Here is a 270,000-nt window from a genome sequence, read left to right as displayed (position 1 = left end):
ATATGAGATAGATATGAGATAGATAGATAGATAGATAGATAGATAGATAGATAGATAGATAGATAGATAGATAGATAGATAGATAGATAGATAGATAGATAGATAGATAGATAGATAGATATGAGATAGATAGATATGAGAGAGATAGATATGAGATAGATAGATAGATAGATAGATAGATAGATAGATAGATAGATAGATAGATAGATAGATAGATAGATAGATAGATAGAATGATCCGTGTCCCGATCTCCGCGTATCATACATGTCATATCCTTCTCATATATAAATAGTTACATTAATAATCTGATATGTAAACATGAAATAATATCCGGCGGGTTTCCTCTGCCGCGCACTCACCGCTCTATAATATCACGCTCCCATGCGGCGGGGTCCTATTCTACTGGTTATTAGTTGCACATTATTTCGCAATCAGCAGAGCGTGATAATCTGTCATGTGGGCGCTATAGGGCTAATATATTTGTTGTAATAGATATGTCGTCTCTCCCAGTGCAGTGTTTACACGCTAGCACACCCCTCTCCGTGACAGAACACGGTCGCCATGGTGACGATTATAACCACCCGCAGATGTGTGTATAACGCGCCGCAGCTTCCATTGACGGCGTCAATCAATACTTGGTGACGGGAAGGCACGCGCTATTCAGCTGCTGCCGCCACACGTGACCACATTGGGTCAATAACTTATTACACACTCAGAAAATATCTACACATAGTGATGTGTCCATATTCCTCCGGAGCAGATGTTCTCTAGTGGTGACTCTTCATAGGTACAATACTGGGAACACCAGACAAAGTTCTTACAATATGGAATTTAACAAAAATATACCAACTGCTACTACCACCTAATAGAGAGAATGACCCCCATCATCCGGCACTAGTTCTCATGTAACGCCTCCCAGTCCACACCCCGTGCTCTGTGCCCCGATTCTGTGCAGCCGTTCCAGTTCTGTTTTCTCTTTAACAAAGTATTTCTACGTAAAATCGTCCCGCGGTCTATAAAACAAAGCCTGGAATGTCGCTCTGCGCGCTGCCTCCGTTATATAACTGGCAAATCAAGTCTGCCGTCCCATATAATATAATGTATCTGTGGCCATAATGGCGCCTTCAAGTCCAATGTGGCCTCGCCCGCATACCATGACCCGCCAGGACGCAGGACGGATGTCCAACACGCCCTGTGTGAGAGGTTTTCTGCTTTTACCTTTAGGCTGCAGTTCACACAGCTCAACAGAAGATGTCATGACTTAGATCGCCTGGTATATACCCCCTTATAGTATAAGAGAATATATTATAGGTGAAGGGGGATGGGATAAGAGTGAAGCGGGGGAGGGGGGGGTAAATAAGATTGAAGTTTTATTAGTAATTACCAACATTCTCCATGGGAGGTGTTATTGTTCTACTGAATATATTTTGTGTGCACTCGCCATTTCCTGACCGTTTCTTTATATTTGCATATAGATGGTTTATCTGGTTTTCGCTCAGTCCAGAGCTGTCGTATAGGTGAACACAAGTGCATGACCAGGTGCAGCTCACTAACTGGCGCCAATTAAAGTTCTGACTTTTAATGTCAACGTCTTCAACACTCACCAAAAGAGCTCTGAGTTTTTTTCTTTGCTGAGGAAGGAGGCACCAGGACTCCCCGTCTATTGCAGGAGACACACTTTAGACATAAGCTCACGCCATGCCCCCCTCGACTCGCTTACAGACAATGGTTCCACAGTACCAACTCGTCAGCATCCCGGGGGGTCCACATAGACCTCCCCTTTAACCCCTTCCCACTGCAGCCATTTTTCAGATTTTCATTTTCGTTTTTCCGTCCCCACCTTCCGAAAGCCAAAACATTTTAATTTTTCCATCGATATAGTCCTAAGAGCAGGACTGGCGTCAGCACCTGGCAAACATAGGCAAGTGTCGGGGCCCACTACCCTTGGGGGGCCATTCGGCTGCCCAATGCTGACGTTGCTATCATGGCTCCTCTAGGAGTGGAATCCCCGGACAGAGTCTTGCCAGGGTTTCTGCCTCTAGAGGGCGGCATGACTATTGCTGTAGCAGCCGTAGCAGCTGCCACAGTGCCCGCGGCATGAGGGGGCCCATGCTGTCCGCCATCATGACCCCCCATGCCTTGTGGCCCCGCTAGCAGCCACTATGGCTGCTACAGCGGTAGCGATGCCACATTCAATAGTATCTGTGTCCAGGGCAGCCATCAGGGGGGTATTAGGGGTACTGGTGTGAGGGGCTCGGCCAAACCTAATTGAAAGGGGGGCCCGGCAACTGCCGCGACATGCCATTGGTAGAAAAAAACGGGCCCCTGCAATGGGGCCCGTTTTTTTCACCACAGAATGTCGTGAGCTGCGGGCCCCCCTCTCGTCATGGGGGCCGTCGAACCTCCCGCGCGCGCACAAGGAACCTTCCGCGCGTGCGCACAAGGAACCTCCCGCGCGTGCGCACAAGGAACCTCCCGCGCGAGCGTCCGCGAGCACGCACCCACGAAAGCCCGCACTCGAGACCGCCCGCGCGCGCACCCGCGAAAGAACGGAAGCGCGCACTCGCGATCGCCAGCGCGCGCACCTGCGAACGAAGCGCGCGCAGCCGCGGACACACACATGGACACAACTTACCTGGAGCCTGGAGGTGAAGGACTGGACGTCTGGACCGAAGACATCGCCTGAAGAGGACTGGAGTGGGAGCAGCTCTTCAGACACAGTGAGTAAAGTGTCTGAAACTGCTGTTTATGTATGGCCCTGTTCACACAGAGTATTTTGCAGGCAGAAAAAAATCTGACTCAAAATTCCTTATAGAATTTTGAGGCAGATTTTGACCTGCCCACACTATCTTGCCGCGTTTTTTGCTGCGTTTTTTGCCCGCGGCGATTGAGGACAGCAGACAAAAAACGCAGTGAAAAATGCATTTTCTGCCTCCCATTGATTTCGATGGGAGGTCAGAGGCGGAACCGCGGCAAGAAAGGACGTGCTGCTTTTTCTTTTTTCCGCGACTGGCTCCCATTGATTTCAGATTATATCAATGGGAGGCGGTTTTGGAAGTTGTTTGGTGCTGATTCTGACGCAGCGTCCGAGTCAATATCAAGGCCCAAAAACTCTGTGAACTGGGCCTTATTGTTAGGGCTTATTCAGACGAACGTGTAATACATCCGTGCAACGCGCCTCGCACGGACCTATGTTAGTCTATGGGGCCGCACAGACTGTCAGTGATTTTCACGCGCCTCGCACGGACCTATGTTAGTCTATGGGGCCGCGCAGACTGTCAGTGATTTTCACACGCCTCGCACGGACCTATGTTAGTCTATGGGGCCGCGCAGACTGTCAGTGATTTTCACGCGCCTCGCACGGACCTGTGTTAGTCTATGGGGCCGCACAGACTGTCAGTGATTTTCACGCGCCTCGCACGGACCTGTGTTAGTCTATGGGGCTGTGCAGACTGTCAGTGATTTTCACACGCCTCGCACGGACCTGTGTTAGTCTATGGGGCCGCGCAGACTGTCAGTGATTTTCACGCGCCTCGCACGGACCTATGTTACTCTATGGGGCCGTGCAGACTGTCAGTGATTTTCACGCGCCTCGCACGGACCTGTGTTAGTCTATGGGGCTGTGCAGACTGTCAGTGATTGTCACGCGCCTCGCACAGACCTATGTTACTCTATGGGGCCGTGCAGACTGTCAGTGAGTTTCATGCAGCGTGTGTCCGTGTGTCCGCTGCGTAAAACTCACGACATGTCCGATATTTGTGCATTGTTCGAGCATCACGCACCCATTGAAGTCAATGGGTGCGTGAAAATCACGCCCAGCACTTCCGCAGCCGTATAAACTATGAATGAAAACAGAAAAGCACCGCGTGCTACAAACATACAAACAGAGTGTCATAATGATGGCGGCTGCGCGAAAATCACGCAGCCACGCATCATACGCTGCTGACACACGGAGCTGTTATGGACCTTTTGCATGCGCAAAATGCCACGTTTTTGCGCACGCAAAAAGCACACGCTTGTGTAAATCCGGCCTTAGGGTAGGAACACACTAGGCGTGAACACTGCGGATTTTATGCAGCACATTTTATTGTGGAGAATCCACAGCGTATCACAGTCGCAGCCGAGGGGGTCAGATATGAACAAATCTCATCCACACGCTGCAAAAATAATGGACCTGCCGTGTGGCTTTTGGCTTTTTAAGCCGCAGCGAGTCAATGTATTCTGTGGAATCGCCGCTCCTCTGTTGCGGAAATGCTGCGGTTCTGCCGCAAAAATCACACATGAGAAAAAAAAAAAAGGCACTTTTTTAAATTTATAAAAAAGTTTAGACCCCGGCCGTAGTCCTGGTGACGCGATCCTCTATTCTTAGCGTAGCCCCGCCTCCTGTCATGACGTTTCATCCCATGTGACTGCTGCAGCGGTCACATGGTCTACAGCGTCATCCCAGGAGGCGGGGCTACGTTCAGAAGAGAGAGATGCGTCACCAGGACTACGGCCGGGGCAAGTCTAAACTTTTTTTTCCCTGCAGGATTCCCGCAGCGGACACGCTTCACCAAACCTGCGCCACTATTTGGTGCGGTTTTGCTGGCAGAATTCCCTGCGGCTACCGGGGCGGATAAGCTGTGTAGTTTTACTCAGCATATCCGCCTAGTGTGTCCCTTATGATGTCGCTCCTGGAGCTGCTGCCGCTCTCTAAATAGGCAGTTGGTCAGTAGAATTTGGAATTATTTCACCCCGACGGAAACCTCAGACAGAACCCCCGGATTGGAAGTGAACGGTGATGTGAACAGGCCCTAACACAAAAGTTTTGTATTTTTTTAAGCTGGTTCACAAAAAAAAATAATTCCAAATTCTACTGGACCAACTGCCTATTTAGAGAGCGGCAGCAGCTCCAGGAGCGACATCATAAGGGACACACTAGGCGGATATGCTGAGTAAAACTACACAGCTTATCCCGGGAGCCGCAGGGAATTCTGCCAGCAAAACCGCACCAAATAGTGGCGCAGGTTTGGTGAGGCGTGTCCGCTGCGGGAATCCTGCAGGGAAAAAAAAGTTTAGACTTGCCCCGGCCGTAGTCCTGGTGACGCATCTCTCTCTTCTGAACGTAGCCCCGCCTCCTGGGATGACGCTGTAAACCATGTGACCTGCAGCAGTCACATGGGATGAAACGTCATGACAGGAGGCCGAGCTGCGCTAAGAATAGAGGATCGCGTCACCAGGACTACGGCCGGGGCAAGTCTAAACTTTTTTATAAATTTAAAAAAGTGCCTTTTTTTTTTTTCTCATGTGTGATTTTTGCGGCAGAACCGCAGCATTTCCGCAACAGAGGAGCGGCGATTCCACAGAATACATTGACTCGCTGCGGCTTAAAAAGCCAAAAGCCACACTGCAGGTCCATTATTTTTGCAGCGTGTGAATGAGATTTGTTCTAATCTCATCCCCTCTGCTGCGACTGTGATACGCTGCGGATTATCCACAATAAAATGTGTTGCATAAAATCCGCAGCGTTCATGCCTAGTGTGTTCCTACCCTAAGGCCGGATTTACACAAGCATGTGCTTTTTGCGCGCGCAAGAAACGTGGCATTTTGCGCATGCAAAAGGTCCATAACAGCTCCGTGTGTCAGCAGCGTATGATGCGCGGCTGCGTGAGTTTCGCGCAGCCGCCATCATTATGACACTCTGTTTGTATGTTTGTAGCACGCGGTGCTTTTCTGTTTTCATTCATAGTTTATACGGCTGCGGAAGTGCTGGGCGGGATTTTCACGCACCCATTGACTTCAATGGGTGCGTGATGCGCCAACAACGCACAAATATCGGACATGTCGTGAGTTTTACGCAGCGGACACACGGACACACGCTGCGTGAAAATCACTGACAGTCTGAACGGCCCCATAGAGTAATAAAGGTCCGTGCGAGGCGCGTGAAAATCACTGACAGTCTGCACAGCCCCATAGACTAACATAGGTCCGTGCGAGGCGTGTGAAAATCACTGACAGTCTGCACAGCCCCATAGACTAACATAGGTCCGTGCGAGGCGCGTGAAAATCACTGACAGTCTGCACAGCCCCATAGAGTAACATAGGTCCGTGCGAGGCGCGTTGCACGGATGTATTACACGTTCGTCTGAATAAGCCCTAACAATAAGGCCCAGTTCACAGAGTTTTTGGGCCTTGATATTGACTCGGACACTGCGTCAGAATCAGCACCAAACAACTTCCAAAACCGCCTCCCATTGATTTAATCTGAAATCAATGGGATCCAGTCGCGGAAAAAAGAAAAAGCAGCACGTCCTTTCTTGCCGCGGTTCTGCCTCTGACCTCCCATCGAAATCAATGGGAGGCAGAAAATGCATTTTTCGCTGCGTTTTTTGTCTGCTGTCCTCAATCTCCGCGGGCAAAAAACGCGGCAAGATAGTGTGGGCAGGTCAAAATCTGCCTCAAAATTCGGTGCGCGGTTCCAGGCGGTCGCCGGTGCACATGCGCGGGAGTTTTCGGGTGCGCGCGATCGGTCGCACGGGCGGCGGTGTTTGACGGCCCCCATGACAACCCCCATGCTACCCAGGACCGCCATCAGGGGGGGTATTAGGGATACTGATGTGAGAGGCCCGGCCAAACCTAATTGAAAGGGGGGCCCGCAGCTCATGACATTCTTTTGGTGAAAAAAACAGGCCCCATTGCAGGGTACCATGATATAGTGCTGGACGGAGTACCGTTAACAGGCGGTGCCACGGTAGGGGGGCCCAGAAAATTTAGCTGTAGGGGGCCCTGAAATTCCTGATGGCGGCCCTGTCTGTGTCCTTAGGATGCAGATACTATTGAACGCTATGGCAGAGCAGGGAGGTAGCTCCTCGCTCTGCCATTTACTACACTACAGTCTCCCAGGCAGAGTGCTAGTAGCTAGTAGTTCTCTGCCCCGGACTCTGGGGAAGCCCCCGACATCACTGTCCATGTATGGACAGTGATGTCAGAAGCAGAGCAGGAGTCCCAGGTAGAGTGCTAGTAGTGCTCTGCCCAGGACTATGGCTCTGGGGTTGCCCCTGACAACACTGTCTATATATGGACAGTGATGTCAGGGGGTTCTACTGAAGCGGAACCAAAGCGTAGGCCTTGCTCTGGCTGGGGATTCCACTCCTAGAGGGAGGGGGGCTGTGTGGCACTACCAGGAAGGGGGGCTGTATGGCACTACCAGGGAGGGGGGGCTGTGTGGAACTACCGGGAAGGGGGCTGTGTGGCACTCCCAGGGAGGGTGGCTGTGTGGCACTACCAGGGAGGGGGCTGTGTGGCATTACCAGGGAGGGGGGCTGTGTAGCACTACCTGGGATGAGGGGACTGTGTGGCACTACCTGGGAGAAGGGGGCTGTGTGGCACCACCAGGGAGGGGGGCTGTATGGCACTACCAGGGAGGGGGGCTGTGAGGAACTACCGGGAAGGGGGGCTGTGTGGCACTACCAGGGGGGGCTGTGTAGCACTACCTGGGATGAGAGGGCTGCGTGGCACTACCAGGGAGGGGTGCTGTGTGGAACATTCCCGGGAAGGGGGGCTGTGTAGCACTACCTGGGATGAGGGGACTGCGTAGTACTACATTGGAGGGGGCTGTGTGGCACTACCTGGGAGGAGGGGGCTGTGTGGCACTACCTGGGGGGCGACGTGGCACTACCGGGGAGGGGGGCAGTGTGGCACTATCTACAGAGGGTACTAAATTTATGGAGGTACAAACTGGGGGCCTAACTTCTATATGGGGGCACAAAGCTAAATTTTCTGCCATTTTACTGCCGCCGTGAGTTCCCCCGGAAAGGGGCCCACTAAGTCTATGTCCCCCAAGGGCCCACATAAACCTGGAGACGGCCCTGCCTATGAGGGCTTGATTTTTTGCGGGACGAGTTGTAGTTTTTCGTAGCGCCATTTATTGTGCCATATAATGTGGGGTAGAAAATGAAAAAAAAACTGCGATTCCTCCATGCTTTTTTGCGCTTCATTTTTACGGAATTCACTGTGCAATTAACTCTATTCTGTGGGTCGATACGACGGGAAGTAAAAAGCTAACTAAAAAATAAAATAAATTTTTTTGTCGCCAAATTCTGAGAGCTGTAACTTTTTTATTTTTCCGACGGTTAAGCGGTTTGAAGGCTTAATTTTTGCGGGGTAAGCTGTCGTTTTTAATGATACCATTTGGTGGAACATGCAACGTTTTTTTGTGGGAGATGAGGTGACCAAAAAATGGCGATTCTGGCGCTTAATTTTTTTTTAAGCCATTCACCGTGTGGGTTAATAATGATATATTGTAAAAGCTCAGACTATCAATTATGTTTATTTATTTATTTATTTTATTACTATGCTCTAGGGGGAAAATGGCAAAGGGGAGTTTTTTGATCTTTCAATATTTTTTATTTTTTTGACATTAAAAAAAACTTAATTTGACTAATTTTTACTTTTTTTGTTAGTCCCCCTCGGGGACTTGAACCGGCGATCGTTGGATCGCTTGCACTGTATACTGCAATACTAATGTATCTGACAGACTTCTATTAAGGAAGCACAAAGACGGCGGACCGGCCTTCATTAGGCCCCCAGGATGCCACCGCAACCATCACCACCCCGTGATTGCATTGCGGGGGACGCGATGAGCTGCTAGAGGGGGTCGCCCCCCCTCTTTCCAATGATTTAAATGCCGCGGTCGCTATTTAACGGGTTAAACGAGCGGGATTGCTCGTAAATCAATAGCTCGAAATCGGCCCCTGTGGGCCACATCACGGTGTCTGATCATGCGCCGGTTTCGGTCTTGTAGGGTGTGGACCTGGCGGCTTGACACGACCGTTTGAGCAGATGCCGCCCATGTTAAAACTATTGCAGACAAATTAGAGGAATATTTTCTTGTAAATAACACCCCGGAGGCGTCTAAACCAGTCGAGTGGAAGGCTCATCGGGCGTATACAGTGGCGGATTAAGTAGACCATGGGCCCTGGGCTGTTACCCAAACTTGGGCCCCCCTTCCTCACCGTAACTATTTTTAACACTACCTTTTTGGGCAAGCATTAACAGTGTTACGATTCCCCTTGTCACAGCGCGGTGTCCCTACATACTGACAGTATCGCACTGTGCAGGGACACAACCTCCTGACAAGGGGAATTGTCTATCAGTCCTGGACCGCAGAAAGACTTTTTGTGAAATACAAGGATTTCCTATAATAAACATGTCAGGAGAGGTGACAGATTCTCTATAAATCTAGTGACTCACAGGTGACGACGTCTCAGATTCTAGTAGTTTTTTTCCTCTTTTCTTCTCCATCCGGTCCAGCGCTCATGACGACTTCTCCCGGCCATGACTCATTTCTGCAGAATTTGCCACTTAGACGTCTCCTCACTTTTCCAACATTTCCACACCTATAAACGAAAATAAAGTTATCATGGTGCCACATAGTGTACCCCTAAATATAATAGCAAAAAACACTGCGCGCCTGAATATAATACCACACACTGTAAAACACCATACACACAGCCCCCTGTACATAGTGCCACACACAGCCCCTGTAGATATTACACACCCCCATAGATATCGCCATACACAGCCCCCTCTATATATCACACATCCCCCTCGTAGAGAGCGTTACACACAGCCCCCTATAGATAGTGCCATACAGCCCCCCTGTAGAGCGCCACACAGCCCTCCCCCTCTTCTAAATAGCACCAAAAAGCCCCCCCTATAAAGAGCGCCACACACATACCACGGTGGATAGCACTACACAGCCCCCCCTTGCCTCACAGCGCTCCCCCTTGTATATAGTGCCTCACAGCGCTCCCCCTTGTATATAGTGCCTCACAGCGCTCCCCCTTGTATATAGTGCCTCACAGCGCTCCCCCTTGTATATAGTGCCTCACAGCGCTCCCCCTTGTATATAGTGCCTCACAGCGCTCCCCCTTGTATATAGTGCCTCACAGCGCTCACCCTTGTATATAGTGCCTCACAGCGCTCCCCCTTGTATATAGTGCCTCACAGCGCTCCCCCTTGTATATAGTGTCACACAGCGCTCCCCCTTGTATATAGTGCCACACAGAGCTCCCCCTTGTATATAGTGCCACACAGCGCTCCCCCTTGTATATAGTGCCACAAGGTTATGTACACATTTAAAAACTTTATATTATAATTATATATATATATATATAGTATGTCTGTGTATCAGTGTGATTGATTGATTTTATTAAAAAATATTTTTACTTTTTGAGATACGGCTGCTTTGTATCCTGTATCCGTCAGGTCAGCAGGACTGACGGGATCAGTGACACGCAGGATCCACCTCAAATCTATCACATCTAAGATTATAATTTAGCGCAGGGCCCGTTTCACTGATCCCGTCAGTCCTGCTGACCTGACGGATACAGGATACAAAGCAGCTGTATCTCAAAAAGTGAAAATATTTTTTAATAAAACGTAATTACAAAGTTGCACCAAACACACATTTTTATAAAAAAAAAATAAAACCGACGTTATTTTTGCGACGTTTTTTCCGTAGACAATGCAGGTTTCGTTTTTTATCGTTTTTATGCACACATTTTTTGCCATTTTAGAATTTTTATTCATAAAGTTTGAAAATAATAGTAAAAAAAGAAGCTTTTTTACGTTTCAGCTATTTTTTTTTGGTAATAACATTGTTTTACCCTAAAATAGACCTTTTATCTGTGATCGTCATTGTCTACCGTAAATTTTAATATATTACATGTCTATATTAGGGTAATTGGGTCAGCGCTAGCGTTACAACAATGATTGGCGGGGGGGGGGGAACGTTTTTTTTGGGGTGGGTATTTTATGTGTATTTATTATTATTTCTTTTTTTTGCACTTTACTATTTTTTATTACTATGTTCTGATCCTCAAAGGTCAAAAAAGACCTTTGGGGAACTTTATATCTACTTTCTCTTTGTTTTACACCATGTTTTTCCACTGTAACTGGAGCTGCACAGCAGCCCCAGTTACAGGGGAAATAAGCCCTCCCATAGTGACGATTGTCACTAATAGGGCTGTGCTGGGTCTAGTAAGACCCAGCAACAGTCTGCCACTAACGGCACCCGGCGATCATGTGACCTGTCACATGATCACCGGGAGGAATAGAGACAGCGCCGCTGCTGCTGTCTCTATTCCTGTACACAAGCGTTCATTGAACGCTGTGTAAGAAGACATCGGAGAAGACAGAAGCAGCGAAAGCTGCTTCTGTCTTCTCCTCAGGGTCCCCGGCAGTCACTGACAGCCGGAGACCCGACATTCAGCTGCCCGATCGCGCGGGCAGCAAGTTAAAACCCGAGCCGTAGAAAGTCTATGGCTCGGGTTTTAAGCACCCGTCCCTGACCGCTGGCCGTAAAAATACAGCCAGCGGTCGGGAACCAGTTGGGCAGGAGGATAATCCTGTACTGACCTCAGCGCCGGTGACCGCCCGCCGGCTCTTCTCTTGCTGCTTTGGAGTAACAGAACAGCCGTCCGTCGCTGTTCTGTTACTCAATGGCGGCGGCCCGCACTGTCAGGGAGGCGTGTCCTACCCCTGGATCCCGGCGAATTCCCTGCTCCTCCCCATCTTCGGCCGTTAGCAGCGCTAGCGCGCTGAATAGATTTACGAGATAATGTGCGTTTCGGGCTGCCATGGGCCCCCTGGAAGCCTCGGGCCCCGGGCGGCCGCCCGAAACGCCCATATGATAATCCGCCACTGGGCGTATATCAGAGGTGACCTCATAATCCTCTGCTCTCACTCGAAAAGAATGAGGACTAAGACATTTAATTCACTTTTGGCACAAATTTCAACCTTTAAAATGTTTGCATAAGTAAAAAGTCCGCCACTGCCGGGCCGATCCAGACTCGCGTAGACGACAGCTGAAAGATTTGCTGAACTTGAAAGCTGCCAAGTCCTTCCGAAGGCTTAAATGTAAAATTTATAGACAGGTGTAATGACGGGGGGTAGGGAAACGGACAAGTGAGCCCTAGTCTAGTACAAGTGAGCCCTAGTACAACTGGGCGGCGGTCCCTGCGCTCAGTAATTGCACGACAAACATACAAGGGAATACAAGCAAGGGAAAGGGGCAGTTGCCCACGGCAACACCGTGAGCAACCAGAGTGGTGAACGAGCCGAGTCAAGCCAGGAGTGTGCGAGGTACCAAACGAAGAGCAGAAGAGTAGTCAGTAAGCCAGGGTCTGTATGGAGCAGGATCAAAATAGAAGGAGCTGTAGCTGGGCCAGGAAACCACACGAAAAGAATCACAAGCACCGAGGGACAGGAAGGGCAGGCTTAAATAGACCGAGGGCGGGAGCTAGCTGAGTCTGGCCAGGTTGCGATAGGCTCTCCCACTCCTAAGCCTGCCAGCCTGAGTGGTGGAAGCTGGAGTCAGTCTCAGGGATGTAGATTCAGGTGCTGACTGATTAATTATGGGAGTTAACCCCGAAGCTGTGCCTGGCAGATCCTTTACAACAGGGGTGCGAAATTGATGGCGAGAATGTCGAAGACACAGACGGAGAAAACATTTGTGACCTCTATTACAACGTGGCCGCAAAGGAAGGAAACAACCCGCGAGCTACAGACGCATTTCGCTATTAAATAATGATATCCCCTCTATCCCCTGCCCTCTATCCCCTGCGCTCTATCCCCTGCCCTATATCCCCTGTCCTCTATCCCCTGTCCTCTATCCCCTGCCCTCTATCCCCTGCCCTCTATCCTCTGCCCTCTATCCTCTGCCCTCTATCCCCTGCCCTATATCCCCTGTCCTCTATCCCCTGCCCTCTATCCCATGCCCTCTATCCCCTGCCCTCTATCCCCTGCCCCCTATCCCCTGCCCTCTATCCCGTGCCCTCTATCCCCTGCCTTCTATCCCCTGCCCTCGATCCCCTGCCCTCTATCCTCTGCCCTCTATCCCCTGCCCTCTATCCCATGCCCTCTATCTCCTGCCCTCTATCCCCTAACCCCTGCCCTCTATCCCCTAACCCCTATACCCTGCCCTCTATCCTCTGCTCTCTATCCCCTGCCCCTATCCCCTGCCCTCTATCCCGTGCCCCCTATCCCGTGCCCTCTATCCCGTGCCCTCTATCCCGTGCCCACTATCCCCTGCCCACTATCCCCTGCCCCCTATCCCATGCACTCTATCCTCTGCCCTCTATCCCCTGCCCTCTATCCCCTGCCCTCTATCCTCTGCCCTCTATCCTCTGCCCTCTATCCCCTGCCCTCTATCCCCTGCGCTCTATCCCCTGCCCTATATCCCCTGTCCTCTATCTCCTGCCCTCTATCCCATGCCCTCTATCCCCTGCCCCCTAACCCCTGCCCTCTATCCCCTGCCCTCTATCCTCTGCCCTCTATCTCCTGCCCTCTATCCCCTGCCCTCTATCCCCTGCCCTCTAACCCCTGCCCTCTATCCCCTGCCCTCTATCCCCTGCCCTCTATCCTCTGATCTCTATCTCCTGCCCTCTATCCCCTGCCCCCTATCCCCTGCCCTCTATCGCCTGCCCTCTATCCCCTGCCCTCTATCCCCTGCCCCCTATCCCCTGCCCTTTATCCCCTGCCCTCTATCCCCTGCCCCTATCCCCTGCCCCCTATCCCCTGCCCTCTATCCCCTGCCCCCTATCCCCTGCCCTCTATCCCCTGCCCCTATCCCCTGCCCTCTATCTCCTGCCCCTATCCCCTGCCCCTATCCCCTGCCCCCTATCCCGTGCCCTCTATCCCCTGCCCTCTATCCCCTCTCCCCTGCCCCCTATCCCCTGCCCCCTATCCCCTGCCCTCTATCCCGTGCCCTCTATCCCCTGCCCTCTATCCCCTGCCCCCTATCCCGTGCCCTCTATCCCCTGCCCTCTATCCCCTCTCCCCTGCCCTCTATCCCCTGCCCCCTATCCCCTATCCTCTGCCCTCTATCCCCTGCCCCCTATCCCCTGCCCTCTATCCCCTGCCCTCTATCCCCTGCCCTCTATCCCCTGTCCTCTATCCCCTGTCCTCTATCCCCTGCCCTGTTTTTTCCGGGACAAGTTGTCGTTTTTCGTGGCACCATTTATTGTACCGCATAATGTACTGTGAAGCTGTAAAAAATTATTTGTGGGGTGAAATGGGCAAAAAACAGCGATTACGCAATTTTTTTGTGGGTCACGTTTTTACGGCATCCATCAGGCGGCAAAACAACATTCACCTTATTCTACAGGTTGATACGATTGCGACGATACCAAATTGATATGTTTTGTTTTTTGTTTTACCACTTAAAAAATTAATAAAATCTTTTGTGTCGCCGTATCCTGAGAGCCGGAACGTTTTCATTTTTCCATCAATTTAGCGATGTGAGGGCTTACACTGTGCGGGGCGAGCTGTAGTTTTTATTGATACCATTTTGGGGTATATGTGACTTTTTGATCTTTTTTTATTTCACTTTTTTGGAGCACTAAGGTGACCAAAAACCAGCAATTTGCGTGTTTTATATATATATATATTTTTTTTTTTACGGCATTCACCCAGCGGGTTAAACAACGCTATATCGTGATCTTTCGGACTATTTTTTTTGGAACATAAATAAAAACTTTTTAAAAAAATTGTAAACTTTTTTTTATTAGTCCCCCTAGGAGACTTGAACCAGCGATCGTTGGATCGCTTGCTCGATATACTGCAATACTAATGTATTGCCGCATTGGTGATTCTGACAGTCTGCCGGAGGCAGAGCTTCAAAGGAGTACAAAGATGGCGGACCTGGGGGCTTTCATTAGACCCCCAGGCTGCCATAACAACCGTTGTTAATGGCCAATCGTGCCGCTTGGGGGCATTTAAGGTGTTAAACGGGCGGAATCAAAGTGAACATTGATTCCGCCCACTGCCTTTGTGATGATCTTCTCCTACTTATTACCGACCCGTTGACGACCTTTCCCACCAATCTCAAGATCTTAGGCACATTCGGCTTTATATCAAATCCTAAAATGAATCTAGGGAAATCGGAATAATTATATAATAACACCCCTCCCCATGTGATCGCCCAAGTGCAAAAACCAACCCCATTCAAATGGCCGCCCAAAACAATTCCATTTCTGGGCGTCGTGAAATTGTTATTTTTTTTTATCATATTGCTTTTAGTATGATAATAAAATAAATGTTATTTATTTGTGTTCTCATGTTCTACTTTTTACTTTTTTATTACTTTTACTTCTCTATGGGGGCTGCCATTTTTTTTTTCATCTCTGTATGTGTCGATTAACGACACATACAGACATGGAATACGGCACATACATCCCCATAGTGAATGCGAACGGGAGCCGTTCCATTCTCTGAAGCGTACGCCGTCTTTGCGGGAACGGCGCATGCGCCGCTCCCACACAGACCAAAACGAAGCTCGTTAGCAGAGCGAAAACCGGCGCCATTTTCTTGAGGACCGGAAGCCGCTGCCGGACAGTAAGATGATGATTTCTGGCCGCGGCTTCCGGACAAATGCAAATGTGCAAGGTATAGGAGCGGAGGCGGCGGCGGCAGGAGCAGGTAAGTTATGTTTGTGTATGTGATGCTGTCTGCTGAGCCCTGTATCTAATCCTCCTACACTGTGCAGTCATTCAGAAAATGGCGGCACACAGTGTAGGAGGTTTGAAGATTCAACCCCCTCCTTTCTCCTGGCACTAGCCAGAATAAGGGAGGGGGGATTGTGTGAGGACACTAGAGCGAGTGTGTCCACCCCAAATTTGCAGCATAAAGCAATGAGGTTGCTTTACCACATTGACCATGCTGCAATTTTGGGAATTGCTCCCTCTAGTGACCAGCACATGGAAATGTTATAAATTAGAATCTAATTTATAATATTTCCTGACTGGTGAAAAAAATAAAACAATGTGTAATCACTTAAATATTAATTCTTTAACTAAAAAAAATAAAAAATTTCTAGTAACACATTCCCTTTAAGCTACCGATCCCTCATGGTTTGGCAGGAAGAACCTCATATGGGTCAACACAAAGGGGCTCTGAATATGTCCAAACAATGCCTTTGGCCCCTCTGAGTGTCTTGCCTCATTTTCTTGACAGACGACCAGGCCTTACGGCCGACTTCTGGAACAAAAAACAACCTGTGAGGGTTTCGATGCTCTTGGGGGTCGCATTATTCTCTCTTTCCTCAATGTTCCAAGATTTAAATTTGGGACAACCTACTACTATACAACTTGCGGATTTTAGTTACTCATGGCACACCGCATGGCTAGAAAACTATACTTTGCTGCCCGATTCTCCCAACAAGTTGTTGTCTAAGCTGTACAGGGGACTTCTCTTGGACGTATCTCCGCAGAAACTTTATTACATAAGATACTGGAAGAAGGACCTTCAGTTATCTCTCACACAACAGGACTTTCACAACCCTCTGATGGTTTCTCCAGATGCATCCGTTTGCAGGAGAAGTCCTATAAGCTGACCACGCCATGGTATCGAACACCTGATTTTCTTCATACTTTGGGTCTAATGTCAGATGATAGATGTTGGAGATGTCAGGGAGATTTGGGCTCCTTATTGCCCATTTGGTGGACATGCCCCAAACGACAAAGATTTTGGACAGACGTTGAGGACATTATTAACAAGATCTGTGTCATGGCCGCGGGTCGTCAGGCTCACTCACCTTCTGGTGGCCGCAGCCATGGATCTGTGAGCGCTGGCCCCAGTCTCCTCCTCAGGAGGTCTCCTAGTGTCTTCCAGTTCCCAATGTTTCCCGTTCCTGCTACCTGTAACCTGTATCCCGTGATATCCTGGTCAAGTGCCGTATTGAGTTGAAGTCATGCTGCGCTGTGTACCATGCCTGTCCTGTCACACCATGCCTGGTGTCCGCCTGCTGCCAAAGTCCCCTCCGAGCCTGCCTCGCTACAGTCTGAAGCTACCACGTGTACACCTATATGAACTATAGGCTGTGACCTGCGCCCTGTTGGCCAGCTGCCATACCGTTAAGGCGGTACGGCCCTGTGGGTCCACGTACCCAACGTGACAGTACGCTCAGGTCATGGACCCCGCTGGTCAATCCAAGACCATGATGACATCACAAGAGATGTGGGCGGATATGCTAGACCTTCGGACTCGACAGGACCAACTCTTCCAGGCATTGAACATTATTGCACGTCGACTGGAGGTGCAAGCTGCCGTTCCTCCTACTATGCCTCCTGGCAGTACAGATCCTTTGACTACACCTCCTGGCAGTACTGATCCCCGATTTTGTTTGCAGCTTCCTGACCTCTATGATGGAGACGCGAGGACCTGTCGTGGATTTTTGAACCAGTGCCAGATCCACTTTAGCCTGTATGCAAGGGCATTTTCGTCTGATGGCGCAAGGGTCGCTTTCATCATCTCTCTCCTCACTGGCAGGGCCCTTGCATGGGCAAACCCTATCTGGGAGAGACAAGGACCAGAGACCCGTGACTTCCAGGGGTTCCTACGGACATTTCGCACAGTGTTTTAGGAGCCTGGACGAGTCTCGTCTGCAGCCGCCTCCTTGCTGAACCTACGCCAGGGAGACAACTCTGGGGGCAGCATTCTGGAGCATGGTGGAGGCAGCATTATGGAGGATGGTGGAGGCAGCATTCTGGAGCACGGTGGAGGCAGCATTATGGAGCACGGTGGAGGCATCATTATGGAGCATGGCGGAGGCAGCATTATGGAGCACGGTGGAGGCAGCATTATGGAGCATGGTGGAGGCAGCATTATGGAGCACGGTGGAGGCAGCATTATGGAGCATGGTGGGGGCAGCATTATGGAGCACGGTGGAGGCAGCATTATGGAGCATGTTGGAGGCAGCATTATGGAGCATGGTGGAGGCAGCATTATGGAGGATGGTGGAGGCAGCATTATGGAGCACGGTGGAGGCAGCATTATGGAGCACAGTGGAGGCAGCATTATGGAGCACAGTGGAGGCAGCATTATGGAGCACGGTGGGGGCAGCATTATGGAGCACAGTGGAGGCAGCATTATGGAGCATGGTGGAGGCAGCATTATGGAGCATGGTGGAGGCAGCATTATGGAGCATGGTGGAGACAACATTATGGAGCACGGTGGGGGCAGCATTATGGAGCATGGTGGAGGCAGCATTATGGAGCACGGTGGAGGCAGCATTATGGGGGATGGTGGGGGCAGCATTATGGAGCACGGTGGAGGCAGCATTATGGAGCATGGTGGAGGCAGCATTATGGAGCACGGTGGAGGCAGCATTATGGGGGATGGTGGGGGCAGCATTATGGAGCACGGTGGAGGCAGCATTATGGAGCATGGTGGAGGCAGCATTATGGAGCACGGTGGAGGCAGCATTATAGAGCATGGTGGAGGCAGCATTATGGAGCACGGTGGAGGCAGCATTATGGAGCATGGTGGAGGCAGCATTATGGAGCATGGTGGAGGCAGCATTATGGAGCACGGTGGAGGCAGCATTATGGAGCATGGTGGAGGCAGCATTATGGAGCACGGTGGAGGCAGCATTATGGGGGATGGTGGGGGCAGCATTATGGAGCACGGTGGAGGCAGCATTATGGAGCATGGTGGAGGCGGCATTATGGAGCACGGTGGAGGCAGCATTATGGGGGATGGTGGGGGCAGCATTATGGAGCACGGTGGAGGCAGCATTATGGAGCATGGTGGAGGCAGCATTATGGAGCATGGTGGAGGCAGCATTATGGAGGATGGTGGAGGCAGCATTATGGAGCATGGTGGAGGCAGCATTATGGGGGATGGTGGGGGCAGCATTATGGAGCACGGTGGAGGCAGCATTATGGGGGATGGTGGGGGCAGCATTATGGAGCATGGTGGAGGCAGCATTATGGAGCATGATGGAGGCAGCATTATGGAGCACGGTGGAGGCAGCATTATGGAGCATGGTGGAGGCAGCATTATGGAGCATGGTGGAGGCAGCATTATGGAGGATGGTGGAGGCAGCATTATGGAGGATGGTGGAGGCAGCATTATGGAGCATGGTGGAGGCAGCATTATGGAGCATGGTGGAGGCAGCATTATGGGGGATGGTGGAGGCAGCATTATGGAGCACGGTGGAGGCAGCATTATGGGGGATGGTGGGGGCAGCATTATGGAGCACGGTGGAGGCAGCATTATGGAGCATGGTGGAGGCAGCATTATGGAGAACGGTGGAGGCAGCATTATGGAGCATGGTGGAGGCAGCATTATGGAGCATGGTGGAGGCAGCATTATGGAGGATGGTGGAGGCAGCATTATGGAGCACGGTGGAGGCAGCATTATGGAGGATGGTGGAGGCAGCATTATGGAGCATGGTGGAGGCAGCATTATGGAGCATGGTGGAGGCAGCATTATGAACCCCACTGACAATATGTGGGGTGACCTGGAAGGGGCCGTACACCGGAGATGCCAAGTCAGGATTTGCCATGTGATCGACTTTTACCCAAAAAGCCTGAATGCTTCATAAAGTCAGGGGGGAATTCAACAAAAGTGTTAGTTTACGGGTGTGCAGATTTATGCAACCAAATTATTGTAGTTTTGTTATTTTTATTTTTCCACCCTAAAAGATTTCACTTTGTTTTCCAACACAATTGTACAGATTATAGGAGACATTAAAGGTGGGAAAAGTTCTGATAAGGTAACATGACAAAAACCTGGCATTTTAACAGGGGTGTGTAGACTTTTTAAATCCACTGTATGTTGTTTTCTCTACTTTGCATTTTATATCAGTGGAAGTTCTGGACTGACGTTTTCTTGTATTCACTTTGTTACCATTACATTTTTACTGATGACTTTCTCAGCCCCAGACTGACGCTTTTTTGCCTTAATTTACGTTGTTGCCCAAACTTCGCAATTCACTTCCTTTCTCTTTGTGTTACCTGTTCTGTTTTATGTACCACATCTGTCGATTGGTTTTTGGAACATGTATTGTATCCTTTTCTACGTTCCAATAAAGAGAAAAAATACAATGTGCTCTTTAATCATGGTTTTTATAGGAAGCTTCCAAAATTGAATATTTCATCTAATCCCATAGGGTTTACCCAATTTATTTGAAGACCCATTGACTTTCTAGAAGTTTTTCACCTTGATCTCCTTCTTTACCGCTCTACTTTTGCCCGTGGAGGTTTCTTTGTGATGTTTTGTTATTGGGGTTGGATGGAAAGTCTCGTCTTCTCTCCATTCACTAAATTCTGGTCCATAAAACGTAGAAGTCACGGCACCGGATTGGAAAAAAATCCTCGTCTTTATTCCGTACAGTCAAGGCAACGCTTCGGCCATAGATTATCCTTTCTCAAGAGGATACCAGGGCTTACGCATTTAGCATTGTAGTGTTTTCTTGGAATCCCAGACACCATATTGAGGCTGGTATCCTACCGAGCGGCGCGTGACATAATCATGTTTTGCGTTGCTTGGCAGCAGGAGGCCATGGTCATGGTTGTCATGTCGCTCACATGACCCATTAAGTGCTGCTCGGCTGTTGCGATACATGTTTACACCTTGGGGATATGTACTGGCATGATAAAAGGGAACTGGTAGGACAAGGTATGTAAGAAGACACGCCATTGTGGGTGAGACGCTCTGCACCTGACAACGTAAATGTAGAAGACACATAATGAGAGGGAACTGGTACGACAAGGTCTATGAGAGGACGCGGCATTGTAGATGTAGAAGACACATGAACACCTTGGAGATCACTGGTCCTCCATTCACCTTGGTAGCTTTATCCCGCCACTAGGTGACGGCTGATGTCGAAGTCTCTTCAATTATCTTATGTTTGTGCCGTTCTCAAGTTACTAATTCTATCCATGACCTGAACTTTCTAAGAGTTTGGTCATGTGTATATAGTTCTGTATAATTTACCATGATTGTGGGGATGAAATATTGCTGTTATGGGTCATTCAACAGTGGGTTTGGGGTTATATGGGCTTGTAAAGGGCCAATTTATGGCCAAAACGTCACTATATTTGCAACTATTGACGCAAAAAAAAAACGGAAAAGAAAATCGGACATTGATTTTTGGGATACGGTGGAGCTTGGAGTAAATTTTGCACTGAAACCCCATAAATCCTGGTCCATCATATCTATTTGCCAGCGTTTTTGCAGGATGTCGATCAATGTCTGACATGATGGTCGGCCCCAGACGGTTTTATCATACTAGATGGCAATGCCATCGGTCAACTAGTACTACCCACTGATAGGGAGAATCCGAGAAGTGACTCATTAAAACCCTATATTAGACTTTATCAAACATACGATAATGATTCAAATGGGAGCACAAATAGCGCATAGACGACATAGAAAATATTACTGCACATGTGAGGGGTGTACGAAAGGTAAAATACCTCCTCGGTCGGTTCCTAAACTGTACTGCATAAAAAATAATAAGGCATGGGAGACGGATAGTGATAAAGATGATATATAGCAAAGGTCCTCGACGCGCTGCACCGGAGAGGCAGTGATATATAAAACGTATGGGATATATATGTGTAGTACTAATGCAGCATGCACATCTGTAAAGTGAAAATACACCGATATAAAGATGGAAAATGACCCAAATATATTCCAATCATATAACAGGCATTACTGTAAAGGGAAGTGCTTATATATATATTGTCCCATCAGACATATGTGAGTGCTCCAGGGTAGACACCACACGGCTGCCAGGAAACCAGCTGCCCCATCCAGTTTGACGACTAAGGCTGGGTTCACACGACCTATTTTCAGGCGTAATGCCCATTCATTTCAATGGGTTTGCCGATGTACTGTGCCGACGACCTGTCATTTTACGCGTCGCTGTCAAAAGACGGCGCGTAAAATAACAGCCTCGTCAAAGAAGTGCAGGACACTTCTTCGGACGTAATTGGAGCCGTTTTTCATTGAATCCAATGAAGAACAGCTCCAAATTACGTCCGTAACGGCCGCCCCGCAAAACGCGAGTACGAGCAATTACGTCTGAAATTACGCAGCTGTTTTCTCCTGAAAACAGCGCCGTAATTTCAGACGTAAATGCAGTTATCGTGTGCACAAACCCTAAGGAGGAGAAGAGTTTTTCCTTTGATCCTCTGTCTCCTCAGGCGACAGGGGGAGCCGTAGTTTTGGACAACTGGCTCATCCTGTGCTGTATTCACAGTATATACAGTGCTGTGCAAAAGTTTTAGGCAGTTGGGGAAAAATGCTGCAACGTAAGGAAAAAAAAATAGGAGTGTTAATAGTTGTTTTTAATCAAATAACAAAGTGAATGAACAGAAGTGAAATCTAAATCCTTTTAATATTTTGTGTGGCCACCCTTTGCCTTCAAAACAGCATTGATTTTTCTTGGCTGAAGCACAAGTCATTAACTGTAACAGAAACAGCTGTGCCGGAGGCTTAATACTGGTGAGGAACAGCCAAACTCCGCTACAAAGGTGAAGTTTTCGAAGACTGTTTCATGTCACAGATCCACCATAGCAAGACTGAGCACAGCAACAATACACAAGGTAGTTATCCCCTTCCCGCTCCTGGACGTACTATTAGGTAGGGATGTCACGATACCAGAATTTGGACTTCGATACCGATACTTCGTTTAGTATTGCGATTTCGATACAAATTCGATACTTTGCCAACAGTAATAATAATAAAAAAAAGTTCTTCTGTTTTCTGATGTGAGGAGCGAGGTGTGATGCTGAATTTAACCTCCATGTCCCTCACATTATTAGTAATTAACCCCATCATGTTTCTCAGTCATAATGGGTTAATGTGTACGGTACATGACGGGGTTAATTACTATTAATGTGAGGCACATGGAGGTTACATTCATCATCGCACCTCGTGCCTCACAATAAGTGATAGAGAGCAGTGTTTATTTTATTAAAGCGTGTATATTTTATGTACACTGGCATATATCTATATACTGATAGCACACAGGCATATATCTATATACTGATAGTACACAGGCATACATCTATATACTGATAGCACACAGGCATATATCTATATACTGATAGCACACAGGCATATATCTATATACTGATAGCACACAGGCATAGATCTATATACTGATAGTACACAGGCATACATCTATATACTGATACTACACAGCCATATATCTATATACCGATAGTACACAGGCATATATCTATATACCGATAGTACACAGGCATACATCTATATACTGATAGTACACAGGCATATATCTATATACTGATAGTACACAGGCATAGATCTATATACTGATAGTACACAGGCATACATCTATATACTGATACTACACAGCCATATATCTATATACCGATAGTACACAGGCATATATCTATATACTGATAGTACACAGGCATACATCTATATACTGATAGTACACAGGTATACATCTATATACTGATAGTACACAGGCATATATCTATATACTGATAGCACACAGGCATAGATCTATATACTGATAGTACACAGGCATACATCTATATACTGATACTACACAGCCATATATCTATATACCGATAGTACACAGGCATATATCTATATACTGATAGTACACAGGTATACATCTATATACTGATAGTACACAGGCATATATCTATATACTGATAGCACACAGGCATAGATCTATATACCGATAGTACACAGGCATACATCTATATACTGATACTACACAGCCATATATCTATATACCGATAGTACACAGGCATATATCTATATACTGATAGTACACAGGCATACATCTATATACTGATAGTACACAGGTATACATCTATATACCGATAGTACACAGGCATATATCTATATACTAATAGTACACAGGCATATATCTATACACTGATAGCACACAGGCATATATCTATATACTGATAGTACACAGGCATATATCTATATACCGATAGTACACAGGCATATATCTATATACTGATACCACACAGGCATATATCTATATACTGATAGTACACAGGCCTATATCTATATACTGATAGTACACAGGCATGCATCTATATACTGATAGTACACAGGCATATATCTATATACTGATAGTACACAGGCATATATCTATATACTGATAGCACACAGGCATATATCTATATACTGATAGTACACAGGCATATATCTATATACTGATAGTACACAGGCATATATCTATATACGGATAGTACACAGGCATACATCTATATACTGATAGCACACAGGCATATATCTATATACTGATAGCAAACAGGCATATATCTATATACTGATAGCACACAGGCATATATCTATATACTGATAGTACACAGGCATATATCTATATACTGATAGTACACAGGCATATATCTATATACTGATAGCACACAGGCATATATCTATATACTGATAGTACACAGGCATACATCTATATACTGATAGTACACAGGCATATATCTATATACTGATAGTACACAGGCATATATCTATATACTGATAGCACACAGGCATATATCTATATACTGATAGCACACAGGCATATATCTATATACTGATAGCACACAGGCATATATCTATATACTGATAGCACACAGGCATATATCTATATACTGATAGCACACAGGCATATATCTATATACTGATAGTACACAGGCATATATCTATATACTGATAGCACACAGGCATATATCTATATACTGATAGTACACAGGCATATATCTATATACTGATAGTACACAGGCATACATCTATATACTGATAGTACACAGACATATATCTATATACTGATAGTACACAGGCATACATCTATATACTGATAGTACACAGGCATATATCTATATACTGATAGTACACGGGCATATATCTATATACTGATAGTACACAGGCATATATCTATATACTGATAGTACACAGGCATATATCTATATACTGATAGCACACAGGCATATATCTATATACTGATAGTACACAGGCATATATCTATATACTGATAGTACACAGGCATATATCTATATACTGATAGCACACAGGCACATATCTATATACTGATAGTACACAGGCATATATCTATATACTGATAGTACACAGGCATATATCTATATACTGATAGCACACAGGCATATATCTATATACTGATAGTACACAGGCATACATCTATATACCGATAGTACACAGGCATACATCTATATACTGATAGTACACAGGCATATATCTATATACTGATAGCACACAGGCATATATCTATATACTGATAGCACACAGGCCTATATCTATATACTGATAGTACACAGGCATATATCTATATACTGATAGCACACAGCCATATATCTATATACTGATAGTACACAGGCATATATCTATATACTGATAGCACACAGGCATATATCTATATACTGATAGTACACAGGCATATATCTATATACTGATAGCACACAGGCATATATCTATATACTGATAGTACACAGGCATATATCTATATACTGATAGCACACAGGCATATATCTATATACTGATAGCACACAGGCATATATCTATATACTGATACTACACAGGCCTATATCTATATACTGATAGCACACAGGCATATATCTATATACTGATAGCACACAGGCATATATCTATACACTGATAGCACACAGGCATATATCTATATACTGATAGCACAGGCCTATATCTATATACTGATAGTACACAGGCATACATCTATATACTGATAGCACACAGGCACATATCTATATACTGATAGTACACAGGCATATATCTATATACTGATAATACACAGGCATATATCTATATACTGATAGCACACAGGCATACATCTATATACTGATAGCACACAGGCATATATCTATATACTGATAGTACACAGGCATATATCTATATACTGATAGTACACCGGCATATATCGATATACTGATAGTACACCGGCATATATCTATATACTGATAGTACACAGGCATATATCTATATACTGATAGCACACAGGCATATATCTATATACTGATAGTACACAGGCATACATCTATATACTGATAGTACACAGGCATATATCTATATACTGATAGCACACAGGCATACATCTATATACTGATAGCACACAGGCATATATCTATATACTGATACTACACAGGCATACATCTATATACTGATAGCACACAGGCATATATCTATATACTGATACTACACAGGCATATATCTATATACTGATAGCACACAGGCATATATCTATATACTGATAGCACACAGGCATATATCTATATACTGATAGTACACAGGCATATATCTATATACTGATAGCACACAGGCATATATCTATATACTGATAGTACACAGGCATATATCTATATACTGATAGTACACAGGCATATATCTATATACTGATAGCACACAGGCATATATCTATACACTGATAGTACACAGGCATACATCTATATACTGATAGTACACAGGCATACATCTATATACTGATAGTACACAGGCATACATCTATATACTGATAGTACACAGGCATATATCTATATACTGATAGTACACAGGCATACATCTATATACTGATAGTACACAGCCATATATCTATATACTGATAGTACACAGGCATATATCTATATACTGATAGTACACAGCCATATATCTATATACTGATAGTACACAGGCATATATCTATATACTGATAGTACACAGCCATATATCTATATACTGATAGTACACAGGCATATATCTATATACTGATAGTACACAGCCATATATCTATATACTGATAGCACACAGGCATATATCTATATACTGATAGTACACAGGCCTATATCTATATACTGATAGTACACAGGCATATATCTATATACTGATAGCACACAGGCATACATCTATATACTGATAGTACACAGGCATACGTCTACATACTGATAGTACACAGCCATATATCTATATACTGATAGTACACAGGCATATATCTATATACTGATAGTACACAGGCAGTTGTTAGGACATACCTAAATATGCCCTAACAACAGGAAATATGGTAGTCCTTCAATGAACCCTGGGCTGTCTGCCCATATATGGTATGTCCCTCAATCGCGTCACAGGAATTCCTGTGATGCGATCCAAAAGGCATCCCCCTTCTCATTTTCCCCTGAATGCTGCAGTCCGCTGTGATCGCAGCATTCACGGGAATAACAACGGAGATGAGAGGTTTCTCTGATCTCCGCCAGCGGGGCTGCGGCTGTTTAATACAGTCATTGCCCCGCTCCTGACAGGAAGTGCGTGCGCGGTCAGCATCATTAGTGCAGCGCCGGCCGCATCGCATCATCCTGAACCCGCGAACTTGTTATCAGGACTCAGGAGCGCGGCAATGACTGTATCACACAGCCGCAGCCCCGCTCTCATACATTCATGTGTTACAATACTGAGCTGTGCGGCCGCACAGCTAAGTATCGAAATACATGAAATAGCGGTAACGAGCCGTTTGGGGATGCAGAATATCGAAACAGTATCGAAGTTTCGAAGCATCGTGCATCCCTATTATTAGGTCATGGTAACTGCATCGTTTGTGCTCCATTACCTAATAGTACGTCATGGGAGGATCGGCCATTTTGGCCGCCCTCCCGACACATGCAGGAGCTGTGACAGCTGCTGTCTCGTACAGCAGTTGCCTTAGCTCCTTGAGCGGGGACCTTAGATGCCGCGTTCAATAGCGATCACGGCTACTTAGGGGTCAAACTACCATCAACGGCCCGCTACATGATAGCGGGCGGTGATGGATGCTATGGCAACCGGAGGACTAATAATGGCCTGCGGCTATGCCATTTACATGCTTGCTGTCAGTGAGTAGCTGACAGCTCTAATACACTGCACTACGCATGTAGTGCAGTGTATTCGAATTGCGATCAGGGCCTCCTGCCCTCAAGTCCCCTAGTGGGAAAAAGTAAAAAAGTAACAAAAAAGTTGTGTAAAAATAAAAAGTTTTAAAAGTAATAAAAGTAAAAATCCCCCTATTTCACTTATCACTTTATAATAAAAATAAATAAACAAATAAACTAGACATAATTGGTATTGACGTGACCGTAACGGCCTGAACTACAAAATTATTTCGTTATTTATCCCGTGCGGTGAGGAAAATAATAATAAACCGTACCACAATCACAATTTTTTGGTCATTTCACTTCCCAAAAAATGGAATAAAAAGAGATCAAAAAGTCGCAAGTACCTAAAAATGGTCCTGATCGAAACTGCAGTTCGTTACGCAACAAGCAAGTCCTCGCACGGCTTTCTTGATGGAAAGATAAAAAAGTTCCGGCTCTTAGAATAAGGCAACATAAAAAGTAAATGATTTTTTATAAAAAGTATTTTATTGTGCAAACGCCATAAGACATAAAAAACTATAAACGTCTAGTATCGCTGTAATCGTATCGCCCCGCAGAATAAAGTGAATATGTCATTTATACCGCACGATGAACGCTGTAAAAAAAACGGAATAAAAAACAATAGTAGAATTGCTGTTTTTTTTGTCACTTCGCCTCTTAAAAATAGAATAAAAACTGATCAAAAAGTCGCATCCACCCCATGAAAACTACAATGAATTCCTCACTTGTAAGGGGTTTCCCCGGTACCTCAGAAGCTCTGCAAATGTGACATGGCGCCCAGAAACCAATCCAGCAAAATCTACATCCCAAATAGCGCTCCTTCCAATCTGAGCCCAGCCATTCGTCCAACCGGAAGTTTATTACCACATGTGGGGTATTGCCGTAATCAGGATACATTGTTTTACAACTGTTGGGGGGCTTTTTTTTCCTATATTCCTTGTCAAAATTAAAAATTCTTACCTTTTATCGGAAAAATTGGATTTTCAATTGCGCAGCCTAATTCCACAAAATGCAGCAAAAAACCAGTGGGATCTAAATGCCCACTATACCCCTCGATAACTTCCCCTGAGGGGTGTAGTTTGCCAAATGGAGTAACTTTTGGGGGGTTTCCACTGTTTTGGCACCACAAGACCTCTTCAAACCGGACATGGTACCTAATAAAAAGGAGGCCCCATAATCCACTAGGTGCTCCTTTGCTTCGGATTCCGGTGCTTCAGTCCATTACCGCACTAGGGCCACATGGGGGATATTTCTAAAAACTGCAGAATCCGGGCAATAAATATTGAGTTGCGTTTCTCTGGTAAAACCTTTTGTGTTGCAGGAAAAAAAATTGAACAAAAAGGATTTTCTTGACAAAAAAATGAAATATTTACATTTCACCACTACTTTGCTATAAATTCCTGTGAAACACCTAAAGGGTTAATAAACATTCTAAATGCTGTTGTGAATACTTTGAGGGGTCAAGTTTATAAAATGGGGTGTTTTATGGGGGTGTCTAATATATAAGGCCCTCAAGGCAACTTCAGATCTGAACTGGAACCTAAAAATAGAGGCTTTTGAAATTTTGTTCAAAATATGAGAAATTGCTGCTAAAGTTCTAAGATTCGTAACGTCCTAGAAAAAAAAGAAGAAAGTTCAAGAAATGATGGCAACATAAAGTAGAAATATGGGAAATGTGAACTAGTAACTATTTTGGGTGGTATAACCCCCTGTCTTACAAGCAGATACATTTAAATTCAGAAAAATGCTATTTTTAAAAAAATGTCTCCAAATTTTGCTATTTTTCACAAATAAACACTGAATTTATCAAGCAAATTTTACCACTAACATAAAGCCCAAGGTCCTTGAGAGCTATACTATAATGAGGGTCTGCAGACAGCAGTGAAGATGGTGGAGGGTCCTGGAAAGCGGTACAATAATGAGAGTCTGCAGGCAGCAGTGAAGCATGGTGGAGGGTCCTGGAAAGCGGTACAATAATGAGAGTCTGCAGGCAGCAGTGAAGATGGTGGAGGGTCCTGGAAAGCGGTACAATAATGAGGGTCTGCAGGCAGCAGTGAAGATGGTGGAGGGTCCTGGAAAGCGGTACAATAATGAGAGTCTGCAGGCAGCAGTGAAGATGGTGGAGGGTCCTGGAAAGCGGTACAATAATGAGGGTCTGCAGGCAGCAGTGAAGATGGTGGAGGGTCCTGGGGAGCGGTACAATAATGAGGGTCTGCAGGCAGCAGTGAAGATGGTGGAGGGTCCTGGGGAGCGGTACAATAATGAGGGTCTGCAGGCAGCAGTGAAGCATGGGGGAGGGTCCTGGAGAGTGATACAATAATGAGGGTCTGCAGGCAGCAGTGAAGCATGGGTAGGTGTCCTGGAGAGCAGTACAATAATGAGGGTCTGCAGGCAGCAGTGAAGATGGTGGAGGGTCCTGGAGAGCGGAATTATAATGAGGGTCTGCAGGCAGCAGTGAAGATGGTGGAGGGACCTGGAGAGTGGTACAATAATGAGTGTCTGCAGGCAGCAGTGAAACATGGTGGAGGGTCCTGGAGAGCATTACATTAATGAGGGTCTGCAGGCAGCAGTGAAGATGGTGGAGGGTACTGGTGAGCAGTACAATAATGAGGGTCTGCAGGCAGCAGTGAAGCATGGTGGAAGGTCCTGGAGAGTGGTACAATACTGAGGGTCTGCAGGCAGCAGTGAAGCATGTGGGAGGGTCCTGGAAAGTGGTTCAATAATGAGGGTCTGCAGGCAGCAGTGAAGATGGTGGAAGGACCTGGAGAGCGGTACAATAATGAGTGTCTGCAGGCAGCAGTGAAGATGGTGGAGGGTCCTGGAGAGCAGTACAATATTGAGGGTCTGCAAGCAGCAGTAAAGATGGTGGAGAGTCCTGGTGAGCAGTACAATAATGAGGGTCTGCAGGGAGCAGTGAAAATGGTGGAGGGACCTGGAGAGCGGTACAATAATGAGTGTCTGCAGGCAGCAGTGTAGATGGTGGAGGGTCCTGGAGAGCAGTACAATATTGACGGTCTGCAAGCAGCAGTAAAGATGGTGGGGAGTCCTGGTGAGCAGTACAATAATTAGGGTCTGCAGGCAGCAGTGAAGCATGGGTGAGGGTCCTGGAGAGCGGTTCAATAATGAGGGTCTGCAGGCAGCAGTGAAGCATGGGGGAGGGTCCTGGAGAGCAGTACAATAATGAGGGTCTCCAGGCAGCAGTGAAGATAGTGGAGGGTCCTGGAGAGCGGTACAATAATGGGGGTCTGCTGGCAGCAGTGAAGATGGTGGAGGGTCCTGGAGAGCGGAACTATAATGAGGGTCTGCAGGCAGCAGTGAAGATGGTGGAGGGACCTGGAGAGCGGTACAATAATGAGTGTCTGCAGGCAGCAGTGTAGATGGTGGAGGGTCCTGGAGAGCAGTACAATATTGACGGTCTGCAAGCAGCAGTAAAGATGGTGGAGAGTCCTGGTGAGCAGTACAATAATTAGGGTCTGCAGGCAGCAGTGAAGCATGGGTGAGGGTCCTGGAGAGCGGTTCAATAATGAGGGTCTGCAGGCAGCAGTGAAGCATGGGGGAGGGTCCTGGAGAGCAGTACAATAATGAGGGTCTCCAGGCAGCAGTGAAGATAGTGGAGGGTCCTGGAGAGCGGTACAATAATGGGGGTCTGCTGGCAGCAGTGAAGATGGTGGAGGGTCCTGGAGAGCGGAACTATAATGAGGGTCTGCAGGCAGCAGTGAAGATGGTGGAGGGACCTGGAGAGCGGTACAATAATGAGTGTCTGCAGGCAGCATGAAGATGGTGGAGGGTCCTGGAGAGCGGTACAATACTGAGGGTCTGCAGGCAGCAGTGAAGATGGTGGAGGGTCCTTGGGAGCGGTACAATAATGAGGGTCTGCAGGCAGCAGTGAAGCATGGGGGAGGGTCCTGGAGAGTGGTACAATAATGAGGGTCTGCAGGCAGCAGTGAAGCATGGGGAAGGGTCCTGGAGAGCAGTACAATAATGAGGGTCTGCACGCAGCAGTGAAGATGGTGGAGGGTCCTGGAGAGCGGAACTATAATGAGGGTCTGCAGGCAGCAGTGAAGCATGGTGGATGGTCCTGGAAAGCGGTACAATAATGAGAGTCTGCAGGCAGCAGTGAAGATGGTGGAGGGTCCTGGAAAGCGGTACAATAATGAGGGTCTGCAGGCAGCAGTGAAGATGGTGGATGGTCCTGGGGAGCGGTACAATAATGAGGGTCTGCAGGCAGCAGTGAAGCATGGGGGAGGGTCCTGGAGACTGGTACAATAATGAGGGTCTGCAGGCAGCAGTGAAGCATGGGGAAGTGTCCTGGAGAGCAGTACAATAATGATGGTCTGCAGGCAGCAGTGAAGATGGTGGAGGGTCCTGGAGAGCGGAATTATAATGAGGGTCTGCAGGCAGCAGTGAAGATGGTGGAGGGACCTGGAGAGCGGTACAATAATGAGTGTCTGCAGGCAGCAGTGTAGATGGTGGAGGGTCCTGGAGAGCAGTACAATATTGACGGTCTGCAAGCAGCAGTAAAGATGGTGGAGAGTCCTGGTGAGCAGTACAATAATTAGGGTCTGCAGGCAGCAGTGAAGCATGGGTGAGGGTCCTGGAGAGCGGTTCAATAATGAAGGTCTGCAGGCAGCAGTGAAGCATGGGGGAGGGTCCTGGAGAGCAGTACAATAATGAGGGTCTCCAGGCAGCAGTGAAGATAGTGGAGGGTCCTGGAGAGCGGTACAATAATGGGGGTCTGCTGGCAGCAGTGAAGATGGTGGAGGGTCCTGGAGAGCGGAACTATAATGAGGGTCTGCAGGCAGCAGTGAAGATGGTGGAGGGACCTGGAGAGCGGTACAATAATGAGTGTCTGCAGGCAGCATGAAGATGGTGGAGGGTCCTGGAGAGCGGTACAATACTGAGGGTCTGCAGGCAGCAGTGAAGATGGTGGAGGGTCCTTGGGAGCGGTACAATAATGAGGGTCTGCAGGCAGCAGTGAAGCATGGGGGAGGGTCCTGGAGAGTGGTACAATAATGAGGGTCTGCAGGCAGCAGTGAAGCATGGGGAAGGGTCCTGGAGAGCAGTACAATAATGAGGGTCTGTACGCAGCAGTGAAGATGGTGGAGGGTCCTGGAGAGCGGAACTATAATGAGGGTCTGCAGGCAGCAGTGAAGCATGGTGGATGGTCCTGGAAAGCGGTACAATAATGAGAGTCTGCAGGCAGCAGTGAAGATGGTGGAGGGTCCTGGAAAGCGGTACAATAATGAGGGTCTGCAGGCAGCAGTGAAGATGGTGGAGGGTCCTGGGGAGCGGTACAATAATGAGGGTCTGCAGGCAGCAGTGAAGCATGGGGGAGGGTCCTGGAGACTGGTACAATAATGAGGGTCTGCAGGCAGCAATGAAGCATGGGGAAGTGTCCTGGAGAGCAGTACAATAATGATGGTCTGCAGGCAGCAGTGAAGATGGTGGAGGGTCCTGGAGAGCGGAATTATAATGAGGGTCTGCAGGCAGCAGTGAAGATGGTGGAGGGACCTGGAGAGCGGTACAATAATGAGTGTCTGCAGGCAGCAGTGAAGATGGTGGAGGGTCCTGGAGAGCAGTACAATATTGAGGGTCTGCAAGCAGCAGTAAAGATGGTGGAGAGTCCTGGTGAGCAGTACAATAATGAGGGTCTGCAGGGAGCAGTGAAGATGGTGGAGGGACCTGGAGAGCGGTACAATAATGAGTGTCTGCAGGCAGCAGTGTAGATGGTGGAGGGTCCTGGAGAGCAGTACAATATTGACGGTCTGCAAGCAGCAGTAAAGATGGTGGAGAGTACTGGTGAGCAGTACAATAATTAGGGTCTGCAGGCAGCAGTGAAGCATGGGTGAGGGTCCTGGAGAGCGGTTCAATAATGAGGGTCTGCAGGCAGCAGTGAAGCATGGGGGAGGGTCCTGGAGAGCAGTACAATAATGAGGGTCTCCAGGCAGCAGTGAAGATAGTGGAGGGTCCTGGAGAGCGGTACAATAATGGGAGTCTGCTGGCAGCAGTGAAGATGGTGGAGGGTCCTGGAGAGCGGAACTATAATGAGGGTCTGCAGGCAGCAGTGAAGATGGTGGAGGGACCTGGAGAGCGGTACAATAATGAGTGTCTGCAGGCAGCATGAAGATGGTGGAGGGTCCTGGAGAGCGGTACAATACTGAGGGTCTGCAGGCAGCAGTGAAGATGGTGGAGGGTCCTTGGGAGCGGTACAATAATGAGGGTCTGCAGGCAGCAGTGAAGCATGGGGGAGGGTCCTGGAGAGTGGTACAATAATGAGGGTCTGCAGGCAGCAGTGAAGCATGGGGAAGGGTCCTGGAGAGCAGTACAATAATGAGGGTCTGCACGCAGCAGTGAAGATGGTGGAGGGTCCTGGAGAGCGGAACTATAATGAGGGTCTGCAGGCAGCAGTGAAGCATGGTGGAGGGTCCTGGAAAGCGGTACAATAATGAGAGTCTGCAGGCAGCAGTGAAGATGGTGGAGGGTCCTGGAAAGCGGTACAATAATGAGGGTCTGCAGGAAGCAGTGAAGATGGTGGAGGGTCCTGGGGAGCGGTACAATAATGAGGGTCTGCAGGCAGCAGTGAAGATGGTGGAGGGTCCTGGGGAGCGGTAAAATAATGAGGGTCTGCAGGCAGCAGTGAAGCATGGGGGAGGGTCCTGGAGAGTGGTACAATAATGAGGGTCTGCAGGCAGCAGTGAAGCATGGGGAAGTGTCCTGGAGAGCAGTACAATAATGATGGTCTGCAGGCAGCAGTGAAGATGGTGGAGGGTCCTGGAGAGCGGAATTATAATGAGGGTCTGCAGGCAGCAGTGAAGATGGTGTAGGGACCTGGAGAGCGGTACAATAATGAGTGTCTGCAGGCAGCAGTGAAGCATGGTGGAGGGTCCTGGAGAGCATTACAATAATGAGGGTCTGCAGGCAGCAGTGAAGATGGTGGAGGGTACTGGTGAGCAGTACAATAATGAGGGTCTGCAGGCAGCAGTAAAGTATGGTGGAGGGTCCTGGAGAGTGGTACAATACTGAGGGTGTGCAGGCAGCAGTGAAGCATGTGGGAGGGTCCTGGAAAGTGGTTCAATAATGAGGGTCTGCAGGCAGCAGTGAAGAATGTGGAGGGACCTGGAGAGCGGTACAATATTGAGTGTCTGCAGGCAGCAGTGAAGATGGTGGAGGGTCCTGGGGAGCGGTACAATAATGAGGGTCTGCAGGCAGCAGTGAAGCATGGGGGAGGGTCCTGGAGAGTGGTACAATAATGAGTGTCTGCAGGCAGCAGTGAAGCATGGGGAAGTGTCCTGGAGAGCAGTACAATAATGATGGTCTGCAGGCAGCAGTGAAGATGGTGGAGGGTCCTGGAGAGCGGAATTATAATGAGGGTCTGCAGGCAGCAGTGAAGATGGTGGAGGGACCTGGAGAGCGGTACAATAATGAGTGTCTGCAGGCAGCAGTGAAGCATGGTGGAGGGTCCTGGAGAGCATTACAATAATGAGGGTCTGCAGGCAGCAGTGAAGATGGTGGAGGGTACTGGTGAGCAGTACAATAATGAGGGTCTGCAGGCAGCAGTAAAGCATGGTGGAGGGTCCTGGAGAGTGGTACAATACTGCGGGTCTGCAGGCAGCAGTGAAGCATGTGGGAGGGTCCTTGAAAGTGTTTCAATAATGAGGGTCTGCAGGCAGCAGTGAAGATGGTGGAGGGACCTGGAGAGCGGTACAATAATGAGTGTATGCAGGCAGCAGTGAAGATGGTGGAGGGTCCAGGAGAGCAGTACAATAATGAGGGTCTGCAAGCAGCAGTAAAGATGGTGGAGAGTCCTGGTGAGCAGTACAATAATGAGGGTCTGCAGGCAGCAGTGAAGCATGGGTGAGGGTCCTGGAGAGCAGTACAATAATGAGGGTCTCCAGACAGCAGTGAAGATAGTGGAGGGTCCTGGAGAGCGGTACAATAATGGGGGTCCGCAGGCAGCAGTGAAGATGGTGGAGGCTCCAGGAGAGCAGCACAATAATGAATGTCTGCAGGCAATAGTGAAGCATGGTGAAGGGTCCTGGAGAGCGGTACAAAAATGAGAGTCTGCAGGCAGCAGTGAAGATGGTGGAGGGACCTGGAGAGCGGTACAATAATGAGTGTCTGCAGGCAGCATGAAGATGGTGGAGGGTCCTGGAGAGCGGTACAATAATGAGGGTCTGCAGGCAGCAGTGAAGATGGTGGAGGGTCCTGGGGAGCGGTACAATAATGAGGGTCTGCAGGCAGCAGTGAAGCATGGGAGAGGGTCCTGGAGAGTGATACAATAATGAGGGTCTGCAGGCAGCAGTGAAGCATGGGGGAGGGTCATGGAGATTGGTACAATAATGAGGGTCTGCAGGCAGCAGTGAAGATGGTGGCGGGTCCTGGAGAGCAGTACAATAATGAGGGTCCGCAGGTAACAGTGAAGATGGTGGAGGGTCCTGGAGAGTGGTACAATAATGAGGGTCTGTAGGCAGCAGTGAAGCATGGTGGAGGGTCCTGGAGAGCGGTACAATAATGAGGGTCTGCAGCCAGCAGTGTAGCATGGTGGAGGGTCCTGGAGAGTGGTACGATAATGAGTGTCTGCAGGCAGCAGTGAAGATGGTGGAGGGTCCTGGAGAGTGGTACGATAATGAGGGTCTGCAGGCAGCAGTGAAGATAGTGGAGGGTCCTGCAGAGCGGTACGATAATGAGGGTCTGCAGGCAGCAGTGAAGCATGGGGGAGGGTCCTGGAGAGTGGTACAATAATGAGGGTCTGCAGGCAGCAGTGAAGCATGTGGGAGGGTCCTTGAAAGTGTTTCAATAATGAGGGTCTGCAGGCAGCAGTGAAGATGGTGGAGGGACCTGGAGAGCGGTACAATAATGAGTGTATGCAGGCAGCAGTGAAGATGGTGGAGGGTCCAGGAGAGCAGTACAATAATGAGGGTCTGCAAGCAGCAGTAAAGATGGTGGAGAGTCCTGGTGAGCAGTACAATAATGAGGGTCTGCAGGCAGCAGTGAAGCATGGGTGAGGGTCCTGGAGAGCAGTACAATAATGAGGGTCTCCAGACAGCAGTGAAGATAGTGGAGGGTCCTGGAGAGCGGTACAATAATGGGGGTCCGCAGGCAGCAGTGAAGATGGTGGAGGCTCCAGGAGAGCAGCACAATAATGAATGTCTGCAGGCAATAGTGAAGCATGGTGAAGGGTCCTGGAGAGCGGTACAAAAATGAGAGTCTGCAGGCAGCAGTGAAGATGGTGGAGGGACCTGGAGAGCGGTACAATAATGAGTGTCTGCAGGCAGCATGAAGATGGTGGAGGGTCCTGGAGAGCGGTACAATAATGAGGGTCTGCAGGCAGCAGTGAAGATGGTGGAGGGTCCTGGGGAGCGGTACAATAATGAGGGTCTGCAGGCAGCAGTGAAGCATGGGAGAGGGTCCTGGAGAGTGATACAATAATGAGGGTCTGCAGGCAGCAGTGAAGCATGGGGGAGGGTCATGGAGATTGGTACAATAATGAGGGTCTGCAGGCAGCAGTGAAGATGGTGGCGGGTCCTGGAGAGCAGTACAATAATGAGGGTCCGCAGGTAACAGTGAAGATGGTGGAGGGTCCTGGAGAGTGGTACAATAATGAGGGTCTGTAGGCAGCAGTGAAGCATGGTGGAGGGTCCTGGAGAGCGGTACAATAATGAGGGTCTGCAGCCAGCAGTGTAGCATGGTGGAGGGTCCTGGAGAGTGGTACGATAATGAGTGTCTGCAGGCAGCAGTGAAGATGGTGGAGGGTCCTGGAGAGTGGTACGATAATGAGGGTCTGCAGGCAGCAGTGAAGATAGTGGAGGGTCCTGCAGAGCGGTACGATAATGAGGGTCTGCAGGCAGCAGTGAAGCATGGGGGAGGGTCCTGGAGAGTGGTACAATAATGAGGGTCTGCAGGCAGCAGTGAAGCATGGGGGAGGGTCCTGGAGAGTGGTACAATAATGAGGGTCTGCAGGCAGCAGTGAAGCATGGGGAAGGGTCCTGGAGAGCAGTACAATAATGAGGGTCTGCAGGCAGCAGTGAAGATGGTGGAGGGTCCTGGAGAGCGGAACTATAATGAGGGTCTGCAGGCAGCAGTGAAGATGGTGGAGGGTCCTGGAGAGCGGTACAATAATGAGGGTCTGCAGGCAGCAGTGAAGATGGTGGAGGGTCCTGGGGAGCGGTACAATAATGAGGGTCTGCAGGCAGCAGTGAAACATGGGGAAGGGTCCTGGAGAGCAGTTCAATAATGAGGGTCTGCAGGCAGCAGTGAAGCATGGTGGAGGGTCCTGGAGAGCAGTACAATAATGAGGGTCTCCAGGCAGCAGTGAAGATAGTGGAGGGTCCTGGAGAGCGGTACAATAATGGGGGTCCGCAGGCAGCAGTGAAGATGGTGGAGGCTCAAGGAGAGCAGCACAGTAATGAATGTCTGCAGGCAACAGTGAAGCATGGGGAGGGTCATGGAGAGTGGTACAATAATGAGGGTCTGCAGGCGGCAGTGAAGATGGTGGAGGGTCCTGGAGAGCAGTACAATAAAAAGGGTCTGCAGGTAACAGTGAAGATGGTGGAGGGTCCTGGAGAGTGGTACAATAATGAGGGTCTCTAGGCAGCAGTGAAGCATGGTGGAGGGTCCAGCCAGCAGTGAAGCATGGTGGAGGGTCCTGGAGAGTGGTACGATAATGAGGGTCTGCAGGCAGCAGTGAAGATGGTGGAGGGTCCTGGAGAGCGGTACGATAATGAGGGTCTGCAGGCAGCAGTGAAGCATGGGGAAGGGTCCTGGAGAGCAGTACAATAATGAGGGTCTGCAGGCAGCAGTGAAGATGGTGGAGGGTCCTGGAGAGCGGAACTATAATGAGGGTCTGCAGGCAGCAGTGAAGATGGTGGAGGGACCTGGAGAGCGGTACAATAATGAGTGTCTGCAGGCAGCAGTGAAGATGGTGGAGGGTCCTGGGGAGCGGTACAATAATGAGGGTCTGCAGGCAGCAGTGAAGCATGGGGGAGGGTCCTGGAGAGCAGTACAATAATGAGGGTCTCCAGGCAGCAGTGAAGATAGTGGAGGGTCCTGGAGATCGGTACAATAATGGGGGTCCGCAGGCAGCAGTGAAGATGGTGGAGGCTCAAGGAGAGCAGCACAATAATGAATGTCTGCAGGCAATAGTGAAGCATGGTGAAGGGTCCTGGAGAGCGGTACAATAATGAGGGTCTGCAGGCGGCAGTGAAGATGGTGGAGGGACCTGGAGAGCGGTACAATAATGTGTGTCTGCAGGCAGCATGAAGATGGTGGAGGGTCCTGGATAGCGGTACAATAATTAGGGTCTGAAGGCAGCAGTGAAGATGGTGGAGGGTCCTGGGGAGCGGTACAATAAAGTGGGTCTGCAGGCAGCAGTGAAGCATGGGGGAGAGTGGTACAATGAAGATGGTACCAGTGAAGATGGTGGAGGGTCCTGGGGAGTGGTACAATAATGAGAGTCTGCAGGCAGCATTGAAGCATGGGGGAGGGTCATGGAGAGTGGTACAATAATGAGTGTCTGCAGGCAGCATGAAGATGGTGGAGGGTACTGGAGAGCGGTACAATAATGAGGGTCTGCAGGCAGCAGTGAAGCATGGGGGAGAGTGGTACAATGAAGTGGTACCAGTGAAGATGGTGGAGGGTCCTGGGGAGTGGTACAATAATGAGGGTCTGCAGGCAGCAGTGAAGCATGGGTGAGGGTCATGGAGAGTGGTACAATAATGAGGGTCTGCAGGCAGCAGTGAAGATGGTGGCGGGTCCTGGAGAGCAGTACAATAATGAGGGTCCGCAGGTAAAAGTGAAGATGGTGGAGAGTCCTGGAGAGTGGTACAATAATGAGGGTCTGTAGGCAGCAGTGAAGATAGTGGAGGGTCCTGCAGAGCGGTACGATAATGAGGGTCTGCAGGCAGCAGTGAAGCATGGGGGAGGGTCCTGGAGAGTGGTACAATAATGAGGGTCTGCAGGCAGCAGTGAAGCATGGGGAAGGGTGCTGGAGAGCAGTACAATAATGAGGGTCTGCAGGCAGCAGTGAAGATGGTGGAGGTTCCTGGAGAGCGGAACTATAATGAGGGTCTGCAGGCAGCAGTGAAGATTGTGGAGGGACCTGGAGAGCGGTACAATAATGAGTGTCTGCAGGCAGCATGAAGATGGTGGAGGGTCCTGGAGAGCGGTACAATAATGAGGTTCTGCAGGCAGCAGTGAAGATGGTGGAGGGTCCTGGAGAGCGGTACAATACTGAGTGTCTGCAGGCAGCATGAAGATGGTGGAGGGTACTGGAGAGCGGTACAATAATGAGGGTCTGCAGGCAGCAGTGAAGCATGGGGGAGAGTGGTACAATGAAGTGGTACCAGTGAAGATGGTGGAGGGTCCTGGGGAGTGGTACAATATTGAGGGTCTGCAGGCAGCAGTGAAGCATGGGTGAGGGTCATGGAGAGTGGTACAATAATGAGGGTCTGCAGGCAGCAGTGAAGATGGTGGCGGGTCCTGGAGAGCAGTACAATAATGAGGGTCCGCAGGTAAAAGTGAAGATGGTGGAGAGTCCTGGAGAGTGGTACAATAATGAGGGTCTGTAGGCAGCAGTGAAGATAGTGGAGGGTCCTGCAGAGCGGTACGATAATGAGGGTCTGCAGGCAGCAGTGAAGCATGGGGGAGGGTCCTAGAGAGTGGTACAATAATGAGGGTCTGCAGGCAGCAGTGAAGCATGGGGAAGGGTGCTGGAGAGCAGTACAATAATGAGGGTCTGCAGGCAGCAATGAAGATGGTGGAGGTTCCTGGAGAGCGGAACTATAATGAGGGTCTGCAGGCAGCAGTGAAGATTGTGGAGGGACCTGGAGAGCGGTACAATAATGAGTGTCTGCAGGCAGCATGAAGATGGTGGAGGGTCCTGGAGAGCGGTACAATAATGAGGTTCTGCAGGCAGCAGTGAAGATGGTGGAGGGTCCTGGAGAGCGGTACAATACTGAGGGTCTGCAGGCAGCAGTGAAGATGGTGGAGGGTCCTTGGGAGCGGTACAATAATGAGGGTCTGCAGGCAGCAGTGAAGCATGGGGGAGGGTCCTGGAGAGTGGTACAATAATGAGGGTCTGCAGGCAGCAGTGAAGCATGGGGAAGGGTCCTGGAGAGCAGTACAATAATGAGGGTCTGCAGGCAGCAGTGAAGATGGTGGAGGGTCCTGGAGAGCGGAACTATAATGAGGGTCTGCAGGTAGCAGTGAAGATGGTGGAGGGACCTGGAGAGCGGTACAATAATGAGTGTCTGCAGGCAGCATGAAGATGGTGGAGGGTCCTAGAGAGCGGTACAATAATGAGGGTCTGCAGGCAGCAGTGAAGCATGGGCGAGGGTCCTGGAGAGCAGTTCAATAATGAGGGTCTGCAGGCAGCAGTGAAGCATGGGGGAGGGTCCTGGAGAGCAGTACAATAATGAGGGTCTCCAGGCAGCAGTGAAGATAGTGGAGGGTCCTGGAGAGCGGTACAATAATGGGGGTCCGCAGGCAGCATTGAAGATGGTGGAGGCTCAAGGAGAGCAGCACAATAATGAATGTCTGCAGGCAATAGTGAAGCATGGTGAAGGGTCCTGGAGAGCGGTACAATAATGACAGTCTGCAGGCAACAGTGAAGCATGGGGAGGGTCATGGAGAGTGGTACAATAATGAGGGTCTGCAGGCGGCAGTGAAGATGGTGGAGGGTCCTGCAGAGTGGTACAATAATGAGGGTCTCTAGGCAGCAGTGAAGATGGTGGAGGGTCCTGCAGGGCGGTACGATAATGAGGGTCTGCAGGCAGCAGTGAAGATGGTGGAGGGTCCTGGAGAGCGGTACGATAATGATGGTCTGCAGGCAGCAGTGAAGATGGTGGAGGGTCCTGCAGGGCGGTACGATAATGAGGGTCTGCAGGCAGCAGTGAAGCATGGGGGAGGGTCCTGGAGAGTGGTACAATAATGAGTGTCTGCAGGCAGCAGTGAAGCATGGGGGAGGCTCCTGGAGAGCGGTACAATAATGAGAGTCTGCAGGCAGCAGTGAAGCATGGGGGAGGCTCCTGGAGAGCGGTACGATAATGAGGGTCTGCAGGCAGCAGTGAAGCATGGGGGAGGCTCCTGGAGAGTGGTACGATAATGAGGGTCTGCAGGCAGCAGTGAAGCATGGTGGAGGGTCCTGGAGAGTGGTACAATAATCAGGGTCTGCAGGCGGCAGTGAAGCATGGTGGGGGGTCCTGGAGAGTGGTACAATAATGAGGCTCTGCAGGCAGCAGTGAAGAATGGTGGGGGGTCCTTACAAGTTTGGGGCTGCATTTCCGCACATGGAGTTGGGGATTTGGTCAGGATTATTGGTGTCCTCGATGATGAGAAATCTAGGCAGATAATTATCCATCATGTAATAACATCAGGGAGGCGTCTGATTGGCTCCAAATTTATTCTGCAGCAGGAGAACGACCCCCAACATCCGGCCAATCTCATTAAGAACTATCTCCAGTGTAAAGAAGAACGAGGAGCCCTGGAAGTTATGATGTGGCCCCCACAGAGCCCTGAACTCAACATCATGGAGTCTGTCTGGGATTATATAAAGAGACAGAAGGATTGGAGGAAGTGACATCCACAGAAGATCTGCGCTTAGATCTCCAAGATGTTTGGAACAACCTCCCGGCCGAGTTCCTGCAAAAACTGTGTGCAAGTACCTAGAAGAATTGATGCTGTTTTGAAGGCAAAGGGTGGTCACACCAAATATTGGTTTGATTTAGATTTCTCTTCTGTTCATTCATTTTGCATTTCGTTAATTGAGGAAAAAAAACAACTACTAACATTAAGACCCCTGAGGTCTTGTACCTCCGCACACGTCCACACCCTTTTACTGTAGCGAGCCAGTCCCAAACAATTTTTCGTTTTGTTTCACTGTAGAATTGCGTTATAGTGCGAACTTAGAAATGCGGAGTGGCGTGGACAGGTAACAGGTAAGTAATTTGTTCTAAGGTATTAACATCTGCCCACTACACTGCGGAGAACAAATTGTCGGGCGATCGAGCGAAGCAGATTGAAGTGGGCTCCAAGCTGCGCAGAAAGGACAAGAAGGACAACCCTGACCAAGATGGCAGCGGAAAAAGTGAGTATGGGTTGAAGTCTGCTGCACTCCATTCTGCTCCACCTGCTGCTGATCTGTGATGACGAGGAGGTGTTGTGGACGCCTGAAGGCTCTAAAGTGAACAGTCCTCCCCTAAAGCTTTGCAGACGCAACTGGCAAGGAATGCCCAAGGTGACATTGAGAGACATTTCATGAGGGAATCGAGGGCGGCTGATTGTTTTTACCTTCTGAGTGACAGCTCAGGGCTACAAGGTCGTACGCAACTCAACGTATTCCTGTGGACTGCAGGATAGTAAAAGTCAACCGGTAGCTACAAAAAAAACCTCACTATGACATCACATAGCGTGTCGTAACTGTAGGCGTACTGAACAGACAGTCCTGGGGTCCTTTCTAGGGTTCCCCCCATCTACGATCGTGTTTCCGGTGACGCAATCGAAGAGGGGGTCCCCTTTGATCATTTCAGGTCACGGATCGCGGCGACTAAAGGGTTAAAGTGCCGGAGTCTAAGTTTCCTCCGATCCCAGCTGTATTCAGGAGGCTTCTCCAAGTACAGGAGATAAAATTTTTACCGAGACGCCATAAGGGTATGTGCACACACACTAATTACGTCCGTAATTGACGGAGGTATTTCGGCCGCAAGTCCCGGACTGAACACAGTGCAGGGAGCCGGGCTCCTAGCATCATACTTATGTACGATGCTAGGAGTCCCTGCCTCGCTGCAGGACAACTGTCCCGTACTGTAATCATGTTTTCATTACGGGACAGTAATTAGTGTGTGTGCACATACCCTAAGACGTCGCTGTAGATTTTGGACCTACCGTTAAAAGTCAGTGGAGGGGGGTGGGGGAATGGGGTAAAAGATCGATCGCTGATCACAGCCTTAAAACATAGCGAGTACTAAATGTTTTTGCAAATTTTTAATTTTAATTTTCATTTGTGTTTTTTGTTTTGTGTTGTCTCCCGGGGTTATTTGTATTTCTATAATATTTCTTATATATAATAGGGAAGCCGCTCCAGGAAATAAGCGGAGAATCGGCCGTTGGGTTGTGGTGTATTTGCCTGCCATTCCTTTGTGTGCTAGGATTAGGGGGAGAGGTGCGGACAGGTGAGAAGGGTTGTGTTATACTGTGCGCCTAGACCTTGAACTTCGGGCGTGTAACACATATACATCTAAGGTCTAGTCACAAACTCTTTTAACCTGTTAGTGACCGCCAGTACGCCTGTTTATGGCAGCTGCTAACCGGCCTTAGGCTGTCTTTTCTAGTCTAAGTCCGACTGGGGTGTCCCATACGGGCTGGAGCGGGTGCTCGGCTGTGACAGCTGATGAATGCTGGGCTCCTGATCTAATTGTTGGGATGACATGTCCTCCGATCCTGACAGATTTGTGGGTGAATTGCAGCCGCAAAAACACGTTCGTGTGCATTATATAAGCGATCGAAAAATTATAATAATGTGATTTTTTTTTAAATAAAATAAAAAGTGAACAAAAAAAAAAAAACATTTTGGATTTCAGAATTGCTATTTTTTCATTCCACACTAAAAAAAAAAAAAAAAAGTCAAAATGGTAGCAATGAAAACGACAAGCGATATCTACGGAAAAATACAAAAGTGACGGCTCTGGGAATGTGGCGATGAAAGAACGAAATATTTTAGTTTAAAAGCCTTTTTATCGTGAAAAAGTAGAAAAACATAAAAATCCTCGAAACATTTGGTATCACCGTACCATACCCCCTAACTTTCAGGCAGTGTCAAAAGGGACAATAGCACATTTTTTCCCTGTTAAGCCACGCCTATAACCCCGCCCATTCACACCCGATTCAGCGCATACAGTATAATGTCCTCAAAAGGTGCCCCTACACAGTATAATGACCCCATAGAACCCCCCACACAGTATATTGCCCCATAGTGCCCCCAAACAGTATCATACCCCCATAGAAACCCCTACACAGTGTAATGCCCCTATAGCAGCCCCCACACAGTATAATACCCCCATAGCCACCCTATACAGTATAATGTCCACTTAGCAGGTGCCCCTTACAGTATAATGCCTCCTTAGCTGCCCCCATACAGTATTGTGCCCCCTTTGCTGCCACTATATAGTATAATGCTCCCTCAGCAGGTGCCTCCATACAGTATAATGCCCCATTAACTGCCCATACAGTATAATGTCCCCATAGTGCCTAATAAAAAGAAAATATATACTTAGGAAAGTATATGTGAAGAAAAAGCTCCAGCTCACCTTGGGCAGGATCCTGCTGCTGGCTGCGCCCTGATCGTCGTGTCGGCACACGGTATATGTAGACAGCAGGGTAGATTCCAGCGCAAAAATAATTCTTTAGAAGATGAAGAGTTTAAAATGGAAACATGTTCCAATTTTATTCGGAATATAGTAAAATAGGGAAACAATGTCCCGTAAAGAAAGGAGGATGTAAAATGTATACGCTGCAACGCGTTTCAGACGGCTTCCTCGTCCTAAATCATGGCTAGAAAAGATATACTTACCTAGCCTCGGGACTCTCCCGCTGAATCCGGGACGGTTGGGAGGTATGGTGTAGCTGAGAATCCAGCACTGGGGTGACATAGAAATATTACCAGTAGCCTGTATCTTTCTCACTCTGCTTCTGCGGCCCCTTCTATTGTCATAGACTTGTATTGGTAGCGTGTCTGTTGCTGACACTCTCTCTCTGCCGCCTTCTCCTGCTCCCCCCTCCCAATTCCGTAGATATATATTGGCAGCATGTCTGTGTCTCTTTCTCTCTGCTCCCTCCTCCTGCTACCCCTCTTCTCTTCATAGATTTGTATGGGCAGCGTGTTTGTTTCTCTTTGTCTTTACTTCCTCCTCCTGCTCCCTGAATACCTCTCCATAGACTTCTATGGGTAATGTGTATGTGTTTCTCTTTCTACCCCCTCCTCTCTCCATAGACCTGTATTAGCAGCATGTCTGTGCCTCTTTCTCTCTCTGCTCCCTCCTCCTGCTCCCCCTGTCCTTTACGTAGACTTGTATGGGCAGAGTCTGGTCTCTTTCTCTGCTCCCTCCTTGCCTTCCCATTCCATCACCATAGATTTTCATGATGGCAGCTTGTATGTGTCCTTCTCCCTGCTTCCTCCTCCTGCTCCCCCTCCCTTTTCCATAGACTTATATTGGCAGCATGTCTTTGTCTCTTTCTCTCTGCTCCCTCCTCCTGCTCCCCTCCCCTCTTCATAGATATGTACGGGCACCGTGTTTGTGTCTCTTTCTCTCTACTTCCTCCTCACCTCTCCATAGACTTCTATAGGCAGTGTGTATGTGTTTCTCTTTCTGCCCCCTCTTCTCTCCATAGACCTGTATTCGCAGCGTCTGTGCCTCTTTCTCTCTCTGCTCCCTCCTTTTGCTCCCCTTCCCTCTCCATAGATTTGCATGATGGCAGCTTGTATGTGTCTTTTTCTCCCTGCTTCCTCCTTCTGCTCTCTCCTTCCTTTTCCATAGACTTGTACTGACAACGTGTGTCTCATTCTCTGCCCCTGCTCCTTCCTCCTGCTCCTCCAATTTCCATATCCTTGTATTGACAGCATGTCTGTGTCTCTTTCTCTCTCTGTTCCCCCTCTCCATAGACTTGTATAGGCAGGCAGTGAAGATACACACCCCCACCTTCTGCAGTCTGTCTGTAACCAGGGACAGACTTTGATTGACAGCAGTTTACAGAGTCTCTTGCTGACACTCCCTCTCCCTGCTCCCCTCCCCATAGACTTGTATAGGCAGGCAGTAAATAGACACCCCCCCCCCCAACTTCTGCAGTCTGCCTGTAAACATGGACAGACTTTAGTTGACAACAGGGGATGGACAACAGATTACAGGAAGGGAGACACCTAGTGGCAGTAACTTTACACAGAATTTGCATGAATAAAATCACTAAATGTTAGCAGTACATATAAGTAAACGACAAAGCTGCTCTATATCAGGTATGTTATTAGATTAGCATAAGTTGTTTGAAAAGTTAGTGTTCATTTAAGGACCAAAATAGGCCTGGTCATTAAGGGGTTAATTGCTCACTATTAGGATATAACATTGAAATTGTTGTTATACTGTGCACTCAGGTTATTAGACCTGGGAGGTCCGGACAGGGAGCACAGTTTCATTTGATACCTGATGGGAGTTCAATATTTTAGAGCGAAAAAGTATGGTCGACTCTTTCGTGTTTATCCGGAATGTTCCTTTAAGGTTATTTTGTGGGGTCATAAAGATCAAGGTGTAAGGTCGAACAGGGCTCCTTTGGAAAGGTTGACACGGGGAGGTAACCCTGGAAAAACACCAATTCCTTGGTATAATGGGTTTGGTGAGGGTATGTGCACACACACTAATTACGTCCGTAATTGACGGACGTATTTCGGCCGCAAGTACCGGACCGAACACAGTGCAGGGAGCCGGGCTCCTAGCATCATACTTATGTACGATGCTAGGAGTCCCTGCCTCGCTGCAGGACAACTGTCACGTACTGAAAACATGATTACAGTACGGGACAGTTGTCCGGCAGCGAGGCAGGGACTCCTAGCATCGTATATAAGTATGATGCTAGGAGCCCGGCTCCCTGCACTGAGTTCGGTCCGGTATTGCGGCCGAAATACGTCCGTCAATTACGGACGTAATTAGTGTGTGTGCACATACCCTAAGACGGGGATATAGTTCCACAAACGGGAATTGTGATTAACCATAAAACAGAGCTCCGCCCACAACGCCGCTCCGATATCCCAACCTACGAGGGCAGCCAGACATATCTGTTTGGATGGATGTTGGATGTAATAGGACGTTATCTTCTGCCACGGTAGTCATGACCGGGTGCTTAGACACCAGTGTTCGGATACCAAGTGGTGTGAGATGAAGGTCAACCCAATGCCCTCCGAAAGCCTAAAATACACGGGTTAAGGGTTATGGTGGTGGTAGCCGAATGTCTCCTACACCATCTACGCGACTGACTGCACTGAAAAGAGGAATACTCCTCCGAGGACCCTCAATCCCGTCCTAGGCATCGATGTAGCAGAACAGAAGGGGAAGAACTCCAGTCACCGCTGAGAAGAGACTCGAAATCCACCCAGATACTGCCACCAGACCCTCAACAATCCTTCTTGGGTTTGGCACCGGGGTGAAACGTCTCCCGCTAGACTTCAGTGAGGACCAGGATCTCGTGGAGAAGCTCTGAGAATCGAGCATGACCAGACCAAGATCACAGGGATGGTGCATGACCTGGAGAAAGTCTCAGAGGTGGGAGAACCTGTGAATGCAACCTCAAGGTGTATTTGACCTGCTCATCTACCCCTGTGATAGTCCTTCTTGTACTGGTGGTGATCACGTAGGTTGGACTGTTCTGGATTTCCGGATAAAGGGACTCTCTGACTAATGACTACTAGGTCAGCCGGAACGTCGGACGGAGATGGGATTAACCCTTTCAGCCCATTTTTTGCTCTTTTTCGCCTTCCATGAGCCGTAACTTTTTTTATTTTTTCCGTCAATGGCGCGGTGTGAGGGCTTATTTTTTGCGGCAGGAGTTGTATTTTCTATTGACACTATTTAAAATACCATATAATGTACTGGGAAACTTTCAGGCTGACATTGGAAAAAACTGTGATTCTTCCATTGTTTTTCTTGGCTTTCGTTCTTACGTAATACACAGCTGACACCCGCAGGTTATGGAGCGTGCTCAGCGCGTGAGCGTGCTCCATACTTTTCCCCCTTCCCCTCGAGGTGCATTTACGTCAAGGTACACACGTTCTCTAGTTATATACTGGGAGACATGAGCCCGGCATCGGACGTGGCGGCTGCCGCAGTGCACACTGACGTGGAGTGCTGCGGTACCACGGGTCTCAGACCGATAAGGGATGTATATAATAAACAACAACGGTCTATAATTATTGCCGGATGCGATATTTGCAGTTTAGAACCTGCCAAGGTAGTTCAATTGCTATTGCACTTTGAAGTCGATCTGGTTATCTGACCTGAATTGCGCCGTCGCCCTGATTCCGGCGCTGTTTTTCTTTTTTACCTGGACCCTCTTGTTCCAGAGATATGGACCACTGTTTTATTTTGCGCCCTCTATGCTGTAGTTAGCCAACAGGGCGTCAACTACCCTCAAGCTGCCTTGTGCTGATTGGTCAGCATCAGAGGCAGGGAAGCTAGCTCCACCCCATTGGCTAACTGCACCAAATTAGCATATTGGGAGCCAACAAAACAGAGGGCCATATCTCTGGAACAGTAGGGTTGAGGAAAAATATAAAAGCAGCGCCGGAATCAGGGAGACGGTGCAATTCAGGTCAGATAACCAGAGATGGGTGTGTGTATATATATATATATATATATATATATATATATATATATACCCCATCATCACCTATTCACTTTGCTTGAAAATGAATTTGTGATAGAGTGGAAATGTCACCTTCTCACTGCGGGTGTATAAATATTTATTTTTTGACTAAGCCCATTGGAGCACCGATCCTCTTGTGCCGCTGTTTATATATGTACATGTATATATTTATATAGTCCCACCAGACATAGGTGTGTATTCATACATCTGGTGCGGGAAAGTGCCCCAGGGTACTGGGCAGGACGCGGCTTCAAGAATCCATCTGCCCGGTCCAGTTTGACCACTATGTAGGAGCAGAGTTTCTCCTTTGATCCTCTGTCTCCTCAGGTCACAGGGGGAGATTATAGGATTATAGATGGAGCGCCCCCTATGGGAAGAGGCGGAGATAGAAGTAAAGCCCTTAAAAAAACTGGAACTCAAATGGATCTTTGAGTTGGATACATTTACAAGAAAAAGGTCTAAATAGGGACTTTGGGATGACCGTCATATGGTGACGGTGGGTTCTTACCGGTGGTCCTGGCCACGTCATCATTCGAGCATCAGATTTAAGATTAGGTCCCGACCTCGGGTTTTTTAATAATACTTGTTTATTTTTATAGAGAATTATGCAGTGGAAGAGACGATGGACGTTCTCCGAATCTGCTCCATGATTGAGCCTTTAGGGTAAGGCCACGCGGAGCGGCCCTGACGCGGTCGCGGCCAGCAACCGCGCTGGCACGATGTTGGGCGCGGCTGTCAAATACCTTGTTAAGGGGTATTCCGGTTACAACAAGTTACCCCCTCTCGGTAGGGTAAGGGGTAACTTGCTGATCGGTAGGTGTCTGACAGCTCGGACCCTCACCATTTACGAGAACGGGGAACCTGAAGTTGCCCGAACCCCAAGTTACCCCAGATCGCTCATGGGCACTGCCGCTCCATTCATTCTCTATGGGAGCGCCGGAGATTGCAGATAAAGGGACGGTTTACCCGTGCAACCACTAACAGGCTGTTTGACAGCCGCACCAAACATGGTGCCGGAGCCGTTGTTGGCCGCGTTGCGACCGTGTTAGGGCCGCTCCGTGTGGCCTTACCCTTATTACTGGAATGGTTGTTCTGAATCTCGTCTTCTCCACATCCGCATGGCGGCCATCAACATCTCTGCGGTATTGTTTATATATATATATGAGCGGTTTGGCCCTTTATTTGGGCCTTTTGCGCTAATAATCCGGATATTGATCGCCGGTTGGTTGGATTTTGGTTATGACTATATTGACCTGGTTGTCCTGAATATGGAACCGAAAAAGTTTAGAGCAACTAAGTAATTCTGGAAATCCTTCATTGACCTTACGAGTCTAGCGGGTGGGTGTTGGAGCGTGTTCACACGGCGAGAGTATATTTACAGATACACGATGTACCACACTGCCCATATATGTCAGCGACATGAAGCCACTGATCCCGTGATCTTCTGATTCTTTATATGTTGTCCTTTGGTTTGATTAGTAAACAGCCCCCTTTATTTTTTGCCTAGGCAGCTCTGCTACTCCAGTTTTCAACCTAGTCGGCTCTACTACTCTAGTTTGCAACCCAGTCGGCTCTGCTACTCCAGTTTGCAACCTAGTCTACTTTGCTACTCCAGTTTGCAACCTAGTCGGCTCTAATGCTCCAGTTGCAACCTAGTCGGCTCTGGTACTCCAGTTTGCAACCTAGTTGGCTCTACTACTCCAGTTTGCAACCTAGTTGGCTTCTACTCTAGTTGCAACCTAGTCAGCTCTGCTACTCCAGTTTTCAACCTAGTTGGCTCTACTACTCCAGTTTTCAACCTAGTCGGCTCTGTACTCCAGTTTTCAACCTAGCTGGCTCTGCTACTCCAGTTTTCAACCTAGTCGGCTCTACTACTCCAGTTTTCAATCTAGGCAGCTCTGCTACTCCAGTTTTCAACCTAGTCGGCTCTGCTACTCTAGTTTGCAACCCAGTCGGCTCTGCTACTCCAGTTTGCAACCTAGTCGACGCTGATACTCCAGTTTGCAACCTAGTTGGCTCTACTACTCCAGTTTGCAAACTAGTTGGCTTCTACTCTAGTTTCAAACTAGTCGGCTCTACTACTCCAGTTTTCAACCTAGTCGGCTCTGCTACTCCAGTTTTCAACCTAGTCGGCTCTGCTACTCCAGTTTTCAACCTAGCTGGCTCTGCTACTCCAGTTGCAACCTAGTCGGCCCTCCTACTCCAGATTGCAACCTAGTCGGCTCTGCTACTCCAGTTTGCAACCTAGTTGGCTCTACTACTCCAGTTTGCAACCTAGTTGGCTCTGCTACTCTAGTTGCAACCTAGTCAGCTCTAATACTCCAGTTTTCAACCTAGTTGGCTCTGCTACTCCAGTTGCAACTTAGTCAGCTCTCCTACTCCAGTTTACAACCTAGTCGGCTCTACTACGCCAGTTTTCAACCTAGGCAGCTCTGCTACTCCAGTTTCTGCTACTCCAGTTTTCAACCTACTCGGCTCTGCTACTCTAGTTTGCAACCCAGTCGGCTCTGCTGCTCCAGTTTTCAACCTAGTCTACTCTGCTACTCCAGTTTGCAACCTAGTTGGCTCTACTACTCCAGTTTGCAACCTAGTTGGCTTCTACTCTAGTTGCAACCTAGTTAGCTCTACTACTCCAGTTGCAACCTAGTCGGCTCTACTACTCCTGTTTACAACCTAGTCGGCTCTGCTACTCCAGTTGTAACCTAGTCAGCTTTACTACTCCAGTTTCCAATCTATTCGGCTCTGCTACTCCAGTTTTCAACCTAGTCGGCTATGCTACTCCAGTTGCAACCTAGTCAGCTCTGGTACTCCAGTTGCAACCTAGTCGGCGCTGCTACTCCAGTTTTCAACCTAGTCGGCTCTACTGCTCCAGTTGCAACCTTGTCAGCCCACTACTACAGTCTGTAACCTCGTTGGCTCTGCTACTCCAGTTGCAACCTAGTCAGCTCTGCTACTCCAGTTGTAACCTAGTCAGCTTTACTACTCCAGTTTCCAATCTATTTGGCTCTACTACTCCAGTTTGCAAACTACTCGACTCTGCTACTCCAGTTTGCAACCTAGTCGGCTCTGCTACTCCAGTTGCAACCTAGTCGGCTCTGCTACTCCAGTTTGCAACCTACTCGACTCTGCTACTCCAATTTGCAACATAGTCCGCTCTGCTACTCCAGTTGCAACCTAGTCGGCTCTGCTACTCCAGTTTGCAACCTAGTTGGCTCTACTACTCCAGTTTGCAACCTAGTTGGCTCTGCTACTCCAGTTTGCAACCTAGTTGGCTCTGCTACTCCAGTTGCAACCTAGTCAGCTTTACTACTCCAGTTTCCAATCTATTCGGCTCTACTACTCCAGTTTGCAACCTCCTCGACTTTGCTACTCCAGTTTGCAACCTAGTCAGCTCTGCTACTCCAGTTTGCAACCTAGTTGGCTCTGCTACTCCAGTTTGCAACCTAGTCAGCTCTACTACTCCAGTTTACAATTTAGTCGGCCCTGCTACTCCAGTTTTCAACCTAGTCGGCACTGCTACTGCAGTTGCAACCTAGTCAGCTCTGCTACTCCAGTTTGCAACCTAGTCAGCTGTACTACTCCAGTTTGCAACCTAGTCAGCTCTCCTACTCCAGTTTTCAACCCAGTCGGCTCTACTATTCCAGTATGTGGACTTTAAATACTATTTCTCATGCGCGGCTATCATTATCATTCTTAACTCCCCTATTCACTACATCCCTGGTAATTGGTTACACGTGTGCCCAGCGCGGCTCATGGAGTCGGGTTGAAGCGTCTGCAGGTGATGTGTTGTGGAATAAGGGGGGTGTTGGTTGCGGGAAGGGGGCCCAGTCAAATGTTATCTATGGGGCCCAGTCTTTCCTAGTTACCCTTCCTCCTGTTGGTCCCTGTATTTTTGTTAAATCATCCATGAAGGACTAAGAACTCTGTTTTATAAGTGATCTCCGTAAATCAGCAAGGTGGAAGATCTCAAGACCTTCTTGAAGAAGCGGCACCGATCCTGAATTGGGCGGAGGTTCACACGGAAGACATCACGGCTGATCACATTAAGGGCGGCTTGAATGTTTGGGCAGAACGTCCCTCAACCGTTTCCAGAGGACCCCAGTGAAGTGGTCACTGCATCCAGAGGTCTTCCCTCAGCTGGTGGACAGCTGGGGTCTCCTAGAAGATAGACCTGATGGCCACAAGGTACAATGCAAACGCCCTGAACGATAATGCAGACGCCCTGGACGTTTAATGGAATTTCAACCTAATGAATTTTTTTCCACCAGTGGTGATGGTCTACAAAGTCCTGGTCCAAAAAAGACAAAGCCTTAGTCATAGCAGTCATACGGGTCTAGCCCAGGAGATCCTGACTTTCCTAACTCCTCAGGATGAGCCCAGGCATTTACTGGAGGCTACCACTCAGACTGGACCTGGTGTCACAGGGCAACCAGCAGTCCCATGGTCCCAGAGCGTTCAATCTGACTGCATGGAGATGAGAGGTCCCTGCTAACAAGTATGGGACTGTCAGATTTGGTCATCTTTATCCTTAAAGGGAATGTGTTGCCAGAAAAACATGTTTTTTTTGTAAAAAATTAAAAATTTAGTGTGTGGGTGATTAAACATTGTTCAAATTTTTTTTATTTTTTTGCACGAGTCCAGGAAATATTATAAATTATTTCTAATTTATAATACTACCCATTTTTGGTCACTAGATGGAGCTGTTCCCAAAATTGCAGCATTGCAACATTGGGTTAAAAGCCCTCGCTCTAGTGAGCTCTCGGCATCCCCCCCTCCTTTATCCTGGCTAGTGCCGGGATAAACGAGGGGTTTGAACGATGTAACCTCCTACACTGTGTGTCGCCATTTTTTGAGCTAACCCACAGTGTAGTAGGTTTACATACAGTAGTAAACACACACAAACAAGAACATACATTGAAATCTCTTACCTGCTCCTGCCGCCGCGGCTCCCTCCGGCCCGTCCGCTCCGTTTGCTGCCGCTGGTGGAAGTGCACAAATCCGGAAGCCGCGACCGGAAGTAGTAATATTACTGTCCGGCCGCGACTTCCGGTCCACAGGAAAATGGCGCCGGACGGCGCCAATTTCGAATAGCCTATTTGTGACGCCTTGATAATTCATAGAGCGGGCTACCCTGCTTGCTAGGCCAAACAACAACACACCATGCTCTCCCATCATTCGCTTCTTTTGGACACAGCCAGGTCTTTGATGCTGGGAGAGCATGGTGTGTTGTTGTTTGGCCTAGCAAGCAGGGTAGCCCGCTCTATGAATTATCAAGGCGTCACAAATAGGCTTCTACCTGGCTAGTGACGTTGCGCCTCATGACTTACACACTATTCCTCCATGTTTCACACACTTGTATCCCATTATTCATTTATTTTTTAGGCACTTCACTCATTACTGCCCCCTATATTTCACTTACATTATTACACTTGCACATACACTATTCATTTATTATTTCTTACTACACATCCCATGCACTACATACCACTCCCCTCAAGACTAGTGGGAGTGGCTATTATTATTTAAAGCACCTGCTCACTCGCCTTCATCAGCGTTCCAGACCTGGCTGTGTCCATTTGTAAGTATGGCCTTTTTCGGTGTTTTTAATATCAGTAAATAGAGTCAGAGACTTCAGTAATGTGGCTATAGAATATGGCCGATGTTCACATGAACAGCTCCAGTTTTCCGGTCATGGCAACAAAAAGTGCCAGTATTGCAAAACAGTGTGAAAGGAAAAAGCTGGTATGCTATAAGGTATGGTATGGTATGCTATAAGGTATGGTATGGTATGCTATAAGGTATGGTATGGTATGCTATAAGGTATGGTATGGTATGCTATAAGGTATGGTATGGTATGCTATAAGGTATGGTATGGTATGCTATAAGGTATGGTATGGTATGCTATAAGGTATGGTATGAAACGGGCCCTGCGCTAAATTATAATCTTAGATGTGATAGATTTGAGGTGGATCCTGAGTGTCACTGATCCCGTCAGTCCTGCTGACCTGACGGATACAGGATACAAAGCAGCTGTATCTCAAAAAGTGAAAATATTTTTTAATGAAATCAATCAATCACACTGATACACACACATACTATATATATATATATATAATTATAATATAAAGTTTTTAAATGTGTACATAACTTTGTGGCACTATATACAAAGGGGAGTGCTGTGTGGCACTATATACAAGGGGGAGCGCTGTGTGCCACTATATACAAGGGGGAGCGCTGTGTGCCACTATATACAAGGGGGGGCTGTGTAGTGCTATCCACAGTAGTATGTGTGTGGCGCTCTTTATAGGGGGGGCTTTTTGGTGCTATTTACAAGAGGGGGAGGGCTGTGTGGCGCTCTCTACAGGGGGGCTGTATGGCACTATCTATAGGGGGCTGTGTGTAACGCTCTCTACGGGGGGGGATGTGTGATATATAGAGGGGGCTGTGTATGGCGATATCTATGGGGGTGTGTAATATCTACAGGGGCTGTGTGTGGCACTATGTACAGGGGGCTGTGTGTATGTGGTGTTTTACAGTGTGTGGTATTATTATATTCAGGCGCGCAGTGTTTGGTGCTATTATATTTAGGGGCACAGTATGTGGCACCATGATAACTTTATTTTCGTTTATAGGTGTGGAAATGTTGGAAAAGTGAGGAGACGTCTGAGTGGCAAATTCTGCAGAAATGAGTCATGGCCGGGAGAAGTCGTCATGAGCGCTGGACCGGATGGAGAAGAAAAGAGGAAAAAAACTACTAGAATCTGAGACGTCGTCACCTGTGAGTCACTAGATTTATAGAGAATCTGTCACCTCTCCTGACATTTTTATTATAGGAATCCTTGTATTTCACAAAAAGTCTTTCTGCAGTCCAGGACTGATAGACAATTCCCCTTGTCAGGAGGTTGTGTCCCTGCACAGTGCGATACTGTCAGTATGTAGGGACACCGCGCTGTGACAAGGGAAATCGTAACACTGTTAATGCTTGCCCAAAAAGGTAGTGTTAAAAATAGTTGCGGCAGGGCGGCGGTGAGGAAGGGGGGCCCAAGTTTGGGTAACAGCCCAGGGCCCATGGTCTACTTAATCCGCCACTGGTCCCATGGTCCCAGAGCGTTCAATCTGACTGCATGGAGATGAGAGGTCCCTGCTAACAAGTATGGGACTCGGATTTGGTCATCTTTATCCTTAAGCAGTCCAGAGGTCTTGTTGCTAATCGAGTTATGCCTAAAATCTAGTCACCTTCAGAAGATGATGCTTGGCCAAGTGTCTCCCACCAGAGAAGCCAACCCTGCAGAGCATCTTGCAGCTCCTCCGGGATGGGTAGACAGAAGACTTATGTCTAATACTATAAAGATAGGGATCTTAGCGATCTTAACCATTACTGGAACATCGTGGGCAAGGTATCTTCTTATAAAGAGTTTCTGATAGCCATTAAGAAGAGCACTTGCCAAGCTGGGATCTTCCTTTTGGATCTCAACCAACTATCCTGAAGCCCTTTGAGCTTCTCCAGGAGGCAAATTTCGCTATAGAGTGGTCCTTCTAGTTGCTTTCACGTCGGCCAAGAGATACAAGCACTGGCCTCAGAAGACCCACATGTGTCTATCTCAGCAGACAGAGCGGCTCTTAGGGCAGTACCACCTTCTACTCTAAAAATACTGCTTTTGAGAATACCAACCAGGAAATCACCTGGTCTACGTTCCGCATGGAGTCCGCCTCGCGGGAGTGAGAAAGACTGCAGATCCTTGATATAAACAGAAGAACTCCTACAGCAATTTAGAAAAGAAGGGGCTAGCTGCTATAAGGTAAAGCATGCTCCCCGGGTATCAATAAAGGCACTCCTATATAGACATTTATACACAGAAGAAAGAAAAGGAGAATACGAGCCTATGCATTAAAATATAACTTTATTAACACTGACACGCAAAATATTAAAAATAGGTACACAAAAGGACTAGAGGACACTATTACAATAACAGTTGAAAAAGCACGTATAAGCAGACTGTGTAATAATATCAGTAAATAGAGTCAGAGACTTCAGTAATGTGGCTATAGAATATGGCCGATGTTCACATGAACAGCTCCAGTTTTCCGGTCATGGCAACAAAAAGTGCCAGTATTGCAAAACAGTGTGCAAGGAAAAAGCTGGTATGCTATAAGGTATGGTATGGTATGCTATAAGGTATGGTATGGTATGCTATAAGGTATGGTATGGTATGCTATAAGGTATGGTATGGTATGCTATAAGGTATGGTATGGTATGCTATAAGGTATGGTATGGTATGCTATAAGGTATGGTATGGTATGCTATAAGGTATGGTATGGTATGCTATAAGGTATGGTATGGTATGCTATAAGGTATGGTATGGTATGCTATAAGGTATGGTATGGTATGCTATAAGGTATGGTATGGTATGCTATAAGGTATGGTATGGTATGCTATAAGGTATGGTATGGTATGCTATAAGGTATGGTATGGTATGCTATAAGGTATGGTATGGTATGCTATAAGGTATGGTATGGTATGCTATAAGGTATGCTATAAGGTATGGTATCAATCGCCCTTATATATTCTCTGGCGTGTATTACACATTGTCACACTAGATTTTAATAACATGGATTCTTTCTGTCACGCACATTTGTGTTTTGTTTAGTGTTTATTTCTCTTTTTATATTCCCCGTTTTTAATATATGGACAATTCTTGTATATCAACAGTGATTGCCGACTGCCATGTATGCAATATGCTAAATACTTACCTCCGTGTTCCCGTTTGCTCCATGCCCAATGAGGTGCGCGCCCCCTCTGTACGTCACTGATCTGTGTCTCGCCCGGTCCATGCCTCTGTAGCGCACTGCGCATGCCCGGGATCCCTGTACGCGTCAGGGATCCTGGGTGTGCGCTACGGCGCTGGAGGCTGGAAGTGGGGCTTGCCACACTTCCGGTTTCGACGGAGGATGCGCGCCAACAAACTTTCGGCATCTAACAAACACCTATGTCAGCTGCTGCCTTGTGTATTTAAGGCAGCAGCTCACTTGACACTACAAACCCCTTGAGGAAGCAAAGTGCGAAACGCGCGTTGGGGTCCTGTGCACGGTTGCCAGACTGTATTACCAGTTGTCCATGGGTAAGAGACTCGTTTTTGTAATTGCATTTTCTAAAACCTTTTGGCCTTTTCTAAATTTTTCTTGTGACTTACCTTATAGCATACCATACCATACCTTATAGCATACCATACCATACCTTATAGCATACCATACCATACCTTATAGCATACCATACCTTATAGCATACCATACCATACCATACCTTATAGCATACCATACCTTATAGCATACCATACCATACCTTATAGCATACCATACCATACCTTATAGCATACCATACCATACCTTATAGCATACCATACCATACCTTATAGCATACCATACCATACCTTATAGCATACCATACCATACCTTATAGCATACCATACCATACCTTATAGCATACCATACCTTATAGCATACCATACCATACCATACCTTATAGCATACCATACCATACCTTATAGCATACCATACCATACCTTATAGCATACCATACCATACCTTATAGCATACCATACCATACCTTATAGCATACCATACCATACCTTATAGCATACCATACCATACCTTATAGCATACCATACCATACCTTATAGCATACCATACCTTATAGCATACCATACCTTATAGCATACCATACCATACCTTATAGCATACCATACCATACCTTATAGCATACCATACCATACCTTATAGCATACCATACCATACCTTATAGCATACCATACCATACCTTATAGCATACCATACCATACCTTATAGCATACCATACCATACCTTATAGCATACCATACCATACCTTATAGCATACCATACCATACCTTATAGCATACCATACCATACCTTATAGCATACCATACCATACCTTATAGCATACCATACCATACCTTATAGCATACCATACCATACCTTATAGCATACCATACCATACCTTATAGCATACCATACCATACCTTATAGCATACCAGCTTTTTCCTTGCACACTGTTTTGCAATACTGGCACTTTTTGTTGCCATGACCGGAAAACTGGAGCTGTTCATGTGAACATCGGCCATATTCTATAGCCACATTACTGAAGTCTCTGACTCTATTTACTGATATTATTACACAGTCTGCTTATACGTGCTTTTTCAACTGTTATTGTAATAGTGTCCTCTAGTCCTTTTGTGTACCTATTTTTAATATTTTGCGTGTCAGTGTTAATAAAGTTATATTTTAATGCATAGGCTCGTATTCTCCTTTTCTTTCTTCTGTGTATAAATGTCTATATAGGAGTGCCTTTATTGATACCCGGGGAGCATGCTTTACCTTATAGCAGCTAGCCCCTTCTTTTCTAAATTGCTGTAGGAGTTCTTCTGTTTATATCAAGGATCTGCAGTCTTTCTCACTCCCGCGAGGCGGACTCCATGCGGAACGTAGACCAGGTGATTTCCTGGTTGGTATTCTCAAAAGCAGTATTTTTAGAGTAGAAGGTGGTACTGCCCTAAGAGCCGCTCTGTCTGCTGAGATAGACACATGTGGGTCTTCTGAGGCCAGTGCTTGTATCTCTTGGCCGACGTGAAAGCAACTAGAAGGACCACTCTATAGCGAAATTTGCCTCCTGGAGAAGCTCAAAGGGCTTCAGGATAGTTGGTTGAGATCCAAAAGGAAGATCCCAGCTTGGCAAGTGCTCTTCTTAATGGCTATCAGAAACTCTTTATAAGAAGATACCTTGCCCACGATGTTCCAGTAATGGTTAAGATCGCTAAGATCCCTATCTTTATAGTATTAGACATAAGTCTTCTGTCTACCCATCCCGGAGGAGCTGCAAGATGCTCTGCAGGGTTGGCTTCTCTGGTGGGAGACACTTGGCCAAGCATCATCTTCTGAAGGTGACTAGATTTTAGGCATAACTCGATTAGCAACAAGACCTCTGGACTGCTTAAGGATAAAGATGACCAAATCCGAGTCCCATACTTGTTAGCAGGGACCTCTCATCTCCATGCAGTCAGATTGAACGCTCTGGGACCATGGGACCAGTGGCGGATTAAGTAGACCATGGGCCCTGGGCTGTTACCCAAACTTGGGCCCCCCTTCCTCACCGCCGCCCTGCCGCGCCGTAACTATTTTTAACACTACCTTTTTGGGCAAGCATTAACAGTGTTACGATTTCCCTTGTCACAGCGCGGTGTCCCTACATACTGACAGTATCGCACTGTGCAGGGACACAACCTCCTGACAAGGGGAATTGTCTATCAGTCCTGGACTGCAGAAAGACTTTTTGTGAAATACAAGGATTCCTATAATAAAAATGTCAGGAGAGGTGACAGATTCTCTATAAATCTAGTGACTCACAGGTGACGACGTCTCAGATTCTAGTAGTTTTTTTCCTCTTTTCTTCTCCATCCGGTCCAGCGCTCATGACGACTTCTCCCGGCCATGACTCATTTCTGCAGAATTTGCCACTCAGACGTCTCCTCACTTTTCCAACATTTCCACACCTATAAACGAAAATAAAATTATCATGGTGCCACATACTGTGCCCCTAAATATAATAGCACCAAACACTGCGCGCCTGAATATAATAATACCACACACTGTAAAACACCACATACACACAGCCCCCTGTACATAGTGCCACACACAGCCCCTGTAGATATTACACACCCCCATAGATATCGCCATACACAGCCCCCTCTATATATCACACATCCCCCCCCGTAGAGAGCGTTACACACAGCCCCCTATAGATAGTGCCATACAGCCCCCCTGTAGAGAGCGCCACACAGCCCTCCCCCTTGTAAATAGCACCAAAAAGCCCCCCCTATAAAGAGCGCCACACACATACTACTGTGGATAGCACTACACAGCCCCCCCTTGTATATAGTGGCACACAGCGCTCCCCCTTGTATATAGTGGCACACAGCGCTCCCCCTTGTATATAGTGCCACACAGCACTCCCCTTTGTATATAGTGCCACAAAGTTATGTACACATTTAAAAACTTTATATTATAATTATATATATATATATATATAGTATGTGTGTGTATCAGTGTGATTGATTGATTTCATTAAAAAATATTTTCACTTTTTGAGATACAGCTGCTTTGTATCCTGTATCCGTCAGGTCAGCAGGACTGACGGGATCAGTGACACTCAGGATCCACCTCAAATCTATCACATCTAAGATTATAATTTAGCGCAGGGCCCGTTTCACTGATCCCGTCAGTCCTGCTGACCTGACGGATACAGGATACAAAGCAGCTGTATCTCAAAAAGTGAAAATATTTTTTAATAAAACGGAATTACAAAGTTGCACCAAACACACATTTTTATAAAAAAAAAATAAAAACGACGTGATTTTTGCGACGTTTTTTCCGTAGACAATGCAGGTTTCGTTTTTTTAGCATTTTTATACACACCTTTTTTGCTATTTTAGAATTTTTATTCATAAAGTTTGAAAATAATAGTAAAAAAATAAGCTTTTTTAAGTTTCAGCTATTTTTTTTGGTAATAACATAGTTTTACCCTAAAATAGACCTTTTATTTGTAATCGTCATTGTTTACCGTAAATTTTAATATATTACATGTCTATATTAGGGTAATTGGGTCAGCGCTAGCGTTACAACAATGATTGGCGGGGGGGACGTTTTTTTTTGGGGTGGGTATTTTATGTGTATTTATTATTTCATTTTTTTTTTGCACTTTACTTTACTATTTTTTTATTACTATGGTCTGTCCCCCAAAGGTCAAAAAAGACCTTTGGGGAACTTTATATATTTTTTTCTTTGTTTTACACCATGTTTTTCCCTGTAACTGGAGCTGCACAGCAGGGAAATCAGCCCTCTCATAGTGACGATTGTCACTAATAGGGCTGTGCTGGGTCTAGTAAGACCCAGCAACAGTCTGTCACTAACGGCACCCGGCGATCATGTGACCACATGTGATCACATGATCACCGGGAGGAATAGAGACAGCACCGCTGCTGCTGTCTCTATTCCTATACACAGCGTTCATTGAGCGCTGTGTAAAAGACATCAGAGAAGACAGAAGCAGTGAAAGCTGCTCCTATCTTCTCCTCAGGGTCCCCGGCAGTCACTGACAGCCGGAGACCCGACATTCAGCTGCCCGATCGCGCGGGCAGCAAGTTAAAACCTGAGCCGTAGAAAGTCTATGGCTCGGGTTTTAAGGACCCGTCCCTGACCGCTGGCCGTAAAAATACAGCCAGCGGTCGGGAACCAGTTGGGTAGGAGGATAACTAACCTCAGCGCCGGTGACCGCCCGGCTCTTCTCTTCTCTTGCAGCTTTGGAGTAACAGAACAGCCGTCCGTCGCTGTTCTGTTACTCAATGGCGCACTTGTCAGGGAGGCGTGTCCTACCCCTTTCCCGGCCAATTCCCTGCTCCTCCCCTCCTCATCTTCGGAAGTTAGCAGCGCTAGCGCGCTGAATAGGTTTGGAAGATGATGTGCGGTTCGGGCTGCCATGGGCCCCCTGGGAGCCTCGGGCCCCGGGCGGCCGCCCGAATTGCCCATATGATAATCCGCCACTGCATGGGACTGCTGGTTGCCCTGTGACACCAGGTCCGGTCTGAGCGGTAGCCTCCAGTAATTGCCTGGGCTCATCCTGAGGAGTTAGGAAAGTCAGGATCTCCTGGGCTAGACCCGTATGACTGCTATGACTAAGGCTTTGTCTTTTTTGGACCAGGACTTTGTAGACCATCACCACTGGTGGAAAAAAATTCATTAGGTTGAAATTCCATTAAACGTCCAGGGCGTCTGCATTATCGTTCAGGGCGTTTGCATTGTACCTTGTGGCCATCAGGTCTATCTTCTAGGAGACCCCAGCTGTCCACCAGCTGAGGGAAGACCTCTGGATGCAGTGACCACTTCACTGGGGTCCTCTGGAAATGGTTGAGGGACGTTCTGCCCAAACATTCAAGCCGCCCTTGATGTGATCAGCCGTGATGTCTTCCGCGTACGCCTCTGCCCAATTCAGGATCGGTGCCGCTTCTTCAAGAAGGTCTTGAGATCTTCCACCTTGCTGATTTACGGAGATCACTTATAAAACAGAGTTCTTAGTCCTTCATGGATGATTTAACAAAAATACAGGGACCAACAGTAGGAAGGGTAACTAGGAAAGACTGGGCCCCATAGCTAACATTTGACTGGGCCCCCTTCCCGCAACCAACACCCCCCTTATTCCACAACACATCACCTGCAGACGCTTCAACCCGACTCCATGAGCCGCGCTGGGCACACGTGTAACCAATTACCAGGGATGTAGTGAATAGGGGAGTTAAGAATGATAATGATAGCCGCGCATGAGAAATAGTATTTAAAGTCCACATACTGGAATAGTAGAGCCGACTAGGTTAAAAACTGGAGTAGTACAGCTGACTAGGTTGCAAACTGGAGTAGTAGAGCTGACTAGGTTGCAAACTGGAGTAGTAGAGCTGACTAGGTTGCAAACTGGAGTAGCAGAGCCGACTAGGTTGCAAACTGGAGTAGCAGAGCCGACTAGGTTGCAAACTGGAGTAGTAGAGCCAACTAGGTTGAAAACGAGTAGCAGGGCCGACTAGATTGTAAACTGGAGTAGTAGAGCTGACTAGGTTGCAACTGGAGTAGCAGAGCCGACTAGGTTGCAAACTGGAGTAGCAGAGCCAACTAGGTTGCAAACTGGAGTAGTAGAGCCAACTAGGTTGCAAACTGGAGTAGCAGAGCCGACTAGGTTGCAACTGGAGTAGCAGAGCCGACTAGGTTGCATACTGGAGTAGCAGAGTCGAGTAGGTTGCAAACTGGAGTAGTAGAGCCGAATAGATTGGAAACTGGAGTAGTAAAGCTGACTAGGTTACAACTGGAGTAGCAGGGCTGATTAGGTTGCAACTGGAGTAGCAGAGCTGACTAGGTTGCAACTGGAGTAGCAGAGTCGAGTAGGTTGCAAACTGGAGTAGTAGAGCCGAATAGATTGGAAACTGGAGTAGTAAAGCTGACTAGGTTACAACTGGAGTAGCAGAGCCGACTAGGTTGTAAACTGGAGTAGTAGAGCGGACTAGGTTGCAACTGGAGTGTCCATATATTAAAAACGGGGAATATAAAAAGAGAAATAAACACTAAACAAAACACAAATGTGCGTGACAGAAAGAATCCATGTTATTAAAATCTAGTGTGACAATGTGTAATACACGCCAGAGAATATATAAGGGCGATTGATAAGTGAGAAAAAGGGGAAAACAAAAGAACAATAATGACAACATAAAGTATGACTAATATCGCGGTACAAGGACGCAAGATTAGAGAAAGGGGAGAAAATAGACTCCCAGGAACGAACTAAGTGCATAAAAAATATATGTAATTAAAAACATTTAATAAAGATGGGGTTACCAATATAAGTACCCCAAACAAGTGATACAACATGTTCCATGTCGTTAAAGATTCATTATGAATACAATCATGGAGCATGAATTATGAAAAAAACCCACAAACAACCACGCACAAAGGTAATGATAAAAGAATAAAAACATACATTCAGACAATGTATGCATAATTCGTAAAAAGGACAATTAGCACGCAACAACATATATCATGTACATCTATCCATGCATGCATCTTCTCTCGATATTCCAAGGGTATTCCAGTTTTGCATTCCATACGTTTGTTCAACTGGAGAGTATAAATGATGCATCAAACACCTATATACCATAAACGAAAGACACAAAATTAAAAGAAAGATAAAAACATGTGGAGGTAGGGAATATATTAGTGAAAGCATTAAAGAAAAGAAGCAAAATTTAGTTGCTCCTTGATGTTGGGAGATGTCTCAGCATTTATTTATACAAAACCCAGGGGTTCCGAAAATATGATGACCTCTTCCTCTTCTTTTGTGACTTAAGGAGAAGTAGTGAAGCATCTAAGCCGACAATTGCTAGATGGCTCAGAGGAATTATTACTACCTGTTATGAAATAAAAGATTGCTAAGGGTAAAAGGTCCCTCTACCAGAGCCACAGCCGCGTTCTGGACCGAGAGGATGAAAGGTCCCTCTACTAGAGCCACAACTGCGTCCTGGACGGAGGGGTAAAAGGTCCCTCCACCAGAGCCAAAGTCGCGTCCTGGATGTAGAGGATGAAAGGTCCCTCTACCAGAGCCACAGCCGTGTCCTGGACCGAAAGGATGAAAGGTCCCTCTACCAGAGCCACAACCGCGTCCTGGACGGAGAGGATGAAAGGTCCCTCTACCAGAGCCACAGCCGCGCCCTGGACGTAGAGGGCTCAGGTCCCAATCTCCAGCATCGGTAGAGCTGCTCCGGGGAGGTCTCCACATTCCTTCATTTAACATTAGAGACTTGATCTTGCAGATGAGGGGGAACTCCTCACTCTAGAACATCACATTCCCGTGCAGTGTGTTCCTATAGTCCGCTTCTGTGCATGACCGGAACGCCCATAGTAACTATGTGGCGGACTACCGTCCTTAGCGCTGCTCTACGTGACCGACACATGCGTATTGCAGACACCGCTGTCTCGTACTTCTAGTTCTACTGTCTACAAATACGAGAAAGTCACTCATCCCATTAGTTATATAGTTGCGCATAATATCGCTATCACGTACCGGAGAGGGCGATAATCGGTCATATGGATGCTATAGTGTTAATATATTCATGTTAAGAAATATCCCAGGAGTTAAAATCAATAAGTAGTCGAGGTGTAGCCCCGGTGTTTACACGCTGACACAACCCTCCTTAACAGAATACGGTCGCCATGGTAAAGATTATAACTCACCACTAATGTGTATATAACGCGCCACCGATTCTATTGACAGCGTCAATCAGGAACGCACGCGTTATTCAGCTGCTGACGCCATACGGAACAATAATAAGTCGATATCTTATTACCCACCCATGTGAGTGACACTCATAGACGTAGACTATATGGAGAAAAGTATGTGCCCCCCCCCCCCACAATCAATGAATTCGGGTGTTTCCTCTACCCCCCCTGGTGTAGAACATCCGTCATTGCAGTCACTTTACAAACATTACTGATAAGAACGGGTCGTTGTAAGGAAAGCCCCGGGAACGCTGACGGAAGAACTTGGAACAAATAAAAGGACGGGTCAGACAGGGGGTACAACACGCGGCCACACGTTAGTTGGAATTTTCCTCTTTGTAAAGTACTACTACTCGAGGGTAGGACGCTGAGCTGGTGAGCTGGAGGATCCCTCCTCCCCCCATTTTCCCCTTGCTTTTTCTAGTACTACTACTCCCATCATGATTGGAAAACGACAATGTGTCACTAACCGGAGACCTAAAATGTCGATTTGAACGAATTGTGACAATGATTTTATTTCAGCGCTGATTATTTGGACTGGAAAAACTCGAATATAGAAAATGTCCTCAGTTCCCAAGAACTGACATATGTGAACGGGAGAGGCCACAGGGTGGAGGGAGCGGGGAACTTAACAAACTGACAGAGACCCATCTGCCCCCCCCCCCCCCCCAACACTGTCACATGCCATGAAAGCCTAAAGTACAAAGAGAGAGACACTTATTTATCTGTGAAGAATAAAGGTCTAAATTTCACAAACCCAGGATTTGTAAAGGGCGGTTTCCAAATTCATACTTTAAAAAAAGTTATTTTCGCCACGCTCCCGCGGCCCTCCGGCTTTTATGACAAGCTCTATATAAAGGGCTAGGCTAGTGTATATGAGCTGACCACTACTCGTAGACTGAAAACCAGCGTATACAGTGCCACACTAAGTGCCCCCTGTAAATAGGTAAATAGTGCCCCGTTAGATATTGCCTCACCAAGTGCCCCCTGTAAATAGTGCCCCCTGTATATAGTGCCCCCTGTAGATAGTGCCCCTGTAGATAGTGCCCCCAGTATATAGTGCCCCCTGTAAATAGGTAAATAGTGCCCCCAGTAGATACTGCCACACCAAGTGCCCCTGTAGATAGTGCCCCCTGTAAATAGGTAAATAGTGCCCGAGTAGATACTGCCACACCAAGTGCCTCTGTAGATAGTGCCCCCTGTAAATAGTGCCCCCTGTATATAGTGCCCCCTGCTGATAGTGCCCCTGTAGATAGTGCCCCCAGTATATAGTGCCCCCTGTAAATAGGTAAATAGTGCCCCCAGTAGATACTGCCACACCAAGTGCCCCTGTAGATATTGCCCCCTGTAAATAGGTAAATAGTGCCCGAGTAGATACTGCCACACCAAGTGCCTCTGTAGATAGTGCCCCCTGTAGATAGTGCCCCCTGTAGATAGTGCCCCCTGTAGATAGTGAATAGGTAAATAGTATACTGCCACACCAAGTGCCCCTGTAGATAGTGCCCTCTGTAAATAGTGCCCCTGTAGTGCTCCCTTTATATAGTGCCAAAGTGCCACCTGTAGATAGTGCCACACACACCCCCTGTAGATAATGCCACACACTTGTATGTTGTGCCCTGAACCCACTTATGTATATGTGTTAAGCAACTGTAGTTGTATTAGGAGGACAGGTTCTTTTCCATAGAGCACTATATATTTGGTACAGACGGGACTCTGTCAAGGCAGATTAGCGTCAGCGGTAAGTTGTGGCGTGCGGGCCCTTTTAAAAAAAATGGGAGGAGCCGAGTCTTTAAAAAAAAAATTTTTAAATGTCGATTTTGATATAGGGACAATTGGTGAGTGATGGAGAGAGACGGGTAGGATGAGAGCCGCTAGATTGGATAGCCGGGCAGGGCGAGAGATCCTAGATTGGATAGCCGGGCAGGACGAGAGCTGCTAGATTTGATAGCCGAGCAGGGTGAGAGCTGCTAGATTGGATAGCCGGGCAGGGCGAGAGCTGCTAGATTGGATAGCCGGGCAGGGCGAGAGCTGCTAGATTGGATAGCCGGGCAGGGAGAGAGCTGCTAGATTGGATAGCCGGGCAGGGCGAGAGCTGCTAGATTGGATAGCCGGGCAGGGCGAGAGCTGCTAGATTGGATAGCCGAGCAGGGCGAGAGCTGCTAGATTGGATAGCCGGGCAGGGCGAGAGCTGCTAGATTGGATAGCCGGGCAGGGCGAGAGCTGCTAGATTGGATAGCCGGGCAGGGTGAAAGCTGCTAGATTGGATAGCTGGGCAGGGCGAGAGCTGCTAGATTGGATAGCCGGGCAGGGCGAGAGCTGCTAGATTGGATAGCCGGGCAGGGCGAGAGCTGCTAGATTGGATAGCGGGGCAGGGCGAGAGCTGCTAGATTGGATAGCCGGGCAGGGTGAGAGCTGCTAGAATGGATAGCTGGGCAGGGCGAGAGCTGCTAGATTGGATAGCCGGGCAGGGCGAGAGCTGCTAGATTGGATAGCCAGGCAGGGCGAGAGCTGCTAAATTGGATAGCCGGGCAGGGTGAGAGCTGCTAGATTGGATAGCCGGGCAGGGCGAGAGCTGAAAGATTGGATAGCCGGGCAGGGCGAGAGCTGCTAGTTTAGATAGCCGGGCAGGGCGAGAGCTGCTAGTTTGGATAGCCGGGCAGGGCGAGAGCTGCTAGATTGGATAGCTGGGCAGGGCGAGAGCTGCTAGATTGGATAGCCGGGCAGGGCGAGAGCTGCTAGATTGGATAGCCGGGCAGGGCGAGAGCTGCTAGATTGGATAGCCAGGCAGGGCGAGAGCTGCTAGATTGGATAGCCGGGCAGGGCGAGAGCTGCTAGATTGGATAGCCTGGCAGGGCAAGAGCTGCCAGTTGAGATTGCCAGGAAGGCTGCAAGCTACCAAGTGACTGATCCACCAAAAATAATGTTTTGCTCGGATGAATGGCGTATCGCGGCTCATCACCTCATATGAGAACAAACATCCCCTGCAGCACAAGATTAACTTCAGACTGAACCATTAGCCAACACGATTTCCCGTCCTCACCAGTTATGTCAGAAACCGCCACGTATAGCGCCAATTTATTAGTGACCGCCAAGATTATGTACTGAATATGATAACTGGGAAGATTGCGCCTCTGCTGGAGTAAAGTTCTGTGCAGCATCTTATACCAGTGTCGTCTGAAGTTCTTGCTGTGCAATTTCCTCTACGGGGCAGTAATAATCCTAAACCCCCTCCCACCTGTTACACACTGTCCCTGTAAATAATGTCACAGTGCCCATGTAGATAGCGCCCCCTGTAGATAGTGCCACAGTGCTGCCTGTACATAGTGCCACACACTGCCCACTGTAGATAGTGCCACATGCAGCCCACTCTAGATGGTGCCACACACAGCCCACTGTAGATAGTACCACACACACACTGCCTCTTGTAGATATTGCCACACACTGCTCCCTGTAGATAGTGCCACACACAGCCCCTGTGTATAGTGCCACACACTGCCCATGTAGATAGTGCCACACGCAGCCCCCTGTAGATAGTGCCACATGCTGCCCATGTAAAAAGTGTCACACACAGCCCCCTTAGATAGTGTCACACACTGCCCATGTAGATAGCGCCACACGCATCCCCCTGTAGATAGTGCCATACGCATCCCCCTGCAGATAGTGCCACACGCTGCCCATGTAGAAAGTGCCACACACACCTCCCCCTGTAGATAGTGTCACACACTGCCCATGTAGAAAGTGCCAAACACTGCTCCCTGCAGATAGTGCCACACACAGCCCCTATAGATAGTGCAACACACTGCCCATGTAGATAGTGCCACATGCATCCCCCTGTAGATAATGCCACACACTGCCTCCTGTAGATAGTGCCACACACAGCCCCCCGTATATATTTCCACACACAGCCCCCTGTAGATAGTGCCCCACACTGCTTATGTGGATAGTGCCACACGCAGCCCCCTGTAGGTAATACCACACACTGCCTCCTGTAGATAGTGCAACACACAGCCCCCTGTTGATAGTGGCACAAACAGCCTCTGTAGATAGTGCCACACACAGCCCCCTGTAGATATTTCCACACACTGCCGCGTTGTAGATAGTGCCACACACTGCCCATGTGGATAGTGCCACATGCAGCCCCCTGTAGGTAATACCAAACACTGCCTCCTGTAGATAGTGAGAATCACATCATACCTTGCCCACATCAGAGCTGCAGCTGAGAATCACATCACACCTGGTCCACATCAGGGCTGCAAATGAGAATCACATCATACCTTGTCCACATCTTGGCTGCATCTGAGAATCACATCATACCTTGTCCACATCAGGGCTGCAGCTGAGAATCACATTATACCTTGTCCACATCAGGGTTGCCGCTGAGAATCACATCATACCTTGTCCACATCAGGGCTGCAGCTGAGAATCAGATTATACCTTGTCCACATCAGGGTTGCCGCTGAGAATCACATCATACCTTGTACACATCAGGGTTGCAGCTGAGAATCACATCATACCTTGTCCACATCAGGGCTGCAGCTGAGAATCACATCATACCTTGTACACTTCAGGGCTGCAACTGACAACCACATCATACCTTGTCCACATCAGGGTTGCAGCTGAGAATCACATCATACCTTGTACACATCAGGGCTGCAGCTGAGAATCACATCACACCTTGTACACATCAGGGCTGCAGCTGAGAATCACATCATACCTTGTCCACCTTGCGGCTCCAGCTGAGAATCACATTATACCTTGTCCACATCAGGGCTGCCGCTGAGAATAACATCATACCTTGTCCACATCAGAGCTGCAGCTGAGAATCACATCATACCTTGTCCACATCGGGGCTGCAGCTGAGAATCACATCATACCTTGTCCACATCAGCGCTGCCGCTGAGAATCACATCATACCTTGTACACATCAAGGTTGCCGCTGAGAATCACATCATACCTTGTCCACATCAGGGCTGTAGCTGAGAATCACATCACACCTGGTCCTCATCAGGGCTGCAGATGAGAATCACATCATACCTTGTCCACATCAGGGCTGCATATGAGAATCACATACCTTGTCCACATCAGGGCTGCCGCTGAGAATCACATTATACCTTGTCCACATCAGGGCTGCAGCTGAGAATCACAACATACCTTGTCAACATCAGGGCTGCAGCTGAGAATCACATCATACCTTGTCCACATTAGGGCTGCAGCTGAGAATCACATCATACCTTGTCCACATCAGAGCTGCAGCTGAGAATCACATCATACCTTGTCCACAGGGCTGAAGCTGAGAATCACATCATACCTTGTCCACATCAGGGCTGTAGCTGAGATTCACATCACACCTGGTCCACATCAGGGCTGCAAATGAGAATCACATCATACCTTGTCCACATCAGGGCTGCATCTGAGAATCACATAATACCTTGTCCACATCAGGGCTGCAGCTGAGAATCACATTATACCTTGTCCACAGCAGGGTTGCCGCTGAGAATCACATCATACCTTGTCCACATCAGGGCTGCAGCTGAGAATCAGATTATACCTTGTCCACATCAGGGTTGCCGCTGAGAATCACATCATACCTTGTCCACATCAGGGCTGCAGCTGAGAATCACATCATACCTTGTCCACATCAGGGCTGCAGATGAGAATCACACCATACCTTGTCCACATCAGGGCAGCAGCTGAGAATCACACCATACCTTGTCCACATCAGGGCTGCCACTGAGAATCACATCATACCTTGCCCACATCAGGGCTGCAGCTGAGAATCACATCATACTTTGCCCACATCAGGACTGCAGCTGAGAATCACACCATACCTTGTCCACATCAGGGCAGCAGCTGAGAATCACACCATACCTTGTCCACATCAGGGCTGCCACTGAGAATCACATCATACCTTGGCCACATCAGGGCTGCAGCTGAGAATCATATCATACCTTGCCCACATCAGGGCTGCAGCTGAGAATCACATCATAGCTTGTCCACATCAACGCTGCAGCTGAAAATCACATCATACCTTGTCCACATCAGGGCTGCAGCTGAGAATCACATCATACCTAGTCAACATCAGGGCTGCAGCTGAGAATCACATCATACCTTGTCTACCTTGCGGCTCCAGCTGAGAATCACATTATACCTTGTCCACATCAGGGCTGCCGCTGAGAATAACATCATACCTTGTCCACATCAGAGCTGCAGCTGAGAATCACATCATACCTTGTCCACATCGGGGCTGCAGCTGAGAATCACATCATACCTTGTCCACATCAGCGCTGCCGCTGAGAATCACATCATACCTTGTACACATCAAGGTTGCCGCTGAGAATCACATCATACCTTGTCCACGTCAGGGCTGTAGCTGAGAATCACATCACACCTGGTCCTCATCAGGGCTGCAGATAGGAATCACATCATACCTTGTCCACATCAGGGCTGCATATGAGAATCACATTATACCTTGTCCACATCAGGGCTGCCGCTGAGAATCACATTATACCTTGTCCACATCAGGGCTGCAGCTGAGAATCACAACATACCTTGTCCACATCAGGGGTGCAGCTGAGAATCACATCATACCTTGTCAACATCAGGGCTGCAGCTGAGAATCACATCATACCTTGTCCACATTAGGGCTGCAGCTGAGAATCACATCATACCTTGTCCACATCAGAGCTGCAGCTGAGAATCACATCATACCTTGTCCACATGGCTGAAGCTGAGAATCACATCATACCTTGTCCACATCAGGGCTGTAGCTGAGATTCACATCACACCTTGTCCACATCAGGGCTGCAAATGAGAATCACATCATACCTTGTCCACATCAGGGCTGCATCTGAGAATCACATCATACCTTGTCCACATCAGGGCTGCAGCTGAGAATCACATTATACCTTGTCCATATCAGGGTTGCCGCTGAGAATCACATCATACCTTGTCCACATCAGGGCTGCAGCTGAGAATAAGATTATACCTTGTCCACATCAGGGTTGCCGCTGAGAATCACATCATACCTTGTCCACATCAGGGCTGCAGCTGAGAATCACATCATACCTTGTCCACATCAGGGCTGCAGCTGAGAATCACACCATACCTTGTCCACATCAGGGCAGCAGCTGAGAATCACGCCATACCTTGTCCACATCAGGGCTGCCACTGAGAATCACATCATACCTTGCCCACATCAGGGCTGCAGCTGAGAATCACATCATACTTTGCCCACATCAGGACTGCAGCTGAGAATCACATCATACCTTTGCCACATCAGGGCTGCAGCTGAGAATCATATCATACCTTGCCCACATCAGGGCTGCAGCTGAAAATCACATCATAGCTTGTCCGCATCAACGCTGCAGCTGAAAATCACATCATACCTTGTCCACATCAGGGCTGCAGCTGAGAATCACATCATACCTAGTCAACATCAGGGCTGCAGCTGAGAATCACATCATACCTTGTCTACCTTGCGGCTCCAGCTGAGAATCACATTATACCTTGTCCACATCAGGGCTGCCGCTGAGAATAACATCATACCTTGTCCACATCAGAGCTGCAGCTGAGAATCACATCATACCTTGTCCACATCGGGGCTGCAGCTGAGAATCACATCATACCTTGTCCACATCAGCGCTGCCGCTGAGAATCACATCATACCTTGTACACATCAAGGTTGCCGCTGAGAATCACATCATACCTTGTCCACGTCAGGGCTGTTGCTGAGAATCATATCACACCTGGTCCTCATCAGGGCTGCAGATGAGAATCACATCATACCTTGTCCACATCAGGGCTGCATATGAGAATCACATTATACCTTGTCCACATCAGGGCTGCCGCTGAGAATCACATCATAGCTTGTCCACATCAACGCTGCAGCTGAAAATCACATCATACCTTGTCCACATCAGGGCTGCAGCTGAGAATCACATCATACCTAGTCAACATCAGGGCTGCAGCTGAGAATCACATCATACCTTGTCTACCTTGCGGCTCCAGCTGAGAATCACATTATACCTTGTACACATCAGGGCTGCCGCTGAGAATAACATCATACCTTGTCCACATCAGAGCTGCAGCTGAGAATCACATCATACCTTGTCCACATCGGGGCTGCAGCTGAGAATCACATCATACCTTGTCCACATCAGCGCTGCCGCTGAGAATCACATCATACCTTGTACACATCAAGGTTGCCGCTGAGAATCACATCATACCTTGTCCACGTCAGGGCTGTAGCTGAGAATCATATCACACCTGGTCCTCATCAGGGCTGCAGATGAGAATCACATCATACCTTGTCCACATCAGGGCTGCATATGAGAATCACATTATACCTTGTCCACATCAGGGCTGCCGCTGAGAATCACATCATAGCTTGTCCACATCAACGCTGCAGCTGAAAATCACATCATACCTTGTCCACATCAGGGCTGCAGCTGAGAATCACATCATACCTAGTCAACATCAGGGCTGCAGCTGAGAATCACATCATACCTTGTCTACCTTGCGGCTCCAGCTGAGAATCACATTATACCTTGTCCACATCAGGGCTGACGCTGAGAATAACATCATACCTTGTCCACATCAGAGCTGCAGCTGAGAATCACATCATACCTTGTCCACATCGGGGCTGCAGCTGAGAATCACATCATACCTTGTCCACATCAGCGCTGCCGCTGAGAATCACATCATACCTTGTACACATCAAGGTTGCCGCTGAGAATCACATCATACCTTGTCCACGTCAGGGCTGTAGCTGAGAATCATATCACACCTGGTCCTCATCAGGGCTGCAGATGAGAATCACATCATACCTTGTCCACATCAGGGCTGCATATGAGAATCACATTATACCTTGTCCACATCAGGGCTGCCGCTGAGAATCACATTATACCTTGTCCACATCAGGGCTGCAGCTGAGAAACACAACATACCTTGTCCACATCAGGGGTGCAGCTGAGAATCACATCATACCTTGTCAACATCAGGGCTGCAGCTGAGAATCACATCATACCTTGTCCACATTAGGGCTGCAGCTGAGAATAACATTATACCTTGTCCACATCAGAGCTGCAGCTGAGAATCACATCATACCTTGTCCACAGGGCTGAAGCTGAGAATCACATCATACCTTGTCCACATCAGGGCTGTAGCTGAGATTCACATCACACCTGGTCCACATCAGGGCTGCAAATGAGAATCACATCATACCTTGTCCACATCAGGGCTGCATCTGAGAATCACATCATACCTTGTCCACATCAGGGCTGCCGCTGAGAATCACATTATACCTTGTCCACTTCAGAGTTGCCGCTGAGAATCACATCATACCTTGTCCACATCAGGGCTGCAGCTGAGAATCAGATTATACCTTGTCCACATCAGGGTTGCCGCTGAGAATCACATCATACCTTGTTCACATCAGGGCTGCAGCTGAGAATCACACTATACCTTGTCCACATCAGGGCAGCAGCTGGGAATCACACCATACCTTGTCCACATCAGGGCTGCCACTGAGAATCACATCATACCTTGCCCACATCAGGGCTGCAGCTGAGAATCACATCATACTTTGCCCACATCAGGACTGCAGCTGAGAATCACATCATACCTTGTCCACATCAGGGCTGCAGCTGAGAATCACATCATAGCTTGTCCACATCAGCGCTGCAGCTGAGAATCACATCATACCTTGTCCACATCAGGGCTGCAGCTGAGAATCACAATATACCTTGTCCACATCAGGGCTGCATTTGAGAATCACATTATACCTTGTCCACATCAGGGCTGCAGCTAAGAATCACATTATACCTTGTCCACATCAGGGTTGCCGCTGAGAATCACATAATACCTTGTCCACATCAGGGCTGCATCTGAGAATCACATTATACCTTGTCCACATAAGGGCTGCAGCTAAGAATCACATTATACCTTGTCCACATCAGGGTTGCAGCTGAGAATCACATCATACCTTGTCCACATCAGGGCTGCAGATGAGAATCACATCATACCTTGTCCACATCAGGGCTGCCTCTTAGAGTAACATCATACCTTGTCCACATCAGAGCTGCAGCTGAGAATCACATCATACCTTGTCCACATCAGGGCTGTAGCTGAGGTTCACATCATACCTTGCCCACATCAGGGCTGCAGCTGAGAATCACATCATATCTTGTCCACATCAGGGCTGCATCTGAGAGTCACATTATACCTTGTCCACATCAGGGCTGCAGCTAAGAATCACATTATACCTTGTCCACATCAGGGTTGCCGCTGAGAATCACATCATACCTTGTCCACATCAGGGCTGCAGCTGAGAATCACATTATACCTTGTCCACATCAGGGTTTCCACTGAGAATCACATCATACCTTGTCCACATCAGGGTTGCAGCTGAGAATCACATCATACCTTGTCCACATCAGGGCTGCCGCTGAGAATCACATCATACCTTGTCCACATCAGGGCTGCAGCTGAGAATCACATCATACCTTGTACACATCAGGGCTGCAGCTGAGAATCACATCATACCATGTCCACATCAGGGCTGCCACTGAGAATCACATCATACCTTGCCCACATCAGGGCTGTATCTGAAAATCATACCTTGTACACATCAGAGCTGCAGCTGAGATTCACATCATACCTTGTCCACATCAGGGCTGCCGCTGAGAATCACATCTTACCTTGTCCACATCAAGGCTGCAGCTGAGAATCACACCATACCTTGTCCACATCAGGGCAGCAGCTGAGAATTACATCATACCTTGCCCACATCAGGGCTGCAGCTGAGAATCACATCACACCTTGCCCACATTAGGCCTGCAGCTGAGAATCACATCATACCTTGCCCAAATCAGGGCTGTAGCTGAAAATCATACCTTGTCCACATCAGGGCTGTAGCTGAGAATCACATCATAGCTTGTCCACATCAGCGCTGCAGCTGAGAATCACATCATATCTTGTCCACATATGGGCTGCCGCTGAGAATAACATCATACCTTGCCCACATCAGGGCTGCAGCTGAGAATCACATCACACCTTGCCCACATTAGGCCTGCAGCTGAGAATCACATCATACCTTGCCCAAATCAGGGCTGTAGCTGAAAATCATACCTTGTCCACATCAGGGCTGTAGCTGAGAATCACATCATAGCTTGTCCACATCAGCGCTGCAGCTGAGAATCACATCATATCTTGTCCACATCAGGGCTGCCGCTGAGAATAACATCATACCTTGTCCACATCAGAGCTGCAGCTGAGAATCACATCATAACTTGTCCACCTTATGGCTCCAGCTGAGAATCACATCATACCTTGTCCACATCAGGGCTGCCGCTGAGAATCACATCATACCTTGTCCACATCAGGGCTGCAGCTGAGAATCAGATTATACCTTGTCCACATCAGGGTTGCCGCTGAGAATCACATCATACCTTGTCCACATCAGGGCTGCAGCTGAGAATCACATCATACCTTGTCCACATCAGGGCTGCAGCTGAGAATCACACCATACCTTGTCCACATCAGGGCAGCAGCTGAGAATCACACCATACCTTGTCCACATCAGGGCTGCCACTGAGAATCACATCATACCTTGCCCACATCAGGGCTGCAGCTGAGAATCACATCATACTTTGCCCACATCAGGACTGCAGCTGAGAATCACATCATACCTTGGCCACATCAGGGCTGCAGCTGAGAATCATATCATACCTTGCCCACATCAGGGCTGCAGCTGAGAATCACATCATAGCTTGTCCACATCAACGCTGCAGCTGAAAATCACATCATACCTTGTCCACATCAGGGCTGCAGCTGAGAATCACATCATACCTAGTCAACATCAGGGCTGCAGCTGAGAATCACATCATACCTTGTCTACCTTGCGGCTCCAGCTGAGAATCACATTATACCTTGTCCACATCAGGGCTGCCGCTGAGAATAACATCATACCTTGTCCACATCAGAGCTGCAGCTGAGAATCACATCATACCTTGTCCACATCGGGGCTGCAGCTGAGAATCACATCATACCTTGTCCACATCAGCGCTGCCGCTGAGAATCACATCATACCTTGTACACATCAAGGTTGTCGCTGAGAATCACATCATACCTTGTCCACGTCAGGGCTGTAGCTGAGAATCACATCACACCTGGTCCTCATCAGGGCTGCAGATAAGAATCACATCATACCTTGTCCACATCAGGGCTGCATATGAGAATCACATTATACCTTGTCCACATCAGGGCTGCCGCTGAGAATCACATTATACCTTGTCCACATCAGGGCTGCAGCTGAGAATCACAACATACCTTGTCCACATCAGGGGTGCAGCTGAGAATCACATCATACCTTGTCAACATCAGGGCTGCAGCTGAGAATCACATCATACCTTGTCCACATTAGGGCTGCAGCTGAGAATCACATCATACCTTGTCCACATCAGAGCTGCAGCTGAGAATCACATCATACCTTGTCCACATGGCTGAAGCTGAGAATCACATCATACCTTGTCCACATCAGGGCTGTAGCTGAGATTCACATCACACCTGGTCCACAACAGGGCTGCAAATGAGAATCACATCATACCTTGTCCACATCAGGGCTGCATCTGAGAATCACATCATACCTTGTCCACATCAGGGCTGCAGCTGAGAATCACATTATACCTTGTCCATATCAGGGTTGCTGCTGAGAATCACATCATACCTTGTCCACATCAGGGCTGCAGCTGAGAATCAGATTATACCTTGTCCACATCAGGGTTGCCGCTGAGAATCACATCATACCTTGTCCACATCAGGGCTGCAGCTGAGAATCACATCATACCTTGTCCACATCAGGGCTGCAGCTGAGAATCACACCATACCTTGTCCACATCAGGGCAGCAGCTGAGAATCACGCCATACCTTGTCCACATCAGGGCTGCCACTGAGAATCACATCATACCTTGCCCACATCAGGGCTGCAGCTGAGAATCACATCATACTTTGCCCACATCAGGACTGCAGCTGAGAATCACATCATACCTTGGCCACATCAGGGCTGCAGCTGAGAATCATATCATACCTTGCCCACATCAGGGCTGCAGCTGAGAATCACATCATAGCTTGTCCACATCAACGCTGCAGCTGAAAATCACATCATACCTTGTCCACATCAGGGCTGCAGCTGAGAATCACATCATACCTAGTCAACATCAGGGCTGCAGCTGAGAATCACATCATACCTTGTCTACCTTGCGGCTCCAGCTGAGAATCACATTATACCTTGTACACATCAGGGCTGCCGCTGAGAATAACATCATACCTTGTCCACATCAGAGCTGCAGCTGAGAATCACATCATACCTTGTCCACATCGGGGCTGCAGCTGAGAATCACATCATACCTTGTCCACATCAGCGCTGCCGCTGAGAATCACATCATACCTTGTACACATCAAGGTTGCCGCTGAGAATCACATCATACCTTGTCCACGTCAGGGCTGTAGCTGAGAATCATATCTCACCTGGTCCTCATCAGGGCTGCAGATGAGAATCACATCATACCTTGTCCACATCAGGGCTGCATATGAGAATCACATTATACCTTGTCCACATCAGGGCTGCCGCTGAGAATCACATCATAGCTTGTCCACATCAACGCTGCAGCTGAAAATCACATCATACCTTGTCCACATCAGGGCTGCAGCTGAGAATCACATCATACCTAGTCAACATCAGGGCTGCAGCTGAGAATCACATCATACCTTGTCTACCTTGCGGCTCCAGCTGAGAATCACATTATACCTTGTCCACATCAGGGCTGACGCTGAGAATAACATCATACCTTGTCCACATCAGAGCTGCAGCTGAGAATCACATCATACCTTGTCCACATCGGGGCTGCAGCTGAGAATCACATCATACCTTGTCCACATCAGCGCTGCCGCTGAGAATCACATCATACCTTGTACACATCAAGGTTGCCGCTGAGAATCACATCATACCTTGTCCACGTCAGGGCTGTAGCTGAGAATCATATCACACCTGGTCCTCATCAGGGCTGCAGATGAGAATCACATCATACCTTGTCCACATCAGGGCTGCATATGAGAATCACATTATACCTTGTCCACATCAGGGCTGCCGCTGAGAATCACATTATACCTTGTCCACATCAGGGCTGCAGCTGAGAAACACAACATACCTTGTCCACATCAGGGGTGCAGCTGAGAATCACATCATACCTTGTCAACATCAGGGCTGCAGCTGAGAATCACATCATACCTTGTCCACATTAGGGCTGCAGCTGAGAATAACATTATACCTTGTCCACATCAGAGCTGCAGCTGAGAATCACATCATACCTTGTCCACAGGGCTGAAGCTGAGAATCACATCATACCTTGTCCACATCAGGGCTGTAGCTGAGATTCACATCACACCTGGTCCACATCAGGGCTGCAAATGAGAATCACATCATACCTTGTCCACATCAGGGCTGCATCTGAGAATCACATCATACCTTGTCCACATCAGGGCTGCCGCTGAGAATCACATTATACCTTGTCCACTTCAGAGTTGCCGCTGAGAATCACATCATACCTTGTCCACATCAGGGCTGCAGCTGAGAATCAGATTATACCTTGTCCACATCAGGGTTGCCGCTGAGAATCACATCATACCTTGTTCACATCAGGGCTGCAGCTGAGAATCACACTATACCTTGTCCACATCAGGGCAGCAGCTGGGAATCACACCATACCTTGTCCACATCAGGGCTGCCACTGAGAATCACATCATACCTTGCCCACATCAGGGCTGCAGCTGAGAATCACATCATACTTTGCCCACATCAGGACTGCAGCTGAGAATCACATCATACCTTGTCCACATCAGGGCTGCAGCTGAGAATCACATCATAGCTTGTCCACATCAGCGCTGCAGCTGAGAATCACATCATACCTTGTCCACATCAGGGCTGCAGCTGAGAATCACAATATACCTTGTCCACATCAGGGCTGCATTTGAGAATCACATTATACCTTGTCCACATCAGGGCTGCAGCTAAGAATCACATTATACCTTGTCCACATCAGGGTTGCCGCTGAGAATCACATAATACCTTGTCCACATCAGGGCTGCATCTGAGAATCACATTATACCTTGTCCACATAAGGGCTGCAGCTAAGAATCACATTATACCTTGTCCACATCAGGGTTGCAGCTGAGAATCACATCATACCTTGTCCACATCAGGGCTGCAGATGAGAATCACATCATACCTTGTCCACATCAGGGCTGCCTCTGAGAGTAACATCATACCTTGTCCACATCAGAGCTGCAGCTGAGAATCACATCATACCTTGTCCACATCAGGGCTGTAGCTGAGGTTCACATCATACCTTGCCCACATCAGGGCTGCAGCTGAGAATCACATCATATCTTGTCCACATCAGGGCTGCATCTGAGAGTCACATTATACCTTGTCCACATCAGGGCTGCAGCTAAGAATCACATTATACCTTGTCCACATCAGGGTTGCCGCTGAGAATCACATCATACCTTGTCCACATCAGGGCTGCAGCTGAGAATCACATTATACCTTGTCCACATCAGGGTTTCCACTGAGAATCACATCATACCTTGTCCACATCAGGGTTGCAGCTGAGAATCACATCATACCTTGTCCACATCAGGGCTGCCGCTGAGAATCACATCATACCTTGTCCACATCAGGGCTGCAGCTGAGAATCACATCATACCTTGTACACATCAGGGCTGCAGCTGAGAATCACATCATACCATGTCCACATCAGGGCTGCCACTGAGAATCACATCATACCTTGCCCACATCAGGGCTGTATCTGAAAATCATACCTTGTACACATCAGAGCTGCAGCTGAGATTCACATCATACCTTGTCCACATCAGGGCTGCCGCTGAGAATCACATCTTACCTTGTCCACATCAAGGCTGCAGCTGAGAATCACACCATACCTTGTCCACATCAGGGCAGCAGCTGAGAATTACATCATACCTTGCCCACATCAGGGCTGCAGCTGAGAATCACATCACACCTTGCCCACATTAGGCCTGCAGCTGAGAATCACATCATACCTTGCCCAAATCAGGGCTGTAGCTGAAAATCATACCTTGTCCACATCAGGGCTGTAGCTGAGAATCACATCATAGCTTGTCCACATCAGCGCTGCAGCTGAGAATCACATCATATCTTGTCCACATATGGGCTGCCGCTGAGAATAACATCATACCTTGCCCACATCAGGGCTGCAGCTGAGAATCACATCACACCTTGCCCACATTAGGCCTGCAGCTGAGAATCACATCATACCTTGCCCAAATCAGGGCTGTAGCTGAAAATCATACCTTGTCCACATCAGGGCTGTAGCTGAGAATCACATCATAGCTTGTCCACATCAGCGCTGCAGCTGAGAATCACATCATATCTTGTCCACATCAGGGCTGCCGCTGAGAATAACATCATACCTTGTCCACATCAGAGCTGCAGCTGAGAATCACATCATAACTTGTCCACCTTATGGCTCCAGCTGAGAATCACATCATACCTTGTCCACATCAGGGCTGCCGCTGAGAATCACATCATACCTTGTCCACATCAGGGCTGCAGCTGAGAATCAGATTATACCTTGTCCACATCAGGGTTGCCGCTGAGAATCACATCATACCTTGTCCACATCAGGGCTGCAGCTGAGAATCACATCATACCTTGTCCACATCAGGGCTGCAGCTGAGAATCACACCATACCTTGTCCACATCAGGGCAGCAGCTGAGAATCACACCATACCTTGTCCACATCAGGGCTGCCACTGAGAATCACATCATACCTTGCCCACATCAGGGCTGCAGCTGAGAATCACATCATACTTTGCCCACATCAGGACTGCAGCTGAGAATCACATCATACCTTGGCCACATCAGGGCTGCAGCTGAGAATCATATCATACCTTGCCCACATCAGGGCTGCAGCTGAGAATCACATCATAGCTTGTCCACATCAACGCTGCAGCTGAAAATCACATCATACCTTGTCCACATCAGGGCTGCAGCTGAGAATCACATCATACCTAGTCAACATCAGGGCTGCAGCTGAGAATCACATCATACCTTGTCTACCTTGCGGCTCCAGCTGAGAATCACATTATACCTTGTCCACATCAGGGCTGCCGCTGAGAATAACATCATACCTTGTCCACATCAGAGCTGCAGCTGAGAATCACATCATACCTTGTCCACATCGGGGCTGCAGCTGAGAATCACATCATACCTTGTCCACATCAGCGCTGCCGCTGAGAATCACATCATACCTTGTACACATCAAGGTTGTCGCTGAGAATCACATCATACCTTGTCCACGTCAGGGCTGTAGCTGAGAATCACATCACACCTGGTCCTCATCAGGGCTGCAGATAAGAATCACATCATACCTTGTCCACATCAGGGCTGCATATGAGAATCACATTATACCTTGTCCACATCAGGGCTGCCGCTGAGAATCACATTATACCTTGTCCACATCAGGGCTGCAGCTGAGAATCACAACATACCTTGTCCACATCAGGGGTGCAGCTGAGAATCACATCATACCTTGTCAACATCAGGGCTGCAGCTGAGAATCACATCATACCTTGTCCACATTAGGGCTGCAGCTGAGAATCACATCATACCTTGTCCACATCAGAGCTGCAGCTGAGAATCACATCATACCTTGTCCACATGGCTGAAGCTGAGAATCACATCATACCTTGTCCACATCAGGGCTGTAGCTGAGATTCACATCACACCTGGTCCACAACAGGGCTGCAAATGAGAATCACATCATACCTTGTCCACATCAGGGCTGCATCTGAGAATCACATCATACCTTATCCACATCAGGGCTGCAGCTGAGAATCACATTATACCTTGTCCATATCAGGGTTGCTGCTGAGAATCACATCATACCTTGTCCACATCAGGGCTGCAGCTGAGAATCAGATTATACCTTGTCCACATCAGGGTTGCCGCTGAGAATCACATCATACCTTGTCCACATCAGGGCTGCAGCTGAGAATCACATCATACCTTGTCCACATCAGGGCTGCAGCTGAGAATCACACCATACCTTGTCCACATCAGGGCAGCAGCTGAGAATCACGCCATACCTTGTCCACATCAGGGCTGCCACTGAGAATCACATCATACCTTGCCCACATCAGGGCTGCAGCTGAGAATCACATCATACTTTGCCCACATCAGGACTGCAGCTGAGAATCACATCATACCTTGGCCACATCAGGGCTGCAGCTGAGAATCATATCATACCTTGCCCACATCAGGGCTGCAGCTGAGAATCACATCATAGCTTGTCCACATCAACGCTGCAGCTGAAAATCACATCATACCTTGTCCACATCAGGGCTGCAGCTGAGAATCACATCATACCTAGTCAACATCAGGGCTGCAGCTGAGAATCACATCATACCTTGTCTACCTTGCGGCTCCAGCTGAGAATCACATTATACCTTGTACACATCAGGGCTGCCGCTGAGAATAACATCATACCTTGTCCACATCAGAGCTGCAGCTGAGAATCACATCATACCTTGTCCACATCGGGGCTGCAGCTGAGAATCACATCATACCTTGTCCACATCAGCGCTGCCGCTGAGAATCACATCATACCTTGTACACATCAAGGTTGCCGCTGAGAATCACATCATACCTTGTCCACGTCAGGGCTGTAGCTGAGAATCATATCACACCTGGTCCTCATCAGGGCTGCAGATGAGAATCACATCATACCTTGTCCACATCAGGGCTGCATATGAGAATCACATTATACCTTGTCCACATCAGGGCTGCCGCTGAGAATCACATCATAGCTTGTCCACATCAACGCTGCAGCTGAAAATCACATCATACCTTGTCCACATCAGGGCTGCAGCTGAGAATCACATCATACCTAGTCAACATCAGGGCTGCAGCTGAGAATCACATCATACCTTGTCTACCTTGCGGCTCCAGCTGAGAATCACATTATACCTTGTCCACATCAGGGCTGACGCTGAGAATAACATCATACCTTGTCCACATCAGAGCTGCAGCTGAGAATCACATCATACCTTGTCCACATCGGGGCTGCAGCTGAGAATCACATCATACCTTGTCCACATCAGCGCTGCCGCTGAGAATCACATCATACCTTGTACACATCAAGGTTGCCGCTGAGAATCACATCATACCTTGTCCACGTCAGGGCTGTAGCTGAGAATCATATCACACCTGGTCCTCATCAGGGCTGCAGATGAGAATCACATCATACCTTGTCCACATCAGGGCTGCATATGAGAATCACATTATACCTTGTCCACATCAGGGCTGCCGCTGAGAATCACATTATACCTTGTCCACATCAGGGCTGCAGCTGAGAAACACAACATACCTTGTCCACATCAGGGGTGCAGCTGAGAATCACATCATACCTTGTCAACATCAGGGCTGCAGCTGAGAATCACATCATACCTTGTCCACATTAGGGCTGCAGCTGAGAATAACATTATACCTTGTCCACATCAGAGCTGCAGCTGAGAATCACATCATACCTTGTCCACAGGGCTGAAGCTGAGAATCACATCATACCTTGTCCACATCAGGGCTGTAGCTGAGATTCACATCACACCTGGTCCACATCAGGGCTGCAAATGAGAATCACATCATACCTTGTCCACATCGGGGCTGCAGCTGAGAATCACATCATACCTTGTCCACATCAGCGCTGCCGCTGAGAATCACATCATACCTTGTACACATCAAGGTTGCCGCTGAGAATCACATCATACCTTGTCCACGTCAGGGCTGTAGCTGAGAATCATATCACACCTGGTCCTCATCAGGGCTGCAGATGAGAATCACATCATACCTTGTCCACATCAGGGCTGCATATGAGAATCACATTATACCTTGTCCACATCAGGGCTGCCGCTGAGAATCACATTATACCTTGTCCACATCAGGGCTGCAGCTGAGAAACACAACATACCTTGTCCACATCAGGGGTGCAGCTGAGAATCACATCATACCTTGTCAACATCAGGGCTGCAGCTGAGAATCACATCATACCTTGTCCACATTAGGGCTGCAGCTGAGAATAACATTATACCTTGTCCACATCAGAGCTGCAGCTGAGAATCACATCATACCTTGTCCACAGGGCTGAAGCTGAGAATCACATCATACCTTGTCCACATCAGGGCTGTAGCTGAGATTCACATCACACCTGGTCCACATCAGGGCTGCAAATGAGAATCACATCATACCTTGTCCACATCAGGGCTGCATCTGAGAATCACATCATACCTTGTCCACATCAGGGCTGCCGCTGAGAATCACATTATACCTTGTCCACTTCAGAGTTGCCGCTGAGAATCACATCATACCTTGTCCACATCAGGGCTGCAGCTGAGAATCAGATTATACCTTGTCCACATCAGGGTTGCCGCTGAGAATCACATCATACCTTGTCCACATCAGGGCTGCAGCTGAGAATCACACTATACCTTGTCCACATCAGGGCAGCAGCTGGGAATCACACCATACCTTGTCCACATCAGGGCTGCCACTGAGAATCACATCATACCTTGCCCACATCAGGGCTGCAGCTGAGAATCACATCATACTTTGCCCACATCAGGACTGCAGCTGAGAATCACATCATACCTTGTCCACATCAGGGCTGCAGCTGAGAATCACATCATAGCTTGTCCACATCAGCGCTGCAGCTGAGAATCACATCATACCTTGTCCACATCAGGGCTGCAGCTGAGAATCACATCATACCTTGTCCACATCAGGGCTGCATTTGAGAATCACATTATACCTTGTCCACATCAGGGCTGCAGCTGAGAATCACATCATACTTTGCCCACATCAGGACTGCAGCTGAGAATCACATCATACCTTGTCCACATCAGGGCTGCAGCTGAGAATCACATCATAGCTTGCCCACATCAGGACTGCAGCTGAGAATCACATCATACCTTGTCCACATCAGGGCTGCAGCTGAGAATCACATCATACCTTGTCCACATCAGGGCTGCATTTGAGAATCACATTATACCTTGTCCACATCAGGGCTGCAGCTAAGAATCACATTATACCTTGTCCACATAAGGGCTGCAGCTAAGAATCACATTATACCTTGTCCACATCAGGGTTGCAGCTGAGAATCACATCATACCTTGTCCACATCAGGGCTGCAAATGAGAATCACATCATACCTTGTCCACATCAGGGCTGCCTCTGAGAGTAACATCATACCTTGTCCACATCAGAGCTGCAGCTGAGAATCACATCATACCTTGTCCACATCAGGGCTGTAGCTGAGGTTCACATCATACCTTGCCCACATCAGGGCTGCAGCTGAGAATCACATCATATCTTGTCCACATCAGGGCTGCATCTGAGAGTCACATTATACCTTGTCCACATCAGGGCTGCAGCTAAGAATCACATTATACCTTGTCCACATCAGGGTTGCCGCTGAGAATCACATCATACCTTGTCCACATCAGGGCTGCAGCTGAGAATCACATTATACCTTGTCCACATCAGGGTTTCCACTGAGAATCACATCATACCTTGTCCACATCAGGGTTGCAGCTGAGAATCACATCATACCTTGTCCACATATGGGCTGCCGCTGAGAATCACATCATACCTTGTCCACATCAGGGCTGCAGCTGAGAATCACATCATACCTTGTACACATCAGGGCTGCAGCTGAGAATCACATCATACCATGTCCACATCAGGGCTGCCACTGAGAATCACATCATACCTTGCCCACATCAGGGCTGTATCTGAAAATCATACCTTGTACACATCAGAGCTGCAGCTGAGATTCACATCATACCTTGTCCACATCAGGGCTGCCGCTGAGAATCACATCTTACCTTGTCCACATCAAGGCTGCAGCTGAGAATCACACCATACCTTGTCCACATCAGGGCAGCAGCTAAGAATTACATCATACCTTGCCCACATCAGGGCTGCAGCTGAGAATCACATCACACCTTGCCCACATTAGGCCTGCAGCTGAGAATCACATCATACCTTGCCCAAATCAGGGCTGTAGCTGAAAATCATACCTTGTCCACATCAGGGCTGTAGCTGAGAATCACATCATAGCTTGTCCACATCAGCGCTGCAGCTGAGAATCACATCATATCTTGTCCACATCAGGGCTGCCGCTGAGAATAACATCATACCTTGCCCACATCAGGGCTGCAGCTGAGAATCACATCACACCTTGCCCACATTAGGCCTGCAGCTGAGAATCACATCATACCTTGCCCAAATCAGGGCTGTAGCTGAAAATCATACCTTGTCCACATCAGGGCTGTAGCTGAGAATCACATCATAGCTTGTCCACATCAGCGCTGCAGCTGAGAATCACATCATATCTTGTCCACATCAGGGCTGCCGCTGAGAATAACATCATACCTTGTCCACATCAGAGCTGCAGCTGAGAATCACATCATAACTTGTCCACCTTATGGCTCCAGCTGAGAATCACATCATACCTTGTCCACATCAGGGCTGCCACTGAGAATAACATCATACCTTGTCCACATATGAGCTGCAGCTGAGAATCACATCATACCTTGTCCACATCAGGGCTGCAGCTGAAAATCACATACCTTGTCCACATCAGGGCTGCTGCTGAGAATCACGTCATACCTTGTCCACATCAGGGCTGCAGCTGAGAATCACATCATACCTTGTACACATCAGGGCTGCCGCTGAGAATCACATCATACCTTGCCCACATCAGGGCTGCAGCTGAGAATCACATCATACCTTGCCCACATTAGGCCTGCAGCTGAGAATCACATCATAGCTTACCCACATCAGGGCTGTAGCTGAAAATCATACCTTGTCCACATCAGGGCTGCAGCTGAGAATCACATCATAGCTTGTCCACATCAGCGCTGCAGCTGAGAATCACATCATACCTAGTCAACATCAGGGCTGCCACTAAGAATCACATGATAGCTAGTCCACATAAGGGCTGCAGCTGAGAATCACATCATAGCTTGTCCACATCAGTGCTGCAGCTCAGAATCACATCATACCTTGTCCACATCAGGGCTGCAGCTGAGAATCACATCATACCTTGTCCACATCATCGCTGCAGCTGAGAATCATATCATACCTTGCCCACATCAGGGCTGCAGCTGAGAATCACATCATAGCTTGCCCACATCAGGGCTGTATCTGAAAATCATACCTTGTACACATCAGGGCTGCAGCTGAGATTCACATCATACCTTGTCCACATCAGGGCTGCCGCTGAGAATCACATCATACCTTGTCCACATCAGGGCAGCAGCTGAGAATTACTTCATACCTTGCACACATCAGGGCTGCAGCTGAGATTCACATCACACCTTGCCCACATTAGGCCTGCAGCTGAGAATCACATCATACCTTGCCCAAATCAGGGCTGTAGCTGAAAATCATACCTTGTCCACATCAGGGCTGCAGCTGAGAATCACATCATAGCTTGTCCACATCAGCGCTGCAGCTGAGAATCACATCATATCTTGTCCACATCAGGTCTGCCGCTGAGAATAACATCATACCTTGTCCACATCAGAGCTGCAGCTGAGAATCACATCATAACTTGTCCACCTTACGGCTCCAGCTGAGAATCACATCATACCTTGTCCACATCAGGGCTGCCGCTGAGAATAACATCATACCTTGTCCACATCTGAGCTGCAGCTGAGAATCACATCATACCTTGTCCACATCAGGGCTGCAGCTGAGAATCACATACCTTGTCCACATCAGGGCTGCTGCTGAGAATCACATCATACCTTGTCCACATCAGGGCTGCAGCTGAGAATCCCATCATACCTTGTACACATCAGGGCTGCCGCTGAGAATCACATCATACCTTGCCTACATCAGGGCTGCAGCTGAGAATCACATCATACCTAGTCAACGTCAGGGCTGCCACGGAGAATCACATCATGGCTAGTGCACATCAGGGCTGCAGTTGAGAATCACATCATACCTTGTCCACATCAGCGCTGCCGCTGAGAATCACATCATACCTTGTCCACATCAAGGTTGCAGCTGAGAATCACATCATACCTTGTCCACATCAGGGCTGTAGCTGAGAATCACATCACACCTGGTCCTCATCAGGGCTGCAGATGAGAATCACATCATACCTTGTCCACATCAGGGCTGCAGCTGAGAATCACATCATACCTTGTACACATCAGGGCTGCCGCTGATAATCACATCATACCTTGCCCACATCAGGGCTGCAGCTGAGAATCAAATCATACCTTGCCCACATTAGGCCTGCAGCTGAGAATCACATCATACCTTGCCCACATCAGGGCTGTAGCTGAAAATCATACCTTGTCCACATCAGGGCTGCAGCTGAGAATCACATCATACCTAGTCAACATCAGGGCTGCCACTAAGAATCACATCATAGCTAGTCCACATAAGGGCTGCAGCTGAGAATCACATCATAGCTTGTCCACATCATTGCTGCAGCTCAGAATCACATCATACCTTGTCCACATCAGGGCTGCAGCTGAGAATCACATCATACCTTGCCTACATCAGGGCTGCAGCTGAGAATCACATCATACCTAGTCAACGTCAGGGCTGCCACTGAGAATCACATCATGGCTAGTGCACATCAGGGCTGCAGTTGAGAATCACATCATACCTTGTCCACATCAGCGCTGCCGCTGAGAATCACATCATACCTTGTCCACATCAAGGTTGCAGCTGAGAATCACATCATACCTTGTCCACATCAGGGCTGTAGCTGAGAATCACATCACACCTGGTCCTCATCAGGGCTGCAGATGAGAATCACATCATACCTTGTCCACATCAGGGCTGCAGCTGAGAATCACATCATACCTTGTACACATCAGGGCTGCCGCTGATAATCACATCATACCTTGCCCACATCAGGGCTGCAGCTGAGAATCAAATCATACCTTGCCCACATTAGGCCTGCAGCTGAGAATCACATCATACCTTGCCCACATCAGGGTTGCAGCTGAAAATCATACCTTGTCCACATCAGGGCTGCAGCAGAGAATCACATCATAGCTTGTCCACATCAGCGCTGCAGCTGAGAATCACATCATACCTTGTCCACATCAGGGCTGCAGCTGAGAATCACATCATACCTAGTCAACATCAGGGCTGCCACTAAGAATCACATCATAGCTAGTCCACATAAGGGCTGCAGCTGAGAATCACATCATAGCTTGTCCACATCATTGCTGCAGCTCAGAATCACATTATACCTTGTCCACATCAGGGCTGCAGCTGAGAATCACATCATACCTTGTCCACATCATCGCTGCAGCTGAGAATCACATCATACCTTGTCCACATCAGGGCTGCAGCTGAGAATCACATCATACCTTGCCCAAATCCGGGCTGCAGCTGAGAATCACATCCTACCTTGCCCACATCAGGACTGCAGCTGAGAATATCATCATACCTTGTCCACATCAGAGCTGCAACTGAGAATCACATCATAACTTGTCCACCTTACAGCTCCAGCTGAGAATCACATCATACCTTGTCCACATCAGGGCTGCCGCTGAGAATAACATCATACCTTGTCCACATCTGAGCTGCAGCTGAGAATCACATCATACCTTGTCCACATCAGGGCTGCAGCTGAAAATCACATACCTTGTCCACATCAGGGCTGCTGCTGAGAATCACATAATACCTTGTCCACATCAGGGCTGCAGCTGAGAATCACATCATACCTTGTACACATCAGGGCTGCCGCTGAGAATCACATCATACCTTGCCCACATCAGGGCTGAAGCTGAGAATCACATCATACCTTGCCCACATTAGGTCTGCAGCTGAGACTCACATCATACCTTAACCACATCAGGGCTGTAGCTGAAAATCATACCTTGTCCACATCAGGGCTGCAGCTGAGAATCACATCATAGCTTGTCCACATCAGCGCTGCAGCTGAGAATCACATCATACCTTGTCCACATCAGGGCTGCCGCTGAGAATAACATCATACCTTGTCCACCTTACGGCTCCAGCTTAGAATCACATCATAACTTGTCCACATCAGGGCTGCCGCTGAGAATAACATCATACCTTGTCCACATCAGAGCTGCAGCTGAGAATCACATCATACCTTGTCCACATAGCGGCTGCAGCTGAGACCCACAACATACCTTGTCCACATCAGCGCTGCCGCTGAGAATCACTTGCAGCTCTGATGTGGACAAGGTTGCAGCTGAGAATCACATCATACCTTGTCCACATTAGGGCTCTAGCTGATAATCACATCACACCTGGCCCTCATCAGGGCTGCAGCTGAGAATCACATCATACCTTGTCCACATCATCGCTGCAGCTGAGAATCACATCATACCTTGTCCACATCAGGGCTGCAGCTGAGAATCACATCATACCTTGCCCAAATCCAGGCTGCAGCTGAGAATCACATCCTACCTTGCCCACATCAGGACTGCAGCTGAGAATAACATCATACCTTGTCCACATCAGAGCTGCAACTGAGAATCACATCATAACTTGTCCACCTTACAGCTCCAGCTGAGAATCACATCATACCTTGTCCACATCAGGGCTGCCGCTGAGAATAACATCATACCTTGTCCACATCTGAGCTGCAGCTGAGAATCACATCATACCTTGTCCACATCAGGGCTGCAGCTGAAAATCACATACCTTGTCCACATCAGGGCTGCTGCTGAGAATCACATAATACCTTGTCCACATCAGGGCTGCCGCTGAGAATCACATCATACCTTGCCCACATCAGGGCTGAAGCTGAGAATCACATCATACCTTGCCCACATTAGGCCTGCAGCTGAGACTCACATCATACCTTAACCACATCAGGGCTGTAGCTGAAAATCATACCTTGTCCACATCAGGGCTGCAGCTGAGAATCACATCATAGCTTGTCCACATCAGCGCTGCAGCTGAGAATCACATCATACCTTGTCCACATCAGGGCTGCAGCTGAGAATCACATCATACCTAGTCAACATCAGGGCTGCCACTAAGAATCACATCATAGCTAGTCCACATAAGGGCTGCAGCTGAGAATCACATCATAGCTTGTCCACATCAGTGCTGCAGCTCAGAATCACATCATACCTTGTCCACATCAGGGCTGCAGCTGAGAATCACATCATACCTTGTCCACATCATCGCTGCAGCTGAGAATCACATCCTACCTTGCCCACATCAGGACTGCAGCTGAGAATCACATCATACCTTGGCCAAATCAGGGCTGCAGCTGAGAATCATATCATACCTTGCCCACATCAGGGCTGCAGCTGAGAATCACATCATAGCTTGCCCACATCAGGGCTGTATCTGAAAATCATACCTTGTACACATCAGGGCTGCAGCTGAGATTCACATCATACCTTGTCCACATCAGGGCTGCCGCTGAGAATCACATCATACCTTGTCCACATCAAGGCTGCAGCTGAGAATCACACCATACCTTGTCCACATCAGGGCAGCAGCTGAGAATTACATCATACCTTGCCCACATCAGGGCTGCAGCTGAGATTCACATCACACCTTGCCCACATTAGGCCTGCAGCTGAGAATCACATCATACCTTGCCCAAATCAGGGCTGTAGCTGAAAATCATACCTTGTCCACATCAGGGCTGCAGCTGAGAATCACATCATAGCTTGTCCACATCAGCGCTGCAGCTGAGAATCACATCATATCTTGTCCACATCAGGTCTGCCGCTGAGAATAACATCATACCTTGTCCACATCAGAGCTGCAGCTGAGAATCACATCATAACTTGTCCACCTTACGGCTCCAGCTGAGAATCACATCATACCTTGTCCACATCAGGGCTGCCGCTGAGAATAACATCATACCTTGTCCACATCTGAGCTGCAGCTGAGAATCACATCATACCTTGTCCACTTCAGGGCTGCAGCTGAGAATCACATACCTTGTCCACATCAGGGCTACTGCTGAGAATCACATCATACCTTGTCCACATCAGGGCTGCAGCTGAGAATCACATCATACCTTGTACACATCAGGCCTGCCGCTGAGAATCACATCATACCTTGCCTACATCAGGGCTGCAGCTGAGAATCACATCATACCTAGTCAACATCAGGGCTGCCACTGAGAATCACATCATAGCTAGTGCACATCAGGGCTGCAGTTGAGAATCACATCATACCTTGTCCACATCAGCGCTGCCGCTGAGAATCACATCATACCTTGTCCACATCAGGGCTGTAGCTGAGAATCACATCACACCTGTTCCTCATCAGGGCTGCAGCTGAGAATCACATCATAGCTTGTCCACATCAGCGCTGCAGCTGAGAATCACATCATACCTTGTCCACATCAGGGCTGTAGCTGAGAATCACATCACACCTGGTCCTCATCAGGGCTGCAGATGAGAATCACATCATACCTTGTCCACATCAGGGCTGCATATAAGAATCACATTATGCCTTGTCCACATCAGGGTTGCCGCTGAGAATCACATCATACCTTGTCCACATCAGGGTTGCCGCTGAGAATCACATCATACCTTGTCCACATCAGGGTTGCAGCTGAGAATCACATCATGCCTTGTCCACATCAGGGCTGCCGCTAAGAATCACATCATACCTTGTCCACATCAGGGCTGAAGCTGAGAATCACATCATACCTTGTCCACATCTGGGCTGCAGCTGACAATCACATCATACCTTGTCCACATCAGGGTTGCAGCTGAAAATCACATCATATTAGCTCCTATGTGTAGAAATTTTTCCTTCCCTTTTCCCTTCCCTTGGTTGAACTTGATGGACATGTGTCTTTTTTCAGCCGTACTAACTATGTAACTATGTAACTATGTAATACCTTGTACACATCAGGGCTGCAGCTGAGAACAATATCATACCTTGTCCACATCAGGGCTGTAGCTGAGAATCACATCATACCTTGTCCACATCAGGGCTGCAGCTGAGAATCACATCATACCTTGTCCACATTAGGGCTGCAGCTGAGAATCACATCATACCTAGTCCACATCAGAACTGCAGCTGAGACTCACATCATACCTTGTCCACATCAGGGCTGAAGCTGAGAATCACATCATACCTTGTCCACATCAGGGCTGCAGCTGAGAATCACATCATACCTTGTCGACCTTGCGGCTCCAGTGAGAATCACATCATACCTTGTCCACATCAGGGCTGCCGCTGAGAATAACATCATACCTTGTCCACATCAGAGCTGCAGCTGAGAATCACATCATACCTTGTCCACCTTACGGCTCCAGCTGAGAATCACATCATACCTTGTCCACATCAGGGCTGCCGCTGAGAATAACATCATACCTTGTCCACATCAGAGCTGCAGCTGAGAATCACATCATACCTTGTCCACATCGGGGCTGCAGCAGAGAATCACATCATACCTTGTCCACATCAGCGCTGCCGCTGAGAATCACATCATACCTTGTCCACATCAAGGTTGCAGCTGAGAATCACATCATACCTTGTCCACATCAGGGCTGTAGCTGAGAATCACATCACACCTGGTCCTCATCAGGGCTGCAGATGAGAATCACATCATACCTTGTCCACATCAGGGCTGCATATGAGAATCACATTATACCTTGTCCACATCAGGGCTGCCGCTGAGAATCACATTATACCTTGTCCACATCAGGGCTGCAGCTAAGAATCACATCATACCTTGTCCACATCTGGGCTGCAGCTGAGAATCACATCATACCTTGTCCACATCTGGGCTGCAGCTGAGAATCACATCATACCTTGTACACATCAGGGCTGCAGCTGAGAATCACATCATACCTTGTCCACATCAGGGTGGCAGCTGAGAATCACATCATACCTTGTACACATCAGGGCTGCAGCTAAAAACAATATCATACCTTGTCCACATCAGCGCTGCAGCTGAGAATCACATCATACCTTGTCCACATCAGCGCTGCCGCTGAGAATCACATCATACCTTGTCCACATCAAGGTTGCAGCTGAGAATCACATCATACCTTGTCCACATCAGGGCTGTAGCTGAGAATCACATCACACCTGGTCCTCATCAGGGCTGCAGATGAGAATCACATCATACCTTGTCCACATCAGGGCTGCAGCTGAGAATCACATCATACCTTGTACACATCAGGGCTGCCGCTGATAATCACATCATACCTTGCCCACATCAGGGCTGCAGCTGAGAATCAAATCATACCTTGCCCACATTAGGCCTGCAGCTGAGAATCACATCATACCTTGCCCACATCAGGGTTGTAGCTGAAAATCATACCTTGTCCACATCAGGGCTGCAGCAGAGAATCACATCATAGCTTGTCCACATCAGCGCTGCAGCTGAGAATCACATCATACCTTGTCCACATCAGGGCTGCAGCTGAGAATCACATCATACCTAGTCAACATCAGGGCTGCCACTAAGAATCACATCATAGCTAGTCCACATAAGGGCTGCAGCTGAGAATCACATCATAGCTTGTCCACATCATTGCTGCAGCTCAGAATCACATTATACCTTGTCCACATCAGGGCTGCAGCTGAGAATCACATCATACCTTGTCCACATCATCGCTGCAGCTGAGAATCACATCATACCTTGTCCACATCAGGGCTGCAGCTGAGAATCACATCATACCTTGCCCAAATCCGGGCTGCAGCTGAGAATCACATCCTACCTTGCCCACATCAGGACTGCAGCTGAGAATATCATCATACCTTGTCCACATCAGAGCTGCAACTGAGAATCACATCATAACTTGTCCACCTTACAGCTCCAGCTGAGAATCACATCATACCTTGTCCACATCAGGGCTGCCGCTGAGAATAACATCATACCTTGTCCACATCTGAGCTGCAGCTGAGAATCACATCATACCTTGTCCACATCAGGGCTGCAGCTGAAAATCACATACCTTGTCCACATCAGGGCTGCTGCTGAGAATCACATAATACCTTGTCCACATCAGGGCTGCAGCTGAGAATCACATCATACCTTGTACACATCAGGGCTGCCGCTGAGAATCACATCATACCTTGCCCACATCAGGGCTGAAGCTGAGAATCACATCATACCTTGCCCACATTAGGCCTGCAGCTGAGACTCACATCATACCTTAACCACATCAGGGCTGTAGCTGAAAATCATACCTTGTCCACATCAGGGCTGCAGCTGAGAATCACATCATAGCTTGTCCACATCAGCGCTGCAGCTGAGAATCACATCATACCTTGTCCACATCAGGGCTGCCGCTGAGAATAACATCATACCTTGTCCACCTTACGGCTCCAGCTTAGAATCACATCATAACTTGTCCACATCAGGGCTGCCGCTGAGAATAACATCATACCTTGTCCACATCAGAGCTGCAGCTGAGAATCACATCATACCTTGTCCACATAGCGGCTGCAGCTGAGACCCACAACATACCTTGTCCACATCAGCGCTGCCGCTGAGAATCACATCATACCTTGTCCACATCAAGGTTGCAGCTGAGAATCACATCATACCTTGTCCACATTAGGGCTCTAGCTGAGAATCACATCACACCTGGCCCTCATCAGGGCTGCAGCTGAGAATCACATCATACCTTGTCCACATCATCGCTGCAGCTGAGAATCACATCATACCTTGTCCACATCAGGGCTGCAGCTGAGAATCACATCATACCTTGCCCAAATCCAGGCTGCAGCTGAGAATCACATCCTACCTTGCCCACATCAGGACTGCAGCTGAGAATAACATCATACCTTGTCCACATCAGAGCTGCAACTGAGAATCACATCATAACTTGTCCACCTTACAGCTCCAGCTGAGAATCACATCATACCTTGTCCACATCAGGGCTGCCGCTGAGAATAACATCATACCTTGTCCACATCTGAGCTGCAGCTGAGAATCACATCATACCTTGTCCACATCAGGGCTGCAGCTGAAAATCACATACCTTGTCCACATCAGGGCTGCTGCTGAGAATCACATAATACCTTGTCCACATCAGGGCTGCCGCTGAGAATCACATCATACCTTGCCCACATCAGGGCTGAAGCTGAGAATCACATCATACCTTGCCCACATTAGGCCTGCAGCTGAGACTCACATCATACCTTAACCACATCAGGGCTGTAGCTGAAAATCATACCTTGTCCACATCAGGGCTGCAGCTGAGAATCACATCATAGCTTGTCCACATCAGCGCTGCAGCTGAGAATCACATCATACCTTGTCCACATCAGGGCTGCAGCTGAGAATCACATCATACCTAGTCAACATCAGGGCTGCCACTAAGAATCACATCATAGCTAGTCCACATAAGGGCTGCAGCTGAGAATCACATCATAGCTTGTCCACATCAGTGCTGCAGCTCAGAATCACATCATACCTTGTCCACATCAGGGCTGCAGCTGAGAATCACATCATACCTTGTCCACATCATCGCTGCAGCTGAGAATCACATCCTACCTTGCCCACATCAGGACTGCAGCTGAGAATCACATCATACCTTGGCCAAATCAGGGCTGCAGCTGAGAATCATATCATACCTTGCCCACATCAGGGCTGCAGCTGAGAATCACATCATAGCTTGCCCACATCAGGGCTGTATCTGAAAATCATACCTTGTACACATCAGGGCTGCAGCTGAGATTCACATCATACCTTGTCCACATCAGGGCTGCCGCTGAGAATCACATCATACCTTGTCCACATCAAGGCTGCAGCTGAGAATCACACCATACCTTGTCCACATCAGGGCAGCAGCTGAGAATTACATCATACCTTGCCCACATCAGGGCTGCAGCTGAGATTCACATCACACCTTGCCCACATTAGGCCTGCAGCTGAGAATCACATCATACCTTGCCCATATCAGGGCTGTAGCTGAAAATCATACCTTGTCCACATCAGGGCTGCAGCTGAGAATCACATCATAGCTTGTCCACATCAGCGCTGCAGCTGAGAATCACATCATATCTTGTCCACATCAGGTCTGCCGCTGAGAATAACATCATACCTTGTCCACATCAGAGCTGCAGCTGAGAATCACATCATAACTTGTCCACCTTACGGCTCCAGCTGAGAATCACATCATACCTTGTCCACATCAGGGCTGCCGCTGAGAATAACATCATACCTTGTCCACATCTGAGCTGCAGCTGAGAATCACATCATACCTTGTCCACTTCAGGGCTGCAGCTGAGAATCACATACCTTGTCCACATCAGGGCTACTGCTGAGAATCACATCATACCTTGTCCACATCAGGGCTGCAGCTGAGAATCACATCATACCTTGTACACATCAGGCCTGCCGCTGAGAATCACATCATACCTTGCCTGCATCAGGGCTGCAGCTGAGAATCACATCATACCTAGTCAACATCAGGGCTGCCACTGAGAATCACATCATAGCTAGTGCACATCAGGGCTGCAGTTGAGAATCACATCATACCTTGTCCACATCAGCGCTGCCGCTGAGAATCACATCATACCTTGTCCACATCAGGGCTGTAGCTGAGAATCACATCACACCTGTTCCTCATCAGGGCTGCAGCTGAGAATCACATCATAGCTTGTCCACATCAGCGCTGCAGCTGAGAATCACATCATACCTTGTCCACATCAGGGCTGTAGCTGAGAATCACATCACACCTGGTCCTCATCAGGGCTGCAGATGAGAATCACATCATACCTTGTCCACATCAGGGCTGCATATAAGAATCACATTATGCCTTGTCCACATCAGGGTTGCCGCTGAGAATCACATCATACCTTGTCCACATCAGGGTTGCCGCTGAGAATCACATCATACCTTGTCCACATCAGGGTTGCAGCTGAGAATCACATCATGCCTTGTCCACATCAGGGCTGCCGCTAAGAATCACATCATACCTTGTCCACATCAGGGCTGAAGCTGAGAATCACATCATACCTTGTCCACATCTGGGCTGCAGCTGACAATCACATCATACCTTGTCCACATCAGGGTTGCAGCTGAAAATCACATCATACCTTGTACACATCAGGGCTGCAGCTGAGAACAATATCATACCTTGTCCACATCAGGGCTGCAGCTGAGAATCACATCATACCTTGTCCACATCAGGGCTGCAGCTGAGAATCACATCATACCTTGTCCACATTAGGGCTGCAGCTGAGAATCACATCATACCTAGTCCACATCAGAACTGCAGCTGAGACTCACATCATACCTTGTCCACATCAGGGCTGAAGCTGAGAATCACATCATACCTTGTCCACATCAGGGCTGCAGCTGAGAATCACATCATACCTTGTCCACCTTGCGGCTCCAGTGAGAATCACATCATACCTTGTCCACATCAGGGCTGCCGCTGAGAATAACATCATACCTTGTCCACATCAGAGCTGCAGCTGAGAATCACATCATACCTTGTCCACCTTACGGCTCCAGCTGAGAATCACATCATACCTTGTCCACATCAGGGCTGCCGCTGAGAATAACATCATACCTTGTCCACATCAGAGCTGCAGCTGAGAATCACATCATACCTTGTCCACATCGGGGCTGCAGCAGAGAATCACATCATACCTTGTCCACATCAGCGCTGCCGCTGAGAATCACATCATACCTTGTCCACATCAAGGTTGCAGCTGAGAATCACATCATACCTTGTCCACATCAGGGCTGTAGCTGAGAATCACATCACACCTGGTCCTCATCAGGGCTGCAGATGAGAATCACATCATACCTTGTCCACATCAGGGCTGCATATGAGAATCACATTATACCTTGTCCACATCAGGGCTGCCGCTGAGAATCACATTATACCTTGTCCACATCAGGGCTGCAGCTAAGAATCACATCATACCTTGTCCACATCTGGGCTGCAGCTGAGAATCACATCATACCTTGTCCACATCTGGGCTGCAGCTGAGAATCACATCATACCTTGTACACATCAGGGCTGCAGCTGAGAATCACATCATACCTTGTCCACATCAGGGTGGCAGCTGAGAATCACATCATACCTTGTACACATCAGGGCTGCAGCTAAAAACAATATCATACCTTGTCCACATCAGCGCTGCAGCTGAGAATCACATCATACCTTGTCCACATCAGCGCTGCCGCTGAGAATCACATCACACCTTGTCCACATCAAGGTTGCAGCTGAGAATCACATCATACCTTGTCCACATCAGGGCTGTAGCTGAGAATCACATCACACCTGGTCCTCATCAGGGCTGCAGCTGAGAATCAAATCATACCTTGCCCACATTAGGCCTGCAGCTGAGAATCACATCATACCTTGCCCACATCAGGGCTGTAGCTGAAAATCATACCTTGTCCACATCAGGGCTGCAGCAGGGAATCACATCATAGCTTGTCCACATCAGCGCTGCAGCTGAGAATCACATCATACCTTGTCCACATCAGGGCTGCAGCTGAGAATCACATCATACCTAGTCAACATCAGGGCTGCCACTAAGAATCACATCATAGCTAGTCCACATAAGGGCTGCAGCTGAGAATCACATCATAGCTTGTCCACATCATTGCTGCAGCTCAGAATCACATTATACCTTGTCCACATCAGGGCTGCAGCTGAGAATCACATCATACCTTGTCCACATCATCGCTGCAGCTGAGAATCACATCATACCTTGTCCACATCAGGGCTGCAGCTGAGAATCACATCATACCTTGCCCAAATCCGGGCTGCAGCTGAGAATCACATCCTACCTTGCCCACATCAGGACTGCAGCTGAGAATAACATCATACCTTGTCCACATCAGAGCTGCAACTGAGAATCACATCATAACTTGTCCACCTTACAGCTCCAGCTGAGAATCACATCATACCTTGTCCACATCAGGGCTGCCGCTGAGAATAACATCATACCTTGTCCACATCTGAGCTGCAGCTGAGAATCACATCATACCTTGTCCACATCAGGGCTGCAGCTGAAAATCACATACCTTGTCCACATCAGGGCTGCTGCTGAGAATCACATAATACCTTGTCCACATCAGGGCTGCAGCTGAGAATCACATCATACCTTGTACACATCAGGGCTGCCGCTGAGAATCACATCATACCTTGCCCACATCAGGGCTGAAGCTGAGAATCACATCATACCTTGCCCACATTAGGCCTGCAGCTGAGACTCACATCATACCTTAACCACATCAGGGCTGTAGCTGAAAATCATACCTTGTCCACATCAGGGCTGCAGCTGAGAATCACATCATAGCTTGTCCACATCAGCGCTGCAGCTGAGAATCACATCATACCTTGTCCACATCAGGGCTGCCGCTGAGAATAACATCATACCTTGTCCACCTTACGGCTCCAGCTTAGAATCACATCATAACTTGTCCACATCAGGGCTGCCACTGAGAATAACATCATACCTTGTCCACATCAGAGCTGCAGCTGAGAATCACATCATACCTTGTCCACATAGCGGCTACAGCTGAGACCCACAACATACCTTGACCACATCAGCGCTGCCGCTGAGAATCACATCATACCTTGTCCACATCAAGGTTGCAGCTGAGAATCACATCATACCTTGTCCACATTAGGGCTCTAGCTGAGAATCACATCACACCTGGCCCTCATCAGGGCTGCAGCCGAGAATCACATCATACCTTGTCCACATCATCGCTGCAGCTGAGAATCACATCATACCTTGTCCACATCAGGGCTGCAGCTGAGAATCACATCATACCTTGCCCAAATCCGGGCTGCAGCTGAGAATCACATCCTACCTTGCCCACATCAGGACTGCAGCTGAGAATAACATCATACCTTGTCCACATCAGAGCTGCAACTGAGAATCACATCATAACTTGTCCACCTTACAGCTCCAGCTGAGAATCACATCATACCTTGTCCACATCAGGGCTGCCGCTGAGAATAACATCATACCTTGTCCACATCTGAGCTGCAGCTGAGAATCACATCATACCTTGTCCACATCAGGGCTGCAGCTGAAAATCACATACCTTGTCCACATCAGGGCTGCTGCTGAGAATCACATAATACCTTGTCCACATCAGGGCTGCCGCTGAGAATCACATCATACCTTGCCCACATCAGGGCTGAAGCTGAGAATCACATCATACCTTGCCCACATTAGGCCTGCAGCTGAGACTCACATCATACCTTAACCACATCAGGGCTGTAGCTGAAAATCATACCTTGTCCACATCAGGGCTGCTGCTGAGAATCACATCATAGCTTGTCCACATCAGCGCTGCAGCTGAGAATCACATCATACATTGTCCACATCAGGGCTGCAGCTGAGAATCACATCATACCTAGTCAACATCAGGGCTGCCACTAAGAATCACATCATAGCTAGTCCACATAAGGGCTGCAGCTGAGAATCACATCATAGCTTGTCCACATCAGTGCTGCAGCTCAGAATCACATCATACCTTGTCCACATCAGGGCTGCAGCTGAGAATCACATCATACCTTGTCCACATCATCGCTGCAGCAGAGAATCACATCCTACCTTGCCCACATCAGGACTGCAGCTGAGAATCACATCATACCTTGGCCAAATCAGGGCTGCAGCTGAGAATCACATCATACCTAGTCAACATCAGGGCTGCCACTAAGAATCACATCATAGCTAGTCCACATAAGGGCTGCAGCTGAAAATCACATCATAGCTTGTCCACATCAGTGCTGCAGCTCAGAATCACATCATACCTTGTCCACATCAGGGCTGCAGCTGAGAATCACATCATACCTTGTCCACATAATCGCTGCAGCTGAGAATCACATCCTACCTTGCCCACATCAGGACTGCAGCTGAGAATCACATCATACCTTGGCCAAATCAGGGCTGCAGCTGAGAATCATATCATACCTTGCCCACATCAGGGCTGCAGCTGAGAATCACATCATAGCTTGCCCACATCAGGGCTGTATCTGAAAATCATACCTTGTACACATCAGGGCTGCAGCTGAGATTCACATCATACCTTGTCCACATCAGGGCTGCCTCTGAGAATCACATCATACCTTGTCCACATCAAGGCTGCAGCTGAGAATCACACCATACCTTGTCCACATCAGGGCAGCAGCTGAGAATTACATCATACCTTGCCCACATCAGGGCTGCAGCTGAGATTCACATCACACCTTGCCCACATTAGGCCTGCAGCTGAGAATCACATCATACCTTGCCCAAATCAGGGCTGTAGCTGAAAACCATACCTTGTCCACATCAGGGCTGCAGCTGAGAATCACATCATAGCTTGTCCACATCAGCGCTGCAGCTGAGAATCACATCATATCTTGTCCACATCAGGTCTGCCGCTGAGAATAACATCATACCTTGTCCACATCAGAGCTGCAGCTGAGAATCACATCATAACTTGTCCACCTTACGGCTCCAGCTGAGAATCACATCATACCTTGTCCACATCAGGGCTGCCGCTGAGAATAACATCATACCTTGTCCACATCTGAGCTGCAGCTGAGAATCACATCATACCTTGTCCACATCAGGGCTGCAGCTGAGAATCACATACCTTGTCCACATCAGGGCTACTGCTGAGAATCACATCATACCTTGTCCACATCAGGGCTGCAGCTGAGAATCACATCATACCTTGTAAACATCAGGCCTGCCGCTGAGAATCACATCATACCTTGCCTACATCAGGGCTGCAGCTGAGAATCACATCATACCTAGTCAACATCAGGGCTGCCACTGAGAATCACATCATAGCTAGTGCACATCAGGGCTGCAGTTGAGAATCACATCATACCTTGTTCACATCAGCGCTGCCGCTAAGAATCACATCATACCTTGTCCACATCAGGGCTGTAGCTGAGAATCACATCACACCTGTTCCTCATCAGGGCTGCAGCTGAGAATCACATCATAGCTTGTCCACATCAGCGCTGCAGCTGAGATTCACATCATACCTTGTCCACATCAGGGCTGTAGCTGAGAATCACATCACACCTGGTCCTCATCAGGGCTGCAGATGAGAATCACATCATACCTTGTCCACATTAGGGCTGCATATAAGAATCACATTATGCCTTGTCCACATCAGGGTTGCCGCTGAGAATCACATCATACCTTGTCCACATCAGGGTTGCCGCTGAGAATCACATCATACCTTGTCCACATCAGGGTTGCAGCTGAGAATCACATCATGCCTTGTCCACATCAGGGCTGCCGCTAAGAATCACATCATACCTTGTCCACATCAGGGCTGAAGCTGAGAATCACATCATACCTTGTCCACATCTGGGCTGCAGCTGACAATCACATCATACCTTGTCCACATCAGGGTTGCAGCTGAGAATCACATCATACCTTGTACACATCAGGGCTGCAGCTGAGAACAATATCATACCTTGTCCACATCAGGGCTGCAGCTGAGAATCACATCATACCTTGTCCACATCAGGGCTGCAGCTGAGAATCACATCATACCTTGTCCACATTAGGGCTGCAGCTGAGAATCACATCATACCTAGTCCACATCAGAACTGCAGCTGAGACTCACATCATACCTTGTCCACATCAGGGTTGAAGCTGAGAATCACATCATACCTTGTCCACATCAGGGCTGCAGCTGAGAATCACATCATACCTTGTCGACCTTGCGGCTCCAGTGAGAATCACATCATACCTTGTCCACATCAGGGCTGCCGCTGAGAATAACATCATACCTTGTCCACATCAGAGCTGCAGCTGAGAATCACATCATACCTTGTCCACCTTACGGCTCCAGCTGAGAATCACATCATACCTTGTCCACATCAGGGCTGCCGCTGAGAATAACATCATACCTTGTCCACATCAGAGCTGCAGCTGAGAATCACATCATACCTTGTCCACATCGGGGCTGCAGCAGAGAATCACATCATACCTTGTCCACATCAGCGTTGCCGCTGAGAATCACATCATACCTTGTCCACATCAAGGTTGCAGCTGAGAATCACATCATACCTTGTCCACATCAGGGCTGTAGCTGAGAATCACATCACACCTGGTCCTCATCAGGGCTGCAGATGAGAATCACATCATACCTTGTCCACATCAGGGCTGCATATGAGAATCACATTATACCTTGTCCACATCAGGGCTGCCGCTGAGAATCACATTATACCTTGTCCACATCAGGGCTGCAGCTAAGAATCACATCATACCTTGTCCACATCTGGGCTGCAGCTGAGAATCACATCATACCTTGTCCACATCTGGGCTGCAGCTGAGAATCACATCATACCTTGTACACATCAGGGCTGCAGCTGAGAATCACATCATACCTTGTCCACATCAGGGTGGCAGCTGAGAATCACATCATACCTTGTACACATCAGGGCTGCAGCTAAAAACAATATCATACCTTGTCCACATCAGCGCTGCAGCTGAGAATCACATCATACCTTGTCCACATCAGGGCTGCCGCTGAGAATAACATCATACCTTGTCCACATCAGAGCTGCAGCTGAGAATCACATCATACCTTGTCCACCTTACGGCTCCAGCTTAGAATCACATCATAACTTGTCCACATCAGGGCTGCCGCTGAGAATAACATCATACCTTGTCCACATCAGAGCTGCAGCTGAGAATCACATCATACCTTGTCCACATAGGGGCTGCAGCTGAGACCCACAACATACCTTGTCCACATCAGCGCTGCCGCTGAGAATCACATCATACCTTGTCCACATCAAGGTTGCAGCTGAGAATCACATCATACCTTGTCCACATTAGGGCTCTAGCTGAGAATCACATCACACCTGGCCCTCATCAGGGCTGCAGATGAGAATCACATCATACCTTGTCCACATCAGGGCTGCATATGAGAATCACATAATACCTTGTCCACATCAGGGCTGCAGCTGAGAATCACATTATACCTTGTCACATCAGGGCTGCCGCTGAGAATCACATCATACCTTGTCCACATCAGGGCTGCCGCTGAGAATCAAATCATACCTTGCCCACATTAGGCCTGCAGCTGAGAATCACATCATATCTTGCCCACATCAGGGCTGTAGCTGAAAATCATACCTTGTCCACATCAGGGCTGCAGCTGAGAATCACATCATAGCTTGTCCACATCAGCGCTGCAGCTGAGAATCACATCATACCTTGTCCACATCAGGGCTGCAGCTGAGAATCACATCATACCTAGTCAACATCAGGGCTACCACTAAGAATCACATCATAGCTAGTCCACATAAGGGCTGCAGCTGAGAATCACATCATAGCTTGTCCACATCAGTGCTGCAGCTCAGAATCACATCATACCTTGTCCACATCAGGGCTGCAGCTCAGAATCACATCATACCTTGTCCACATCAGGGCTGTAGCTGAGAATCACATCACACCTGGTCTACATCAGGGCTGCAGATGAGAATCACATCATACCTTGTCCACATCAGGGCTGCATCTGAGAATCACATTATACCTTGTCCACATCAGGGCTGCAGCTAAGAATCCCATTATACCTTGTCCACATCAGGGTTGCCGCTGAGAATCACATCATACCTTGTCCACATCAGGGCTGCCGCTGAGAATCACATCATACCTTGTCCACATCAGGGCTGCAGCTGAGAATAACATACCTTGTCCACATCAGGGCTGCTGCTGAGAATCACATCTTACCTTGTCCAAATCAGGGCAGCAGCTGAGAATCACATCATACCTTGCCCACATCAGGGCTGCAGCTGAGAATCACATCATACCTTGCCCACATTAGGCCTGCAGCTGAGAATCACATCATAGCTTACCCACATCAGGGCTGTATCTGAAAATCATACCTTGTCCACATCAGGGCTGCAGCTGAGAATCACATCATAGCTTGTCCACATCAGCGCTGCAGCTGAGAATCACAGCATACCTTGTCCACATCAGGGCTGCCGCTGAGAATCACATTATACCTTGTCCACATCAGGGCTGCAGCTAAGAATCACATTATACCTTGTCCACATCAGGGTTGCCGCTGAGAATCACATGATACCTTGTCCACATCAGGGCTGCATCTGAGAATCACATTATACCTTGTCCACATCAGGGCTGCAGCTAAGAATCACATTATACCTTGACCACATCAGAGCTGCAGCTGAGAATCACATCATACCTTGTCCACATAGGGGCTGCAGCTGAGACCCACAACATACCTTGTCCACATCAGCGCTGCCGCTGAGAATCACATCATACCTTGTCCACATCAAGGTTGCAGCTGAGAATCACATCATACCTTGTCCACATTAGGGCTCTAGCTGAGAATCACATCACACCTGGCCCTCATCAGGGCTGCAGATGAGAATCACATCATACCTTGTCCACATCAGGGCTGCATATGAGAATCACATAATACCTTGTCCACATCAGGGCTGCAGCTGAGAATCACATTATACCTTGTCACATCAGGGCTGCCGCTGAGAATCACATCATACCTTGTCCACATCAGGGCTGCCGCTGAGAATCAAATCATACCTTGCCCACATTAGGCCTGCAGCTGAGAATCACATCATATCTTGCCCACATCAGGGCTGTAGCTGAAAATCATACCTTGTCCACATCAGGGCTGCAGCTGAGAATCACATCATAGCTTGTCCACATCAGCGCTGCAGCTGAGAATCACATCATACCTTGTCCACATCAGGGCTGCAGCTGAGAATCACATCATACCTAGTCAACATCAGGGCTACCACTAAGAATCACATCATAGCTAGTCCACATAAGGGCTGCAGCTGAGAATCACATCATAGCTTGTCCACATCAGTGCTGCAGCTCAGAATCACATCATACCTTGTCCACATCAGGGCTGCAGCTCAGAATCACATCATACCTTGTCCACATCAGGGCTGTAGCTGAGAATCACATCACACCTGGTCTACATCAGGGCTGCAGATGAGAATCACATCATACCTTGTCCACATCAGGGCTGCATCTGAGAATCACATTATACCTTGTCCACATCAGGGCTGCAGCTAAGAATCCCATTATACCTTGTCCACATCAGGGTTGCCGCTGAGAATCACATCATACCTTGTCCACATCAGGGCTGCCGCTGAGAATCACATCATACCTTGTCCACATCAGGGCTGCAGCTGAGAATAACATACCTTGTCCACATCAGGGCTGCTGCTGAGAATCACATCTTACCTTGTCCAAATCAGGGCAGCAGCTGAGAATCACATCATACCTTGCCCACATCAGGGCTGCAGCTGAGAATCACATCATACCTTGCCCACATTAGGCCTGCAGCTGAGAATCACATCATAGCTTACCCACATCAGGGCTGTATCTGAAAATCATACCTTGTCCACATCAGGGCTGCAGCTGAGAATCACATCATAGCTTGTCCACATCAGCGCTGCAGCTGAGAATCACAGCATACCTTGTCCACATCAGGGCTGCCGCTGAGAATCACATTATACCTTGTCCACATCAGGGCTGCAGCTAAGAATCACATTATACCTTGTCCACATCAGGGTTGCCGCTGAGAATCACATGATACCTTGTCCACATCAGGGCTGCATCTGAGAATCACATTATACCTTGTCCACATCAGGGCTGCAGCTAAGAATCACATTATACCTTGACCACATCAGGGTTGCAGCTGAGAATCACATTATACCTTGACCACATCAGGGTTGCAGCTGAGAATCACATCATACCTTGTCCACATCAGGGCTGCAGATGAAAATCAAATCATACCTTGTCCACATCAGGGCTGCCGCTGAGAGTAACATCATACCTTGTCCACATCAGAGCTGCAGCTGAGAATCACATCATACCTTGTCCACATCAGGGCTGTAGCTGAGATTCACATCATACCTTGCCCACATCAGGGCTGCAGCTGAGAATCACATCATATCTTGTCCACATCAGGGTTGCCGCTGAGAATCACATCATACCTTGTCCACATCAGGGTTGCAGCTAAGAATCACATTATACCTTGTCCACATCAGGGTTGCCGCTGAGAATCACATCATACCTTGTCCACATCAGGGTTGCCGCTGAGAATCACATAATACCTTGTCCACATCAGGGCTGCATCTGAGAATCACATTATACCTTGTCCTCATCAGGGCTGCAGCTAAGACTCACATTATACCTTTTCCACATCAGGGTTGCAGCTGAGAATCACATCATACCTTGTCCACATCAGGGCTGCAGATGAGAATCACATCATACCTTGTCCACATCAGGGCTGCCTCTGAGAGTAAAATCATACCTTGTCCACATCAGAGCTGCAGCTGAGAATCACATCATACTTTGTCCACATCAGGGCTGTAGCTGAGATTCACATCATACCTTGCCCACATCAGGGCTGCAGCTGAGAATCACATCATATCTTGTCCACATCAGGGCTGCAGCTGAGAATCACATTATACCTTGTCCACATCAGGGCTGCAGCTAAGAATCACATTATACCTTGTCCACATCAGGGTTGCTGCTGAGAATCACATCATACCTTGTCCACATCAGGGCTGCAGCTGAGAATCACATTATACCTTGTCCACATCAGGGTTGCCGCTGAGAATCACATCATACCTTGTCCACATCAGGGTTGCAGCTGAGAATCACATCATACCTTGTCCACATCAGGGCTGCCGCTGAGAATCACATCATACCTTGTCCACATCAGGGCTGCAGCTGAGAATCACATACCTTGTCCACATCAGGGCTGCTGCTGAGAATCACATCATACCTTGTCCACATCAGGGCTGCAGCTGAGAATCACATCATACCTTGTACACATCAGGGCTGCAGCTGAGAATCACATCATACCTTGTCCACATCAGGGCTGCCACTGAGAATCACATCATACCTTGCCCACATCAGGGCTGCAGCTGAGAATCACATCATACCTTGCCCACATTAGGCCTGCAGCTAAGAATCACATCATACCTTGCCCACATCAGGGCTGTATCTGAAAATCATACCTTGTCCACATCAGGGCTGCAGCTGAGACTCACATCATACCTTCTACACATCAGGGCTGCAGCTGAGATTCACATCATACCTTGTCCACATCAGGGCTGCCGCTGAGAATCACATCATACCTTGTCCACATCAAGACTGCAGCTGAGAATCACACCATACCTTGTCCACATCAGGGCAGCAGCTGAGAATCACATCATACTTTGCCCACATCCGGGCTGCAGCTGAGAATCACATCATATCTTGTCCACATCAGGGCTGCCGCTGAGAATAACATAATACCTTGTCCACATCAGAGCTGCAGCTGAGAATCACATCATAACTTGTCCACCTTACGGCTCCAGCTGAGAATCACATCATACCTTGTCCACATCAGGGCTGCAGCTGAGAATCACATCATACCTTGTCCACATCAGGGCTGCAGCTGAGAATCACATACCTTGTCCACATCAGGGCTGCTGCTGAGAATCGCATCATACCTTGTCCACATCAGGTCTGCAGCTGAGAATCACATCATACCTTGTACACAACCAGGGCTGCCGCTGAGAATCACATCATACCTTGCCCACATCAGGGCTGCAGCTGAGAATCACATCATACCTTGCCCAGATTAGGCCTGCAGCTGAGAATCACATCATACCTTGCCCAAATCAGGGCTGTAGCTGAAAATCATACCTTGTCCACATCAGGGCTGCAGCTGAGAATCACATCATAGCTTGTTTACATCAGCGCTGCAGCTGAGAATCACATCATACCTTGTCCACATCAGGGCTGCAGCTGAGAATCACATCATACCTAGTCAACATCAGGGCTGCCACTAAGAATCACATCATAGCTAGTCCACATAAGGGCTGCAGCTGAGAATCACATCATAGCTTGTCCACATCAGTGCTGCAGCTCAGAATCACATCATACCTTGTCCACATCAGGGCTGCAGCTGAGAATCACATCATACCTTGTCCACATCATCGCTGCAGCTGAGAATCACATCATACCTTGTCCACATCAGGGCTGCAGCTGAGAATCATATCATACCTTGCCCACATCAGTGCTGCAGCTGAGAATCACATCATAGCTTGTCCACATCAGCGCTGCAGCTGAAAATCACATCATACCTTGCCCACATCAGGGCTGCAGCTGAGAATCACATCATACCTAGTCAACATCAGGGCTGCCAATGAGAATCACATCATAGCTAGTGCACATCCGGGGCTGCAGTTGAGAATCACATCATACCCGGTCCACATCAGTGCTGCCGCTGAGAATCACATCATACCTTGTCCACATCAAGGTTGCAGCTGAGAATCACATCATACCTTGTCCACATCAGGGCTGTAGCTGAGAATCACATCATACCTTGTCCACATCAGGGCTGCATATGAGAATCACATTATACCTTGTCCACATCAGGGCTGCAGCTGAGAATCACATTATACCTTGTCCACATAAGGGCTGCCGCTGAGAATCACATCATACCTTGTCCACATCAGGGCTGCAGCTGAGAATCACATCATACCTTGTCCACATCAGGGCTGCAGCTGAGAATCACATCATACCTTGTCCACATCAGGGCTGCCGCTGAGAGTAACATCATACCTTGTCCACATCAGAGCTGCAGCTGAGAATCACATCATACCTTGTCCACATCAGGGCTGTAGCTGAGATTCACATCACACCTGGTCCACATCAGGGCTGCAGATGAGAATCACATCATACCTTGTCCACATCAGGGCTGCAGCTGAGAATCACATTATACCTTGTCCACATCAGGGCTGCCGCTGAGAATCACATCATACCTTGTCCACATCAGGACTGCAGCTGAGAATCATATCATACCTTGTCCACATCAGGGCTGCAGCTGAGAATCACATCATACCTTGTCCACATCAGGGCTGCCGCTGAGAGTAACATCATACCTTGTCCACATCAGAGCTGCAGCTGAGAATCACATCATACCTTGTCCACATCAAGGCTGTAGCTGAGATTCACATCACACCTGGTCCACATCAGGGCTGCAGATGAGAATCACATCATACCTTGTCCACATCAGGGCTGCAGCTGAGAATCACATTATACCTGGTCCACATCAGGGCTGCAGCTGAGAATCACATTATACGTTGTCCACATCAGGGTTGCCGCTGAGAATCACATCATACCTTGTCCACATCAGGGTTGCCGCTGAGAATCACATCATACCTTGTCCACATCAGGGTTGCAGCTGAGAACAATATCATACCTTGTCCACATCAGGGCTGCAGCTGAGAATCACATCATACCTTGTCCACATCAGGGCTGCAGCTGAGAATCACATCATACCTTGTCCACATTAGGGCTGCAGCTGAGAATCACATCATACCTAGTCCACATCAGAACTGCAGCTGAGAATCACATCATACCTTGTCCACATCAGGGCTGAAGCTGAGAATCACATCATACCTTGTCCACATCAGGGCTGCAGCTGAGAATCACATACCTTGTCCACATCAGGGCTGCTGCTGAGAATCACATCATACCTTGTCCACATCAGGGCTGCAGCTGAGAATCACATCATACCTTGTCCACATCAGGGCTGTAGCTGAGAATCACATCACATCTGGCCCTCATCAGGGCTGCAGATGAGAATCACATCATACCTTGTACACATCAGGGCTGCCGCTGAGAATAACATCATACCTTGTCCACATCAGCGCTGCCGCTGAGAATCACATCATACCTTGTCCACATCAGCGCTGCCGCTGAGAATCACATCATACCTTGTCCACATCAAGGTTGCAGCTGAGAATCACATCATACCTTGTCCACATCAGGGCTGTAGCTGAGAATCACATCACACCTGGTCCTCATCAGGGCTGCAGATGAAAATCACATCATACCTTGTCCACATCAGGGCTGCCTATGAGAATCACATTATACCTTGTCCACATCAGGGCTGCCGCTGGGAATCACATTATACCTTGTCCACATCAGGGTTGCAGCTGAGAATCACATCATACCTTGTACACATCAGGGCTGCAGCTAAGAACAATATCATACCTTGTCCACATCAGGGCTGCAGCTGAGAATCACATCATACCTTGTCCACATCAGGGCTGCAGCTGAGAATCACATCATACCTTGTCCACATCAGAACTGCAGCTGAGAATCACATCATACCTTGTCCACATCAGGGCTGCCGCTGAGAATCACATCATACCTTGTCCACATCAGGGCTGCAGCTGAGAATAACATACCTTGTCCACATCAGGGCTGCTGCTGAGAATCACATCATACCTTGTCCACATCAGGGCTGCAGCTGAGAATCACATCATACCTTGTACACATCAGGTCTGCAGCTGAGATTCACATCATACCTTGTCCACATCAGGGCTGCATCTGAGAATCACAACATACCTTGTCCACATCAGGGCTGCAGCTGAGAATCACATACCTTGTCCACATCAGGGCTGCTGCTGAGAATCACATCATACCTTGTCCACATCAGGGCTGCAGCTGAGAATCACATCATAGCTTGTCCACATCAGCGCTGCAGCTGAGAATCACATCATACCTTGTCCACATCAGGGCTGCCGCTGAGAATAACATCATACCTTGTCCACATCAGCGCTGCCGCTGAGAATCACATCATACCTTGTCCACATCAGCGCTGCCGCTGAGAATCACATCATACCTTGTCCACATCAAGGTTGCAGCTGAGAATCACATCATACCTTGTCCACATCAGGGCTGTAGCTGAGAATCACATCACACCTGGTCCTCATCAGGGCTGCAGATGAAAATCACATCATACCTTGTCCACATCAGGGCTGCCTATGAGAATCACATTATACCTTGTCCACATCAGGGCTGCCGCTGGGAATCACATTATACCTTGTCCACATCAGGGTTGCAGCTGAGAATCACATCATACCTTGTACACATCAGGGCTGCAGCTAAGAACAATATCATACCTTGTCCACATCAGGGCTGCAGCTGAGAATCACATCATACCTTGTCCACATCAGGGCTGCAGCTGAGAATCACATCATACCTTGTCCACATCAGAACTGCAGCTGAGAATCACATCATACCTTGTCCACATCAGGGCTGCCGCTGAGAATCACATCATACCTTGTCCACATCAGGGCTGCAGCTGAGAATAACATACCTTGTCCACATCAGGGCTGCTGCTGAGAATCACATCATACCTTGTCCACATCAGGGCTGCAGCTGAGAATCACATCATACCTTGTACACATCAGGTCTGCAGCTGAGATTCACATCATACCTTGTCCACATCAGGGCTGCATCTGAGAATCACAACATACCTTGTCCACATCAGGGCTGCAGCTGAGAATCACATACCTTGTCCACATCAGGGCTGCTGCTGAGAATCACATCATACCTTGTCCACATCAGGGCTGCAGCTGAGAATCACATCATACCTTGTACACATCAGGGCTGCAGCTAAGAATCACATCATAGCTTGTCCACATCAGCGCTGCAGCTGAGAATCACATCATACCTTGTCCACATCAGGGCTGCCGCTGAGAATCACATCATACCTTGTCCACATCAGGGCTGCAGCTGAGAATCACATCATACCTTGTCCACATCAGGGCTGCGGCTGAGAATCACATCATACCTTGTCCACATCAGGGCTGCCGCTGAGAATAACATCATACCTTGTCCACATCAGAGCTGCAGCTGAGAATCACATCATACCTGGTCCACATCAGGGCTGTAGCTGAGAATCACATCACACCTGGTCCACATCAGGGCTGCAGATGAGAATCACATCATACCTTGTCCACATCAGGGCTGCATCTGAGAATCACATTATACCTTGTCCACATCAGGGCTGGAGCTAAGAATCCCATTATACCTTGTCCACATCAGGGTTGCCGCTAAGAATCACATCATACCTTGTCCACATCAGGGCTGCAGCTGAGAATCACATTATACCTTGTCCACATCAGGGTTGCCGCTGAGAATCACATTATACCTTGTCCACATCAGGGTTGCCGCTGAGAATCACATCATACCTTGTCCACATCAGGGTTGCAGCTGAGAATCACATCATACCTTGTCCACATCAGGGCTGCCGCTGAGAATCACATCATACCTTGTCCACATCAGGGCTGCAGCTGAGAATCACATACCTTGTCCACATCAGGGCTGCTGCTGAGAATCACATCATACCTTGTCCACATCAGGGCTGCAGCTGAGAATCACATCATACCTTGTCCACATCAGGGCTGTAGCTGAGAATCACATCACATCTGGCCCTCATCAGGGCTGCAGATGAGAATCACATCATACCTTGTACACATCAGGGCTGCCGCTGAGAATAACATCATACCTTGTCCACATCAGAGCTGCAGCTTAGAATCACATCATACCTTGTCCACATCGGGGCTGCAGCTGAGAATCACATCATACCTTATCCACATCAGCGCTGCCGCTGAGAATCACATCATACCTTGTCCACATCAAGGCTGCAGATGAGAATCACATCATACCCTGTCCACATCAGGGCTTCCTATGAGAATCACATTATACCTTGTCCACATCAGGGCTGCCGCTGAGAATCACATTATACCTTGTCCACATCAGGGCTGCAGCTGAGAATCACATCATACCTTGTCCACATCTGGGCTGCAGCTGAGAATCACATCATACCTTTTACACATCAGGGCTGCAGCTGAGAATCACATCATACCTTGTCCACATCAGGGTTGCAGCTGAGAATCACATCATACCTTGTACACATCAGGGCTGCAGCTAAGAACAATATCATACCTTGTCCACATCAGGGCTGCAGCTGAGAATCACATCATACCTTGTCCACATCAGGGCTGCAGCTGAGAATTACATCATACCTTGTCCACCTTGCGGCTCCAGCGAGAATCACATCATACCTTGTCCACATCAGGGCTGCAGCTGAGAATTACATCATACCTTGTCCACCTTGCGGCTCCAGCGAGAATCACATCATACCTTGTCCACATCAGGGCTGCAGCTGAGAATCACATCATACCTTGTCCACATCAGCGCTGCCGCTGAGAATCACATCATACCTTGTCCACATCAAGGTTGCAGCTGAGAATCACATCATACCTTGTCCACATCAGTGCTGTAGCTGAGAATCACATCACACCTGGTCCTCATCAGGGCTGCAGATGAGAATCACATCATACCTTGTCCACATCAGGGCTGCATATGAGAATCACATTATACCTTGTCCACATCAGGGCTGCCGCTGAGAATCACATTATACCTTGTCCACATCAGGGCTGCAGCTAAGAATCACATCATACCTTGTTCACATCTGGGCTGCAGCTGAGAATCACATCATACCTTGTCCACATCTGGGCTGCAGCTGAGAATCACATCATACCTTGTACACATCAGGGCTGCAGCTGAGAATCACATCATACCTTGTCCACATCAGGGTTGCAGCTGAGAATCACATCATACCTTGTACACATCAGGGCTGCAGCTAAGAACAATATCATACCTTGTCCACATCAGGGCTGCAGCTGAGAATCACATCATACCTTGTACACATCAGGTCTGCAGCTGAGATTCACATCATACCTTGTCCACATCAGGGCTGCATCTGAGAATCACATCATACCTTGTCCACATCAGGGCTGCAGCTGAGAATCACATACCTTGTCCACATCAGGGCTGCTGCTGAGAATCACATCATACCTTGTCCACATCAGGGCTGCAGCTGTGAATCACATCATACCTTGTACACATCAGGGCTGCAGCTGAGAATCACATCATACCTTGTCCACCTTACGGCTCCACTTGAGAATCACATCATACCTTGCCCACATCAGGGCTGTAGCTGAAAATCATACCTTGTCCACGTCAGGGCTGCAGCTAAGAATCACATCATAGCTTGTCCACATCAGCGCTGCAGCTGAGAATCACATCATACCTTGTCCACATCAGGGCTGCCGCTGAGAATCACATCATACCATGTCCACATCAGGGCTTCAGCTGAGAATCACATCATACCTTGTCCACATCAGGGCTGCAGCTGAGAATCACATCATACCTTGTCCACATCAGGGCTGCAGCTGAGAATCACATCATACCTTGTCCACATCAGGGTTGCAGCTGAGAATCACATCATACCTTGTACACATGAGGGCTGCAGCTAAGAATCACATCATACCTTGTACACATCAGGGCTGCAGCTGAGAATTACATCATACCTTGTCCACCTTGCGGCTCCAGCGAGAATCACATCATACCTTGTCCACATCAGGGCTGCCGCTGAGAATAACATCATACCTTGTCCACATCAGAGCTGCACCTGAGAATCACATCATACCTTGTCCACATCGGGGCTGCAGCTGAGAATCACATCATACCTTGTCCACATCAGCGCTGCCGCTGAGAATCACATCATACCTTGTCCACATCAAGGTTGCAGCTGAGAATCACATCATACCTTGTCCACATCAGGGCTGTAGCTGAGAATCACATCACACCTGGTCCTCATCAGGGCTGCAGATGAGAATCACATAATACCTTGTCCACATCAGGGCTGCATATGAGAATCACATTATACCTTGTCCACATCAGGGCTGCCGCTGAGAATCACATTATACCTTGTCCACATCAGGGCTGCAGCTAAGAATCACATCATACCTTGTACACATCAGGGCTGCCGCTGAGAATAACATCATACCTTGTCCACATCAGAGCTGCAGCTGAGAATCACATCATACCTTGTCCACATCGGGGCTGCAGCTGAGAATCACATCATACCTTATCCATATCAGCGCTGCCGCTGAGAATCACATCATACCTTGTCCACATCAAGGTTGCAGCTGAGAATCACATCATACCTTGTCCACATCAGGGCTGTAGCTGAGAATCACATCACACCTAGTCCTCATCAGGGCTGCAGATGAGAATCACATCATACCCTGTCCACATCAGGGCTGCCTATGAGAATCACATTATACCTTGTCCACATCAGGGCTGCCGCTGAGAATCACATTATACCTTGTCCACATCAGGGCTGCAGCTGAGAATCACATCATACCTTGTCCACATCTGGGCTGCAGCTGAGAATCACATCATACCTTTTACACATCAGGGCTGCAGCTGAGAATCACATCATACCTTGTCCACATCAGGGTTGCAGCTGAGAATCACATCATACCTTGTACACATCAGGGCTGCAGCTAAGAACAATATCATACCTTGTCCACATCAGGGCTGCAGCTGAGAATCACATCATACCTTGTCCACATCAGGGCTGCAGCTGAGAATTACATCATACCTTGTCCACCTTGCGGCTCCAGCGAGAATCACATCATACCTTGTCCACATCAGGGCTGCCGCTGAGAATAACATAATACCTTGTCCACATCAGAGCTGCAGCTGAGAATCACATCATACCTTGTCCACATCGGGGCTGCAGCTGAGAATCACATCATACCTTGTCCACATCAGCGCTGCCGCTGAGAATCACATCATACCTTGTCCACATCAAGGTTGCAGCTGAGAATCACATCATACCTTGTCCACATCAGGGCTGTAGCTGAGAATCACATCACACCTGGTCCTCATCAGGGCTGCAGATGAGAATCACATCATACCTTGTCCACATCAGGGCTGCATATGAGAATCACATTATACCTTGTCCACATCAGGGCTGCCGCTGAGAATCACATTATACCTTGTCCACATCAGGGCTGCAGCTAAGAATCAAATCATACCTTGTCCACATCTGGGCTGCAGCTGAGAATCACATCATACCTTGTACACATCAGGGCTGCAGCTGAGAATCACATCATACCTTGTCCACATCAGGGTTGCAGCTGAGAATCACATCATACCTTGTACACATCAGGGCTGCAGCTAAGAACAATATCATACCTTGTCCACATCAGGGCTGCAGCTGAGAATCACATCATACCTTGTACACATCAGGTCTGCAGCTGAGATTCACATCATACCTTGTCCACATCAGGGCTGCATTTGAGAATCACATCATACCTTGTCCACATCAGGGCTGCAGCTGAGAACAATATCATACCTTGTCCACATCAGGGCTGCAGCTGAGAATCACATCATACCTTGTCCACATCAGGGCTGCAGCTGAGAATCACATCATACCTTGTCCACATTAGGGCTGCAGCTGAGAATCACATCATACCTAGTCCACATCAGAACTGCAGCTGAGAATCACATCATACCTTGTCCACATCAGGGCTGAAGCTGAGAATCACATCATACCTTGTCCACATCAGGGCTGCAGCTGAGAATCACATACCTTGTCCACATCAGGGCTGCTGCTGAGAATCACATCATACCTTGTCCACATCAGGGCTGCAGCTGAGAATCACATCATACCTTGTCCACATCAGGGCTGTAGCTGAGAATCACATCACATCTGGCCCTCATCAGGGCTGCAGATGAGAATCACATCATACCTTGTACACATCAGGGCTGCCGCTGAGAATAACATCATACCTTGTCCACATCAGCGCTGCCGCTGAGAATCACATCATACCTTGTCCACATCAGCGCTGCCGCTGAGAATCACATCATACCTTGTCCACATCAAGGTTGCAGCTGAGAATCACATCATACCTTGTCCACATCAGGGCTGTAGCTGAGAATCACATCACACCTGGTCCTCATCAGGGCTGCAGATGAAAATCACATCATACCTTGTCCACATCAGGGCTGCCTATGAGAATCACATTATACCTTGTCCACATCAGGGCTGCCGCTGGGAATCACATTATACCTTGTCCACATCAGGGTTGCAGCTGAGAATCACATCATACCTTGTACACATCAGGGCTGCAGCTAAGAACAATATCATACCTTGTCCACATCAGGGCTGCAGCTGAGAATCACATCATACCTTGTCCACATCAGGGCTGCAGCTGAGAATCACATCATACCTTGTCCACATCAGAACTGCAGCTGAGAATCACATCATACCTTGTCCACATCAGGGCTGCCGCTGAGAATCACATCATACCTTGTCCACATCAGGGCTGTAGCTGAGAATCACATCACACCTGGTCCTCATCAGGGCTGCAGATGAGAATCACATCATACCTTGTCCACATCAGGGCTGCATATGAGAATCACATTATACCTTGTCCACATCAGGGCTGCCGCTGAGAATCACATTATACCTTGTCCACATCAGGGCTGCAGCTAAGAATCAAATCATACCTTGTCCACATCTGGGCTGCAGCTGAGAATCACATCATACCTTGTACACATCAGGGCTGCAGCTGAGAATCACATCATACCTTGTCCACATCAGGGTTGCAGCTGAGAATCACATCATACCTTGTACACATCAGGGCTGCAGCTAAGAACAATATCATACCTTGTCCACATCAGGGCTGCAGCTGAGAATCACATCATACCTTGTACACATCAGGTCTGCAGCTGAGATTCACATCATACCTTGTCCACATCAGGGCTGCATTTGAGAATCACATCATACCTTGTCCACATCAGGGCTGCAGCTGAGAACAATATCATACCTTGTCCACATCAGGGCTGCAGCTGAGAATCACATCATACCTTGTCCACATCAGGGCTGCAGCTGAGAATCACATCATACCTTGTCCACATTAGGGCTGCAGCTGAGAATCACATCATACCTAGTCCACATCAGAACTGCAGCTGAGAATCACATCATACCTTGTCCACATCAGGGCTGAAGCTGAGAATCACATCATACCTTGTCCACATCAGGGCTGCAGCTGAGAATCACATACCTTGTCCACATCAGGGCTGCTGCTGAGAATCACATCATACCTTGTCCACATCAGGGCTGCAGCTGAGAATCACATCATACCTTGTCCACATCAGGGCTGTAGCTGAGAATCACATCACATCTGGCCCTCATCAGGGCTGCAGATGAGAATCACATCATACCTTGTACACATCAGGGCTGCCGCTGAGAATAACATCATACCTTGTCCACATCAGCGCTGCCGCTGAGAATCACATCATACCTTGTCCACATCAGCGCTGCCGCTGAGAATCACATCATACCTTGTCCACATCAAGGTTGCAGCTGAGAATCACATCATACCTTGTCCACATCAGGGCTGTAGCTGAGAATCACATCACACCTGGTCCTCATCAGGGCTGCAGATGAAAATCACATCATACCTTGTCCACATCAGGGCTGCCTATGAGAATCACATTATACCTTGTCCACATCAGGGCTGCCGCTGGGAATCACATTATACCTTGTCCACATCAGGGTTGCAGCTGAGAATCACATCATACCTTGTACACATCAGGGCTGCAGCTAAGAACAATATCATACCTTGTCCACATCAGGGCTGCAGCTGAGAATCACATCATACCTTGTCCACATCAGGGCTGCAGCTGAGAATCACATCATACCTTGTCCACATCAGAACTGCAGCTGAGAATCACATCATACCTTGTCCACATCAGGGCTGCCGCTGAGAATCACATCATACCTTGTCCACATCAGGGCTGCAGCTGAGAATAACATACCTTGTCCACATCAGGGCTGCTGCTGAGAATCACATCATACCTTGTACACATCAGGTCTGCAGCTGAGATTCACATCATACCTTGTACACATCAGGTCTGCAGCTGAGATTCACATCATACCTTGTCCACATCAGGGCTGCATCTGAGAATCACAACATACCTTGTCCACATCAGGGCTGCAGCTGAGAATCACATACCTTGTCCACATCAGGGCTGCTGCTGAGAATCACATCATACCTTGTCCACATCAGGGCTGCAGCTGAGAATCACATCATACCTTGTACACATCAGGGCTGCAGCTAAGAATCACATCATAGCTTGTCCACATCAGCGCTGCAGCTGAGAATCACATCATACCTTGTCCACATCAGGGCTGCCGCTGAGAATCACATCATACCTTGTCCACATCAGGGCTGCAGCTGAGAATCACATCATACCTTGTCCACATCAGGGCTGCGGCTGAGAATCACATCATACCTTGTCCACATCAGGGCTGCCGCTGAGAATAACATCATACCTTGTCCACATCAGAGCTGCAGCTGAGAATCACATCATACCTGGTCCACATCAGGGCTGTAGCTGAGAATCACATCACACCTGGTCCACATCAGGGCTGCAGATGAGAATCACATCATACCTTGTCCACATCAGGGCTGCATCTGAGAATCACATTATACCTTGTCCACATCAGGGCTGGAGCTAAGAATCCCATTATACCTTGTCCACATCAGGGTTGCCGCTAAGAATCACATCATACCTTGTCCACATCAGGGCTGCAGCTGAGAATCACATTATACCTTGTCCACATCAGGGTTGCCGCTGAGAATCACATTATACCTTGTCCACATCAGGGTTGCCGCTGAGAATCACATCATACCTTGTCCACATCAGGGTTGCAGCTGAGAATCACATCATACCTTGTCCACATCAGGGCTGCCGCTGAGAATCACATCATACCTTGTCCACATCAGGGCTGCAGCTGAGAATCACATACCTTGTCCACATCAGGGCTGCTGCTGAGAATCACATCATACCTTGTCCACATCAGGGCTGCAGCTGAGAATCACATCATACCTTGTCCACATCAGGGCTGTAGCTGAGAATCACATCACATCTGGCCCTCATCAGGGCTGCAGATGAGAATCACATCATACCTTGTACACATCAGGGCTGCCGCTGAGAATAACATCATACCTTGTCCACATCAGAGCTGCAGCTTAGAATCACATCATACCTTGTCCACATCGGGGCTGCAGCTGAGAATCACATCATACCTTATCCACATCAGCGCTGCCGCTGAGAATCACATCATACCTTGTCCACATCAAGGCTGCAGATGAGAATCACATCATACCCTGTCCACATCAGGGCTTCCTATGAGAATCACATTATACCTTGTCCACATCAGGGCTGCCGCTGAGAATCACATTATACCTTGTCCACATCAGGGCTGCAGCTGAGAATCACATCATACCTTGTCCACATCTGGGCTGCAGCTGAGAATCACATCATACCTTTTACACATCAGGGCTGCAGCTGAGAATCACATCATACCTTGTCCACATCAGGGTTGCAGCTGAGAATCACATCATACCTTGTACACATCAGGGCTGCAGCTAAGAACAATATCATACCTTGTCCACATCAGGGCTGCAGCTGAGAATCACATCATACCTTGTCCACATCAGGGCTGCAGCTGAGAATTACATCATACCTTGTCCACCTTGCGGCTCCAGCGAGAATCACATCATACCTTGTCCACATCAGGGCTGCCGCTGAGAATAACATAATACCTTGTCCACATAAGAGCTGCAGCTGAGAATCACATCATACCTTGTCCACATCGGGGCTGCAGCTGAGAATCACATCATACCTTGTCCACATCAGCGCTGCCGCTGAGAATCACATCATACCTTGTCCACATCAAGGTTGCAGCTGAGAATCACATCATACCTTGTCCACATCAGTGCTGTAGCTGAGAATCACATCACACCTGGTCCTCATCAGGGCTGCAGATGAGAATCACATCATACCTTGTCCACATCAGGGCTGCATATGAGAATCACATTATACCTTGTCCACATCAGGGCTGCCGCTGAGAATCACATTATACCTTGTCCACATCAGGGCTGCAGCTAAGAATCACATCATACCTTGTCCACATCTGGGCTGCAGCTGAGAATCACATCATACCTTGTCCACATCTGGGCTGCAGCTGAGAATCACATCATACCTTGTACACATCAGGGCTGCAGCTGAGAATCACATCATACCTTGTCCACATCAGGGTTGCAGCTGAGAATCACATCATACCTTGTACACATCAGGGCTGCAGCTAAGAACAATATCATACCTTGTCCACATCAGGGCTGCAGCTGAGAATCACATCATACCTTGTACACATCAGGTCTGCAGCTGAGATTCACATCATACCTTGTCCACATCAGGGCTGCATCTGAGAATCACATCATACCTTGTCCACATCAGGGCTGCAGCTGAGAATCACATACCTTGTCCACATCAGGGCTGCTGCTGAGAATCACATCATACCTTGTCCACATCAGGGCTGCAGCTGTGAATCACATCATACCTTGTACACATCAGGGCTGCAGCTGAGAATCACATCATACCTTGTCCACCTTACGGCTCCACTTGAGAATCACATCATACCTTGCCCACATCAGGGCTGTAGCTGAAAATCATACCTTGTCCACGTCAGGGCTGCAGCTAAGAATCACATCATAGCTTGTCCACATCAGCGCTGCAGCTGAGAATCACATCATACCTTGTCCACATCAGGGCTGCCGCTGAGAATCACATCATACCATGTCCACATCAGGGCTTCAGCTGAGAATCACATCATACCTTGTCCACATCAGGGCTGCAGCTGAGAATCACATCATACCTTGTCCACATCAGGGCTGCAGCTGAGAATCACATCATACCTTGTCCACATCAGGGTTGCAGCTGAGAATCACATCATACCTTGTACACATGAGGGCTGCAGCTAAGAACAATATCATACCTTGTCCACATCAGGGCTGCAGCTGAGAATCACATCATACCTTGTCCACATCAGGGCTGCAGCTGAGAATTACATCATACCTTGTCCACCTTGCGGCTCCAGCGAGAATCACATCATACCTTGTCCACATCAGGGCTGCCGCTGAGAATAACATCATACCTTGTCCACATCAGAGCTGCACCTGAGAATCACATCATACCTTGTCCACATCGGGGCTGCAGCTGAGAATCACATCATACCTTGTCCACATCAGCGCTGCCGCTGAGAATCACATCATACCTTGTCCACATCAAGGTTGCAGCTGAGAATCACATCATACCTTGTCCACATCAGGGCTGTAGCTGAGAATCACATCACACCTGGTCCTCATCAGGGCTGCAGATGAGAATCACATAATACCTTGTCCACATCAGGGCTGCATATGAGAATCACATTATACCTTGTCCACATCAGGGCTGCCGCTGAGAATCACATTATACCTTGTCCACATCAGGGCTGCAGCTAAGAATCACATCATACCTTGTACACATCAGGGCTGCCGCTGAGAATAACATCATACCTTGTCCACATCAGAGCTGCAGCTGAGAATCACATCATACCTTGTCCACATCGGGGCTGCAGCTGAGAATCACATCATACCTTATCCATATCAGCGCTGCCGCTGAGAATCACATCATACCTTGTCCACATCAAGGTTGCAGCTGAGAATCACATCATACCTTGTCCACATCAGGGCTGTAGCTGAGAATCACATCACACCTAGTCCTCATCAGGGCTGCAGATGAGAATCACATCATACCCTGTCCACATCAGGGCTGCCTATGAGAATCACATTATACCTTGTCCACATCAGGGCTGCCGCTGAGAATCACATTATACCTTGTCCACATCAGGGCTGCAGCTGAGAATCACATCATACCTTGTCCACATCTGGGCTGCAGCTGAGAATCACATCATACCTTTTACACATCAGGGCTGCAGCTGAGAATCACATCATACCTTGTCCACATCAGGGTTGCAGCTGAGAATCACATCATACCTTGTACACATCAGGGCTGCAGCTAAGAACAATATCATACCTTGTCCACATCAGGGCTGCAGCTGAGAATCACATCATACCTTGTCCACATCAGGGCTGCAGCTGAGAATTACATCATACCTTGTCCACCTTGCGGCTCCAGCGAGAATCACATCATACCTTGTCCACATCAGGGCTGCCGCTGAGAATAACATAATACCTTGTCCACATCAGAGCTGCAGCTGAGAATCACATCATACCTTGTCCACATCGGGGCTGCAGCTGAGAATCACATCATACCTTGTCCACATCAGCGCTGCCGCTGAGAATCACATCATACCTTGTCCACATCAAGGTTGCAGCTGAGAATCACATCATACCTTGTCCACATCAGGGCTGTAGCTGAGAATCACATCACACCTGGTCCTCATCAGGGCTGCAGATGAGAATCACATCATACCTTGTCCACATCAGGGCTGCATATGAGAATCACATTATACCTTGTCCACATCAGGGCTGCCGCTGAGAATCACATTATACCTTGTCCACATCAGGGCTGCAGCTAAGAATCAAATCATACCTTGTCCACATCTGGGCTGCAGCTGAGAATCACATCATACCTTGTACACATCAGGGCTGCAGCTGAGAATCACATCATACCTTGTCCACATCAGGGTTGCAGCTGAGAATCACATCATACCTTGTACACATCAGGGCTGCAGCTAAGAACAATATCATACCTTGTCCACATCAGGGCTGCAGCTGAGAATCACATCATACCTTGTACACATCAGGTCTGCAGCTGAGATTCACATCATACCTTGTCCACATCAGGGCTGCATTTGAGAATCACATCATACCTTGTCCACATCAGGGCTGCAGCTGAGAATCACATACCTTGTCCACATCAGGGCTGCTGCTGAGAATCACATCATACCTTGTCCACATCAGGGCTGCAGCTGAGAATCACATCATACCTTGTACACATCAGGGCTGCAGCTGAGAATCACATCATACCTTGTCCACCTTACGGCTCCACTTGAGAATCACATCATACCTTGCCCACATCAGGGCTGTAGCTGAAAATCATACCTTGTCCACGTCAGGGCTGCAGCTAAGAATCACATCATAGCTTGTCCACATCAGCGCTGCAGCTGAGAATCACATCATACCTTGTCCACATCAGGGCTGCCGCTGAGAATCACATCATACCTTGTCCACATCAGGGCTGCAGCTGAGAATCACATCATACCTTGTCCACGTCAGGGCTGCAGCTAAGAATCACATCATAGCTTGTCCACATCAGCGCTGCAGCTGAGAATCACATCATACCTTGTCCACATCAGGGCTGCCGCTGAGAATCACATCATACCTTGTCCACATCAGGGCTGCAGCTGAGAATCACATCATACCTTGTCCACGTCAGGGCTGCAGCTAAGAATCACATCATAGCTTGTCCACATCAGCGCTGCAGCTGAGAATCACATCATACCTTGTCCACATCAGGGCTGCCGCTGAGAATCACATCATACCTTGTCCACATCAGGGCTGCAGCTGAGAATCACATCATACCTTGTCCACATCAGGGCTGCAGCTGAGAATCACATCATACCTTGTCCACATCAGGGTTGCAGCTGAGAATCACATCATACCTTGTACACATCATTTTTGGGGATGTTACAAGGGTTTTAAGTTCAGCAGCAATTTTTCACATTTTTAAGAAAATTTCCAAAACCAATTTTTTTAGGTACCAGTTAACCTCTGAAGTGGCTTTGAGGGTCCCATACATTAGAAACCCCCATAAGTCACCCTATTTTAAAATTGGCACCCCTCAAATTATTAGAAACAGCATTTAGAAAGACTTTAAACATTTTACAGGAATGAAAGCAAATTGAAGGTGAAATTTTAAATTTTATTTACATTTGTTCAATTTTAATAATTGATTTCTGTAACCCAGAAGGTTTTACCAGAGAAATACAGCTCAATAATTTTGGAAACTACACCCCAAAAATAAAAAAAATAGAAAAAAGTAAAAGTATGTTCAAAAAAGTTTTAGAGAAAAAAGTCTCCCAGCAAAAAACGAAATGAATAAATAAAATAAAGCTCTTTTTTTACATTAAAAATGATAACATTTTTGAAAAAATCTTAATCCATTAAAAAATATACATATATTCGCTTCCGCCACAAATTGTAACGACCCGTAGAACAAATATATAGGGCTGAAAGAAACCGCCCAGAACTCTATGCCCCATAGACAATGAATGGAACGGCAGCGACCATGCTCGACCTGCCGCTCCATCCAAACTCCTCCTCATCCTTCCATCTACTCTTCAGAGATGTGCAGATGTCTCCTCAACACCATGAGATGTTGGACCTGCTGGACCTCATGATGTGGACCTCATCCTTCTATCTACTCTTCAGAGATGTGCAGATGTCTCCTCAACACCATGAGATGTTGGACCTGCTGGACCTCATGATGTGGACCTCATCCTTCCATCTACTCTTCAGAGATGTGCAGATGTCTCCTCAACACCATGAGATGTTGGACCTGCTGGACCTCATGATGTGGACCTCATCCTTCTATCTACTCTTCAGAGATGTGCAGATGTCTCCTCAACACCATGAGATGTTGGACCTGCTGGACCTCATGATGTGGACCTCATCCTTCTATCTACTCTTCAGAGATGTGCAGATGTCTCCTCAACACCATGAGATGTTGGACCTGCTGGACCTCATGATGTGGACCTCATCCTTCCATCTACTCTTCAGAGATGTGCAGATGTCTCCTCAACACCATGAGATGTTGGACCTGCTGGACCTCATGATGTGGACCTCATCCTTCTATCTACTCTTCAGAGATGTGCAGATGTCTCCTCAACACCATGAGATGTTGGACCTGCTGGACCTCATGATGTGGACCTCATCCTTCTATCTACTCTTCAGAGATGTGCAGATGTCTCCTCAACACCATGAGATGTTGGACCTGCTGGACCTCATGATGTGGACCTCATCCTTCTATCTACTCTTCAGAGATGTGCAGATGTCTCCTCAACACCATGAGATGTTGGACCTGCTGGACCTCATGATGTGGACCTCATCCTTCTATCTACTCTTCAGAGATGTGCAGATGTCTCCTCAACACCATGAGATGTTGGACCTGCTGGACCTCATGATGTGGACCTCATCCTTCTATCTACTCTTCAGAGATGTGCAGATGTCTCCTCAACACCATGAGATGTTGGACCTGCTGGACCTCATGATGTGGACCTCATCCTTCTATCTACTCTTCAGAGATGTGCAGATGTCTCCTCAACACCATGAGATGTTGGACCTGCTGGACCTCATGATGTGGACCTCATCCTTCCATCTACTCTTCAGAGATGTTCCTAGAAGTTCTCATCTCCCCCCCCCCCCCCACCACCTCTCTTGACCCGCTCGTCACGCTCTTGGTATTTATTTACGGAAACCCTATAAAACGTCCCATGAATGGCTTATTTTTACAGTTACAAGGTTGAGGGGTTGTTAAAAGCCCATTTGTGGGTTTATCGCCCAGTCAGCGGCATACTCCAGTTTATGGTTTGGGTGTAAATCTTGAGTCTATTCAGCCTTCGTTCTCGGAGAAGAGAGGGTTGGTCATCTTCCTCGGCGTTCTTCCTTTAGGTTGAGATATCGTTGGTTAATGTTTAGCTGCGACCAGTTTTATGGGATTAGGATTTACTGGGGTAATGGAGGCTTCACAGTCTCCGTTCTCAGGATTGACGCCTCTGAACTTTGCTTCTGGTGAACCCAAGGATGAAAGTAAAAAAAAAAAGATGAAAGACAAGAAGATGTAAGAAAGAATCTCGGAAATCATGAGAAGACTGAAGACCCAACATAAGAAATACTGGAGGAGCCCGAGACATATGGAGGCTGGAGAACTGTCCACCATGAAGAGGTTTATAGAAACAGAACGTATGTATAAGCTCCTGTTCACATCACGTTTCACCTCCACCTTGGGAGAAGTTGCCAGGTCTCTAGGACTCCACTTACCAGTCCATTCGGCCACCATTGGAATACCTGTTTTTTTTGCTGTATAGAAAAGTGAAGTCAATAAGACGTTTCTATGCTGGTGCCTATGGGTGACGTACCCCCTGTATACCTATATAGTGCCATACATCAGAGGCATAAGTCAGGCAATACCACCCACATATACATCTAACAGAAGGCTCAGACGTAATGTGAAAAGAGCCAAGATAGATAGATAGATAGATAGATAGATAGATAGATAGATAGATAGATAGATAGATAGATAGATAGATAGATAGATAGATAGATAGATAGATAGATAGATAGATAGATAGATAGATAGATATGAGATAGATAGATAGATAGATAGATAGATAGATAGATAGATAGATAGATAGATAGATAGATAGATAGATAGATAGATAGATATGAGATAGATAGATAGATAGATAGATAGATAGATAGATAGATAGATAGATAGATAGATAGATAGATAATGACACGTCTCGCGCACCTTCTCTTTATTGGGTGACGGTTCTCCGCTCCGTGTTGGGTGGACAGGGTGGGACATGTGGTAGAAGGTTCCACATCTGGAGCACGTGATATCTGGATAGTCCGTGGACCACCACGGCGTCCCGGTAGACACAAGGCTCGGCGGACTTCAGGCCAAATGAATAGAATCTTTCATCGTGATAAAGCGGAACGTTCGCAGCCAAGGCCAAGAATCCAAAGTAAATGTCGTCCAATGGGAAGACTGGGACGATGGATGAAGCCTTCAGCAGTGAGGGGACGAGGTCCGCAGCGAAGAGGAAGCCCCCGCCAGACACGAAGGGGGGATAGATGTCATATGGGAAGACGCTGAAGGGGACTCCATACTTCCCTTCCCGTTCCACGGGGGCGTGATTCTGGAAGAAACCATGGACGTGGCGGGGGTGACTCTTCAGGGAGGTGGAGACGTAGCGGACTAAAGCGTGGGTGTTCACAAACTCATCATCATCACCTGTCCAAAAACAAGACATCACCATTAGTCATCGCCCCCTGCAGATCCGAGAAAATACACAGGGGGCGCCATTGTTGACAACACCTGTCCGTCTATCGTCTTCTCCACCAATCACAGCTCACAATCTCAATTCTAAGTCACATCTAAAAAATGGACCACATGTTGTGGGGAGGTGTCTCTCGCTGTAGTGCTGCACTTGTGGGGGACGCGGCCCAGAGCCAAGGAGGCTTGTGTGGCCTGACAGCATGGGGGCTTTTGGGCCTCTGGGTTGCTGCGGGGGGCAGTGGCCGTCATGCGGTGCTGCAAACAGTAGAGTAGGGACCCAATTCAGACGGGTCGCGGTGAAGTGACAAGAGGCTCATACAAAAAAAACTCATGTTCATGCTTATAAAGCCTGCCTGCAGCCACCACTAGGGGGAGCTCACTACATACAGATATATACAGCTTCCATAGAGTTACATGATTACATTGTGCTGCCTGCAGCCACCACTAGGGGGAGCTCTCTACATACAGATATATACAGATCCCATAGAGTTAGATGATAACATTCTGCTGCCTTCAGACACCACTAGGAGGAGCTCACTACATACAGATATATACAGATCCCATAGAGCTACATGATAACATTCTGCTGCCTGCAGTCACCACTAGGAGGAGCTCACTACATACAAATATATACAGATCCCATAGAGTTACATGATAACATTCTGCTGCCTGCAGTCACCACTAGGGGGAGCTCACTACATACAGATATATACAGCTCCCATAGAGTTACATGATAACATTCTGCTGCCTGCAGTCACCACTAGGAGGAGCTCACTACATACAGATATATACAGATCCCATAGAGTTACAAGATAACATTCTCTATACCGGCAGCAACCACTAGGGGGAGCTCACTACATACAGATATATATAGCTCCCATAGAGTTACATGATAAAATTCTGCTGCCTGCAGTCACCACTAGGGGAGCTCACTACATACAAATATATACAGATCCCATAGAGTTACATGAAAACATTCTCTATACTGGCAGCCACCACTAGGGGGAGTTTACTACATACAGATATATATAGCTCCCATAGAGTTACATGCTAACACTCTGCTGCCTCCAGCCACCACTAGGGGGAGCTCACTTCATACAGATATATATAGATCCCATAGAGTTACATGATAACATTCTGCTGCCTGCAACTGCCACTAGCGGGAGCTCACTAAATACAGATATATACAGCTCCCATAGAGTTACATGATAACATTTTGCTGCCTGCAGCCACCACTAGGGGGAGCTCACTACATACAGATATATACAGCTCCCATAGAGTTACATGATAACATTCTGCTGCCTGCAGCCACCACTAGGGGAGCTCACTACATACAGATATATAGGTCCCCTAGAGTTACATGATAACATTCTGCTGCCTGCAGTCACCACTAGGGGGAGCTCACTACATACACATATATACAGATCCCAAAGAGTAACATGAAAACATTCTCTATACCGGCAGTCACCACTATGGGAGTTTACTATATACAGATATATATATATATATATATATATATATATATATATATATATATATATATATATATCTCCCATAGAGTTATATGATAACATTCTGCTGTATAGGACATGTAATATTAGTAGAATTGTGACTGCAGCTCTGGATGTGACTGGAGTATAACATGTCACGGTACAGTTGTGACTGCAGCTCTGGATGTGACTGGAGTATAACATGTTACAATAGAGTGGGGAGTGCAGCTCTGGATGTGACAGGAGTACAATACATGATATAATAGTAGAGTTGTGACTGCAGCTCTGGATTTGACTGGAATATGGGACCTGATGTTACAGTACAGTTGTGACTGCAGCTCTGGATGTGACTGGAGTATAACATGTTACAATAGAGTGGTGACTGTAGCTCTGGATGTGACTGGAGTACAGTACATTATATAATAGTAGAGTTGTGACTGCAGCTCTGGATGTGACTGTAGGATAATACATAAGAAAATAGTAGAGTTGTGACTGCAGCTGTGGATGTGACTGGAGTATGGGACATGATGTTACAGTAGAGTTGTGACTATAGTTCTGGATGTGACTGGAGGATAGTACATAATATAATAGTAGAATAGTGATTGCAGCTGTGGATGTGACTGGAGTATAACATGTTACAGTAGAGTTGTGATTGCAGCACTGGATGTGACTGGAGTATAGGACATGATGTTACAGTAGAGTTGTGACTGCAGTTCTGTATGTGACTGGAGGATAGTACATAATATAATAGTAAAATTGTGACTGCAGCTCTGGATGTGACTGGAATATAGGACATGATGTTACAGTATAGTGACTGCAGCTCTGGATGTGACTGGAGTATAGTACATGATGTTACAGTATAATGACTGCAGCTGTGGATGTGACTGGAGTATAACATGTTACAGTAGAGTTGTGACTGCAGCTGTGGATGTTACTGGAGTATAGGACATGATTTTACAGTAGAGTTGTGTCTGCAGCTCTGGATGTGACTGGAGTATAGGACATGATGTTACAGTAGAGTTGTGACTGCAGCTCTGGATGTGACTGGAGTATAAGATGTGACGGTAGAGTGGTGACTGCAGCTCTGGATGTGACTGGAGTATAACATGTAAAGGTAGAGTCGTGACTGCAGCTCTGGATGTAACTGGAGTACAGTACATGATAAAATAGTAGAGTTGTGACTGCAGCTCTGGATGTGACTGTAGGATAATACAAAATAAAATAGCAGAACTGTGACTGCAGCTCTGGATGTGACTGGAGTACAGAACATGATAAAATAGTAGAGTTGTGACTGCAGCTCTGGATGTGACTGTAGGATAATACAAAATAAAATAGCAGAACTGTGACTGCAGCTCTGGATTTGACTGGAGTATAACATGTTACGGTAAATTGTGACTGCAGTTCTGGATGTGACTGGAGTATAGGACATGATATATTAGTAGAATTGTGACTGCAGCTCTGGATGTCACTGGAGTATAACATGTTACGGTAGAGTTGTGACTGCAGCTGTGGATGTGACTGGAGCATAGGACTTGATAAAATAGCAGAGTTGTGACTGCAGCTCTAGATGTGACTGGAGGATAGTACATGATATATTAGTAGAATTGTGACTGCAGCTCTGAATGTGACTGGAGTAAAATATGTTACAGTAGAGTTGTGACTGCAGCTGTGGATGTAACTGGAGTTTAGGACATGATGTTACAGTAGAGTTGTGACTGCAGTTCTGGATGTGACTGGAGCATAGTACATAATAAAATAGCAGAATTGTAACTGCAGCTCTGGATGTGATTGGAGTATAACATGTTACAGTAGAGTTGTGACTGCAGCTCTGGATGTGACTGGAGGATAGAACATAATATAATAGTAGAATTGTGAGTGCAGCTCTGGATGTGACTGTAGGATAATATAAAATAAAATAGCAGAACTGTGACTGCAGCTCTGGATGTGACTGGAGTATAACATGTAACGGTAAGTTGTTACTGCAGTTCTGGATGTGACTGGAGTATAGGACATGATATATTAGTAGAGTTGTGACTGCAGCTCTGGATGTGACTGTAGGATAATACATAAGAAAATAGCAGAATTGTGACTGCAGCTCTGGATGTGACTGGAGTATAACATGTAAAGGTAGAGTCGTGACTGCAGCTCTGGATGTAACTGGAGTATAGTACATGTTAAAATAGTAGAGTTGTGACTGCAGCTCTGGATGTGACTGTAGGATAATACAAAATAAAATAGCAGAACTGTGACTGCAGCTCTGGATGTGACTGGAGTATAACATGTTACGGTAAGTTGTGTCTGCAGTTCTGGATGTGACTGGAGTATAGGACATGATATATTAGTAGAATTGTGACTGCAGCTCTGGATGTGACTGGAGTATAACATGTTACAATAGAGTGGTGACTGTAGCTTTGAATGTGACTGGAGTACAGTACATGATATAATAGTACAGTTGTGACTGCAGCTCTGGATGTGACTGTAGGATAACATGTTACAAAGTTGTGACTGCAGTTCTGGATGTGACTGGAGTATAGGACATGATATATTAGTAGAATTGTGACTGCAGCTCTGGATGTGACTGGAGTATAACATGTTACAATAGAGTGGTGACTGTAGCTTTGAATGTGACTGGAGTACAGTACATGATATAATAGTACAGTTGTGACTGCAGCTCTGGATGTGACTGTAGGATAACATGTTACAAAGTTGTGACTGCAGTTCTGGATGTGACTGGAGTATAGGACATGATATATTAGTAGAATTGTGACTGCAGCTCTCTCATTGTTGCTCTGATTCACTCTCGTCTTGACTCCTGTAACTCATTACTAGTCGGTCTTCCCCTCACTAAACTCTCCCCTCTCCAATCTATCCTCAATGCAGCAGCCAGGCTCATCTTTATGACCAACCGCTACACCAACGCCTCTAATCTGTGCCAGTCACTGCACTGGTTGCCCATCCCCTTCCGAATAAAATTCAAACTTATTACTCTCACCCACAAAGCTCTCCACAGTGCTGCACCTCCTTACATCTCCTCCCTCATCTCTGTCTACCACCCTACTCGGGCTCTACGTTCTGCCAACGACCTTAGATTAAAATCCTCCATAATCCGAACCTCCCACTCCCGTCTCCAGGATTTCTCTCGTGCTGCACCCGTCCTCTGGAATGTGCTACCCCAGACAATGAGATTAATTCCCAATATCCTCAGTTTTAAACGTGCCCTGAAAACACATCTATTTAGACCGGCCTATAACATTCCCTAATCTGACTCCTTTCCATGGCCCTCCATTTAGATTAGTCATCAGAATAAGATTCCCTCACACTCCTTCTCTTCATGTCCGTCATACACGGATACCGGCTGGTGACGGCTCATGCAGCTTTATGTTACCACCGCATGTGTATAAAAATGGCCGGACCATTGTACAGAACAAACACTGTTACACTTTGTGTCTCCCTTATGTCCTCATAGATTGTAAGCTCTTGCGAGCAGGGTCCTCACTCCTCATAGATTGTAAGCTCTTGCGAGCAGGGTCCTCACTCCTCTCCTCCTCATAGATTGTAAACTCTTGTGATCAGGGTCCTCACTCCTCTCCTCCTCATAGATTGTAAACTCTTGCGAGCAGGGTCCTCACTCCTCATAGATTGTAAGCTCTTGTGATCAGGGTCCTCACTCCTCTCCTCCTCATAGATTGTAAACTCTTGTGATCAGGGTCCTCACTCCTCTCCTCATAGATTGTAAGCTCTTGCGAGCAGGGTCCTCACTCCCCAGGTTTGAATTGTAAATGAACTCTGTCACTATGTAATGTCTGATATTGTTTGTTTCATGTTCCCTCTAAATTGTAAAGTGCTGCGTAATATGTTGGCGCTATATAAATAAAGATTATTATTATTATTATTATTATTATTATTATTATGTGACTGGAGTATAACATGTTACGGTAGAGTTGTGACTGCAGCTGTGGATGTGACTGGAGCATAGGACTTGATAAAATAGCAGAGTTGTGACTGCAGCTCTAGATGTGACTGGAGGATAGTACATGATATATTAGTAGAATTGTGACTGAAGTAAACCATGTTACAGTAGAGTTGTGACTGCAGCTGTGGATGTGACTGGAGTATAGGACATGATGTTACAGTAGAGTTGTGACTGCAGCTGTGGATGTGACTGGAGTATAGGACATGATGTTACAGTATAGTGACTGCAGCTGTGGATGTGACTGGAGTTTAGGACATGATGTTACAGTAGAGTTGTGACTGCAGTTCTGGATGTGACTGGAGGATAGTACATGATATATTAGTAGAATTGTGACTGCAGCTCTGAATGTGACTGGAGTAAAACATGTTACAGTAGAGTTGTGACTCCAGCTCTGGATGTGACAGGAGGATAGAACATAATATAATAGTAGAATTGTGAGTGCAGCTCTGGATGTGACTGTAGGATAATATAAAATAAAATAGCAGAACTGTGACTGCAGCTCTGGATGTGACTTGAGTATAACATGTAACGGTAAGTTGTTACTGCAGTTCTGGATGTGACTGGAGTATAGGACATGATATATTAGTAGAATTGTGACTGCAACTCTGGATGTGACTGGAGTATAACATGTTACGGTAGAGTTGTGACTGCAGCTGTGGATGTGACTGGAGCATAGGAGTTAATAAAATAGCAGAGTTGTGACTGCAGCTCTAGATGTGACTGGAGTAAAACATGTTACAGTAGAATTGTGACTGCAGTTCTGGATGTGACTGGAGGATAGTACATAATATAATAGCAGAATTGTTACTGCAGCTCTGGATGTGATTGGAGTATAACATGTTACAGTAGAGTTGTGACTGCAGATCTGGATGTGACTGGAGTATAGGACATGATGTTACAGTAGAGTTGTGATTGCAGCTGTGGATGTGACTGGAGTATAGTACATGATGTTACAGTATAGTGACTGCAGCTGTGGATGTGACTGGAGTATAGGACATGATGTTACAGTATAGTGACTGCAGCTTGTGATGTGACTAGAGTATAGGACATGATGTTACAGTATAGTGACTGCAGCTGTGGATGTGACTGGAGTATAACATGGTACAGTAGAGTTGTGACTGCAGCTCTGGATGTGACTGGAGTATAGGACATGATAATACAATAGAGTTGTGACTGCAGCTCTGGCTGTGACTGAAGTATAGGATTTATGATGGTACAGTAGAGTTGTGACTGCAGCTGTGGATGTGACTGGAGTATAGGATTTATGATGGTACAGTAGAGTTGTGACTGCAGTTCTGGATGTGGCTGGAGTATAGTACATGATATATTAGTAGAATTGTGACTGCAGCTCTGGATGTGACTGGAGTATAACATGTTACAGTAGAGTTGTAAGTGCAGCTCTGGATGTGATTGGAGTATAGGACATGATGTTACAGTAAAGTTTGAGTGCAGCTCTGGATGTGATTGGAGTATAACATGTTACAGTAGAATAGTGACTGGAGTTCTGGATTTGTTTTGAGTATGGGATCTGATGTTACAGTACAGTTGTGACTGCAGCTCTGGATGTGAGTGGAGTATAACATGTTACAATAGAGTGGTGAGTGCAGCTCTGGATGTGACAGGAGTATAGGACATGATTTTACAGTAGAGTTGTGACTGCAGCTCTGGATGTGACTGGAGTATAACATGTTACAATAGAGTGGTGACTGCAGCTCTGGATGTAACTGGAGTACAGAACATGATAAAATAGTAGAGTTGTGACTGCAGCTCTGGATGTGACTGTAGGATAATACAAAATAAAATAGCAGAAATGTGACTGCAGCTCTGGATGTGACTGGAGTATAACATGTAACGGTAAGTTGTGACTGCAGTTCTGGATGTGACTGGAGTATAACATGTTACGGTAGAGTTGTGACTGCAGCTGTGGATGTGACTGGAGCATAGGACTTGTTAAAATAGCAGAGTTGTGACTGCAGCTCTGGTTGTGACTGGAGTATAGGACATGATGTTACAGTAGAGTTGTGATTGCAGCTGTTGATGTGACTGGAGTATAGTAAATGATGTTACAGTATAGTGACTGCAGCTGTGGATGTGACTGGAGTATAACATGGTACAGTAGAGTTGTGACTGCAGCTGTGGATGTGACTGGAGTATAGGACATGATAATACAGTAGAGTTGTGACTGCAGTTCTGGATGTGGCTGGAGTATAGTACATGATATATTAGTAGAATTGTGACTGCAGGTCTGGATGTGACTGGAGTATAACACATGATATTACAGTAGAGTTGTGAGTGCAGCTCTGGATGTGACTGGAGTATAACATGTTACAATAGAGTGGTGAGTGCCGCTCTGGATGTGACTGGAGTACAGTACATGATATAATAGTAGAGTTGTGACTGCAGCTTTGGATGTGACTGTAGTATAATACATAATAAAATAGCAGAACTGTGACTGCAGATCTGGATGTGACTGGAGTATAACATGTTACAGTAGAGTTGTGACTGCAGCTGTGTATGTGACTGGAGTATAGGACATGATGTTACAGTAGATTTGTGACTGCAGCTCTGGATGTGACTGGAATATAGGACATGATGTTACAGTAGAGTGGTGAGTGCAGCTCTGGATGTGACTGGAGTATAGTAAATGATGTTACAGTAGAGTGACTGCAGCTCTGGATGTGACGGGAGTATAGGACATGATGTTACAGTAGATTTGTGACTGCAGCTCTGGATGTGATTGGAGTATAACATGTTACAGTAGAGTGGTGAGTGCAGCTCTGGATGTGACTGGAATATAGGACATGATGTTACAGTAGAGTGGTGAGTGCAGCTCTGGATGTGACTGGAATATAGGACATGATGTTACAGTAGAGTGACTGCAGCTCTGGATGTGACTGGAGTATAGGACATGATGTTACAGTAGAGTGACTGCAGCTTTGGATGTGACTGGAATATATCATATTACGGTAGAGTTGTGACTGCAGCTGTGGATGTGACAGGAGTATAACGTTACATCAGAGTTGTGACTGCAGCTGTGGATGGGATGTGACTGGAGTATAAAATGTTACGGTAGTGTTGTGAGTGCAGCTCTGGATGTGACTGGAAAATAGCACATGATGTTACAGTACAGTGGTGAGTGCAGCTCTGGATGTGACTGGAATATAGGACATGATGTTACAGTAGAGTGGTGAGTGCAGCTCTGGATGTGACTGGAGTATAGTACATGATGTTACAGTAGAGTGACTGCAGCTCTGGATGTGACTGGAGTATAGGACACGATGTTACGGTAGAGTGGTGAGTGCAGCTCTCGATGTGACTGGAGTATAACATGTTACGGTAGAGTTGTGAGTGCAGCTGTGGATGTGACTGGAGTACAGTACATGATATATTAGTAGAGTGGTGACTGCAGCTCTGGCTGTCACTGGAGTATAACATGTTACGGTAGAGTTGACTGCAGCTCTGGATGTGACTGGAGTATAACATGTTACGGTAGAGTTGTGAGTGCAGCTCTCGATGTGACTGGAGTATAACATGTTACGGTAGAGTTGTGAGTGCAGCTTTGGATGTGACTGGAGTATAACATGTTACAGTAGAGTTGTGAGTGCAGCTGTGGATGTGACTGGAGTACAGTACATGATATATTAGTAGAGTGGTGACTGCAGCTCTGGCTGTCACTGGAGTATAACATGTTACGGTAGAGTTATGACTGCAGCTCTGGATGTGACTGGAGTATAACATGTTACGGTAGAGTTGTGAGTGCTGCTCTGGATGTGACTGGAGTATAAAATGTTACAGGAGAGTTGTGAGTGCAGCTCTGGATGTGACTGGAGTATAATATGTTACGGTAGAGTTGACAGCAGCTCTGGCTGTGACTGGAGTATATTATGTTACGGTAGAGTGGTGAGTGCAGCTCTGGATGTGACTGGAGTATAGGACATGATGTTACTGTAAAGTGGTGAGTGCAGCTCTGGATGTGACTGGAATATAGGACATGATGTTACGGTAGAGTGGTGAGTGCAGCTCTGGATGTGACTGGAGTATAGTAAATGATGTTACAGTAGAGTGACTGCAGCTCTGGATGTGACTGGAGTATAGGACACGATGTTACGGTAGAGTGGTGAGTGCAGCTCTCGATGTGACTGGAGTATAACATGTTACGGTAGAGTTGTGAGTGCAGCTTTGGATGTGACTGGAGTATAACATGTTACGGTAGAGTTGTGAGTGCAGCTGTGGATGTGACTGGAGTACAGTACATGATATATTAGTAGAGTGGTGACTGCAGCTCTGGCTGTCACTGGAGTATAACATGTTACGGTAGAGTTGACTGCAGCTCTGGATGTGACTGGAGTATAACATGTTACGGTAGAGTTGTGAGTGCAGCTCTAGATGTGACTGGAGTATAACATGTTACGGTAGAGTTGTGAGTGCAGCTTTGGATGTGACTGGAGTATAACATGTTACAGTAGAGTTGTGAGTGCAGCTGTGGATGTGACTGGAGTACAGTACATGATATATTAGTAGAGTGGTGACTGCAGCTCTGGCTGTCACTGGAGTATAACATGTTACGGTAGAGTTGTGACTGCAGCTCTGGATGTGACTGGAGTATAACATGTTACGGTAGAGTTGTGAGTGCTGCTCTGGATGTGACTGGAGTATAAAATGTTACAGGAGAGTTGTGAGTGCAGCTCTGGATGTGACTGGAGTATAATATGTTACGGTAGAGTTGACAGCAGCTCTGGCTGTGACTGGAGTATATTATGTTACGGTAGAGTGGTGAGTGCAGCTCTGGATGTGACTGGAGTATAGGACATGATGTTACTGTAAAGTGGTGAGTGCAGCTCTGGATGTGACTGGAATATAGGACATGATGTTACGGTAGAGTGGTGAGTGCAGCTCTGGATGTGACTGGAGTATTCCATGTTACAGTAGAGTGGTGAGTGCAGCTCTGGATGTGACTGGAATATAGGACATGATGTTACAGTAGAGTGGTGAGTGCAGCTCTGGATGTGACTGGAGTATAACATCTTACGGTAGAGTTGACTGCAGCTCTGGCTGTGACTGGAGTATATTATGTTACGGTAGAGCGGTGAGTGCAGCTCTGGATGTGACTGAAGTATAGGACATGATGTTACAGTAAAGTGGTGAGTGCACCTCTGGATGTGACTGGAGTATAACATGTTACAGTAGAGTGGTGAGTGCAGCTCTGGATGTGACTGGAGTATAACATCTTACGGTAGAGTTGACTGCAGCTCTGGCTGTGACTGGAGTATATTATGTTACGGTAGAGCGGTGAGTGCAGCTCTGGATGTGACTGGAATATAGGACATGATGTTACAGTAGAGTGGTGAGTGCAGCTCTGGATGTGACTGGAGTATAACATGTTACAGTAGAGTGGTGAGTGCAGCTCTGGATGTGACTGGAGGATAGTACATAATATAATAGCAGAATTGTTACTGCAGCTCTGGATGTGATTGGAGTATAACATGTTACAGTAGAGTTGTGTCTGCAGCTCTGGATGTGACTGGAGTATAGGACATGATGTTACAGTAGAGTGGTGAGAGCAGCTCTGGATGTGACAGTAGTATAACATGTAACGGTAGAGTTGTGACTGCAGCTCTGGATGTGACTGGAGTATAACATGTTACGGTAGAGTTGTGAGTGCAGCTCTGGATGTGACTGGAGTATAACATGTTACGGTAGCGCTGTGAGTGCAGATCTGGATGTGACTGGAGTATAGGACATGATGTTACTGTAAAGTGGTGAGTGCAGCTCTGGATGTGACTGGAATATAGGACATGATGTTACGGTAGAGTGGTGAGTGCAGCTCTGGATGTGACTGGAGTATTCCATGTTACAGTAGAGTGGTGAGTGCAGCTCTGGATGTGACTGGAATATAGGACATGATGTTACGGTAGAGTGGTGAGTGCAGCTCTCGATGTGACTGGAGTATAACATGTTACGGTAGAGTTGTGAGTGCAGCTTTGGATGTGACTGGAGTATAACATGTTACGGTAGAGTTGTGAGTGCAGCTGTGGATGTGACTGGAGTACAGTACATGATATATTAGTAGAGTGGTGACTGCAGCTCTGGCTGTCACTGGAGTATAACATGTTACGGTAGAGTTGACTGCAGCTCTGGATGTGACTGGAGTATAACATGTTACGGTAGAGTTGTGAGTGCAGCTTTGGATGTGACTGGAGTATAACATGTTACGGTAGAGTTGTGAGTGCAGCTCTGGATGTGACTGGAGTACAGTACTGAGAGCTCCGTGATTTACCTTTGAAGATGTAGTCGGCCTCCGGACACGCGTGACTCACCCACTCCAGGAAACATCTCTCCTTCAGGGACAGGTTTTGGTGACTTTCCAGGAAGTCCCACAGGACGATGTCTTGGAAGAAGGAAGCTTCCTGCAGCAGCAGCTCCATCTGCTCCCGACGGCCGGAGTTTGCTATGAGGAAGACGGGCAGTAGTCGGTAGTCGCCGACCCGTCTCTCCTGGGCCCAGGTGTACCGCAGGAGGGTCCTGCGCTCGGACGAGGCCGGGTGGGACTTTATAGCGAGGACGATGAGCGGCTCCAGTGTCCGGCAGTGTCGCGGGATGAATGTCCGGCACTCGTAGCTCTGCAGAGCCGGATATTCCCGAGACAGTTCCTCCAGGTCCAGGAAGAAGAACGATTCCCTGTCCCGTAACGTGGCTGAGCGGAGACGGAGCGGTACCGGACGGACCGCGGACACATTCCAGATCTCCTGCAGCTCGAAGATCGGCTCCTCCTTATCATATCTTATCCAGGAGAGCAGCGTCAACGTCAACAGAGACCCGAGGACTAGGACCCCGCGCCAGGTCACCCGGGACGGACACGGGAAAAGCTGAAATAAACGGCAATCACCAGTAAGGGGCGCCATACAGCCTCACAGTACAGCATCTCCCTCCCGCCTACTGCTTTGCTATGTGTCAGTCTTTACTGCTTTTCTAACATTATATTCACAAACCAAAACGATTGGTTAGACACAGCTCTAGATACCAACCACAGAACGGAAACGCACAAAGCAGTGTAGTCACATGAGCGACTGATGCGGCATCTTTGACCGCAGTGTATGAAGCACTCCCGATACTCACTCTCCACCTCCTGCACGGACGACACGTCCTTCTCATTTCTATTCTATGTTGTCCTGGTCAATTATCTGAAGGAGAGAAGAGAACGTCATGATTCCTCCTGTACATTATATAGTGATAATGATAATCTATTACTCCCCAAACTGATATCAGCTGCTCCACTTATAACACTCCAGTACTATTATATCCTCCAGAGACATTACATCATATGTGACTGATATCAGCCGCTCCACTTATAACACTCCAGTACTATTATATCCTCCAGAGACATTACATCATATGTGTGACTGATATCAGCCGCTCCTCTTATAACGCTCCAGCACTATTATATCCTCCAGAGACATTACATCATATGTGACTGATATCAGCCGCTCCTCTTATATCACTCCAGCACTATTATATCCTCCAGAGACATTACATCATATGTGACTGATATCAGCCGCTCCTCTTATATCACTCCAGCACTATTATATCCTCCAGAGACATTACATCATATGTGACTGATATCAGCCGCTCCTCTTATAACACTCCAGCACTATTATATCCTCCAGAGACATTATATCATATGTGTGACTGATATCAGCCGCTCCTCATATATCACTCCAGCACTATTATATCCTCCAGAGACATTACATCATATATGTGACTGATATCAGCCGCTCCTCTTATATCACTCCAGTACTATTATATCCTCCAGAGACATTACATCATATATGTGACTGATATCAGCCGCTCCTCTTATATCACTCCAGCACTATTATATCCTCCAGAGACATTACATCATATGTGACTGATATCAGCCGCTCCTCTTATAACACTCCAGCACTATTATATCCTCCAGAGACATTACATCATATGTGTGACTGAGATCAGCCGCTCCTCTTATAACACTCCAGCACTATTATATCCTCCAGAGACATTACATCATATGTGACTGATATCAGCCGCTCCTCTTATAACACTCCAGTACTATTATATCCTCCAGAGACATTACATCATATGTGTGACTGATATCAGCCTCTCCTCTTATATCACTGCTGTACTATTATATACTCCAAAGACAATACATCATATGTGTGACTGATATCAGCCTCTCCTCTTATATCACTCCAGCACTATTATATCCTCCAGAGACATTACATCATATGTGACTGATATCAGCCGCTCCTCTTATATCACTCCAGCACTATTATATCCTCCAGAGACATTACATCATATGTGACTGATATCAGCCGCTCCTCTTATAACACTCCAGTACTATTATATCCTCCAGAGACATTACATCATATGTGTGACTGATATCAGCCGCTCCTCTTATATCACTCCAGTACTATTATATCCTCCAGAGACATTACATCATATGTGTGACTGATATCAGCCGCTCCTCTTATAACACTCCAGCACTATTATATCCTCCAGAGACATTACATCATATGTGACTGATATCAGCCGCTCCTCTTATATCACTCCAGTACTATTATATCCTCCAGAGACATTACATCATATGTGTGACTGATATCAGCCGCTCCTCTTATAACACTCCAGTACTATTATATCCTCCAGAGACATTACATCATATGTGTGACTGATATCAGCCGCTCCTCTTACATCACTCCAGTACTATTATATCCTCCAGAGACATTACATCATATGTGACTGATATCAGCCGCTCCTCTTATAACACTCCAGTACTATTATATCCTCCAGAGACATTACATCATATGTGTGACTGATATCAGCCGCTCCTCTTATATCACTCCAGTACTATTATATCCTCCAGAGACATTACACCATATGTGTGACTGATATCAGCCGCTCCTCTTATAACACTCCAGCACTATTATATCCTCCAGAGACATTACATCATATGTGTGACTGATATCAGCACCTCCTCTTATATCACTCCAGTACTATTATATCCTCCAGAGACATTACATCATGTGACTGATATCAGCCGCTCCTCTTATATCACTCCAGTACTATTATATCCTCTAGAGACATTTCATCATATGTGACTGATATCAGCCGCTCCTCTTATAACACTCCAGCACTATTATATCCTCCAGAGACATTACATCATATGTGTGACTGATATCAGCTGCTCCTCTTATATCACTCCAGCACTATTATATCCTCCAGAGACATTACATCATATGTGTGACTGATATCAGCAGCTCCTCTTATAACACTCCAGCACTATTATATCCTCCAGAGACATTACATCATATGTGACTGATATCAGCCGCTCCTCTTATAACGCTCCAGTACTATTATATCCTCCAGAGACATTATATCATATGTGTGACTGATATCAGCCGCTCCTCTTATACCACTCCAGTACTATTATATCCTCCAGAGACATTACATCATATATGTGACTGATATCAGCCGCTCCTCTTATATCACTCCAGCACTATTATATCCTCCAGACATTACATCATATGTGTGACTGATATCAGCCGCTCCTCTTACAACACTCCAGTACTATTATATCCTCCAGAGACATTACATCATATATGTGACTGATATCAGCCGCTCCTCTTACAACACTCCAGTACTATTATATCCTCCAGAGACATTACATCATATGTGTGACTGATATCAGCCGCTCCTCTTATAACACTCCAGTACTATTATATCCTCCAGAGACATTACATCATATATGTGACTGATATCAGCCGCTCCTCTTATAACACTACAGCACTATTATATCCTCCAGAGACATTACATCATATATGTGACTGATATCAGCCGCTCCTCTTACAACACTCCAGTACTATTATATCCTCCAGAGACATTACATCATATGTGTGACTGATATCAGCCGCTCCTCTTATAACACTCCAGTACTATTATATCCTCCAGAGACATTACATCATATATGTGACTAATATCAGCCACTCCTCTTATAACACTCCAGCACTATTATATCCTCCAGAGACATTACATCATATATGTGAATGATATCAGCCGCTCCTCTTATAACACTCCAGCACTATTATATCCTCCAGAGACATTACATCATATGTGACTGATATCAGCCGCTCCTCTTATAACACTCCAGTACTATTATATCCTCCAGAGACATTACATCATATGTGACTGATATCAGCCGCTCCTCTTATAACACTACAGCACTATTATATCCTCCAGACATTACATCATATGTGTGACTGATATCAGCCGCTCCTCTTATAACACTCCAGTACTATTATATCCTCCAGAGACATTACATCATATATGTGACTGATATCAGCCGCTCCTCTTATAACACTACAGCACTATTATATCCTCCAGAGACATTACATCATATATGTGACTGATATCAGCCGCTCCTCTTACAACACTCCAGTACTATTATATCCTCCAGAGACATTACATCATATGTGTGACTGATATCAGCCGCTCCTCTTATATCACTCCAGTACTATTATATCCTCCAGAGACATTACACCATATATGTGACTGATATCAGCCGCTCCTCTTATAACACTCCAGCACTATTATATCCTCCAGAGACATTACATCATATGTGTGACTGATATCAGCCGCTCCTCTTATATCACTCCAGTACTATTATATCCTCCAGAGACATTACACCATATATGTGACTGATATCAGCCGCTCCTCTTATAACACTCCAGCACTATTATATCCTCCAGACATTACATCATATGTGTGACTGATATCAGCCGCTCCTCTTATAACACTCCAGTACTATTATATCCTCCAGAGACATTACATCATATATGTGACTGATATCAGCCGCTCCTCTTATAACACTACAGCACTATTATATCCTCCAGAGACATTACATCATATATGTGACTGATATCAGCCGCTCCTCTTATATCACTCCAGTACTATTATATCCTCCAGAGACATTACACCATATATGTGACTGATATCAGCCGCTCCTCTTATAACACTCCAGCACTATTATATCCTCCAGAGACATTACATCATATGTGTGACTGATATCAGCCGCTCCTCTTATATCACTCCAGTACTATTATATCCTCCAGAGACATTACATCATATGTGACTGATATCAGCCGCTCCTCTTATATCACTGCTGTACTATTATATCCTCCAGAGACATTACATCATATGTGTGACTGATATCAGCCGCTCCTCTTATATCACTCCAGTACTATTATATCCTCCAGACATTACATCATATGTGACTGATATCAGCCGCTCCTCTTATATCACTCCAGTACTATTATATCCTCCAGAGACATTACATCATATGTGACTGATATCAGCTGCTCCTCTTATATCACTCCAGCACTATTATATCCTCCAGAGACATTACATCATATGTGTGACTGATATCAGCCGCTCCTCTTATAACACTCCAGTACTATTATATCCTCCAGAGACATTACATCATATGTGACTGATATCAGCGGCTCCTCTTATAACACTCCAGTACTATTATATCCTCCAGAGACATTACATCATATGTGTGACTGATATCAGCTGCTCCTCTTATAACACTCCAGTACTATTATATCCTCCAGAGACATTACATCATATGTGACTGATATCAGCGGCTCCTCTTATAACACTCCAGTACTATTATATCCTCCAGAGACATTACATCATATGTGACTGATATCAGCCGCTCCTCTTATAACACTCCAGTACTATTATATCCTCCAGAGACTTTACATCATATGTGTGACAGATATCAGCGGCTCCTCTTATAACACTCCAGCACTATTATATCCTCCAGAGACATTACATCATATGTGACTGATATCAGCCGCTCCTCTTATAACACTCCAGTACTATTATATCCTCCAGAGACATTACATCATATGTGTGACTGATATCAGCGGCTCCTCTTATATCACTCCAGCACTATTATATCCTCCAGAGACATTATATCATATGTGTGACTGATATCAGCCGCTCCTCTATCACTCCAGTACTATTATATCCTCCAGACATTACATCATATATGTGACTGATATCAGCCGCTCCTCTTATAACACTCCAGCACTATTATATCCTCCAGAGACATTACATCATATGTGTGACTGATATCAGCCGCTCCTCTTATATCACTCTAGTACTATTATATCCTCCAGAGACATTACATCATATGTGTGACTGATATCAGCTGCTCCTCTTATAACACTCCAGTACTATTATATCCTCCTGACATTACATCATATGTGACTGATATCAGCCGCTCCTCTTATATCACTCCAGTACTATTATATCCTCCAGAGACATTACATCATATGTGACTGATATCAGCCGCTCCTCTTATATCACTCCAGTACTATTATATCCTCCAGAGACATTATATCATATGTGTGACTGATATCAGCCGCTCCTCTTATATCACTCCAGTACTATTATATCCTCCAGAGACATTACATCATATGTGTGACTGATATCAGCCGCTCCTCTTATAACACTCCAGTACTATTATATCCTCCAGAGACATTACATCATATGTGTGACTGATATCAGCCGCTCCTCTTATAACACTCCAGCACTATTATATCCTCCAGAGACATTACATCATATGTGTGACTGATATCAGCCGCTCCTCTTATAACACTCCAGTACTATTATATCCTCCAGAGACATTACATCATATGTGACTGATATCAGCCTCTCCTCTTCTATCACTCCAGTACTATTATATCCTCCAGACATTACATCATATGTGACTGATATCAGCCGCTCCTCTTATAACACTCCACCACTATTTTATCCTCCAGAGACATTACATCATATGTGACTGATATCAGCCGCTCCTCTTATAACACTCCAGTACTATTATATCCTCCAGAGACATTACATCATATGTGTGACTGATATCAGCCGCTCCTCTTATATCACTCCAGCACTATTATATCCTCCAGAGACATTACATCATATGTGACTGATATCAGCCGCTCCTTTTATAACACTCCAGTACTATTATATCCTCCAGAGACATGACATCATATATGTGACTGATATCAGCCCTCCTCTTATAACACTCCAGTACTATTATATCCTCCAGAGACATTACATCATATGTGACTGATATCAGCCGCTCCTCTTATAACACTCCAGCACTATTATATCCTCCAGAGACATTACATCATATGTGTGACTGATATCAGCCGCTCCTCTTATATCACTCCAGTACTATTATATCCTCCAGAGACATTACATCATATGTGTGACTGATATCAGCCGCTCCTCTTATAACACTCCAGCACTATTATATCCTCCAGAGACATTACATCATATGTGACTGATATCAGCCGCTCCTCTTATATCACTCCAGTACTATTATATCCTCCAGAGACATTACATCATATGTGACTGATATCAGCCGCTCCTCTTATAACACTCCAGTACTATTATATCCTCCAGAGACATTACATCATATGTGTGACTGATATCAGCCGCTCCTCTTATAACACTCCAGCACTATTATATCCTCCAGAGACATTACATCATATGTGTGACTGATATCAGCCGCTCCTCTTATATCACTCCAGTACTATTATATCCTACAGAGACATTACATCATATGTGTGACTGATATCAGCCGCTCCTCTTATAACACTCCAGCACTATTATATCCTCCAGAGACATTACATCATATGTGTGACTGATATCAGCCGCTCCTCTTATATCACTCCAGTACTATTATATCCTACAGAGACATTACATCATATGTGTGACTGATATCAGCCGCTCCTCTTATATTACTCCAGTACTATTATATCCTCCAGAGACATTACATCATATGTGACTGATATCAGCCGCTCCTCTTATAACACTCCAGCACTATTATATCCTCCAGAGACATTACATCATATGTGTGACTGATATCAGCCGCTCCTCTTATAACACTCCAGTACTATTATATCCTCCAGAGACATTACATCATATGTGACTGATATCAGCCGCTCCTCTTATAACACTCCAGCACTATTATATCCTCCAGAGACATTACATCATATGTGACTGATATTAGCCGCTCCTCTTATAACACTCCAGTACTATTATATCCTCCAGAGACATTACATCATGTATGACTGATATCAGCCGCTCCTCTTATAACACTCCAGTACTATTATATCCTCCAGAGACATTACATCATATGTGTGACTGATATCAGCCGCTCCTCTTATAACACTCCAGTACTATTATATCCTCCAGAGACATTACATCATATGTGTGACTGATATCAGCCGCTCCTCTTATAACACTCCAGTACTATTATATCCTCCAGAGACATTACATCATATGTGACTGATATCAGCCGCTCCTCTTATATCACTCCAGCACTATTATATCCTCCAGAGACATTACATCATATGTGTGACTGATATCAGCTGCTCCTCTTATAACGCTGCTGTACTATTATATCCTCCAGAGACATTACATCATATGTGACTGATATCAGCCGCTCCTCTTATAACACTCCAGCACTATTATATCCTCCAGAGACATTACATCATATGTGTGACTGATATCAGCCGCTCCTCTTATAACACTCCAGCACTATTATATCCTCCAGAGACATTACATTATATGTGTGACTGATATCAGCAGCTCCTCTTATAACACTCCAGCACTATTATATCCTCCAGAGACATTACATCATGTGTGACTGATATCAGCCGCTCCTCTTATAACACTCCAGTACTATTATATCCTCCAGAGACATTACATCATATGTGTGACTGATATCAGCCGCTCCTCTTATAACACTCCAGTACTATTATATCCTCCAGAGACATTACATCATATGTGACTGATATCAGCCGCTCCTCTTATAACACTCCAGTACTATTATATCCTCCAGAGACATTACATCATATGTGTGACTGATATCAGCCGCTCCTCTTATAACACTCCAGCACTATTATATCCTCCAGAGACATTACATCATATGTGTGACTGATATCAGCCGCTCCTCTTATATCACTCCAGTACTATTATATCCTCCAGAGACATTACATCATATGTGTGACTGATATCAGCCGCTCCTCTTATAACACTCCAGCACTATTATATCCTCTAGAGACATTACATCATATGTGTGACTGATATCAGCCGCTCCTCTTATATCACTCCAGTACTATTATATCCTCCAGAGACATTACATCATATGTGTGACTGATATCAGCCGCTCCTCTTATATCACTCCAGTACTATTATATCCTCCAGAGACATTACATCATATGTGACTGATATCAGCCGCTCCTCTTATAACACTCCAGCACTATTATATCCTCTAGAGACATTACATCATGTGTGACTGATATCAGCCGCTCCTCTTACATCACTCCAGTACTATTATATCCTCCAGAGACATTACATCATATGTGACTGATATCAGCCGCTCCTCTTATAACACTCCAGTACTATTATATCCTCCAGAGACATTACATCATATATGTGACTAATATCAGCCACTCCTCTTATAACACTCCAGCACTATTATATGCTCCAGAGACATTACATCATATATGTGAATGATATCAGCCGCTCCTCCTATAACACTCCAGCACTATTATATCCTCCAGAGACATTACATCATATGTGACTGATATCAGCCGCTCCTCTTATAACACTCCAGCACTATTATATCCTCCAGAGACATTACATCATATATGTGAATGATATCAGCCGCTCCTCTTATAACACTCCAGCACTATTATATCCTCCAGAGACATTACATCATATGTGACTGATATCAGCCGCTCCTCTTATAACACTCCAGTACTATTATATCCTCCAGAGACATTACATCATATGTGACTGATATCAGCCGCTCCTCTTATAACACTCCAGCACTATTATATCCTCCAGACATTACATCATATGTGTGACTGATATCAGCCGCTCCTCTTATAACACTCCAGTACTATTATATCCTCCAGAGACATTACATCATATATGTGACTGATATCAGCCGCTCCTCTTATAACACTACAGCACTATTATATCCTCCAGAGACATTACATCATATATGTGACTGATATCAGCCGCTCCTCTTACAACACTCCAGTACTATTATATCCTCCAGAGACATTACATCATATGTGTGACTGATATCAGCCGCTCCTCTTATATCACTCCAGTACTATTATATCCTCCAGAGACATTACACCATATATGTGACTGATATCAGCCGCTCCTCTTATAACACTCCAGCACTATTATATCCTCCAGAGACATTACATCATATGTGTGACTGATATCAGCCGCTCCTCTTATATCACTCCAGTACTATTATATCCTCCAGAGACATTACACCATATATGTGACTGATATCAGCCGCTCCTCTTATAACACTCCAGCACTATTATATCCTCCAGACATTACATCATATGTGTGACTGATATCAGCCGCTCCTCTTATAACACTCCAGTACTATTATATCCTCCAGAGACATTACATCATATATGTGACTGATATCAGCCGCTCCTCTTATAACACTACAGCACTATTATATCCTCCAGAGACATTACATCATATATGTGACTGATATCAGCCGCTCCTCTTATATCACTCCAGTACTATTATATCCTCCAGAGACATTACACCATATATGTGACTGATATCAGCCGCTCCTCTTATAACACTCCAGCACTATTATATCCTCCAGAGACATTACATCATATGTGTGACTGATATCAGCCGCTCCTCTTATATCACTCCAGTACTATTATATCCTCCAGAGACATTACACCATATATGTGACTGATATCAGCCGCTCCTCTTATAACACTCCAGCACTATTATATCCTCCAGACATTACATCATATGTGTGACTGATATCAGCCGCTCCTCTTATAACACTCCAGTACTATTATATCCTCCAGAGACATTACATCATATATGTGACTGATATCAGCCGCTCCTCTTATAACACTACAGCACTATTATATCCTCCAGAGACATTACATCATATGTGTGACTGATATCAGCCGCTCCTCTTACAACACTCCAGTACTATTATATCCTCCAGAGACATTACATCATATGTGTGACTGATATCAGCCGCTCCTCTTATATCACTCCAGTACTATTATATTCTCCAGAGACATTACACCATATGTGTGACTGATATCAGCCGCTCCTCTTATAACACTCCAGCACTATTATATCCTCCAGAGACATTACATCATATGTGTGACTGATATCAGCACCTCCTCTTATATCACTCCAGTACTATTATATCCTCCAGAGACATTACATCATGTGACTGATATCAGCCGCTCCTCTTATATCACTCCAGTACTATTATATCCTCTAGAGACATTTCATCATATGTGACTGATATCAGCCGCTCCTCTTATAACACTCCAGCACTATTATATCCTCCAGAGACATTACATCATATGTGTGACTGATATCAGCAGCTCCTCTTATAACACTCCAGCACTATTATATCCTCCAGAGACATTACATCATATGTGACTGATATCAGCCGCTCCTCTTATAACGCTCCAGTACTATTATATCCTCCAGAGACATTATATCATATGTGTGACTGATATCAGCCGCTCCTCTTATACCACTCCAGTACTATTATATCCTCCAGAGACATTACATCATATATGTGACTGATATCAGCCGCTCCTCTTATATCACTCCAGCACTATTATATCCTCCAGACATTACATCATATGTGTGACTGATATCAGCCGCTCCTCTTACAACACTCCAGTACTATTATATCCTCCAGAGACATTACATCATATGTGTGACTGATATCAGCCGCTCCTCTTATAACACTCCAGTACTATTATATCCTCCAGAGACATTACATCATATATGTGACTAATATCAGCCGCTCCTCTTATAACACTCCAGCACTATTATATCCTCCAGAGACATTACATCATATATGTGACTGATATCAGCCGCTCCTCTTATAACACTCCAGCACTATTATATCCTCCAGAGACATTACATCATATGTGACTGATATCAGCCGCTCCTCTTATAACACTCCAGTACTATTATATCCTCCAGAGACATTACATCATATGTGACTGATATCAGCCGCTCCTCTTATAACACTCCAGCACTATTATATCCTCCAGACATTACATCATATGTGTGACTGATATCAGCCACTCCTCTTATAACACTCCAGCACTATTATATCCTCCAGAGACATTACATCATATGTGTGACTGATATCAGCCGCTCCTCTTATATCACTCCAGCACTATTATATTCTCCAGAGACATTACATATGTGTCTGATATCAGCCGCTCCTCTTATAACACTCCAGCACTATTATATCCTCCAGAGACATCACATATGTGACTGATATCAGCCGCTCCTCTTATATCACTGCAGTACTATTATATCCTCCAGAGACTTTACATCATATGTGACTAATATCAGTCGCTCCTCTTATAACACTCCAGCACTATTATATCCTCCAGACATTACATCATATGTGTGACTGATATCAGCCGCTCCTCTTATAACTCTCCAGTGCTATTATATCCTCCAGAGACATTACATCATATGTGACTACTATCAGCCGCTCCTCTTATAACACTCCAGTACTATTATATCCTCCAGAGACATTACATCATATATGTGACTGATATCAGCCGCTCCTCTTATAACACTCCAGTACTATTATATCCTCCAGAGAAATTACATCATATGTGTGACTGATATCAGCAGCTCCTCTTATAACACTCCAGCACTATTATATCCTCCAGAGACATTACATCATGTGTGACTAATATCAGCCGCTCCTCTTATATAACTCCAGTACTATTATATCCTCCAGAGACATTACATCATATGTGACTGATATCAGCCGCTCCTCTTATAACACTCCAGTACTATTATATCCTCCAGAGACATTACATCATATGTGTGACTGATATCAGCCGCTTCTCTTATATCACTCCAGTACTATTATATCCTCCAGAGACATTACACCATATGTGTGACTGATATCAGCCGCTCCTCTTATAACACTCCAGCACTATTATATCCTCCAGAGACATTACATCATATGTGTGACTCATATCAGCACCTCCTCTTATATCACTCCAGTACTATTATATCATCCAGAGACATTACATCATGTGACTGATATCAGCCGCTCCTTTTATATCACTCCAGCACTATTATATCCTCCAGAGACATTACATCATATGTGTGACTGATATCAGCAGCTTCTCTTATAACACTCCAGCACTATTATATCCTCCAGAGACATTACATCATATGTGACTGATATCAGCCGCTCCTCTTATAACCCTCCAGTACTATTATATCCTCCAGAGACATTATATCATATGTGTGACTGATATCAGCCGCTCCTCTTATACCACTCCAGTACTATTATATCCTCCAGAGACATTACATCATATATGTGACTGATATCAGCCGCTCCTCTTATATCACTCCTGCACTATTATATCCTCCAGACATTACATCATATGTGTGACTGATATCAGCCGCTCCTCTTATAACACTCCAGTACTATTATATCCTCCAGAGACATTACATCATATGTGTGACTGATATCAGCCGCTCCTCTTATAACACTCCAGTACTATTATATCCTCCAGAGACATTACATCATATATGTGACTGATATCAGCCGCTCCTCTTATAACACTACAGCACTATTATATCCTCCAGAGACATTACATCATATATGTGACTGATATCAGCCGCTCCTCTTACAACACTCCAGTACTATTATATCCTCCAGAGACATTACATCATATGTGTGACTGATATCAGCCGCTCCTCTTATAACACTCCAGTACTATTATATCCTCCAGAGACATTACATCATATGTGACTGATATCAGCCGCTCCTCTTATATCACTGCTGTACTATTATATCCTCCAGAGACATTACATCATATGTGTGACTGATATCAGCCGATCCTCTTATATCACTCCAGTACTATTATATCCTCCAGAGACATTACATCATATGTGACTGATATCAGCGGCTCCTCTTATAACACTCCAGTACTATTATATCCTCCAGAGACATTACATCATATGTGTGACTGATATCAGCTGCTCCTCTTATAACACTCCAGTACTATTATATCCTCCAGAGACATTACATCATATGTGACTGATATCAGCCGCTCCTCTTATAACACTACAGCACTATTATATCCTCCAGAGACATTACATCATATATGTGACTGATATCAGCCGCTCCTCTTACAACACTCCAGTACTATTATATCCTCCAGAGACATTACATCATATGTGTGACTGATATCAGCCGCTCCTCTTATAACACTCCAGTACTATTATATCCTCCAGAGACATTACATCATATGTGACTGATATCAGCCGCTCCTCTTATATCACTGCTGTACTATTATATCCTCCAGAGACATTACATCATATGTGACTGATATCAGCCGCTCCTCTTATATCACTCCAGTACTATTATATCCTCCAGAGACATTACATCATATGTGTGACTGATATCAGCCGATCCTCTTATATCACTCCAGTACTATTATATCCTCCAGAGACATTACATCATATGTGACTGATATCAGCGGCTCCTCTTATAACACTCCAGTACTATTATATCCTCCAGAGACATTACATCATATGTGTGACTGATATCAGCCGCTCCTCTTATAACACTCCAGCACTATTATATCCTCCAGAGACATTACATCATATATGTGACTGATATCAGCCGCTCCTCTTATAACACTCCAGCACTATTATATCCTCCAGAGACATTACATATGTGACTGATATCAGTCGCTCCTCTTATAACACTCCAGTACTATTATTTCCTCCAGAGACATTACATCATATGTGACTGATATCAGCCGCTCCTCTTATAACACTCCAGCACTATTATATCCTCCAGACATTACATCATATGTGTGACTGATATCAGCCACTCCTCTTATAACACTCCAGCACTATTATATCCTCCAGAGACATTACATCATATGTGTGACTGATATCAGCCGCTCCTCTTATATCACTCCAGCACTATTATATTCTCCAGAGACATTACATATGTGACTGATATCAGCCGCTCCTCTTATAACACTCCAGCACTATTATATCCTCCAGAGACATCACATATGTGACTGATATCAGCCGCTCCTCTTATATCACTCCAGTACTATTATATCCTCCAGAGACTTTACATCATATGTGACTAATATCAGTCGCTCCTCTTATAACACTCCAGCACTATTATATCCTCCAGACATTACATCATATGTGTGACTGATATCAGCCGCTCCTCTTATAACACTCCAGTGCTATTATATCCTCCAGAGACATTACGTCATATGTGACTACTATCAGCCGCTCCACTTATAACACTCCAGTACTATTATATCCTCCAGAGACATTACATCATATATGTGACTGATATCAGCCGCTCCTTTTATAACACTCCAGTACTATTATATCCTCCAGAGACATTACATCATATGTGACTGATATCAGCCGCTCCTCTTATAACTCTCCAGTACTATTATATCCTCCAGAGACATTATATCATATGTGTGACTGATATCAGCCGCTCCTCTTATACCACTCCAGTACTATTATATCCTCCAGAGACATTACATCATATATGTGACTGATATCAGCCGCTCCTCTTATATCACTCCTGCACTATTATATCCTCCAGACATTACATCATATGTGTGACTGATATCAGCCGCTCCTCTTATAACACTCCAGTACTATTATATCCTCCAGAGACATTACATCATATGTGTGACTGATATCAGCCGCTCCTCTTATAACACTCCAGTACTATTATATCCTCCAGAGACATTACATCATATATGTGACTGATATCAGCCGCTCCTCTTATAACACTACAACACTATTATATCCTCCAGAGACATTACATCATATATGTGACTGATATCAGCCGCTCCTCTTACAACACTCCAGTACTATTATATCCTCCAGAGACATTACATCATATGTGTGACTGATATCAGCCGCTCCTCTTATAACACTCCAGTACTATTATATCCTCCAGAGACATTACATCATAAGTGACTGATATCAGCCGCTCCTCTTATATCACTGCTGTACTATTATATCCTCCAGAGACATTACATCATATGTGTGACTGATATCAGCCGATCCTCTTATATCACTCCAGTACTATTATATCCTCCAGAGACATTACATCATATGTGACTGATATCAGCGGCTCCTCTTATAACACTCCAGTACTATTATATCCTCCAGAGACATTACATCATATGTGTGACTGATATCAGCTGCTCCTCTTATAACACTCCAGTACTATTATATCCTCCAGAGACATTACATCATATGTGACTGATATCAGCCGCTCCTCTTATAACACTCCAGCACTATTATATCCTCCAGAGAAATTACATCATATATGTGACTGATATCAGCCGCTCCTCTTATATCACTCCAGTACTATTATATCCTCCAGAGACATTACATCATATGTGTGACTGATATCAGCCGCTCCTCTTATAACACTCCAGCACTATTATATCCTCCAGAGACATTACATCATATGTGACTGATATCAGCCGCTCCTCTTATAACACTCCAGCACTATTATATCCTCCAGAGACATTACATCATATGTGTGACTGATATCAGTCGCTCCTCTTATAACACTCCAGCACTATTATATCCTCCAGAGACATTACATATGTGACTGATATCAGTCGCTCCTCTTATAACACTCCAGTACTATTATTTCCTCCAGAGACATTACATCATATGTGACTGATATCAGCCGCTCCTCTTATAACACTCCAGCACTATTATATCCTCCAGACATTACATCATGTGTGACTGATATCAGCCACTCCTCTTATAACACTCCAGCACTATTATATCCTCCAGAGACATTACATCATATGTGTGACTGATATCAGCCGCTCCTCCTATATCACTCCAGCACTATTATATTCTCCAGAGACATTACATATGTGACTGATATCAGCCGCTCCTCTTATAACACTCCAGCACTATTATATCCTCCAGAGACATCACATATGTGACTGATATCAGCCGCTCCTCTTATATCACTCCAGTACTATTATATCCTCCAGAGACTTTACATCATATGTGACTAATATCAGTCGCTCCTCTTATAACACTCCAGCACTATTATATCCTCCAGACATTACATCATATGTGTGACTGATATCAGCCGCTCCTCTTATAACACTCCAGTGCTATTATATCCTCCAGAGACATTACATCATATGTGACTACTATCAGCCGCTCCACTTATAACACTCCAGTACTATTATATCCTCCAGAGACATTACATCATATATGTGACTGATATCAGCCGCTCCTCTTATAACACTCCAGTACTATTATATCCTCCAGAGACATTACATCATATGTGACTGATATCAGCCGCTCCTCTTATAACTCTCCAGTACTATTATATCCTCCAGAGACATTACATCATATGTGACTGATATCAGCCGCTCCTCTTATAACACTCCAGTACTATTATATCCTCCAGAGACATTACATCATATGTGTGACTGATATCAGCTGCTCCTCTTATAACACTCCAGCACTATTATATCCTCCAGAGACATTACATCATATGTGTGACTCATATCAGCCGCTCCTCTTATAACACTCCAGCACTATTATATCCTCCAGAGACATTACATCATATGTGTGACTGATATCAGCCGCTCCTCTTATATCACTCCAGTACTATTATATCCTCCAGAGACATTACATCATATATGTGACTGATATCAGCCGCTTCTCTTATATCACTCCAGTACTATTATATCCTCCAGAGACATTACATCATATATGTGAATGATATCAGCCGCTCCTCTTATAACACTCCAGCACTATTATATCCTCCAGAGACATTACATCATAGGTGTGACTGATATCAGTCGCTCCTCTTATAACACTCCAGTACTATTATATCCTCCAGAGACATTACATCATATGTGTGACTGATATCAGCTGCTCCTCTAATAACGCTGCTGTACTATTATATCCTCCAGAGACATTACATCATATGTGTGACTGATATCAGCCGCTCCTCTTATAACACTCCAGCACTATTATATCCTCCAGAGACATTACATCATATGTGTGACTGATATCAGCCGCTCCTCTTATAACGCTGCTGTACTATTATATCCTCCAGAGACATTACATCATATGTGTGACTGATATCAGCCGCTCGTCTTATAACACTCCAGCTCTATTATATCCTCCAGAGACATTACATCATATATGTGACTGATATCAGCCGCTCCTCTTATATCACTCCAGTACTATTATATCCTCCAGAGACATTACATCATATGTGACTGATATCAGCCGCTCCTCTTATATCACTCCAGTACTATTATATCCTCCAGAGACATTACATCATATGTGTGACTGATATCAGCCGCTCCACTTATAACACTCCAGTACTATTATATCCTCCAGATACATTACATCATATGTGTGACTGATATCAGCCGCTCCTCTTATAACACTCCAGCACTATTATATCCTCCACAGACATTACATCACATGTGTGACTGATATCAGCCGCTCCTCTTATAACACTCCAGTACTATTATATCCTCCAGAGACATTACATCATATATGTGACTAATATCAGCCGCTCCTCTTATAACACTCCAGCACTATTATATCCTCCAGAGACATTACATCATATATGTGACTGATATCAGCCGCTCCTCTTATAACACTCCAGCACTATTAAAACCTCCAGAGACATTACATCATATGTGACTGATATCAGCCGCTCCTCTTATAACACTCCAGCACTATTATATCCTCCAGAGACATTACATCATATGTGTGACTGATATCAGCCGCTCCTCTTATAACACTCCAGCACTATTATATCCTCCACAGACATTACATCATATGTGTGACTGATATCAGCCGCTCCTCTTATAACACTCCAGCACTATTATATCCTCCAGAGACATTACATCATATGTGTGACTGATATCAGCCGCTCCTCTTATAACACTCCAGTACTATTATATACTCCAGACATTACATCATATGTGACTGATATCAGCCGCTCCTCTTATAACTCTCCAGTACTATTATATCCTCCAGAGACATTACATCATATGTGACTGATATCAGCCGCTCCTCTTATAACACTCCAGTACTATTATATCCTCCAGAGACATTACATCATATGTGTGACTGATATCAGCTGCTCCTCTTATAACACTCCAGCACTATTATATCCTCCAGAGACATTACATCATATGTGTGACTCATATCAGCCGCTCCTCTTATAACACTCCAGCACTATTATATCCTCCAGAGACATTACATCATATGTGTGACTGATATCAGCCGCTCCTCTTATATCACTCCAGTACTATTATATCCTCCAGAGACATTACATCATATATGTGACTGATATCAGCCGCTTCTCTTATATCACTCCAGTACTATTATATCCTCCAGAGACATTACATCATATATGTGAATGATATCAGCCGCTCCTCTTATAACACTCCAGCACTATTATATCCTCCAGAGACATTACATCATAGGTGTGACTGATATCAGTCGCTCCTCTTATAACACTCCAGTACTATTATATCCTCCAGAGACATTACATCATATGTGTGACTGATATCAGCTGCTCCTCTAATAACGCTGCTGTACTATTATATCCTCCAGAGACATTACATCATATGTGTGACTGATATCAGCCGCTCCTCTTATAACACTCCAGCACTATTATATCCTCCAGAGACATTACATCATATGTGTGACTGATATCAGCCGCTCCTCTTATAACGCTGCTGTACTATTATATCCTCCAGAGACATTACATCATATGTGTGACTGATATCAGCCGCTCGTCTTATAACACTCCAGCTCTATTATATCCTCCAGAGACATTACATCATATATGTGACTGATATCAGCCGCTCCTCTTATATCACTCCAGTACTATTATATCCTCCAGAGACATTACATCATATGTGACTGATATCAGCCGCTCCTCTTATATCACTCCAGTACTATTATATCCTCCAGAGACATTACATCATATGTGTGACTGATATCAGCCGCTCCACTTATAACACTCCAGTACTATTATATCCTCCAGAGACATTACATCATATGTGTGACTGATATCAGCCGCTCCTCTTATAACACTCCAGCACTATTATATCCTCCAGAGACATTACATCATATGTGTGACTGATATCAGCCGCTCCTCTTATAACGCTGCTGTACTATTATATCCTCCAGAGACATTACATCATATGTGTGACTGATATCAGCCGCTCGTCTTATAACACTCCAGCTCTATTATATCCTCCAGAGACATTACATCATATATGTGACTGATATCAGCCGCTCCTCTTATATCACTCCAGTACTATTATATCCTCCAGAGACATTACATCATATGTGACTGATATCAGCCGCTCCTCTTATAACACTCTAGCACTATTATATCCTCCAGAGACATTACATCATATGTGTGACTGATATCAGCCGCTCCTCTTATAACACTCCAGTACTATTATATCCTCCAGTGACATTACATCATATATGTGACTAATATCAGCCGCTCCTCTTATAACACTCCAGCACTATTATATCCTCCAGAGACATTACATCATATGTGTGACTGATATCAGCCGCTCCTCTTATAACACTCCAGCACTATTAAAACCTCCAGAGACATTACATCATATGTGACTGATATCAGCCGCTCCTCTTATAACACTCCAGCACTATTATATCCTCCAGAGACATTACATCATATGTGTGACTGATATCAGCCGCTCCTCTTATAACACTCCAGCACTATTATATCCTCCACAGACATTACATCATATGTGTGACTGATATCAGCCGCTCCTCTTATAACACTCCAGCACTATTATATCCTCCAGAGACATTACATCATATGTGTGACTGATATCAGCCGCTCCTCTTATAACACTCCAGTACTATTATATACTCCAGACATTACATCATATGTGACTGATATCAGCCGCTCCTCTTATAACTCTCCAGTACTATTATATCCTCCAGAGACATTACATCATATGTGACTGATATCAGCCGCTCCTCTTATAACACTCCAGTACTATTATATCCTCCAGAGACATTACATCATATGTGTGACTGATATCAGCTGCTCCTCTTATAACACTCCAGCACTATTATATCCTCCAGAGACATTACATCATATGTGTGACTCATATCAGCCGCTCCTCTTATAACACTCCAGCACTATTATATCCTCCAGAGACATTACATCATATGTGTGACTGATATCAGCCGCTCCTCTTATATCACTCCAGTACTATTATATCCTCCAGAGACATTACATCATATATGTGACTGATATCAGCCGCTTCTCTTATATCACTCCAGTACTATTATATCCTCCAGAGACATTACATCATATATGTGAATGATATCAGCCGCTCCTCTTATAACACTCCAGCACTATTATATCCTCCAGAGACATTACATCATAGGTGTGACTGATATCAGTCGCTCCTCTTATAACACTCCAGTACTATTATATCCTCCAGAGACATTACATCATATGTGTGACTGATATCAGCTGCTCCTCTAATAACGCTGCTGTACTATTATATCCTCCAGAGACATTACATCATATGTGTGACTGATATCAGCCGCTCCTCTTATAACACTCCAGCACTATTATATCCTCCAGAGACATTACATCATATGTGTGACTGATATCAGCCGCTCCTCTTATAACGCTGCTGTACTATTATATCCTCCAGAGACATTACATCATATGTGTGACTGATATCAGCCGCTCGTCTTATAACACTCCAGCTCTATTATATCCTCCAGAGACATTACATCATATATGTGACTGATATCAGCCGCTCCTCTTATATCACTCCAGTACTATTATATCCTCCAGAGACATTACATCATATGTGACTGATATCAGCCGCTCCTCTTATATCACTCCAGTACTATTATATCCTCCAGAGACATTACATCATATGTGTGACTGATATCAGCCGCTCCACTTATAACACTCCAGTACTATTATATCCTCCAGATACATTACATCATATGTGTGACTGATATCAGCCGCTCCTCTTATAACACTCCAGCACTATTATATCCTCCACAGACATTACATCACATGTGTGACTGATATCAGCCGCTCCTCTTATAACACTCCAGCACTATTATATCCTCCACAGACATTACATCACATGTGTGACTGATATCAGCCGCTCCTCTTATAACACTCCAGTACTATTATATCCTCCAGAGACATTACATCATATATGTGACTAATATCAGCCGCTCCTCTTATAACACTCCAGCACTATTATATCCTCCAGAGACATTACATCATATATGTGACTGATATCAGCCGCTCCTCTTATAACACTCCAGCACTATTAAAACCTCCAGAGACATTACATCATATGTGACTGATATCAGCCGCTCCTCTTATAACACTCCAGCACTATTATATCCTCCAGAGACATTACATCATATGTGTGACTGATATCAGCCGCTCCTCTTATAACACTCCAGCACTATTATATCCTCCACAGACATTACATCATATGTGTGACTGATATCAGCCGCTCCTCTTATAACACTCCAGCACTATTATATCCTCCAGAGACATTACATCATATGTGTGACTGATATCAGCCGCTCCTCTTATAACACTCCAGTACTATTATATACTCCAGACATTACATCATATGTGACTGATATCAGCCGCTCCTCTTATAACACTCTAGCACTATTATATCCTCCAGAGACATTACATCATATGTGTGACTGATATCAGCCGCTCCTCTTATAACACTCCAGTACTATTATATCCTCCAGTGACATTACATCATATATGTGACTAATATCAGCCGCTCCTCTTATAACACTCCAGCACTATTATATCCTCCAGAGACATTACATCATATGTGTGACTGATATCAGCCGCTCCTCTTATAACACTCCAGCACTATTATATACTCCAGAGACATTACATCATATGTGTGACTGATATCAGCCGCTCCTCTTATAACACTCCAGCACTATTATATCCTCCAGAGACATTACATCATATATGTGACTGATATCAGCCGCTCCTCTTATAACACTCCAGTACTATTATATCCTCCAGAGACATTACATCATATGTGTGACTGATATCAGCCGCTCCTCTTATAACACTCAAGTACTATTATATCCTCCAGACATTACATCATATGTGACTGATATCAGCCGCCCCTCTTATATCACTCCAGCACTATTATATCCTCCAGAGACATTACATCATATATGTGACTGATATCAGCCGCTCCTCTTATAACACTCCAGCACTATTATATCCTCCAGAGACATTACATCATATGTGTGACTGATATCAGCCGCTCCTCTTATATCACTCCAGTACTATTATATCCTCCAGAGACATTACATCATATGTGACTGATATCAGCCGCTCCTCTTATAACACTCCAGTACTATTATATCCTCCAGAGACATTACATCATATGTGTGACTGATATCAGCCGCTCCTCTTATAACACTCCAGCACTATTATATCCTCCAGAGACATTACATCATATGTGAGACTGATATCTGCCGCTCCTCTTATAACACTCCAGTACTATTATATCCTCCAGAGACATTACATCATATATGTGACTGATATCAGCCGCTTCTCTTATATCACTCCAGTACTATTATATCCTCCAGAGACATTACATCATATATGTGAATGATATCAGCCGCTCCTCTTATAACACTCCAGTACTATTATATCCTCCTGACATTACATCATATGTGACTGATATCAGCCGCTCCTCTTATAACACTCCAGCACTATTATATCCTCCAGAGACATTACATCATATGTGTGACTGATATCAGCTGCTCCTCTAATAACGCTGCTGTACTATTATATCCTCCAGAGACATTACATCATTTGTGTGACTGATATCAGCCGCTCCTCTTATAACACTCCAGCACTATTATATCCTCCAGAGACATTACATCATATGTGTGACTGATATCAGCCGCTCCTCTTATAACGCTGCTGTACTATTATATCCTCCAGAGACATTACATCATATGTGTGACTGATATCAGCCGCTCGTCTTATAACACTCCAGCTCTATTATATCCTCCAGAGACATTACATCATATATGTGACTGATATCAGCCGCTCCTCTTATATCACTCCAGTACTATTATATCCTCCAGAGACATTACATCATATGTGACTGATATCAGCCGCTCCTCTTATATCACTCCAGTACTATTATATCCTCCAGAGACATTACATCATATGTGTGACTGATATCAGCCGCTCCACTTATAACACTCCAGTACTATTATATCCTCCAGATACATTACATCATATGTGTGACTGATATCAGCCGCTCCTCTTATAACACTCCAGCACTATTATATCCTCCACAGACATTACATCACATGTGTGACTGATATCAGCCGCTCCTCTTATAACACTCCAGTACTATTATATCCTCCAGAGACATTACATCATATATGTGACTAATATCAGCCGCTCCTCTTATAACACTCCAGCACTATTATATCCTCCAGAGACATTACATCATATATGTGACTGATATCAGCCGCTCCTCTTATAACACTCCAGCACTATTAAAACCTCCAGAGACATTACATCATATGTGACTGATATCAGCCACTCCTCTTATAACACTCCAGCACTATTATATCCTCCAGAGACATTACATCATATGTGTGACTGATATCAGCCGCTCCTCCTATATCACTCCAGCACTATTATATTCTCCAGAGACATTACATATGTGACTGATATCAGCCGCTCCTCTTATAACACTCCAGCACTATTATATCCTCCAGAGACATCACATATGTGACTGATATCAGCCGCTCCTCTTATATCACTCCAGTACTATTATATCCTCCAGAGACTTTACATCATATGTGACTAATATCAGTCGCTCCTCTTATAACACTCCAGCACTATTATATCCTCCAGACATTACATCATATGTGTGACTGATATCAGCCGCTCCTCTTATAACACTCCAGTGCTATTATATCCTCCAGAGACATTACATCATATGTGACTACTATCAGCCGCTCCACTTATAACACTCCAGTACTATTATATCCTCCAGAGACATTACATCATATATGTGACTGATATCAGCCGCTCCTCTTATAACACTCCAGTACTATTATATCCTCCAGAGACATTACATCATATGTGACTGATATCAGCCGCTCCTCTTATAACTCTCCAGTACTATTATATCCTCCAGAGACATTACATCATATGTGACTGATATCAGCCGCTCCTCTTATAACACTCCAGCACTATTATATCCTCCAGAGACATTACATCATAGGTGTGACTGATATCAGTCGCTCCTCTTATAACACTCCAGTACTATTATATCCTCCAGAGACATTACATCATATGTGTGACTGATATCAGCTGCTCCTCTTATAACACTCCAGCACTATTATATCCTCCAGAGACATTACATCATATGTGTGACTCATATCAGCCGCTCCTCTTATAACACTCCAGCACTATTATATCCTCCAGAGACATTACATCATATGTGTGACTGATATCAGCCGCTCCTCTTATATCACTCCAGTACTATTATATCCTCCAGAGACATTACATCATATGTGACTGATATCAGCCGCTCCTCTTATAACACTCCAGTACTATTATATCCTCCAGAGACATTACATCATATGTGTGACTGATATCAGCCGCTCCTCTTATAACACTCCAGCACTATTATATCCTCCAGAGACATTACATCATATGTGAGACTGATATCAGCCGCTCCTCTTATAACACTCCAGTACTATTATATCCTCCAGAGACATTACATCATATATGTGACTGATATCAGCCGCTTCTCTTATATCACTCCAGTACTATTATATCCTCCAGAGACATTACATCATATATGTGAATGATATCAGCCGCTCCTCTTATAACACTCCAGTACTATTATATCCTCCTGACATTACATCATATGTGACTGATATCAGCCGCTCCTCTTATAACACTCCAGCACTATTATATCCTCCAGAGACATTACATCATATGTGTGACTGATATCAGCTGCTCCTCTAATAACGCTGCTGTACTATTATATCCTCCAGAGACATTACATCATATGTGTGACTGATATCAGCCGCTCCTCTTATAACACTCCAGCACTATTATATCCTCCAGAGACATTACATCATATGTGTGACTGATATCAGCCGCTCCTCTTATAACGCTGTTGTACTATTATATCCTCCAGAGACATTACATCATATGTGTGACTGATATCAGCCGCTCGTCTTATAACACTCCAGCTCTATTATATCCTCCAGAGACATTACATCATATATGTGACTGATATCAGCCGCTCCTCTTATATCACTCCAGTACTATTATATCCTCCAGAGACATTACATCATATGTGACTGATATCAGCCGCTCCTCTTATATCACTCCAGTACTATTATATCCTCCAGAGACATTACATCATATGTGTGACTGATATCAGCCGCTCCACTTATAACACTCCAGTACTATTATATCCTCCAGATACATTACATCATATGTGTGACTGATATCAGCCGCTCCTCTTATAACACTCCAGCACTATTATATCCTCCACAGACATTACATCACATGTGTGACTGATATCAGCCGCTCCTCTTATAACACTCCAGTACTATTATATCCTCCAGAGACATTACATCATATATGTGACTAATATCAGCCGCTCCTCTTATAACACTCCAGCACTATTATATCCTCCAGAGACATTACATCATATATGTGACTGATATCAGCCGCTCCTCTTATAACACTCCAGCACTATTAAAACCTCCAGAGACATTACATCATATGTGACTGATATCAGCCGCTCCTCTTATAACACTCCAGCACTATTATATCCTCCAGAGACATTACATCATATGTGTGACTGATATCAGCCGCTCCTCTTATAACACTCCAGCACTATTATATCCTCCACAGACATTACATCATATGTGTGACTGATATCAGCCGCTCCTCTTATAACACTCCAGCACTATTATATCCTCCAGAGACATTACATCATATGTGTGACTGATATCAGCCGCTCCTCTTATAACACTCCAGTACTATTATATCCTCCAGACATTACATCATATGTGACTGATATCAGCCGCTCCTCTTATAACACTCTAGCACTATTATATCCTCCAGAGACATTACATCATATGTGTGACTGATATCAGCCGCTCCTCTTATAACACTCCAGTACTATTATATCCTCCAGTGACATTACATCATATATGTGACTAATATCAGCCGCTCCTCTTATAACACTCCAGCACTATTATATCCTCCAGAGACATTACATCATATGTGTGACTGATATCAGCCGCTCCTCTTATAACACTCCAGCACTATTATATACTCCAGAGACATTACATCATATGTGTGACTGATATCAGCCGCTCCTCTTATAACACTCCAGCACTATTATATCCTCCAGAGACATTACATCATATATGTGACTGATATCAGCCGCTCCTCTTATAACACTCCAGTACTATTATATCCTCCAGAGACATTACATCATATGTGTGACTGATATCAGCCGCTCCTCTTATATCACTCCAGTACTATTATATCCTCCAGAGACATTACATCATATGTGACTGATATCAGCCGCTCCTCTTATATCACTCCAGCACCATTATATCCTCCAGAGACATTACATCATATGTGTGACTGATATCAGCCGCGCCTCTTATATCACTCCAGCACTATTATATCCTCCAGAGACATTACATCATATATGTGACTGATATCAGCCGCTCCTCTTACAACACTCCAGTACTATTATATCCTCCAGACATTACATCATATGTGACTGATATCAGCCGCCCCTCTTATATCACTCCAGCACTATTATATCCTCCAGAGACATTACATCATATACGTGACTGATATCAGCCGCTCCTCTTATAACACTCCAGCACTATTATATCCTCCAGAGACATTACATCATATGTGTGACTGATATCAGCCGCTCCTCTTATATCACTCCAGTACTATTATATCCTCCAGAGACATTACATCATATGTGACTGATATCAGCCGCTCCTCTTATAACACTCCAGTACTATTATATCCTCCAGAGACATTACATCATATGTGTGACTGATATCAGCCGCTCCTCTTATAACACTCCAGCACTATTATATCCTCCAGAGACATTACATCATATGTGAGACTGATATCAGCCGCTCCTCTTATAACACTCCAGTACTATTATATCCTCCAGAGACATTACATCATATATGTGACTGATATCAGCCGCTTCTCTTATATCACTCCAGTACTATTATATCCTCCAGAGACATTACATCATATATGTGAATGATATCAGCCGCTCCTCTTATAACACTCCAGTACTATTATATCCTCCTGACATTACATCATATGTGACTGATATCAGCCGCTCCTCTTATAACACTCCAGCACTATTATATCCTCCAGAGACATTACATCATATGTGTGACTGATATCAGCTGCTCCTCTAATAACGCTGCTGTACTATTATATCCTCCAGAGACATTACATCATTTGTGTGACTGATATCAGCCGCTCCTCTTATAACACTCCAGCACTATTATATCCTCCAGAGACATTACATCATATGTGTGACTGATATCAGCCGCTCCTCTTATAACGCTGCTGTACTATTATATCCTCCAGAGACATTACATCATATGTGTGACTGATATCAGCCGCTCGTCTTATAACACTCCAGCTCTATTATATCCTCCAGAGACATTACATCATATATGTGACTGATATCAGCCGCTCCTCTTATATCACTCCAGTACTATTATATCCTCCAGAGACATTACATCATATGTGACTGATATCAGCCGCTCCTCTTATATCACTCCAGTACTATTATATCCTCCAGAGACATTACATCATATGTGTGACTGATATCAGCCGCTCCACTTATAACACTCCAGTACTATTATATCCTCCAGATACATTACATCATATGTGTGACTGATATCAGCCGCTCCTCTTATAACACTCCAGCACTATTATATCCTCCACAGACATTACATCACATGTGTGACTGATATCAGCCGCTCCTCTTATAACACTCCAGTACTATTATATCCTCCAGAGACATTACATCATATATGTGACTAATATCAGCCGCTCCTCTTATAACACTCCAGCACTATTATATCCTCCAGAGACATTACATCATATATGTGACTGATATCAGCCGCTCCTCTTATAACACTCCAGCAATATTAAAACCTCCAGAGACATTACATCATATGTGACTGATATCAGCCGCTCCTCTTATAACACTCCAGCACTATTATATCCTCCAGAGACATTACATCATATGTGTGACTGATATCAGCCGCTCCTCTTATAACACTCCAGCACTATTATATCCTCCACAGACATTACATCATATGTGTGACTGATATCAGCCGCTCCTCTTATAACACTCCAGCACTATTATATCCTCCAGAGACATTACATCATATGTGTGACTGATATCAGCCGCTCCTCTTATAACACTCCAGTACTATTATATCCTCCAGACATTACATCATATGTGACTGATATCAGCCGCTCCTCTTATAACACTCTAGCACTATTATATCCTCCAGAGACATTACATCATATGTGTGACTGATATCATCCGCTCCTCTTATAACACTCCAGTACTATTATATCCTCCAGTGACATTACATCATATATGTGACTAATATCAGCCGCTCCTCTTATAACACTCCAGCACTATTATATCCTCCAGAGACATTACATCATATGTGTGACTGATATCAGCCGCTCCTCTTATAACACTCCAGCACTATTATATCCTCCAGAGACATTACATCATATATGTGACTGATATCAGCCGCTCCTCTTATAACACTCCAGTACTATTATATCCTCCAAAGACATTACATCATATGTGTGACTGATATCAGCCGCTCCTCTTATAACACTCAAGTACTATTATATCCTCCAGACATTACATCATATGTGACTGATATCAGCCGCCCCTCTTATATCACTCCAGCACTATTATATCCTCCAGAGACATTACATCATATATGTGACTGATATCAGCCGCTCCTCTTATAACACTCCAGCACTATTATATCCTCCAGAGACATTACATCATATGTGTGACTGATATCAGCCGCTCCTCTTATAACACTCCAGTACTATTATATCCTCCAGAGACTTTACATCATATGTGACTAATATCAGTCGCTCCTCTTATAACACTCCAGCACTATTATATCCTCCAGACATTACATCATATGTGTGACTGATATCAGCCGCTCCTCTTATAACACTCCAGTGCTATTATATCCTCCAGAGACATTACATCATATGTGACTACTATCAGCCGCTCCTCTTATAACACTCCAGTACTTAGATATCCTCCAGAGACATTACATCATATATGTGACTGATATCAGCCGCTCCTCTTATAACACTCGAGTACTATTATATCCTCCAGAGACATTACATCATATGTGTGACTGATATCAGCCGCTCCTCTTATATCACTCCAGTACTATTATATCCTCCTGACATTACATCATATGTGACTGATATCAGCCGCTCCTCTTATATCACTCCAGCACTATTATATCCTCCAGAGACATTACATCATATGTGACTGATATCAGCCGCTCCTCTTATATCACTCCAGTACTATTATATCCTCCAGAGACATTACATCATATGTGTGACTGATATCAGCCGCTCCTCTTATATCACTCCAGTACTATTATATCCTCCAGAGACATTACATCATATGTGACTGATATCAGCCGCTCCTCTTATATCACTTCAGCACTATTATATCCTCCAGAGACATTACATCATATGTGACTGATATCAGCCGCTCCTCTTATATCACTCCAGTACTATTATATCCTCCAGAGACATTACATCATATGTGTGACTGATATCAGCCGCTCCACTTATAACACTCCAGTACTATTATATCCTCCAGATACATTACATCATATGTGTGACTGATATCAGCCGCTCCTCTTATAACACTCCAGCACTATTATATCCTCCACAGACATTACATCACATGTGACTGATATCAGCCGCTCCTCTTATATCACTCCAGTACTATTATATCCTCCAGAGACATTACATCATATGTGTGACTGATATCAGCCGCTCCTCTTATATCACTCCAGCACTATTATATCCTCCAGAGACATTACATCATATGTGTGACTGATATCAGCCGCTCCTCTTATAACACTCCAGTACTATTATATCCTCCAGAGACATTACATCATATGTGTGACTGATATCAGCCGCTCCACTTATAACACTCCAGCACTATTATATCCTCCAGAGACATTACATCATATATGTGACTGATATCAGCCGCTCCTCTTATAACACTCCAGCACTATTATATCCTCCAGAGACATTACATCATATGTGACTGATATCAGCCGCTCCTCTTATAACACTCCAGCACTATTATATCCTCCAGAGACATTACATCATATGTGTGACTGATATCAGCCGCTCCTCTTATAACACTCCAGCACTATTATATCCTCCACAGACATTACATCATATGTGTGACTGATATCTGCCGCTCCTCTTATAACACTCCAGCACTATTATATCCTCCAGAGACATTACATCATATGTGTGACTGATATCAGCCGCTCCTCTTATAACACTCCAGTACTATTATATCCTCCAGAGACATTACATCATATATGTGACTAATATCAGCCGCTCCTCTTATAACACTCCAGCACTATTATATCCTCCAGAGACATTACATCATATGTGTGACTGATATCAGCCGCTCCTCTTATAACACTCCAGCACTATTATATCCTCCAGAGACATTACATCATATGTGTGACTGATATCAGCCGCTCCTCTTATAACACTCCAGCACTATTATATCCTCCAGAGACATTACATCATATATGTGACTGATATCAGCCGCTCCTCTTATAACACTCCAGCACTATTATATCCTCCAGAGACATTACATCATATGTGTGACTGATATCAGCCGCTCCTCTTATAACACTCCAGTACTATTATATCCTCCAGACATTACATCATATGTGACTGATATCAGCCACCCCTCTTATATCACTCCAGCACTATTATATCCTCCAGAGACATTACATCATATATGTGACTGATATCAGCCGCTCCTCTTATAACACTCCAGTACTATTATATCCTCCAGAGACATTACATCATATGTGTGACTGATATCAGCCGCTCCTCTTATAACACTCCAGCACTATTATATCCTCCAGAGACATTACATCATATGTGTGACTGATATCAGCCGCTCCTCTTATAACACTCCAGCACTATTATATCCTCCAGAGACATTACATCATATATGTGACTGATATCAGCCGCTCCTCTTATATCACTCCAGTACTATTATATCCTCCTGACATTACATCATATGTGACTGATATCAGCCGCTCCTCTTATAACACTCCAGCACTATTATATCCTCCAGAGACATTACATCATATGTGTGACTGATATCAGCTGCTCCTCTAATAACGCTGCTGTACTATTATATCCTCCAGAGACATTACATCATATGTGACTGATATCAGCACCTCCACTTATATCACTCCAGTACTATTATATCCTCCAGAGACATTACATCATATATGTGAATGATATCAGCCGCTCCTCTTATAACACTCCAGTACTATTATATCCTCCTGACATTACATCATATGTGACTGATATCAGCCGCTCCTCTTATAACACTCCAGCACTATTATATCCTCCAGAGACATTACATCATATGTGTGACTGATATCAGCTGCTCCTCTAATAACGCTGCTGTACTATTATATCCTCCAGAGACATTACATCATATGTGTGACTGATATCAGCCGCTCCTCTTATAACACTCCAGCACTATTATATCCTCCAGAGACATTACATCATATGTGTGACTGATATCAGCCGCTCCTCTTATAACACTCCAGTACTATTATATCCTCCAGAGACGTTACATCATATGTGTGACTGATATCAGCCGCTCCTCTTATATCACTCCAGTACTATTATATCCTCCAGAGATATTACATCATATGTATGACTGATATCAGCTTATAACAGTTCTGTACGATTATAACAAGCTTTGAGTGTTACTGGCTCTTTAAGGGAGGGGGAGTAATTTGTCAGTGGCGTAAAGTCTATATCCATAAGTGACACATTCGAATTTGAGGATGCCGGTTAGACTGGTTATAAGTGAAGCGGAAGAAATCCGCAGCGTAGGGCCGTACTTCATCATGCTCGTCTCACTGCTGATGCTGATTTTCTCCGCCAAAAGTGGATGAGGTTTTCAAAGCCTTAAGGAAGGGCTAAAGGGACAAATGTCCTGAGACTGGCACCATCAAGGGACCCCCACCCCCTATCACCCTCATTAGGAGGATTACTATTTGGGCACTATGTGATGGTATTATTTCTACATTTCTAGGTGGTGTTTGGGCACTGTGTGGTTGTATATTTTGGGTACTAAATGGAGATATTATTCAGTCAGTGTATGGTGGTATTATTCAGTCAGTGTATGGTGGTATTATTCAGTCAGTGTATGGTGGTATTATTCAGTCACTGTATGGTGGTATTATTCAGTCACTGTATGGTGGTATTATTCAGTCACTGTATGGTGGTATTATTCAGTCAGTGTATGGAGGTATTATTCAGTCAGTGTATGGTGGTATTATCAGTCACTGTATGGTGGTATTATTCACTCACTGTATGGTGGTATTATTCAGTCAGTGTATGGAGGTATTATTCAGTCACTGTATTGTGGTATTATTCAGTCAGTGTATGGTGGTATTATTCAGTCAGTGTATGGTGGTATTATTCAGTCACTGTATGGTGGTATTATTCAGTCACTGTATGGTGGTATTATTCAGTCGGTGTATGGTGGTATTATTCAGTCAGTGTATGGTGGTATTATTCAGTCAGTGTATGGTGGTATTATTCAGTCACTATTAGGAGATATTAATCAGTCTGTGTATGGTGGTATTATTCAGTCAGTGTATGGTGGTATTATTCAGTCAGTGTATGGAGGTATTATTCAGTCAGTGTATGGAGGTATTATTCAGTCACTGTATGGTGGTATTATTCCATCACTGTATGGTGGTATTATTCAGTCACTGTACGGTGGTATTATCAGTCAGTGTATGGTGGTATTATTCAGTCACTGTGTGATGGTATTATTCAGTCAGTGTATGGTGGTATTATTCAGTCACTCTATGGTGTTATTATTCAGTCACTGTATGGTGATATTATTGTCACTGTATGGTGCTATTATACAGTCACTGTATGGTGATATTATTCAGTCACTGTATGGTGGTATTATTCAGTCACTGTATGGTGGTATTATTCAGTCAGTGTATGGTGGTATTATTCAGTCACTATATGGTGGTATTATTTAGTAAGTGTATGGAGGTATTATTCAGTCAGTGTATGGTGGTATTATTCAGTCACTGTTATGAGGTATTAATCAGTCTGTATATGCTGGTATTATTCAGTCACTGTATGGTGGTATTATTCAGTCACTGTATGGTGATATTATTCAGTCACTGTATGGTGGTATTATTCAGTCACTGTATGGTGGTATTATTCCGTCACTGTATGGTGGTATTATTCAGTCACTGTATGTGGTATTATTCAGTCACTGTATGGGGGTATTATTCAGTCACTGTATGGTGGTATTATCAGTCACTGTATGGTGGTATTATTCAGTCAGTGTATGGAGGTATTATTCAGTCACTGTATGGTGGTATTTTTCAGTCACTGTATAGAGGTATTATTCAGTCAGTGTATGCTTTTTTTTATTCAGTCACTGTATAGTGGTATTATTCAGTCTCTGTATGGTGGTATTATTCAGTCACTGTATGGGGGTATTATTCAGTCACTGTATAGTGGTATTATTCAGTCTCTGTATGGTGGTATTATTCAGTCAGTGTATGGCGGAATTATTCAGTCACTGTATAGTGGTATTATTCAGTCTCTGTATGGCGGTATTATTCAGTTACTGTATGGAGGTATTATTCAGTCAGTGTATGGAGTTATTATTCAGTCAGTGTATGGTGGTATTATTCAGTCACTGTATGTGTTAAGGATCTGCCAGGCACAGCTTTTGTATCTACGCCCATAGGTAATCAGTCTGCACCTGCTTCTATGTCTGTGAGACTTGATGCAGGGATTATCGTCCGATTTGGTTTTAGGCCTTCCCTGGTTGCAGTTGCATAATCCCACGTTTGACTGGAATACTGGGGATCTTACCAAATGGGGTAATGAATGCTTGACGTCATTTTTTTCTGTTAATTCTATTTCTCCCCCTGAGGAGGTGAACACGCTACCTGAGTTTGTTCAGGACTTCGCTGATGTTTTCTCTAAGGAGGCCTCCGAAGTGTTACCTCCTCATAGAGAATACGATTGCGCTATCGATTTGGTACCAGGAGCTAAGCTCCCTAAGGGTAGGATATTTAATCTCTCTTGTCCCGAATGTGAAGCCATGAGAGAGTATATCCAGGAATGCCTGGCCAAGGGTTACATTCGCCCCTGTACGTCTCCGGTAGGTGCTGGCTTCTTCTTCGTAGGGAAGAAGGATGGTGGTCTTAGGCCATGCATTGACTACCGTAACTTGAATAAGGTCACTGTAAGGAACCAGTATCCCCTTCCTTTGATTCCTGATCTCTTTAATCAGGTTCAGGGGGCCCAATGGTTCTCTAAGTTTGATCTACGGGGGGCTTATAACCTTATCCGCATCAAAGAGAGGGATGAGTGGAAGACTGCGTTTAACACGCTCGAAGGTCATTTCGAATACCTCGTCATGCCCTTTGGGTTGTGTAATGCTCCCGCGGTCTTCCAGAATTTCATAAATTAGATTTTAAGAGATTACCCGGGGGTATTTCTTGTAGTGTACCTTGATGACATACTTGTGTTTTCCAAGGACTGGTCCTCCCACATTGAGCATGTCAGGAAGGTGCTCCAGGTCCTTTGGGAAAACAAGCTGTTTGCGAAGACCGAAAAATGTGTGTTTGGGGTGCAGGAGATACCATTTTTGGGTCAAATCCTCACTCCTCATGAATTCCGCATGGACCCCGCCAAGGTCCAGGCTGTGGCGGAATGGGTCCAACCTGTCTCCCTGAAGGCGTTACAGTGCTTCCTGGGGTTCGCTAATTATTACAGGAGATTTATTGCTAACTTCTCGGTCATCGCTAAGCCTCTTATGGATCTCACTCGCAAGGGTGCTGATCTCCTCCACTGGCCTCCTGAGGCTGTCCAGGCTTTTGAGGTCCTTAAGAAGTGCTTTATCTCGGCCCCGGTGTTGGTACAGCCCAACCAAATGGAGCCATTTATCGTGGAGGTTGACGCGTCTGAGGTGGGAGTGGGGGCTGTCTTATCTCAGGGTACCAGGTCCCTCACCCATCTCCGTCCCTGTGCCTACTTCTCCAGGAAGTTTTCGCCCACTGAGAGTAACTATGATATTGGCAACCGCGAACTCTTAGCCATTAAATGGGCATTTGAAGAGTGGCGCCACTTCCTGGAGGGGGCTAGACACCAGGTAACGGTCCTTACCGACCACAAGAATCTGGTTTTCCTAGAATCGGCCCGGAGGCTAAACCCGAGACAAGCTCGATGGGCGTTATTTTTTACCAGATTCAACTTTTTTGTTACCTATAGGGCTGGGTCTAAAAATATTAAGGCTGATGCACTGTCGCGTAGCTTCATGGCCAGCCCTCCTTCGGAGGAAGATCCTGCTTGTATTTTGCCTCCAGGTATAATCATTTCCTCTGTTGATTCTGATTTAGTCTCTGAAATTGCTGCTGATCAAGCTTCAGCTCCCGGGAAACCTCCTGTCCCCATTCTCACCCCTGAGGGGGTAGAATTCGAGGTGGCCAAGATTGTGGACAGCAAGATGGTCCAAGGCTCCCTCCAGTACCTGGTCCATTGGAGAGGATACGGGCCTGAGGAGAGGACTTGGGTACCCACCCGGGATGTTCACGCTGGGGTATTGGTCAGGAGGTTCCACCTTCGTTTCCCCAATAAACCAGGTCCATCTAGAAAGGGTCCGGTGGCCCCTCATAAAAGGGGGGGGGTACTGTTAAGGATCTGCCAGGCACAGCTTCTGTATCCACGCCCATAGGTAATTAGTCTGCACCTGCTTCTATGTCTGGGAGACTGACTCCATCTTCCACCACTCAGGATGGCAGGCTTAGGAGTGGGAGAGCCTATCACAGCCTGGCCAGATGGAGCTAGCTCCCGCCCTCTGTCTATTTATACCTGCCTTTCCTGTTCCTCCTTGCTTGTGATTCTTCTCGTTTGGTTTCCTGGCCCTGCTGCAGCTTCTTGTACTATTTGACCCTGCTTCATATTGACCCTGGCTTACTGACGACTCTCCTGCTCTGCGATTGGTACCTCGTACACTCCTGGTTTGACTCGACTTGTTCACTACTCTCCTGCTCTGCGTTTGGTACCTCGTACACTCCTGGTTTGACTCGACTCGTTCACCACTCTTGTTGCTCACGGTGTTGCCGTGGGCAACTGCCCCTTTTCACTGGCTTCTGTGTACCCTTGTCTGTTTGTCTTGCACTTATTAAGCGTAGGGACCGTCGCCCAGTTGTACCCCGTCGCCTAGGGCGGGTCGTTGCAAGTAGGCAGGGACGGAGTGGCGGGTAGATTAGGGCTCACTTGTCTGTTTCCTTACCCCCTTCATTACAACTGTATGGTGGTATTATTCAGTCGTTGTATGGTGGTATTATTCAGTCACTGTATGGCGGTATTATTCAGTCAGCGTATGGTGGTATTATCGGTCAGTGTATGATGGTAAAATTCTGTCACAGTATGGAGGTATTATTCAGTCACTGTATGGAGGTATAATTCAGTCAGTGTATTGTGGTATTATCATTCACTGTATGATTGTATTATTCAGTCACTGTATGGTAGTATTATCAATCACTGTATGGTGGTATTATCAGTCAGTGTATGGTGGTATTATTCAGATACTGTATGGTGGTATTATTCAGTTACAGTATGGCAGTATTATTCAGTAACTGTATTGTGGTATTATTCTGTCACTTTATGGCGGTATTATTCAGTCACTGTATGGCGGTATTATTCAGCCACTGTATGGTGGTATTATTCATTCACAGTATGGCGGTATGATTCAGCCACTGTATGGCGGTATTATTCAGTCACTGTATGGTGATATTATTCAGTCACTGTATGGTGGTATTATTCAGTCAGTGTATGGAGGTATTATTCAGTCAGTGTATGGCGGTATTATTTAGTCACTGTATGGTGGTATTATTCAATCACTGTATGGTGGTATTATCAGTCACTGTATGGAGGTTTTATTCAGTGAATGTATTGTGGTATTATTCAGTCACTGTATGGAGGTATTATACAGTCAGTGTACGGTGGTATTATTCAGTCAGTGTACGGTCGAATTATTCAGTCAGTGTATGGTGGTATTATTCAATCTCTGTATGGTGGCATTATTCTGTCACTGTATTGTGGTATTATTCAGTCAGTGTATGGTGGTATTAGTCAGTCACTATATGGAGGTATTATTCAGTCAGTGTATGGAGATATTATTCAGTCAGTGTATGGAGGTATTATTCAGTCACTGTATGGTGGTATTATTCAGTCACTCTATGGTGGTATTATTCAGTCACTGTATGGTGATATTATTCAGTCACTGTATGGTGCTATTATACAGTCACTGTATGGAGGTTTTATTCAGTGAATGTATTGTGGTATTATTCAGTCACTGTATGGAGGTATTATACAGTCAGTGTACGGTGGTATTATTCAGTCAGTGTACGGTCGAATTATTCAGTCAGTGTATGGTGGTATTATTCAATCTCTGTATGGTGGCATTATTCTGTCACTGTATTGTGGTATTATTCAGTCAGTGTATGGTGGTATTAGTCAGTCACTATATGGAGGTATTATTCAGTCAGTGTATGGAGGTATTATTCAGTCAGTGTACGGTGGTATTATTCAGTCACTCTATGGTGGCATTATTCAGTCATTGTATGGTGGTATTATTCAGTCTCTGTATGATGGTATTATTCTGTCCCTGTGTTGTGGTATTGTTCAGTCACTGTTTGGTGGTATTATTCAGTTACTGTATGGTGCTATTATTCAGTCACTGTATGATGGTATTATTCAGTCACTGTATGGTGGTATTATTCAGTCAGTGTATGGTGGTATTATTGAGTCACTGTATGGTGGTATTATTCAGTCAGTGTATGGAGGTATTATTCAGTCAGTGTATTGTGGTATTATTCTGTCACTGTTAGGAGGTATTAATCAGTCTGTGTATGGTGGTATTATTTAGTCACTGTATTGTGGTATTATTCAGTCAGTGTATGGTGGTATTATTTAGTCATTGTATGGTGGTATTATTCAGTCTCTGTATGGTGGTAATATTCTGTCGCTGTATTGTGGTATTATTCAGTCAGTGTATGGTGGTATTAGTCAGTCACTATATGGAGGTATTATTCAGTCAGTGTATGGAGGTATTATTCAGTCAGTGTATGGTGGTATTATTCAGTCACTCTATGGTGGCATTATTCAGTCATTGTATGGTGGTATTATTCAGTCTCTGTATGGTGGTATTATTCTGTCCCTGTGTTGTGGTATTGTTCAGTCACTGTTTGGTGGTATTATTCAGTCACTGTATGGTGGTATTAGTCAGTCAGTGTATGGAGGTATTATTCAGTCAGTATATGGAGGTATTATTCAGTCAGTGTATGGTGGTATTATTTAGTCACTGTATGGAGTTATTATTCAGTCAGTGTATGGTGGCATTATTCAGTCACTGTATAGTGGTATTATTCTGTCACTGTATGGAGGTATTATTCAGTCACTGTATGGTGGTATTATTCAGTCACTCTATGGTGGTATTATTCAGTCACTGTATGGTGGTATTATTCAGTCAGTGTATGGAGGTATTATTCAGTCAGTGTATTGTGGTATTATTCTGTCACTGTTAGGAGGTATTAATCAGTCTGTGTATGGTGGTATTATTTAGTCACTGTATTGTGGTATTATTCAGTCAGTGTATGGTGGTATTATTTAGTCATTGTATGGTGGTATTATTCAGTCTCTGTATGGTGGTAATATTCTGTCGCTGTATTGTGGTATTATTCAGTCAGTGTATGGTGGTATTAGTCAGTCACTATATGGAGGTATTATTCAGTCAGTGTATGGAGGTATTATTCAGTCAGTGTATGGTGGTATTATTCAGTCACTCTATGGTGGCATTATTCAGTCATTGTATGGTGGTATTATTCAGTCTCTGTATGGTGGTATTATTCTGTCCCTGTGTTGTGGTATTGTTCAGTCACTGTTTGGTGGTATTATTCAGTCACTGTATGGTGGTATTAGTCAGTCAGTGTATGGAGGTATTATTCAGTCAGTATATGGAGGTATTATTCAGTCAGTGTATGGTGGTATTATTTAGTCACTGTATGGAGTTATTATTCAGTCAGTGTATGGTGGCATTATTCAGTCACTGTATAGTGGTATTATTCTGTCACTGTATGGAGGTATTATTCAGTCACTGTATGGTGGTATTATTCAGTCACTCTATGGTGGTATTATTCAGTCACTGTATGGTGATATTATTAAGTCACTGTATGGTGATATTATTCAGTCACTGTATGGTGGTATTATTCAGTCAGTGTATGGTGATATTATTCAGTCACTGTATGGAGATATTATTCAATCAGTGTATGGAGGTATTATTCAGTCAGTGTATGGCGGTATTATTCAGTCACTGTATGGTGGTATTATTCAATCACTGTATGGTGGTATTATCAGTCACTGTATGGAGGTTTTATTCAGCGAATGTATTGTGGTATTATTCAGTCACTGTATGGAGGTATTATTCAGTCAGTGTATGGAGGTATTATTCAGTCATTGTATGGTGGTATTATTCAGTCTCTGTATAGTGGTATTATTCTGTCACTGTGTTGTGGTATAGTTCAGTCACTGTTTGGTGGTATTATTCAGTCACTGTATGGTGGTATTAGTCAGTTATTGTATGGAGGTATTATTCAGTCTCTATATGCTGGTATTATTCAGTCAATGTATGGAGGTATTATTCAGTCAGTGTATGGTTATATTATTCAGTCACTGTATGGAGGTATTATTCAGTCAGTTTATGGAGGTATTATTCAGTCACTGTATGGTGGTATTATTCAGTCACTCTATGGTGGTATTATTCAGTTACTGTATGGTGATATTATTAAGTCACTGTATGGTGCTATTATTCAGTCACTGTATGATGGTATTATTCAGTCACTGTATGGTGGTATTATTCAGTCAGTGTATGGTGGTATTATTGAGTCACTGTATGGTGGTATTATTCAGTCACTGTATGGAGGTATTATCAGTCACTGTATGGAGGTATTATTCAGTCAGTGTATGGAGGTATTATTCAGTCAGTGTATTGTGGTATTATTCTGTCACTGTTAGGAGGTATTAATCAGTCTGTGTATGGTGGTATTATTCAGTCACTGTATGGTGGTATTATTCAGTCAGTGTATGGAGATATTATTTAATCAGTGTATGGTGGTATTATTCAGTCACTGTATGGTGATATTATTCAGTCACTGTGTGGTGGTATTATTGCATCACTGTATGGTGGTATTATTCAGTCACTGTATGGTGGTATTATCAGTCTGTGTGTGGTGGTATTATTCAGTCACTGTGTGGTGGTATTATTCACTCAGTGTATGGTGGTATTATTCAGTGACTGTATGGAGGTATAGTTCAGTCAGTGTATGGCGGTATTATTAAGTCACTGTATGTAGGTATTTTTCAGTCACTGTATGGAGGTATTATTCAGTCAGTGTATGATAGTATTGTTCAGTCAATATATGGCAATATTATTCAGTCACTGTATGGTGGTATTATTCAGTCACTGTATGGTGGTATTATTTATTCACTGTATTGTGGTATTGTTTAGTCGCTGTATGGAGGTTTCCTTGAGTCACTGTATGGTGGTATTATCCAGTCACTGTATGACGGTAGTATTTAGTCACTGTATTGTCGTATTATTCAGTGACTGTATGGAGGTATTATTCAGTCAGTGTATGGTGATATTTTTTAGTCACTGTATGGTGATATTATTCAGTGTATGGTGGTATTTTTCCAGCACTGTGTGGTGATTTTATTCAGTCAGTGTATGATGGTATTAATCAGTCACTGTATGTGGGTATTATTCACTCACTGTATGGTGGTATTTTTCAGTCACTGTATGGTGGTATTATTCAGTGTGTGTATGGCGGTATTATTCCGTCACTGTGTGGAAGTATTATTCAGTCAGTGTATGGAGTTATTATTCAGTCAGTGTATAGTGGTATTCTTCAGTCACTGTATGTGTAATGGCAGGAAGGAGGTGAAGGGAAAGTGAGCCCTAATCTACCCACCGCCCTGTCCCTGCCTACTTGCAACGACCCGCCCTAGGTGACGGGGTACAACAGGGCGGCGGTCCCTACGCTGTCTAAGTGCACGGGAGAACAAACAGGGAACACGCAAGGGAAGGGGCAGTAGCCCACGGAACGCCGCGAGGAAACGGAGCGATGAATGAGTAGTCAGGACCAGGATGAAGTGGAGTATACCAACGTGAGCACGGAGAAGGAAGCAAGCCAGGGGCAAAGCGAAGCAGGTTAAGCTTAATTGCAGCAAGGCAGAAGCACGGCAGAAGCAGGCTGGAGCAAGGCAGCAGTGGGGCCAGGAATCCAGAAGAATTACAAGCACTGAGGAAGAGAACAAGGCAGGTAATAATGGACAGGGGGCGGAGCTAACTCCGACTGACCAGGCCGCGATAGGCTCTCCCACTCCTGAGCCTGCCACCCTGGTTGGTGTTGGTTTTCCGGTGTCAGTCTAAGAGGTCTGGCCTCAGGTGTGGATTGATTAATCCCAGGAGTATACCTAGACGTAGTACCTGGCAGATCCCTAACAGTACTCCCCCTTTTATGAGGGGCCACCGGACCCTTACTAAGAGGACCCGGTTTAGTAGGGAAGAGAAGGTGGAACCTCCTGATCAATACCCCAGCGTGAATATCACGAGCAGGTACCCAAGTCCTCTCCTCCGGCCCGTATCCTCTCCAATGGACCAGGTACTGGAGGGAGCCCTGGACCATGCTACTGTCCATAATCTTGGCCACCTCGAATTCCATCCCCTCAGGGGTGAGAACGGGAAATTAATCCCTAATCTACCCACCGCCCTGTCCCTGCCTACTTGCAACGACCCGCCCTAGGCGACGGGGTACAACTGGGCGGCGGTCCCTACGCTGTCTAAGTGCACGGGAGAACAAACAGGGAACACGCAAGGGAAGGGGCAGTAGCCCACGGAACGCCGCGAGGAAACGGAGCGGTGAATGAGTAGTCAGGACCAGGATGAAGTGGAGTATACCAACGTGAGCACGGAGAAGGAAGCAAGCCAGGGGCAAAGCGAAGCAGGTTAAGTGGAACTGCAGCAAGGCAGAAGCACGGCAGAAGCAGGCTGGAGCAAGCAGCAGTGGGGCCAGGAATCCAGAAGAATTACAAGCACTGAGGAAGAGAACAAGGCAGGTAATAATGGACAGGGGGTGGAGCTAACTCCGACTGACCAGGCCGCGATAGGCTCTCCCACTCCTGAGCCTGCCACCCTGGTTGGTGGGAGCCGGTGTCAGTCTAAGAGGTCTGGCCTCAGGTGTGGATTGATTAATCCCAGGAGTATACCTAGACGTAGTACCTGGCAGATCCCTAACAGTATGATGGTATTATTTAGTCAGAGTATGGCGGTATTATTCAGTCACTGTACAGTGGTATTATTCAGTCATTGTATGGTGGTATTATTCAGTCACTGTATGGTGGTCTTATTCAGTCATTGTATGGTGGTATTATTCAGTCACTGTATGTAGGTGGTATTCAGTCAATGTATGGAGTTATTAGTCAGTCACTGTATGGTGATTTTATTCAGTCACTGTATGGAGGTATTTTTCATTCAGTGTGTGGAGGTATTATTCAGTCAGTGTATGGAGTATTATTCATTCAGTGTATGGAGGTATTATTCAGTCACTGTATGGTGGTATTATTCAGTCACTGTATGGTGGTATGATTCAGTCACTGTATGTCGGTATTATTCAGTCACTGTGTGGTGATATTATTCAGTCACTGTATGGTGATATTATTCAATCAGTGTATGATGGTATTATTAAGCACTGTATGGGGGTATTATTCAGTCAGTGTATGGTGGTATTATTCAGTCAGTGTATGGAGTATTATTCATTCAGTGTATGGAGGTATTATTCAGTCACTGTATGGTGGTATTATTCAGTCACTGTATGGTAATATTATACAGTCACTGTATGATGGTATTATTTAGTCAGTGTATGGCGGTATTATTCAGTCACTGTATAGTGGTATTATTCAGTCATTGTATGTTGGTATTATTCAGTCACTGTATGGTGGTCTTATTTAGTCACTGTATGGTGGTATTATTTAGTTACTGTATGTAGGTGGTATTCAGTCACTGTATGGAGGTATTAGTCAGTCACTGTATGGTGATTTTATTCAGTCACTGTATGGAGGTATTTTTCATTCAGTGTGTGGAGGTATTATTCAGTCAGTGTATGGAGCATTATTCATTCAGTGTATGGAGGTATTATTCAGTCACTGTATGGTGGTATTATTCAGTCACTGTATGGTGGTATGATTCAGTCACTGTATGTCGGTATTATTCAGTCACTGTGGTGATAATATTCAGTCACTGTATGGTAATATTATTCAGTCAGTGTATGATGGTATTATTAAGCACTGTATGGTGGTATTATTCAGTCAGAGTATGGTGGTATTATTCAGTCAGTGTATGGAGTATTATTCATTCAGTGTATGGAAGTATTATTCAGTCATTGTATGGTGGTATTCTTCAGTCACTGTATGGTGGTATTATTCAGTAACTGTATGGCGGTATTATTAAGTTACTGTATGGTGATATTATTCAGTCACTGTATGGTGATATTATTCAGTCAGTGTATGGAGGTATTATTCAGTCACAGTATGGTGGTATTATTCAGTCACTGTATCGTAGAATTATTCAGTCACTGTATCGTGGTATTATTCAGTCACTGTATGGCGGTATTATTCAGTCAGCGTATGGTGGTATTATCGGTCAGTGTATGATGGTATTATTCTGTCACTGTATGGAGGTATTATTCAGTCACTGTATGGATGTATTATTCAGACAGTGTATGGTGGTATTTTCAATCACTGTATGGTGGTATTATCAATCAGTGTATGGTGGTATTATCAATCAGTGTATGGTGGTATTATTCAGTCACAGTATGGCAGTATTATTCAGTAACTGTATTGTGGTATTATTCTGTCACTTTATGGCGGTATTATTCAGTCACTGTATGGCGGTATTATTCAGCCACTGTATGGTGGTATTATTCAGTCACAGTATGGCGGTATTATTCAGCCACTGTATGGCGGTATTATTCAGTCACTGTATCGTGGTGTTATTCAGTCATTGTATGGAGGTATTATTCAGTCTCTGTATGGTGGCATTATTCTGTCACTAAATTGTGGTATTATTCAGTCAGTGTATTATTTAGTCACTGTATGGTGGTATTATTTAGTTACTGTATGTAGGTGGTATTAAGTCACTGTATGGAGGTATTAGTCAGTCACTGTATGGTGATTTTATTCAGTCACTGTATGGAGGTATTTTTCATTCAGTGTGTGGAGGTATTATTCAGTCAGTGTATGGAGCATTATTCATTCAGTGTATGGAGGTATTATTCAGTCACTGTATGGTGGTATTATTCAGTCACTGTATGGTGGTATGATTCAGTCACTGTATGTCGGTATTATTCAGTCACTGTGTGGTGATAATATTCAGTCACTGTATGGTAATATTATTCAGTCAGTGTATGATGGTATTATTAAGCACTGTATGGTGGTATTATTCAGTCAGTGTATGGTGGTATTATTCAGTCAGTGTATGGAGTATTATTCATTCAGTGTATGGAAACATTATTCAGTCACTGTATGGTGGTATTCTTCAGTCACTGTATGGCAGTATTATTCAGTAACTGTATTGTGGTATTATTCTGTCACTTTATGGCGGTATTATTCAGTCACTGTATGGCGGTATTATTCAGCCACTGTATGGTGGTATTATTCAGTCACAGTATGGCGGTATTATTCAGCCACTGTATGGCGGTATTATTCAGTCACTGTATCGTGGTGTTATTCAGTCATTGTATGGTGGTATTATTCAGTCTCTGTATGGTGGCATTATTCTGTCACTAAATTGTGGTATTATTCAGTCAGTGTATGGTGGTGTTATTCAGTCACTGTATGGAGGTATTATTCAGTCAGTGTATTGAGGAATTATTCAGTCAGTGTACGGTGGTATTATTCAGTCACTGTATGGTGGTATTATTCAGTCATTGTATGGTGGTATTATTCAGTCTCTGTATGGTGGTATTATTCTGTCACTGTATTGTGGTATTATTCAGTCAGTGTATGGAGGTATTATTCAGCCACTGTTTAGTGGTATTATTCAGTCACTGTATGGTGGTATTATTCAGTCAGTGTATGGAGGTATTATTCAGTCTCTATATGCTGGTATTATTCAGTAAATGTATGGGGGTATTATTCAGTCAGTGTATGGTGTTATTGTTCAGTCACTGTATGGTGTTATTATTTAGTCACTGTATGGTGGTATTATTCAGTCACTGTATGGTGATATTATTCAGTCACTGTATGGTGGTATTATTCCATCACTGTATGGTGGTGTTATTGCATCACTGTATGGTGGTATTATTCAGTCACTGTATGGTGGTATTATTCTGTCAGTGTATGGTGGTATTATTCAGTCACTGTATGGTGGTATAATTCAGCCAGTGTATGGTGATATTATTCAGTCACTGTATGGTGGTATTATTTAGTCACTTTATGGTGGTATTATTTAGTCACTGTATGGTGGTATTATTCAGTCACTCTATGGTAGTATTATTCAGTCACTGTATGGTGGTCTTATTTAGTCACTGTATGGTGGTATTATTTAGTCACTGTATGGTGATTTTATTCAGTCACTGTATGGAGGTATTTTTCATTCATTGTGTGGAGGTATTATTCAGTCAGTGTATGGAGTATTATTCATTCAGTGTATGGAGGTATTATTCAGTCACTGTATGGTGGTATTATTCAGTCAGTGTATTGTGGTATGATTCAGTCACTGTTTGTCGGTATTATTCAGTCACTGTGTGGTGATATTATTCAGTCACTGTATGGTGGTATTATTCAGTAAATGTATAGAGTATTATTCATTCAGTGTATGGAGGTGTTATTCAGTCACTGTATGGTGGTATTATTCATTCAGTGTATGGAGGTGTTATTCAGTCACTGTATGGTGGTATTATTCAGTCAGTGTATGGAGGTATTATTCAGTCTCTATATGCTGGTATTATTCAGTCAATGTATGGAGGTATTATTCAGTCAGTGTATGGTGTTATTGTTCAGTCACTGTATGGTGTTATTATTTAGTCACTGTATGGTGGTATTATTCAGTCACTGTATGGTGATATTATTCAGTCACTGTATGGTGGTATTATTCCATCACTGTAAGGTGGCGTTATTGCATCACTGTATGGTGGTATTATTCAGTCACTGTATGGTGGTATTATCAATCAGTGTAAGGTGGTATTATTCAGTCACTGTGTGGTGGTATTATTCAGTCAGTGTATGGTGGTATTATTCAGTCACTGTATAGTGGTATAATTCAGTCAGTGTATGGTGGTATTATTCAGTCACTGTATGGTGGTATTATTCAGTCAGTGTATGGAGGTATTATTGCGTCACTGTATGGTGGTATTATTCAGTCAGTGTATGGTGGTATTATACAGTCAGTGTTTGGCGGTATTATTCAGTCACTGTATGGAGGAATAATTCAGTCACTGTTTAATGGTATTATTCAGTCAGTGTATCGTGGTATTATTCAGTCACTGTATAGAGGTATTATTCAGTCAGTGTATGGTGGTATTATTCAGTCACTGTATGGTGATATTTTTCAGTCACTGTATGGTGGTATTATTCCTTCCCTGTATGGTGGTATTATTGCATCACTGTATGGTGGTATTATTCAGTCTCTGTATGGTGGTATTATTGAGTCACTGTATGGTGGTATTATTCAGTCAGCGTATGGTGGTATTATCGGTCAGTGTATGATCGTATTATTCTGTCACTGTATGGAGGTATTATTCAGTCACTGTATGGAGTTATTATTCAGTCAGTTTATGGTGGTATTATCAGTCACTGTATGATGGTATTATTCAGTCACTGTATGGTGGTATTATTTAGTCACTGTATGGTGGTATTATCAGTCACTGTATGATGGTATTATTTAGTCACTGTATGGTGGTATTATTTAGTCACTGTATGGAGTTATTATTGAGTCAGTGTATGGTGGTATTATCATTCACTGTATGATGGTATTATTCAGTCACTGTATGGTGGTATTATTCAGTCACTGTGTGGTGATATTATTCAGTCACTGTATGGAGGTGTTATTCAGTCACTGTATGGTGATATTATTCAGTTAGTGTATGGAGGTATTATTCAGTCACTATATGGCGATATTATTCAGTCATGTATGGAGGTATTATTCAGTCAGTGTATGGTGGTATTATTCAGTCACTCTATGGTGGTATTATTCAGTCACTGTATGGAGGTATTATTCAGTCATTGTATGGTGATATTATTCAGTTAGTGTATGGTGGTATTATTCAGTCACTGTATGGTGATATTATTCGGTCACTGTTTGGTGATATTATTAAGTCACTGTATGGTGCTATTATTCAGTCACTGTATGGTGGTATTATTCAGTCACTGTATGGTGGTATTATTCAGTCACTGTATGGTGGTATTATTCAGTCAGTGTATGGAGGTATAATTCAGTCAGTGTATGGTGGTATTATTCTGTCACTGTTAGGAGTTATTATCAGTCACTGTATGGTGGTTTTAGTCAGTCACTGTGTGGTGGTGTTATTCAGTCAGTGTATGGTGGTTTTATTCAGTCACTGTCTGGTGATATTATTCAGTCACTATATTGTGGTATTATTCAGTCACTGTATGGTGGTATTATTCAGTCAGTGTATGGGAGGTATTATTCAGTCTGTGTATGGTGGTATTATTCAGTCACTGTATGGTGGTATAATTCAGTCAGTGTATGGTGGTATTATTCAGTCACTGTATGGTGGTATTATTCAGTCAGTGTATGGAGGTATTATTCCGTCACTGTATGGTGGTATTATTCAGTCAGTGTATGGTGGTATTATACAGTCAGTGTTTGGCGGTATTATTCAGTCACTGTATGGAGGAATAATTCAGTCACTGTTTAATGGTATTATTCAGTCAGTGTATCGTGGTATTATTCAGTCACTGTATAGAGGTATTATTCAGTCACTGTATGGTGGTATTATTCAGTCACTGTATGGTGATATTATTCAGTCACTGTATGGCGGTATTATTCCATCACTGTATGGTGGTATTATTCAGTTACTGTATGGTGGTATTATCAGTCAGTGTATGGTGGTATTATTCAGTCACTGTGTGGTGTTATTATTCAGTCAGTGTATGGGGGTATTAGTCAGTCACTGTATGGTGATATAATTCAGTTAGTGTATGGTAGTTATATTCAGTCACTGTATGGTTGTATTATTCAGTCACTGTATGGTGGTATTATTCAGTCAGTGTATGGTGGTATTATTCAGTCAGTGTATGGAGTATTATTCATTCAGTGTATGGTGGTATTATTCAGTCACTGTATGGTGGTATTATTCAGTCAGTGTATGGAGGTATTATTCATTCAGTGTATGGTGGTATTATTCAGTCACTGTATGGTGGTATTATTCAGTCACTGTATGTAGGTGGTATTCAGTCAATGTATGGAAGTATTAGTCAGTCACTGAATGGTGATTTTATTCAGTCACTGTATGGAGGTATTTTTCATTCAGTGTGTGGAGGTATTATTCAGTCAGTGTATGATGGTATTAATCAGTCACTGTATGGGGGTATTATTCAGTCACTGTATGGTGGTATTTTTCAGTCACTGTATGGTGGTACTATTCAGTGAGTGTATGGCGGTATTATTCCGTCACTGTGTGGAAGTATTATTCAGTCAGTGTATGGAGTTATTATTCAGTCAGTGTATAGTGGTATTCTTCAGTCACTGTATGATGGTATTATTTATTCAGTGTATGGCGGTATTATTCAGTTACTGTATAGTGGTATTATTCAGTCATTGTATGGTGGTATTATTCAGTCACTGTATAGTGGTCTTATTCAGTCACTGTATTGTGGTATTATTCAGTCACTGTATGTAGGTGGTATTCAGTCAATGTATGGAGGTATTAGTCAGTCACTGAATGGTGATTTTATTCAGTCACTGTATGGAGGTATTTTTCATTCAGTGTGTGGAGGTATTATTCAGTCAGTGTATGGAGTATTATTCATTCAGTGTATGGAGGTATTATTCAGTCACTGTATGGTGGTATGATTCAGTCACTGTATGTTGGTATTATTCAATCACTGTGTGGTGATATTATTCAGTCACTGTGTGGTGATATTATTCAGTCAGTGTATGATGGTATTATTAAGCACTGTATGGTGGTATTATTCAGTCAGTATGGTGGTATTATTCAGTCAGTGTATGGAGTATTATTCATTCAGTGTATGGAGGTATTATTCAGTCACTGTATGGTGGTATTTTTCAGTCACTGTATGGTGATATTATTCAGTCACTGTATGACGGTATTATTAAACACTGTATGGTGGTATTATTCAGTCAGTGTATGGTGGTATTATTCAGTCAGTGTATGGAGTATTATTCATTCAGTGTATGGAGGTATTATTCAGTCACTGTATGGTGGTATTATTCAGTCACTGTATGGTGATATTATTCAGTCACTGTATGATGGAATTATTTAGTCAGTGTATGGCGGTATTATTCAGTCACTGTATAGTGGTATTATTCATTTATTGTATGGTGGTATTACTCAGTCAGTGTATGGTGGTATTATTCAGTCACTGTGTGGTGGTATAATTCAGTTAGTGTATGGTGGTTATATTCAGTCACTGTATGGTGGTATTATTCAGTCACTGTATGGTGGTATTATTCAGTCACTGTATGGTGGTATTATTCTGTCACTGTATGGTGGTATTATCAGTCACTGTATGGAGGTGTTATTCAATCAGTGTATGGTGGTATTATTCAGTCACAGTATGGGGGTATTATTCAGTCAGTGTATGGAGGTATTATTCCGTCACTGTATGGTGGTATTATTCAATCAGTGTATAAAGATATTATTTAGTCACTGTATGGAGGTATTATTCAGTCACTGTTTGGTGGTATTATTCAGTCAGTGTATGGGTGTATTATACAGTCAGTGTATGGCGGTATTATTCAGTCACTGTATGGAGGAATAATTCAGTCACTGTTTGATGGTATTATTCAGTCAGTGTATCGTGGTATTATTCAGTCAGTGTATCGTGGTATTATTCAGTTACTGTATGGTGATATTATTCAGTCAGTGTATGATGATATTAATCAGTCACTGTATGGGGGTATTATTCAGTAACTGTATGGTGGTATTATTCAGTCACTGTATGGTGGTATTATTCTGTGAGTGTATGGCGGTATTATTCAGTCAGTGTATGGAGTTATTATTCAGTCTGTGTATGGCGGTATTATTCAGTCACTGTATAGTGGTTTTATTCAGTCCCTGTATGGTGGTATTATTCAGTCACTGTATGTGCTAAGGATCTGCCAGTCACAGCTTCTGTATCTACGCCCATAGGTAATCTGTCTGCACCTGCTTCTATGTCTGTGAGACTGACTCCATCTTCCACCACTCAGGATGGCAGGCTTAGGAGTGGGAGAGCCTATCACAGCCTGGCCAGACGGAGCTAGCTCCCGCCCTCTGTCTATTTATACCTGCCTTTCCTGTTCCTCCTTGCTTGTGATTCTTCTCGTTTGGTTTCCTGGTCCTGCTGCAGCTTCTTGATCTATTTGACCCTGCTTCATATCGTACACTCCTGGTTTGACTCTACTCGTTCACCACTCTTGTTGTTCTCGATGTTGCCGTGGGCAACTGCCCCTAATCCCTTGCTTCTGTGTACCCTTGTCTGTTTGTCTGTCGTGCACGTATTGAGTGTAGGGACCGTCGCCCAGTTGTAACCCGTCGCCGAGGGCGGGTCGTTGCAAGTAGGCAGGGACTGAGTGGCGGGTAGATTAGGGCTCACTTGTCTGTTTCCTTACCCCCGTCATTACAGTATGAAGGTATTATTCAGTCACTGTATGGAGGTATTATTCAGTCAGTGTATGGAGTTATTATTCAGTCAGTTTACGGTGGTATTATTCAGTCATTGTATGGTGGTATTATTCAGTCACTGTATGGTGGTATTATTCAGTCAGTGTATGGTGGTATGATTCCGTCACTGTATGGCGGTATTATTCAGTCACTGTGTGGTGATATTATTCAGTCACTGTGTGGTGATATTATTCAATCAGTGTATGATGGTATTATTCAGTCACTGTATGGTGGTATTATTCAGTCACTGTATGGAGGTATTATTCAGTCACTGTATGGTGGTATGATTCAGTCACTGTATGGCGGAATTATTCAGTCACTGTGTGGTGATATTATTCAGTCACTGTATGGTGATATTATTCAGTCAGTGTATGATGGTATTATTCAGTCACTGTATGGTGGTATTATTCAGTCAGTGTATGGTGATATTATTCAGTCAGTGTATAGAGTATTATTCATTCAGTGTATGGAGGTATTATTCAGTCACTGTATGGTGGTGTTATTCAGTCACTGTATGGTGGTATTATTCAGTCACTGTATGGTGGTATTAAGTCACTGTATGGTGATATTATTCAGTCACTGTATGGTGATATTATTCAGTCAGTGTATGGAGGTATTATTCAGTCAGTGTATGGCGCTATTATTCAGTCAATGTATGGTGATATTTTTCAGTCACTGTATGGTGGTATTATTCAGTCACTGTATGGCAGTATTATTCAGTCAGCGTATGGTGGTATTATCGGTCAGTGTATGATGGTATTATTCTGTCACTGTATGGAGGTATTATTCAGTCACTGTATGGAGGTATTATTTAGTCAGTGTATGGTAGTATTATCAGTCACTGTATGATGGTATTATTCAGTCACTGTATGGTAGTATTATCAATCACTGTATGGTGGTATTATCAGTCAGTGTATGGTGGTATTATTCAGTCACAGTATGGCGGTATTATTCAGCCACTGTATGGCGGTATTATTCAGTCACTGTATGGTGATATTATTCAGTCACTGTATGGTGTTTTTATTCAGTCAGTGTATGGAGGTATTATTCAGTCAGTGTATGGCGGTATTATTCAGTCACTGTATGGAGGTATTATTCAGTCACTGTATGGTGGTATTATCAGTCACTGTATGGTGGTATTATTCAGTCAATGTATGGAGGTATTATTTAGTCAGTGTATGGTAGTATTATCAGTTACTGTATGATGGTATTATTCAGTCACTGTATGGTAGTATTATCAATCACTGTATGGTGGTTTTATCAGTCAGTGTATAGTGGTATTATTCAGTCACAGTATGGCGGTATTATTCAGCCACTGTATGGCGGTATTATTCAGTTACTGTATGGTGATATTATTCAGTCACTGTATGGTGTTTTTATTCAGTCAGTGTATGGAGGTATTATTCAGTCAGTGTATGGCGGTATTATTCAGTCACTGTATGGTGGTATTATCAGTCACTGTATGGTGGTATTATTCAGTCAAGGTATGGAGGTATTATTCAGTGAGTGTATTGTGGTATTATTCAGTCACTGTATGGTGGTATTAGTCAGTCACTGTATGGAGGTATTATTCAGTCAATGTATGGAGGTATTATTCAGTGAGTGTATTGTGGTATTATTCAGTCACTGTATGGAGGTATTATTCAGTCAGTGTATGGAGGTATTATTCAGTCAGCGTACGGTGGTATTCTTCATTGTCTATATGTTGGTATTATTCAGTCAGTGTATGGCGGTATTATTCAGTCACTGTATGGAGGTATTATTCAGTCACTGTATGGTGGTATTATCAGTCACTGTATGGTTGTATTATTCAGTCAATGTATGGAGGTATTATTCAGTCAGTGTATGGTAGTATTATCAGTTACTGTATGATGGTATTATTCAGTCACTGTATGGTAGTATTATCAATCACTGTATGGTGGTTTTATCAGTCAGTGTATAGTGGTATTATTCAGTCACAGTATGGCGGTATTATTCAGCCACTGTATGGCGGTATTATTCAGTTACTGTATGGTGATATTATTCAGTCACTGTATGGTGTTTTTATTCAGTCAGTGTATGGAGGTATTATTCAGTCAGTGTATGGCGGTATTATTCAGTCACTGTATGGAGGTATTATTCAGTCACTGTATGGTGGTATTATCAGTCACTGTATGGTGGTATTATTCAGTCAAGGTATGGAGGTATTATTCAGTGAGTGTATTGTGGTATTATTCAGTCACTGTATGGTGGTATTAGTCAGTCACTGTATGGAGGTATTATTCAGTCAATGTATGGAGGTATTATTCAGTGAGTGTATTGTGGTATTATTCAGTCACTGTATGGAGGTATTATTCAGTCAGTGTATGGAGGTATTATTCAGTAAGTGTACGGTGGTATTATTCAGTCACTGTGTTGTGGTATTATTCAGTCACTGTATGATGGTATTTTTCAGTCATTGTATGGTGGTATTATTCAGTCTCTGTATGGTGGTATTATTCAGTGAGTGTATGGTGGTATTATTCAGTCACTGTATGGTGATATTATTCAGTGAGTGCATGGCAGTATTATTCAGTCAGTGTATGGAGTTATTATTCAGTCAGTGTATAGTTGTATTATTCAGTCACTGTATGATGGTATTATTCAGTCAGTGTATGGCGGTATTATTCAGTCACTGTATATTGGTATTATTCAGTCTCTGTATGGTGGTATTATTCAGTCACTGAATGATGATGTTATTCAGTCACTGTATGGAGGTATTATTCAATCAGTGTATGTAGTTATTATTCAGTCAGTGTATGGTGGTATTATTCAGTCAATGTATGGTGGTATTATTCAGTCACTGTATGGTGGTATTATTCAGTCACAGTATGGCGGTATTATTCAGCCACTATATGGAGGTATTATCAGTCACTGTATGGTGATATTATTCAGTCACTGTATGGTGGTATTATTCAGTCACTGTATGGTGATATTATTCAGTCACTGTATGGTGATGTTATTCAGTCACTGTATGGTGGTATTATTCAGTCAGTGTATGGTGGTATTATCAGTCACAGTATGGCGGTATTATTCAGCCACTATATGGAGGTATTATCAGTCACTGTATGGTGGTGTTATTCAGTCATTGTATGGTGGTATTATTCTGTCACTAAATTGTGGTATTATTCAGTCAGTGTATGGTGGTGTTATTCAGTCACTGTATGGAGGTATTATTCGGTCAGTGTATTGAGGTATTATTCAGTCAGTGTACGGTGGTATTATTCAGTCACTGTATCGTGGTATTATTCAGTGATTGTATGGTCGTATTATTCAGTCTCTTTATGGTGGTATTATTCTGTCACTGTATTGTGGAATTATTCAGTCACTGTTTGGTGGTATTATTCATTCACTGTATGGTGGTATTATTCAGTCAGTGTATGGAGGTATTATTCAGTCTCTATATGCTGGTATTATTCAGTCAATGTATGGAAGTATTTTCAGTCAGTGTATGGTGGTATTATTCAGTCACTGTATGGTGATATTATTCAGTCAGTGTATGATGGTATTATTCAGTCACTGTATGGTGCTATTATTCAGTCAGTGTATGTTGATATTATTCAGTCAGTGTATGATGGTATTATTCAGTCACTATATGGTGGTATTATTCAGTCATTGAGTGGTGGTATTATTCATTGTCTGCATGGTGGTATTATTCTGTCACTGTATTGTGGTATTATTCAGTCACTGTATAGTGGTATTATTCCATCACTGTATGGTGGTTATATTGCATCACTGTATGGTGGTATTATTCAGTCACTTTATGGTGGTATTATCAATCAGTGTATGGTGGTATTATTCAGTCACTGTGTGGTGGTATTATTCAGTCAGTGTATGGTGGTATTATTCAGTCACTGTATGGTGGTATAATTCAGTCAGTGTATGGTGGTATTATTCAGTCACTGTATTGTGGTATTATTTGGTCACTGTATGGTGGTATTATTCAGTCACTGTATGGTGGTATTATTCCGTCACTGTATGGTGGTATTATCAGTCACTGTATGGAGGTATTATTCAGTCAGTGGATGGAGGGTATTATTCAGTCACTGTATGGTGGTATTATTTGGTCACTGTATGGTGGTATTATTCAGTCACTGTATGGTTGTATTATTCCGTCACTGTATGGTGGTATTATCAGTCAGTGTATGGAGGTATAATTCAGTCAGTGTATGGTGGTATTATTCTGTCACTGTTAGGAGGTATTATCAGTCACTGTATGGTGGTATTTTTCAGTCACTGTATGGTGGTGTTATTCAGTCAGTGTATGGTGGTATTATTCAGTCACTGTATGGTGATATTATTCAGTCACTATATGGTGGTATTATTCAGTCACTGTATGGTGATATTATTCAGTCACTGTATGGTGGTATTATCAGTCAGAGTATGGTGGTATTATTCAGTCACTGTGTGGTGGTATTATTCAGTTAGTGTATGGTGGTAATATTCAGTCACTGTAGTATTATTCAGTCACTGAATGATGGTATTATTCAGTCACTGTATGGAGGTATTATTCAGTCAGTGTATGTAGTTATTATTAAGTCAGTGTATGGTGGTATTATTCAGTCATTGTATTGTGGTATTATTCAGTCACTGTATGGTGGTATTATTCAGTCATTGTATGGTGGTATTATTCAGTCACTGTATGGTGGTATTATTCAGTCACTGTATGGTGGTATTATTTAGTCATTGTATGGTGGTATTATTTAGTCACTGTATGGTGGTATTATTCAGTCATTGTATGGTGGTATTATTCAGTCACTGCATGGTGGTATTATTTAGTCACTGAATGGTGGTATTTGTTCAGTCAATGTATGGTGGTATTATTCAGTCACTGTATAGTGGTATTATTCAGTTACTGTATGGTGGTATTATTCAGTCACTGTATGGAGGTGGTATTCAGTCACTGTATGGAGGTATTAGTCAGTCACTGTATGGTGATATTATTCAGTCACTGTATGGAGGTATTTTTCATTCAGTGTGTGGAGGTATTATTCAGTCACTGTATGGTGGTATTATTCAGTCACTGTATGATGGTATTATTCAGTCATTGTATGGTGGTGTTATTCAGTCTCTGTATGGTGGTATTATTCAGTGAGTGTATGGCGGTATTATTCAGTCACTGTATCGTGCTATTATTCAGTCAGTGTATGTTGATATTATTCAGTCAGTGTATGATGGTATGATTCAGTCACTATATGGTGGTATTATTCAGTCATTGTGTGGTGGTATTATTCAGTCCCTGCATGGTGGTATTATTTTGTCACTGTATTGTGGTATTATTCAGTCAGTGTATGGTGGTATTATTCAGTCACTGTATGGAGGTATTATTCAGTCAGTGTATGGAGGTATTATTCAGTAAGTGTACGGTGGTATTATTCAGTCACAGTATTGTGGTATTATTCAGTCACTGTATGATGGTATTATTCAGTCATTGTATGGTGGTATTATTCAGTCTCTGTATGGTGGTATTATTCAGTGAGTGTATGGCGGTATTATTCAGTCACTGTATGGTGGTATTATTCAGTGAGTGCATGGCGGTATTATTCAGTCAGTGTATGGAGTTATTATTCAGTCAGTGTATAGTGGTATTATTCAGTCACTGTATGATGGTATTGTTCAGTTAGTGTATGGCGGTATTATTCAGTCACTGTATAGTGGTATTATTCAGTCTCTGTATGGTGGTATTATTCAGTCACTGTATGGAGGTATTATTCCGTCAGTGTATGTAGTTATTATTCAGTCAGTGTATAGTGGTATTATTCAGTCACTGTATGGGGGTATTATTCAGTCACTGCATGGTTGTATTATTCAGTCACTGTATGGTGTTATTATTCAGTCACTGTATGGTGTTATTATTCAGTCACTGTATGGAGGTATTATTCAGTCAGTGTATCTTGATATTATTCAATCAGTGTATGTTGGTATTATTCAGTCACTGTATGGTGATATTATTCAGTCACTGTATGGGGTTATTATTTACTCACTGAATGGTGGTATTATTCCGTCACTGTATGGTGGTATTATTCAGTCAGTGTACGGTTGTATTATTCCATCACTGTATGGGGGTATTATTCAGTCAGTGTATGGTGGTATTATTCAGTCACTGTATGGAAGTATTATTCAGTCACAGTATGGTGGCATTATTCAGTCACTGTATGGTGGTATTATTCAGTCACTGTATGGTGGTATTATGCATTCAGTGTATGGTAGTATTAGTCAGTGTATGGTGGTATTTTTCAGTCACTGTATGGTGGCATTATTCAGTCACTGTATGGTGGTACTAATCAGTCAGTGTACGGTGGTATTATTCAGTCACTGTATGGTGGTATTATTCAGTCAGTGTATGGAGGTATTATTTAATCAGTGTATGGAGATATTAATCAGTCATTGTATAGTGGTATTATTCAGTCACTGTATGGATGTATTATTCAGTCAATGCATGGTGGTATTATTCAGTCACTGTATGGCGGTATTATTCACTCACTGTATGATGGTATTATTCAGTCACTGTATGATGGTATTATTCATTCACTGTATGGTGGTATTATTCAGTCACTATATAGTAATATTATGCAGTCACAGTATGGTGGTATTATTCAGTCAGTATATGGCGGTATTATTCAGTCACTGTATGGTGGTATTATTGAGTCACTATAGGATCGAATTATTCAGTCTCTGTATAGAGGTATTATTCAGTCACTGTATGGAGGTATTATTCAGTCAGTGCATGGTGGTATTATTCAGTCTGTGTATGGAGGTATTATTCAGTCACTGTATGGAGGTATTATTCAGTCAGTATATGGCAGTATTATTCAGTCACTGTATGGTGTTATTATTCAGTCAGTGTATGTAGGTATTATTCAGTCACTGTATGGTGGTATTATTTAGTCACTGTACGGTTGTATTATTCAATCAGTGTATGGTGGTATTATTCAGTCACTGTATGGTGGGATTATGCAGTGAGTGTATGGTGCTATTATTCAGTCAGTATATGGCAGTATTATTCAGTCATCGTATTGTGGTATTATTCTGTCAGTGTATGGCAGTATTATTAAGTTACTGTATGTAGGTATTATTCAGTCACTGTACGGAGGTATTATTCAGTCATTATATGATAGTATTATTCAGTCAGTATATGGCGGTATTATTCAGTCACTGTATGGTGGTATTATTCAGTCTGTATATGGCGGTATTATTTAGTCACTGTATTGTGTTATTATTTAGTAACTGTAAGGTGGTATTATTCAGTCACTGTATGAAGGTATTATTCAGTCACTGTATGGTGGTATTAACCAGTCACTGTATGGTGGTATTATTCTGTCACTGTATGTAGGTATTATTCAGTCAGTGTATGTAGGTATTTATTTAGTCACTGTATGGTGGTATTATTTATTCTCTGTATTGTGGTATTATTCAGTCACCGTATGGAGGTATTATTATGTCACTGTATGGTGGTATTATTCAGTCACTGTTTGGAGGTATTATTCAGTCAGTGTATTCTGGTATTATTCAGTCACTGTATGGTGGTATTATTCAGCCACTGTATGGAGGCATTATTCAGTCAGTGTATGGAGATACTATTCACTTAATGCATGGTGGTATTATTCAGTCAGTGTATGGAGGTATAATTCAGTTACTGTATGGGGGTATTATTCTGTCAGAATATGGCGGTATTATTCATTCACTGTATTGTGGTATTATTATTTTCAGTGTTTGGCGGTATTATTCAGTCACTGTATGGTGGTATTATTCAGTCACTGTATTGGGGTATTATTCACTTACTATATAGTGATATTTTTCAGTCACTATATGATGGCATTATTCAGTCTCTGTATAGAGGTATTATTCAGTCACTCTATGGAGGTATTAGTCAGTCAGTGCATGGTGGTATTATTCAGTCAGTGTATGGAGGTATTATTCAGTCAGTGTATGGTGGTATTATTCAGTCAGTAAATGGCGGTATTATTCAGTCACTGTATGTTGGTATTATTCAGTCACTGTATGGTGGTATTATTTATTCTCTGTATTGTGGTATTATTCAGTCACTGTATGGTGGTATTATTGAGTCACTGTATGGAGGTATTATTTAGTTAGTGTATGATAGTATTATTCAGTCAGTGTATGGTAGTATTATTCAGTAATTGTATGGAGATATTATTCAGTCAGTGTATGATAGTATTATTCAGTCACTGTATGGTGGTATTATTCAGTCACTGTATGGTGGTATTATTTAGTCAATGTATTGTGGAATTATTCAGTCACAGTTTGGTGGTATTATTCAGTCACTATATGGTGGTATTATTCAGTCAGTGTATGGTGGTATTATTCAGTCACTGTATGGTGGTATTATTCAGTCACTGTATGGAGGTATTATTCAGTCACTGTATGGTGGTATTAACCAGTCACTGTATGGTGGTATTATTCAGTCACTGTATGGAGGTATTATTCATTCAGTTTATGTAGGTCTTATTCAGTCACTGTATGGTGGTATTATTCAATCATTGTATGGTGGTATTATTCAGTCAGTGTATGGTGGTATTATTCAGTCAGTGTATGGTGGTATTATTCAGTCACTGTGTGGTCTTATTATTCAGTCACCATATGGAGGTATTATTATGTCACTGTATGGTGGTATTATTCAGTCACTGTATGGAGGTATTATTCAGTCAGTGTATTGTGGTATTATTCAGTCACTGTATTGTGGTATTATTTAGTCACCATATGGTGGTATTATTCAGTCACTGTATGGTGGTATTATTCAGTCACTGTATGGAGGTATTATTCAGTCAGTGTATGTAGGTATTATTCAGTCACTGTATGGTGGTATTATTCAGTCACTGTATGGTGGTATTATTTAGTCACCGTATGGTGTTATTATTCAGTCACTGTATGGTGGTATTATTCAGTCACTCTATGGAGGTTGTATTCAGTCAATGCATGGTGGTATTATTCAGTCAGTGTATGGAGGTATTATTCAGTCACTGTATGGAGATATTATTCAGTCAGTACATGGTGGTATTATTCAGTCAGTGTATGGAGGTATTATTCACTAACTGTATGGTGGTATTATTCAGTCAATCTATGGTGGTATTATTCAGTCAGTGTATGATAGTATTATTCAGTCATTGTATGGTGGTATTATTCAGTCACTGTATGGGGGTATTATTCACTCACTGTATGATGGTATTATTCAGTTACTGTATGGAGGTATTATTCAGTCAGTATATGGCGGTATTATTCAGTCACTGTATGGTGCTATTATTCAGTCACTATATGATGGCATTATTCAGTCTCTGTATAGAGGTATTATTCAGTCACTGTATGGAGGTTTTATTCAGTCAATGCATGGTGGTATTATTCAGTCAGTGTATGGAGGTATTATTCAGTCACTGTATGGAGATATTATTCAGTCAGTATATGGTGGTATTATTCAGTCACTGTATGGTGGTAATATTCAGTCAGTGTATGTAGGTATTATTCAGTCACTGTATGGTGGTATTATTCAGTCACTGTACGGTGGTATTATTCAGTTACTGTATGATGGTATTATTCAGTCACTGTATGGTGGTATTATTCAGTCACTGTATGGTGGTATTATCAGTCACTGTATGGAGGTATTATTCAGTCACTGTATGGTGGTATTATTCAGTCACTGTATGGTGGTATTATTCAGTCAGTGTATGGTGGTATTATTCAGTCAGTGTATGGTGGTATTATTCAGTCACTGTATGGTGGTTTCATTCAATCAGTGTATGGTGGTATTATTCAGTTATTATATTGCGGTATTATTCAGTCACTGTATTGTGGTTATATTTTGTCAGTATATGGCGGTATTATTCAGTTACTGTATAGAGTTATTATTCAGTCACTGTATGATGGTATTATTTGGGCACTGTATTATGGTATTATTTGTTCAGAGTATGGTGGTATTATTCAGTCACTGTATGGAAGTATTATTCAGTCAGTATATGGGGGTATTATTCAGTCACTGTATGGTGGTATTATTCAGTCACTGTATGGAGGTATTATTCAGTCAGTGTATGGTGGTATTATCAGTCAGTGTATGATGGTATTATTCAGTCTCTGTATGGAGGTATTATTCAGTCAGTGTATGGTGGTATGATCAGACATTGTATGGAGGTATTATTCAGTCATTATACGGTGGTATTATTTGGGCACTCTATGGTTATATTATTTTAAGAACTTTTTTGGACACTATAGTGGTATTTTTTGGACACTGTCTGGTGTTATTATTTGGGCACTATATGGTGGTATTATTTAGGCACTGTATTTTTGTATTATTTATGCACTGTATGGTGGTATTAGTTAGGTACTGCATGGTGGTATTATTTAAGAACTGTATACTGGTATTATTTGGGCACTGTTCGGTGGTATTATTTGAGCACCATATGGTGGTATTATTCAGTCAGTGTCTAGTGGTATTATGTGAACAGTGTATAATGGTATTATTTGGGTACTATATGGTGGTATTATTTAGGCACTTTATGGTGGTATTATCTGGACATTGTATGGTGGTATTATTTTAGAACTGTATGATTTTATTATTCAGTCAGTGTATGGTGGTATTATTCAGTCACTATATGATGGCATTATTCAGTCACTCTATGGAGGTATTATTCAGTCAGTGTATTGAGGTATTATTCAGTCAGTGTATGGTGGTATTATTCAGTCAGTGTATGGTGGTATTATTCAGTCACTGTATGGTGGTATTATTCAGTCAGTGTATTGAGGTATTATTCAGTCACTGTGTGGTGGTATTATTCAGTCACTGTATGGTGGTATTATTCAGTCACTGTATGTTGGTTTATTCAGTTACTGTATGGTGGTATTATTTGGGCACTGCTTAGTGATATTATTTAAGAACTGTATGATGGTATTATTTGGTTAGTGTATGGCGGTATTATCCAGTCTTTGTATGGTGGTATTTTTGGGACACTATATGATGGTATTGCTTGTTGATATTATCTGTGAGAGGGAAAACCTTATCAATTGAACTCTCTGGTAATGTATCAATATGGAGAATGGTGAAGGTTTTAAATAGAAAAAAAGCAAAGTAAGGCCCCATGAACACGATGCATTGGGCGCATTCGAAGATCACTTTCATTCTTCCTGTTTAACACCTTAAAATAATCTGGCAGCCCCCTCCGACTGCCCATCGTTCCCCCGCAATGCTAACGTGGTGTGCCGATGGTAATGAAGTCTCCCAGGTCTGCCATCTTTGTACTCCTATGAAACCCTTCCTTCAGCTTTACAGGAGCCTGTCAAAATCAGGATGTACTGCAATATATTAGGATCACAGTATGTAGTGCCAGCGCTTGCTGGTTCAACTCCCCTGGGGCGACTTCTAAAAAAAGTAAAACTAAGTTTTTTTAAATGTACAAACAACATACTAAAACTTCAAAAACCCACCTTTTCCCATTTTTCCCATAAAGTAATGTTAAAATTTAAATTTTTACATAATTGGTATCACCACATCTGTAAAAATCGGAACTATTACAATATAACATTATTTAGCCCGCTCGGCAGTACACGAAAAAAATAAAAATATGCCAAAATTGCTGTTTTTGGTCACTTTAGGTCCCCAAAGAAATGGAATAAAAAATCAAATGTACCCCAAGATGGTACCAATAAAAACTACAGCTTGTCCCGCAAAACATAAACCCTCACATCGCTCAATTGACCGAAAAAAGAAAGTTATGGTCTCAGAATATGTCCATTTTTTGTATTTTTTTCTAAAGAAATAAACTCTTCTTTATAAAAGTGGTAAAACATTAAAAAAAACAAAAAAAAATTGGTATCACAGTAATCGTATCAACCCATAGAATAAAGTCGTTTTTAGCACACGTGTACATCGTAAATACTAAACCCAAAAACACATTTCCCCAGAGAGAGAAGCCGGGATGTTGTGTACTGAGTGACAATATGATCCTTAGCATCTATAAGGCTGCGTTCACACTGGGCGGATACGCTGCGTAAAAGTACACAGAGTATCCGCCCTGGTCCCCACAGGGAATCCCGGCCGAAAAACGGCACAAGATTGTGGTGCAGTTTTTCGGCCGGAATATCCGCTGTAGAAAACAGCGGGTAAAATTAAAAAAAGCCTATACTTACCAATAGTCATGGCGACGCGTCCCTCTGAGGTCCTGCAGCCCGGTCTCTTGGGATGACGTTTCATCTCATTAACATGTCCATCCATCTTGTGATTTCCGCAATTCCAAAACTTTTCCTTCTTGGTGTTGCAATTTCAATGTTGGGGAGTGGAGAAAACACCGGGAACCGTATGTTAATTTCTTAGCACAATGTTTTCCACTCTTGACCTGGTTGGTCAAGCGGTTCCGCAGATGTTAAAGAGTAGTGTTTTCAGGTAAAGAGGGTGTTTCCAGGTAAAGAGGGGTATTCAGGTAAAGTGGGGTGACTTCAGGTAAAGAGGGGTATTCAGGTAAAGAGGGGTATTCAGGTAAAGAGGTGTCTTCAGGTAGAAAGGTCTCTTCAGGTAAAGAGGGGTGTCTTCAGGTAAAGAGGGGTCTTCAGGTAAAGAGGGGTATTCAGGTAAAGAGGTGTCTTCAGGTAGAGAGGACTCTTCAGGTAAAGAGGGGTCTTCAGGTAAAGAGGGGTGTCTTCAGGTAAAGAGGGGTCTTCAGGTAAAGAGGGGTGTCTTCAGGTAAAGAGTGGTGTCTTCAGGTAAAGAGGGGTATTCAGGTAAAGAGGTGTCTTCAGGTAGAGAGAGGTTTTTCCAGGTAAAGAGGGGAGTCTTCAGGTAAAGAGGGGTATTCAGGTAAAGAGGAGTGTCTTCAGGTAAAGAGGGGTGTCTTCAGGTAAAGAGGGGTCTTCAGGTAAAGAGGGGTGTCTTCAGGTAAAGTGGGTTTGTCTTCAGGTAAAGAGGGGTGTCTTCAGGTAAAGAGGGGTCTTCAGGTAAAGAGGGGTGTCTTCAGGTAAAGAGGCGTGTGTTCAGGTAAAGAGGGGTATTCAGGTAAAGAGGTGTCTTCAGATAGAGAGAGGTGTGTTCAGGTAAAGAGGGGTGTCTTCATGTAAAGAGGGGTATTCAGGTATAGAGGAGTGTCTTCAGGTAAAGAGGGGTGTCTTCAGGTAAAGAGGGTGTCTTCAGGTAGAGAGGGGTCTTCAGGTAAAGAGGGGTGTCTTCAGGTAAAGAGGAGTGTCTTCAGGTAGAGAGGGTTTGTATTCAGGTAGAGAGAGGTGTCTTCAGGTAAAGAGGGGTGTCTTCAGGTAAAGAGGTGTCTTTAGATAGAGAGGTCTTTCCAGGTAAATAGGGATGTTTTCAGGTAAAGAGGGGTGTCTTCAGGCAAAGAGGGGTATTCAGGTAAAGAGGGGTGTATTCAGGTAAAGAGGGGTGTCTTCAAGTAAAGAGGGTGTCTTCAGGTAGAGAGGGGTCTTCAGGTAAAGAGGGGTGTCTTCAGGTAAAGAGGGGTGTCTTCAGGTAAAGAGGGGTATTCAGGTAAAGAGGTGTCTTCAGGTAGAGAGAGGTGTTTCCAGGTAAAGAGGGGTGTCTTCATGTAAAGAGGGGTATTCAGGTAAAGAGGAGTGTCTTCAGGTAAAGAGGGGTGTTTTCAGGTAAAGAGGGGTCTTCAGGTAAAGAGGGGTATCTTCAGGTAAAGAGGGTGTCTTCAGGTAGAGAGGGGTCTTCAGATAAAGAGGGGTGTCTTCAGGTAAAGAGGAGTGTCTTCAGGTAGAGAGGGTTTGTCTTCAGGTAGAGAGAGGTGTCTTCAGGTAAAGAGAGGTGTCTTCAGGTAAAGAGGGGTGTCTTCAGGTAAAGAGAGGTGTCTTCAGGTAAAGAGGGGTGTCTCCAGGTAAAGAGGGGTGTCTTCAGGTAAAGAGGGGTATTCAGGTAAAGAGGGGTGTCTTCAGGTAAAGAGAGTGTCTTCAAGTAAAGAGGGTGTCTTCAGGTAGAGAGAGGTCTTCAGGTAAAGAGGGGTGTCTTCAGGTAAAGAGGGGTGTCTTCAGGTAAAGAGGGGTGTCTAGGTAAAGAGGGTGTCTTCAGGTAAAGAGGGGTATTCAGGTAAAGAGAGGTGTCTTCAGGTAAAGAGGAGTGTCTTCAGGTAAAGAGGGGTATTCAGGTAAAGAGAGGTGTCTTCAGGTAAAGAGGGGTGTCTTCAGGTAAAGAGGGGTATTCAGGTAAAGAGGGGTGTCTTTATGTAAAGAGGTGTCTTCAAGTAAAGAGGGGTATTCAGGTAAAGAGGTGTCTTCAGGTAGAGAGAGGTGTGTTCAGGTAAAGAGGGGTGTCTTCATGTAAAGAGGGGTATTCAGGTATAGAGGAGTGTCTTCAGGTAAAGAGGGGTGTCTTCAGGTAAAGAGGAGTGTCTTCAGGTAGAGAGGGATTGTATTCAGGTAGAGAGAGGTGTTTTCAGGTAAAGAGAGGTGTCTTTAGGTAAAGAGGTGTCTTCAGGTAAAGAGGGCTGTCTTCAGGTAAAGAGGGGTGTCTTCAGGTAAAGAGGTGTCTTTAGATAGAGAGAGGTCTTTCCAGGTAAAGAGGGATGTTTTCAGGTAAAGAGGGGTGTCTTCAGGCAAAGAGGGGTATTCAGGTAAAGAGGGGTGTCTTCAGGTAAAGAGGGGTGTCTTCAAGTAAAGAGGGTGTCTTCAGGTAGAGAGGGGTCTTCAGGTAAATAGGGGTGTCTTCAGGTAAAGAGGGGTGTCTTCAGGTAAAGAGGGGTATTCAGGTAAAGAGGTGTCTTCAGGTAGAGAGAGGTGTTTCCAGGTAAAGAGGGGTGTCTTCATGTAAAGAGGGGTATTCAGGTAAAGAGGAGTGTCTTCAGGTAAAGAGGGGTGTTTTCAGGTAAAGAGGGGTCTTCAGGTAAAGAGGGGTATCTTCAGGTAAAGAGGGTGTCTAGGTAAAGAGGGTGTCTTCAGGTAAAGAGGGGTGTCTAGGTAAAGAGGGTGTCTTCAGGTAAAGAGGGGTATTCAGGTAAAGAGAGGTGTCTTCAGGTAAAGAGGAGTGTCTTCAGGTAAAGAGGGGTATTCAGGTAAAGAGAGGTGTCTTCAGGTAAAGAGGGGTGTCTTCAGGTAAAGAGGGGTATTCAGGTAAAGAGGGGTGTCTTTATGTAAAGAGGTGTCTTCAAGTAAAGAGGGGTATTCAGGTAAAGAGGTGTCTTCAGGTAGAGAGAGGTGTGTTCAGGTAAAGAGGGGTGTCTTCATGTAAAGAGGGGTATTCAGGTATAGAGGAGTGTCTTCAGGTAAAGAGGGGTGTCTTCAGGTAAAGAGGGTGTCTTCAGGTAGAGAGGGGTCTTCAGGTAAAGAGGGGTGTCTTCAGGTAAAGAGGAGTGTCTTCAGGTAGAGAGGGTTTGTATTCAGGTAGAGAGAGGTGTCTTCAGGTAAAGAGGGGTGTCTTCAGGTAAAGAGGTGTCTTTAGATAGAGAGAGGTCTTTCCAGGTAAATAGGGATGTTTTCAGGTAAAGAGGGGTGTCTTCAGGCAAAGAGGGGTATTCAGGTAAAGAGGGGTGTCTTCAGGTAAAGAGGGGTGTCTTCAAGTAAAGAGGGTGTCTTCAGGTAGAGAGGGGTCTTCAGGTAAAGAGGGGTGTCTTCAGGTAAAGAGGGGTGTCTTCAGGTAAAGAGGGGTATTCAGGTAAAGAGGTGTCTTCAGGTAGAGAGAGGTGTTTCCAGGTAAAGAGGGGTGTTTTCGTGTAAAGAGGGGTATTCAGGTAAAGAGGAGTGTCTTCAGGTAAAGAGGGGTGTTTTCAGGTAAAGAGGGTGTCTTCAGGTAGAGAGGGGTCTTCAGATAAAGAGGGGTGGTCTTCAGGTAAAGAGGAGTGTCTTCAGGTAGAGAGGGTTTGTCTTCAGGTAGAGAGAGGTGTCTTCAGGTAAAGAGGGGTGTCTTCAGGTAAAGAGAGGTGTCTTTAGGTAAAGAGGTGTCTTCAGGTAATGAGGGCTGTCTTCAGGTAAAGAGGGGTGTCTTCAGGTAAAGAGGTGTCTTTAGATAGAGAGAGGTCTTTCCAGGTAAAGAGTGATGTTTTCAGGTAAAGAGGGGTGTCTTCAGGCAAAGAGGGGTATTCAGGTAAAGAGGGGTGTCTTCAGGTAAAGAGGGGTGTCTTCAAGTAAAGAGGGTGTCTTCAGGTAAAGAGGGGTATTCAGGTAAAGAGAGGTGTCTTCAGGTAAAGAGGGGTGTCTTCAGGTAAAGAGGGGTATTCAGGTAAAGAGGAGTGTCTTTATGTAAAGAGGTGTCTTCAGGTAAAGAGGGGTATTCAGGTAAAGAGAGGTGTCTTCAGGTAAAGAGGGGTGTCTTCAGGTAAAGAGGAGTGTCTTCAGGTAGAGAGGGTTTGTATTCAGGTAGAGAGAGGTGTCTTCAGGTAAAGAGAGGTGTCTTCAGGTAAAGAGGTGTCTTCAGGTAAAGAGGGGTGTCTTTATGTAAAGAGGTGTCTTCAAGTAAAGAGGGGTATTCAGGTAAAGAGGGGTATTCAGGTAAAGAGAGGTGTCTTCAGGTAAAGAGGGGTATTCAGGTAAAGAGAGGTGTCTTCAGCTAAAGAGGGGTATTCAGGTTTTAGAGAGGTGTCTTCAGGTAAAGAGGGGTGTCTTCAGGTAAACAGGGGTCTTCAGGTAAAGAGGGGTCTTCAGGTAAAGAGGTCTTTCTTCAGGTAAAGAAGGGTGTCTTCAGGTAAACAGGGGTCTTCAGGTAAACAGGGCTCTTCAGGTAAAGAGGGGTGTCTTCAGGTAAAGAAGGGTGTCTTCGGGGTAAAGAGGGGTATCTTCAGTTAAAGAGGGGTGTCTTCAGGTAAAGAGGGGTGTCTTCAGGTAAACAGGGGTCTTCAGGTAAAGAGGTCTTTCTTCAGGTAAAGAAGGGTGTCTTCAGGTAAACAGGGGTCTTCAGGTAAACAGGGCTCTTCAGGTAAAGAGGGGTGTCTTCAGGTAAAGAAGGGTGTCTTCGGGCTAAAGAGGGGTATTCAGGTTTTAGAGAGGTGTCTTCAGGTAAAGAGGGGTGTCTTCAGGTAAACAGGGGTCTTCAGGTAAAGAGGGGTCTTCAGGTAAAGAGGTCTTTCTTCAGGTAAAGAAGGGTGTCCTCAGGTAGAGAGAGGTGTTTCCAGGTAAAGAGGGGTGTCTTCATGTAAAGAGGGGTATTCAGGTAAAGAGGAGTGTCTTCAGGTAAAGAGGGGTGTTTTCAGGTAAAGAGGGTGTCTTCAGGTAGAGAGGGGTCTTCAGATAAAGAGGGGTGTCTTCAGGTAAAGAGGAGTGTCTTCAGGTAGAGAGGGTTTGTCTTCAGGTAGAGAGAGGTGTCTTCAGGTAAAGAGGGGTGTCTTCAGGTAAAGAGAGGTGTCTTTAGGTAAAGAGGTGTCTTCAGGTAATGAGGGCTGTCTTCAGGTAAAGAGGGGTGTCTTCAGGTAAAGAGGTGTCTTTAGATAGAGAGAGGTCTTTCCAGGTAAAGAGTGATGTTTTCAGGTAAAGAGGGGTGTCTTCAGGCAAAGAGGGGTATTCAGGTAAAGAGGGGTGTCTTCAGGTAAAGAGGGGTGTCTTCAAGTAAAGAGGGTGTCTTCAGGTAGAGAGGGGTCTTCAGGTAAATAGGGGTGTCTTCAGGTAAAGAGGGGTGTCTTCAGGTAAAGAGGGGTATTCAGGTAAAGAGGTGTCTTCAGGTAGAGAGAGGTGTTTCCAGGTAAAGAGGGGTGTCTTCATGTAAAGAGGGGTATTCAGGTAAAGAGGAGTGTCTTCAGGTAAAGAGGGGTATTCAGGTAAAGAGGTGTCTTCAGGTAGAGAGGGGTCTTCAGATAAAGAGGGGTGTCTTCAGGTAAAGAGGAGTGTCTTCAGGTAGAGAGGGTTTGTCTTCAGGTAGAGAGAGGTGTCTTCAGGTAAAGAGAGGTGTCTTCAGGTAAAGAGGGGTGTCTTCAGGTAAAGAGAGGTGTCTTCAGGTAAAGAGGGGTGTCTTCAGGTAAAGAGGGGTGTCTTCAGGTAAAGAGGGGTATTCAGGTAAAGAGGGGTGTCTTCAGGTAAAGAGGGTGTCTTCAAGTAAAGAGGGTGTCTTCAGGTAGAGAGGGGTCTTCAGGTAAAGAGGGGTGTCTTCAGGTAAAGAGGGGTGTCTAGGTAAAGAGGGTGTCTTCAGGTAAAGAGGGGTATTCAGGTAAAGAGAGGTGTCTTCAGGTAAAGAGGGGTGTCTTCAGGTAAAGAGGGGTATTCAGGTAAAGAGGGGTGTCTTTATGTAAAGAGGTGTCTTCAAGTAAAGAGGGGTATTCAGGTAAAGAGGGGTATTCAGGTAAAGAGAGGTGTCTTCAGGTAAAGAGGGGTATTCAGGTAAAGAGAGGTGTCTTCAGCTAAAGAGGGGTATTCAGGTTTTAGAGTGGTGTATTCAGGTAAAGAGGGGTATTCAGGTAAAGAGAGGTGTCTTCAGCTAAAGAGGGGTATTCAGGTTTTAGAAAGGTGTCTTCAGGTAAAGAGGGGTGTCTTCAGGTAAAGAGGGGTATCTTCAGTTAAAGAGGGGTGTCTTCAGGTAAAGAGGGGTCTTCAGGTATAGAGGGGTGTCTTCAGGTAAAGAGGAGTGTCTTCAGGTAGAGAGGGTTTGTATTCAGGTAGAAAGAGGTGTCTTCAGGTAAAGAGAGGTGTCTTCAGGTAAAGAGGTGTCTTCAGGTAAAGATTGGTGTCTTTATGTAAAGAGGTGTCTTCAAGTAAAGAGGGGTATTCAGGTAAAGAGGGGTATTCAGGTAAAGAGAGGTGTCTTCAGGTAAAGAGGGGTATTCAGGTAAAGAGAGGTGTCTTCAGCTAAAGAGGGGTATTCAGGTTTTAGAGAGGTGTCTTCAGGTAAAGAGGGGTGTCTTCAGGTAAAGAGGGGTATCTTCAGTTAAAGAGGGGTGTCTTCAGGTAAACAGGGGTCTTCAGGTAAAGAGGGGTCTTCAGGTAAAGAGGGGTGTCTTCAGGTAAAGAGGGGTGTCTTCAGGCAAAGAGGGGTATTCAGGTAAAGAGGGGTGTCTTCAGGTAAAGAGGGGTGTCTTCAAGTAAAGAGGGTGTCTTCAGGTAGAGAGGGGTCTTCAGGTAAAGAAGGGTGTCTTCAGGTAAAGAGAGGTGTCTTCAGGTAAAGAGAAGTATTCAGGTAAAGAGGTGTCTTCAGGTAGAGAGAGGTGTTTCCAGGTAAAGAGGGGTGTCTTCATGTAAAGAAGGGTATTCAGGTAAAGAGAGGTGTCTTCAGGTAAAGAGGGTGTCTTCAGGTAAAAAGGGATATTCAGGTAAAGAGGGGTGTCTTTATGTAAAGAGGTGTCTTCAAGTAAAGAGGGGTATTCAGGTAAAGAGGGGTATTCAGGTAAAGAGAGGTGTCTTCAGGTAAAGAGAGGTATTCAGGTAAAGAGAGGTGTCTTCAGCTAAAGAGGGGTATTCAGGTTTTAGAGAGGTATCTTCAGGTAAAGAGGGGTGTCTTCAGGTAAAGAGGGGTATCGTCAGTTAAAGAGGGGTGTCTTCAGGTAAGCAGGGGTCTTCAGGTAAAGAGGGGTCTTCAGGTAAAGAGGTCTTTGTTCAGGTAAAGAGGGGTATCTTCAGTTAAAGAGGGGTGTCTTCAGGTAAAGAGGGGTGTCTTCGGGGTAAAGAGGGGTATCTTCAGTTAAAGAGGGGTGTCTTCAGGTAAAGAGGGGTATTTTCAGTTAAAGAGGGGTGTCTTCAGGTAAATAGGGGTGTAGTTAGGTAAAGAGGGATGTCTTCAGGTAGAGAGGGGTCTTCAGATAGAGAGGTGTGTTTTCAGGTAGAGAGGGGTATTTTCAGTTAAAGAGGGGTGTCTTCAGGTAAAGAGGGGTGTCTAGGTAAAGAGGGGTGTCTTCAGGTAAAGAGGGGTATTCAGGTAAAGAGGGGTGTCTTCAGGTAAAGAGGGGAGTCTTCAGGTAAAGAGGGGTATTCAGGTAAAGAGGGGTGTCTTTATGTAAAGAGGTGTCTTCAAGTAAAGAGGGGTATTAAGGTAAAGAGGGGTATTCAGGTAAAGAGAGGTGTCTTCAGTTAAAGAGGGGTATTCAGGTAAAGAGAGGTGTCTTCAGGTAAAGAGGGGTATTCAGGTAAAGAGAGGTGTCTTCAGCTAAAGAGAGACATTCAGGTTTTAGAGAGGTGTCTTCAGGTAAAGAGGGGTGTCTTCAGGTAAAGAGGGGTATCTTCAGTTAAAGAGGGGTGTCTTCAGATAAACAGGGGTCTTCAGGTAAAGAGTGGTCTTCAGGTAAAGAGGGGTGTCTTCAGGAAAAGAAGGGTGTCTTCGGGGTAAAGAGGGGTATCTTCAGTTAAAGAGGGGTGTCTTCAGGTAAAGAGGGGTGTCTTCGGGGTAAAGAGGGGTATCTTCAGTTAAAGAGGGGTATCTTCAGGTAAAGAGGGGTATTTTCATTTAAAGAGGGGTGTCTTCAGGTAAACAGGGGTGTATTCAGGTAAAGAGGGATGTCTTCAGGTAGAGAGGGGTCTTCAGGTAGAGAGGTGTGTTTTCAGGTAGAGAGGGGTATTTTCAGTTAAAGAGGGGTGTCTTCAGGTAAAGAGGGGTGTCTAGGTAAAGATGGGTGTCTTCAGGTAAAGAGGGGTATTCAGGTAAAGAGAGGTGTCTTCAGGTAAAGAGGGGTATTCAGGTAAAGAGAGGTGTCTTTAGCTAAAGAGGGGTATTCAGGTTTTAGAAAGGTGTCTTCAGGTAAAGAGGGGTGTCTTCAGGTAAAGAGGGGTATCTTCAGTTAAAGAGGGGTGTCTTCAGGTAAACAGGGGTCTTCAGGTAAAGAGGGGTCTTCAGGTAAAGAGGGGTGTCTTCAGGTAAAGAGGAGTGTCTTCAGGTAGAGAGGGTTTGTATTCAGGTAGAGAGAGGTGTCTTCAGGTAAAGAGAGGTGTCTTCAGGTAAAGAGGTGTCTTCAGGTAAAGAGGGGTGTCTTTATGTAAAGAGGTGTCTTCAAGTAAAGAGGGGTATTCAGGTAAAGAGGGGTATTCAGGTAAAGAGAGGTGTCTTCAGGTAAAGAGGGGTATTCAGGTAAAGAGAGGTGTCTTCAGGTAAAGAGGGGTGTCTTCAGCTAAAGAGGGGTATTCAGGTTTTAGAGAGGTGTCTTCAGGTAAAGAGGGGTGTCTTCAGGTAAAGAGAGGTGTCTTCAGGTAAAGAGTGGTATTCAGGTAAATAGAGGTGTCTTCATCTAAAGAGGGGTATTCAGGTTTTAGAGAGGAGTCTTCAGGTAAAGAGGGGTGTCTTCAGGTAAAGAGGGGTATCTTCAGTTAAAGAGGTGTGTAAAGGTTCAGATAGCACCAGATACGTGGAAGGGTGAGGTTTTGCACGGATAGGGGCCCAACCCAAACATAAATATAAAAGAGTATCCGGCACACCAATATAAAAAAAAAAAAAAAAAAAAAAAAAAAAAAATATTTTTTATTTTGTTTCTAATGCCAGTGGCAGAGTGCGACGTTTCGGTCTAGGTGACCTTCATCAGGCACTGAGCCGTGCTGGGCAACTGAATTGACGAGCGCTAGTGGCGCTGATAGCGGCTGGCCGCTGTATCATGGCGCCATGATACAGCGGCCAGCCGCTATCAGCACCACTAGCGCTCGTCAATTCAGTTGCCCAGCACGGCTCAGTGCCTGATGAAGGTCACCTAGACCGAAACGTCGCACTCTGCCACTGGCATTAGAAACAAAATAAAAAATATTTTTTTATTTTTTTTATTTTTTTTCTATATTGGTGTGCCGGATACTCTTTTATATTCAGTTAAAGAGGGGTGTCTTCAGGTAAACAGGGGTCTTCAGGTAAAGAGGGGTCTTCAGGTAAAGAGGGGTGTCTTCAGGTAAAGAGGAGTGTCTTCAGGTAGAGAGGGTTTGTATTCAGGTAGAGAGAGGTGTCTTCAGGTAAAGAGAGGTGTCTTCAGGTAAAGAGGTGTCTTCAGGTAAAGAGGGGTGTCTTTATGTAAAGAGGTGTCTTCAAGTAAAGAGGGGTGTCTTCAGGTAAAGAGGGGTATGTTCAGTTAAAGAGGGGTGTCTTCAGGTAAACAGGGGTCTTCAGGTAAAGAGGGGTCTTCAGGTAAAGAGGGGTGTCTTCAGGTAAAGAGGGGTGTCTTCAGGCAAAGAGGGGTATTCAGGTAAAGAGGGGTGTCTTCAAGTAAAGAGGGTGTCTTCAGGTAGAGAGGGGTCTTCAGGTAAAGAGGGGTGTCTTCAGGTAAAGAGAGGTGTCTTCAGGTAAAGAGGGGTATTCAGGTAAAGAGAGGTGTCTTCATCTAAAGAGGGGTATTCAGGATTTAGAGAGGTGTCTTCAGGTAAAGAGGGGTGTCTTCAGGTAAAGAGGGGTATCTTCAGTTAAAGAGGGGTGTCTTCAGGTAAACAGGGGTCTTCAGGTAAAGAGGGGTCTTCAGGTAAAGAGGGGTGTCTTCATGTAAAGAGGAGTGTCTTCAGGTAGAGAGGGTTTGTATTCAGGTAGAGAGAGGTGTCTTCAGGTAAAGAGAGGTGTCTTCAGGTAAAGAGGTGTCTTCAGGTAAAGAGGGGTGTCTTTATGTAAAGAGGTGTCTTCAAGTAAAGAGGGATATTCAGGTAAAGAGGGGTATTCAGGTAAAGAGAGGTGTCTTCAGGTAAAGAGGGGTATTCAGGTAAAGAGAGGTGTCTTCAGCTAAAGAGGGGTATTCAGGTTTTAGAGAGGTGTCTTCAGGTAAAGAGGGGTGTCTTCAGGTAAAGAGGGGTATCTTCAGTTAAAGAGGGGTGTCTTCAGGTAAACAGGGGTCTTCAGGTAAAGAGGGGTCTTCAGGTAAAGAGGGGTGTCTTCAGGTAAAGAGGGGTGTCTTCAGGCAAAGAGGGGTATTCAGGTAAAGAGGGGTGTCTTCAGGTAAAGAGGGGTGTCTTCAAGTAAAGAGGGTGTCTTCAGGTAGAGAGGAGTCTTCAGGTAAAGAGGGGTGTCTTCAGGTAAAGAGAGGTGTCTTCAGGTAAAGAGGGGTATTCAGGTAAAGAGGTGTCTTCAGGTAGAGAGAGGTGTTTCCAGGTAAAGAGGGGTGTCTTCATGTAAAGAAGGGTATTCAGGTAAAGAGAGGTGTCTTCAGGTAAAGAGGGTGTCTTCAGGTAAAGAGGGGTATTCAGGTAAAGAGGGGTGTCTTTATGTAAAGAGGTTTCTTCAAGTAAAGAGGGGTATTCAGGTAAAGAGGGGTATTCAGGTAAAGAGAGGTGTCTTCAGGTAAAGAGAGGTATTCAGGTAAAGAGAGGTGTCTTCAGCTAAAGAGGGGTATTCAGGTTTTAGAGAGGTATCTTCAGGTAAAGAGGGGTGTCTTCAGGTAAAGAGGGGTATCGTCAGTTAAAGAGGGGTGTCTTCAGGTAAGCAGGGGAATTCAGGTAAAGAGGTCTTTGTTCAGGTAAAGAGGGGTATCTTCAGTTAAAGAGGGGTGTCTTCAGGTAAAGAGGGGTGTCTTCGGGGTAAAGAGGGGTATCTTCAGTTAAAGAGGGGTGTCTTCAGGTAAAGAGGGGTATTTTCAGTTAAAGAGGGGTGTCTTCAGGTAAACAGGGGTGTATTTAGGTAAAGAGGGATGTCTTCAGGTAGAGAGGGGTCTTCAGGTAGAGAGGTGTGTTTTCAGGTAAAGAGGGGTGTCTAGGTAAAGAGGGTGTCTTCAGGTAAAGAGGGGTGTCTTCAGGTAAAGAGGGTATTCAGGTAAAGAGGGGTGTCTTTATGTAAAGAGGCGTCTTCAAGTAAAGAGGGGTATTCAGGTAAAGAGGGGTATTCAGGTAAAGAGAGGTGTCTTCAGTTAAAGAGGGGTATTCAGGTAAAGAGAGGTGTCTTTAGGTAAAGAGGGGTATTCAGGTAAAGAGAGGTGTCTTCAGCTAAAGAGGGACATTCAGGTTTTAGAGAGGTGTCTTCAGGTAAAGAGGGGTGTCTTCAGGTAAAGAGGGGTATCTTCAGTTAAAGAGGGGTGTCTTCAGGTAAACAGGGGTCTTCAGGTAAAGAGGGGTCTTCAGGTAAAGAGGGGTGTCTTCAGGTAAAGAGGGGTGTCTTCAGGTAAACAGGGGTCTTCAGGTAAACAGGGGTCTTCAGGTAAAGAGGGGTGTCTTCAGGTAAAGAAGGGTGTCTTCGGGGTAAAGAGGGGTATCTTCCGTTAAAGAGGGGTGTCTTCAGGTAAAGAGGGGTGTCTTCGGGGTAAAGAGGGGTATCTTCAGTTAAAGAGGGGTATCTTCAGGTAAAGAGGGGTATTTTCATTTAAAGAGGGGTGTCTTCAGGTAAACAGGGGTGTATTCAGGTAAAGAGGGATGTCTTCAGGTAGAGTGTGTTTTCAGGTAGAGAGGGGTATTTTCAGGTAGAGAGGGGTATTTTCAGTTAAAGAGGGGTGTCTTCAGGTAAAGAGGGGTGTCTAGGTAAAGAGGGGTGTCTTCAGGTAAAGAGGGGTATTCAGGTAAAGAGAGGTGTCTTCAGGTAAAGAGGGGTATTCAGGTAAAGAGAGGTGTCTTCAGCTAAAGAGAGGTATTCAGGTTTTAGAAAGGTGTCTTCAGGTAAAGAGGGGTGTCTTCAGGTAAAGAGGGGTATCTTCAGTTAAAGAGGGGTGTCTTCAGGTAAACAGGGGTCTTCAGGTAAAGAGGGGTCTTCAGGTAAAGAGGGGTGTCTTCAGGTAAAGAGGAGTGTCTTCAGGTAGAGAGGGTTTGTCTTCAGGTAGAGAGAGGTGTCTTCAGGTAAAGAGAGGTGTCTTCAGGTAAAGAGGGGTGTCTTCAGGTAAAGAGAGGTGTCTTCAGGTAAAGAGGGGTGTCTTCAGGTAAAGAGGGGTATTCAGGTAAAGAGGGGTGTCTTCAGGTAAAGAGGGTGTCTTCAAGTAAAGAGGGTGTCTTCAGGTAGAGAGGGGTCTTCAGGTAAAGAGGGGTGTCTTCAGGTAAAGAGGGGTGTCTTCAGGTAAAGACGGGTGTCTAGGTAAAGAGGGTGTCTTCAGGTAAAGAGGGGTATTCAGGTAAAGAGAGGTGTCTTCAGGTAAAGAGGAGTGTCTTCAGGTAAAGAGGGGTATTCAGGTAAAGAGAGGTGTCTTCAGGTAAAGAGGGGTGTCTTCAGGTAAAGAGGGGTATTCAGGTAAAGAGGGGTGTCTTTATGTAAAGAGGTGTCTTCAAGTAAAGAGGGGTATTCAGGTAAAGAGGTGTCTTCAGGTAGAGAGAGGTGTGTTCAGGTAAAGAGTGGTGTCTTCATGTAAAGAGGGGTATTCAGGTATAGAGGAGTGTCTTCAGGTAAAGAGGGGTGTATTCAGGCAAAGAGGGTGTCTTCAGGTAGAGAGGGGTCTTCAGGTAAAGAGGGGTGTCTTCAGGTAAAGAGGATTGTCTTCAGGTAGAGAGGGTTTGTATTCAGGTAGAGAGAGGTGTCTTCAGGTAAAGAGGGGTGTCTTCAGGTAAAGAGGTGTCTTTAGATAGAGAGAGGTCTTTCCAGGTAAATAGGGATGTTTTCAGGTAAAGAGGGGTGTCTTCAGGCAAAGAGGGGTATTCAGGTAAAGAGGGGTGTCTTCAGGAAAAGAGGGGTGTCTTCAGGTAAAGAGGGTATTCAGGTAAAGAGGGGTGTCTTTATGTAAAGAGGTGTCTTCAAGTAAAGAGGGGTATTCAGGTAAAGAGGGGTATTCAGGTAAAGAGAGGTGTCTTCAGGTAAAGAGGGGTATTCAGGTAAAGAGAGGTGTCTTCAGCTAAAGAGGGGTATTCAGGTTTTAGAGAGGTGTCTTCAGGTAAAGAGGGGTGTCTTAAGGTAAAGAGGGGTATCTTCAGTTAAAGAGGGGTGTCTTCAGGTAAACAGGGGTCTTCAGGTAAAGAGGGGTCTTCAGGTAAAGAGGGTTGTCTTCTGGTAAAGAGGGGTGTCTTCAGGTAAACAGTGGTCTTCAGGTAAACAGGGGTCTTCAGGTAAAGAGGGGTGTCTTCAGGTAAAGAAGGGTGTCTTTGGGGTAAAGAGGGGTATCTTCAGTTAAAGAGGGGTGTCTTCAGGTAAAGAGGGGTGTCTTCGGGGTAAAGAGGGGTATCTTCAGTTAAAGAGGGGTGTCTTCAGGTAAAGAGGGGTATTTTCAGTTAAAGAGGGGTGTCTTCAGGTAAACAGGGGTGTATTCAGGTAAAGAGGGATGTCTCCAGGTAGAGAGGGGTCTTCAGGTAGAGAGGTGTGTTTTCAGGTAGAGAGGGGTATTTTCAGTTAAAGAGGGGTGTCTTCAGGTAAAGAGGGGTATTCAGGTAAAGAGGGGTGTCTTTATGTAAAGAGGTGTCTTCAAGTAAAGAGGGGTATTCAGGTAAAGAGGGGTATTCAGGTAAAGAGAGGTGTCTTCAGGTAAAGAGGGGTATTCAGGTAAAGAGAGGTGTCTTCAGCTAAAGAGGGGTATTCAGGTTTTAGAAAGGTGTCTTCAGGTAAAGAGGGGTGTCTTCAGGTAAAGAGGGGTATCTTCAGTTAAAGAGGGGTGTCTTCAGGTAAACAGGGGTCTTCAGGTAAAGAGGGGTCTTCAGGTAAAGAGGTCTTTCTTCAGGTAAAGAGGGGTGTCTTCAGGTAAACAGGGGTCTTCAGGTAAACAGGGGTCTTCAGGTAAAGAGGGGTGTCTTCAGGTAAAGAGAGGTGTCTTCAGGTAAAGAGGGGTGTCTTCAGGTAAAGAGGGGTGGCTTCAGGTAAAGAGGGGTATTCAGGTAAAGAGGGGTGTCTTCATGTAAAAAGGGTGTCTTCAAGTAAAGAGGGTTTCTTCAGGTAGAGAGGGGTCTTCAGGTAAAGAGGGGTGTCTTCAGGTAAAGAGGGGTGTCTTCAGGTAAAGAGGGGTGTCTAGGTAAAGAGGGTGTCTTCAGGTAAAGAGGGGTATTCAGGTAAAGAGAGGTGTCTTCAGGTAAAGAGGGGTGTCTTCAGGTAAAGAGGGGTATTCAGGTAAAGAGGAGTGTCTTTATGTAAAGAGGTGTCTTCAGGTAAAGAGGGGTATTCAGGTAAAGAGAGGTGTCTTCAGGTAAAGAGGGGTGTCTTCAGGTAAAGAGGAGTGTCTTCAGGTAGAGAGGGTTTGTATTCAGGTAGAGAGAGGTGTCTTCAGGTAAAGAGAGGTGTCTTCAGGTAAAGAGGTGTCTTCAGGTAAAGAGGGGTGTCTTTATGTAAAGAGGTGTCTTCAAGTAAAGAGGGGTATTCAGGTAAAGAGGGGTATTCAGGTAAAGAGAGGTGTCTTCAGGTAAAGAGGGGTATTCAGGTAAAGAGAGGTGTCTTCAGCTAAAGAGGGGTATTCAGGTTTTAGAGAGGTGTCTTCAGGTAAAGAGGGGTGTCTTCAGGTAAACAGGGGTCTTCAGGTAAAGAGGGGTCTTCAGGTAAAGAGGTCTTTCTTCAGGTAAAGAAGGGTGTCTTCAGGTAAACAGGGGTCTTCAGGTAAACAGGGCTCTTCAGGTAAAGAGGGGTGTCTTCAGGTAAAGAAGGGTGTCTTCGGGGTAAAGAGGGGTATCTTCAGTTAAAGAGGGGTGTCTTCAGGTAAAGAGGGGTGTCTTCAGGTAAACAGGGGTCTTCAGGTAAAGAGGTCTTTCTTCAGGTAAAGAAGGGTGTCTTCAGGTAAACAGGGGTCTTCAGGTAAACAGGGCTCTTCAGGTAAAGAGGGGTGTCTTCAGGTAAAGAAGGGTGTCTTCGGGCTAAAGAGGGGTATTCAGGTTTTAGAGAGGTGTCTTCAGGTAAAGAGGGGTGTCTTCAGGTAAACAGGGGTCTTCAGGTAAAGAGGGGTCTTCAGGTAAAGAGGTCTTTCTTCAGGTAAAGAAGGGTGTCTTCAGGTAAACAGGGGTCTTCAGGTAAACAGGGCTCTTCAGGTAAAGAGGGGTGCCTTCAGGTAAAGAAGGGTGTCTTCGGGGTAAAGAGGGGTATCTTCAGTTAAAGAGGGGTGTCTTCAGGTAAAGAGGGGTATTTTCAGTTAAAGAGGGGTGTCTTCAGGTAAACAGGGGTGTATTTAGGTAAAGAGGGATGTCTTCAGGTAGAGAGGGGTCTTAAGGTAGAGAGGTGTGTTTTCAGGTAGAGAGGGGTATTTTCAGTTAAAGAGGGGTGTCTTCAGGTAAAGAGGGGTGTCTAGGTAAAGAGGGGTGTCTTCAGGTAAAGAGGGGTATTCAGGTAAAGAGAGGTGTCTTCAGGTAAAGAGGGGTGTCTTCAGGTAAAGAGGGGTATTCAGGTAAAGAGGGGTGTCTTTATGTAAAGAGGTGTCTTCAAGTAAAGAGGGGTATTCAGGTAAAGAGGGGTATTCAGGTAAAGAGAGGTGTCTTCAGGTAAAGAGGGGTATTCAGGTAAAGAGAGGTGTCTTCAGGTAAAGAGGGGTATTCAGGTAAAGAGAGGTGTCTTCAGCTAAAGAGGGATATTCAGGTTTTAGAGAGGTGTCTTCAGGTAAAGAGGGGTGTCTTCAGGTAAAGAGGGGTATCTTCAGTTAAAGAGGGGTGTCTTCAGGTAAACAGGGGTCTTCAGGTAAAGAGGGGTCTTCAGGTAAAGAGGGGTGTCTTCAGGTAAAGAGGGGTGTCTTCAGGTAAACAGGGGTCTTCAGGTAAAGAGGGGTGTCTTCAGGTAAAGAAGGGTGTCTTCGGGGTAAAGAGGGGTATCTTCAGTTAAAGAGGGGTGTCTTCAGGTAAAGAGGGGTATCTTCGGGGTAAAGAGGGGTATCTTCAGTTAAAGAGGGGTGTCTTCAGGTAAAGAGGGGTATTTTCAGTTAAAGAGGGGTGTCTTCAGGTAAACAGGGGTGTATTCAGGTAAAGAGGGGTGTCTTCAGGTAAAGAGGGGTATTCAGGTAAAGAGGGGTGTCTTCAGGTAAAGAGGGGTATTCAGGTAAAGAGAGGTGTGTTTTCAGGTAGAGAGGGGTATTTTCAGTTAAAGAGGGGTGTCTTCAGGTAAAGAGGGGTATTCAGGTAAAGAGGGGTGTCTTTATGTAAAGAGGTGTCTTCAAGTAAAGAGGGGTATTCAGGTAAAGAGGGGTATTCAGGTAAAGAGAGGTGTCTTCAGGTAAAGAGGGGTATTCAGGTAAAGAGAGGTGTCTTCAGCTAAAGAGGGGTATTCAGGTTTTAGAAAGGTGTCTTCAGGTAAAGAGGGGTGTCTTCAGGTAAAGAGGGGTATCTTCAGTTAAAGAGGGGTGTCTTCAGGTAAACAGGGGTCTTCAGGTAAAGAGGGGTCTTCAGGTAAAGAGGGGTGTATTCAGGTAAAGAGGAGTGTCTTCAGGTAGAGAGGGTTTGTCTTCAGGTAGAGAGAGGTGTCTTCAGGTAAAGAGAGGTGTCTTCAGGTAAAGAGGGGTGTCTTCAGGTAAAGAGAGGTGTCTTCAGGTAAAGAGGGGTGTCTTCAGGTAAAGAGGGATGTCTTCAGGTAAAGAGGGGTATTCAGGTAAAGAGGGGTGTCTTCAGGTAAAGAGGGTGTCTTCAAGTAAAGAGGGTGTCTTCAGGTAGAGAGGGGTCTTCAGGTAAAGAGGGGTGTCTTCAGGTAAAGAGGGGTGTCTTCAGGTAAAGAGGGGTATTCAGGTAAAGAGGTGTCTTCAGGTAGAGAGAGGTGTTTCCAGGTAAAGAGGGGTGTCTTCATGTAAAGAAGGGTATTCAGGTAAAGAGAGGTGTCTTCAGGTAAAGAGGGTGTCTTCAGGTAAAGAGGGGTATTCAGGTAAAGAGGGGTGTCTTTATGTAAAGAGGTGTCTTCAAGTAAAGAGGGGTATTCAGGTAAAGAGGGGTATTCAGGTAAAGAGAGGTGTCTTCAGGTAAAGAGGGGTATTCAGGTAAAGAGAGGTGTATTCAGCTAAAGAGGGGTATTCAGGTTTTAGAGAGGTGTCTTCAGGTAAAGAGGGGTGTCTTCAGGTAAAGAGGGGTATCTTCAGTTAAAGAGGGGTGTCTTCAGGTAAACAGGGGTCTTCAGGTAAAGAGGGGTCTTCAGGTAAAGAGGTCTTTCTTCAGGTAAACAGGGGTGTATTTAGGTAAAGAGGGATGTCTTCAGGTAGAGAGGGGTCTTAAGGTAGAGAGGTGTGTTTTCAGGTAGAGAGGGGTATTTTCAGTTAAAGAGGGGTGTCTTCAGGTAAAGAGGGGTGTCTAGGTAAAGAGGGGTGTCTTCAGGTAAAGAGGGGTGTCTTTATGTAAAGAGGTGTCTTCAAGTAAAGAGGGGTATTCAGGTAAAGAGGGGTATTCAGGTAAAGAGAGGTGTCTTCAGGTAAAGAGGGGTATTCAGGTAAAGAGAGGTGTCTTCAGGTAAAGAGGGGTATTCAGGTAAAGAGAGGTGTCTTCAGCTAAAGAGGGATATTCAGGTTTTAGAGAGGTGTCTTCAGGTAAAGAGGGGTGTCTTCAGGTAAAGAGGGGTATCTTCAGTTAAAGAGGGGTGTCTTCAGGTAAACAGGGGTCTTCAGGTAAAGAGGGGTCTTCAGGTAAAGAGGGGTGTCTTCAGGTAAAGAGGGGTGTCTTCAGGTAAACAGGGGTCTTCAGGTAAACAGGGGTCTTCAGGTAAAGAGGGGTGTCTTCAGGTAAAGAAGGGTGTCTTCGGGGTAAAGAGGGGTATCTTCAGTTAAAGAGGGGTGTCTTCAGGTAAAGAGGGCTATCTTCGGGATAAAGATTGGTATCTTCAGTTAAAGAGGGGTGTCTTCAGGTAAAGAGGGGTATTTTCAGTTAAAGAGGGGTGTCTTCAGGTAAACAGGGGTGTATTCAGGTAAAGAGGGTTGTCTTCAGGTAGAGAGGTGTGTTTTCAGGTAGAGAGGGGTATTTTCAGTTAAAGAGGGGTGTCTTCAGGTAAAGAGGGGTGTCTAGGTAAAGAGGGGTGTCTTCAGGTAAAGAGGGGTATTCAGGTAAAGAGAGGTGTCTTCAGGTAAAGAGGGTTGTCTTCAGGTAAAGAAGGTTATTCAGGTAAAGAGGGGTGTCTTTATGTAAAGAGGTGTCTTTAAGTAAAGAGGGGTATTCAGGTAAAGAGGGGTATTCAGGTAAAGAGAGGTGTCTTCAGGTAAAGAGGGGTATTCAGGTAAAGAGAGGTGTCTTCAGCTAAAGAGGGGTATTCAGGTTTTAGAAAGGTGTCTTCAGGTAAAGAGGGGTGTCTTCAGGTAAAGAGGGGTGTCTTCAGGTAAACAGGGGTCTTCAGGTAAAGAGGGGTCTTCAGGTAAAGAGGGGTGTCTTCAGGTAAACAGGGGTGTCTTCAGGTAAATAGGGGTCTTCAGGTAAAGAGGGGTGTCTTCAGGTAAAGAAGGGTGTCTTCGGGGTAAAGAGGTGTATCTTCAGTTAAAGAGGGGTGTCTTCAGGTAAAGAGGGGTGTCTTCGGGGTAAAGAGGGGTATCTTCAGTTAAAGAGGGGTGTCTTCAGGTAAAGAGGGGTATTTTCAGTTAAAGAGGGGTGTCTTCAGGTAAACAGGGGTGTATTCAGGTAAAGAGGGATGTCTTCAGGTAGAGAGGGGTCTTCAGGTAGAGAGGTGTGTTTTCAGGTAGAGAGGTGTATTCAGGTAGAGAGGTGTCTTTAGGTAGAGAGGGGTCTTCAGGTAGAGAGGGGTCTTCAGGTAAAGAGGGTTGTCTTCAGGTAAAGAGGGGTCTTCAGGTAAAGAGGGGACTTCAGGTAAAGAGGGGTCTTCAGGTAAAGAGAAGGGTCTTCAGGTAGAGAGCGGTCTTCAGGTAAAGAGGGGTCTTCAGGACGCTGAAACTCTTTCACACAAAGGAGCAAAGGCCAAAATGCATTAGCGTCAGGCTAACGTGCCTTACATTGGGCAACGCCTCACACAGGGGTCCAGACATTTACTCCCACCTAGAGTTACTGCCATACAACAACTCAAATCCCACTAAACAGATGAGAACATTTCTGAGGATGGTGGGAAACTACAGACGCTGGATCCAGTGTATCCATGACTCCATTATCACAGGACGGAGCGCATTACACCGACACGACTGACACGTTGGGAGTCATCACTCTCACAGTCACATCATTCTACGTCCGTGTTCACATTTGAGCTACTTTGCTTCCTTATAGTTTGTCTCAGAGAGTGGAAGGGGGGGGGGGGATTTTGATTCTGACACGGATCATGACTGTCCTGAACATACGGAGACAGTGACCCCCGAGCGGACATGAGACAGGACCCAGATCGTGCGTTTTATGTAGTTGGGAGTTGTCATAGATAAACAGGATGGAAGGACAAGGGATGCACCGAGAACACGAGGGTCTATGTTGTCATAGTGAAAGTAGCGCCAAAATAATTGCCGTCGGCATTAGCTGAGGCGTTGCGTAGTTTAACCCATGGAGGTAAGATTGCAATGCAAAGATTGGTTTTTACTTACTGGTGTGCCCCGGGTTTCACAGCCGTTGCGGTAAAGAAGTCTTGTCTCACTTGCCTTCAATAGAACCCTGGAGGTGCAGCAAAAGCCCCTCAGGTTCTGCTCTATGCTATGAATATAACAACCACCACACACACAACTTATCACCCGGAAGATAGGGGTAAGGTGAAAGCTATAATCCAGCCTTTAACCCCTTAAAGACACGGCCATTTTCAGGTTTTTAATTTTCGTTCTTTCCTCCCCGCCTTCCAAAAAACATTTTTATCTCATTTTTTTGGAGAGCTAAGGTGATCAAAAAACAGCAATTGCGTGTTTTATAATTTTTTATTTTTACGGCGATTACCGAGCGGGTTAATCAGCGCTATGTTGTGATAGTTCAGACTTTTACGGACACACGATACCAGGTATGTTAACTTTTATTTTTTTTAACATTGATTTGGGGGAAAAAAGTTTTTTTTTCGGAAATAATACTTATAATACTTTTTTTTTAAACATAATCAAAAACTTTATTTAACAGTTTTTTTAGTCCCCCTAGGAGACTCGAACCGACGATCGTTGGATCGCTTGCATGATATACTGCAATATTAATGTATTGCAGTATATCGTGATACGGACAGAGGCACAGCTTCAAAGGAGTACAAAGATGGCGGCCTTGGGGGGCTTTACTAGGCTCCCTGGCTGCCATTACAACCACTGTAAACGGCTGATCGCACCGCGGGGGTGGGGCACGATGGCATGTTTCAGGGGGCGTCCCCCTGATTCTAACAATTTAAATGCTGCGGTCACGATTAACCGCGGCATTTAAGGTGTTAAACGGGCGGAATCAAAGCGTACTTTGATTCCGCCCGCTGGAGTGAGGTGTCGGCTGTGTAACACAGCCGCCACCTGCCGAGTATGGAGCGCGCTCAGCCCGTGAGCGCGCCCCATACTTCCCCTTGGCGACTGCAATGTAATAATACACGGCATGTCGCCGGGGGGTAAAACAAAAACTGGAGAAATGCTTCCGGGACTGGTATGAAGTGGCTGAGGCTTCACCTCTTGTCCTTGTCATTGAGTGTGAGATACTATCTGGAAAACTTGACAATCTTCCACTTTCACCCTCAGACACAAACCCGACGGTGCAACACACTAAACACAGACTACGTCTCAGGATTACAGAAGATTCATCACCACGTTACACCGCATCAACCGGGGACAAAGACTGACTGAAAGGAGGAGTCGGCTGACTGAAAGGAGGAGCCGTCTGACTGAATGGAGGAGCTGACTGAAAGAAGGAGCCGACTGACTGAAAGGAGGAGCCGTCTGACTGAATGGAGGAGCCGGCTGACTCAATGGAGGAGCCGGCTGACTGAATGGAGGAGCCGACTGACTGAAAGGAGGAGCCGGCTGACTGAAAGGAGGAGCCGACTGACTAAAAGGAGGAGCCAACTGACTGAAAGGAGGAGCTGACTGAAAGGAGGAGCCGACTGACTGAAAGGAGGAGCCGATTGACTGAAAGGAGGAGCCGGCTCACTGAAAGGAGGAGCCGACTGCCTGAAAGGAGGAGCCGACTGACTAAAAGGAGGAGCCGACTGACTGAAAGGAGGAGCCGGCTGACTGAAAAGAGGAGTCGGCTGACTGAAAGGAGGAGCTGACTGACTAAAAGGAGGAGCCGACTGACTGAAAGGAAGAGCCGGCTGACTGAAAGGAGGAACCGACTGCCTGAAAGGAGGAGATGACTGACTATAAGGAGGAGCCGACTGACTGTAAGGAAGAGATGACTGACTATAAGGAGGAGCCAACTGACTGAAAGGAGGAGATGACTGACTATAAGGCTGGATTTACACGAGCGTTGCGTTTTTGCGCGCACAAACAACACAGCGTTTTGAGCGCGCAAAAAACATTTGACAGCTGCGTGTGTCATCCGTGTCTGATGCGCGGCTGCGTGATTTTCGCGCAGCCGGCATCATAGAGATGAGGCTTGTCGACGCCCGTCACTGTCCAAGGTGCTGAAAGAGCTAAATCTTTCAGCACCCTCGACAGTGAAAGCCGAACACAACAGCGAAAAACCTGTAAAAAAAAAGATAAAGTTCCTACTTACCGAGAACTTCCCGGCCGTTGCCTTGGTGACGCGTCCTTGGTGACGCGCCTCTCTTGACATCGGGCCCCACCTCCCTGGATGACGCGGCAGTCCAAGTGACCGCTGCAGCCTGTGATTGGCTGCAGCCTGTGCTTGGCCTGTGATTGGCTGGAGCTGTCACTTGAACTGAAGTGTCATCCCGGGAGGTCGGACTGCAGGAAGGAGACAGGAGTAATCGGTAAGTTAGAACTTCGGTTTTTTTTACAGGTTCATGTATTTTGGGATCGCAAGTCACTGTCCATGGTGCTGAAACAGTTTAACTCTTTCAGCACCATGCACAGTGAATGTCTCCCGACGGAAATTTTTTTGCCGGGTTCGGCCAAAACGAGTTTGGCCGAACCCGGTGAAGTTAGCTTCGGTTGTCGGGGTTCGCTAATCGCAAAGACACTCCGTTTGGATGTTCTGAAACAGAAAAGCACGCGGTGCTTTTCTGTTTACATTCATCCTTTTGACAGCTGTTGCGCAAACACGCAGTTCGCACGGAAGTGCTTCCGTGCGACATGCGTGGTTTTCACGCACCCATTGACTTCAATGGGTGCGTGATGCGTTGAAAACGCTGAATCAACGGACATGTCGTGAGTTTTTTGCAACGGAGCAACGCTGCGCAAAAAACGCTGCCATGTCTGCACGGCCCCATTGACTAATATAGCTACGGGCAACGCACGTGAAAATCACGCGCGTTGCACGCGCGTAGTTTACGTTTGTCTGAATAAGCCCTAAGGAGGAGCCGACTGACTGAAAGGAAGAGATGACTAACTATAAGGAGGAGCCGACTGACTGAAAGGAGGAGATGACTGACTATAAGGAGGAGCCGACTGACTGAAAGGAGGAGATGACTGACTATAAGGAGGAGCCGACTGACTGAAAGGAGGAGCCGACTCACTGAAAGGAGGAGCCAGCTCACTGAAAGGAGGAGCCGACTGACTGAAAGGAGGAGCCGGCTGACTGAAAAGAGGAGTCGGCTGACTGAAAGGAGGAGCTGACTGACTAAAAGGAGGAGCCGACTGACTGAAAGGAAGAGCCGGCTGACTGAAAGGAGGAACCGACTGCCTGAAAGGAGGAGATGACTGACTATAAGGAGGAGCCGACTGACTGTAAGGAAGAGATGACTGACTATAAGGAGGAGCCAACTGACTGAAAGGAGGAGATGACTGACTATAAGGAGGAGCCGACTGACTGAAAGGAAGAGATGACTGACTATAAGGAGGAGCCGACTGACTGAAAGGAGGAGATGACTGACTATAAGGAGGAGCCGACTGACTGAAAGGAGGAGGTAACTGACTATAAGGAGGAGCCGACTGACTGAAAGGAGGAGCCGACTGACTGAAAGGAGGAGCCGGCTCACTGAAAGGAGGAGCCGACTGACTGAAAGGAGGAGCCGACTGACTGAAAGGAGGAGCCGGCTGACTGAAAGGAGGAGCCGACTGACTGAATGGAGGAGCCGACTGACTAAAAAGAGGAGCCGACTGACTGAAAGGAGGAGCCGGCTGACTGAAAAGAGGAGTCGGCTGACTGAAAAGAGGAGCTGACTGACTAAAAGGAGGAGCCGACTGACTGAAAGGAGGAGTCGGCTGACTGAAAGGAGGAGCCGGCTGACTTAAAGGAGGAGCCGGCTGACTGAAAGGAGGAACCGACTGCCTGAAAGTGTAACGTCCGTGGTCGCTGACCACGAACTCCTTCCATCCAGTCGACGCCCTTCTCTCAAGAGATGTCTGCACATACGGTCGTCCTGCTCCACTATGACCACCAGGGTGCGCTCACGAGCTCAGTCCAGACTTAAGAAGCATGTTGGTGATTTGAGCTAATTGCTCCAGAGCACCCTGGGCTATAAGAAGGTTCCAGCCCCATCCTCCCACGCCTGAGCCTTGTTGTTGTATCCCTAGTCTGTCTTGCAAATGGCCCCCTAGTGTTTCCTGCTCCCAGTGTTTTCCTGTTCCTGTTCCTGTATCCTGTATCTAGTGTCGTGCTTGCTGTAGCCGTGCTGTTCTGTATTCTACGCCTGACCTGCCTCTCCACACCTGACGTCCACCTGCTGCCAAGTTCCTGCCTAGCCTGCCTCGCTACTATCTGAGCTGCCACAGGTACCCTATACGAACTATAAACATTTACCTGCGTCCTGTTTGCCAGCTGCCATACCGCCAAGACGGTACGGCCCAGTGGGTCCACAAACCAGTCGTGACAGAAAGGAGGAGCCGGCTGACTGAAAGGAAGAGCCAACTGACTGAAAGGAGGGGCCGACTGACTAAAAGGAGAAGCCGGCTGACTGAAAAGAGGAGATGACTGACTAAAAGGAGGAACCAACTGACTAAAAGGAGGAGCCGGCTGACTAAAAGGAGTAGCCAACTGACTAAAAGGAGGAGCCGACTGACTGAAAGGAGGAGCCGGCTGACTGAAAGGAGGAGCCGGCTGACTGAAAGGAAGAACCGACTGACTAAAAGGAGAAGCCGGCTGACTAAAAGGAGGAACCGTCTGACTTAAAGGAGGAGCCGGCTAACTGAAAGGAGGAGATGACTGACTAAAAGGAGGAACCGACTGACTAAAAGGATGAGCCGGCTGACTAAAAGGAGTAGCCAACTGACTAAAAGGAGGAGACGACTGACTGAAAGGAGGAGCCGGCTGACTGAAAGGAGGAGCCGACTGACTAAAAGGAGGAGCCGACTGATTAAAAGGAGGAGCCGACTGACTGAAAGGTGGAGCCGACTGACTGAAAGGAGGAGCCGGCTGACTGAAAGGAGGAGCCGACTGACTAAAAGGAGAAACCGACTGACTAAAAGGAGAAGTCGGCTGACTAAAAGGAGGAACCGTCTGACTTAAAGGAGGAGCCGGCCGACTGAATGGAGGAGCTGACTGACTAAAAGGAGGAGCCGACTGACTGAAAGGAGGAGCCAGCTCACTGAAAGGAGGAGCCGACTGACTGAAAGGAGGAGCCGGCTGACTGAAAGGAGGAGCCGACTGACTAAAAGGAGGAGCCGACTGACTGAAAGGAGGAGTCGGCTGACTGAAAGGAGGAGCCGGCTGACTTAAAGGAGGAGCCGGCTGACTGAAAGGAGGAGCCGACTGCCTGAAAGGAGGAGCCGGCTGACTGCAAGAAAGAGCCAACTGACTGAAAGGAGGAGCCGACTGACTAAAAGGAGGAGCCGGCTGACTAAAAGGAGGAGCCAACTGACTAAAAGGAGGAACCGACTGACTAAAAGGAGAAGCCGACTGACTAAAAGGAGGAGCCGACTGACTAAAAGGAGGAGCCAACTGACGTCCTTGACACCAGTCATCCAGATCTACATTCTTCTCCCTTTTTCAATCTTTTGTGTTTCTTTCTCCTTCCGGCATATGTGTTGGATGACACGGCGGATGCTGAAATTTCAGCGGTTCTAAATAGTCAATCAACTCCAGGAGGTGCGACCTGCGTGGTTTTCACGCACCCATTGACTTCAATGGGTGCGTGATGCGCGAAAAACGGGGAAATATAGAACATGTCGTGAGTTTTACGCAGCGCACTCACGCTGCGCAAAACTCACGGACTGTCTGCACTGCCCCATAGCCTAATATAGGTGCGTACGACAACCGTGAAAAGCACACACGTATATTACGTATATTACGCTCGTCTAAATGGTGCCTAAGGGAAGTACAACTGAGGGTCTCCGAACATGTAAGAGATATAAAAAATGGAGATGAAAGGAGCCCCTGGCGAAGCATTTCAAGGAATGTCATGGACAATCGCCAGACGGCTTAACGTTTATGGCTATATATCAGCTTCCCGGGGATAACAGGGGTGGTAACCGTGATTGGCCGCTCCTCCAAACGTCAGTATGTATGCCCGTCAGTATGTATGCCTGTCAGTATGTATGCCCGTCAGTATGTATGCCTGTCAGTATGTATGCCCGTCAGTATGTATGCCTGTCAGTATGTATGCCCGTCAGTATGTATGCCTATCAGTATGTATACCCGTCAGTATGTATACCCGTCAGTATGTATGCCCGTCAGTATGTATACCCGTCAGTATGTATGCCTGTCAGTATGTATGCCCGTCAGTATGTATGCCTGTCAGAATGTATGCCCATCAGTATGTATACCTGTCAGTATGTATGCCCATCAGTATATATGCCTGTCAGTATGTATGCCTGTCAGTATGTATGCCCATCGGTATGTATACCCGTCAGTATGTATACCCGTCAGTATGTATGCCTGTCAGTATGTATGCCCATCAGTATGTATGCCCGTCAGTATGTATGCCCATCAGTATGTATACCAGTCAGTATGTATGCCTGTCAGTATGTATGGCCATCAGTATGTATACCCGTCAGTATGTATACCCGTCAGTATGTATGCCTGTCAGTATGTATGCCCGTCAGTATGTATGCCCGTCAGTATGTATGCCCGTCAGTATTTATGCCTGTCAGTATGTATACCCGTCAGTATGTATGCCCGTCAGTATGTACGACCGTCAGTATGTATACCCGTCAGTATATATGCCTGTCAGTATGTATGCCTGTCAGTTTGTATGCCCGTCAGTATATATGCCTGTCAGTATGTATGCCCATCAGTATGTATGCCTGCCAATATGTATGCCCGTCAGTATGTATGCCCGCCAATATGTATGCCCGTCAGTATGTATGCCCGTCAGTATGTATGCCCGCCAATGTGTATGCCCGCCAATGTGTATGCCCGTCAGTATGTATGCCTGTCAATATGTATGCCCATCAGTATGTATGCCCGTCAGTATGTATACCCGTCAGTATGTATGCCCATCAGTATGTATGCCTGTCAGTATGTATGCCCGTCAGTGTGTATGCCTGTCAGTATGTATACCCGTCAGTGTGTATGCCTGTCAGTATGTATGCCCACCAGTATGTATACCCGTCAGTATGTATGCCCGTCAGTATGTATACCCGTCAGTATGTATGCCCGTCAGTATGTATGCCCGTCAGTATGTATACCCGTCAGTATGTATGCCCGTCAGTATGTATGCCCGTCAGTATGTATACCCGTCAGTATGTATGCCCGTCAGTATGTATACCCGTCAGTATGTATGCCCGTCAGTATGTATGCCTGTCAGTATGTATACCCGTCAGTATGTATGCCCGTCAGTATGTATGCCTGCCAATATATATGCCCGTCAGTATGTATACCCGTCAGTATGTATGCCCGCCAATATGTATGCCCGTCAGTATGTATGCCCGTCAGTATGTATGCCTGCCAGTATGTATGCCCGCCAATATGTATACCTGTCAGTATGTATGCCCGTCAGTATGTATGCCCGTCAGTATGTATGCCCGCCAATATGTATGCCCGTCAGTATGTATGCCCGGCAGTATGTATACCCGTCAGTATGTATGCCCGTCAGTATGTATACCCGCCAATGTGTATGCCCGTCAGTGTGTATGCCTGTCAGTATGTATACCCGTCAGTATGTATGCCCGTCAGTATGTATGCCCGTCAGTATGTATGCCCGCCAGTATGTATGCCTGTCAGTATGTATACCCGTCAGTATGTATGCCCGTCAGTATGTATGGCCGCCAGTATGTATGCCTGTCAGTATGTATGCCCGTCAGTATGTATGCCCGTCAGTATGTATGCCTGTCAGTATGTATACCCATCAGTATGTATGCCCATCAGTATGTATGCCCGCCAATATGTATGCCCGTCAGTATGTATGCCCGTCAGTATGTATGCCCGCCAATATGTATGCCCATCAGTATGTATGCCCGCAAATATGTATGCCCGTCAGTATGTATGCCCAACAGTATGTATGCCTGTCAGTATGTATGCCCATCAGTTTGTATGCCCATCAGTTTGTATGCCCGTCAGTATGTATGCCCGTCAGTATGTATGCCCGCCAATATGTATGCCCGTCAGTATGTATGCCCGTCAGTATGTATACCCGTCAGTATGTATGCCCGTCAGTATGTATGCCCGCCAATGTGTATGCCCGTCAGTATGTATGCCCGTCAATATGTATGCCCGTCAGTATGTATGCCCGTCAGTATGTATGCCCGCCAATGTGTATGCCCGTCAGTGTGTATGCCTGTCAGTATGTATACCCGTCAGTGTGTATGCCTGTCAGTATGTAAGCCCGCCAGTATGTATGCCTGTCAGTATGTATTCCCGTCAGTATGTATACCCGTCAGTATGTGTGCCCGTCAGTATGTATGCCCGTCAGTATGTATACCCGTCAGTATGCATGCCCATCAGTATGTATGCCCATCAGTATGTATACCCGTCAGTATGTATGCCTGTCAGTATGTATGCCTGTCAGTATGTATGCCCGTCAGTATGTATGCCCGTCAGCATGTATGCCCGTCAGTATGTATGCCCGTCAGTATGTATGCCCGTCAGTATGTATACCCGTCAGTATGTATGCCCGTCAGCATGTATACCCGTCAGCATGTATGCCCGTCAGTATGTATACCCGTCAGTATGTATACCCGTCAGTATGTATGCCCGTCAGTATGTATGCACGTCAGTATGTATACCCGTCAGTATGTATACCCGTCAGTATGTATGCCCGTCAGTATGAAAGTCTGTATTGCTTTTTTTGGGGGAGGGGAAATTTAATGAAATCTTTGCCCCGGGTGTAAGAAGTGCTGACTTTACCCCCTGGTCGGTGCGGCCCCCGGTTTGGATGGCCTTGTCTTCTGGCTCTACAGTATATGCAGCGCTGAGGATGTAACTCACCCGTCACTGGCACCTGTGACGCCCCTCCAGCTCTGCTATGTCTCATCATTGGCCGGTCCCGGGGTTGGACGAGGTGTTTCGGTTGTGCCCAGTCCACACGGCTGATACCTGTCGTCCCCTCCTCAGGTTCCGGTGTCACCTGCTCTGAATCCACGACTTGTAGGAGATGTCACTCTGTTGACACTCAGAAATCCACTGGTTTACTGTGACAGTTGGAGAAGAGTTTAGTTTCTGAATTCCATGACAGTGAAGGTGTTGTCATAAGACAGAACGCCTGGGGCTGTCATGAAGCCAGCTGCTTCAATAAAGGCTGCTCCACCTGTGGTTGTGCTGGACAAGGGGACGTGTGTGATATCACTTTGGTTACAACAAATACACAAAACGCGTTTGTGTTCACTGGCGACAACATGTTAACCCTTTGCTTTACAAGTTCCCTGTCCAGGAAAGGTCCTAAAGGTAAAAGAAAACTGAGGTCAAAATTAAATCCCCCCCACATCATCTGTGTATGAGCCCCCAACCCCCACCCCCCCCCCCCACACTTAAAAAATGATTGTCCCCCCTGTGGTCGTTGTTACCGTCTGCTCTCTACATTGCAGACATTCATGACAACTATTTTCCCATGCCTGCTAATAGGTGTCAGTCTCCGCCTCTTCTGGGTTTTTTTCCTTTCACCTACACCGGTCGCAGTTAGAGGGAGAGTCACAAGTGTTTCTAAGTGGCCTCTAGGGGGCAGTAAAGAAAATGTGGCTATGTTAGACGTGATGACCGTTTCCTACTTTGGGCACCGGCGTTCTTAGGCAGTGCAGGAGTCCTTGTCAGCTCAGATTGTGGAACTTTTTAAGGAAAGAGGGGGAGGGGTAGTGGTCAGACTGGTGGCGTAGCAGCAGATGGGATGGGAGGGTATAGATTCTATAGTTGCCTGCGTCTACGTGTATCTGGAGCGTGGAGCGCTGACCTTCATGTTTATTCTTCATGGTTGGTCGGGAGAGGGTTAACAGAAAGCTGCACAAGCAGGAAATTAATTCCCACCATAAACATAGAAAATAAAGGTGACGCATGTGACATCATCCTATAAAGCCGAGTCTACCGCAGCACTTAACCCTTTACACCCCATGGAGTGTCATCGATTTTGTAGGGAGCGGTGTCAGGTCCCTTTAAGTAATTTATCTGTACGATGTCCTAGTCCGGGTGGAGCCATTGATCCCACTAAATGCCCCCTCAAGTGATTACTGAGCAAAAGATGTGAAGAGCGCCCCCTAGTGAAAGATTATTACTGAAGCGTCACTTGTCTCTCACCGGGACTTCATTTATAGGGATCAGGGAAGTCCATGCAGATCGATGTAGTGGGGGCTGCAAAAAAAGGACGTCGTCTGCTCTGCAAAACATTAACACTGAAGGGTTCCAATATAAAAATGGTCTGCTTTTCTTACAACAACAGTTATTATATTATATTACATTATCTGACATTATTATATTATATTATATTACATTATATTATCTGACATTATTATATTATATTATATTATCTGACATTATTATATTATATTACATTATCTGACATTATTATATTATATTACATTATCTGACATTATTATATTACATTATATTATCTGACATTATTATATTATATTATATTATCTGACATTATTATATTATATTACATTATCTGACATTATTATATTATATTACATTATATTATCTGACATTATTATATTATATTACATTATATGACATTATTATATTATATTATATTATATTATCTGACATTATTATATTATATTATATTACATTATCTGACATTATTATATTACATTATATTATCTGACATTATTATATTATATTATATTATCTGACATTATTATATTATATTACATTATCTGACATTATTATATTATATTACATTATATTATCTGACATTATTATATTATATTATATTATCTGACATTATTATATTATATTACATTATATGACATTATTATATTATATTATATTATCTGACATTATTATATTATATTATATTACATTATCTGACATTATTATATTATATTACATTATCTGACATTATTATATTATATTACATTATCTGACATTATTATATTATATTACATTATCTGACATTATTATATTATATTATATTATCTGACATTATTATATTATATTACATTATCTGACATTATTATATTACATTATCTGACATTATTATATTATATTATATTATCTGACATTATTATATTATATTATATTACATTATCTGACATTATTATATTATATTACATTATATTATCTGACACTATTATATTACATTATATTATCTGACATTATTATATTATATTATATTATCTGACATTATTATATTATATTATATTATCTGACATTATTATATTACATTATCTGACATTATTATATTATATTACATTATCTGACATTATTATATTATATTACATTATCTGACATTATTATATTATATTATATTATATTATCTGGCATTATTATATTATATTACATTATATTATATTATCTGACATTATTATATTATATTACATTATCTGACATTATTATATTATATTACATTATCTGACATTATTATATTATATTACATTATATGACATTATTATATTATATTACATTATCTGACATTATTATATTATATTATATTATCTGACATTATTATATTATATTATCTGACATTATTATATTATATTACATTATCTGACATTATTATATTATATTACATTATCTGACATTATTATCCTAAGCCATGAATAAGGACGGAGATACCGTCCGAAACGCGTAGGCTACCTACCACTACTCCTTTCTTCATTGCTAGATATCATATACGCCATCGAATACCCTATTTTTTAATAAGAATAATTAAAACTTGGAAAAAGATTCCTTTTATTTCCACGAACGCTGGATCCAACCATCCTTTCCTTCAAAGTAAACTTTTTTCGTGAGCCACCACGAGGATCCGAGCACCAGGATTATCCATTACAAAAACAAACAACTTTTACAAGGTGAGCTGGAGAAATTCTCCCTACATTATTATATTATATTACATTATCTGACATTATTATATTATATTACATTATCTGACATTATTATATTACATTATATTATCTGACATTATTATATTATATTACATTATATTATCTGACACTATTATATTATATTATATTATCTGACATTATTATATTATATTACATTATCTGACATTATTATATTATATTACATTATATTATCTGACACTATTATATTACATTATATTATCTGACATTATTATATTATATTATATTATCTGACATTATTATATTATATTACATTATCTGACATTATTATATTATATTACATTATCTGACATTATTATATTACATTATATTATCTGACATTATTATATTATATTACATTATATTATCTGACACTATTATATTATATTATATTATCTGACATTATTATATTATATTACATTATCTGACATTATTATATTATATTACATTATATTATCTGACACTATTATATTATATTATATTATCTGACATTATTATATTATATTACATTATCTGACATTATTATATTATATTACATTATATTATCTGACATTATTATATTATATTACATTATCTGACATTATTATATTATATTACATTATATTATCTGACATTATTATATTATATTACATTATCTGACATTATTATATTATATTATATTATCTGACATTATTATATTATATTATATTATCTGACATTATTATATTATATTACATTATCTGACATTATTATATTATATTATATTATCTGACATTATTATATTATATTATCTGACATTATTATATTATATTATATTACATTATCTGACATTATTATATTATATTATCTGACATTATTATATTATATTACATTATCTGACATTATTATATTATATTACATTATCTGACATTATTATATTACATTATATTACATTATCTGACATTATTATATTATATTACATTATCTGACATTATTATATTATATTATATTACATTATCTGACATTATTATATTATATTACATTATCTGACATTATTATATTATATTATATTACATTATCTGACATTATTATATTATATTATATTACATTATCTGACATTATTATATTATATTATATTATCTGACATTATTATATTATATTATATTATCTGACATTATTATATTATATTACATTATCTGACATTATTATATTATATTATATTATCTGACATTATTATATTATATTACATTATCTGACATTATTATATTATATTACATTATCTGACATTATTATATTACATTATCAGACATTATTATATTATATTACATTATCTGACATTATTATATTATATTACATTATCTGACATTATTATATTATATTATATTACATTATCTGACATTATTATATTATATTACATTATCTGACATTATTATATTATATTACATTATCTGACATTATTATATTATATTACATTATCTGACATTATTATATTATATTACATTATCTGACATTATTATATTATATTACATTATCTGACATTATTATATTATATTACATTATATGACATTATTATATTATATTACATTATCTGACATTATTATATTATATTACATTATCTGACATTATTATATTATATTACATTATCTGACATTATTATATTATATTATCTGACATTATTATATTATATTACATTATCTGACATTATTATATTATATTATATTACATTATCTGACATTATTATATTATATTATATTACATTATCTGACATTATTATATTATATTATATTATCTGACATTATTATATTATATTACATTATCTGACATTATTATATTATATTACATTATCTGACATTATTATATTATATTATATTACATTATCTGACATTATTATATTATATTACATTATCTGACATTATTATATTATATTACATTATCTGACATTATTATATTATATTACATTATCTGACATTATTATATTACATTATATTATCTGACATTATTATATTATATTACATTATCTGACATTATTATATTACATTATATTACATTATATTATCTGACATTATTATATTATATTACATTATATTATCTGACACTATTATATTATATTATATTATATTATCTGACATTATTATATTATATTACATTATCTGACATTATTATATTATATTACATTATCTGACACTATTATATTACATTATATTATCTGACATTATTATATTATATTACATTATATTATCTGACATTATTATATTATATTACATTATCTGACATTATTATATTATATTATATTATCTGACATTATTATATTATATTATATTATCTGACATTATTATATTATATTACATTATCTGACATTATTATATTATATTATATTATCTGACATTATTATATTATATTACATTATCTGACATTATTATATTATATTACATTATCTGACATTATTATATTATATTATATTACATTATCTGACATTATTATATTATATTACATTATCTGACATTATTATATTATATTATATTATATTATCTGGCATTATTATATTATATTACATTATATTATATTATATTATCTGACATTATTATATTATATTACATTATCTGACATTATTATATTATATTACATTATCTGACATTATTATATTACATTATCTGACATTATTATATTATATTATATTATCTGACATTATTATATTATATTACATTATCTGACATTATTATATTATATTACATTATCTGACATTATTATATTATATTATATTATATTATATTATCTGGCATTATTATATTATATTACATTATATTATATTATATTATCTGACATTATTATATTATATTACATTATCTGACATTATTATATTACATTACATTATCTGACATTATTATATTATATTATATTATCTGACATTATTATATTATATTACATTATATTACATTATCTGACATTATTATATTATATTACATTATCTGACATTATTATATTATATTATATTATCTGACATTATTATATTATATTATATTACATTATCTGACATTATTATATTACATTATATTATCTGACATTATTATATTATATTACATTATCTGACATTATTATGTTATATTACATTATCTGACATTATTATATTACATTATATTATCTGACATTATTATATTATATTACATTATCTGACATTATTATATTACATTATATTATCTGACATTATTATATTATATTACATTATATTATCTGACACTATTATATTATATTATATTATCTGACATTATTATATTATATTATATTACATTATCTGACATTATTATATTATATTACATTATATTATCTGACACTATTATATTACATTATATTATCTGACATTATTATATTATATTACATTATATTATCTGACATTATTATATTATATTACATTATCTGACATTATTATATAAGGGCGGGTTCACACATGGCGGAATTTCACTTAAATTCCGCTGCGGACACTCCGCAGCGTTAATCCGCAGCGGAGCCGTTTCTCCATTGACTTTCACTTTAATTTAGCAGTGTTCGTTTACACGATGCGTACAATTCCGCTGCGGAGCATAGGCTGCGGAGCGGAATTTGGTGTCCGCAGCATGCTCTGTCTGTTGCGGAGCAGTGGCGGACTGGTTGCGGACTCATGGCGGAATTTCTCCATTGACTTCAATGGAGGGTCAAAATTCCGCAATGAAGTCCGCAGATCTTATGTGTGCTGCGGAGCGTATTGTTTTTACTACCATGACATTTCTTCATTCTGGCTGGACCTATGTATTTCTAGGTCTACAGCCAGACTGAGGAAGTCAATGGGGCTCCCGTAATGACGGGAGCGTTGCTAGGAGACGTCTGTAAATAGTCACTGTCCAGGGTGCTGAAAGAGTTACGCGATCGGCAGTAACTGTTTCTGCACCCGGGACAGTGACTACCGATCTCAATATACATGTATCTGTAAAAAAAAATATAAGTTCATACTTACCGAGAACTCCCTGCGTCTGTCTCCAGTCCGGCCTCCCAGGATGACGTTTCAGTGTAAGTGACGGCTGCAGCCAATCACAGGCCAAGCACAGGCTGCAGCGGTCACATGGACTGGAGCGTCATCCAGGGAGGTCGGGCCGGATGCCGAAAGAGGGACGCGTCACCAAGACAACGGGCGGTAAGTATGAATTTCTTTGACTTTCACTAGGGAAAGTGCTGTCCCTTCTCTCTATCCTGCACTGAATAGGGAGAAGAGAAGCACTTTTCCTGCAGTCCGCAGCGGCCAGTCCGCATCAATTTTCTGCACATTTTGTGCAGATCCGCTGCAGAATCTGCAACGCAGATTCTGTGCGGCATTGATGCGGACAGTTGCGGAGGAATTCCGCCATGTGTGGTCATGCCCTTATATTATATTATCTGACATTATTATATTACATTATATTATCTGACATTATTATATTATATTATATTATCTGACATTATTATATTACATTATATTATCTGACATTATTATATTATATTATATTATATTATCTGACATTATTATATTACAATACTGTGATGGTGCATTATGTGTGGTTTATTGTGAGTCCTCAGCAGAGAGGGATGACTCTGTATTGAGGTACTATAGGTCGTGTCTCCAGCCTATGGACAATCAGACGAGTCAGAGGTGAAGTCCACAAGACATAAAGTGTTCTCATTGTCTGGGCTCCACAGGGGGTCATCAGGAGACACCACAGTTATATTCAGCTCAGGTGCAGACCAGCAAACAAGGGTGATCCAATTATCTTCCCCATTGTGTTCTCATCCTGGCTGTGGCAATACACATCATAGCACAAAGGACCACAACTCACTTACAGACAGTGTATGATTACAAACTAAAGTCATTATAATGATGGTGACTAGAAACTGCCAAGATGTTCCTCCCCCTGAGTGGATATAAGGGCTTGTCCTGGGGAGGATAGAGATCTTCTGGATTTAGACCTGAAGGAGAGCTGAAGCTGAGGCCAGCGCTCTGAAGATGTTCCTGGGATTACCTTATTTTGTGGACTGTGTGTTGTTCCTGCATTGAACGTGACTTGTTCTGTCAACATTGGATGCAATAAACCCTGTTGGAGTTGCCCTGTCGTCTCTGGCTCTGTTGATCGTGTATTAATGTAACGAACCCCATGACAACTGGTGTCAGAAGTGGGATCAACAGAGTGCAGGAGAGATGGACAGAGGTCTGAACACCAGGATGTCTATCGTGAGGAGAGCAATTGTGTTTTACCAGGAGGCAATGGACTGCCTTGGACCAAAGTTTACAGAAGACATTGAATGTTGGGCTTGGGATAAGTCTCTGACTATGGCAAGGAAGGAACAAGTTCTTGTGCGAGCTCGGGAGTTGCACCAGGAGACCATGGATGCTCTGGGATGTTTGGCCTCCAACGATGATAAGTTCTGGGACTGGGACTGGAATTGGTGTCTGGCAACAGCGGAGCGAGAGGTGCCGCAAACATGGTGTGAACGGCCAGCACAGTGTTATAAGGATTGTGCTGCTGCTCCAGGCTCTGATCGCTGCAAATCTCCAGAGAAGGCTCCAGAGTGTCCTGAGGTGAGTGATGTGACGTCTGTGGGCAGCTTATACCATAAGACATGGGAGCACCAGGAAGAAGTAAAGGATTCTGGGCTTGATTCAGGACCGGAAGGAGTGCATACAGAGAATGTCAGTGTATCTGCAGAAACGGGTCCTGTGGATGATGAAGATGCAGGAGATATAACTAGCACTGGTGTGGATGATGAGGACACAGGCGATATAACTAGCACTGGACCTCCTGAAACCTTTGCCACTGAGATCACCAGTGCCAGTTCTGAAAGCCCAACTGAGGTTAAGTCACACGATACAGCCCCACTAGTGAGCAATGATGTTTGTGCTTCTCCTGGCGATGTGTTTCCTGCATTCCCTTCACCCCAGGATTTCCAAGAGGTTGAGGAACCCAACTGTATTGTTACCTTGAGGTCTGATTTGTCTTTGTCCAGTGATGTTGTGGATATTATGGTCAGTATGGCCTCTCCAAGTGCACAGTCTTCCAACATGGATGAGGATGACACTGGAGTGTCAGCGAGTTCTATGGTGGAAGGAGTGTTGGAGGAGCAAGGCTGGGAAGGACAACAAGACACTGGTCCCAACAGCAGTGATGACCTTCATGATGGTGAGACTTCAGACCCTTTTCAAATATGCCCATGGCCCTTGTTTTCTCAAACCGATTGGACTTCTATCTCCCCATCTTCTGCCACCAACTTCTCTGGACTCAATACAATTCTGAACAGTGACTGTATTTTCTGGAATGATCTTTGCCTGGGTGATGGGTCAGATAGCCGGCCAGCATTACCGAATATATGGTGGTGGGATGCACTGGGGAGGAAAGTGTCTGGATGGGAGATTCGGAGCCTGCAGAAACCTGTAAACTGGATAAAAGGTCCCAAGAAACCTCCAGACCCCAGAGACTCCATCTCACGAGCTGGACTGTCCTGGAGGCCACCGGATCAGCTCTTTCAAAGCGAACAGATGACGTGGAACTTTTGTGGAAGTGTCTTGAACTTCGTGGTTGTGTTTCCAGACATTGCTCTTGGCCCCGGATGTACATGTGCACTGGACTTTCTTTACAGCCTGTGGACTGTTCTTATTGAACTGTAATAAGTGGTTTATGAGTGAGGTGGCCAGCGGCCTGTGTAGGCCACATGGCCAGCTCACTTATTATATGAGGGGAGAGGTTGTGATGGTGCATTATGTGTGGTTTATTGTGAGTCCTCAGCAGAGAGGGATGACTCTGTATTGAGGTACTATAGGTCGTGTCTCCAGCCTATGGACAATCAGACGAGTCAGAGGTGAAGTCCACAAGACATAAAGTGTTCTCATTGTCTGGGCTCCACAGGGGGTCATCAGGAGACACCACAGTTATATTCAGCTCAGGTGCAGACCAGCAAACAAGGGTGATCCAATTATCTTCCCCATTGTGTTCTCATCCTGGCTGTGGCAATACACATCATAGCACAAAGGACCACAACTCACTTACAGACAGTGTATGATTACAAACTAAAGTCATTATAATGATGGTGACTAGAAACTGCCAAGATGTTCCTCCCCCTGAGTGGATATAAGGGCTTGTCCTGGGGAGGATAGAGATCTTCTGGATTTAGACCTGAAGGAGAGCTGAAGCTGAGGCCAGCGCTCTGAAGATGTTCCTGGGATTACCTTATTTTGTGGACTGTGTGTTGTTCCTGCATTGAACGTGACTTGTTCTGTCAACATTGGATGCAATAAACCCTGTTGGAGTTGCCCTGTCGTCTCTGGCTCTGTTGATCGTGTATTAATGTAACGAACCCCATGACAAATACATTATCTGACATTATTATATTACATTATATTATCTGACATTATTATATTATATTACATTATCTGACATTATTATATTATATTACATTATCTGACATTATTATATTATATTACATTATCTGACATTATTATATTATATTACATTATCTGACATTATTATATTATATTATATTATATTATCTGACATTATTATATTATATTACATTATCTGACATTATTATATTACATTATATTATCTGACATTATTATATTATATTACATTATCTGACATTATTATATTATATTATATTATATTATCTGACATTATTATATTATATTACATTATCTGACATTATTATATTATATTACATTATATTATCTGACATTATTATATTATATTACATTATCTGACATTATTATATTATATTACATTATCTGACATTATTATATTACATTATATTATCTGACATTATTATATTATATTACATTATCTGACATTATTATATTATATTACATTATCTGACATTATTATATTATATTACATTATCTGACATTATTATATTATATTACATTATCTGACATTATTATATTATATTATATTATCTGACATTATTATATTATATTACATTATCTGACATTATTATATTATATTACATTATCTGACATTATTATATTATATTATATTATATTATATTATATTATCTGACATTATTATATTATATTACATTATCTGACATTATTATATTATATTACATTATCTGACATTATTATATTATATTATATTACATTATCTGACATTATTATATTACATTATATTATCTGACATTATTATATTATATTATATTACATTACATTATCTGACATTATTATATTATATTATATTATCTGACATTATTATATTATATTACATTATCTGACATTATTATATTATATTACATTATCTGACATTATTATATTATATTATATTATCTGACATTATTATATTATATTATATTATCTGACATTATTATATTATATTACATTATCTGACATTATTATATTATATTACATTATCTGACATTATTATATTATATTATATTATCTGACATTATTATATTATATTACATTATCTGACATTATTATATTATATTATATTATCTGACATTATTATATTATATTACATTATCTGACATTATTATATTATATTACATTATCTGACATTATTATATTATATTATATTATATTATCTGACATTATTATATTATATTATATTATCTGACATTATTATATTATATTACATTATCTGACATTATTATATTATATTACATTATCTGACATTATTATATTATATTATATTATCTGACATTATTATATTATATTACATTATCTGACATTATTATATTATATTACATAATCTGACATTATTGTATTATATTACATTATCTGACATTATTATATTATATTACATTATCTGACATTATTATATTATATTACATTATCTGACATTATTATATTATATTACATTATCTGACATTATTATATTATATTACATTATCTGACATTATTATATTACATTATATTATCTGACATTATTATATTATATTACATTATCTGACATTATTATATTACATTATATTATCTGACATTATTATATTATATTACATTATCTGACATTATTATATTATATTACATTATCTGACATTATTATATTATATTATATTACATTATATTATCTGACATTATTATATTATATTATATTATCTGACATTATTATATTATATTATATTATCTGACATTATTATATTATATTACATTATCTGACATTATTATATTATATTACATTATCTGACATTATTATATTATATTACATTATCTGACATTATTATATTACATTATATTATCTGACATTATTATATTACATTATATGACATTATTATATTATATTACATTATATTATCTGACACTATTATATTATATTACATTATCTGACATTATTATATTATATTATATTATATTATCTGACATTATTATATTATATTACATTATCTGACATTATTATATTATATTACATTATCTGACATTATTATATTATATTACATTATCTGACATTATTATATTACATTATATTATCTGACATTATTATATTATATTACATTATCTGACATTATTATATTATATTACATTATCTGACATTATTATATTACATTATATTATCTGACATTATTATATTATATTACATTATCTGACATTATTATATTACATTATATTATCTGACATTATTATATTATATTACATTATCTGACATTATTATATTATATTATATTATATTATATTATCTGACATTATTATATTATATTACATTATCTGACATTATTATATTATATTACATTATATTATCTGACATTATTATATTATATTACATTATCTGACATTATTATATTATATTACATTATCTGACATTATTATATTACATTATATTATCTGACATTATTATATTATATTACATTATCTGACATTATTATATTATATTACATTATCTGACATTATTATATTATATTACATTATCTGACATTATTATATTATATTATCTGACATTATTATATTATATTATATTACATTATATTATCTGACATTATTATATTATATTATATTATCTGACATTATTATATTATATTACATTATCTGACATTATTATATTATATTACATTATCTGACATTATTATATTATATTATATTATATTATCTGACATTATTATATTATATTACATTATCTGACATTATTATATTATATTACATTATCTGACATTATTATATTATATTACATTATCTGACATTATTATATTATATTACATTATATGACATTATTATATTATATTACATTATCTGACATTATTATATTATATTATATTATCTGACATTATTATATTATATTACATTATCTGACATTATCACATTATATTATCTGACATTATTATATTATATTACATTATATTACATTATCTGACATTATTATATTATATTACATTATCTGACATTATTATATTATATTACATTATCTGACATTATTATATTATATTACATTATATGACATTATTATATTATATTACATTATCTGACATTATTATATTATATTATCTGACATTATTATATTATATTATATTATCTGACATTATTATATTATATTACATTATCTGACATTATTATATTATATTACATTATCTGACATTATTATCCTAAGCCATGAATAAGGACGGAGATACCGTCCGAAACGCGTAGGCTACCTACCACTACTCCTTTCTTCATTGCTAGATATCATATACGCCATCGAATACCCTATTTTTTAATAAGAATAATTAAAACTTGGAAAAAGATTCCTTTTATTTCCACGAACGCTGGATCCAACCATCCTTTCCTTCAAAGTAAACTTTTTTCGTGAGCCACCACGAGGATCCGAGCACCAGGATTATCCATTACAAAAACAAACAACTTTTACAAGGTGAGCTGGAGAAATTCTCCCTACATTATTATATTATATTACATTATCTGACATTATTATATTATATTACATTATCTGACATTATTATATTACATTATATTATCTGACATTATTATATTATATTACATTATCTGACATTATTATATTATATTACATTATCTGACATTATTATATTACATTATATTATCTGACATTATTATATTATATTACATTATATTATCTGACACTATTATATTATATTATATTATCTGACATTATTATATTATATTACATTATATTATCTGACATTATTATATTATATTACATTATCTGACATTATTATATTATATTATATTATCTGACATTATTATATTATATTATATTATCTGACATTATTATATTATATTACATTATCTGACATTATTATATTATATTATATTATCTGACATTATTATATTATATTATCTGACATTATTATATTATATTATATTACATTATCTGACATTATTATATTATATTATCTGACATTATTATATTATATTACATTATCTGACATTATTATATTATATTACATTATCTGACATTATTATATTATATTACATTATCTGACATTATTATATTATATTACATTATCTGACATTATTATATTATATTATATTACATTATCTGACATTATTATATTATATTATATTACATTATCTGACATTATTATATTATATTATATTATCTGACATTATTATATTATATTACATTATCTGACATTATTATATTATATTACATTATCTGACATTATTATATTATATTATATTATCTGACATTATTATATTATATTACATTATCTGACATTATTATATTATATTACATAATCTGACATTATTGTATTATATTACATTATCTGACATTATTATATTATATTATTAGTACTATATCTACTGTCTGTAAGTGAGTTGTGGTCCTTTGTTCTATTATGTGTATTGCCACAGCCGGGATGAGGACACAATGGGGAAGATAATTCGATCACCTTTGTTTGCTGGTCTGCACCTGAGCTGAATATAACTGTGGTGTCTCCTGATGACCCCCTGTGGAGCCCAGACAATGAGAACACTTTATGTCTTGTGGACTTCACCTCTGACTCCTCTGATTGTCCATAGGCTGGAGACACGACCTATAGTACCTCAATACAGAGTCATCCCTCTCTGCTGAGGACTCACAATAAACCACACATAATGCACCATCACAATTATATTATATTATATTACATTATCTGACATTATTATATTATATTATATTACATTATATTATCTGACATTATTATATTACATTATCTGACATTATTATATTATATTACATTATCTGACATTATTATATTATATTACATTATCTGACATTATTATATTATATTATATTATATTATATTATCTGGCATTATTATATTATATTACATTATATTATATTATATTATCTGACATTATTATATTATATTACATTATCTGACATTATTATATTATATTACATTATCTGACATTATTATATTATATTATATTATATTATCTGGCATTATTATATTATATTACATTATATTATATTATATTATCTGACATTATTATATTACATTATATTATCTGACATTATTATATTATATTATATTATCTGACATTATTATATTATATTACATTATCTGACATTATTATATTATATTACATTATCTGACATTATTATATTATATTATATTATATTATATTATCTGGCATTATTATATTATATTACATTATATTATATTATATTATCTGACATTATTATATTATATTACATTATCTGACATTATTATATTATATTACATTATCTGACATTGTTATATTATATTACATTATCTGACATTATTATATTATATTACATTATCTGACATTATTATATTACATTACATTATCTGACATTATTATATTATATTATATTATCTGACATTATTATATTATATTACATTATATTACATTATCTGACATTATTATATTATATTACATTATCTGACATTATTATATTATATTACATTATCTGACATTATTATGTTATATTACATTATCTGACATTATTATATTACATTATATTATCTGACATTATTATATTATATTACATTATCTGACATTATTATATTACATTATATTATCTGACATTATTATATTATATTACATTATCTGACATTATTATATTACATTATATTATCTGACATTATTATATTATATTACATTATATTATCTGACATTATTATATTATATTATATTACATTATCTGACATTATTATATTATATTACATTATATTATCTGACACTATTATATTACATTATATTATCTGACATTATTATATTATATTACATTATATTATCTGACATTATTATATTATATTACATTATCTGACATTATTATATAAGGGCGGGTTCACACATGGCGGAATTTCACTTAAATTCCGCTGCGGACACTCCGCAGCGTTAATCCGCAGCGGAGCCGTTTCTCCATTGACTTTCACTTTAATTTAGCAGTGTTCGTTTACACGATGCGTACAATTCCGCTGCGGAGCATAGGCTGCGGAGCGGAATTTGGTGTCCGCAGCATGCTCTGTCTGTTGCGGAGCAGTGGCGGACTGGTTGCGGACTCATGGCGGAATTTCTCCATTGACTTCAATGGAGAGTCAAAATTCCGCAATGAAGTCCGCAGATCTTATGTGTGCTGCGGAGCGTATTGTTTTTACTACCATGACATTTCTTCATTCTGGCTGGACCTATGTATTTCTAGGTCTACAGCCAGACTGAGGAAGTCAATGGGGCTCCCGTAATGACGGGAGAGTTGCTAGGAGACGTCTGTAAATAGTCACTGTCCAGGGTGCTGAAAGAGTTAAGCGATCGGCAGTAACTGTTTCTGCACCCGGGACAGTGACTACCGATCTCAATATACATGTATCTGTAAAAAAAAATATAAGTTCATACTTACCGAGAACTCCCTGCGTCTGTCTCCAGTCCGGCCTCCCAGGATGACGTTTCAGTGTAAGTGACGGCTGCAGCCAATCACAGGCCAAGCACAGGCTGCAGCGGTCACATGGACTGGAGCGTCATCCAGGGAGGTCGGGCCGGATGCCGAAAGAGGGACGCGTCACCAAGACAACGGGCGGTAAGTATGAATTTCTTTGACTTTCACTAGGGAAAGTGCTGTCCCTTCTCTCTATCCTGCACTGAATAGGGAGAAGAGAAGCACTTTTCCTGCAGTCCGCAGCGGCCAGTCCGCATCAATTTTCTGCACATTTTGTGCAGATCCGCTGCAGAATCTGCAACGCAGATTCTGTGCGGCATTGATGCGGACAGTTGCGGAGGAATTCCGCCATGTGTGGTCATGCCCTTATATTATATTATCTGACATTATTATATTATATTACATTATCTGACATTATTATATTATATTATATTATATTATCTGACATTATTATATTATATTACATTATCTGACATTATTATATTATATTACATTATCTGACATTATTATATTATATTATATTACATTATCTGACATTATTATATTACATTATATTATCTGACATTATTATATTATATTACATTATCTGACATTATTATATTATATTATATTATATTATCTGACATTATTATATTATATTATATTATCTGACATTATTATATTATATTACATTATCTGACATTATTATATTATATTACATTATCTGACATTATTATATTATATTATATTATATTATATTATCTGACATTATTATATTATATTACATTATCTGACATTATTATATTATATTACATTATCTGACATTATTATATTATATTACATTATCTGACATTATTATATTACATTATATTATCTGACATTATTATATTATATTACATTATCTGACATTATTATATTATATTATATTACATTATATTATCTGACATTATTATATTATATTATATTATCTGACATTATTATATTATATTATATTATCTGACATTATTATATTATATTACATTATCTGACATTATTATATTATATTACATTATCTGACATTATTATATTATATTACATTATCTGACATTATTATATTATATTACATTATCTGACATTATTATATTACATTATATTATCTGACATTATTATATTATATTACATTATCTGACATTATTATATTATATTATATTATCTGACATTATTATATTACATTATATGACATTATTATATTATATTACATTATATTATCTGACACTATTATATTATATTACATTATCTGACATTATTATATTATATTATATTATATTATCTGACATTATTATATTATATTACATTATCTGACATTATTATATTATATTACATTATCTGACATTATTATATTATATTACATTATCTGACATTATTATATTATATTACATTATCTGACATTATTATATTATATTACATTATCTGACATTATTATATTATATTATATTATCTGACATTATTATATTACATTATATGACATTATTATATTATATTACATTATCTGACATTATTATATTATATTACATTATCTGACATTATTATATTATATTATATTATATTATCTGACATTATTATATTACATTATATTATCTGACATTATTATATTATATTACATTATCTGACATTATTATATTATATTACATTATCTGACATTATTATATTATATTATATTATCTGACATTATTATATTACATTATATGACATTATTATATTATATTACATTATCTGACATTATTATATTATATTACATTATCTGACATTATTATATTATATTATATTATATTATCTGACATTATTATATTATATTATATTATCTGGCATTATTATATTATATTACATTATATTATATTATATTATCTGACATTATTATATTATATTACATTATCTGACATTATTATATTATATTATATTATCTGACATTATTATATTACATTATATGACATTATTATATTATATTACATTATCTGACATTATTATATTATATTACATTATCTGACATTATTATATTATATTATATTATATTATCTGACATTATTATATTATATTATATTATCTGGCATTATTATATTATATTACATTATATTATATTATATTATCTGACATTATTATATTATATTACATTATCTGACATTATTATATTACATTATATTATCTGACATTATTATATTATATTACATTATCTGACATTATTATATTACATTATATTATCTGACATTATTATATTATATTACATTATCTGACATTATTATATTATATTATATTATATTATATTATATTATCTGACATTATTATATTATATTACATTATCTGACATTATTATATTATATTACATTATATTATCTGACATTATTATATTATATTACATTATCTGACATTATTATATTATATTACATTATCTGACATTATTATATTACATTATATTATCTGACATTATTATATTATATTACATTATCTGACATTATTATATTATATTACATTATCTGACATTATTATATTATATTACATTATCTGACATTATTATATTATATTACATTATCTGACATTATTATATTATATTACATTATCTGACATTATTATATTATATTATATTATCTGACATTATTATATTATATTACATTATCTGACATTATTATATTATATTACATTATCTGACATTATTATATTATATTATATTATATTATATTATCTGACATTATTATATTATATTACATTATCTGACATTATTATATTACATTATATTATCTGACATTATTATATTATATTACATTATCTGACATTATTATATTATATTATATTACATTATCTGACATTATTATATTACATTATATTATCTGACATTATTATATTATATTACATTATCTGACATTATTATATTATATTATATTATATTATCTGACATTATTATATTATATTATATTATCTGACATTATTATATTATATTACATTATCTGACATTATTATATTATATTACATTATCTGACATTATTATATTATATTATATTATATTATCTGACATTATTATATTATATTATATTATATTATCTGACATTATTATATTATATTACATTATCTGACATTATTATATTATATTACATTATCTGACATTATTATATTATATTACATTATCTGACATTATTATATTACATTATATTATCTGACATTATTATATTATATTACATTATCTGACATTATTATATTATATTACATTATCTGACATTATTATATTACATTATATTATCTGACATTATTATATTATATTACATTATCTGACATTATTATATTATATTATATTATCTGACATTATTATATTACATTATATGACATTATTATATTATATTACTGTGATGGTGCATTATGTGTGGTTTATTGTGAGTCCTCAGCAGAGAGGGATGACTCTCTAATCAAGTACCACAGGTCGCGTCTCCAGCCTATGGACAATCCGACAAGTCAGAGGTGAAGTCCACAAGACCTAAAGTGTTGTCATTGTCCAGTCCCCACAGGGGGTCATCAGGAGGCACCACAGTTATATTCAGCTCAGGTGCAGACCAGCAAACAAAGGTGATCCAATTATCTCCCCCCATTGTGTCCTCATCCCTGCTGTGGCATTACACATGATAGCACAAAGGACCACAACTCACATACAGACAGTGAAACTGAAAAGATGTTCCTCCCCCTGAGGGGATATAAGGGCTTGTCCTGGGGAGGATGGAGATCTTCTGGATTTAGACCTGAAGGAGAGCTGAAGCTGAGGCCAGCACTCTGAAGATGTTCCTGTGACTACCTTATTTTGTGGACTGTGTGTTGTTCCTGGATTGAACGTGACTTGTTCTGTCAACATTGGATGCAATAAACCCTGTTGGAGTTGCCCTGTCGTCACTGGCTCTGTTGATCGTGTATTAACGTAACGAACCCCATGACAACTGGTGTCAGAAGTGGGATCAACAGAGTGCAGGAGAGATGGACAGAGGTCTGCACACCAGGATGTCTATCGTGAGGAGAGCAATTGTGTTTTACCAGGAGGCAATGGACTGCCTTGGACCAAAGTTTACAGAAGACATTGAATGTTGGGCTTGGGATAAGTCTCTGACTATGGCAAGGAAGGAACAAGTTCTTGTGCGAGCTCGGGAGTTGCACCAGGAGACCATGGATGCTCTGGGATGTTTGGCCTCCAGTCCAACGATGATAAGTTCTGGGACTGGGACTGGAATTGGTGTCTGGCAACAGCGGAGCGAGAGGTGCCGCAAACATGGTGTGAACGGCCAGCACAGTGTTATAAGGATTGTGCTGCTGCTCCAGGCTCTGATCGCTACAGATCTCCAGAGAAAGCTCCAGAGTGTCCTGAGGTGAGTGATGTGACGTCTGTGGGCAGCTTATACCATAAGACATGGGAGCACCAGGAGGAAGTAAAGGATTCTGGGCTTGATTCAGGACCGGAAGGAGTGCATACAGGGGATGTCAATGTATCTGCAGAAACGGGTCCTGTGGATGATGAAGATGCAGGAGATGTGGCTAGCACTGGTGTGGATGATGACACAGGAGATATAACTAGCACTGGTGTGGATGATGAGGACACAGGCGATATAACTAGCACTGGACCTCCTGAAACCTTTGGCACTGAGATCACCAGTGCCAGTTCTGAAAGCCCAACTGAGGTTAAGTCACATGATACAGCCCCACTAGTGAGCAATGATGTTTGTGCTTCTCCTGGCAATGTGTTTCCTGCATTCCCTTCACCCCAGGATTTCCAAGAGGTTGAGGAACCCAACTGTATTGTTACCTTGAGGTCTGATTTGTCTGAGTCCAATGATTATGGGGATGTTACAGTCAGTATTGACTCTCCAGGCAAACAGTCTTCCAACATGGATGAGGATGACACTGGAGTGTCAGCGAGTTCTAAGGTGGAAGAAGGATCATTGGGGGAGCAGGTCTGCGAAGGACAACAAGACACTGGTCCCAACAGCAGTGGTGACCTTCATGATGGGGAGACTTCAGACCCTTTTCAAATATGCCCAAGGCCCTTGTTTTCTAAAAACGGTTGGACTTCTATCTCCCCATCTTCTGCCACCAACTTCTCTGGACTCACTACAATTCTGAACAGTGACTGTATTTTCTGGAATGATCTTTGCCTGGGTGATGGGTCAGATAGCCGGCCAGCATTACCCAATATATTGTGGTGGGATGCAGTGGGGAGGAAAGCGTCTGGATGGGCCATGTGGAGTCTGCAGAAACCTGTAAACTGGATAAAAGGTCCCAAGAAACCCCCTGACCCCAGAGACTCCATCTCACGGGCGGGACTGTCCTGGAGGCCACCGGATCAGCTCTTCCAAAGTGAACAGATGACGTGGAACTTTTGTGGAAGTGTCTTGAACTTTGTGATTGTGTTTCCAGACATTGCTCTTAGCCCCGGATATACATGTGCACTGGACTTTCTTTACAGCCTGTGGACTGTTCTTATTGAACTGTAATAAGTGGCTTATGAGTGAGGTGGCCAGCGGCCTGTGTAGGCCACATGGCCAGCTCACTTATTATATGAGGGGAGAGGTTGTGATGGTGCATTATGTGTGGTTTATTGTGAGTCCTCAGCAGAGAGGGATGACTCTCTAATCAAGTACCACAGGTCGCGTCTCCAGCCTATGGACAATCCGACAAGTCAGAGGTGAAGTCCACAAGACCTAAAGTGTTGTCATTGTCCAGTCCCCACAGGGGGTCATCAGGAGGCACCACAGTTATATTCAGCTCAGGTGCAGACCAGCAAACAAAGGTGATCCAATTATCTCCCCCATTGTGTCCTCATCCCTGCTGTGGCATTACACATGATAGCACAAAGGACCACAACTCACATACAGACAGTGAAACTGAAAAGATGTTCCTCCCCCTGAGGGGATATAAGGGCTTGTCCTGGGGAGGATGGAGATCTTCTGGATTTAGACCTGAAGGAGAGCTGAAGCTGAGGCCAGCACTCTGAAGATGTTCCTGTGACTACCTTATTTTGTGGACTGTGTATTGTTCCTGCATTGAACGTGACTTGTTCTGTCAACATTGGATGCAATAAACCCTGTTGGAGTTGCCCTGTCGTCACTGGCTCTGTTGATCGTGTATTAACGTAACGAACCCCATGACAATTACATTATATTATCTGACACTATTATATTATATTATATTATCTGACATTATTATATTATATTACATTATCTGACATTATTATATTATATTACATTATCTGACATTATTATATTATATTACATTATCTGACATTATTATATTATATTATATTATATTATATTATCTGGCATTATTATATTATATTACATTATATTATATTATATTATCTGACATTATTATATTATATTACATTATCTGACATTATTATATTATATTACATTATCTGACATTGTTATATTACATTACATTATCTGACATTATTATATTATATTATATTATCTGACATTATTATATTATATTACATTATCTGACATTATTATATTATATTACATTATCTGACATTATTATATTATATTACATTATCTGACATTATTATATTATATTACATTATCTGACATTATTATATTACATTATATTATCTGACATTATTATATTATATTACATTATCTGACATTATTATATTACATTATATTATCTGACATTATTATATTATATTACATTATGTTATCTGACACTATTATATTATATTATATTATCTGACATTATTATATTATATTATATTACATTATCTGACATTATTATATTATATTACATTATATTATCTGACACTATTATATTACATTATATTATCTGACATTATTATATTATATTACATTATATTATCTGACATTATTATATTATATTACATTATCTGACATTATTATATTATATTATATTATCTGACATTATTATATTATATTATATTATCTGACATTATTATATTATATTACATTATCTGACATTATTATATTATATTACATTATCTGACATTATTATATTATATTATATTATCTGACATTATTATATTATATTACATTATCTGACATTATTATATTATATTACATTATCTGACATTATTATATTATATTACATTATCTGACATTATTATATTATATTACATTATCTGACATTATTATATTATATTATATTACATTATCTGACATTATTATATTACATTATATTATCTGACATTATTATATTATATTACATTATCTGACATTATTATATTATATTATATTATATTATCTGACATTATTATATTATATTATATTATCTGACATTATTAGGGCATGACCACACATGGCGGAATTCCTCCGCAACTGTCCGCATCAATGCCGCACAGAATCTGCGTTGCAGATTCTGCAGCGGATCTGCACAAAATGTGCAGAAAATTGATGCGGACTGGCCGCTGCGGACTGCAGGAAAAGTGCTTCCCTTCTCCCTATTCAGTGCAGGATAGAGAGAAGGGACAGCACTTTCCCTAGTGAAAGTCAAAGAAATTCATACTTACCGCCCGTTGTCTTGGTGACGCGTCCCTCTTTCGGCATCCGGCCCGACCTCCCTGGATGACGCTCCAGTCCATGTGACCGCTGCAGCCTGTGCTTGGCCTGTGATTGGCTGCAGCCGTCACTTACACTGAAACGTCATCCTGGGAGGCCGGACTGGAGACAGACGCAGGGAGTTCTCGGTAAGTATGAACTTATATTTTTTTTTACAGATACATGTATATTGAGATCGGTAGTCACTGTCCCGGGTGCAGAAACAGTTACTGCCGATCGCGTAACTCTTTCAGCACCCTGGACAGTGACTATTTACAGACGTCTCCTAGCAACGCTCCCGTCATTACGGGAGCCCCATTGACTTCCTCAGTCTGGCTGTAGACCTAGAAATACATAGGTCCAGCCAGAATGAAGAAATGTCATGGTAGTAAAAACAATACGCTCCGCAGCACACATAAGATCTGCGGACTTCATTGCGGAATTTTGACTCTCCATTGAAGTCAATGGAGAAATTCCGCCATGAGTCCGCAACCAGTCCGCCACTGCTCCGCAACAGACAGAGCATGCTGCGGACACCAAATTCCGCTCCGCAGCCTATGCTCCGCAGCGGAATTGTACGCATCGTGTAAACGAACACTGCTAAATTAAAGTGAAAGTCAATGGAGAAACGGCTCCGCTGCGGATTAACGCTGCGGAGTGTCCGCAGCGGAATTTAAGTGAAATTCCGCTATGTGTGAACCCGCCCTTATATTATATTACATTATCTGACATTATTATATTATATTACATTATCTGACATTATTATATTATATTATATTATCTGACATTATTATATTATATTATATTATCTGACATTATTATATTATATTACATTATCTGACATTATTATATTATATTACATTATCTGACATTATTATATTATATTATCTGACATTATTATATTATATTACATTATCTGACATTATTATATTATATTATATTATCTGACATTATTATATTATATTACATTATCTGACATTATTATATTATATTACATTATCTGACATTATTATATTACATTACATTATCTGACATTATTATATTACATTATATTATCTGACATTATTATATTATATTACATTATCTGACATTATTATATTATATTACATTATCTGACATTATTATATTATATTACATTATCTGACATTATTATATTATATTATATTATCTGACATTATTATATTATATTACATTATCTGACATTATTATATTATATTACATTATCTGACATTATTATATTATATTATCTGACATTATTGTATTATATTACATTATCTGACATTATTATATTATATTACATTATCTGACATTATTATATTATATTACATTATCTGACATTATTATATTATATTACATTATCTGACATTATTATATTATATTATATTATCTGACATTATCACATTATATTATCTGACATTATTATATTATATTACATTATCTGACATTATTATATTATATTACATTATCTGACATTATTATATTATATTACATTATCTGACATTATTATATTACATTATATTATCTGACATTATTATATTATATTACATTATCTGACATTATTATATTACATTATATTATCTGACATTATTATATTATATTACATTATATTATCTGACACTATTATATTATATTATATTATCTGACATTATTATATTATATTATATTACATTATCTGACATTATTATATTATATTACATTACATTATCTGACATTATTATATTATATTATATTATCTGACATTATTATATTATATTATATTATCTGACATTATTATATTATATTATATTACATTATATTATATTACATTATTATATTATATTACATTATATTATCTGACATTATTATATCATATATTATCTGACATTATTATATTATATTACATTATCTGACATTATTATATTATATTACATTATCTGACATTATTATATTATATTATATTACATTATATTATCTGACATTATTATATTATATTACATTATCTGACATTATTATATTATATTACATTATCTGACATTATTATATTATATTACATTATCTGACATTATTATATTATATTATCTGACATTATTATATTATATTACATTATCTGACATTATTATATTATATTATCTGACATTATTATATTATATTACATTATCTGACATTATTATATTATATTACATTATCTGACATTATTATATTATATTATATTACATTATCTGACATTATTATATTATATTATCTGACATTGTTACATTATATTACATTATCTGACATTATTATATTATATTATATTATCTGACATTATTATATTATATTATATTATATTATATTATATTACATTATATTATCTGACATTATTATATTATATTATCTGACATTATTATATTACATTACATTATCTGACATTATTATATTATATTACATTATCTGACATTATTATATTACATTATATTATCTGACATTATTATATTATATTACATTATCTGACATTATTATATTATATTACATTATCTGACATTATTATATTATATTACATTATCTGACATTATTATATTATATTATCTGACATTATTATATTATATTACATTATATTATCTGACATTATTATATTATATTATATTATCTGACATTATTATATTATATTACATTATCTGACATTATTATATTACATTACATTATCTGACATTATTATATTATATTATATTATCTGACATTATTATATTACATTACATTATCTGACATTATTATATTATATTATATTATATTATCTGACATTATTATATTATATTACATTATATTATCTGACATTATTATATTATATTACATTATCTGACATTATTATATTATATTATATTATATTATCTGACATTATTATATTATATTACATTATCTGACATTATTATATTACATTACATTATCTGACATTATTATATTATATTATATTATATTATCTGACATTATTATATTATATTACATTATATTATCTGACATTATTATATTATATTACATTATCTGACATTATTATATTATATTATATTATATTATCTGACATTATTATATTATATTACATTATCTGACATTATTATATTACATTACATTATCTGACATTATTATATTATATTACATTATCTGACATTATTATATTATATTACATTATCTGACATTATTATATTATATTATATTACATTATCTGACATTATTATATTACATTATATTATCTGACATTATTATATTATATTACATTATCTGACATTATTATATTATATTATATTACATTATCTGACATTATTATATTACATTACATTATCTGACATTATTATATTATATTACATTATCTGACATTATTATATTATATTATATTATCTGACATTATTATATTATATTACATTATCTGACATTATTATATTACATTATATTATCTGACATTATTATATTATATTATATTATATTATCTGACATTATTATATTATATTACATTATCTGACATTATTATATTATATTATATTATCTGACATTATTATATTATATTACATTATCTGACATTATTATATTATATTACATTATCTGACATTATTATATTATATTATCTGACATTATTGTATTATATTACATTATCTGACATTATTATATTATATTACATTATCTGACATTATTATATTATATTACATTATCTGACATTATTATATTATATTACATTATCTGACATTATTATATTATATTATATTATCTGACATTATCACATTATATTATCTGACATTATTATATTATATTACATTATCTGACATTATTATATTATATTACATTATCTGACATTATTATATTATATTACATTATCTGACATTATTATATTACATTATATTATCTGACATTATTATATTATATTACATTATCTGACATTATTATATTACATTATATTATCTGACATTATTATATTATATTACATTATATTATCTGACACTATTATATTATATTATATTATCTGACATTATTATATTATATTATATTACATTATCTGACATTATTATATTATATTACATTACATTATCTGACATTATTATATTATATTATATTATCTGACATTATTATATTATATTATATTATCTGACATTATTATATTATATTATATTACATTATATTATATTACATTATTATATTATATTACATTATATTATCTGACATTATTATATCATATATTATCTGACATTATTATATTATATTACATTATCTGACATTATTATATTATATTACATTATCTGACATTATTATATTATATTATATTACATTATATTATCTGACATTATTATATTATATTACATTATCTGACATTATTATATTATATTACATTATCTGACATTATTATATTATATTACATTATCTGACATTATTATATTATATTATCTGGCATTATTATATTATATTACATTATATTATATTATATTATCTGACATTATTATATTATATTACATTATCTGACATTATTATATTATATTACATTATCTGACATTGTTATATTACATTACATTATCTGACATTATTATATTATATTATATTATCTGACATTATTATATTATATTACATTATCTGACATTATTATATTATATTACATTATCTGACATTATTATATTATATTACATTATCTGACATTATTATATTATATTACATTATCTGACATTATTATATTATATTACATTATCTGACATTATTATATTATATTACATTATCTGACATTATTATATTATATTACATTATCTGACATTATTATATTACATTATATTATCTGACATTATTATATTATATTACATTATCTGACATTATTATATTACATTATATTATCTGACATTATTATATTATATTACATTATGTTATCTGACACTATTATATTATATTATCTGACATTATTATATTATATTATATTACATTATCTGACATTATTATATTATATTACATTATATTATCTGACACTATTATATTACATTATATTATCTGACATTATTATATTATATTACATTATATTATCTGACATTATTATATTATATTACATTATCTGACATTATTATATTATATTATATTATCTGACATTATTATATTATATTATATTATCTGACATTATTATATTATATTACATTATCTGACATTATTATATTATATTACATTATCTGACATTATTATATTATATTATATTATCTGACATTATTATATTATATTACATTATCTGACATTATTATATTATATTACATTATCTGACATTATTATATTATATTACATTATCTGACATTATTATATTATATTACATTATCTGACATTATTATATTATATTATATTACATTATCTGACATTATTATATTACATTATATTATCTGACATTATTATATTATATTACATTATCTGACATTATTATATTATATTATATTATATTATCTGACATTATTATATTATATTATATTATCTGACATTATTAGGGCATGACCACACATGGCGGAATTCCTCCGCAACTGTCCGCATCAATGCCGCACAGAATCTGCGTTGCAGATTCTGCAGCGGATCTGCACAAAATGTGCAGAAAATTGATGCGGACTGGCCGCTGCGGACTGCAGGAAAAGTGCTTCCCTTCTCCCTATTCAGTGCAGGATAGAGAGAAGGGACAGCACTTTCCCTAGTGAAAGTCAAAGAAATTCATACTTACCGCCCGTTGTCTTGGTGACGCGTCCCTCTTTCGGCATCCGGCCCGACCTCCCTGGATGACGCTCCAGTCCATGTGACCGCTGCAGCCTGTGCTTGGCCTGTGATTGGCTGCAGCCGTCACTTACACTGAAACGTCATCCTGGGAGGCCGGACTGGAGACAGACGCAGGGAGTTCTCGGTAAGTATGAACTTATATTTTTTTTTACAGATACATGTATATTGAGATCGGTAGTCACTGTCCCGGGTGCAGAAACAGTTACTGCCGATCGCGTAACTCTTTCAGCACCCTGGACAGTGACTATTTACAGACGTCTCCTAGCAACGCTCCCGTCATTACGGGAGCCCCATTGACTTCCTCAGTCTGGCTGTAGACCTAGAAATACATAGGTCCAGCCAGAATGAAGAAATGTCATGGTAGTAAAAACAATACGCTCCGCAGCACACATAAGATCTGCGGACTTCATTGCGGAATTTTGACTCTCCATTGAAGTCAATGGAGAAATTCCGCCATGAGTCCGCAACCAGTCCGCCACTGCTCCGCAACAGACAGAGCATGCTGCGGACACCAAATTCCGCTCCGCAGCCTATGCTCCGCAGCGGAATTGTACGCATCGTGTAAACGAACACTGCTAAATTAAAGTGAAAGTCAATGGAGAAACGGCTCCGCTGCGGATTAACGCTGCGGAGTGTCCGCAGCGGAATTTAAGTGAAATTCCGCTATGTGTGAACCCGCCCTTATATTATATTACATTATCTGACATTATTATATTATATTACATTATCTGACATTATTATATTATATTATATTATCTGACATTATTATATTATATTATATTATCTGACATTATTATATTATATTACATTATCTGACATTATTATATTATATTACATTATCTGACATTATTATATTATATTATCTGACATTATTATATTATATTACATTATCTGACATTATTATATTATATTATATTATCTGACATTATTATATTATATTACATTATCTGACATTATTATATTATATTACATTATCTGACATTATTATATTACATTACATTATCTGACATTATTATATTACATTATATTATCTGACATTATTATATTATATTACATTATCTGACATTATTATATTATATTACATTATCTGACATTATTATATTATATTACATTATCTGACATTATTATATTATATTATATTATCTGACATTATTATATTATATTACATTATCTGACATTATTATATTATATTACATTATCTGACATTATTATATTATATTATCTGACATTATTGTATTATATTACATTATCTGACATTATTATATTATATTACATTATCTGACATTATTATATTATATTACATTATCTGACATTATTATATTATATTACATTATCTGACATTATTATATTATATTATATTATCTGACATTATCACATTATATTATCTGACATTATTATATTATATTACATTATCTGACATTATTATATTATATTACATTATCTGACATTATTATATTATATTACATTATCTGACATTATTATATTACATTATATTATCTGACATTATTATATTATATTACATTATCTGACATTATTATATTACATTATATTATCTGACATTATTATATTATATTACATTATATTATCTGACACTATTATATTATATTATATTATCTGACATTATTATATTATATTATATTACATTATCTGACATTATTATATTATATTACATTACATTATCTGACATTATTATATTATATTATATTATCTGACATTATTATATTATATTATATTATCTGACATTATTATATTATATTATATTACATTATATTATATTACATTATTATATTATATTACATTATATTATCTGACATTATTATATCATATATTATCTGACATTATTATATTATATTACATTATCTGACATTATTATATTATATTACATTATCTGACATTATTATATTATATTATATTACATTATATTATCTGACATTATTATATTATATTACATTATCTGACATTATTATATTATATTACATTATCTGACATTATTATATTATATTACATTATCTGACATTATTATATTATATTATCTGACATTATTATATTATATTACATTATCTGACATTATTATATTATATTATCTGACATTATTATATTATATTACATTATCTGACATTATTATATTATATTACATTATCTGACATTATTATATTATATTATATTACATTATCTGACATTATTATATTATATTATCTGACATTGTTACATTATATTACATTATCTGACATTATTATATTATATTATATTATCTGACATTATTATATTATATTATATTATATTATATTATATTACATTATATTATCTGACATTATTATATTATATTATCTGACATTATTATATTACATTACATTATCTGACATTATTATATTATATTACATTATCTGACATTATTATATTACATTATATTATCTGACATTATTATATTATATTACATTATCTGACATTATTATATTATATTACATTATCTGACATTATTATATTATATTACATTATCTGACATTATTATATTATATTATCTGACATTATTATATTATATTACATTATATTATCTGACATTATTATATTATATTATATTATCTGACATTATTATATTATATTACATTATCTGACATTATTATATTACATTACATTATCTGACATTATTATATTATATTATATTATCTGACATTATTATATTACATTACATTATCTGACATTATTATATTATATTATATTATATTATCTGACATTATTATATTATATTACATTATATTATCTGACATTATTATATTATATTACATTATCTGACATTATTATATTATATTATATTATATTATCTGACATTATTATATTATATTACATTATCTGACATTATTATATTACATTACATTATCTGACATTATTATATTATATTATATTATATTATCTGACATTATTATATTATATTACATTATATTATCTGACATTATTATATTATATTACATTATCTGACATTATTATATTATATTATATTATATTATCTGACATTATTATATTATATTACATTATCTGACATTATTATATTACATTACATTATCTGACATTATTATATTATATTACATTATCTGACATTATTATATTATATTACATTATCTGACATTATTATATTATATTATATTACATTATCTGACATTATTATATTACATTATATTATCTGACATTATTATATTATATTACATTATCTGACATTATTATATTATATTATATTACATTATCTGACATTATTATATTACATTACATTATCTGACATTATTATATTATATTACATTATCTGACATTATTATATTATATTATATT

General features: G+C 43.0%; 1 protein-coding gene across 1 annotated transcript; it reads right to left on the bottom strand.

The window, feature by feature from the left end:
- Window positions 1–131,092: 131,092 nt before the first annotated feature.
- Window positions 131,093–236,801, bottom strand: LOC142683495 (N-acetyllactosaminide beta-1,3-N-acetylglucosaminyltransferase 3-like). The gene is made up of 4 exons (XM_075847367.1): window positions 236,629–236,801; window positions 144,196–144,260; window positions 143,357–143,945; window positions 131,093–131,571 (listed from the first exon to the last, which is right to left on the bottom strand). Exons 2-4 carry the CDS (start codon window positions 144,229–144,231, stop codon window positions 131,093–131,095), a joined length of 1,104 nt encoding a protein of 367 aa, XP_075703482.1. The 5' UTR covers window positions 144,232–144,260; window positions 236,629–236,801.
- Between the last annotated feature and the right edge of the window lie 33,199 nt (window positions 236,802–270,000).

Source organism: Rhinoderma darwinii (assembly GCF_050947455.1).
Source record: "Rhinoderma darwinii isolate aRhiDar2 chromosome 3 unlocalized genomic scaffold, aRhiDar2.hap1 SUPER_3_unloc_2, whole genome shotgun sequence".
In the NCBI taxonomy this organism is placed as follows: Eukaryota; Metazoa; Chordata; class Amphibia; order Anura; family Rhinodermatidae; genus Rhinoderma; species Rhinoderma darwinii.
The sequence above is the reverse complement of the archived record's forward strand: the minus strand, read 5'-3'. Positions and strand labels throughout refer to the sequence as shown.

Bases quoted from the DNA above. Each gene is read 5' to 3' on its own strand.
- LOC142683495 (XM_075847367.1), bottom strand. From the start codon at position 144,231: ATGAGAAGGACGTGTCGTCCGTGCAGGAGGTGGAGA. The intron at 143,946-144,195 runs GTGAGTATCGGG...CGTTTATTTCAG, and splicing joins GTCCGTGCAGGAGGTGGAGA to CTTTTCCCGTGTCCGTCCCG. The intron at 131,572-143,356 runs GTAAATCACGGA...GTTTTTGGACAG, and splicing joins GGCCGACTACATCTTCAAAG to GTGATGATGATGAGTTTGTG.